Raw genomic sequence first — 232,401 nt, 5'->3', positions numbered from 1 at the left:
TAGCGATTTTAAATCCTGTCATTTATCAAATAAAACATTTTTTTTCTACTCAGCTAAAAAAATCCGTGTAACGAAACGTTATATCTATTGGCTGCTTTGATGGAATATGTCAGATTCCTCCTGTCGTAGCCCCCTGCGTCAATGTTTGCAATGAATGTAAACAATGTTTTTTTTACCTATTTTAAAATGAAATTGCTACAACTTAAGAGCGTTTAATATTACAATTGAACATGAATAATAGAATAGCTGTGCAAATGGATACCTATCCTAATATTATGTACCTACTCCTAGTCATAAAATATCACGTACCTAAATACCTACCTACTTAACTAATAATTTCTTATTGAATCAGTTTTCCCAATCACTAAAATCGCATCAAGGTCCAGTAACTTGAGGTACACCCACTTATATCTATTTTCTATACTATTTATAACCAAATCGGGTCTCTGTGTTTGCGGTACCTTCGTTGTGTCCGATTTCCGAGCTTGGAATCGTGACAATGTTTATGATGTTTTCTAATATTTATTTATTCATTTATTTAAATATATTGTACCCAATGATTCGGATGGGTCACACAAGACAAATCGCTCATTATCAGTTAGTTTTTATGTAGTAATGAGGTGAATGTTTGCACACGTATTTCTAAAGATTCCGGTTAAATCATGTAAAAGTAATGTCACCACATTAATCTGGGGACTTCAAGGAACAAATTAACACACATTTCATTAATATACGCTAAGAAATTGAGGTGGGCCTATTCTCCAAACAAAAAAAAATTGTCTCCTTACTGCATATTATTTAGATGTGCTATTTACTAAATAGTTTTGATATCGGTCATTTGTATAACATAATATACTTATGTTAACACAATATAAATTAAATAAATTTATATCAATACCTACTACAACCTAGTATTAGTTAATAGTTTTAGTAATACCATGGACGAATATAAAAATTTATTAAGTGATACAATCTTTGTTCACATTTTCTTTTCTTTTTCTTATTACACTGTAATATCCTAAAATAATATTGTCACTCGTTCAAATATATTTGTAATATGATTGTTGTAATTTCCTGTAAGTAAAGATACATAAATTATTTTATTGTCATAAACAATTATTTTAGAATTAAGAGTTTTCAAACTTTGTATTCTTTGTTGTAAATTCAAAATAAAAATAAAATCGGTGTGAAATCTCCTCCTTTTTTTGAAAGTCGGTTAAAAACAAAGCACTCAATGACAACAATACAATAAACAGCACAACCAACATCCGAGTAGGAGGAGGAGCGAGGCAGAATGAAATAAAATAAAGATGATAGACACTAATGTTTTCGAAGATAGATATTTGAATTTAAGAATGCAATATATTTTTGTTTACTTCAGTTCAGCCAATTGTCGTATATTTTAATACGGCAAATAAAAATACCTGCCGTATAAATCGTATTTTAAATGCCTATAAATACTTAAATGTGTGTTTTCTTAATAAAAAAAATGTTGTGTGGTTTTATGAAACCACGGTAAAAGTGAAACTGTTCGAACGGTTCCGAACACTGCTTTGTGTAGCGCATGTCGCGTGACGGTCGGCTGCCGAGTAGGTATACCTACTCGGCAGCCGCGATACACGCGACATGCGCTACACAGACCAAAAAGTTTGAGACGATGTAATAAAAGTTTCACTTTAAAAGGTTTCTTTTAATAGAAAGGGTTTTAGGTTAAAAGCAAAGAATTTTTTTAAAGATTGAGACCTACCCTATAAGACTGAAAATACACAAACAAGTGCTTTTTTGCTGTTGGTATACTGCCTTTTCGAAAATTGAGTTGACAACACTGAACATTATCGTCCGATAGCCACTGGGAATATCGGTGTCGGCTCCGATATCCGATATCGGACCGGACAATGTGAAAGACAGGCACATATTTCATACATTTTACTTCCCTCCGATATCGGATATCGGCTATCGGCTTCCGATATCCGATATCGGATCGGATAATGTGAAAACGCTCTCACGTGATTTTGCAGCCGAAAACGACCGTTATTTTTTAGTTTTTGGTGTAGTGCTCAAAAAAAATTAGATAAGTAGATTTGAGTTCTAGCTATGTAAACTAGACTATATTACGGTTGCGTGAAACGTAAAAATATGCCCAGAATCTTTCGTTTATACCTTGGTAGAGTCGATTGAAATTAAGTCTTTAAGTGGGAAGATATCATCCCCATGGACGTATAAAAAAAGACGGACGGTATATCGCCTAAATATTGAGTGAAGCCTAGTAATGGCGGCGAAACATCCATGCGTGTGTGCCATGTTGCCATGGCAACAGCTGTGTTGATGACAATGGCGGCTGTATTTTTTTCTATAAATTTTGCCGTAATAATTTTGTCATTAAAACATAAAAGAAATAACTTGCTTCCCTGTGGAATGTAATCCCTTGTGTTTTGTTATTTAAAATTGTACTGTTGCGACACCATTTAACCACGCAAGACGGCATTTTAAATATTTTTTGTGAAACAGTGACGCAGTTAATCAGTCGGTAGTTCACGACGTAATGGCGGCCGACTAGCTTACTATGGTGAGAGTGTGTGCGTGTTTATTGTCTTTACGCGATCGCTAGCTTACTATGGTGGCTTCACGTTGTTTGTTCGTAATACGGCGTCCGTCTTTTTTTATACGTCCATGATCATCCCAGTGTTCGTCACAGCACACGACATTCGGAAATTCTATATATAAAATCTGTGTGTCTAAAAAATCTTTTTTAGTTGGTATAAGCAACTTATTTATTGTTATTCGTTATTTCCTGATCAGATAATTAGAAATCTTAACTCAATACATTAGTATTTACCTATTGTTTTCATTTTGTTTTAGAAAAATGCCATTTTTATATTGAAGTCATTCATTTTTCAATTCCCGAATTCTTCCCTCAGTAAAATAAACTTGCATTGATGAGTACTTTCACCTCCTTTATTAAAAAACTTGATCTTTATATTTTTTTACGATAACATTAAATTTCGACTAGGCGGATTTCGACTTAAGTAGGCGGATTTTGATTGGACAGAGAGTTTGAGGTTTATTCTTATAAATTTTGAATTCATAAAATTATAATTGAACACCTGACACCAATCAAGCAAACACGTGTTTACGTGAGTCATAGATTTATTATCGTATACTCCTAAAATGTTTTCTAAGAAACAATAGTGTACTTACATTGTCGGCACGTTCTTAAAGTCGGTAACTTATTTTTGTTCGAACAATAGAGGTAATAAATTCCTAATGATCAAGTTGTAAAGGTTGTAAAATAAAAAAATATTCTATATTAAAACGTATATATAATATGTGCGTCATTAATTTCTGACTGTTTCGAAATTTGGTGCAAAATAAAATAGTGTGTAAATAAAATTTGTAAAAAATCAATAAAATAAAACAATTGAGTAAAGATCTATAGGCATATTATGTATGTATTTATACAAGATATGTATATTATATATTTATACAGGGAACTTCTCAACGTGTTATCTATGAAATTATACTTTTACTCAATTGTTTAATTTTATTTACACACTGTTGCACGCCTCATAAGCGAAGCGTTGAGGTGGGTACTACTGTCACTTCGCGCGAAACATCTGATTTTTCAAACTTAAAATGTCTTTATGTATCATACATTGCACTTGTAAGATAATACATACACACACATATTAAGAAAAAACACTATTTTTAACATTCATGATATTTTTGATGTCATTTTTGTTATTTAAACTAGTTAAAAAACAGTTTAAAAAAGTTCTGTCTTGGACGTCCGTGTGTCTGTATGTGCGGATCCTTTTTCTTGTTAACACGATAGCGACCGAAATACTTTACTAATCGAGTCTTTTTTTTTCTCTTACGCTTGAGTATGCTCAGGAATAGAACCCTTTCATTTTTCAGGGTCTGATTCGATGTGGTTTAATTGTTATTAAATAAACAAAAATAATAATTAATAAATATTTATTAAAAAAAAATTATGAGGCGTGCACTTTTGGATTTTCCAAATTATTTTATTTTGCACCAAATCTCGAAACAGTCAGAAATTAATGACGCACATAGTACATAATATATACATATTAAGACAGAGGTTAAGCTTAAATAACTTGAAAAATAAATAACATGATCACGCCCACGTGTTGGTGTTTTAAAAAATTCAATCAAAAACTGAGGTTAACTTTAAATACAATTTTAGAAAAATAAATACCACAATCAACATTCAAGTATTAGAAAAAATTGATACCATAATTCCACCCACGTGTTAGTGTATTGAAAAATACAATCAAAAAGTGAGGTTAATCATAAATAACTTAGAAAAATAAATACCATTATTACACCTAAGTATTAGAAAAATAGATATATATATATACTTATTTACTTTTTTTAGAAATTCACTGGAATTAGAATTAAAACAAACCCTTTGATTTTGCTGATCACTTTAATATAACATGTATATGTTACGGCTAAAGGTAGGTGAGAACATAAACTTAAGATTAGCCGGCTAAACTTAGGTTTATTTTCGACGAGGTGTTAATGTTAGTTTGTTCTATCTTTAGCCGGCTAAACTTAAGTGTAACCGCAGGCCCGTGGCTAAAAATGTCGGGGTGGGTAGATTTGGTTACTATAATACATGTAAGGAACAGGGCGAGTGTTTTCTGGCACTTCGCCGGCTGCTGCCGCAGCACGCTCGCTGCGCTCGCTCGGCTCGTGCGGGTCTTAAGAGTTCTAACCTAACCTAACCTAGCCACCAGCTTTCTGCCCTGAGTCGGGGTGGGTAGATTTGGTTACTATAATACATGTAAGGAACAGGGCGAGTGTTTTCTGGCACTGTGCGGGCCCCTCAAGCCCTCCACCGGCCCGGCGCTAACCAAATCTACCCACCCCGACATTTTTAGCCACGGGCCTGCGGTTACACTTAAGTTTAGCCGGCTAAAGATAGAACAAACTAACATTAACACCTCGTCGAAAATAAACCTAAGTTTAGCCGGCTAATCTTAAGTTTATGTTCTCACCTACCTTTAGCCGTGACATATATAGTCACGAGAACGGCGTAACGCAAAAATGTCACGCGCGCGGCGTAACGTAACGGCAAAAATGTCTCACAAAATTTTTGTCCACCCCCGATAAAGAAGTTTCACTTCAAAAATAGAATAATGTAGGTGCCTACGTTATGAGATTTTATCACAGAACTCTATAAATAGATCATTCATCGAATCTCATCGTTAACCAGCTAGTCACTCCGTGTTTTCCAATTACAGCACTAGAGCGCATTATGCGGCATAATGCTTAGCCACTCAACGGTTCGACGAATCCAGCTCAACCTTAGAGTATATATTACAGTAGTATAGAGCGCGTGTATTGCACAAATTGCTTTGTGCACATCGTAGGCAGATGAGCTATAGATACTTTATAGATGTGTGTGTGACCAATAGGTATCAATTGCGTGTTGAGCTATCGATAAGTTATGTAAATAAATATGTATCTTAAGTAAATTTTATGTTAAATATGATATTAAAGGAGAAATGTATGAATAAAGTATAAATATGTACCTAATTTTAAATTGGTTTACCAACTGAATAAAGTTTGTTTATTCCATTTGAATATTTCTTGTATTAATTATAAGTACTTTAAAAAAATATGTTTACTTGGAATATCAGAAAAACGTGAGTACTTTTTAAATAATAAAGTTAATAAAATAAAAGATCGGGTTTAGTGCTATTTCTTTAATAATAAATCAAACAATAAAAATAATGTTTTAAATATGTTAAATAACAATAAGAAATAATTAATAATTTAAAATGATAATACATATAATAAATATTAATAATTTTTTTATTTAATTTTATCCATTCTACCTAAGCATTCTACTATCAAAATCTTCAAAGTCAATTTAGCGGTTTAGAAAATATATCTTAACATTACATACTTACTTACATTAACATAACATTCGCATTCATTGAGAAAGTGTATCATACAAATCACACCACAAATTTATTTATAATACATTTTTAAAAGAGTTTTAATTTTAAAGTTAAATAAATAATTTATTAAAATATAGTTCTTCTATAGTCGAGCCAATTTAATAGGCAACATTTGACGTCTATCAATTTTATCTTCGAAGAGAGGTAACCTGATCAAAAACATCGATTAAAGTGAAATAATCGATACGGATTTTAAACATTTGTCAATCGAATTTATTAATTTATGATGATTTTTATTCACAAGTAATCAATGCATTCTATTCTAGATGTCAGATTTCGATTTTTAGAGTAACGTCTCTGGTATTTAAAAAGAAAAAAGGTTTATTGACACAAAATTGTAGCGACGTCAGTTCTTCAATTCAGAAATTGTTTATTATGTTTAGAATGGTTTATCAGTAAAATGAAATCTTAAAATTACTTGTATCGGTCATTATTATTATAAATATGTGATCGTAATTGAAAAAAGTTAAGCAAATGTGCAGTTCTAACAAAACGAAATATCATGTTATTCTATGTTGTCGTTACTAGGTTACGTTGTTGAATTTTGTTGAACTGTCAAATGTTGCCTATTAAAAATTAAAATGGCTTTACTATAGTAAACTTTATATCGAGTACAGCGTTGGTCAGGTCACATCACTACGATAACGTGGCGGCAGTGAGGCGCGCGAGAGAGCCTGCGCGTGTCCGCCTTCCACCTCCCCTTCACCCCCGCGATGCTAGATTTATTTTCATAAAAATAAGTATAACAATCGACTTACTGATGAAATGTGATACTGGATTTCAATTTTGTGCATTTTCTAGTATCGTTTTTGCAAGATAGAACTGCACATTTCACCATGTTTATTCGTAAATATGAATAAAATTCCAGAGCAACGCACTTCGACAGCACTCAACCACGACTACGAGCGCTCGCGGCGGGAACGTCGTGTTGTTCCCACCTGTGCCTACTGTTCCCACTTGGTTGTTATCACTCTATAGATAGTATATATACTCTAAGGGAATAAAGAAGGGATTGACGAACTGTGTCAAACGACTTTGTTTTAAACTATGTAGTGTCGTAGTGATATGCTTATAATATGGCGTATGGTGAATGAATACCTTATATAACTCAAAAGCCCTGTATCCAATAAATAACAATGACAAGACGCAACGGATATATAGTATCTGTGAACGGAACGTTTGCTTTTCAATTTTTCAAATTTTATGAGCGTTGTTTGAACTTGGTGATCAAATTTGAGAAATAATTTGTATTTTGTGAAATTAATGCATACTTGAATTAATAAAAAGTTGTGTTATATAAAATTATTTCAATCATGAGTGGTATCGAAGATACTTGGGACGGATTAATTAATGTGAAAGATTTAGAAAACAAAGCTGTAAACTTTGAAAAAAATTTAACAACATTATCAGAACAAGTAACAAACGTTTTAGACGAATATTTGTACAAGCAAAAACCAAATATACTCGAAAATAAAACATGTAGTTCAGATGAATACTTACAGCATCTCGTTGAAAGTAACATTAATTTAAAACAAGAAATTGACTTGAAGTTATTGGATTTGACTCAAAAACAAAGTCACTATATGAATTTCAAAGAAGGTAAAGTAGTAGATTTTATAGCATTAATAATATTGACGGCTTGTATTGAATGAGCGGTTATAGCCTCTGTTGTAGACTATGATTGGATTTAACCAAAATCTATTCTCGGTTTTTTTCTTAAACCTATGTATTGTCTCACAAGATATAAATTATTTTGTACCATTTATTGAAAATATAATCTCAAAATGTATATTTCAGAGCAAAAACTGTTAACCAAAGAAATTAAAGAAACCCATGAAGCCTTTTTGATGGCAAGAAAGTATTATAAGAAGTTTTTAAATCTGTATTACACAATTGAATCCAAAGATATGGAAAAGCAAGTTATTTTCATCCAATTTTTTACTGAATCAAAAAAAGATGTTGAAAATTACTCGATTAGACTACTAAGAGAACCAAAAATAGGAAAATACCAATGTAAGTGAATTTATTTATTTAATTGATGAAAACCTATTTACTATTTAGTAAATTTGATATTGTTACAATTTGGAATATAAGTTCAGTGTTATTTTTAAATTTTTAGAATGTTTTCAAGTAAATAGTTTAATGTCTTTTCCTTTCTACAATAAAATTGTATTATTACTTCTCATAAATATGATTAGAATTTATTTAAATACAAAAATCATGTTACATACATGGGTGATTCAGGTTGCCCAAGAGGCGATATACCTCTGAGTCACAGTCTTGCCTGGTACATCTTTATAATATAACTAGATGCAGAAACAATTTCACATTTTGATCTTTTTATGGATGTAATGTATGCAGAATTTTAATCTTTTGCCTTTCTTTTTACAGTACAAGGAATGACACCAAAACTAAAGATATTCAAGGATATACAATTGATACTAGACGAGAAAAATGATGTGCCTGGGATTTTGTGTTGCATAAGAGATGAATTCAAATCTATAAGAGAAAGCAAAAAACTAATAAGAATGAATGAGAGACAATAATTGTTTCCAAGTTCAAGTAACTATTTAAATTTGTTTCTTCAATGTTTAAAACCTTCTTAATGACAATAATTTACCAATAATTATAAATATGTAATAAGAAATGTTAATAAGTAAAGCAAATTTGCAAAAATCAAATGTTTGATTTATAAAATTTCCAATGTAAATATATAATAAAAATAAGGTAGATTAAGATTATTACAAAATAAAAAACAATGTAATAAAATAAAAATTTATTGTAAACTATAACAACCATTACATTCAGGTAATTCAGTTTTGAGGTAATTTGATATATTTTGTGTATAAAATTATATATACGTATAACATTCTATTTTTAATGGCGAAAACAAATACTGATTAAAATCATATTTCTGGTGACTTGGTAAACATAACATCTTAATATACTCCTTTGTAAATTTTAAATAGTCATATAATTATCTTTTATATTCAAAGTAACATTGTGTTGATTAATCATTGCCTACATTACTTTAACATATAACTTAATTAAATAAACTTTTACAATTAATTAAAACTAACAAAATTGGTGTATTTGTAAATACCTTCTTCTATCCTTTAACTAAATAAATAAAAAAAATACAAACTTATGAGACTCTTGAAGATTCTTGTTTCTGTTAAATCCTGGTTCAGAAAAATAGGAAAATTTTGTTCCCATATTATGTATGAATAAATAATTTATTTAACTATATAATGAAGATATTGCTTGATTTTTCAGTATAAATTCATGATAAAGTTTTAAATATTACATGTGTATATATGTATATATTATATTAATTATACAATATAGCTCTTATTAATTCAATTTATTTCAAGGTCAAATTTGAATAAAAGGTTGAAAGACAGCAAAAATATTGTGCCCATGTATATTTTTCAAATTACATTTTTTATTATTTATATAAAAAAGACGGGTTGCCACTCCAGGAGTGCCGACAGAAATGAAAACTTGATTATTAACGTTCAGCATGTTTGATATCCATCCGTCTTACGCTTTTTCGATGGTCACGTGTCCTGAGTCCTGACGCGAGTTTAAGATTTTATACCCAACGCCACTAAAGAAGTTTTCACTTCAATAATAAATTTAAAATATTATTCATTTTAATGAATATTTCTTAACTATTAAACGAAAATATTTATGTGACTTAATAAATTAACGCTTACGATAAAGACGCTTACTTATTACGAGGCCGAGGGTCGTATATCGTAAGTATTGGTTGTTAGCGATAATTAATGATGTTCACGCTTTTTTTATAAAGAATCGTTTTAAATATTTAATGTAAACCTCATTATTATAGCTATATCTTGTCCCTTATTATGTATCCTTGAATTTATTTATTATTATCTGTTTGGAATGACTTGTGTCTGTGAACTGCATTGTTTCCAAAAAGAACTATCAATTTATTTTGTGTCTTGCATTTTATATAATCAGTATTAACTCTTGTAATAGTCATTAAATGCTAAAGTTATCTATGGCTAATAAATCAAGCATAGATATAACATTATTTTTGAAATAAAGTTAATTTTATAAATTATTAAACAAAACATTAATAACTTAAAAACAGTAACTTAAAAGTAGGTACATGAACTTGTCAGCTAAATATAAAATAAATATAAATTGAAAACAAGCAATTTAATTTTGGTCAAATTGCCTTGTACCAATTAATGAATATTTGTTAGTTGCTCTAATATACATATTATTAATTATTATGTTCTATAAATAAACAAAAATTTAGGTAGGTACTAAGTTACAGTTTGTTATATCACCTTTGTAATTTTTTTACTTAAGAATATTATAAATATTATATTTTTACGTATTTGATAATACTGAGAAATATTTTTAGCAGAAATCAATTAAAAAGTAATTATAAAATTACATACTATAATAAAATATAACTAAAAATATAGTAAGGCTTTCTTTGAGCTTGATCAGCAATGCTACATTATTTTAATACACTTTTTTTTCGATATATCAAGAGAGCATACTTTTTTTATTCGAGTCTTTAGAATTGCAAAAAGGAATTTAGGTAATACACAAAATCATCGTGGTTTATGATAGGAATATGTACTTAAATATATTTAGAGCGTGGAATACTGTTGTTATACATATAGTAAATGCTTTTTCATAGATAGAAAACATCCAACCGTAATTGTTTCGGCTCATAAAAATTATAACCATACATTTATAAAAATCTAGATATTTATTATCTTCAATATTATGGTCACACATTTAGGACATTTTCAATTTACCATTGGCTTCTCCGTTGCTCTCAGTTGTTTTAGTTTCTCTGATAATTTTGGAGGAACCTGCTGATATGTCCGTGTTTTGTGCAGCGTTGATATGTCTGGATTTCGATGGCAATAATAGAGCGCCTAAAGCTATAAAGTGTAGCGAATAATACAAACGCCTGAAAGAGAAAAAACAAAGATGTTTGAGAACTACAAATATTTACAAGATTTGTCGAAAATTTTCGTCAAATTCAATTCAATTCAAGAGGAAAACGAACCCTTAAAATAATATAAATTGTGATGAGTCGATTTTTTAAATTTACATAATAATTTAGTGCTTACCCATAAAACGCAAGGCTTGGCGATAGATGCAGTAATACAAAAGGCACGGTGGCATATGTCATCGCAATTCGTGTCGTTAAAAACGAGAGCGAGTCATAGAATATCTTTTTCGGGCGGCTGTCCAAGAACAACGGGCGAGCGAATGTACGAACCTGTACAAATATTTATAAAGATTATAATATGTTAACCGTGTAGAAAACTTATTATATATTGTTGAAATTGTGTGATACATGAACTTAAGAAAATATTTTTTTTTATATACCTATACCTACCTATCAAGACGCTATAATCTATTGGTACGGTTGACGCAGGGATAAACATCAAAGCTTATCGCACACAGTTTCCAAAGAAAATATACATACAAGTATTGAGTCTCCTATAAAAAAACCAAGAAGGTGTGATAGTACCCCGGGTGTGAGCCGTCAACCGGCAGAGTGTGCTAACCAGCAACACAATTTAAAAAAAAGGGAGTTTACATTCAGTAATTACTCCTATGTATAGTATACAAGTCCTACGATTAATATGGAAGGAATTATTACACTCAGGGTTCAACAAATAATTATTGTTGGCTAAGAAGACAGGACAGTGAAGAACTTCCTATAAAGGCTTTGTCAGACAGGACGCGTACTTAGCGCGCGTCAGAGCGTTAAGTTGACGCCGCGATATGACGCTAAGATGTGTTCTACTACCATCGTAGAATACCGTCAAACAGAGCGCCGGCGCTAGCAGTACGCAACGCTCTGTCGCGGCGTTAGGACGCTTTAACGTCGGGTGTTGTATTTTTTTACAAATTTTATTTTAGCGTCGGCGTTAATAGGCGTAAAATAATAATAAAATACTGCATAATGACCGAAAATTTGATAGAATTGGTTAAAAATATCCATGCTTATATAATACGAAGGATAGTTCATATAAACTATAAAGATATATCAATTAAGGCAAAATTGTGGGCACAAATCGGAGAAGAAATTAATGAAACTGGTAAGTAAAAAATTCTTCCGACTCCGGAGTTAATATCGCTGTACCTTGTTTTGTTCGTAAGTAATAATTATGTAAACAACATGCAGCTTTAATAATATCAATTACTGTGTCCTAACGCGCGCTAAAGCGTTCTGTTTGACGAAGCCTCGCGCGACGTTAAAACAGGACGCTGCAGCGCTACTACGCAGCGCTAAAATACGCGTCCTATCTGACAAAGCCTTAAAGGTGAGGTCGTACGCGACGCTGCGCAGCCGCAAGCCACGCTTTCCTGTTTTTGTTGCAGCTCACATACTACGTGACCAAGCCAACTAGACCCTTTTCAACTGTGACGTCACCCGCCCATGTCTCGGGTACAGATAGCAAAAAATGTAACACTCGTAATATCACTGTTCGCTCTCCGCTATGAATAGTCTTATTTTTCCCCATTTCGAGGACTATTCATAGGAATAACAACACAGTAAAACTTAAACAAATAACAACAAAAAACTTAACAGTCAATAACAAGATTTAACGATTTCAATAAAAAGTACAGAAATAACTAGCGATGCGAAACATACGAATGCGTCGATGCTGCGAACCGTACTAAGGCGAGCGCGGTACCTGAGGCGGTAAGCGGGCGGGGAGGCCGCATTCCACCCGAGCGTCTAGTTGGCTTGGTCGAATAATACACACAAATAATTTACAGGCTTTACCTTCTTAGCCGCGACAGTGAAGAGTCCACCCGCAAAGAAGGTGAGGTGTTGCAGCTCACACACACAATTAACAAGCTTTACCTTCTTAGCCGCGACAGTGAAGAGTCCCTCCGCAAAGAAGGTTAGGTGTTGCAGCTCACACACACACACACACACAATTAACAAGCTTTACCAAGAAGCTTATATCTAATACACTGGAGATTTCAGTATGAACATTAAATTGTAACAAGAAAATAACTAACTACCTAAATAACTACCTAGGTGTGAAAGGGATAAAAAAACATACAGGCGTCATTCAACGTCATATTTTCTTGTTACAAGTTAAGCTTCTTGAGCTTTACCTTCTTAGCCGCGACAGTGAAGAGTCCCCCCGCAAAGAAGGTGAGGTAGTAGCCCGGGTGGAAGCCGTGCCACACGGCGGAGAGCGCGTACACGCGGGCCGTGCGCCACGCCGCGCCGCCGCGCTCGTACGCGACGCTGCGCAGCCACGCGTTCGTGTTCTTGTTCCAGCTCGCGATCGCCGTGCGGAAGTTTTGTGCGAACTGTCGGTTTTTTTTTTAAGTGAAACTTTTATTACATCGTCTCAAACGTTTTGGTCTGTGTAGCGCATGTCGCGTGACGGTCGAACCGTACGATAATTATCGTACAAATACGATAATTTTGTGCCTAAGTTTCACTTTTACCGTGGTTTCATGAAACCACACAACATTTTTTTGTCTTTACCAGTCATTTTACCATAATAGTCAAAAATGAAAGAGTACAATAGATTCGATTGCTCTGGCGAGTTAGTGATTGGTTGGTGTAAAGACGCTAGTTCGAATCTCACCTCGTGATCGAATATTTATAAAGCATTTGAATGCCATAAAACCAAAATATTTAAATATCAAATTCAATTTTATTTTCGTAAATTCTAAAAATAGCTTTTACTTTAAATATGTAAATTTAGACATTAAGTATATTGAATAAAAAAAAAATAGATTGCTGTAAAAAGGTTTTGTACATAAGTTATACAATTTTTTTATGATAAAACATCCATAAATTATAAGGGTATCATTTAAGCTATCACCAATTTAATTAGTTTTGTGTTTCATAAATAATAGGGCTTGTCCTCAAAATAGTAGATCTGTCACCAAAATGTAGTCACCAAACAATGAAAAATCAGTTCCACAATAAATCACCTAAAATCCTCAGATATAAGGTCTAGTACCAAATAAATGTTTTTGTATGTATTATAATAGATGTGTCCTAGTAAGTATTTAAGCAAACTAATTTAAAGAGATCACCAATAAATCATATTATGTTACTAGAAAATTGCATTAAGTTCAAATAAAAAATTAGGGTTGTCATCATCGTTTCAACCAAAAGATTCTGCTACTCCCAAGGTTCTAAATTTCCACTGGTAGTATAAATTATATTTAAATAAAATTTTTAGCAGAGTAGTAAATAAAACAATTAAAGTCAAAATAATTAATATTTATTGTTTAAAATAATTACCACTGAACAATCAGCGCTGGTTTAAAATAGCTGGCTTATGGCTAGCAGAATAGTAGATAAAACACTTAATTAAAGTTAAAATAATCAATATTTATTGTTAAAAAACCATAATCACTGAATAATCAGCGCTGGTTGAGGCCGGATTGGTCAATTTTTAAAGCGCGCCAATTTTTTCTCCGCCCCTTTGATCATTTTTTCATTAAAATTATAAATTGATGTATTAAATTGGTAACGAATACTATTAATTTAATATCTGAACGAAATAAAATGTTACTACTGTATTGGTGACAAAATATCAAATAAAAGGAGTCGCAGTCAGGGATCGATAATCGATTTATTTGGTGACAGATCTACCATTCTGAGCACAGAGCTATTATTTAAGTAACAAAACTGTTATTATAAGAACGAAGTTTATATTCATGTAATGCAATATAATTTTATTGGTTATCGATCTCTTATTTTACACATACATATTAACTTTAATTTGATAATTCATACCTGGGAACAATTTTTGTTTATCTGAGAACGAAAATATTTCGTGGTGATAGATCTATTTATTAGGTGATACAACTTGATGACAAATATAAATTTTGGTGATAGAAAATATAGTTCCCAAATTATAATAACCTTTAAAAAACTCATGCTCTGTTAAATAAATTGACCATTAATAAGAATTTATTATTACTTCAAACAGGTATAAAATGGTCCAATGACAAAAACCAGTTTTGAATTATTTTTAAATTTTTATGTTGATATGTATTATAAAAATTATCATGAAAATGTTCTTAGTTCCATAATCACATTTTATTTTGAACGAAGTAACAAAAAATATGACTATAATAATAAAATATCAAGTCTCATCCATACTAATATTATAGACCGGACTCTCAGTGGAGTTTCGTTTGCAAAAATCGCGGACCTAAATCTGACTTCTGATATATATTGTATAGATCCCAGACATCCTATAGACAGATGTTGCCAACCAGTTTTGTGGTCCCCCTGCCCGCACCCCGGTAATTAAATATGGCATACAAAGAAAAAAATAAAAATTTCCAAAAAATGCTGTGTGGGGTATCAAATGAAAGAACTTATTGAGTAGATCACGAATATATAGCATACTATATACATTTCTTACACTTTCTCTAAGATTTTTTAGAAAATTTACGAAAATGGTCCATTTTTGAGTTAACTTTAAACCACTATAGATTGAAAACTCATGAATATATTTTTTAAATTATTATTTTAAATAATTAACAATAGTCCATTGTTTACGATTCAATATTTCGTACAGTGAAATAGTTGCATGGGGGAGTGGGGGGAGCATTCAAAGATGGCGAGTATATTTTCAAGTTCATATAGTATATAGTTATTTTCATCAAATCCACCACATAGCTCACTTATATTTATATTACGAACTATTGAATCATAAACAATGGACTATTGTTAATTATTTAAAATAATAATTTAAAAAATATATTCATGAGTTTTCAATCTATAGTGGTTTAAAGTTAACTCAAAAATGGACCATTTTCGTAAATTTTCTAAAAAATCTTAGAGAAAGTGTAAGAAATGTATATAGTATGCTATATATTCGTGATCTACTCAATAAGCTCTTTCATTTGATACCCCACACAGCATGTTTTGGAAATTTTTATTTTTTTCTTTGTATGCCATATTTAATTACCGGAGTGCGGGCAGGGGGACCACAAAACTGGTTGGCAACATCTGTCTATAGGATGTCTGGGATCTATACAATATATATCAGAAGTCAGATTTAGGTCCGCGATTTTTGCAAACGAACATCTCCTTGGAGCCTGCTCTATTATAAATGCGAAAGTAACTCTGTCTGTCTGTCTGTTACTCAATCACGCCTTAACTACTGAACCAATTTGCATGAAATTTGGTATAGAGATATTTTGATACCTGAGAAAGGACATAGGATAGGTTTTATCCCGGAAATCCTACGGGAACGGGTTTTTCTTTGAAAACGCGGGCGAAGCCGCGGATGGAAAGCTAGTAATTTATAAAGAAGTATTACATTATTGTTTGTGTTGTGATTAATCATTATTCGTGTTAACGCACATTCATCGCATACTTTCTGGGAAATAACAAACCTCGAATCCAAAAACGTCAATATTCGACATTTTGTCCCATTTGGGTGTGCCGTCGTTATCGTAACCGTTGAAACCCATGCCAGAGTTGTTGCAAATAGCTTCGGAGAGAAGCCAAGCGTGGTAGTACTTGCACCTGACCACCAGGGTCGAGAGATACGCGTACCATAGCAAATATACCGCGGACCACGTCCTTTCTTCCGAAGTTGGATCGACTAAACCTAAAAAAATACGATTTATTTTTGTTTTTTTTTTAAATTGACATATAAGTTACCATTTAAAATTCTCGGAGAGAACAATTCAGATAATCATTCCAACCAAATTGTTGTGAATTAATTTGAGAAGTGAAAAATTTCAAAAAAAATGTTAATAGGCAAAAAACCAAAAATAAGTACCGTTAATAACGTAAATAAGTACGGTACATATTTTTAAATCCTCTAGTTTGATGAACCGTAGCCGAACAGTATTGATTATCACTCTAATATGAATTTTTAATTAATACCTACGATTTGCAAACTTATGTTACTTTTAGCAAGATGGAATTCTCTTGAATTTGGCAAACCAAAAAAAATAATCCTTTCATTGTACAGACCTTCCAAAACCTTAATAGAGTATTTCTGTGCCAGAGACAAGTATAGAAGAGCAGCCGCTACGGAACCAGCCACTTTGTACATAACAGCGCGACGGGGTGAGGGTTCAGATCCACTTGTTTTATCTTTTTGCGCCTAAAAAAATTAATGATTATCTTGGTACCTAGATATTAAATTTTATCAATTAGTATTTATATCAGGGACAGTACTTAAAACGTTTTTTATTTCGTTAATGTGTTACGTGACTTATATAGTCACGTAACACATTAACGCAAACATATTCATAAAAAGTAATAATTACCCCATCGACACGAGCGCCTTCAATAAAGCTGATATAATCAGGATAGAACACGACGGGTCCGCACATGAGCGTTTGAAAAGCTAACGTATATGCGAAATATTCGAGAGGCGAGGGTATCTTGTCAATTCTATTTTCATCTTTATTCGAACGTTCCGTAGTGTTGGAGTTTATTTCTTTCATAGACATAATGCTATCTTGCAATGAGTAAGCCAATGATGTCACCCTTTGCGTTATCACCATCAAAGGCCCTAAAACGAGAAATTTTTACAGCTTCCATAAATTTATCAAGTGAAGAAAGCTTGACAAATTGCTCTATGTTGATGAATAAAGACTGGAATAGAATATGAAACAAAACCTTGCAGATTAGGATTGGTACAATTTATTGCTGTGTTTTATAGACACGCACCCGCATAAATAAATATGTACCTATTGTGAAATAAATATTTTTGTACTCGTACAATAATTACAAACTATAATACATTAAACAGCTTGAATTTATCGTTGTTAATTCATTTTGTACTAAGGTTTAATGTAATTGAAGTCTTATTATAAAAATGATTCTCTAAAGTAAAATCAAAATAATTACAGATGATAAGTAAGTAGGTATAAAAGTTACATACCTGTTATGTCAAGTGAGTAGTCGGCGGTGTGATAAATTTGACGATGTAGGTGTATACACGATAGGTACAACATGGAAGCAGCTAATACAACGCTGTAAAAAATATAATTAATTATGAGGAATATATTACCTATATTATAATATTGAAATTTAATTATAAATGATGTAAGATGAGCAAGAGCTCATAATACTTTAATAAAATAAATTGCTTAAATTTACCTCACAAAGATATTCTTTGGTATTAAAAAGACTGTTGATTGATTTACAGTTCAATTAGTTTTCGATCAGATTTTAAGCCCCCGGGGTCAATTTCAATTCAGACTAGACAACTGCGCAGTTGCGCATTAGCTATGTAATAGTGTTTTTTTTCTATTCCATAACTTTCATATCCTGATGGGATGAAAGACGGACGTTACCGAGAAGAGATCTAACTCAAAAATTAAAGTATTAAATTCCTATTTCTTGATGGTGCATTTACACAATCGCTCAAATAGAGAAGCGAATAACGAACCCGCGTGAGTATTCACTGCGCTATATTCGTGTTAGGTAGTTAACTGCCGATATTCAGACGTACCTAATCAAAGAGAATAGGAATGTGTGAACAGTGGTTCGCGACGACACCTTTATACGAATGTTTCGTTAAATGACGAGGCGTTTTGAGAACACGAATGTATAAATGCACTATTAGCACAGCTATTAGGTACTTATTATATTAGGTAATCATGGGCGCGAAAATAGAGGTTTTACGTCTAAGATCTTTTATATAGTAGGTAGTATAAGACTGACCTGTTGGCTAATGGCTTGGTTGGTGACTCTGCCCTCCAAGCCAGAGGTCGTGGGTTCGATTCCCAGGCACGGCAAATATTTGTGTGATGAACATATTTATTTTCTCTGTGTATGGGTGTTAATCTATATATATATATATATATATATATATATATCAAACTCAAAGGTGACTTATATAGTGATCTATCAACGCACAGCCCAAACCACTGGACATATCGGGCTGAAATTTGGCATGCAGGTAGATGTTAGGACGTAGGCATCCGCTAAGAAAGGATTTCCCGAAATTCTTGCGGGAACGGGGAAAAACGGGGATGCACGTACAAAGTCGTGGGCGGAAGCTAGTTATCTATATAAGTATTTATTTCAAATTATAAATGTATGTTTATCAGCCGTCTGATTTCCATAACACAAGCGAAAATTTAGTATAGGATCAAATCATGCCATGTGTGAAAATTGTCATGGAATATTTATTATTATATTATACCAATCACAATTCTTGTTTGTCATTATAGTTATGATGGAAATTGAAAAGGGCATAATAGAATCTTCACACTATTTTGTTTATGAATAATAATTAACTAGATTTACTGATTTAATGTAAAAAATGTGTTTTGCAATTTAAATTGAGTAGCAAAACAAAAATTATTATCATTAAATTAAAAACCAAAAATGATATGAATTCATTAGACAAAGCTTACAATTTTTATTATATTTAAAATGAATTTTTATTATATTATATTTGAAATATTAGTACTTAAGTATATCAAACAATTATTATCCAAGTAAAGTTAAAGATTTTTTTTTAGTAGTATTCATAATATCTCAAAATTTTCATTACATTATTGAAAACACTTACTTTCCCATTAAATGTTGTGGAACAGTTTTGAGCAATACATATGTTAACATTGGAAGAACAGACAAATGTATGGCTTGCCTGGAAATAAAAAATGTGTTTAGTATGTCCATTCTATCATTTGAGTTACAAAGACAAAGTTAGGTACACAATATTACTCTATGTACTATAATTTACATATTTAAAATTGTTGTGGGTTTGAAACATGATTCAATTAATAATATAAGAATTCATCATTAATACTTAATACTATAGTGTGAAATATGGGATACATTACATATAAATTATACACCAAATGTATGAAAGGTGAATAATTTAGTTATTAGCCAGCATCTAAAATGTGTTTTAAAATTATACAAACATGAATCTACATAATTCGCCTGCAACAAATGAAATAATAGAAGCATAAAATAATGAAGCATAACTTACTTTCCAAAGCAGAAATATCCCATAAGCAAACCTATAAAAAGGCACACCATATGACGGAATTCTGGTGAAGCAAGTCTCAATGGTTTCCGAAATAGTCTTGCCAGGCATAGTGCAGCTATTTGTGATATCAAAAAATTAACCTAGCAAAAGGAAAATAGATGAATAAACAAAAACACAGTGCTAAGGTGAAAAGTATAGAACTAAAAGAAAATAATGTGTTTGTTTTCACAGAATTCTCTAAACTAGTACCTACCTACTTAAAAATGTGGCAAAAGTTACAAAATATTTAAAATGAAGTATTATAACATTATTGTTACAATGCTGTATTGTGTGTAATTATATATTCAGTTAAATCTTTCCTCTAAAGCTATTAAATTAATGGAATAGAAGAAATTAATTCAATTTAACATGCACATAATATCTTATTACTTAATTGCCATGCCTAATGTTTTTATTTACATCAGTCATAGGTATATAACAAAATAAAAATCACACACTAGCAGTATGAATTGGATCTAAATGATGTCGTTTGATTTATATAACTGTTATAAATGAACTGATACTTACTAGATCAATTGGAAGACCTATTCTATTGGATAAGAATGAAAATATTTTACTGCCGTCGTAAGAGTCATAGTAAGAGGAAGACATCGTTATAATTTTTAACAGCAGCACTTAAACATATATTGAAAGTACGTTATAATGCGCCTCCAATTTATGATCTTTCAAAAATGAAGATAATATATAGACACCAGGCACTAGTTGCACTTTCACCGCGCTTTATTGATACACAGTAATATATGCTTAACCAGTATAACAAGTTTTATACTCTAAAACTATAGCTCTATTCGTATCGGCATTAAACCGCTTCTTATATTCGTCGAAGTTACGTATGTTACGGCTACGCACACTGAACAGCACTCAATCAAATGATTGTTATTTGATCATTGATGAGGTTTATTGTCGCAAACTGTGTCAATTGTTTAAGTCAAAACTCCGAGAGTCAAAAATAAATAACAACTTCGACATGGACACTGTATATGATGACAGTGACATATCACTATATGCCACTGTCATAATAAGTGACTTTGACATTTTCTGTTTTTTAGAATGTATTTCACAGATGTACTAGATCTGTGATGTACCTGTACCTGTGACGTACGGGCGTATTCAGAAAGAAAGCTTGTAACTTATAAGCGCTTATAAGTTTCAAGCTTTCTTTCTGAATAATACGCCCGCTACGCTACTACGCTAGGGATCTATCAATCTAATGCTCTGTGGGCACACTGTGGGAATCTAAGGCTAGGAATATGTAGGTAACATAATATGTTTTATTTATTTCACCTCTTAATTATTATAAGGTGCCTAAGCTATTTTTAGGTATAAATATTTAATTTAAATACGTGTGGGTAACTTAAAAAATAAGTTCTTAAAATTACACTAGGCCACCGTGTGTATGATGGCTCATGAACTTGCTGGGGCCGCATTATGACCTGTTATTTCCAGACAGTTTACGGCATGAATTGGAACATAACAAGCCATGGTTATAGGTACACTATACAGTAATTATACATAATGCGTTATGCGGCCCCTGCCGGTAGTGAGTGGTAATCGATCCAACGATCTTCTACACTCAAAGCCAACGATCATTATTTTACACGCGATGTATAGCAAGATTTAAAATGTAAGGGTCTGTTACCAATGTTGAAAGTTGATTTAATGATTAAAGTAAGAATGTAAATGAAAATATATTTCCCAGTATATTATTAAAATCTTCCAATGTCAATCATGCAAAATTTTGTACAGGCAACTATATTTCTATATAAATTACATAAATAATATAAGAATAAATACAACTTCTCTTAATCATATATTTAAATAAAAAAATATCATTCAATTAATCTTAGTAATGCTTGTTTTAACTTAGAGGAGGTCAAATCTAGGGGAGTCTTTTCTTCCTTATTTTTTAAATCTATTTGAGCACCAGCTTTCACCAGCATAGTTGCCACACCTTCTCTTTCTTCTTCACATGCCAAGTGCCTGTAAAAAATATCAAGGTTTTATGTAAGATAAGTGAGGGAGTAAATGCAAAAAAAATATACCTCCATAGTCTATACTTACAGTGGTGTATTGCCAATAGAGTCACATAAATTCACCTTAATATGGGGAGAATTCAATAAAATTTCAACTATATCTGTTTTTCCTTGAGCTGCAGCTCTATGTAGTGGAGTTGCACCTAACACATCAATGCTATTGACATTAGCATCTGCTTCGATAAGAAATTTGATAACCTGTGAATAAGAATTAAAATATAATATGTGCATATTAAATGTATCAATATGTTAAATAAACTTTAAAGATATTATTGATGAACTTAAAAATAAACAATCTAACCAAATCTTAACAATCATTTATAATTTCCATATATATTAATTCTACTGTTACCTCTTTATGGCCTTTTGAAGAAGCATAATGTAAAGCTGTTTGATTACGATTTGTTTTGTGGTTTACATTTGCTCCTTTTCCTACTAGTAACCTGACTACTTCAAATCTACCAGCTGAAGCAGCCAATATTAAGGGGGTTGTGTTGGTGTCATCTTGTGGTTCAACGGGAGAACCGCATTGTAGCAAATAATCTACAAGATTTTCATTCCCTCCAAGAGCAGCCCAATGAATAAGAAGGCGACTATTCTGTAATCAAACATGAAGAAACTACATCTATAGACTCTTTGCATACATACAATTGAAACACACCGTGCTGGTCAAGAAAACTTACAGAATCCGGTGTCCTTATTAATGGTGCATCTGCATCTAGTTGTACTTTTACTTGATTGAAGTCCCCTTTGTAAGCTTTTTCATAAACTGTTCCAATCGACATTCTTATATAGTTCGTCTACTTTATATTTATGAGATATTTTAATTTAAGTTTCCTTTTCTGCACTTTTCTGTTTACTAAAATAATCGACAATTACCAAAAAAACATTAATTATCAAAAAAAACATTAATTATTAATTGATATTATCTCTACCTACTATTTCAAATTCACCTCGTAATGCGCTCTACGTCGTAATGTATTTTTGACACCTTTATCTTGTCACTGTCAGGTGGACAGATTAGTAATATTTCGTTCAACAATGACAAATACAGATAACAAAATATAGTATACTAGTTTTCCACCCGCGGCTTCGCCCGCGTTTTCAAAGAAAAACCCGGATAGTTCCCGTTCCAGTGGGATTTCCGGAATTAAACCTATCCTATGTGTTAATCCAAGTTACCCTCTATACAGGGTTACAGGTTAAGTCGACCTATTCCTGTTAAGAGCGTGTAGTAGGGGTCAAAACAAACTGATTTGATCATATAATACGATATCCAAAAGTTAGCCGTTGAAGAGTTATTGCAATTTTAATTTTTTTCTTGAAAATGCCACTTTATCTTCGCATTTAGCGTTTAATTTTTTATTTTACTTATTTGGTCTGGGTTTTTTTGAGTTTTTATGTAAAGGTTGAGTTAAACAATAATTCTCAGCAATAAAAATCCATATCGCTGCAAACAATTCAAAGAAATGGCTTTTAAACTAAAAATAATAACATTAAAGTAATTAAGTTAACTCGTTTTAAACAAAAACATTGAAAAAAATCTCTATGAAAATGTGTCTGCAGATGTTTTTAAAAACATGTGCATGTTCTAAGCTATGTAAAAAGGTATGATAACCTCAGGTAGCATTCGTAGATTCCAAGACATCTGCAGACACATTTTCATAGAGATTTTTTTCAATATCTTTGTTTAAAACGAGTTAACTTAATTATTTTAATGTTATTATTTTTAGTTTAAAAGCCATTTCTGTGAATTGTTTGCAGCGATATGGATTTTTATTGCTGAGAATTATTGTTTAACTCAACCTTTACTTAAAAACTCAAAAAAAACCCAGACCAAATAAGTAAAATAAAAAATTAAACGCTAAATGCGAAGATAAAGTGGCATTTTCAAGAAAAAAATTAAAATTGCAATAACTCTTCAACGGCTAACTTTTGGATATGGTATTATATGATCAAATCAGTTTGTTTTGACCCCTACTACACGCTCTTAACAGGAATAGGTCGACTTAACCTGTAACCCTGTATGTGTGCTAAATTTCATTGTAATCGGTTCAGTAGTATTTGTGTGAAAGAGCAAATAAAAATAGAAGCGGATCAATGCGGACAAAACCGCGGATTACAGCTAAATGCTCTATATTTTTAAATTTTTCGTCCATCTGCATCGGTATGTACAAACTTAAATAAAGACTATTATTTTCCATCTATGATGGATAATGCGGGATTTACACGGGTCGATTTTCGTCGTGCGGCTAGTTGCTTGAAAAATCGCCTCATCATGCCGCATCGCTAGCCTATTTACACAGGTGACTAAAATTGCACGCAGCTCGATCATTTTTTTATTCATGGATGGCAACCATTGGTTACATGCAGCGAGCCATCTCCTGCTACTGATCGTTTTACACGGTCGATATTAGTCACAAGCCGCATGCGACCGGTCGCCGCGCGGCAAAAGTCGGATGCTAGTCTACTTTGGGGCTTGCGATTTTAGTCACTTGCGGCCTAGCCGAATCGCCATTTAGACGGTCGATTTTCGCCGTGCGGCGGAAATCGTGCGGCTTTAGTCACCCGTGTAAACACCGCATAATCCATAGATCTACAATACTGTCAAGTGTCAACTGTCAAATTTATTTTCAATTTCATCAAAAACATCAAAAATTATTGTTTTGTGATTGTTTTCAAAATTATGTGAATTTATGTGGAGCAAATTCAAATATAAAACTTTAGTTTTTATAAGAACAAATCGAATTATAATTACAATGTGATTGTTAATGTTAGTTATAAATTCTACGTAAATTAATGCAATATGAATAATTCAATTAAATATTTGTATATTCCTTAAACAAATTAAAGTATTGGAAAATAACTTTATAACGATGAAAACATTAGTAAATTTACCTGATGTTATATTTAATTATTATTTTATAATTGGCGGATTTTTTATAACTTACTTGATATATCGAACGTTTCATTCACTAGTTGGAACGGATAATTTTATGCAAACAAAATATAGAGTTCGTGGACATACTTGGAGAAGTATCCAATGCAATAAATCCATTCCATATAATATTCATGTATGTAATTATTCTTTTTCCAAATGTTTTTTTATTGGGTTGTGTTGAAATTGATTCTAATTTAGTTTTATTTCTTTTTAGTGCATAATATGTGGTAAGCTTATGTTGCCCCTAGATGGGCTATTTTGTGAATGTTGTGGAGTGAGTGCATGCAAATACTGCTACAGAACAGTTGATAGGAAAATCAGATGTAAAGAAATCACATGGCGTGAGGATAAACCATTTCCCCATCTTTGGGTAAATGGTAAGCATATTACACTGTTTTTTTAACATGATAATAAAATGTCTACTCTCCTTTATATTTAATCTAAAATAATTATTTCTAGTGGGATCACATGCAGATTCAGATCAAAATGAAGATTCGGAAAATGTTAAAAATTTCTTTTGTTGCTGGTGTCATAGAACAGTGTTAAGTGGTGAATTAAGTTTGCACAAAAATGAGGTATTTTTTTAAATAATGTATATACTTTTCTTATACTAAAAGCCTTTCATACTCTTTATCCTCATGTTCAGTACATAGATTTAATTATATGAGTATAACCTTTTTTATTTTATAGTAAAAATGTACAATTACCATTTCTATGATTTGTTATTTGACAGTTGCCAAATGTGGAAATGCTGAAATACCAACAGAGCAGAAAAATTCATACATTTCTAAAAAAATATTATTCAGTATTAAGTGTACAAGTTCTATACATGTTCATTTGTACCATTGTTTGTACCCATTTCTTCTTTTTTTATTATATTTCATAAATTATTTCTTTTTCAGCCATGTGATTTTCAAAAGTATAAAAATATAATAATACCTCCTCCATGTGTAAAGGTAGAAAGGAATAAGATCTTGGGCATAAATCCAGTTGATGATGCTGATTGGGAGCCTTTGATAATCTTTGGTAAGATTATTATTTATTAGTATTATAAAATATACATCGCACATGTCTTATGTGACATTTTTTAATTTGATAAATTCTGTAATTGATTGTTCTGTTATTGGGTAAAAAACTTTGAATGAGGTAATGTTGAGAATGGATGTTGTATAAGAAAACATTTATATGGATTGGATTGCTAGTATTATATACTTTTATTTTTATTACATATATACTTTAAATTGTTTATCCTTATTGTTACAGCAAATCGAAAATCTGGAAGCAATAGAAGTGATGAAGTTCTCTCTATTTTTCGTGGTCTTCTAAATCCTTTACAGGTACTTATCATGATCATATTTCTGTGTGAAAAAAAACATATTTTTTCTAATATGACACAACTTTTTTCCGAAACTGCTAAATTACATGATACTCTTGCTCATATACATTTTATACATTGGTAAACAATCTAGTATCAGGTGACAGAAAATAGATTATATCAAGTAATGCTGTTATCAACAGAATAATCTCATATTACATGTTATGGAAGTCCCTCAAATGCACAATCCCAATAAATTCAGAAAGTTAATTCCCTTTATATGTATGTCAGAATTAGCGACCTTCGCTGCTGCGATAATTCGACTAAATCACAACTAAATACAGTCATTTCATAGATCTAGTTACGTTTCGTTATATTTTTCTTAACCACATTAGGTAGCAGTTCATAGCCCATAGGCGTCAGTCTCTATAAGAAATAGATACTTTTGCTTCTATTGCGTAAAATATACGACAAATCGTCATTGAAATTGTATCGATACATTTACGTAGATGCAATTAATCTTGTAATTTATTTGTATAACAGAAACAAAAATTTGCTACGAATTGATACCGCCTGCAAAGTAGTAGTATAATAAATATTCAGTAGGTACTTTGTTTTGTTCCAACCATTAACCTTCATTTTAAACATTTCTATATAATTTAAATGCATTGTTTGGAAATTAATCGCATAATTACTTAGGGTCGGCCTAAACGAGCAACCGAACACAGCGACCGGTGGCCAGCTACACATCAGCTACCCGCTTGACACATTTCAATATTTTAATATAAAATACGGAAGTTATTTAACGACTAGTTTTACCACAGAATATTACTCTTGTACTTATGTATTAAATTTATCATCGACTTGTTCACAATACAAAAAAAGACTCCCGGCACTCCGGGAGTGCCGGCAGAAGTGAAAACTTGATTATTACATATTTATTAATGTTGAGCATGTTTGATATTTTGGAATGGTATCCGTCTTACGTTTTTTCGATTAGGTCACGTGTCCTGACCCGAGTTTAAGATTTTATACCCATTACAGAAAAAGTGCTCAACATCCCTAAAGAAGTTTTCACTTCAAAAAATGTGTTTACAAATGAAATATTACGTATTATTCGCTACAGGTTGTGGACATAAGTCGATGTGCGCCAGAGAGCGTAGTGCGATGGCTGCCGCCCCGTTGCCGCGTGTTGGTAGCGGGTGGGGATGGCACCGTTGCCTGGGTGCTGAATGCTCTACACGCCGCGCCGCATATTAAAGTATGCTATTTATTGCTTTTAAAATTTAGGTTTATTTGAAATCAAATTCTATTCAGAACATGTTACGGTATATATTCCACTAGTCTCAAAATAGACAGAGCATGACACTTAAGAAATAAGACTTATAAACTCTTTAGTTTTAGCAGGTTAAGGGTTAACCAAATGCTACTTTTATTAGCTACCTACTGATTTGATATATTTATTAAAACAAAAAATAAAATCTTAAAATCTTTCTTTTAGTTTTACAATAATTGTATCAATTATCCTTTCAGGCACTGGTTGGTATCTTGCCTATGGGTACAGGCAATGATCTATCACGGGCGCTGGGCTGGGGACCCACTTGTGCCTCAGTACTCGACGCACATTCCATTATAGATAACATAGTGCGAGCTGTTGAACAACCACTGGATAGGTAAGCAAAAGTAATTAAAATACGAAGCTTCTTCAGTCTTCTTCAGTCGTGAAAATACTATTAATAAATAAGGTAGATACAACATTAAGATTTTTCTGTATTCCTTATCATAAGGTGGAACAAAAAATAGCAGTTTTACTATTAATATCTATACTAGTTATCCAAATATATTTTTTACAAATAAATTAAATTTATAAACGGAAAATATAAGCGGAAAATAAATTAAATAGTAGTAGTAAACACGTCCAACTTAACTTTTTCTTTATTAAATAAATAATACTTAATAAAGAAAAAGTTATCTTTAAAAAATGCATATTTCCTAGGTGGAAAGTGACGATAACGCCCAAAAAGCGTCGCTTGGGCCGGTTGCGTGGCGAGCGTGTGTTATACGCATACAACTACGCGAGTATAGGGGTGGACGCGCAGGTGGCGCTCGACTTCCACCGCGCGAGGTCGCAGTTCTTGTATCGGTATGCGAGCCGCACGCTCAATTATGTAAGTGCATTGTAAAGTTGTATTAATAATGATAAAAATATATAGATAGATAGTACACAGAATGGCATTTTGTCGCTAAAGAAAAGTAGAAGTTTTCTGTCATGGCTATTATTTAATATTTTTACTTTATTTATGGATAAGAGATAAGAATAGGGCAACTGCCAGTCTTATCTGTATTTCAAGTAACAAATATTCTACTCACGGAGCGGTTCACTCAGGTCACTGTACAAGCGTGTTGGTTATATGTATAGTGTATACACGATACATTTATTTCACTGAGTGTGCGCATTATTAGTGTTCATTGAGGTGGCTACGCCTACATGCATTTCATAATATTTGGTCATGCTTATGGGTGGAAGCGCGAGAACAAAATCTGAATACTTTGACGATACATTTCGTGCTCGCGATTCAGTTCACTGCGCGTAGTTATTAACTACGCAACTCATAGTTTTGTCACACCCCGGACACTCCATACAAAATTATCGTTTTGACAGTCACACTGTAGAGACTGCAAACGTTAACGCTTTATGGTTGGCACATTTATGACTAGCGTAAAAAAAAATCGCGTTTTTCTGATGCAATACATCCGTAAACAGCACAATATCTAACCATTTTCTACGAAAAACGATAATCACAAATCCAAAATAATAAAATTACTTTATTTATTTTGGCGGGAGGCGGAGAGTGTCCGTTCTGTAGCGTTTAGCTACTATTATGTATTCTGTGGTTTTGTACTACACATCTCATAGTTCTCTGGGTGTGTAGATGGCATACGCGTTACTGGGCGTGGGTCGGGCGCTGGACACGGGCGGGTGCGGCGGGCTGGAGCGGCGCGTGCGCGTGTGGGCGGCGCCCGGCCCGCCGCTCGCCCTGCCGCCCGGCCCGCCGCTCGCCCTGCCGCCCGGCCCGCCGCTCGCCCTGCCGCCCGGCCCGCCGCTCGCCCTGCCGCCCGGCCCGCCGCTCGCCCTGCCGCCCGTGCAGGCGCTCGTCGCGCTCAACATACCCAGCTGGGGCGCCGGCGTCGATCTGTGGAGTATGTGCTTTTTATTTATTTATTTTTTTTTTATTTATAACACTTTACTATGCTAGTTATACAAATTACTTAAAACTAAAAATTATAGCTAAACTAGCACAGTGGGCGGCCTTATCACTAAAGAGTGATCTTTTTATGTTTTTGAAGTGAAAACTTCTTTAGCGGCGTTGAGCACTTTTTCTGTAATGGGTATAAAATCTTAAACTCGCGTCAGGACACGTGACCTGATCGAAAAAGCGCAGGACGGATACAATTCCAAAATATCAAACATGCTGAACGTTAATACTTAATCAAGTTTTCACTTCTGCCGGCACTCCCGGAGTGCAACCCGTCTTTTTTTTGACGTGACAACGTCTTATAATTCGATAGCACCGGCTGCACGCACGAAAAAAAAAGACTTATGCGGCGATACCTCGCTCTGAGGCGTTCCATGTAAGGCTTGAAGTGCAAGCGAGAGCGTGGAACGTGCGACAAAGAAGCACAATCGGACGTTGTCACGTTCAACTATCGTCAGTAAACCGACTTTACAGACAACCAATTTTTAACCGACTTCAAAAAAAGGAGGAGGTTATCAATTCGGCCGGTATGTTTTTTTTTTTTTTTTATGTATGTACACCGATTACTCCGTGGTTTCTGAACCGATTTACGTGATTCTTTTTTTGTTCGATGCGGGATGGTGTCGAATTGGTCCCATAAAAATTTTATTCGGATAGGCCCAGTAGTTTTTATTTTATGAGCATTTTTGTCTGTATTTGTAAATGCTGCAAGTGCAAGTTTGAAGTCGGTTGTTTTTAACGCAGTTATTGACTTGTATAAAATTATGCAATCCCTTGTCATAATTTATCGATAACCTAAAATGCTTCTAGAGCAAATCGAATCATATAGATAGATAGATAGATAGATAGATAGATAACACGTTTATTCATAGAACACAAGAAAATATACATAATACAAACACAAAACATAAAATCAATTAAAAGACACAAAAAACACAGTATAAAAAAGAAACGGATACATTTAATGTGCACAGTGTTCTACGAACAGGCCTTGGCTCAGCATATATGTCAGGGTTGAAAAACCCCAACGCTGATATTCTGCCAATGCCTCTAGAGGGCAGAAAAATAAAAAAAACTTAAATAAATAAACAAGTATAAATAATGTTAGATATATGGAGAGATAAAGGAAAAATAACGAAAACAATTTTAGTATATATAAAATATCAATAAATAGCAATAGACAATATTAAAAATATAATCAGTCAGATGGTACACGATACTAATGGATCACGGCAGTAACAGAACTATGCAAAAGAGGAAAATAAATAAATAAAATAAAAACTATTGAAAATTATTATTAAATAGATTTTTGGATACCTAAAAGGTACTCCCGATAAACAGTTTTAAATCTTAATTTGCTACTAATGTTGCGCATGGGTGGAGGAATGTCGTTCCAACATTTTGTTGCAAAGTATTTGAAACTGCCGCGGAAAGCCATAGTTCTATGTTTTGGTATAGAGAAAATATTGGATCCGAGTCTTACTGGGTTAGAACCACCATCTTTTCGCCACATAAGCTTCTCAAATAAGTAAGCTGGGCGTTTGGTCTTCAAGAGGTCGAATAGAAAGCTAGCCATAAATAGTTTTTGTCTACTTTTCATATTTAGAATATTTGCTGAGTTTAGGAAAGGTGTGATGTGAGATCTAGGTGGAACATTGAAACAATATCTAATGCAAGCATTCTGAATTCTTTGAATCAAATGTTGTGATCGCTGTAGAAGACATGGCCCGTAAGTATTAATACAATAATTGAGTTTGGAAAGTACAATTGACTCACATAAAAGTAGGCGAAGGTCAGTTGTTAAGAAAGGACGCAGCTTATAAATCACTTTCAGACGATAAAAACAATTACGAACAATGTCCAGCACATGGCTTTCAAAATTAAGATTATTGTTAAAAAGAAGCCCTAGATTTTTTGCCTCATCCACTTCAACGATTGGAATATTGTCTATACATACAGATAAACCCAAATCTTTGATTGATCTCACCTGCCGCTTCGAGCCAATTACCATAAATTTGGACTTGTTGGGGTTTAATACCAGTGAGTTCTCAGAAGCCCATGTAGATACGCGATCCAAGTCCTGCGACAACCCATTTAAACACTCTGAGGCATTTACACGACTTATTGGCGCGTATACCTGCAAATCATCCGCAAATCATATTATTTATATATATTCGTCTAAGGTTTGAAACAACTCCTCGAGTAGTTCCACTTGGTTTCCTTGCTGGCTAAAGTTTACTTAAAACCGACATCGTCGCAGATAAGGCGAAAATTAAAATTTATGTGTTGATTTCATCTTTCATGCATATCGCAATGTGTCCGTTATATCTTAAGGATGAAAGATATTAATTACTGATGAAAAATGTTAATTAGGTCTGGGCAGCGAAGAAGTACCTGAGCAGAGTATGAGCGATGGCAAACTGGAGGTAAATATTATATGTATTTCTTTTGACACATAGGTATTATGTATTTCAAATACAGCAGACAATGTTAATGCATTTTTTGTATTTCTAGGTGGTAGGAATATCGTCATCAATCCACATAGCCAGACTCCAGGTTGGCTTAGCAGAACCGTTCCGATTTACGCAGGCATCCACTGTTAAGGTAATAATATCTTATTTTCTGACAGTAGATAAAAACAGAGGCGGCTCGTGACAAAATTTTATGGGTGTTCACTTGAAATAAAACACTGAAAATACATGGTGTAAAGCAGTACATTTATCAAAAAAATTACTTATAAAGGAAATACATACGTCTTTCTTTTTGGTGTGCAAAAATATCTATAACTTAAAGCGACAAGACATTCGTAAATATCTGTTGTTGCTTCATCACAACCACACAACCACGGTGTTTTCACATGTTGTTCAGATTTAAACACACGCGTATATGTTTTCGTTTTTGTCGTACATTTTTGCGTAAAATCAAGTTCAGGCCGTGGCGGTCCCTCAGCTTTACATTCAAGCCGAATTTGTAACGTTTTATCACACTTTTTAATGAACGCCACATTATAATTATTGTTCATTTTAACACTCACAAGTAATACTGATAACTACAGGCTATTTCAACACGTATTTTATAATTTTAATTAGAAAATTGCATGAATCGCGCGCGTGCATTGATGATTGAAGTTGACTCGAGAGTCGAGTGTTTGTTTATATTATAGACGTGGCAACTGGCAACGTCGCAATCGCTGTCCTGCCGGGCGGTGAAAACGAACCGGCAACGTTTGCGGGTGCGGCGCACCGAATTTTGCTACTTTTCCATAGAAAATCTTTTGTTTCACGCGCAGGGCTCTGGCAAAACCCTCTCTTTCACTCCTATTGGATTTCGTATTAGGAAATGTACTAAATCTTTTTTCATTGGAGCGCAATCGTGAGCGCACCGCTTCGCGCGTTACATAATACAGACAGGTATTATACAGGTGTATGGGATGATGGAATGATGGATATATTCATGGGTATTAACAGTAGTTTTAAAGATTACGATTGATTTTAAATAGTAATAATAATGTTAATAATTAAATTAAGGAGTATGATTTTATTATAATTATTTATGGGAGTTCACTGCACCAGCGCTCCTTAGGGCGAGCCGCCTCTGGATAAAAATAATAGTTTCCTATAATTGAATTTATGACAGTTTTATCTATTACAAATATGATATTTTTTTCATATTATCAATTGATCAAAAAGTGTATATTGTAATATACCTTTTTTTTAATAGATTGAGATGGAGGGTTCGTGCGCCATGCAAGTAGATGGGGAGCCATGGATGCAAGGCCCGGCCACGATATTCATAGAACCTGCTGGCCGTAGCCATATGCTTTCTCCTACCACCGTGTTAAATGAATAATTCATTCCAATTTGTACTACACTAATAATAATTACATAAATCTTGACTGTATGGAAAAGAGTGCAATTTTAATTGTCGATAGATTAAAAAATTAAAGATTTTGGTGCCAAACGTTGGCCACTATTTAAACTATAATTTTGATAAGCCCTGTGATTGAGAGCCATCTCAAGATAAATTCACAGTAGCATAAACTGATACATGCCAAAGAAATTTTGACAGTTAAAAACACATGAAAACATTTCCCCTCCTGACGCAGTCGGGTTGAAGAAGGTAATGAAATAGATGAAAATGAGACAGTGTCCAATGTCCATATCCATAGACTACCTCACTCAAAATATTTTACGGTTTTTCATTTTCCATGTTTGGCCCTTTTACATGAGGTGTTACCTATTACCACATGGTAATACCTGTTACCATGTATACGTGGCCGCATGGGTATTACATTTCAACAAATCTCATACAAGTCAGTAGATGTTTTACCATGCATCACGAGACTTACTTCCTCAAAGAATATGTATATGTAGAAATCCACAAGAAAATTTGAATTAAACTGATAAAATTAGAAAATCTCATCTGAGAGCAATAGGAATAATCAGAGGAATCGATGGTCCTAAAAGCTGTGGGTCCTTAATTTATGGTCGTATTTTGAATCTTTTAAATTAAGTCGACTTTTTCTCGTAAAATTGTGATATCTCTAATTTTGTGGTGGTATGACGGTTCTTCTAGTACATAACACATATATACATAACACACATAGTACATAACATTTGTTTATTTTGTAATGCAAGTATGTTCATATATTTTATTGTTATGGTCCAATGAAAGTTATGGTAATTAATTATGTATTTAATAAAGTTAACTCAAGATGAGCAAGTATTGAACAATTGATATATACCATTAAATAAAGAAACAGTATTTAAAATAGCTATACATTGTTTGTTAAAATGTTTGTATCAAGGGAACGGTGAACATTTTGGATCAGTATTTTTAAATATTGTCTGTATTGAGTTCTCAGCAGCAAATGAAAAAGTAAAGATGTAAGTTACTGATACGTATAAACATAATAAATAATAACACTACATTTTCCTTTTTATAGATGTTTCTAGTATGTAATTTTGATAATACTTGTATGCTATGTAGTCTAAATATTGTGTATGGTATAGTATTATATTATTATCTGTGGTATAGGTATCCAAAAATATATAACTATTATGTCTGACTAAATTGTAAAAAGGCGTTTGGTCCAACACAATTCTAGTACTTAAACATAATACGCTGTTTATAAAAGAAAATTTGTTCCTAATGAATCTCCGCCATAGTAAAGCATAAATTTAACCAAATAATTAAGTTGTATATTATATTGAATGTTATAATTTATGCCAAAGATTTGTAATTGATGTGTGTTGTTAAATATATTATGTGAAAAAATATTTTTTTGTTTTAATTATTATTTTCTCTACTATAATACCCATAGAAATCTAAATAACAAGACAGTAAAACACGTAAGCGCGCGTGACCTTGTCGTCACTCAGGTGACTCTCAAGCCACCAGTGCGTTCGTTGATGTTCAGTTGCTGTCGAGACGTACGTGTGTAAACATGGTGTGTTTCAGCATTTCCCATTGCAGAAATTCTTCCACAATTTGTAATTATACTAATAAAGGAATAACATTTCATCGCTTAGTATTTTTTTTTTATAAATAATGCCGTTTTTCCTTTAATATTAAAGAATATTGACAAGTAATACGAATGTCTTGAATGATACAGTCGACACAAATTTCAACCTTATCTCTTATGTGTTTAGGCACAGGTTTAGGTTCAAAGTTATATCTATTGAAAATTAACGCCCTCTGTTGTACCTAGGATGGTATTCTAAAATAAACCTTAAAATCGTGCGTTAGGGTACATATTAAAATGCTAAATTTATTTTTTAAGTTAGTTGTCACTAAAATGAAGCTGTCCAATAAAAGGCATAGTTTACTTGTGTGTACTGTTGCTGTCTATTTAAATGTGTGGGTTTTGGCGACTGGTTTTCATACTAATTATGACATTATAGCAGTTCTAGTGTCTTGTTATTTAGATTTCTATGATCATACCCTATTCGTGTGTACAAATTTTTCAAAGTTCTCTTTGCAAGCTGAGAATAGAATATCAGAAAAAATGATAGTTGCATCTTGGTTGCATCAATATAATATTATATTCTTAACCTTGTGTCAAGATTTCTTTTTTCAATTCCTCATTTACAGTGAAGGCTATTAGACTATGGAATGACTTACCAATAGCTATACGCAAAGCGAGTTCCATCGATGCTTTCAAAAACTTGCTTTTTAATTACTACATATCTTTAATTAAGTGATGACCTTATATATTTATGTATTTTCTCTTATCTATTAGTACGTATTATACATATTTATTTATTTTTTATCTTTTTTATTGCTTCAGTGCTTCAGTATACACCACCTACCTGTATTCGTTGTTTTTGTCATTGCTTTCCTTGGTTGGGTTACCTGGAAGAGATGGCTCTGTAGCCATAAGGTCGCCCATTGTGCAATTTATGTGTATTCTATTTTATGTAATGTCTGTAATTTGGTGTGTACAATAAAGTTCTCATTCATTCATTCATTTCTTTTGGTTATTATTCCAAACATATTTAAATATTATTAAATAATAAATATAGAATAATTGGATGAATAATAATATCAGTAGATAAGTATAAATTCAATATTATGGATGGAATATAATGATTAAAGTGTCAATTTAACAACAGATTCAAAGGCACCTTGGAAAAAGGATGAAAGAAAAACAAGTTTTTTTTGTAACGTGTTTAATAGGTAACCACAAATAAAATATTGTTCTACTACATTACATATACACTCATTACAACATTCATTATAGTGTTTAAATATTAGAGTAAACATTTCTATCCCTATAAAACTATAAATCCACACTCTACAAAGTATAACTTTTATAAACAGGTAAAGATCAATTGGAAGATAAATGTTTCGATTCATTTTACGTTAGGCGTAAAGTTATTTATAGTGTAAATACATACCTATTGTACATTTATAATATTAAATGAATAGGCCCATTATAATAAAAGTTGATACTTAAAGTACCTATCTATTACAATTGAATATTACACATAAATTGACTAATTAATTACTATGAAAACCAAACCTACCCTTTTAAATAAAACAAAGACATAAGATTGTTTACAATTAAGTTTAAAGTTTATAATAGTTATAGAATAAGCAGTATTCCATCAGTTGTATATTATCATTTTTTTCTTTCTTAGGCCTGAAAGTACATCGCATGAAATTTATGACACTGATTTAAAAAAAAAAAACTACATGTGAACAAATAGAGACATAACATCATATCAATATCTACGTAGTTTGAGGAATGTTCAATATCCATGGTTAAATATATCTAATTTTTTTTGTAGCACATACACTGTAAAAATTTCATTTATAAATTGGTAAACATGATTTCTATTTGGCACAAAAGTAATTTAATTGAAATCTGAGCGTCCTAGATGTTCTATTATATCAATATAGGTTTATATCAATATTTCATAAGTATATAAAAAAGGCTCGGAAATGATTATGATTAGACCTATAATTATTTTTTGTTAAATTCACTGTCATCGTAGGAAATAGGAATGATAGAACTAGTAATTATATTATTTTTAAAAGCCCATAACGAAAATAATTCCATAAAATATTGTCTTTGAGACCCATAAGTTATCACATACAAATGAAATTACCAATTACAGCTAAATCATAACACCTATATAAAAAGCATGTAAAATAAAATTGCAATAAAAAAATAAAGCATTTGTGCCTGGTAACTCATTACCTTAGGTAATAATGGAGTGTTTTTTATTTAATAAAATATTATAATATCATATACCTTACAAATATATATACTTTTTTCAAGGCTAATTTATTAATATCATTGTACTAGTATTAGTATTGTTAAAAAAATAAAAATAAATGCCAATACATAATAATTTGAATATCTTACAATATTTGGAATTCATTGGCTAAGTATGGTCAAATGCATATCACTACATAAAATCTCATTATAAACTATAGTCAGTAACACTACAAACATTTTAGTTCTCACTAGGAACATAGACATATACATAATTTGTTAATATATTCATCAAACACTGAACACAAATAAGGCCATATTTCTCATATGTAAAATAATTATTATTAAATAATCATTCTAAAATCATATGGTTCCATACTGACTTGTTTTTGGCCAGTTTTTACTCCAATACCTTGAATTTAACAACACCAAAGTTCATTCTAAGTTGTTCTAAGAACACAAAGGTTAGGATAGTGTGTGGCGCAAGTCTAACAAAAGCCGGAATGTATCCTTTGAAGAATGCAAGAGGTCCCTCTTTGGCTGTATTTGTGACAAGACTTAAAATGCCGCTAATTTCACCGGGTTTGGCGTTCATCGCCCTAGTCTTCAGAACATCAACTGGTTGAGTCATTGTTGTTGCTATTGCTCCCTGAAACATATGTACATAAATATTAAAAAAAACTAATTAATGTAAAAAATGACATGGAAAAAAATGTCAATGAGGTAATTTAGGTATAAAAAATCTGTTTAAAACCAAATCTGTGAAAGGATAATGGGCAAATTGGGCCTGAAACTTGGGCTAAGACCAATACACACGATATATTGTTTTTGTGATAGATCATTACACATACCTTACGAAAAAAATAAAATAAAAAAAGAAATCAACCGGGTTCTTATACATTCAAGGCAAAAAGTTTTATTTATTTGGCTATTATTTTACGCACAATAATGGTGTTTTTAATTCGAGTGAAGTAACAAAAAAGTCTAACTACGTTGAATTATAATAAACACGGTATAGGTACCTGTTACAAAACATAATATTAGTGTATTTCAGTTACAAGTCAATAACTGCGTTAAAAACAACCGACTTCAAACTTGCACTTGCAACATTTACAAATACAGACAAAAATGCTCATAAAATAAAAACTACTGGGCCTATCCGAATAAAATTTTTATGGGACCAATTCGACACCATCCCGCATCGAACAAAAAAGAATCACGTAAATCGGTTCAGAAACCACGGAGTAATCGGTGTACATACATAAAAAAAAACATACCGGCCGAATTGATAACCTCCTCCTTTTTTTTGAAGTCGGTTAATTAGAAGGCTTAAGATTAGTACGTATTTGTAAGTGAAAGTGAATTGGAGTAACATAAAGATATTGTCATTGTCTTATAACAGTTATTTATTGCAAAAAATATTATACACAAAGAAATAAAACTTATATGTGACTGTACAAAAACCCGGTTGATTATTTTTTTATATATATTTTTCCCGTTATGTATGTGTTATGATCTATTATAAAAACAATATCTCATGTGTATTGGTCCTACTCAAGGGTTCAGGCCCAACTTCCATAGTAAAATGCCCATTCTCCTTTAAAAATTAAATTATTGTAATTTTAAACAAAATAATCTCATAAAGTACTCACAGCCAATAAGCTCGAAGTAACATGCGTAGCAACATTATCGCCGAAATATGGGGTTGTGACTAGCATTCCTTTAATCAGATCATAGAACGAGAGCTGTCCGATCGTCATAAGCGCCGCTCTACTGCACGTCATAGAAGCGCCCGCCCACAGACGAACCACGCCCTCTTGAGCCGCCACGCGGTATAACCCGTGAATTGCATTTTTATAACTGGAAAAAAATGCATTTCATTTAGTGAGTTAAATAATCTATAATTTTCTGATAAATAATGAAACAAAAAAAATGGGTGTCAAATATTTCAATAATTTTACTTTTAAATATGTAAAATAAAATGCTCCAAAGCTAGAGAAAAATCAATTGGGTGTAAAGTGATAAATTAAATTATTGGTGTACACTGTATAATAACACTTAATAAAATCCCATTTAATACACTTTTGAAATCTTAAACTCAAAATATAACCCATCATAAAAATTTCCCCACATCATCGTTTAAATTTTACTTTTGAAACAAGCACTTACTTGCGCCTCTGTTCTGGTGGTAGTTTGACATCATTTTGCATCCTCACATTGACTAAATCTGCAGGATTCCCCACAAATCCACCAGCAAACCCTCCCAGACCAGCTAGGAGAGCTGACATGTAGAATGGTATGGCTTTGCCCTGTTATTGGTAGAATTTTTTATTTATTTATTTATTCTTCACTGTATAGGAAATACAAAATTAAGACGACACAAAATAAAAGATACAATCAGCATACAGTGGGCGGCCTTATGGCTATAAGCCATTTCTTCCAGGCAACCGTCGGGTAGAGGATCCTATTAATACATATTATAAATGTGAAAGTTTGTATGGATGTATGGATGTTTGTTACTCTTTCACGCAAAAACTACTGAACCGATTACAATGAATTTTAGCACACATATAGAGGGTAACTTGGATTAACACATAGGATAGGTTTTATCCCGGAAATCCCACGGGAACGGGAACTATGCGGGTTTATCTTTGAAAATGCGGGCGAAGCCGCGGGCGGAAAGCTAGTATAAAATAAAGATACAATGTAAATGAGACTGCAAGCATTATTTTATGCAATTTAACAGAATACTGACTATTTTCACAATAATTTTTGCTTCATTGCTGATTTCAAGATAATAATAAGGTTGTTAATCATTTAATTATTTATTCACTTACATCTCTTGGGGCAAAGCTTTGTTTAGCCACTTCATATATACCAAATCTTGCTGTTGAATATGTCAATTGGCGCAGAAGTGATGCCGATATTCCATTATACAATCCCATAATACCTGAAGAAAATGGGTGGTTATCACATATAATGCTAAAAGTATTTATTAGGCTATTTGTATGCCATTAATAAAGTCCTAAATTATAATTTGAATACAACTGAAATTAACATTAAAGAACACACAAATAATATCAGTTGTAGAACAGTTTTTATTGCAATTCATTTTGATAAGACAAGCACTTTTCACATAAATATTACAAAAGTAATGTGTGTAGTAATAAACAAATTTAAGATAATAAAGACTAACAAACTTTTAACACAATTAATTCATATAATTAATATTATCTTATTTAATTCTTAGCTTTCCATGACAAAAGGTGAGTAAAATGCAAAGTTTAGTCAATGTATGTGTTTAATTTTTATTTAAGTTTAACCTTCAAGAGCACAACAATCAGTTATCACTTTATAGATTTTAATATTAATCTTAATTACTATTATAAAGGCGAAAGTTTCACGTAAAAACTACTGAACCGATTACAATGAAATTTAGCACACATATAGAGGGTAACTTGGATTAACACATAGGATAGGTTTTATCCCGGAAATCCCACGGGAACGGGAACTATGCGGGTTTTCCTTTGAAAATGCGGGCGAAGCCGCGGGCGGAAATCTAGTAATAAATAATTGAAATGCTTAAAATTAAAATATGTAATATGAAGCCCCAGAAAATTCACTTATAGCTTCAAAAACAAATTCATGTAAATTAAGTTATTTAATATAGTTGATTGGCTGGTTAATTTACAACAGCTACATATATTATATTCAAAATGTGTCTGGGTTATAATTAAACTTGTTGGGAATTATGTTTTGTGGATGATATGTAATTAAATAATCATACCTTGATTTCTTAAGACTATTCCAGTGAGTTTAAACATAGATATATTTTTTCCTTTTTGTGTCTGCATTTGAACTTTGAGTAAATCCAAAGGATGGGTCACACAAGCCGCTCCCGCAGATGCCAGGCCTCCAAAGTACCATTTTGATATTCGCACTTCTTTATCCATGCCCATTCTGAAATTAATAAGCTTAAAAGCCCTCTTCCTCTGTGTTCCGAACAACACTAAAATAGTCCTGACATGGGGAGCGCCAAGGTGAAACTGACGGATCAAGTAATTAAACAGCTGTTATTATGTAACTAAATCATTTCAAAGTCACTTATTAACTTAGTTTTAACTTATCATTCGGAGGAATAAGTTGATACTTGATACATTTATCGTATTGTCAAAATACATTCAACATTCCTGTAAACATTATTCTTGAAGAACATTGAACTTATTAATCACATATGTGTTATAGAGTTACTTTTTATTCATCATTATTTTAGATAAACATAAAACCACATTGGTTTCTATAAATATTAGATTAAAACGTTAACCTCAACCTTGAAATCAATTACTTTTGACACTTTCCCGTAGACTTTGACATGTCACATGTTAACGTGACGGTTGATTGATGTATAAATGACACTCGATGAAAATTTAAAATATAATTGCGATGTTTTTAATACGGAGTAAATAAATTCATAAATTCCTTAGTTTTTAAGTTTTTTGGTTTAACGAACAAATTGTTTGACTATTTAATTTACTATAAAAATCTTGAAATTTGAACAGATGAATTTTCTTTTCACGCTTTATCACATATACATAGCTGTTTGTGGAATTTATTTGGTTTACCATTAGATGAATGTAATTCAATATTAATTATACTGGTTTTGTAAAATGTGTCCTGGGTCCTGGGTCCTGCAAAGGTCGCTGAATTCATAGACGTAAAATAATGACAGAATTTCAAAAATAATGATAGATCTGTATTTATTACATGGAATATACTCCGTGTTATGGAATTGATTATTCCATTAAAAACTTGACACCTTGGTGACACCTTGACACTGAAATCTGAAATGTCAAAACTCAAATGTCTATTTACATTGGGCATATTTTGAACATGTTTTATTATTTACTTGTCCATATTTAAATTATTAACCTTAATTTTCAATTCAATTCTAATCGGCTAATTGAGAAATAAAAAAGTACTACTAAGTACTTGTATTAAATTACAAATAAAACTTTATTTAAATGTAAGTATTCTTGAATGATTTATAGATATAAAGTAGATAACATTTAGTGAATTCAGCTCAGAATTTAACGTTTCTAATCTTTAGTTACCTATAATTTAGAAAAACAAAAATGTAAACTATATACCTATATCTACCATAAACCGTAGGTGATAACCCATGGGCATTAATTATTGTATTAGATAAAAATTCTAGTATTAACCGAGAAAACCTTCAAATTGCCACATGCACTAAAATACAAAAATAAAATAAATGAATAATAGACGATGGTATATTATACTATAGGTATCTACTTATTTTGAATTAAATTAAGATTTTTTATACATTTGTGTTTTATATTACTAGTAATTAATGAAAAATAAATTGTTTTAATACTCACATTTATTTTATCAGTTGAAAAATGGTAAAATATAGGTATTATTTGTTCACTAAACAATATATTATACACCAGTTACCTTTTTTTTGTTAGTTATTATTTGAAGTTACATTTATTGTAACCTATAGAATTATTTTGGCTACGAAGAAAGGCTGGAGAGTTGTTACTACATGATTCTCGTCATAACTAAAATAATATTACATAATAAGATATTGTCAACATTGAACTCTTATCATGTTGTTGATAAAACAAGACTATTGTAAATACATAATAGATATGATATAATAAGTTTGATGTTTTTTTTTGTTTCAGAATGTCTGATATTATAACGAGCCTTCATTTAGATAGAGAAACTCAGACACATAAAATTATAGTTGCTAAAGAGCTCAATGGCTGTAGTAGTTCATTTATAACCAGCTGTGTCCTCGGACATTGCATTAAAATTAGAAGACCAGTGTTTATTATAAGTATGCACAATTCCAAAGAACATTACCAGAATGTAGGACTAAAGATGAATTATAACCTAGTGAGAAACATTGAAAGTGGCCTTATCCAATTTTATAATGCAGGTGAAGAACTTACAAATGCAGTTTTGGCAAATGATCAAATGTCTGCTAGCGATTTTATTACTAAAATGCAGAAACAAATAGATTGTATGCATGAAGCGAATAGTTCTGTAAACATTATATTTGAGGGTGTATCCCATTTATTTGATTTGGGATACAGTTTGAAGGATGTAAATTTTATGTGTAAAGAAATGATTGACCATGTCCGGGTATATGATAACTCATTTGTGTTGTTTCATTGCAATGCAGCTTGTGAGAGTGATGAAACTCATGTGCTAGCTAATTTACTTGCTTACAAATCTCATGTGCTCGTGGAAGTGGATCACTTGGCATCAGGATGGAGTGCTGATGTGTCCGGACATATTACATTCAAGTACCCAAGTCGCAAGTTTGAAAGTGAACACACAAACAAATTGGAACAGAAACCATCACATCATTTGTTCAAGCTTTTTGATAGAGGAGTAAAGTTATTAGCTCCAGGAGCTGTTTGATATTAGTTTTAATTTTTATGTTATATGTTGTTGTTTCCTTTTTGTTGAATATTTATTTAGCAGAAATAATTTTATATGTGACATGTGTATAATTTATACAGCCATGCATGTAATGCCGGGTCCAGACTGATGAAATGTAACATGCAATGTAACATTCTGCCTTTCATTGCATGTTCGCTGCAAGCGTGGACGCATAGCGCGCTCTTAACGCGCATTCACTACGAACCTCCCGTATATATCGTGTTCCTTGCCCCTTTGTGTTCGTCGAAAAACCGACAAATCACGGATCGCTCCGCGCGCGGCTTGTAATGCTCGTAGCACTGCCCACCAGAGACTAAAGAGCAGTAACAGCCCTTTTGTGATTTTTCGTTTTATTAGTGATTCTGAAAGCGGGTTTCTTAAGCTTTCTATTGAATTAACTTACTTATTTCTAAGACTATAAGAATGGTTTTTATTTAACAGTTTTCACTTACTGCAAACGAAAAAAATTAACAATTTGGCGTGATTTCCCAACTAAAATACAGTATAAATTATACTGCAGATTAAATTTTAAGGTTTCATAACTAAAATGCAGTAAGCAATATAATTTTACAGTTCTTTAGATAGTTTTATATTTCTGGAAAAAAATTATAAAAAAAATTAATACGCAGTAAAATTTACCGCCATACAAGCTATTTTTACTGCAAATTAAGAAAATACAATTTATTGTCACGAACTCCCAACTAAAATGCAGTAAAATCAAAGCTTGTCGCATTTTAGTTGTGAATACTTAACATTCTTTTATCATTATAAACTGACTAACACGCAGTAAAATACAGCATTACTGCAGATTAGTTTGGATAGCATAATGACACAGATATGATTATTCCTAGCTAAAGTGCAGTTAATGTTTTAAATACTGCAACTGTGAACTAGCTATTTTTCTTACTGCACTAGTAAATTGAACACTTTTTTCTTAAAAAACTAACTAAAATGCAGTATTTTTTTGACCTTACTGCATGTTAGTTGGGTTTCTTGACAAAATAACTGATCCAAACGCAGTAATAGGGCTTTTTGCTGCATTTTACTAAGTTTAAAATGGTATTTTTTACAAAAAAGGCTATGCAGTAATAGGCACCAAAAACAATAAATGGCCATAATAAATTCAGTTATTAAGATATATTTTTTTTTATTGCTTTAACGTGTGAACCTATGCCTTTACAACCTTTCTGCATTCAAATTTTTTTGCTTATCATTCTGTTGATTTTTTAAAATCAATTCTTAACTTTAAATGCGTTTTACTCGAAATCGTGATTTTGCTGTTACTGCACTTTAGTGTATGGTGGGCAGAGCATGCGCGTGTAATGCACAATTCGCGCGCGCAAGACGTCCAAACTATGAGAAATTGTTACAAAGTGTGTTACCTTTCATGATACATTGCTGCAATGTGGACGGTGAATTCTTTCATTGCATGTTACATTTCATGTTACGTTTCACCAGTCTGGACCCGGCATAACAAATATTGTATGTATTCAGTTTCTTTTTTGTAATGCTATAATTATTGTTCTTTTATCTTTATCTACATGAGTTTTTATTTATATGTATATACAAAAACTTATTATCAGAAGAAAATAGCTGAAAAATTCTTCATGATGTGTATATAAACATGCAACATATATTAAAATATCAAAATATTGATTAAATTACAAGCACAACTTACTACTTCTAGATCTAAAATTGAACTGAACTAGGTACCTACTATCAATAAGCTGTATTAAAATGAATTAGGTACTGCAACTTTTAACATCATATTCCTCCTGGCTTATATCATAAAAGTTAAACTATGATACATTGTCATTTTCTACTTAGAAATATATGTATTAACTACACAGTGCTTTTTATTATACCTCCTTATTCCTGTTTTTTTAGTTATAGGAGCATAATTAACATTGCTGTTTAAATTTGATAGGTAATAAAATGGTAATAAAAGCTATTCAAAATGTATGGGTAAATAAGCAAAAATAAAATGATGATTTGTATTTTGCGCAAATATTTACTTACATAATGCTCATTCCATGAAGAAGTGAGGCGGCTGAACTAATATTTTGGCAACTAACCAATGTGTAGGTAATCGTGACAATCATATTTTGCTGTTTTGGAATTTCAAGATGCAATGATAATTAGTTCTTCGGCCTTATGACGATGTTTCATTCAACAACACCCGCACGGCGTACGTAAGCGTATGCTAATTGCTATGATTGGTTTTCGTCTTAGAATCATTATAACTTATTCATAAAGTAAAGTCCCGTGTCCCCAAGTGGGGTAAGGTGCATTATGCATACTACATCTGTTTCACTGATCGATTTTCTTTAGGGACAAGTAGGTACTCAGCCTTCTGTGTCCTGCCAGACCGAGGCATTTTTTTTCTTCGTCTCCACCGGGAATCGAATCCAAGATTCCTCGGTTCTACGCTCACGCGTCAACCACTGTACCAAGGAGGCGGTCATAACTAATCCATACATTTACTTATAATTCTGTTTGGACTCTACAAAATTTTGTATTTTTATTCGTCAGAATAAAATGTGTGTTTATTCGTTCGAAATTTTGTGTCAGTGTTTCGGGTCATTTGTAACAGGATGGCGGTTCTACAGGGGTCTTAGTACGCAATGACAAAAAGAAAAATGATGGTCAGAACGCTGATACCGGATACCTTAAGATACTGTAATATAAAATATTACAGTATCTTAAGATAAAATATTATAGTATCTTCACCGTGTGTGACGCGCTTAAAGGACGTTATAATTTATAATAACGACATTTTATAAGAATTTTTTACTTGCATGAAATCCACTTATTTATTTACTTACTCATTAACTGTACAACAGTTCTATAAAATAAAAGTAAAACAAAACCGTTCTAAATTTAAAAATGGCCTTATGGCTCAATACCATATCTACCACTACCAGGCAACCTTCAGGCAAAGGACAAAATAAAAAAAAAATTCAGAGTACCTATGCTGAATGAGGATCACAAGTTTACGTAGTGTTTTCCTACAAAGGAAAGATTGTAATTGTTTTCGAATATTTACGGTATCACATATAATATCTCTAGAAACCAAAATAGTTCAATTTCATTCAATCATGTTCGATCGACTACCTATCCGCCTCTTTTGTACAATGGTTTACGCGAGGGCGATTGGTTGGCCCAGGGTTCTGGGTATGAGTCCCGGAATTAACAAAAATATTAAAAACCAACATTATTTTCTAAAGGATTTATGAATTAATGTTAAGTCTGTTTTTGATAAAAGTGGGACAACCGACAACCATATGCTATATTATGTTGTATCTACTACTCGAATAAACAAAAAAATCTTTTTTTTTTAATAAACACGAACCACAGCGAAACTGCTCTTACCGTTTTTTTTTAAATAGGTAAATTACCCACAGAAGGAAAGTACATAGAGTTAATTATTGTTGTATGCGTATGAGTACCTATCTATTAATTTTTGCTAGTGACTTCTAACTAGAGTTTTAAAAATTCGGAAGTGAATGGACAGATCTGCAGGTCCCTGTGATAGGCGAAATCTTTTATATGTAATTACTTATATCATAGATTAATATCAAATTTAAAAAATAGAGACAATCTTTTTAATATTTCATAATTTGTGAAAAAATTGTTCACTGAAATATAGGGCAGATTAAAAGGCAACAAATACCTTTTACCATTACCATTTAAAATTTTCCACGGCATCGGAACTTAATGCGGAAAAAAGTATCCATAACTTTATTTTTCCCCATTTCTTTCTGTGGAAAAATCATATTTACCCACAGAAGGAAAGTACATAGAGTTAATTATTGTTGTATGCGTATGAGTACCTATCTATTAATTTTTGTTAGTGACTTCTAACTAGAGTTTTAAAAATTCGGAAGTGAATGGACAGATCTGCAGGTCCCTGTGATAGGCGAAATCTTTTATATGTAATTACTTATATCATAGATTAATATCAAATTTAAAAAATAGAGACAATCTTTTTAATATTTCATAATTTGTGAAAAAATTGTTCACTGAAATATAGGGCAGATTAAAAGGCAACAAATACCTTTTACCATTACCTACCATTTAAAATTTTCCACGGCATCGGAACTTAATGCGGAAAAAAGTATCCATAACTTTATTTCTCACCATTTCCTTCTGTGGAAAAATCATATTAGAAGAAACCACTACTAGTCCATTGAAATGTTGCATTTTTATTACACGCTTTTTATTAGCTTCACCTGTATGTTTGTATGTTTGTTTGTAACCGACTTCTTTGGGCGCGATTTTGACCCACTTTAAACGGCCAGATTTCGTTCAAACTTTGTAGATTTTTTGAGGACCGATGACAATACACTAATTTGATAAAATTATTCCATTTTTCAATTTGCAAAATATGATTTTTGTTAATTTATATAATTTTCATCTATAGTCGATAAGGTAAGAAAAAAACTAATATTTTCAATAATTTTTTTCTACAGTCGATAAGGTAGGACTCGATGTTAATTTTTATTTCCAATAACACGAACACGAACACGAACACGAACACGAACACGAACACGAACACGAACACGAACACGAACACGAACACGAACACGAACACGAACACGAACACGAACACGAACACGGACACGGACACGAACACGAACACGAACACGAACAACGAACAACGAACAACGAACAACGAACAACGAACAACGAACAACGAACAACGAACAACGAACAACGAACAACGAACATCGAACATCGAACATCGAACATAGAACAACGAACAACGAACAACGAACAACGAACAACGAACAACGAACAACGAACAACGAACACGAACAACGAACAACGAACAACGAACAACGAACACGAACACGAACACGAACACGAACACGAACACGAACACGAACACGAACACGAACACGAACACGAACACGAACACGAACACGAACACGAACACGAACACGAACACGAACACGAACAACGAACAACGAACAACGAACAACGAACAACGAACAACGAACAACGAACAACGAACAACGAACAACGAACAACGAACAACGAACAACGAACAACGAACAACGAACAACGAACAACGAACAACGAACAACGAACAACGAACATCGAATATCGAACATCGAACATCGAACATCGAATATGATATGATTTTTGTTAATTTATATAATTTTCATCTATAGTCGATAAGGTAAGAAAATAATTAATATTTTCAATAATTTTTTTCTACAGTCGATAAGGTAGGACTCGATGTTAATTTTTATTTCCAATAACACGAACACGAACACGAACACGAACACGAACACGAACACGAACACGAACACGAACACGAACACGAACACGGACACGGACACGAACACGAACACGAACACGAACAACGAACAACGAACAACGAACAACGAACAACGAACAACGAACAACGAACAACGAACAACGAACAACGAACAACGATCAACGAACAACGAACAACGAACAACTAACAACGAACAACGAACAACGAACAACGAACAACGAACAACGAACAACGAACAACGAACAACGAACAACGAACAACGAACAACGATCAACGAACAACGAACAACGAAAAACGAACAACGAACAACGATCATCGAACAACGAACAACGAACATCGAACAACGAACAACGAACAACGAACAACGAACAACGAACAACGAACAACGAACAACGAACAACGAACAACGAACAACGAACATCGAACATCGAACATCGAACGTCGAACGTCGAACGTCGAACGTCGAACAACGAACGTCGAACGTCGAACGTCGAACGTCGAACGTCGAACAACGAACGTCGAACGTCGAACGTCGAACGTCGAACGTCGAACGTCGAACGTCGAACGTCGAACGTCGAACGTCGAACGTAGAACATCGAACAACGAACAACGAACAACGAACAACGAACAACGAACAACGAACAACGAACAACGAACAACGAACAACGAACAACGAACAACGAAAAACGAACAACGAACAACGAACAACGAACAACGAACAAAGAACAACGAACAACGAACAACGAACAACGAATAACGAACAACGAACAACGAACAACGAACAACGAACAACGAACAACGAACAACGAACAACGATCAACGAACAACGAACAACGAAAAACGAACAACGAACAACGATCATCGAACAACGAACAACGAACATCGAACAACGAACAACGAACAACGAACAACGAACAACGAACAACGAACAACGAACAACGAACAACGAACAACGAACAACGAACAACGAACAACGAACAACGAACAACGAACAACGAACAACGAACAACGAACAACGAACAACGAACAACGAACAACGAACAACGAACAACGAACAACGAACAACGAACATCGAACAACGAACAACGAACAACGAACAACGAACAACGAACAACGAACAACGAACAACGAACAACGAACAACGAACAACGAACAACGAACAACGAACAACGAACAACGAACGTCGAACGTCGAACGTCGAACGTCGAACGTCGAACGTCGAACGTCGAACGTCGAACAACGAACGTCGAACGTCGAACGTAGAACAACGAACAACGAACAACGAACAACGAACATCGAACAACGAACAACGAACAACGAACAACGAACAACGAACAACGAACAACGAACAACGAACAACGAACAACGAACAACGAACAACGAACAACGAACAACGAACAACGAACAACGAACAACGAACAACGAACAACGAACAACGAACAACGAACAACGAACAACGAACAACGAACAACGAACATCGAACAACGAACAACGAACAACGAACAACGAACAACGAACAACGAACAACGAACAACGAACAACGAACAACGAACGTCGAACGTCGAACGTCGAACGTCGAACGTCGAACGTCGAACGTCGAACGTCGAACGTCGAACGTCGAACGTCGAACGTCGAACGTCGAACGTCGAACGTCGAACGTCGAACGTCGAACGTCGAACGTCGAACGTCGAACGTCGAACGTCGAACGTCGAACGTCGAACGTCGAACGTCGAACGTCGAACGTCGAACGTCGAACGTCGAACGTCGAACGTCGAACGTCGAACGTCGAACGTCGAACGTCGAACGTCGAACGTCGAACGTCGAACGTCGAACGTCGAACGTCGAACGTCGAACGTCGAACGTCGAACGTCGAACGTCGAACGTCGAACGTCGAACGTAGAACAACGAACAACGAACAACGAACAACGAACAACGAACAACGAACAACGAACAACGAACAACGAACAACGAACAACGAACAACGAACAACGATCAACGAACAACGAACAACGAACAACGAACATCGAACAACGAACAACGAACAACGAACAACGATCAACGAACAACGAACAACGAACAACGAACAACGATCAACGAACAACGAACAACGAACATCGAACAACGAACAACGAACAACGAACAACGAACAACGAACATCGAATATCGAACATCGAACATCGAACATCGAACGTCGAACGTCGAACGTCGAACGTAGAACAACGAACAACGAACAACGAACAACGAACAACGAACAACGAACAACGAACAACGAACAACGAACACGGAACAACGAACAACGAACAACGAACAACGAACAACGAACAACGAACAACGAACAACGAACAACGAACAACGATCAACGAACAACGAACAACGAACAACGAACATCGAACAACGAACAACGAACAACGAACAACGAACAACGAACATCGAATATCGAACATCGAACGTCGAACGTCGAACGTCGAACGTCGAACGTCGAACGTAGAACAACGAACAACGAACAACGAACAACGATCAACGAACAACGAACAACGAACAACGAACATCGAACAACGAACAACGAACAACGAACAACGATCAACGAACAACGAACAACGAACAACGAACAACGATCAACGAACAACGAACAACGAACAACGATCAACGAACAACGAACAACGAACAACGAACATCGAACAACGAACAACGAACAACGAACAACGAACAACGAACATCGAATATCGAACGTCGAACGTCGAACGTCGAACGTCGAACGTCGAACGTAGAACAACGAACAACGAACAACGAACAACGAACAACGAACATCGAACAACGAACAACGAACAACGAACAACGAACAACGAACAACGAACAACGAACAACGAACAACGAACATCGAACAACGAACAACGAACAACGAACAACGAACAACGAACAACGAACAACGAACAACGAACAACGAACAACGAACATCGAACATCGAACAACGAACAACGAACAACGAACAACGAACAACGAACAACGAACAACGAACAACGAACAACGAACAACGAACAACGAACAACGAACAACGAACAACGAACAACGAACATCGAACAACGAACAACGAACAACGAACAACGAACAACGAACAACGAACAACGAACAACGATCAACGAACAACGAACAACGAACAACGAACATCGAACAACGAACAACGAACAACGAACAACGAACAACGAACAACGAACAACGAACAACGAACAACGAACGTCGAACGTCGAACGTCGAACGTCGAACGTCGAACGTCGAACGTCGAACGTCGAACGTCGAACGTCGAACGTCGAACGTCGAACGTCGAACGTCGAACGTCGAACGTCGAACGTCGAACGTCGAACGTCGAACGTCGAACGTCGAACGTCGAACGTCGAACGTCGAACGTCGAACGTCGAACGTCGAACGTCGAACGTCGAACGTCGAACGTCGAACGTCGAACGTCGAACGTCGAACGTCGAACGTCGAACGTCGAACGTCGAACGTCGAACGTCGAACGTCGAACGTCGAACGTCGAACGTCGAACGTCGAACGTCGAACGTCGAACGTCGAACGTCGAACGTCGAACGTCGAACGTCGAACGTCGAACGTCGAACGTCGAACGTCGAACGTCGAACGTCGAACGTCGAACGTCGAACGTCGAACGTCGAACGTCGAACGTCGAACGTCGAACGTCGAACGTCGAACGTCGAACGTCGAACGTCGAACGTCGAACGTCGAACGTCGAACGTCGAACGTCGAACGTAGAACGTAGAACATCGAACGACGAACGACGAACAACGAACAACGAACAACGAACAACGAACAACGAACAACGAACAACGAACAACGAACAACGAACAACGAACAACGAACAACGATCAACGAACAACGAACAACGAACATCGAACATCGAACATCGAACATCGAACATCGAACATCGAACAACGAACATCGAACATCGAACATCGAACATCGAACATCGAACAACGAACATCGAACATCGAACATCGAACATCGAACATCGAACATCGAACAACGAACAACGAACAACGAACAACGAACAACGAACAACGAACAACGAACAACGAACGTCGAACGTCGAACGTCGAACGTCGAACGTCGAACGTCGAACAACGAACGTCGAACGTCGAACGTCGAACGTCGAACGTCGAACGTCGAACGTCGAACGTCGAACGTCGAACGTAGAACATCGAACAACGAACAACGAACAACGAACAACGAACAACGAACAACGAACAACGAACAACGAACAACGAACAACGAACAACGAACAACGAACAACGAACAACGAACAACGAACAACGAACAACGAACAACGAACAACGATCAACGAACAACGAACAACGAACAACGAACATCGAACAACGAACAACGAACAACGAACAACGAACAACGAACAACGAACAACGAACAACGAACAACGAACAACGAACAACGAACAACGAACAACGAACATCGAACATCGAACATCGAACATCGAACATCGAACATCGAACATCGAACATCGAACACCGAACATCGAACATCGAACATCGAACATCGAACAACGAACATCGAACATCGAACATCGAACATCGAACATCGAACATCGAACATCGAACATCGAACAACGAACAATTACTGATGACAAATTATTATTAGTATACACATAAATTTAAAGAAAATATTAAGTACTTAAAGAAAATATTAAGTACTTAAAGAAAATATTAAGTACTTCTGGAAATACACGTCTTCTCTAAAAAATTCTAATTCAGGGTACCCGCGTGTCATGAAGTTCGCGAATTCCAAATCTGACGATCCAAATGTTATAGCTGAGATGTTTTCAAAATATTTTCAGTCAGTTTTCGAGCCAACATCTGCTGCGGCATACAATGTGGATAATATTCTCACAGACGATCATAATGATAACACGCACATAAATATAAATTGCATTCGTCTTACCAAATCCGATATACGCACTGTCTTGCAAAACATCGATCCTAACAAGGGTCCAGGACCGGACAAAATAGGCCCAGTTTTTCTCAAACAAACCAGTAAAACACTCTGTACCCCTTTGGAGATTATCTTTAATAAATGCTTGAGTTCTGGCTCCTTTCCAAATATATGGAAGCAAGCATACATAACACCTATCTTTAAATCCGGTGAGAGAAATGACGTAGAGAATTACCGCCCCATTTCGATACTTTCGGCCATTCCCAAAGTACTCGAAACTTTAATACACCGTCACATCTATTCGAGTTTAAAACACCTCATCTTAGACCAACAACATGGATTTGTCGCTGGTAGGTCAACCGTATCGAATCTTCTCGTATTTTCCAATTACTTGTTCAATGCACTGGATCACAAACAACAAATAGAAACGATATATACGGACTTTAAAAAGGCATTCGATAAAGTAGATCACTTACTTTTACTACAAAAATTGTCATTTAATGGAATTAAGGGAAATCTACTACGCTGGTTTGCCGCGTATTTAAGCAATCGAGTACAATCAGTTGTCATTAACGGTTACACTTCTACTCAAGTCGTTGTCTCCTCGGGCGTCCCGCAGGGCTCGATCCTCGGGCCCCTGCTTTTTGACTTATTTATTAATGATATTTCACAATGTTTTGAAAAATGTAAATTTTTGCTGTATGCAGACGACCTAAAGTTATACTCTAATGTTGTTGATACTAAGGATTTACACCATATTCAGGACGACCTAAATAGATTGGATGATTATTGTAAACGTAATAAATTATTTTTGGCTTACAATAAATGTAAACATATTACTTTCTCTAAAAAAATTAACAAAATTCCAACAGTATTTAATCTGGGAGGTCACCTACTGGACTCGGTTTCCTGTATTCGTGATCTCGGTGTCTACTTCGACGAATGTTTAATACTTGATCAACATATAGACCACATACTCACTAAGTCTTACCGCATGTTGGGCTTTATTACACGCGTTACTAAAACTTTCAAGGATAGAGAAGCTTTTATATGTCTCTACAAAACTCTTGTGCAATCTCAATTAGAGTATGCATGTCCCATCTGGAATCCGTTTTACGATATTTATATAAATAAAATTGAGATGGTTCAAAAGAAATTTCTACGCATTTTAAATTTCCGCCTAAGTGGCGGTCGGCAACATTACGAGGATCTTTTGCGTCGTTACAATCTTCTTTCGTTAAGTCGGCGCCGAAACTTAATCGATTCTCTCACGTTAAGAAAAATATGCGTAGGAGAAATAGCCTGCTCAGAACTTCTTAGTTTAATAAATTATCGCATCCCATCCAGATCAACGCGCTCAAAAGATTTATTCTATATACCGACCGCCAGAACCAATATTGGTCTTCGTGTGCCTCTTCACAGAATGTCTAGTTTTTATAATACTTATATGAATGATCTTGATATGTTTTCTTGTTCCTCTTCGTCTTACAAAACGAATGTAAAAAAACTGCTACTGAACACATAAGAATGTTAACGGTATTTACCTCCGTCTTTATGTAACTACTCATGTTAAATATTAATTATTATCAACTAGGTATGTTTTCCCTGTCTCTCCTACTGCTGGGTGTTGGCAAAAATAATATATGTTCACAGTGAAAACACCATAAGGAGACATTTTCATGTATCTTTAGTTAGTAAGATCTGTTTTGTTTTATATATCTCTGTCTTTGTCTCTGTATGTTTTCCAATAAAGAAAATAAAATAAAATAATATAAACTGTATACTGTATAGTTCAGAGTACTGAAAATTAGTACTCACTTCGGAGCGCTGTAAAACCTTAGCTATTTACTTAATGAAAAAATGTTGTATATAAAAGTTGTTCCTCGAAAAACAATCTATAAAAATGGTCTGATACCATTTCTTCGTAAAATTATAAAAAAAAAGTTTTATTGAAACAAGTATAAATATGTATCTCTAATTTCTGAACATTTTCGCTTATTACTTTTTTATTTATAGTTCTACGACAAAAAGTTACAGGACCAAAGTTGTAGAGAATTTAATTTGCAACAAATAATGTAAACGATATTTTTTTATCAAATAAATACTTTAAGAGATATATCGTAAAAACCATATAAACCGCTATTTTCAAGATGGCGGCCGTGGGACAAGGGTGGCGACCCCACAAACTTGGTGATAGCTTCACACTGACCCCCTACACATCAAAAAAATAAAATTGCGTCCTCTAAACATGCAATCCCAAATGTAACTTTTCAATGGACTATACATAAATCAGTAAATTATCATCATAGTTAGGGAATATCTACTAAATCGATTCCGACCTTGTTAAAACCCTGATTTAATCAATATTTAAGTAGGTACGTAATATTGCTCGAATTTAAAATAATGCTTAGAGAATATGGGAACCCTTATGAGATATAAAACGAGAGGTAGGTCGTAGACAACTTATTGTTTACGAATAAATAAAACCAGGAAATGTAATATAATTTACTAGCGACCCGCCCCGGCTTCGCACGGGTGCAATTCTGATACTAAATATACACTACAGAAAAACTGTGAACGTTGTATATAAAAACATAGCGGCCCGCTCCGGCTTCGCACGTGTATAAAATAGATAGCCGGGCGGCCGGTACCGGTACGCTACGTAACGCAATTTTGCACGCCTCATAAGCGAAGCGTTGAGGTGGGTACTACTGTCACTTCGCGCAAAACATCTGATTTTTCAAACTTAAAATGTCTTTATGTATCATACATTGCACTTGTAAGATAATACATACACACACATATTAAGAAAAAACACTATTTTTAACGTTCATGATATTTTTGATGTCATTTTTGTTATTTAAACTAGTTAAAAAACAGTTTAAAAAAGTTCTGTCTTGGACGTCCGTGTGTCTGTATGTGCGGATCCTTTTTCTTGTTAACACGATAGCGACCGAAATACTTTACTAATCGAGTCTTTTTTTTTCTCTTACGCTTGAGTATGCTCAGGAATAGAACCCTTTCATTTTTCAGGGTCTGATTCGATGTGGTTTAATTGTTATTAAATAAACAAAAATAATAATTAATAAATATTTATTAAAAAAAATTATGAGGCGTGCACTTTTGGATTTTCCAAATTATTTAAATCTGTAATATCTTCGAAAATATTCACTTAAATCATACGGTGTAAAGGGCCATATAGATCTATATTAAATGAACAATGTATTCAAGGTATTTAATTGGTTAAGGATTAATGCTGTATTGGTTAAAATCGCTTCGAAAATTAGCCATTATTTGTCGTAAAAAGTAAATGACAAAAAAAAGTTATTGTGGGTTATCCATAAGAGATAGACATATACCATCGCGGACTTTTCTGTAGACCTTTTCAATGTGTATAATACTTAGTACATTATTTTGATAAAACTCGTAGGGTTCAGCCTGCGTTTGCAATGTAAGCGGAAAAAATGTAATTTTTTACGACATCACATTAGAAACCTCAAAAATAACAGTACTTCTCCGCTATTTAATGGATGTTATTATACATATAAACCTTCTTCTTGAATCACTCTATCTATTAAAAAAAACCGCAACAAAATCCGTTGCGTAGTTTCAAAGATTTAAGCGTACAAAGGGACATAGGGAAATAGGGAAATAGGGACAGGGAAAGCGACTTTGTTTTATACTATGTAGTGATTGAACAAATTTACAGTAGATATATTTTGTTATTTATTTATTACCTGTCAATTTATTTAAGGGTACTTCACACAAATGTAATATGCCTGCGAGTGGCGCGTAATAGCCGCATGAAAGTTTCATTTGTGATGATTAGCTGTTACCCCAGCGACCGCCCACGGAAAAGGCTTTCATTTTCACTGGTGTTCAGTCTACGGGTATTCATGGGGCTGAGTCCGCGTGATCGTAATTGTTATGTTTATACAAACAATGCGATCAAATTGTCCCATAATATCCTGGCGTATCCTATTCATAATATATTAGACGGACCGTTCAATTTTATTTCGATTATTTGGTATTTAGAGACTGTTAAATATTAACAGAAACTGAAAGTAGTCATACCGGTAAAGTTTAAGTTATTTTTTTAAGTTTGCCAGTGCTAGTGTGACCATCATGACCCAAAGTACCTTTAGTACCGAAAAGCTAAGTAGCAGAGGGTCTGTAAGCGAAGAAAAGTTAATGGTGAGCGTGTGATTATTGTATATATTTACAAATTTAATCTTTTCACCTTTCAGAAAAATAACAATCGATATGATAACGAGATTTACAAGATTAGGATGAATATAAGTCAAGAATTATTATATATTTATTATTATAGTTAAAGTTCCTAATAGAAAATGATTTAAGTATCTACCTAGTTATGTACCTACCTAATTTTAGCAATTTTGTAAGTCATCATCATAATCTCAAACTCTTTTAAAAGGGAATTTTGATTGATTGAAAAAATGTATTTAATAGATATCTATTGACCTAAGATTAGAAATAAGTAATTACATATAAATTATAATAGGTACTAAACCTTGACAGGTTGCTGTTCGAGTGCGACCCTTACGAGCTGACGAGGGGTCGCGTATCGTTCACGCAGTCAGTGATAAGGTAAGGCAAATAATTATCTTCCGTATGTAGGTATGTACAATATATCTCTATAGTACTATCAGAGTAGGAGCAATCGTTTTTGTTACATTCAACTCGCAAAAGTGAATCCCCGTTAGTTACTTTCAAGAATTATTTTATAATTTTGCAATTCATTGGTATGATTCATAAGCATTCTTAGTATGACTGAACTAAATTAATACGCTTCAGTTTAGTCATTTCAGTCTCTTTTGTCATTCTTCAAACACTTTTTGCCATTGATGATAAGATGTCACAAGTTCATCTTTATTTATGGCGGACGTGATGTATCCAAGATGTATCGGTATCACTTGGGTATCACTATGAAATATGAAAAAAAGATCACGTGAAACTTCCAAGTATAGCTTAGAAAAAAATAATTGATAATTGATTTGTAATTGAATTGATTGATAATATGTTTTGAAGTGAAACTTCTTTATCGGGGTTGGAAAAAAATTTAGTGTAACATTTTTTCGTTACGCGTGACATTTTTCCGTTACGCGCCATCTTTTTCTTATCCCTACCACGCGTAATTCGACGTATGTATTTCTGTAAAGTTGCATATAGTAAATTATTTTTTGGAAAATAAGGTCATAAAGAAGTTTCACTTCTTACGTGTGTACACTAATACACGCACACATTTTTATTTTATTAGATGTTGGTTTTGGAAGAGGAGACTGACAGTCGTCGGGATGTTCTCAGGCAGCGTCGCGTAAACGATAAACACTACTTTTACGACAAAGTTTTTGGCGAGAGCAGCACACAAGTATGTTGTCACTTTTTAAAAGCCTAGCATTAAGTATCAATTTTATTTAAAATTAATAATGTAAGTTCCGGGTTCAAGATTTGAAATAATTTTCAAAGGATTTAACTTTTAAGTAGTTTTCTGAGCGTGGGTAAACGATAAACAACGGAATCTTTTTAATTTAAGTAAGTATCAGGTTTTTATGGTAGGTAGAGCTATATTGAAATAATTATATATCAACTACTATAAAAAGTAAATTTCGCAATAAAATGATACTAGACAAACTTATACCACATTCAATGTTATATTTATTAATTTATTTTATGTAAAGAGCGGTAGAGATTATCCGAGAGCAAAGTGAAAAAGTTGACTCTATACTGGGATACCCGGTCGTCGAAAACCGACTCATTCTTACATTCGTGTTACACTGTACATGCTAATGAAACATATTTGGGTAAATTTGAAAATCTGCAAGTAATAAGATATATTTGAGAGATATATTTATCATGATAAGGAACGCATTTGAATATTTGTCTAAAGATTAAAGATAATAAAATTTGTTTAGGTCATGTACTTAGGTGTATTCCTATATAGGACTGGAAAGTTTGAATGGGCCTTGGAGGAAAAGAACTTGAAATACTTACTGGAGATAGCAAATTTATAATATTATATAATTGCAGACAAAGATTTTTGAAAATTCACTTACCGTGCCCAGTAATTGAACTAAAGAGATACTAAATTATATTTAATTACTAGGACGAGGTGTACGATGCGGTATGTGCACCGTTAGTAGGTGACACCTTACACGGCATTGCGGGAGCGGTGTTCGCGTATGGGGCGACGGGTGCAGGCAAGACGCATACGATGACCGGCCTGATGTCGCGTGCACTCAGTCATCTATTCAGTTCTATCACGAAGAGCGACAACCCTGATGCTTTTGAGGTAATATTCTCGTTCCTCTACATATTATTATGTAGTTATCACTTACTATTAAACATAGTAAGTACCTACTTAGTCGGAAATTCGATTAATAGCTGAAAACAACATACTTACACCATAATATTTTTTGGGAAGAGAAATCATTTTTTGCTTTAATCTGGCATTTTGTAAATTCTATTAGGCAATTTATGTGAAACGCATGTAGGTACCTACTACCCACGTAGGACTACCCATCCATTAATTTTATCATCATTCATCAATGTGTGCTGTGTTTTCACTTATCATTTATCATTGCAGTATTTATTTAACAAACAACTGTTAATTCTATAGTGACAAAAAACACAATGTTATTTATTAATATGTGAATGAACTAAACATGGTGACAATCCTTGTTTATAATAATCGGTATAATGACTATTTGTGAATTGCGTGAAACGTTAATGCGATAAAACAACACATTCTGTAGTATTTACTATCGTAAAACATATAACGTGAATATGTAATATTAAGAATCAATAATGCCATTATGTATGTACCCACTACCCATTTGGATTCAGTATCATAACTAAGAAATTTACCGATTGATGCAATTTGCTTTTAATGATTGAATCTCTTTTATGTGGATAAAAAGTTAAATTACCTAAGTACATATTGCGGTTCTTTTTCTGATCTTTCATCTTTGTATTAAAAAAAAAAGTATCTTCGTTTCATACCATAAAAAACACCTCTTTGTAGAACTCTACGCAGACTCTACCTTAAAAAGGAGGCATTTTGGTTCTGAAATAAATAAATTCGCGAATATAAAATGAAATGATTATGGTCAGATATATTATTATACTAGATAGACTCATTCATTCAATCATTCAAAATAATCAGGGGTTTCTTAATAGTTTTTTTTCCTCAAGTAAGTGACATATCACACTAGCGGATTGCGAGCGGTTTCAAAGCGGAGCGGGTGCGCAACGAATACGTTGCGGGCGCGCAACGAACACGCCGCGGTTGCGCAGCGAATTCGTTGCGGACGCGTCATTTTGTATACTCTCGCACAAAAGCCAGCCCTTCCGCCTTGCCTAACTTCCATTCAATATTTCCATCGTTTCTGTAGCACTCAATTTTTTAACCGTACTGTGGAAATGCACTTACTTAACAGTTAACTAAAGATGTAATAACAACTGGAGTTGTTAAAAAAAGGTGCTATAAAATTGAATTACTAGGACTTTTAGAATGTACCATACATTCCAAAAGTATGTAACGACTGACCAGTATAATCTCTCCCATAGCAACGTATGTTATAAAGAGATTTTGTGAACCTAATTATGAGCAAAGTGATAGTGAGTTGCTGGTTGCTTGATAAAATTTTCTATTCACTGCTATTTATCTAATAATAAGATAGCCCTGTTTTAGTTAAGGAGCTTTAACATTTATTTCACTAATGAACTTTCTTAATGAGCAATTAAGTTATCTGATTGCATTTCGACCAAGATTTAATAGATAAAACAATACCCTAAACATTAACATGTTATGAAACTCGTAAAAAATAATGATCTCATAATTATTATACTATCACAAGTTATAAGTAACAACCAGCACGGATTCCATTTTGTTAATGAGTGTACATGACTGCGACGTAAACGTTGCGCATCTGCCACGCGTCCGCAACGAATTCGCTGCGCAACCGCAACGTATTCGTTGCGCACCCGCTCCGCTTTGAAACCGCTCGCAATCCGCTAGTGTGATATGTCACTAAATGTGTCATAGTGCCGCTTCTTCGAAAATCAAGTTCCCACAAGATTTTGTGTTCCACGCGAAGAACTTTCGGCCTAATGCTAGATGCAGAAGTAAATCAACTAAAATCTATAATACCTATAATTTAACAATGAATAGTTTGTTTGTACGCGATATCCTCAGGAACTATCGACCGTTGTCAAAAATTCTTTCACCGTAGGATTTGTACGTATGAATCAGGGGGCATGCCGGGCGGACCTCTAGATTTTTATATAACTTGCTGATATATTTATATTATTATTAAATATTATTTAAAAGTGTTGAAATTTTTAAATAATTTAACGTATTCTCAGTTAAATAAAATACCTACATAGAAACCTAAGAAGAATTAAATGCAAAGAATGAGGGAAGGTTGTTAAGTATTGACTTCCTAGTGTATTTCAGTTTCTAAAATTTCAGTAGACACATCTAAATATTCGCTGCTATGGTACCTCTCTGTTTTATTTAGCTAACAAATACATTGCATATTTATAAAGTTGGGTTAAATGGAATGACACGATTTGCAAACTGATATATTTACATAAGTACATGTTAGCTACTATACAAATGGTAATCCGTAATACAATGTTTGAAATTCAAAATGTCGCCGTAGTTTTGGAAAATAATAATATTCTGTTTTTTATTTCCTATTATATTTAATAATATTATATTATATGATATCAAATTGTGTGTGCATATATTTGGCATGGATATTTTAATAAATATTATTATAAAATACCCTAACTACTTTTGATTAATAAATGATAAGTAATGTTATTATTTTTGACCTGTTTATGCAGTTTTTGAGGATTGAAAGTAGAGCTACATGGCTCATGATGAAAAAAAATAGAACGATAGGTATATATCTATTATACACTTATTTATACATAATATATTTACGAAGGCATCCGATCCACTTTACATTTCTATAAGTCTTTTCTTTTCTTTTACAAGGAAAAGTAGAGTCGTTCCAATGAACGTATATTAGAGTGATTAGTTAGCACTATTTGCTTTATTCGCGGCCCGTGAAATTTCATGCTTCTGTTAATTGAATAAATCTTATTTTATTGAGTAGTGGACCTTAACCGAAATAAAGCGTGAATGACCCACTTAATTATACACATTCTTTCAGAAAACTATAAATGAATGTTGATCCTAGTAACCTCAATTAATGAGAGCTTTGTTCTTGACCCTTATGTAACGAAATAGCTAACTAAAGCTTTATTCCACTTTATATACTTTTCTGTGATGATTTGTGTAATAGAGATACTTTTCACATTATTTATTATGAGGGTATTGATAGCGTTAGCCACGTAGGTACCTGGATGCTAAATGTGGATTTACTCGAGCGTCACGGGAACCTATTAGAATTGGTAGATTAGACCATAGCGAGAAAAAAAGGTCCTATAATGTTTTCACTTTTAGCGGTGGGGAAGGGTTTTTTGATTTTTTTTAATTTAAAAAAGAAAAAAATTGGCTTGGAAATACTCAAGCGCGTTAGATATTGATATTTTGCATGCTCCAGGACGTCACTGAAAAAAAGTATACGTTAATCTGACGATTTAAGTGGCGATTTAATCGCTATAAAGAAAAGGTAAAAAATTAAAGTAATATTATTCGAGCGCGTCAGATTAATATATGGGGGGGTTAATTACAATATAAGAAGTCCCCATTTCGCTAATCTGACGATTCGAGCTCAACCTTAGGGAATTATGGATTATTCAAATTTTCCAGCGGGGCCCCTGAGCGCACCCACCAACCATAACTGCTCATATTGACTAGAGGTACTAATGAATAGCTAAGGTACCGTCCCTTATAGTAATCTGACGCGCTCGAGTAAATCCCAAAATCCCCTCTTGGCCTCCCCTACTACTATAGAGCCTAGAGGAAGATTTAAAATGATACAAAACGAAAGAATTATTAAAATCGGTCCACCCGTGATGCCGTGACTAAGGAAGACGGGTTTATTGTTTGGTAAATTTTTAAGCACAATTTAGGCGAAAATTTGTAAACAGGAAGATTATGGAGTACCATCTATATTATACCTATATATATGCCTATATACAGGTATAATACAGGTATACCTACAAGGTAGGTTTTGAACCCGAAACCTCAGGCTGAATAATTATGTCACACATGAATTATAATTTATGTAAATTCACTGTATAATTTACACTATGATGTTATAGGTACGTTGCAAGTTTACAGTTTCATTTCTCGGAAAATAATAAATAAACATTACCACAGATTAAACTATAGGTACTTACGAGTTACTAAAACCAATACAAAGTTTTGAAGAGAATATTACTTTAACAGCTCTAAAGGAATATAACTATGAGTCCGATGTAAAATAATGAAATTACTTATAATTCTTCGGAAAACGTCGACATAAAAGTCATTAAGTTTTGTGGTTATGATGGCGTAGGGGTGGTAGGGAGACACCCTGTGTACAAGGTCAATGCCTATTGCGCTCTGCGTGATAAACAATGCCAGTGTAGCTAATGAAAAATTACATTCTATTGATGATTCTTATTCAGTTCTCGTTGGTTTAACTGAATACCTACTCTTCAAAATCTTTTATTCAGAAAGATAGGTTATATGATAAATTTGCACCGTATAATATGTTCAATTTGTATGAACTGAAATAGTAAAATAACTATTGTTCAAAAACAAATACCTACACAATTTAAATTTATTTGAAATCATGCGATAATTTTCTGCATACGTTAAGTGACGTCACTTACGGATATGAACGTTTCAGTATGTACGCTGATAAAAAACTTTCATTGCATTTAACGTTAAAACGTCTCACATGCTTCAAATCGTGCTCCAGTTAACAATTTAAATAAACTGTCGGCACGTTGCCAAAAGATCAGCAAGCGATTATAAAATTTATTCACCTGTTAAGCACGATATACTTCAAGTCTGTAATATAAAGCTACATAAGGACCTTATATTTTCTGAGACTTAGATTTATGAACCCTTGAAAATTGTGTTAAATATACTGATACAGGCGCGCGTGAGTTTAGTATTTGTTTGAATTGTTCTATTGATTCGACTAACGATGTACGTAACGTAAATAAAACGATGAAACGCACTAAAGATAAGGAACGATCTTAGACCATGAAAAACTTTTACTTACATAATACAATTAATCTTATAAGAAGTAGACCGTACTTTCTGTATTTTTAATACAATGTACTTTCGTTCTTTATTTCATAAATTCGTTGTTTTTAAAACTATTTTCAAATCTTTAAAACCTGAAGTTTACTCTCAATCCTTTAAGACAAATGTTTAGTAAATCACAATTGGGAATACCTACTTATGAGGTACCTACTGAATATGTGCAGTATTCCATTTACTAGTAAATGGGGTATTACTGTGATTAAATACTACCAAAGCGGTAGTATGTATTCTTATCGTGTGGTACCGGGCTATTGTTGGATAGGTACGTGTCAGGAGTAAACATAATATTATGTACAACAATCGCGAGGAAAGCCTTGTACTCTATCAAATCTGCTGACGTCACGAAGGCTGAATCGCAGAAGCATCGTTAAATATTCAGGGCCATTTTCCTGAGACGTGGTAGGTACCCTATTAGCATTTGCTTGGCACACGAATACCTCCGCTCTCTTTAGATATATTGAAATGCTAAGAACATATAGTCATCAGGAAGGATTTGTAAGAAATTATACGTGATGTTTATACAAGGTTAATTTCACATAAATTATTTGAAGAATATCCTTTGAGCATGTTCATTGATCAAGTTCACTTTTTTTTCACCCCAAAATTATGTTAGAACCGATATAAATTTTTAAAATCAGACATAGCATTTCTAAGCTATTTCTATGAAAAAATTAAACTTAGGTGATAGTAGGCACTTAATTTATACAGGAACGGTTGCCGCGCGATAAAGTGATGTGCACGCAAACCAAGTCGCGAACGGAAAGTATCTTTAACTTTTAATTTCTATATTTCTAAAAATACCATGGAATAAAGAAACTTGTAGGTCTTAACAATGCCGAATCAAGCAACAATATCGTGAGTGAGCGCTGACGTGATACTTAATAATAAAAAATAAGTTTTAGCTTATGAACACATTTATGTAATGAACGAAAGTAAAATTTAAGTATGCGAAATACATACCAATTAGCTAAGGGTTTTATTTATATTAAGTAATTTTTCAATATTTTTTTATATGTTTGTCTCGGCTTGCCTTTTTCACATTTCTAAAGCTTTCGAAGCTTTATCTTTCTAAGGCAAAAGAATAAACAATGCCGTATCATGCATATAAACTTCTGTGTAAAACACGTGTTATATACATATAATTAATTAAAATCACTATAGGTATCTTATAAATTTTAAAATTTTTGTGTTCTCCGCGGAGTAGGACTTGTGTTGTAGAGTCATCGGATTAAATAGTTAAATTAAATTAAATTGAATACTTAGTCATCTTTATTTGGAACGGCACTGAAATTAATCAGTGTAGGTAATTCATCTGTCCAATATTCCACAGGAACATGCGGCGGACATTAATTATTTTCATTTTTTTAAATGCTTTAGTATTTCCTATGTAGGTTCTAGGCGGTAATATTTATACTTTTTGATTTAGGTACACGTTGTGTAAGCTTATTGACACGCAATGAAAGAGATAAGTAATAGTGATATGACGGATTTAATCGATAAGTAGAGGCGATTCGTTTGAGCTATAAGCAATTTGCAATGTATAGAATATGTATTACATGCCTAAATAGTTTCTTATATTATAAATTCAATATGCCCATATTTTACTTGTATATTTTCCTAAAACCTGCAATTATCTGTGATGAATTGATGCCACGTCTATAGTTAAGGAGTATTTTTATTATTTTTAAATAATATAGGTAGGGTACCTACCTACTACCTACATAGTATCCTAAATAAAATATTCAAGCCACCTTTCAAGATAGGAAAATGTTGGTACAATATTTTGTTTAAATAAACTTATGATATTAAGCTACATCATTTATCTTTGTTACGATTAGGTAATGTATTTTATTAGTTCCTCAATATTCATAAATTAATGAAAAGCTAACCAACCTTCAATGGCTACAAGAAACACATCATTAGTATTTCAGTCATTATTGTACACGTTTACATGCTTACAAATTGTTTAACCTTTAAATATCGATTATATATGCCTCCCTTGAATAACAAATATGCATTGGTATACCATTTAAGTTTCAATAAAAAATATATATGTACATATTTGCCAGGTCGGCTAATTCGTTTTTTATTACTGGTCTATAGGTGTTTTTTAGAAAAGGTTATTTGTGAATATTTCCAATTGTTTTGAATAGTGGAAAGTCGAGATATTACATAACGATATTTTGTGAATAGTAATTCTGTACATATATGTCATTTATAATAACAATTTTTTTCCTGCAATTTTGCCTTTAATATAGTAGTTGTGGGGACATCCACGGGGACATACGCATTATGAACATTTTTTTTTATATTTTTCATTTTATTTTAAATGTATGCACATACTCTAAAAATAAATTCTTTAAAATTCAACAAAATAACGAAAAGAACATTTAAGAAACAATTTTTACGAAATATAATTATGATTCTAGCACAATATTTTTTTTGTCAGGTTAAAATGTCTTACATCGAAATATACAATGAAAATATCCGAGATCTGCTAAATCCAAGTGCAGGTCCCTTGGAGCTTCGGGACGAAGGCGGCAGTGGCGCGCCTGTAGTCGCTGGACTCAGTGAGGTTAGAAAATTTTCAAACCTTTAGCTTTAATTGGCTTCATAGGACGAAAGATTATATACTATTGAAATGATTTGTATGTTTTTATGGAAATCATACATTTAAGCGCTCTACGGTTGTCTATGATTTCGTTTACGCAACATAGAATTGTATTATAATATTTTATTTAGTTCACCCAATTCTATGAAAAATACACATTTAACAAACAATTTAGACGGTTACGTCTATTAAATATTTTAAAATACCTGCCCGATCTCCTAATAAACTGTAGACTAATTCCCTAGCTACGAGCTACGGACGCCGCCCACGTAGCAGAATTACTGGCTAGGGGAGATCGCTCCAGAACTGCAGAGCCGACACAAGCGAACCAACATTCCTCTAGAGGCCACGCTCTTTTAAGGTATGTAACTAATAAAGTATGTATAATATAAATGATACATGTAGTTTACATAGCTACTAGCCTAACCTGTAACTTCAAAATTAAACTTATGAAGAATAATCAATTCAATAACAAACTTTTTCATGGTAAAAGTTTAACTACCTCTACTCACATTGAACTTTATGAGGACCTTGCTATCGTCATAATTACATATAATAAGGCATCGCGATCGGTATCAACTGCATAGATAGAAGTTATCGTGATTGTAGGTATCGGTTATTTCATAATCCATACTAATATTATAAATGCGAAAGTAACTCCGTCTGTCTGTCTGTTACTCAATCACGCCTAAACTACTGAACCAATTTGCTTGAAATTTTGTATGGAGATATTTTGATACCCGAGAAAGGACATAGGCTACCTTTTATTGCGAAATATGTCCTACCACGGGCGAAGCCGGAGCGGACCTCTAGTTGGTAATAAAAGTATACTGATACCTTAAAAATAAGATTTTATAATGTGGGTCAGACCGGTAAATTTTTTAACAGTTTTAATATATAAAAATAATTATGTATATAATTAAAAAAGCACGCAAGTAATTTTTTTCTACTTACCATTAGACTTTACATTTATTTTACAGCAAATAATGCAACTTATAACGTATTAAGCTTATTACCCACGAAATAATTAATGCATTATTGTAGTGTATCGGTGAACAAAACGGTGTCAGCTGGAATTCAAAGAGGTCGCTTGTTCCTCATTGATCTGGCGGGATCTGAGCGAGCTGGAACGCGAGCCAGGCGATTGGAAGGTGCTCATATCAATCGGTCCCTCCTTGCCTTGGGAAATTGTATTATGGCGCTCTCTGGAGGTGCAAGGTAATGTGTATTACGTACTGAAGTATTTGAAGATCGATAAATCCAAGGATATTTCGTTTGAAGTCATATTATAATATACACGTAGTTACATAGTCATATTTCACAATGCCAAAAATAAAATATCGCTAGTGTCTATAGTAATATCGCTAGTGTATATAATAACAGGCTACGTAATACATATTATGTAGTAACTTAATCTGTGGTATTATTAAGATATATTTTTTTTAATTAGTATGTTTGTTTTGATTCGAAACCTATATACATATTGTACGTCGTAGCTCGACAAAATTTACAGGGACAACTATAGAAGACTTAGGTGTGGTATATATTTCATTGAAGTCTAAAATCTAAATGATTAATACCTACATTTAAAACTTAAAATCTATTTCTGAAGCTTTGAAATTACTCCGTTGGTTTCATCAAAAAAAATACGTAAAAAAAACCTTGACGTATCTAATATTCATAGGTTCATAGATCAGTAACTCAGTAAGAATATCTTATGTATCTCAATAACTTACAACAGATACGTCAACTACCGCGATTCGAAACTAACCCGCTTGCTGCGCGAAGTCCTCGGTGGTAGGTGCCGCACCGCCATGATAGCGCACGTTTCACCCGCGGCCATACACCGGGACACTACTAGATCCACATTGCATTATGCCCAACGAGCATCGACTATCACTAATAAGGTAACATCTATGTAAATGGAGAAAAAATTTAATTTTTTCGGGGTTTTATTTAATAATTGCGGAATAACTATATAAAGCAAACTAAAAATGACTTAAAAATCTATTCCCCAAGCGTAGCCGGGGCGGGTGGTAAGCTTCGTACAGTCTATATATGTATTTTGGTAATTTAAAATACATCTATAGAAAACAATTTTTTATAGATTGGTTGAAAATATGTTAGAAAAATTGTGAAAATAATTGAGACACTTTGACAGGCTTTCGAACTGTAATTATATACCAACACTTATTAATAACGGGTTGATGGATTTCAAAAAAAACATTGATAATGTAGAATCAATGAAACGATCGGTTGAATGTAACCTACAAAGCATTCTAGTAATTTAGCCTACACAAATATCGGAATTTTAATACTAATGTCTTTGTTGAAAGAACACAAAAGATTTTGAAGAAACAATTGTTCATATTGCTTTGTTAAATTTTAGGTTGAACGGGAACTAGTGGAAACACCGATGCATTTGTCACAGTATCGCACCGTGATTAATGAACTTCGCGAAGAAATCGCGAGGCTCAAAGTCAAAATGAAGGATGACCGGTCAAGGTATGACCGCATATTCCTTTATTCGCAAATAAATTAATTTTAACTTCAGCTTTAATAGACAGTCATTTTACGGAACAGCATGTCAGCTCCTTAAAATCGTTATTAGTAACAATAATATAGATCTTGTGTCCTTTTAGTTTAATTTGATTTAAAAATAGGTACCTAGTATTAGTATTTACAACATTAAATTTAATAAATTCGTTTAAAATTAATAATAATTATGCTTGTTGCAATCTTTCACTTATCCTTTTAACTAATTAAATTATTAAAACAGCAAAACAAAAGAAGATGAACAAGCAATAGAAGACACTATTAGTAAAGTAAATACAGAAGAAAACGCTGCTCATCTTAAATCCCTGAGAGAAGCGATTGTTTCAACGTTTAAGCAACAAATGCGATTACGGAGACGTCTTATGGAATTGGACAGTCATCTCTTGGGATTGGCTCTGGATGCAGAGAGACAACATGCAGCTATCTCACACTGGGAAGCTAGATTTAACAGGCTTTATAAACCGATTAGTTTAAACGGGTCGAGATTAAGCACGCAACAGAGCTATAGGTTAGTTACTTATTAAATTAAATTATATCTATACTAGCAATGCCCTGCGGTTTCACCCGCATAGATATCGTTACAGTGAAAAGTCTACTATAGGTCGGACTATAGGTTTAATTTTTAATCACATGAAGATCTCCTTTACCCCGTCCCGCACTACGGCCTTTTTTTTTTGTTTTAGTGGGGAAATCTTTCATAGATACCCACGGCCTCCGAGGGAGGGGCCCGTGGGTTATGTCGGATTCCTACCGACCAAAACCCCACTGTGTTCCGTCAAGACGCATATTGGTAAAATTCCTCCGTGACCCTCGCACTACGGCCTGCTCGAACAGTATACCTACTATTTTCTGTAGATTGACACTTTTAAAAATTCGTTATATCTTTTGAATGGAATATCCAATTCTTTTCGTTTAAAAAGTATTTTGCTGGTATTGAAACAGTCTATAATAAAACATCATTTAATGGGATAAGGATTAATATATGTGTATGGATAACATGGTTTGATTACTGTCGGCACTCCTATTTACTTTGAAAACGTAAAAAAAGTTGTTGTAGTAACATAACTACTGAAGATGGACATATGGTATCGCGGACTTTCTTGTAGATATTGATCCATTCTATAATACCGTAGAACATTTTTTTGTTCTATCTTCAATAGATTCCGCAGCGTACGCGATGACAGAAGTTTTATTGAGGATTTTTTTACACCTTGGGTTACATTATTGCATTTTTGGTAAGGATCTCTAATTTTTTTGAAAATGCAATATAGCCTATGTTGCTCAGTAAAGATGCAGCTTTCTAATGGTGAAAGAATTTTTGAAATCGGTCCAGTAGTTTTTGCGTGAAAACCATACATACATACATACACACATACATACATACTTACAAACTTTTCCTCTTTATAATATTAGTATAGATTAAGCACACATTTTTGAATATATAGTGGAATGGTTATCGAGGTAAACTTAATAACAGATATATTTTAAAGTCAATCCTATCATCCTATGAGGTAAATTGTTCAACTATCAAGAAACTTTATATGAGAAGATTTAATTCCAAACAACATTCTGCAAATGTTTAAAGGAAACTGATAACGTCTACTTCTTCATATTATCCTCTATTTTCATTATTATTTTTGAAGATCATCTTTCTTTCTATCTTAAAAATAAGTAAAAAAATAGTGGCTTAGTGGCTAATAATTTCGGAGGGGTGTGAACGGCATGTCGGGCAGCGTGGGCAGCGTGGGCAGCGTGGGCAGCGAGCGTGCAGAGGCAGAAGTAGCGGTGGAGCAGGCGTGGGCGGAGCTCGCGGCCGTGGAGCGCGAGCAGGAAGCGGCGCGCGCGGAGCGGGACCGCGTCGAGCGACACCTCGAGCAGGTGCGCTTACGAGGCGCGCAGCTTGAAAAGGTACGACGTTTTGGGTATGCTTGTGTTAAGTTTTTTGTTTTAGTTTAGAGATACGATCTTGTGATGGTCAAAAATAAAATTATTACATTTGTGATTTGACTCAAAAGTACACATTTTGATAGATGGACTGTATGGTCGTATGGAACTACCGGCTGCAGCCTTATTGAATTTAATTATGAACTAGTGTTCTGTGTTGTTGGTATTATGTGTGAACGACTGTGACAACTAATCTTTTGCTCTATCCAACAATCTTTTCGTTCCCTGTGTCGCATTATTCCATACAAGTAAAATGAAACAATTCCAGGAGCTCCCAGCACACATAACCAGCGGTCCAGAACGCGAGGTGCTATCACTTGTATGTCGCGTGCACGAGCTAGAAGCAGACAAGCTAGCGCTGCAGGGCGAGCGGGCGGCCCGCGCGCACGAGCTGCGCCGCCGCGATCTAGCGCTGCAGCGACGTGACGCGCAGAGGCGGCTAACAGACGAAATTATAACCAGGCAGCGGAGAGCGCTTGAAGGTATAATTAAGTGTTTATGAAACACAATCACTTATTAAATCAGTTAAAAGTTGGTGAAAAGATTGCTGTTACCTTTGCGGTGAAAATAAATCAACAGTGGACTGGGGGGCAAAATCATGACGTTTGAAAGCAGTATTAATTCCAGAGTGGAAAAATGATAGAGCTTTATAGTTCGTCTAGCTCCAACACTTTCCCACACTGGAATTATTAATACTGTTTTAAGGCATTATGAACCCCATTGGTACAGCATTTGTTTAGATATCCTTTAAGATATCATATAGTTATGTAATAATAAAATGCTTTAATATATATTTATCACTGGTTACAATTGTAGATAAAGATAAGAGAATTTATACAAAACATGGAGATATTAAATCTTTTTCTTCAAACTTTTCATCGTGATTTGAATAACAGATAAATATAATACTGATAGGTACATTCATTTTTACTGTTTCCTACCAACCAGTTTTTATTTATCAGATAACAAAACGTAAACAAATTAAGATATACTTAATCAATAATATTTAGTCTTTCTCATATGCCTTTAAATTATTATTATAGATCTATACCATTATTTTATTAAACCCCTTTTAGGACACAATACTTCTGTTTCATAGTATATATTCGTCACTATATTTCAGAGGTTGGTGTCGGCATACAACCGGATTTGGCTCAGCTATACGAGTTATATCAACAAGAAATTCATGCTTCAACATACACAGAAACCAGTGATCTCTACACACCATATCGTCTACCACCTATATCTTCTAGGTAATGATATCCATTTATATTTAAATACTATTCAACTTAAAACAATTTTGAATAGAGCTTTTAATTAGTTCTATTTTATAATTCGTGATTTTAAATCCTATAATTTACATAGTGACTTAAAATTCCCATGGAGTAACAGAGAATAGCGTGATTTATTTAATCTTAGATGCGATATAAAGTTGGTATAGCCAATGCCGAATAGTATGCATGAGTGGATGTGAGGGCATAGGGGTATGAAAAAAAATTTCAAACCTACCCGATATGCACACAAATTTTGTTTAACTTCAAACACCGCCACGAGAGAGTTTTATATTATATCACGACATAGTATAAAGCAAAGTCGCTTTCTCTGTCCCTATGTCCCTATGTATGCTTAAATCTTTAAAACTACGCATTAGATTGTAATGCGGTTTTTTTTAATAGAAAGAGTGATTCAAGAGAAAGGTTATAATAAATAATTTATTAGGTTTTAGACAAAGTGGGCGAAGCTGCGGGCGGAAAGCTAGTTAGATTATATTCTCTAGTATCTATGTACATATGTTTAGTCTATGATGATGTTCTTCTACAGTCTAACAGAGCTAGCGTGGTCGGAGAGCTCAAGCGGGTCGGGGCGTGGCTCGAGCTCCGGGCACTCTGGCTCAGGCGACCGCCTGCCGCGCCTCGCGCCCACACCACGACCGCGCACTAGATACAGGTACTGTATGGACATGGGCATCGAACAAACACATAAATGCATAAAGAGATGGTAAATACTAAATACTGTCCGCTTCACCCGCAACTTCCTTCCGCGTACGGTGAAACTGTGGAACGATTTGCCACCTGCGGTGTTCCCGAACAACTACGACATTGGGGCCTTCAAGAAAAGAGCTTATTTGTCCATAAAAGGCCGGCAAAGCACCTGCAACACTTCTAGTGTTACAAGTGTCTATGGGCGGTGGTGACCACTTAACATCAGGTGGCCCACCTGCCCCTTTGCTTGCTCTGTCGTAAAAAAAAAATAAGACATGGGCCACGGGCAAGGACATAATTATATATACCTGGGGGAATACACGGGTCACGGGCCATCAATGGAACAAAGACATAAATGCATAAAGAGGTGGTAAATAAGACATGGGTCACGGGCAAAGGACATATATACCTGGGGGAATAGGTTAAGGAATAAAACAAAGAACTTTGTTGGGAACAACAAATTAATTTCTGCATAATTTTACTCCAAGATTTGCTTTACTGAAGCTTGGTATCTACTTAGAAAGGTAGTGTTTCTATTCTATTGTGACTCTTAACAACATTCTTATAGAACTAAGTTAAAAATGTTGTTTAATTTGTAATAGGTATAATTTAATTTTTTTTTATTTCAGCCAAGCAAGTGCTACAACCTTGAAGCGATATTCAAGCGATGACAGCATCGTCATAGCGGCTCCTCGGGGAAGTGCGGAGGGAGCTTCCTGAATATAACATTATTTATTGTGGAAATAGTAAAAAAATATCTTGTGCGAATGAAATTGGAGTAAATTTATATATGTAACGGTTTTTCGAATACGATATCGAAATTGAATTGTTATTCGAAAATCGAAATAAACTATTATTATGTAATAAATAATATTATGCACATAGTGCACTGGAGTAGGTGATTATTTCTTACTGTAAAATTTGAGATAAGGGTGTTTTTGGGGATTGTGTTTTTTATTAAAATAGGATTTGGTAAAATAACAAGAAAAAAGTACATTTCTTTGAATCAAAGCAGTTTAACACGTTCGCTGCGGCACAGATATATCTGTACTTTCCATTACTGCGTTACGGGTCGTTTTAAACCTTGTCCTATACCAGAGATTGTGGCGGCACGAGGCATATTAAACCCCACCGCCCGTAGGAGACCAAAATCCTTTTTTTGGCGCCAAATAAGACAAAGTGTGCGGCTTTTGTCGTGATTATTATTAACAATGAGTTCATTAACCTAAATCTACCGCCGCCCGTGGTTAGATTAGTTAGTTTAGATTCTATGGGTAAAATAAAATGTGGGGTCTGATGTACCCCATACCGCACTGAACAAAAGCAGTTTTTCATATAATTTAGTGATGGGAAAAGAAATATCGATTTTATTTAATTGTATTTATTTATCAAACTTATGGATGTTTTTTTATTAAAACAGGCCAAACCAGAATATTGTTTGCAACCAGTGCATTCTGTGAGAATTTCCTTTACTTTTTTGTCGGCCTCACGACTTGTTAAGAAGGTGCGGAGTTTTTCGTAACATCCTACACATCTCCTCTTCTTTGATCTCCCTTTAAGAGATGATGTGTCTTGTTTGTTGGCTTGTTGACTTAGGCAAGAGTTAAATTTTGATGAGCCCAGAGCCATACATCAATTGCCGGGTGTTTTGGATTTGCCGCTAGCTGATTCAATGAACAAACACACTAATAGTAATAATGATTATCAACCTATTTGAAGAAAGTTACTCAACATGTCACATTCACCTTTCTATTAACGATATTTATTATAACGAGTAGTTAGGATGTTTGAAAATTACCTGTATCCACATTCAGGTCCTTCTTTGTAAAAGCTTCAATAAGTTGTTCCACAAATAGTCTCGAATGCGTTGCACAACACTAACCGCGTGAAGCTAGCTTAAGGCGCCCTTGTTCAAAATGTATGTTTCTAAATCATGGTTTTTGGATAGAAATCATCATATTTAAAATCCTAAAAAAATATATAGCACAGATAAACGTTTGATCTAGTGACTTTTTTGGATAAAAACACAATATTAAACATTTGACTCGATCAAAAAAAAATCAGAAGTAACATCGATTTTGAAAGCATAATCAGTTTTATGAGAATTAGAGGAACGCTATGTTTATGAAAATTTTACATTTCATTTACTAATCAGGTTTTACAGGGAACAGGTGCGGTACGAGGTGCGCGATGGTACGAGGTGTTCGCAACCTCGTTCCGCACTGTGTTAGAATTTTTATTTGTTCAGTGCGGCACGAGGTCTAAGAAACCCGGTATTAAGGTCGGTATACCATTGAACTAGGAATCAATAGCACATCTCAGATATATAGATATCACTTTCCTACACTGAACCAGATGGAAGTTATGCCTCCCGCACGACAGAGAAGTTTAAGTTTTTTCCTACCGCTATAACGACGAGACACGGACAGGGTGTTTCAAGCCCTGTTTCGCAGCGAACGTGTTAAATAAAAATGTTTTTTAACGATCTAACCTGCAGTGCACTCTTTAAAGAATTTTCAATATCATAGAACAAAAACTGCATATCGAGTGGCGACTCGGAATAATCTACGGAAACGCTTATTGATTGAAACATAATAAGTTGCAAACTCAGACCAAAAATGTTTAGTTGAGCCCTTGGTTGAGCCCATAGTACTTTATAATTTATCTAACAAAACTCTTATATTTTATTCCCTTAGTAGAAAATATCTGTATGTTATCTTAGTAAAAATGTTGGAATTTATATACATAGCTCAAATACCTTATTTATAAAATATATAGGAGTTTATCGATTAGTTGTATATGTCCTTTATATAATATATTACGTCTACGAATACAAATTCTGCTAAATGCATGTTTTGTACGCATTTTTATCTTTATGGTGTTTAAGATGTTTGTCATTATAAAAATGCAAATGGTGTTTGCTTGTTTTATCATCAGTAAATTAGGGTGATTGTGTTAATAAAAACTGTAATGAAAACACATACATTTTTCTTATTTTTATTAGATATATCTAAATGACAAGACATTCTCGTTAATTACGGTTAAAAAATTAAGATCATATTTTCTTCACCCGGTAGGTAAAAATCTAAGCTCTACGCTACTTATTATTATCTAAAAAATGGCTACAATAATACAATACAATTATCAATCCTTAGTAAAAAATAAATAAATAAACACTACAATAAATATTTATTTATTACACAACTACGCACGATAATATATTTAAAATGTATAAATTGTTCACAAATTTAAAATTATACTTATCTGTCTTAATACGTACTTAAGAGATTTTCGAAATCTGTACAAAATGTATAAGGGCTTTGGCGTCAAATGGGTATAAACATTGCAAATATCACATAATATATAATTATATATTATTACGATATAGATTACGTTAAAAACTAACTATAAATATATGGTTAGGGAGCCAGGTGCAAATTTGGTTAACTATTTCCTCTCAAGAGATAATTCGTCAGACGCATGAGAGTATAGTATTATAAAGCCTCGTGAACGTCAGCTGGCGCTCGGTTGGGGGGGTGAGCGGTTGTAGCCATAGGAAAAAAAATACATTCATTCATTCATTTCCTCTCAGCTAAAAATTTGTCAAATTGTAGCTAACCCAATATCTCAACGAAAAAAAATAGTCAGCTGGTTACAACATGGTGTATTATACGTCAGCTGGTGTCTCGAACATGAAAGTTAAATTTAAAGAAAAATTTATTTTCCGTTATTTCCTCTCAAACAAAAATTTACTTGATGATAGCTTATATGTAACTGTGGATAAATATATATGTCAGCTGGCTGTATCTTGGTGGAAAAACCGTCAGCTGATACGGGAGGCTACAACCGCTCTTCCCCCCAACCGAGCTCCAGCTGACGTTCACGAGGCTTCATAATACTATACTTTGATGCATTTTACTAATTACCGCTTGAGAGGAACTTGGTCATAAAATCTGCTGCTGGCTCCCGGACCAATCTATGCCTTATCCAACTTTGTATGAATGAAAATCGTTTGACGTTGCCAAAATCTAATCTCACAGCGGTATCCATATATTACTAATATTCAAAAAGTAAAATACCTCATCTTCATTCTTATAAGATGAAAGATGTTTATCCTAGCAAATAGCAATAGACGGTGTAGCTGAGAGGGCTTTTAGCATTATATGAAAATACCATTCTTCTTATATCACTAGTTGTCCTGGCAAACATGGTTCAGCCAGGATACATTTTATCCAAATTGTTCACGATCTATTCTCAGACCTACTACATAACATACTTCTTACATTAAAGTCTACAAATAAAATATTTTATTTGTAGAAAAAGTTTATAAAATCGGCAAAGCGGTCAAGCCTGTACGGAGCACCGAGCAGTGTTGTTAACAGCAGGTGAATAGATTAAGTACAATATATTTACTGCATAAATAAGCACCCATAGATAAAAAATAAGGTCGTTTTCAGGGGCCAACTAGATTACATTATTTTTAATAAAACCCTTTTATAAAACTATGAGAATTCTAAATAGGTGTGCGACAGACTTACGCATGTCACAGTAAAATTGTAAGTTCCGTTAGAATTCAATCTCGCGGAAAACAATTTATGTAGAATTTAGATGATATAGATACTATTTTTATGAACTAATGAAAAGTCATTACGGTAAGTAATTATTCAAAGTAATATTTAGATTTTATATTCAATTCATATCAATAAATATTTGCTATTGTTCTTTCGGCGTGATCTTTTCGCTGATAAAGGATTTTTGGGAATTTATTCTATTTATTTTCATTTATCTGGTGTGTCTATTCGAGACGAGTAAATCATATTTTTAAATTGCACAATATATTAATTTTCCCTTTATGTATAAATTACTTAACTATAATAATATTATTATATATGACGACGAAGTGTCGAAGTACAATATTACATTCATGAATAATAAATGCTAATAATGACATAGTGCTATTATTGTATAATGAGCACCAATGAATCTCAGAACAACTTGAGATGCTTAGGAACAATTCCGCAAATAGCGAACGAATGCAAATCACAGACAATATACGAATGTCCAGTAAAGTACGTTGAAGAATACGAAAAGTAGGGGGAACAAGACTCGGGAGCGTTTGTCGATCCACGTGGCGATTTCTTGTGGGGTCATTTGTGTCCAGGTGTGGTGTTTCGGGGGCTCGTCGGACCCCTCGCTGCCGGAGTTGTTGTGACGTCGGCCACCAACCGCCCTGGTGACGAGGTCGTCGTAACTCTGCGTGGTTATGGTAGGCAAGTTCATGGCAGATGGGAAACTCTGAAAAGTATAATAATAAAATCAGTATTCTGTATTTATTTCATTTTGATCTCTTTGAAATGGTGGAAATCAATAAATTACACTGATACAACAGATAACAAAAATGTCGAGATAGGGTATCGATAATGAGCGAATTTTTAAATGAAACGAGTAACTATGGAAAACCAGCTTACGAAGAGAAGCTTATAACTAATAGCATCAATATTTTTATAAGTGTCATTTGATCAATGTGAACGTGTCATCAACACAAATATTTATTCTCTAAAACAATAAAACTTACGTGTACAGTAAGGTAATTATTATATCCGGGTCCAGCCGGATCGCTGCTAGTCTCTTGTTGTAAAGAAGAGCAGGACCGTGACTTGCTGAGTTGAGGGGAAGATTCCTGTAGCTCCTTCTGTAACTCCTTGCGAGCCAGCCGCGGGGTTAATGTGCTCTTCAGTATGTATTTGCTATTTACTTTCTTCAGGCTCACTACTTTCCTAAAATTTTTATTATATGTTTAGAAAATCACGTTAAATTTGAATTTGAAATAAAATAGAACCACCAATATATATAATTGCAAAAATTAACAATATTGTCATGATTATTTTAGTTAGTAGGTAAACACCCATTAAAATTGACTTTAAAAATTGTACAAGAACAAAAACTGCGTATTTGCTAAGATATTTAAAAAAATATTAACAACGTACTTCCTGCGCCATATTGTGTTGACGAAGGCAAATTCAACTAGAGCTGAGAAGATGAAACCAATGCAACCCAGGAACCAAATTTCACTAGCTTTAATGTAGGATACTTTCGGAAGGGTCTTTGCTTGAGATGATGCAAGTGTTATGAACGATAACATCGTGCTGGTACCTAAAAGATTAAATAACATTAGAATAAATAGCAATATACATTAGTCATCTAAATAAGGAAAAAACCAGGAGTACCCAGGTAATTTACGTAATACGTTCATGTTCACAAATTAGATCATAAAGTTTAACATGTGAGTCAGGTTGGTAGGTAACTAAAGCGCTGATTCACATAAAAAGTCTCCTAAACACAATTTCTTGGTAAATGGTATCTTATGCCTATTTTCCTTAAACAAATGTAATACATAAAGTTTTGTATTCACAATCCATAAAAATGGTTTTATAGAGTACCTAATGTAATTCTAGGCGCTGAAGCATCTGCCTGCAACCAGAATGTAACCCATGACATTGCGACTATCATCATTGAGGGGATGAAATAATCCATGAGGTAGTAACCGACTTCTCGTCCCAATTTAAAGGTAAACTTCAATGCACTGTAATTGCCCGCTGAAAATAAATAATATATTAGTGATTTTTTTTTAATTACAATATATTAAAAATAAGCAACGGCACAACATACAAAATTGACATTACATCTACCTCCACCCTGTCTCATGTTAACGATGTCGCCTCGGACTACGGATTCGTTGGTCCAATAGTCAAGTAATGAATATTCTGTTAAGTGCAATTCGGAGGACAGGCGAACTGGGTTGTCCTTTTCCCACATCAGTCGTAATATCGATGCGTTATATTTCCCTGTAAAATTTAAATATTTAAGTTTCCTGAAAATTTATTTAAATTTAATAAAGATTCTAACCATAAATTGCCTATGTAAATACGTACAGCTTTCTAAATTCATGGAACACTTTTGGTCATCAAATGGGAATTTTTGAAGATTCATCCAACAGTATAAAACTGCCTGCATTCGTCGACTGAATAGCACCTCACCATCGGGTGCGATCGATATAAGGACGTCCTTGCTATCTGTTCCCATCAAGCTCGACGACTGTTCGTTGGACATGTACAAATGGGGTACCCATATCCGTGATCGTAAGTCATTCTCTCCTATAATTTTCGTGCGTTCAGGAGAATACAGCGCATAAGCCAGCCTTGGATCAGTCCATCGTAGTTGTAGAAGAAAATGTAATTTGAAATTCTGTAAATTATTATGATATCAAAATTAAGAGGTATGTTTTATTTAATATTCACCTCCTTTTAGACTCCAATTGTCAAAGCTTACCAAATCATGGGCTTCAGCTGGTTGTATAAAATAAACATAAGCGCTTGCATGCACGTATACGACATCGCCTGTTTGATACGTTGGCAGTAGCAGTCTATCGTAACGACACTCATGAGCCAGTCGCGAGAGGAATTCAGACTGCGTGTATGTGTCGCCTTTCTCAAGAGCAGGACATTCAGGAACTGGCCTGAAAATAAATATAAAAATTATCAATGAAAACATAAGACAATGCTGTTATAACTTAATTATAATTACAACTATAGGTATACCGGGTACCTATAATCGTTAAGTGTGCACAGGCGATTATTTCGTAACTATTACAGATATCAAAAAACTTTAAACTGATATCGAAAGTAAATTACCTAATGAGTAAAATGACAATAATAACTTTTTTAAAATAAAACGGGAAATATCCATAAAAATTACATTAAACACTCCCATACATTTTGTGTTCAAAGCAAATGTTCGAAGTGACGTCCTCGTTTTGGAATACCATTGTATTCCACATCGAGCTCTATTTATAGTTACTAAATGAATTTTCATTAAAATTTGCGAAGTAATTTAAGCACAAAACCCAAAAAAGAAACAACATTTTTCATATTACATGTTTGGGATAGTCATATCTCATACTAAAGTGTTTGATGTAAAATTTTTGGATATTTCCCGTTTTATTTTTAAAAAGTTATTATTGTCATTTTACTCACTAGAAAAAGGGCTTTTGATAGGTATCAGTTTAAAGTTTTTTGATATCTGCAATAGTTACGGAATAATCGCCTGTGCACACTATACGATTACACCCTGTATATCGGTCCCACTTTTATCAATTAATGCTAAAGAAAACTCTACATATAGGTGCGTAGTGGGTGCGTACATAATAACACGTAAGAAAAACGTCATACCATCGGTAAATAAAACACTTTAATCTAAGCAACTATATGAAAAGCATACGCTACGTTTCATTATGTATTTGTAAAGCACTACAGTAATCTTAAGTCTATATAATTTTTACACAAATTCATAAACATCCTTTCGGAAAGATTTGTCGCATAATGTGTGAGATTAGTCATCACAAATAACAAGTATTTTTTTATTGTTCTGTATCATCAATCCAATGTGTGGCATGGCATTCCCTTCTAATTCACCAGAAACACAAACACAATTAACTTTATTTTTTTTTCTGTTTATAGAGTTAACTAATAAGTAGTATTCATAAAAGCGGATGTTCTAAAATCCGAATGAATTCATGATGTTTAATTATGTAATCTAAACACTTTAAACCCATCTTTATATATCATGGTTAAAACTACGAAAATATATCTATTAGCTAGATAATATTATATTTTATCGCTTCTCGTAACGCCGCGCCGCGGCCGGCACGAATTATGTTAGATCACGTTTGTTCTCATAATTGCTTTGTGATCCTAATTAGGTGTTAAACTCTTTCTCTATAAGCAATATTTATACTGCTCTTTCTGTGAATAATATAATGGTACATTTACGAAGCCATGCCGCAAGGTCGTTTAAAGCTATGAACACTACGACTAATATTTGCCCCTGATAACATTCGACCAAACAATTCGCTAAGTATTAACTAGATTTGCTCTGAGATTAATAGCTAATCTTTTCACCATGTGTATATCATATACATATATATAGCTTATCATATTATCATTTAGGAATATTTGAAGTCTTTCTTCTACATCCTTTGTTAAGTAAAGTTTGCTCTTTGAATGTTGTAAGATTGTATGAACTTGTAAGATTATATACCTGCAGCTAGTGACAATATTAAGCCCTATTTTTTATCTCTAGATTTTCAGTCAAATATATCTAATATGCTACCTACGAATCCTACAATTAAGGTTTACTATGTTCCTACGTAATAATTAAATTGAAATTAAAAAAATGGTCCTACATCAATTTTTTCTTTTTTATCGTTCGTGTTAATTCTTTAAAAAATAGAATTAAACTAAATTCTAGACCATTTTTATTAGACAATCACTAAGATTCAATGACAAAAAGATTACCTATATTAAAAGTGTGCTATAAAAGTTGCCTTTAATATTTTCTTATGAACAAGGCGCTTGCACTACCGTTCTTAATTGTAATTATCATCTATGCAAATATTAACCAGTATCTTTGTTGCAGTAATTTATCATATTAAAGACCCATAATAATATAATACAATTATTTAATTAGTAGAGTAGGTAAATCTTTATTTGCGAGTAATAAATTTTACACGCACACCTTCTAAATATGTATAAAAATATAATAATGGAGTCGTTAATTAATATTCTCGGGAGTATGGTCTATATCAAATCGACCCATGTATCATAATAATATAACATATTACATGGACGTATAAAAAAAGACGGACGGTATATCGCCTAAACATTGAGTGAAGCCTAGTAATGGCGGCGAAACATCCATGTGTGTGTGCCATGTTGCCATGGCAACAGCTGTCCTGTTGACAATGGCGGCTGTATTTTTTTCTATAAATTTTGCCGTAATAATTTTGTCATTAAAACATAAAAGAAATAACTTGCTTCCCTGTGGAATGTAATCCCTTGTGTTTTGTTATTTAAAATTGTACTGTTGCGACACCATTTAACCACGCAAGACGGCATTTTAAATATTTTTTGTGAAACAGTGACGCAGTTAATCAGTCGGTAGTTCACGACGTAATGGCGGCCGACTAGCTTACTATGGTGAGAGTGTGTGCGTGTTTATTGTCTTTACACGATCGCTAGCTTACTATGGTGGCTTCACGTTGTTTGTTCGTAATATGGCGTCCGTCTTTTTTTATACGTCCATGACATATTATCATATAGACAAAAATTATATTCGTCCATGGTATTATTATAACCGTGATGCTGTCGATTATTATTAGGTAGTATAACTCTAGTATAATATTATATTATCTGTGGTACCTGTTACATAAAAATGAGTCATCATAAGCACAAAGGAATCTAATTTAGAATTTTGTTTGTTACAAAGTATTTTCAGTTATCGATACTAATATACCTAACGAATACCACTACCTAGTTACCTTTATGTATATTTTCATGTCATAAATTAGAGCAGGCTCCAAGGAGATGTTCGTTTGCATAAATAGCGGACCTAAATCTGACTTCTGATATATATTGTATAGATCCCAGACATCCTATAGACAGATGTTGCCAACCAGTTTTGTGGTCCCCTTCCCCGCACCCCGGTAATTAAATATGGCATACAAAGAAAAAACATTTCCAAAACATGCCGCGTGGGGTATCAAATGAAAGAACTTATTGAGTAGATCACGAATATATAGCATACTATAACATTTCTTACACTTTCTCTAAGATTTTTTAGAAAATTTACGAAAATGGTCCATTTTTGAGTTAACTTTAAACCACTATAGATTGAAAACTCATGAATATATTTTTTAAGTTATTATTTTAAATAATTAACAATAGTCCATTGTTTACGATTCAATAGTTCGTACAGTGAAATAGTTGCATGGGGGAGTGGGGGGAGTATCCAAAGATGGCGAGTATATTTTCAAGTTTATGCCAAATCTAATCACACAGAGGCTGATTCAAGAATTTTCTGCCATATTTTTCATTCTGTCAAACACAATGACAGTGCCGAGATAATTATTCTAAGCCCTGACACCGATATTTTTGTATTAGGCCTTTATTTCTGGCATAAACTTGAAAATATACTCGCCATCTTTGAATGCTCCCTCCATTCCCCCATGCAACTATTTCACTGTACGAACTATTGAATCATAAACAATGGACTATTGTTAATTATTTAAAATAATAATTTAAAAAATATATTCATGAGTTTTCAATCTATAGTGGCTTAAAGTTAACTCAAAAATGGACCATTTTCGTAAATTTTCTAAAAAATCTTAGAGAAAGTGTAAGAAATGTTATAGTATGCTATATATTCGTGATCTACTCAATAAGCTCTTTCATTTGATACCCCACGCGGCATGTTTTGGAAATGTTTATTTTTTTCTTTGTATGCCATATTTAATTATCGGGGTGCGGGGAAGGGGACCACAAAACTGGTTGGCAACATCTGTCTATAGGATGTCTGGGATCTAGGTATACAATATACATATATCAGAAGTCAGATTTAGGTCCGCTATTTATGCAAACGAACATCTCCTTGGAGCCCGCTCTAAATAGGATTATGATATTAATGTAATACCTAGTTATGATATTATAAATTTTAAGTTAGGTACCTAGCCTAATTAAAATATGTACCTACCTATAGGCTTAAAGGCTAACCTAACTTTTTATTTTTTAATAGCACCGACGATATAGCAAGGTAGTAAATAGTACCTAATACTTATCAGTTATCATATTCTGAGAATATTTTATATAGTTTAAAGTAACTTCTGAATCACTATTTAAATATGAGTCGTAACTCCTGCCTCATTTACCTAATCTTTATTTATTTTAATTATCTTAATTACCCTTACTAGGTTAAACTATATTTAGTTAACATTCTATTTTAGAACAACACACATTGTGTTTATCCTATTGGGATTTTATGATACCTATACGTAAAATATAAAAAAAATATGCAGATAGATGCCTATTAAAGCCAGATAATCACAACATAATCAAATTAGAAAAGAAAAATAGCTTCTATGCTTTTACAGTTGTGGCATGTGGCGATTCTAAATCTCTTAACGTAATTTCACCTTTTAATCGTCCTTAAACTTAATACATCAATAAATTTAAACATATTGTTTATATTAGTTGTCCTTGATGAAATAAAAATGTGTGTAGGTACAAAATACCTACCTATGTACCTTACAAACACAATATATAATTTTTATCTCGTGTACTTACTAAATCAAACGGCAACGTTTTATTAGAAGATAATCTATAATATTTATGGTTAGGTATTAAGTAATCTGTCATCATTTGTTTGTTAGGAAAAGATTTTATCTCACTAGCATAATATTACTACAAAATCGCGTTTCACGCGCCTAGTATAGGCAAGACTGGCAATTAGATACCTACTTATTTCGACAAATAAAATTAAGCTACAGCTCTTTACTATACCATAATAATTTTACCTTGTCTTCTCTTTAATAATAACAATTATTATAACAGTAGGTACCTAAAACAGATTAACAATTTGAAATTCTACAAAAAATCATAATTTAATTTGTATATAACAGAACTAGTAAGACTAATTTATCTTCCTTCAAAAGGGCCAAGGGGTGAAACCGCGGGGCACAGCTAGTTCAGAAAAGACATAATTTGTAACAACAAAAATAAATCAATGTCACTTTCCCCGCAAATTTAGTAGATACGAGTACCTATGTATTCATAATTTCATTAAAAATAATCTTTAAATGGTGAGTAATGGTGATTGAGCTCGATATCCTAAACATATATAGGTAAATTAATATCTGTGTGGTATAATATTTGACGCACACATTAAATTTTTCTGAAAATTTCAGAATTGGTATACTTACTGATTATTATATCGACAAACTGAACTTTAGAATTTATTTATAAGTAGGTAATTATATCCTACAGCTACGTAACGTAGAGTAGGTAAGAACTCTGATTTAGTTAGTATATAACTAAAAATTAAAATATTTCGTGTACTTTATCAAAAATCTTTAAATTTTCTCTATTATGATTGTTGACAAATCGTAGTGGATAAAATGATACAATATATATTAGATAATTAATAGCTTATAGCATATGGACGAGAACAATGCACAATAATACACCCACATGACAATCGATTTTTGCTATCTATTTGTTATTCTGTTCACAAAACGGCGGGCGTTTTACCTTAATAACAAGGCTATTAGTGCAGGAAATTCGATTTGGAAATAGTTATTTTACATTTCATTCAGGCAACTACTCGTGAATCGTGATCCTTCCGTAGAAAGGTCGCAATCGCTTGAGCTGCGAACATACGCGTAAAATCTGCATCACAATGACCTGGCTATTTGTATAATAATATTGTAAAGAGTTTTCTTTACAATAACGTTGGTTGGTTTATGATGATGCATTCATTATGGTTTGTACCGGTTGGTTTTGCATATGTTATATACGCGGAAATGTCACATGGAATATCAATTAATACCAATTGCAATAGTTGCAGATTGTTAAAGCAATCTTTCATTAATCAAATTGGAACGTTTTATGATTGGCAACATGCTAGAAAACGTGATTTCAATATGTATGAATGTTTTTGTAGGTGATAATCATCATAATACTCAAAATAATTTATTTTTCGCTTGTTATCCTTTCAATTTTAACTGTTAATAAAAGCTCAAGCCAATTTTAATCTAATATTTTGAAATTGTTTTTTCTGCCTCTCTCTTTTTCTTAGTATAGGTAAATTTATATTTTAGTTTGACATAGAGTTCTGACGTCGACTGTGATCCAATTCTCCATTCAAAGGTAGACCGTATTTAATGTGGTATATATTTAATCTATTTTACAAGTAAAATATCAATATTTATTTTAACAATTTAGTAGACGTGAATACTCATGATCGTTGCCAAAATATTGCATTACTTATTACTACAGGAAATAAATGTTAAACTAAAAAGTAAACAGTCAGTTTTGCTAACGAAATAATAATTTACTACGCAAATACTAAATATAAATATTATATGTCTACGCATGTAGAATTGTGTATAATAAAATCACATTGCAATTATATTTAAACAAAACTACCTAAGTACTGGCTACTCATTTACCTATTACTATGAATTATTTACTAGCTTACCGCCCGCGGTTTCGCCCGCTTTGTCTAAAACCTAATAAATTATATACTAAAACCTTCCTCTTGAATCACTTTATCTATTAAAAAAACCGGATCAAAATCCGTTGCGTAGTTTTAAATATTTAAGCATACAAAGGGACATAGGGACAGAGAAAGCGACTTTGTTTTATACTATGTAGTGATATCCATTTTTACTACTTATCTACCTACGTTTTTAAATTTAACACGTGTTGTGTATAATTATAAATACACAACACGTTGCTAAACATTATTAAACTGTCATAGGGTCATTTCGCCTGTTCGCGTCCTAGTGCCTATTCGCGTCCATAATGCGGATATCTCTATTAGATACCAAAGGAACTATTTATGAATATGAACTTATTTAATAATATATTAGTTTAGATGATTATCTAAATTCTAATGTAATAAAGAGGTAGTAAAAGGAACACACAAATGTATTTTGAAGATACCTAATAAGAATCGGTTGCAAACCGCGGCCCGCGGGCGTCTGATGCTCTGAAAATTACTATTAGATAGTTTCAGACGATATCCTCGGATTAATTCCATCTCGCTCTTAAACTGATAAGAATGTTTCGTGTGCAGAATTAATCTGTTAATTACGTTGACTATAAGGCTTGATAACCCATTAAATTTGACAACGTAGGTACCGTACCGATGTTACTGCGGTTTTATGATGAGGAAATATTTTCTCTATTCAGTGTGTAAATATGTGTATTGTTAATAATGGATGAAATTTGTTTTATACTCGCATCAAGTACCGCAGTAATAAGTTTTATCGTTGATTGTAATAGCATTCGGATCAATGATTACCTAAGACGACATTTTCAAATGAATCTTAATCTTAATACTATTATAAAGGCGAAAGTTTGTATGGATGTTTGTTACTCTTTCACGTAAAAACTACTGAACCGATTACAATGAAATTTAGTACACATATAGAGGGTAACTTGGATTAACACATAGGATAGGTTTTATCCCGGAAATCCCACGGGAACAGGAACTATGCGGGTTTTCCTTTGAAAATGCGGGCGAAGCCGCGGGCGGAAATCTAGTACTGTAGTAAATTTTGATTTGTACTGAATTTTAATCTACCAGAAATATTAAATTCCCAATGAAATATTTCATTTGAAATCTTGCATTATTGATTAAAATTATATAGGCACTTTAAAATGCAACGAATTTATGTAATTTCGATCGAATCCGCTTTTTATTCAGTATTTTTTAAATAGTTATTTTCTGTCTATTACTTTATTGTGCGCCGGCTCTACCGGATGGATTCGAATGAAAATAATTGATATGAGTAGAGCGAAAACTACGAAGATGTAATTGAAAAGGATAAGTAGAAATAGATGGAAGTGATGGAACATACAACAATCGTTAAACCAAAACCATTACTTAATCAATTGACCAACGTTGTAGGTAAATGGAATTGTTTGGAAATTTCACTAAAAAATTTTCTTTGCTTGTTACCTTTTGCCGTGGCTGCGTGGAAGAGTTCACTAATAAGTGATAAAGCCGCCAAATAAGTTATACTCTTATCTTCTTCTGTAAGTAGTTAGTAGGTAGTCCTAATTTCCTGTTTTGACAACTTTATTAAAGTGTAAATTAAATAAATAATATATTATATAAGATTTTCTAAGGTACAATTTCATCTATTATATTACAATGAATTAACTATGAGCATTCAAAATTTTATAATTGCTTATGGTTAAAAATGCTACGTATAAATACAAAATAATAATTAATAATACTAGTTCTTCCATGACATATTCCGCAAACTATTAGTCATTTTAACTGGAAGTAGTAGCATTTGTTGATTAGTCCATAATTATTTATTATATTAGGAATATAAGTGGATCGATAATATCTACCTCCACAAGGGCTCTATTGACGAAATTACACGACATTAAATTAATTATAGTCGAAAGTAGTGATAAGAGATAATTAGATATGATATTATAAGACGTATGATATTATATATTTACATAAGAAGATAGATAGCTACATAATGCAATGCTACATAAACAGTAGAGTAAGTATATACCACGATACACCCGCTATTCTCTGGCTTTGTTATAATTGTGATGATTGGTGATGTTACGTGAACATAATCTGGATGGAAACTCGTTCCATTTAAGCCAATTTAAGATTAGAGTAAATTAAATAGGTACCTATCTTGTTTTGTATTTCCACGCTGCAGATGCCAGATTCCATTATGTTTATTTAATGAACAAAAACCAACAAGAGCGTCTGTAGATACGGTTCAGTAATCCCGCATTCTTTGAATTCCGTTAATAGATACAAATTATCTCGGAATCTCGTACTGACCATGTACCGACATTCATAACAAAATTAAGATCCTATTATAACACCTATAAATCAGGTGAGGTTAGGTTATTGTTCGTTATTGCTACAGCTACGCATCTACGACCTACGTTTGTAGGTATCCTACCTACGGATACCAATAGCTAATTACCATAACAACATACAAATATTATTAAAATTTAAAAGAGAAACTCTGGTGAGCATTGCCGTTTACTTTTTTACTAGCACCGTTGTAGATAATTAGTGAGATAGGAAACATTACACTGACCTTAGATCAGTTTTTGTTCGTCAAGGTGCGCTGATAATCTATAGCTAAATTGGGTCTTACTAAAATTTACCTTGTGACATCTAACCAAAGATTGATGATATGCGTAAGTAAAGGCAAAAGTAGTTAAAAGATAATAAAATCGTCTCAGGAACATACATAATACATGTTAAATCATTTTTACTTGATATTTTCCGACAAGATTTACGATATAGTTGCATAGTCCTAAAAAATAAAAATAAAACTTTTTGCAAGTAGTTAGGAAAATTTTTCATAAACACCATATTTAGGTAACTATATACTGATAGAAAAGTTCTATTTGCTTCTAGATATTTTAGTAAGGCTAGGCATAGATTTCTTGAGTTTTCCTTATGACAAGATAGATATGCTTCCGTTCGTGACTTTGCTGGCGTGGAACCACGTATATCATCATATATCACCGAAAATGAACTATGAAGTTGAATATGCACAGAAGTTAGGTATCTTATAACTAATTTGATACATCAGAGATGCAGATCTGAAACTGCCAAAGGTCATGCTTTAACTGGAAACTGTACTTTTTACCAAACATTTTTTGTGCACCAGTTACAATCACCTTTTTCTGAAGAATACTAAAATATAACCACTAATTTACTTTCGTTTCTGTAAGCACGTCAATCATTGTATCGCTGACTCGATTTCCATTCAAAGGTCACGAACATGGCTTATCCAGTATCAAGGTGTAAAAGGAAATCTACTAAATTAGGTTAACAATTGAATGTTATCAGAATAATTTCAGTTGAAGTTGCTTACGAATGTGCAGTAAACAGACGATTACACGCTATTAAGTATCTAACCTCAACCCGTGTGATGTAATAAGGACCAAGGTATTGACCCTCATTACGTGCATTATAAATGATAGTGTAGTATATTATAAATGTTTTAAGTCCTTAGCTTTGACATAAATTGTATCAATTGTCAGTTCGAAATTGCAATTTTGTTACTAATTCTGCAGGAGAATAATGAAAAACTTTGAATATATTATTTTATGTTTACGTTGTTTGTGATAAGGAAGGAAATAGAACTTTGAAAGATATGCTACAGTATCATTAGGTATAGGATTCGGACCGTGCTCCACATGTAGGTACCACGCTAATATTGTTATCAACAGTTTAACATCACCTATCATAAAAAAATATTTGGTGGTACCAGACATGCGGAAAATACCGCACATAAATGTTGGATAGCCCGACCTCTATCGATTGGGAGAGTATGCGGTGCAGTGCCAACTGTCAAAGACGGTCACATGACGGCCCGTTCAGGGTCAAGGCAGAGCGACGATCGCCTCTCGCTAATCCGAGCAGTAATCATTTTTTTACATTGCTTACTACTGAGGAATAGAATACGCGATAGATGATAGCACGCACAATAAGTAGAAATTTTGTCGCATTTTAAAAGCTGAAGGATTTGGTTTGTTTGTTTGAACGCGCTCATGAACACATAAACCTCGGCAATCGAATTTCTTTAATTTTTTGTGTGTCTAAGGGATCACCCCACGCTATAATATATTAGGCTAATAACTGTGATTACAACCATAATTGCAAATTCTTATTTCTGTCTGATTTTCTGATTCTTGAGAAAGGATCACGGGTGGCCGAGAGCTTAGGCATTGCCACGGTACGGCGGAAGACGCGGGTTCAAATCCCGGCTCTTCATAGATTTTTTTTTATTCTTTACTTTGGACTATTGGACTATTTTCGAAATTCTTTGACAGCTGTGTGTGATTGATATAAATGTACCACGCTAGCACTCATGAGGTAATCAAAGCCACGATGTCCGATGATAGTCAAGTTAATAAAAAGATATATGTATTTTAAGTAACTATGTAGTTATTTCTGTAAATTATTTTTCTTAAAACAAGAGATAATTTTTTTTTTTTTATTGTGTGATAGGGAAGCGCTTGACCACGATCTCGCCTGATGGTAAGCTGAGATGTGGCTTATGATGGAGCGCGCTTCCCTAGAAGGTACCCGTTCACTCTTCGCTAGAAGACCCCCATATTGTACTCGTCGGGGAACACATACTCAGGAAGCATGTTCCAGTCCCTCGCGGTTCGGATGAAGAATGTCGATAAATTATATTTATTTCAGCACACAAAGTGCTACATGGGAATGTAATTTGTCACATATGTAGCAGAAACATTTTACTGAAACATTGCACCTGTTACTTGTTTCGTGGTATTATCTTGTGTAAGTACCTACTTATTGCATCTATTTAACTTTATCGTCATCATATATTGTTCGTACTAATTAGCCATTTGTTAATTACCTAAGTATTCTGATGGATAGAAATCGTGGGACTCTTATTGACATTATACATTAGTATCTATGGATATGTAGCATACCTTATCCGGGAAAATATTAAGGTTTTGTATCTAGTGATCCTTTCTTCTATTTACTACGTAGGTAGTTAATATTTGAAAAAGATAGGCGAATAAAACCTCTTTTAATTTACATCCTTTTGCAATTAGTGACACGGGTATTTACATTATTAAATGTAGATAATTAGATTTCCGCCCACGGCTTCGCTCGCGTTTTCAAGGAAAATCCGCATAGTTCCTATTCTTGTGGGATTACCGGGATAAAAAATGTAGCATTTCTATGTCTTATTCTGGGTCTTCAGCTACCTTCATACCACCAAATTTTATTGGAATCGGTTCAGTACCTAGTAGGTATTTGCGTGAAAGAGAAACAAACATCCATCCATCCTCATAAACTTTCGAATTTATAATATTAGTAGTATTAATCAATAAATAAGCTTTACCTACCAATTACATTGCCTTATACATATCTGAAATACATGTAAGAATATATTAGACTTCGTTTTTGAATATTAACTTCCACATATATTGTATGTACCTACCTCCATACTGCTGTATGAAGAAAATAATTAGTTATAATGCTTCATTAAATAAAACTTTATTAATTAGAATTTAATTTATATATTATGTAGATACTATTGATATTCATAAGTGGCATCAAATGGAACCTACTTATTATTTTAATTAACCTTGCTTAGAGTGTTCACTATAACATAGATACATAATAAAATTACGATATTAATTAGATAGGTAGTTAACTACTTTCCTTCATTATTGAAATATGTAGGTAGTAATACCATGGACTAATAGAAATAAAGTTCTTCTTATATACAGAATTATTTATATGGGCTAGTATTATATTGTCTGTAGGTACTATACGGATGAACATAAAGTCCTGTACTATGTATATTTAGTAGCTATTGCTTGGTTAATGTATTAACATATACTTATAAATTGTATCTAACACATATAATACATACCTACGACGTCATTTATATCCAAATTTGGTTATTATATACAACAAAACAAATGCCGAAAACTAAAAATAAAATAGCTAAAAAGGAAATGATTATCAGATACCGTGGATACCAAATATGTATAAATGTTTATTTTGGTATGCGTGCCGCCTGCATAACTACCTATAGGTATATAAGATAATAATAATACATATACATAGGTACCTATATAAGATTTAATAGTCCTTTATTCTGCCTGGATATAAATTGTTTTCGCTGCGCTCAGTCCGCCCCAATTCAGTGCTATGTGGGTACCACTTTGGAGATACATACTACCTAGTACCTACTACCTACTACATAGTGCCTATATTCCAAATACCATACCAAGTATTCTGATAGTAGCACAAGAAGTAGCACAAATCATAAACAAGAAAGATTTTTTTAGTTGTATTAGGTACTAGCGGTCCGCCCCGGCTTCGCCCGTGGTACATGTTTACGTTTTCTCTACATAAGAACCATCCTCGTACTTCAAGGAATATAATAAAAAAAGAATTATCGAAATCGGTTCAGCCGTTCTCGAGTTATGCGCTTACCAACACATTTTGCGATTCATTTTTATATATATACTAGCGGTCCGCCCCGGCTTCGCCCGTGGTACATATTTACGTTTTCTCTACATAAGAACCATCCTCGTACTTCAAGGAATATAATAGAAAAGAATTATCGAAATCGGTTCAGCCGTTCACACGTGATGCCGTGACAACGCGAAACGGGTGCGGACCCGCCGCCTTTTTATAGCTCCCGCCGCGAAGCGCGTCGAACGCGGCAACTGATACACAAAAATAATCCTTATGGCATGATTCTGTAATTCACGCGCGATGACTTATAGCGTATTTTATGTATAACTTTGGTGTTTCTACACCGATTTACATGATTCTTTTACTATAACCTGCCCAGGAGTATGAAGAATAATTGTGCCAAATTTGGTTAAAATCCGTCGTGTAGTTTTTGTTTCTATAACGAATATACAGACAGACAGACAGACAGACAGACAGACAGACAAAAATTTTACTGATTGCATTTTTGGCATCAGTAGCGATCCCTTATCACCCCTTCATAGTTTTTTTTTAAATATATTTCATGTACAGAATTGGCCTCTCTACAGATTTATTATAAGTATAGATAAGATAAGATTGTATACCTACCTATAACTAATTAGTACCTAATTAACTCAAAAACGACTGTATCTATGGATTTTAAAAATTATTTTATCATTACAAAGCTACCGAAAAATATTATCAAACCGGGCGTAGTGGGGTAAGCTAGTTAGAAATTAATTAATTTCAATATGCATTCCCGACTGTGCTTTCTTCCGCGTGGTTTACGTTATCACACCGTTGCCCGAACAAACTTATAGCATAGTATCTTATAGTCATTATTATTTGCTATCACGTTACAAGATAGCCTCCATTTCGTCATTCTACGTGTAGGGGAAAGGGGCCTAAAGTGGGCACAGAGCCTAAAGAGGGCACTCAGTATAGTATCGGAATTTTAAATAATGGCGCGCGCGCGACTCGTGAGCACGATCCCCGCAACCCTCCCACCTCGCGGCACTAGTTGGATTCGCTTGCGAGCACGCATTTACAAGCTGCAACAAATAAATGTTTTTCAACGATTTTTGAAAAATATTGCAAGGTATGTAATATGTGTTCTTTTTATTTTGGTGTTTACAATCCTTTAACCAAAATTTGTTAGTTATTAAGTGGCTATCTGGCCATATTTTGGTTCCATAAAAATCCACGTGTCTAAAAATTTTGAGGTAGAATTTCGTCTGAACCTTTCAAATGTCGAAAAAGGCAAAGCGGGCAGGGTAAAGCGGGCACGCGCCCGCTTTGCCCCGTCCGCTTAAATGTTACATTCTTTTGTTAATTTGCTTTTTCCTTTCAGATGACCGCTTATAACCGGCGTAAATATAAGCGTAAAACTTCACAAGCCTCATGGCAACGCTCAACTATGCAGCAAGAAAAACGAGAAGTGGTTAGGAAAACCTGTCAAAAAAGTAACAACTAAATATGGGATTCCAAGAACGACATTGCAGACATCTTAAATTGGGTTCGTGTAATGTAAAGCTTGGTAGGTTTACTACTTACTGTCTTTTCTACGGAACAAGAAATGGAGCTTTTGGAATACGTATTCCACATGGACTCTTTATTTTACGGGCTGTCTAAAGAAGAATTTTTGGAACTTGTATACCTATTACATTATTTTAGGATTTATAAAAAAAATATATATGAAATAATTGTATCGCTTATTAGAGACTAAATAATGATAGACTGTAAACAGAGCGTTATTTTTTTAAATATTATTTCAGATATATCTGGAAATATTGTACCTAAAAGTTTAAAGCTCCTAAGAAGTTCCTTTGTTTCATATATTCATTTAAAAATAATTGTATGACTGTTTGAAATACATAACTTATAAAATATTTTTGTGTCTTTTACTCTATTTTTTATTGTATATATTATTTGTGGCTGTATATTTTGAAATCTACTGTTTAAATCCAGGCCTGCCCGCTTTACCCAACTACTGCCCGTTTTGCCCTAAACGAAAGCCCGCTTTAGGCCTCACCTTCGGGCAAAGCGGGCAATCGTAGGCTTTTAGTAATCTGTTAATAATTATTATATACTTTAACTTTTGACAAATTTAACCACTTAGCATTCAAAAGTATTTATTAATGGAACTTTTGGCAAAAAAATAAATGGATTAACTTCTTTTCAAACTTCATTTTTTTTAATTTTCCCGTAAGGTGCCCCCTTTGGGCCCATCTCCCCTAGCTATAGATACTAAAATTTATCAAAATGATTTGAGCCGTTCCGGCGGATAGGTAACAAGTTACTTAGGTACTTGGTATAATATCCCACACACTCCTGCATCGTATCATTAATCATTATACGTATTTATAATTTATATGATAATAATACCTATATGAATAAAACTAACGTAATACCCTCTTTTCAAATTCGTATTCCTTTAAACAGTCCGAAGTTATAAAAATGCTCTGATTATGATAATTGCGAATTTAGTTACGCCATTGAGTTAATTGTTCAAATATTAAAAAAACTTAAAGAGTATTAACCGTCCGACAATTACGTTTCACGATCACCTTTAATCTCATTTAAGATTCTATTTTATAAAAAACTGAACCCTACCTATAAGGAAAAATGTTTTGCATTGGTCTATTCATCAGAAACGGCTTGACCGATTTTTATGAAACTTCTAAGAATGTATAATGTATATTCGGTATGTAGGACTGAATCGGTGGTAATCTATTTTTTTTTCTTATTATATACCTTTATGTTATAAGGGTATCCTGGTAGAACAATGTTTGCCGGGGCAGCTAGCATAATTTTGATAGAATCTGCATTTAAATGTTTTCAAAGTATGGACAAAAAATATACGCCTGCTAAATAGAAATCTGCGTCGATCGAAAGTAGTTAATACAATACACTCGTTTACTGCAATTTAAATTATTGGACGAGTATAAGAATATAAACCGTTAACAATCTTTGATTGGTAAAATATCTCAAAAAAAATAATATAATTAACAGGAGGATAAAAAGTCCAAAAAATTCAGATGATGCAATTCAAATACATATCTATTTTCCAATTGTAATGTATCCGAAGATGTAAACCAATACATACCTACGCACCTATTTACGTTATAATTTATATTGTTTAATAGTTAGTTTGAAAATTTGTATGGGTACCTATATAGTGATATATTTCGAATTCTGTACTTCCCGCAAGGATTTCCAAGGGTTGAAGTCCAATTGAAGTACATTCTTTATGCGATTTTCTGATAGAGTCGAGTCGAATAGCGGTTTCCCGTTATTTTTAAGTGGAAGCTTTAAAATCTACAAACCCAGTACCATTATCCGATCACACGTGTTGTCAGTGGGTACAGCTATTTGGGCACTATAATATTAGGCCGTTATTGCATATATGTAAGAGATTGCCCATTGTTCTCTTTTAAATGAAATGTAGTTAAGTTATAAGTATACAAAGCAAGAGTTAGATATGAAATATGCGTCTGCGCAAATTTTCGAAATTAATCAAATAAAATAAAATTTTATTGAGAGGCTCTATTATTAGTATCCACCGACTGCTTTTTTAACAAATAAAATATTATTTTATACTGTCCCGGCTACCGTTGCTCTGCCTTACTCTTATCGCTATAAGGTATGGAAAATAGATGTTGCCCGATTTTCAGATCTACCTAATAGGCACATAAAATTTCATGAGAATCGGTCCAGCCGTTTTGAGGAGTATGGTACCTAACATTGAGACACGAGAATTTTATATACATATATAGAGAAGATATAAAAATTGCAGTAAGAAGATATAGTATAATGAGAGGACATTATTCGAAATTCAAAATGAAAACTTACGTTGACTTTTGTCCTAATGCACTACTGGAAATTAATATACACAATAAAACTTTATAAATTATCATGATTATTTTAATTCATTTAAACACTATTAAAGAAAATCAATGCGCGCGGTTCGCGGACCGTGCGCTTCGCTTGATCGATTAACCACTACTGTAAAAGGATGGAGGCTGTTTTTACTGATAATCAGAAGGCTGCGCGTACGCCAAAGATGTTAAATACGTATGAGCTTTTGCATACAATGAGAGCTCATTGATATTTTGCAGACAAATAAAAATACTAATATGTATCCTTAAAATTTATAAAGTACACATTAGACAACCTACCAAAAAGTATCAGTCAAAATAAGTAGGAAATATTTCTGATTAAATTATTTATTATTTTACATTAACTGTTAATACTATGGGGTTGCATACAGTTTACAGTGTATGAAATAAAATTTAAATCTTGTAACAAGTTCGTTAATCTTTCGAAATGCCTCTCAGTATAGGGTAATGCACCTTCAATAAAATTAGCTAAAGATGGTACTTGTAGTTTTCCCGCAATTATTTCCGGCGCTAATATATTGAAAACTAATTGTGCTGCATGGTAATTCTTTGTATTTGTATTCCATTCAGAAGCAAATCTTAATAATGTTTCTTTCTGAGTGTTGTTGATTTCCATAAGTGTTTGGGATAATTTCTCAGAACCATGTTTTAGTACTTCATTAACTATCCTTAATACATGTAAGGGTCTTTCCATCCTAAGAGCTAATTTAAGTGCTTTAACCAATTTTTTATCTTGTAACAAATTCATTAGCTCTTGTTCCTGTAAAATTAATTCTTCTCTTTCCTTAGCTATTTTCTCACGCGTTTCAATGGAAACATCTTTTAAGGTGACTAATTTTGAATCAGAACCACCTGTGATCACTAAGGATTCATCCCAGTTAACAGCTAAGGACCAAACTTTTCCCTCATGATTATCCAAAGACATTTTGCACTCTGATGATTTAATATTCCACATTTTTAATAGACCATCAGCTCCACTAGATAATATCTGTTGACCCTTACTCAAAAATTCTATTTTGAGGACTGAACTCTCATGACCCTCAAATGTTTTGAGACAGCTAAGATCAGCAATGGACCACAACTTTATGGAGCTATCAGCGGATGATGTCAACACAACTTGGTCTACTGGTGAGAATTTTACACACCAAACTCCTCTTCTATGACCTTTGAGCATACCCAATAGTGTTAATTCATCAGTCCACAGTTTTGCTGTCTTATCTTGTGAGCCAGTAGCAATAATTTTATCATTAGGTGATACTGCAACACAGTTTATATCCATATTGTGGGCTAATTCAGTATGACTTGATTTGATTTTTTGGTCAACTGTGTCAAGTTCACTTGGAACATTCCACACCTTTAAGCAATTGTCTTGACTAACGGAACAGAAAAATTTGCTGGAAGTTTGTGAAGTACTAACTGAACCAACAGATGCTGTATGTCTTGTTCCCATTCCTATGCAGATAATTTCACTATTTTCACATCTCTTCCAAATCCTAACAGCATTGTCTTTTCCAGATGAAACAAACATATCTTTATCTGTGGGAAACTTAGCTAATGCAAGAACAATATCTGTATGACCCTTTAGTAACTTACAATCCATATTAGCTAAACTGTAATGTTTTAAATCTCTGCTGTTTGTAGCTACCACAATGTGTGTATCTTCTTTTCCAATAAAAATAATGTCCAAAACTTCATCTGTAAATCCAATCATCTGTTTCATGCAATTAAAGTTTTCTAAATCATGAATGATAATATTATGGTCAGCTGTTACTACTGAAATCATATTCCTTGCTTCATTAAACAATAAATGTGTAATTGCTAGTCCACCATCCTCTGATGCAGGGGACACAAGACTGTTACTCTGTTCAAACATTAACCTACTCATTTGCACATTCCATACTTTTACAACACCCTTCTCACCTGCACAGGCTACATATATACCTTCTGTCTCAACTTTCTTAGTAAAATTAGGAATTTTAAAAGAAACTGGCAGAATAATCATTGTTTCAATACATTCATAAACTGGTAGAACCCGTAGAGATTTACTTTCATTTACTTTCCATAGTATAAGCACTCTGTCTCTTCCTGAACTAACCATATATTCACCATCAGATGTAAATTGTATAGAAGTAACTTTACTAAAGTGTCCTGAGTATATGTTGCATTCTTTCCCGGATTTTATATTCCAAGATCGAATTTTTGTATCATCCGCTGCACCAAATATCATTTGTTTTGTTGGATCAGGGTGATACTTTAGCACACTAAATACTCCAAGTGCACCTTTTAGACTACTTGTACAAGTATAATGCACCAAATCCCAAAGTCTTACATTGCCATCTGAACTTCCAGATGCTATATTTGTGTCTTCAGAGTCGAAGGCAAGCTTTGCAACTGCACCTTTATGGCCAGACCTCCAAGTCTTTTGTAACTCACCCGTACTTCTATCCCACAATTTAATTAATCCACTCTTATGTGCTGTTACTACAGTTTCATTATTATGTGATAATTTAAATGTATAAATGATATCGCTTTCATCTTTATCATCTCCGGATCCTCCAATAGTGAGGGTGTTACAAAGTGTGTTTACGTCAATAACCTTAATAACATCATCACATTGACATAAAAAGTTAACACCATCCCGAGTCCAATGTATTTCACCGCCCGTGTAGAAAGCTTCAAATTCTGCTGTCTTTTCGTATCTGGAAGGAGGAATGATACGGTGAGTGAGAAAAGTTAGACTAAAAATATAGTTGTAGTAATATGGTACAATTATAAAGTGCTGATATTAACATACATTGAAATAGAAAAATTACTTACATTTCTTTGAGTGCCACTGCCATTATGCAGAGTAGTGTAATTCATTCACATAAAAACACGTTTATAAATTAAATATTACGTTACTTTTTGCAGTATTTGGATAGTTAACATACTACAACACATAAGCACTGTGCATAAGCACGTGGGTTAGTATTGAAGTTTTGATTGAAGTTCGGTAATTTATTGTTATGACATTTTAGTGACATTGACAGACTTATTTTGACACAGGAAAATGACATATAAGTATATATCACAGTGCGAAATAAGTACTTAATTTAATTTATATGCTACAAAAAATTAGGCTAACGTAAAGATATTTCACGATAACAGTATTCAAAAGTAGAGTCAAAGTAAAAATGTAATTTTATCGCTTCAATCACAGCTTCAATTATCAATGCAGAGATTTCAAATGTCAAAAAGCAGCTGATTGTCAATGTAGATGTCATAGAAAACATTTAACATCCCGCTACATCATTTAATTTTTTATCAAAATATATTTATATTTTAAATGAAATAACTTATAACAATGTCATTATCAAGACTGTATAATGTTGTTACTAGATATAAAAGTACACTTGCTAAAGACCAAGTGCAACCAAGTAATTTCGAACATGTGTTTTCTTTTCCTTTCGTTGGTTACTTTGCATTATTAAATCGACTTAAAATATACCATTTCTTTGGATCATGTGCAATTATACCTAGTGCCGGTTTATTAGAATCGATGAGTGTTATACCAGAAACGACTTCCTTAGCCGCATTATATATAGGTACTTAGTATTTTTGTGCAATAACTTTGCTATTTACATACAATATATTATACTTAATAATTTATAATCTTTCAGGAGTAACAGGAGGTGCTGTTTTATCTTTGGCTTCCTTACCATTTAAGAATATAATTGGACACATATACATAAGTGATGACAACAACTTTGTTAAAATATCTTCAATTGATTATTTTGGACGAAGAGTAGACAGAATTATCAAATCTGAGGAATGGATCCCTTTACTGGATATGAAACCAAGAACATTAGATGCAGTCTATTTAAAACCAGAGCTAACTGATGGTACAAAGTACAAGTTGCTTATTAAGTTTGGTACTGTTAAAAATTCTAGTAAAATGGGTGAGGTTTTAGAATAGAATTTGCAAAGTTAACCTTTCAAATGTAAGAAATGCTGATAAAGTTTGAGTATATTATAATGTAGGAAATTAATATAGAACCAATATACCTGAATAAAGATAGTTGTAAATAAATTAATATGAGTATGTCTTGTTTGTTATTTTAATACCCATTATTTACAAAATATTTATTAGAATTTATGAGTTATCCAATAACTTTAAATAATAACATTATTGATATAAAGCCTAGATATAAAACCAGAAAAAGCACTGTAAGCATTGCCTGAGACATATATAACTCATAAATAACATGATTATTATTTTTTGTATAAAGGGAAATTCGGTATAATAAAACCAATTTTTTCTATGTACTCATTCTATTATCTATTGTTTCACAAGTAATCCAACATGCATGGAGAAAATGTAATGACCTTTTTCATTTTAACATAGTATATAGCTAATCTTTGCTGCCAATTATTTATTTATTCAATCATTAATTATTCTCACATTCAATATTTGTATGTACAAAATTACAATAGTACATTTACAATTATTTTTCATAAATATAACATTAAATTATGGCTGGTGGATAACAAAGGCTCTTAAGCATTTGTGTCTGGTAACATACAATTCAGTACATATTTTCTTATCAACAATTTACACTTAAGAGTGAAGATATTCTATTATTTGTGGGTTTGGTTAGATATGTTCCATACCAATTTGCAAGCTTACATCACTGAATCAATCATTTATATTGTACTATTTCAAAAATCTATTTACTCAAATTACATACATATGTGTTGCGTATGGACTGTGTAACATTAATAAAAACATTTTATATAGATTATAGTGGATTTCAGCAGTGGGGACATAAAGATACAATACTAGATAATGTTGAACAATAAAAAGAAACAATTATACTTAAAATGTTTTGCACTGTTTTCATAAGAAAGTTATTTGATCCAACATTAAATAAAGAACATTGCTTTATGTAATTGAAATGACTTACTTTATTCGTAAAAATAACAAATTCTATGCTTTAATTAAATATATGAAATATAAGTCAAGGATAGGAGAAACTATACTTTAAAAACCTCATAAAAAATATATGCTTAATGAGAAAAAAATAAATATAAAATGTAAAACAAATCCCATTTATTGTAACATCTAAAAGGTAAGTATGGCATTTTTATTTAATCTATTGTCATATTTCATACACTTGCAAGTAAATATTGTATAAACAGTAATCATTACAATTAACAAAGAAAAAAAAGATAATGGCATAAAACAACAGCTAAATTGTTCTATTTATTATTTTTGGTGTAATTTTATTTTGTTCATAAGAAATACTACATGAATCAACTTATATTTACAGTGATTACTTATGAGGGATTTTTTAAATATACATAATTCCTATTGAAATACATAATAATGCAAGTGCTCTGTGTGTTGCAATAAAAGTAAGGAATAAATTGTCTACTTTCTCTATCAATAATAATAATTATACTACATTTAAAACAGTATAAAATAGATGTGAAATTTGAACTCTGCTTTTATTCATTAGGCAAGCTAATCTTATTTGAATACATAGTAATGTGTAAATTCTTACAATGAATTTAATTTTAAAAAGTTTGTGAAGAGTGTAATGTCAAAGGACCAAGTAAGTTTTTTTATAATAAGAATAATTTAGTCAACCCAAGCCTGCGCTGGCTGATCCGTGGTAAAGGGACTTACTCCATTCCGCTCCATGGAGTCGAGAATTTCGCACACATACGCCGATACATCTGCACGACTTTGATCAATGCCTTTAATAAATGGATGTTCTAACAAACGATTGTACTTTGGTCGCTGTGTTTCTTCTTTGATCAGGCTATAAGAAAAAAAGACATTAATTGCATAATTTGCATTAAAATATGCTGCTCACTTAATATTACATTTCTTTAATTTCTGTAATATTGACATGATTTAAAAGAGCAACTATGGAGTTTCTTGCCGATTCTTCTCCATAGATACTGCTTTCCGAATCGGTGGTAAATGTTAAAAATACTTATGTAATGACGATTCGAAAGTGTGACTAAATAGTAGTCTAATTGAATAAATGAATGTTTGAGTTTGAGTTTATATACAGAGCATGCACAAAGCCAAAAACTCACCAAGTATTAACAAAATTGATGAAATTGTTTGAAAACGAGTTGTTTTTGTTTGTAAGACGAGGTGGGTCACCCTGTACAACTTGTTGGAGCTGTTCAAAGACAGATCCCCACCGAGGGTATGGGAATGCTCCAGTGGCCACCTCCATCAGAGTGATTCCGAGCGACCAAACGTCAGATCTCACGTCATAACCGCGCGCGCGGCCGGGATCTATTCTTTCGGGCTTAAAATAATGTATAATGATAATCACAAATAATAAATTCAATATTAGCTATACAATATAATATAATATTCAATATTACTATAGATAACTGACGATTTGAATGTTATGTAAAATCGTCACTCAGAAGTGATGATTTGAATGTTATGTAAAGATGGACTAATGAGTATGTATGACCATTTTACAAATGTTAGGTTAATTTAATACTTGTTATCAATTAGATAAAAGTTATATTACTTACCGCCATGTAAGGCCTGCATCCTGCGTCACGTGTTCGCGCAATGGAATCAACCAGTTTACCTGAGATACCAAAGTCACACAACTTTATATTGCCCCTCCTATCCAATAGAATGTTTGACGGTTTTACATCCCTTTAATACAAAAAATATATAAATTAATAATCAATGAAATAACATCATAAAATTATATAATTCAATAATGGTATTGTAATATAATCAATTAATTACCTGTGAATAATTTTTAATTTCTCTTTTAAATAATTTAACGCTTTAACAGTAGCTAGTGTAATTTTAGCTAATATTGTTTCTGGAATGCGTGTTTGCATCCGCTCACAGATGAATTTATAAAATTTATCTAGTGATGTATCCATAAGTTCCATGCAGATCCAACAATCACCCTAAAACACATAAAAAATACATATATTTACACAATAACTGTATGTATATTTAATAAATAGAGGGATCAAGTATTCTATAATGATAAGTATGAAAAGTAAAAAACCCCTACTTACTTCTTTAAAAAGAGCTCCATAAAACTGTACAATATAAGGACATTCATTACTCTTCATCACAACTTCGAGATCCATTAACAATTGCTTTTGCTCTTTCTCGTCCACAGTTGAGCGAATCCTTTTCACAGCCATGACTTTACTTGATCTAATAAAAAAGAAAAATTATTTTGCATAAAACATGAATGTTTTTAAACATTGTGAAATAAATGTTATATCCAATTATAGATCATTTTCAATAAGTAAGATAAAACTTTGAGTGTGTCCTGAAAGATTCTGGTTATTTTATACTAAAAACATTAGAAAAGGAATCCTGTAAATTATATTCAACTAGATGTAATGCAAGCAAGACATTATGAGAGTTGTTTTAACAGAAGTAAATATTTGGAAAGCATTATATTTTACAATATAAATAGTGATCAATGAAAATAATTAACTTACTTTCTGTGGACCATTTTGTTAACTGCCCCAAATGCACCTCTGCCAATCTCACCCAGATCTTGTAGATCATCAGAAGTAAAATCATACACTTCAGTGGCAGATAGCTGAAGTTTTCCAGAGGACTGCATTGATGGGTATATTCTGCAACGGTCTCTGAAAAATTATATGATGTATTGTAGTATTAACAGGAACTATAACAACAAATAATAGGACTCGAGTCTGACTAAACATTCTGATACAATAAGTAACACATTACATAAACTATACAACAATAATGAATACATAAAAATGCTTGCTTTATCGTTAAATTAAAAAAAAAACAATTACAATCATCTATTTATTATTATCGTAATGAGACGTATTGTCTTATTACCTCGTATTTTCTGGGAGGACATCCCTGATAGTTCTAGATGGTACACGAGTTCTTTGTACTGCAGTAGAAGTGAATGGCATAAATGCAGCAGTTTCTGCTGATGGCCCTCCAAGCTGGAGATTTAATATTTTTCGTTTATCAGATGGAAATAAATTCAAATCAGGCTTTGGCATAGACGGTCTGCTGGGTCCTAAAAATAATAATACATGAATATTATTAAAGCACTTTGATAATAAACATATAATATGGGTACGATTTGTAAAGTATACTTAAATATTACCTTGACTTGACGGCACATCGCCATTCTTCGACATTTTTATTCAATATACTTTACAGTTCCAATAAAATACTTATATATTCTTAGTCACAGTGTTCACTTTTAGACTCTCCATTTGAATGTTACTTAAATCAGACTGATACTTCTTTCATAAATAAACAATTAAAAATGTCTTTACATCATGCATTGCAAATTGTTAGATTCTCGTCAACACCGTATACAAAACTATATATATTTATGTACCTACATCTATATTCTATAGACTATCACAAAGAAAAAGTCAAAAATCCAAAAATCTTTTGAGTCTATGGTCACTTTAATTTTGTCTCATCGTGAATGGGCAAAATAATAAAATCCGGTGAATTGCGAGACGGACTCGCGCACGAAGGGTTTCGTACTATGGTGACCCCCCATAATATATATATATTTTTTTTTTATTTTTTTTTTTAATATTATTAAATTAACCCTTAATTATTATATCGTGCGGAGGTAATGTTATATTATTTGAAAGTTAATTTCTACGTCTCATGATTGATAATAGTAGATGTATAACAAATTCTGACCAACCTACGAGATTTTGTTTTTTCAAGATATGCGGTCACGCGAATATTATGTGAGCAGTATATTCGCTATTCCTTTGAGTAGGTATCGTCGTGTAGATATTCATGCAAACTGTGCATGCAAATGTTCATGTTATGACTTTTTGTGACTTTTTCAGACGTTACACGTTACAAGGACGTTACTAAGAATGAACGGGACTCGGAGCAATTAACAAGCCTGGAGAAGTAACAATTAATTGAACGTTTCTTATATAGTGGCTCTCTTTTATTCAATACCCTAATTAATGCGATAGAAAGAGACAACTTGGCTTGTTAATTGCTCCGAGGAACGGGAAGACGAATGTGTGAACCACAGGTGTGAACATTCACACATGTCGATGTAGCTACGAGTGTCGACTGTCGACTCCATAGACTATATACTTATTACAGAGTCGACTCGTACCTATACCGAAGTTTTGTTGAATATAATGTCGTCGAGCACAGCACAGGAGCACAGAGCAACATATACCGTCGTGGTCGTCCAGTGAGGAGGCGAATAGCGAACAAGTATAGTAGAGCTAGCGCGCACGAGCAACTTTGTCTCCGCAACTATTTTGTCTCGTGCTCGCTGGCTCTAAGATTCACGAAAGATGACCATCGGGCGGCCGTCTGCGCACGCACACTCATGAAGAAAAGACTTTTTGGTTTTTCATAACCAGCGTTTAAAACATTACACAAATTATTTAACCAACATTAAAATATTATTTTGCCTTAAGGGGGCGCATAAAGCAAAATAACCAATCTTCTATTAGATGATACGTGTAATATGCAAGACCAAATCTAAAAAATAAAATATATATCAAACTAGATAGGACCCGTTTTCCAATTACAGCACTAGAGCGCATTATGCGGCATAATGCTTAACGTTGAATGTTCCAACTACAGCAACGCTTCGCACAATCGAGCACTAGAAAAAGTAATGTGCGTGAATTGATGCGTGCAATCGATTTATCGTTAGTAATTATTAATTGTTGAAAAAAAATTTAAAGCTTTCGTTTAATTGTAGTTTTTTCGAAATAATCAAAGTTAATTCAAATTGTGTTATAAAAATAAATATAAGTATGAATGAAGGTACAAACATTGAAAAAAATGTTACTGAAAAAATCAAAATCCAAATTACTTAAAATAACCGTAAATATTTTTCAACCAATTATTATGTATAACACTTTATTTACACATTAATGAGGTTATTGCTAACTTTAGGAATATTTTTTTTTCTACACTGAACTTAGCGCAACCTGCTGGTGCGTTTCACGTTCCAATTAAGCATCAGCATAATTCGGCATTGTGCGGCACTAAGTCGCATTATGCTCTGTAATTGGAAAACGGGGGATATGTTCAAGGATTCTGTTTAATCAAAAAAAAAAAAAAAAAAAATGAACAGGATATTATATTCTGTTGTCGCCACTGTCTCTATACAAACAAAATATAATAAATAAGGAATCGTTTGCTCACTTGTAAATTAGATGGATGACCAATTTTTTTTGCAGTTGCTATTTAGCTTATAAACCATCGAGATATATTACTAGAGAGGTTATTCCATACAAAAACATTGCGCGCGGCCGATGTGGTGGGGTACGTGTGGAACGAGCGAGGCGTGGCTTCAAGTTCAATGATTAAGCAATGCGTGCAGATGCGACACATTGTGCAATCTGTTTACTCGGTACTATCTGGTGGTACTGATACTAGGGAATTAATAAAGAGGATTTTATATTAAACTATGTATTTTAATTTCCTTTAAATAATATCAATTTAGTAAGCTTTTGTCGTTTTGTGTAGTAATCAATAGTTTTATCAGTTTTTGCTTCATGATGTTATCGAATTTTGGAGTATTGGTTTATAATAGCCCTAACTAAATGGATACGATGATTCAATGTTGATGGCGTTTACGTATAAGAAACTCACATTTTGAAAAATCTCACGTGAGATTCGAGGATGGGGGAGGGGCTTGAATAAAATCTCACGACATCTCACCAGGGGGGGAGGGAGGGGCAGAAAATTTTAAAAAAAAAACCTCACGTAATTTATGGACGCCCCCTTACTCGATCACAATTTTTGTAACGAATGTGAAAGACGAAACAATAAATACGCAAAGTGGCTTTTACTATAAACGGAACTACATTTAAAAATATATTTTATTTATTGAGTTATAAGGTTGCTTCCATTCTGTTTATTTACATTCTCAAAAACATCAATCGCCGCAGAGGCGGCTTGCGACAAAGGCGGCTTGCGACAAAGGCGGCTTGTGTCAAAGGCCTCGGCGATATCATTTAAGAACATAATATACTTTAGGCAAACTTGTAATAAGATCTATTTTACTTTCTTATTAGTCCATTTGACAAGGATATTGGGTAAGATACCTATTGGAATAATTTTATTATTATGTATGTAGTATGTACTTATTAAATCCGCGAATAAAAAAAAATTTAGTCGCGAATATAGAAATTGGGTCGCATTTTTTTAATCCGCGAATAGTGAAAACGCAAATAAAGGAAGCGCGATTAAGGAACTTTTACTGTATTAGTTTCTGTGAATGTTGTGTTTATTTGTAATTGTTGTGCATAATAATTTATAAATCCTATTGGAACAACTGTTGATGAACCTTTTTTTAATAAATAAAAATAGGCAAATAAATAAAATAACCTACCGTTTTACTTTGCGTAGTCGGGTAAAAGTATAAATATTTAGGTACTACACCACGGTAATCTTTCCTAGTATATATTGTATATTCATTATTCATAGTTAAAAAATCCAGTTGCATTTTTTTAACAGACTCATCGATAGTGTCACGTCTGTGCTGTTAGTCTATGAAAAATGGCGCGAAACGCAGAACGCGTGGTGATTTTTCGCAAAATGATAACAATATTAGTAAAATGCATGACTTACTCATAATAAGGAAACTTACTGGTGAAAAGTCACTCCTCGGGCTTTGTTTGTATTATAGGAACTGTTAAAACAATATCTTAGCACACACGAAGGCATTTTGAACAGAGCAATAACACGTGTTGACGCGGCAAGCGGGGAGCACAGTCCGGCACAGACTAATGAGACTCGTGACTTTTGCCTCTAGCGCGTTGTAAAGAGAGTGTAGTAGCGATCGCCTCTCCAGTACGTAGTACATATATCTCGATGTTATAAACTTACTATTCGAAATTTGAATGAAAAAACTTCATAGGTATATTAATAGGTTTAATATAAAGTATAAACATAATATAATTTACTAAAATATGATGTACAGAGGAATAATATGTAAGTAAATAACACATGTCAAGCAATTTTGTACTTTAACACTATCCATCCTTTTTATGTTTCTTTGATAATCTTGTATTTTGTTCTGTGTGTTTAGTATCTGAATCCACTATTTTGCTTTGCCGTTTAACTTTATTTTTACTGGGGGTATTTATTTCAGTATCATTATAATTATGTTGTCCATTAGGTGAATTGCTCTTTACAGGACTATTAGAATTGATCTTCTTTGTTGAACTGCTTGGTAAACCATCACCCATATGCTTTTGGGCCGGCTTTGTTTTATCAAAGTTCACATAAGTGACATCCAGTGCTTTCATATTCTTAGGATCAAGTGTCTCCTCATCACCAGAGGCCTCTAATTTTAACCATCTAGAAATAAAATAAAATTGATTAAATTAAAATTATAAGCCAAAAGTGATAGGAATAAAAAAATGTTGTGTGGTTTTATGAAACCACGGTAAAAGTGAAACTGTTCGAACGGTTCCGAACACTGCTTTGTGTAGCGCAGGTCGCGTGACGGTCGGCAGCCGAGTAGGTATACCTACTCAGCAGCCGCGATACACGCGACATGCGCCACACAGACCAAAAAGTTTGAGGCGATGTAATAAAAGTTTCACTTTAATAAATGAGTCATATAAACATGAATTAAATAATTGAAATTGGGTAGTACTGAGACTTTACATGTAAGTGTTAAGGGGCTAATACATTAGCTAACTTAAGTGGTCATCCAGCAAATGCTTGGTTATTGTACCTTTCATCCAATTGTCCTCTGATGTATGGTAATGCACCATACAGGTCTAGTGCTGCTATTTGGAAAACCACTTGTTGTCCTTCCTCTATGTTTGAGCCTATCCAGTCACTGCCTGGTTCATCAGTAGGTCTTGGTATAACAACATTGAATACTCTGCAATATATGTAAAATGAATCAAGAAACATTTAACAAAATTATGTAGTGACAAAATTATGTGTATTTATTGTTTTTTTTTATTATATAGCAAGTAAGTTCAATAAAGTTATATAATATACCTACAATCCATATTATATTGTCATTGATATTAATAAATGCTAAAGAATCTGAACAATAAAACTAAAGAAAAAAGTTATTGCAATATGCAGGGAAAAATTTGACATATTACAATATAAAATTAGACATTTGTACCTGTGTACGAGGATAGCTAAATGTGTAAAGCTCTTCTTGTTTACTACCCCCTTCAGTGTAGCTCCAACATAAGGACAAAATATGAAGTAATCAGCTTGAATTTGATAGTGTATGTCTGAATTGTCGTTTTTTATTGCTCCAACGTTTTGTAAAATTCGTAAATTCTTATAACTTAACAGTATTCCATTAAATCTGAAATAATAAACAAGATATAAATTTAGACATGGCATAATAGCTCCATTTTTGATTAGGTTAAATGTTATGGATAAAATGTTGAAATATAATTGCAAACAGCACTCACTCCTTATCGAATTTTCCTATCTTATAATCAAGTGAATTCTTCACGGACTCCTTTAAATTACCCAAACACCATGGTTGTAGTGCTATATTTTGGGTAACTTTTTTTTCAATGATGCACGAATCCTTATCATTTGCTAATTTTCTAAGCTCTTTGAGATCAAATTTGATTATTGTGGACATCTTCACATTGGTATAAAAAATTTATATTTCAATCATTTTGCAAATAAAATTACAACAAAATAACGCATTCCAAAACATGCTTCAATTTTGACAACGACAAATGACAATCGACATGAATGCTTAATGTTTTTTTTTTGTTTATGTTTTATAACTTGCCAGTTTTTAAGACATATTAGATAATATTACATTTGACTAGGTACACCATAATCATACATTATTTATCACTTTATATATCATTGTTTTATTGAATAGACGAATATATCGAATATTGTCGGGCGTATTTAATAGTCTCATAAAATTATGTTCAAAATCTATATACATATATGTATTCATGGCTTTATGTCATTAATCTATTGTCATTGTCAATTATCATAAAAACAAACAAAATTCCTGGGTCCTACGCCTGGGTCCGATGAACTGAATGGGATTTAATCACTGACCCATAGCACTGACCTCTATAACTATAACGCTGGACAGGCTATTGCTGTCATTTTTTTGTGCCTATTTGAAAATCGCCATTTTAGCGCTGACGGCAGCAGTGAGGCCAGTGAGCATAGAGTATAGTAATATATATTGGAAATAGAGAGCCGTCTTGGTTCTTTTTTATGCCGACCTCTAATGTCAAGTCAATCACTAGTGCCATCTGTTAATGCCATCCAAAAATAATGTATCTATATAGATAACAGCTGCTAGGTACTGTTTAAATATCTAGCTGAACCTTTACACCAGTAGCAAAGATTAAGCTAGATATTTAACAGTAGATACTACAAAGTAAAGAGGTTTCGTATATTAAACAACATACGAAACCTCTCTATTTGTAGTATTTACTGTTAAATATCTAGCATAACCATTGCTACTGGTGTAAAGGTTCAGCTAGATATTAAAACAGTAGCCGTTCTTAGCAAGAAATAATTTTAGGTGATGAAAAAAAACAAGTTCGATATTTTATTTATTACATTTATTAAATTTATTATGCTTCACATAATATGCTTGTGCTGCCAGTTTGATTTCATCCTCACCATCATATTTGATTTTGCCTGATAATATAGATTGATTGATTGTAGAATAGATGATTGATTGTACGGCACCAACTATATATTAAAACATTAGCTACCGTGTTATTAAAATATTTTTTTAATTGATCTTCATGATAATTCTTCTTACGCCTTTAATCAGATGGGGAACATCAAACAACGGAACTATTTGTTTGCCACTTACTTCTATTATACTGTGTCGCCACTCTTTGTTTTGTTGGAAGTATTTTCTTTTTGTTTCTTCAATCATTCATTGATTGCAGCTACATTTGTGGCGCTTTGGTCACAAACTGCACACAAAACATTTAAACCTGTCCTCTGAACATACCTGATAATATTCAGGGTTATTTCCTTTAAATTACTTTTCTTTAAACAACTGGTAAAGTAATATGCCACTGGCTGTTTAAAATTTTTTCTAATACCCTTGACCATGTATACTAGGACATGATCAGCAAAGGTTTTGCTGCCTCAAGCAAAACCTTTTAGTTTGTCTTTGGCCGCGTCGTATTGGATTTGGGGTGTTATCGACATCTCGTCGAATATTAGACAGCATAGTCGATCTTGGGGAGACAAGGCTTTCACTGTTTCCTTCATTTTTAAAAATACTGCTTAGTGCTTTGTTCATTCCACTTTCTATCTCCACTTTTGCCAGTAATCTTTTCAAGGCTTTTGCCGAGGGTAAACAAAAATATGAAGCTAGCAATGTATAGCACTTAGGGCTTCTTTTATACATTGAAAGTGATAATACTTTCTCCTTCAATGTAAATCTTCTCCCTTTCGATTTTTTGTAGCTTTCCCTACATTGCAATTTAGTAAAAATTTTGGCAGCAAGTGTCATATTTGCTGTCACTTTAAAAAAACAATCATATTCCTGAATTCTTTTCGGCATTTTAATCAAATTTGTCATACTGCCATCTGCAGGATACTTGAGTAAATATAAATTGCTTAGTAATTTCGGATGGTGTCGTTAGAGAGTGCTATTTTCAATTCAGTGGATGATTTGACAGCTTGTTTTAAGTGTCCCCCCACTGGCCAGTCCAGTTGCAGTCCAGCGTATAGTTATAGAGGTCAGTGGATTTAATACATTAAAATATTATTAATCAGATTTATAATAATATCTTTCAAATAAACATGAATACGGTTAAAAGAATTGGATTGATGCATAAACAATTTACACAGCAGTTGCCTCGAGTGTGAGTATGAATACTTATTATTTTGTTAGGTTATATTATTATAATACCTTTTCCTAGAGGTCTGCATTTCCCACACAAAAATTCTATTAGGCGTTATCTATAGTCCTTCCTCTTCAATAGACTATTTTCCTACCTTTGATGATCTCCTTCTTAATCTTTCTCCTTCTTACAGTCACACCATAATTATGGGTGACTTCAATACCTGCTTGCTAAAAAATGACTCTCGCTCTAATAAACTATTATCTATTGTGGACTCCTATAATCTTCACATCCTCCCTCTTAATCCCACGCATTATTTCCCTAACTGTGCACCTTCCTTGCTTGACCTTATGATCGTATCCAACTTAGACTTTATCTCTAAGCATGGACAGTGTGCAGCAGATGCCTTCTCCTATCACAATCTTATTTTCCTTTCCTACAAACTCCGTCCCCCTAAATCCAAGCCCCAAATTGCTATGCAGCGAAATTTTGGTCGTATGAATCATGAAGGTCTCTGTGCTGATGCGATTAAGATGGATTGGAATGCAGTACAATGCTGTGAAAACCTTAACGAAAAAGTAATGCTATTTAACTCCTTTCTTACGCAGCTCTACGACATTCACGCTCCAGCACGCCCGGTGAAGCTAAAACACTTGCCTGCACCTTGGCTCACTGAGGAAATTAAATCGCAACTGAATTTAAAAAACCAAGCCAAATCTCAATTAAAATCGTGTCCTTCTGATGAGGCGAGGGAGAGGTATGTAAGACTGAGGAATCGTTGCAATACTGTGTGCCGGGATGCACAGCGCCGCCATATTCATTCATCCATTGAAAATGGTGATCCATGTTTTGTGTGGAAATTTCTTAAAACGATTGGAGTAGGCAAACAACCTAAAGTGTCATCTACGAACCTGAATATCGACCAGTTAAATGCACACTTTTCCACTCCTCCTGTCCTATTTGACAGTGTCGATAAACAGGCTACCCTTAATTTCCTTTCATCCTTACCGTATTCTTCTGTAAACCCTTTTAACATCTCACCTTTCACCGAATGCGATGTTAAGAAGAACATATTATCCATATCTTCTAAAGCTGTCGGTTGTGACAATATTAGCCGTGCTATGATCGTTCCTATCCTTGACATCATCCTTCCTACAATCACCAACATCCTTAACCACTCTATTTCATCCAGCACATTCCCTGAAGTTTGGAAAGACGCCAATGTTATCCCACTTCCAAAGAAATCGAATGCTAGCTCACTGTCTGATTACCGTCCTATATCCATTCTCCCTTTCCTCTCCAAAGTTCTTGAAAAACTTATCCATCACCAATTAAGTATTTTCCTAAACTCCAACTCCATACTCAATCCTCTACAATCCGGTTTCCGCCCCGGGCATAGTACGGCTACTGCTTTAGTAAAAATAACTGATGACATTCGGTTAGGTATGGATAATAAGCAGCTCACGATACTAACATTACTAGATTTTAGTAATGCATTTAATTGTATCGACTATGACGTACTTTTGAGTGTGCTGCGTTCTATTAACATATCTGCGTCGGTGTTAGAGTGGTTTCGTAGCTTTTTGCATGGTCGCCGGCAGAGGATAAAGCTAGACGAGTCTATCTCATCTTGGAGTTATCTGACTGCAGGTGTACCACAAGGCGGTGTCCTCTCTCCTCTTCTTTTCTCACTTTTCATTAACTCCATTACGAGCAACATTTCATCCCGGTACCACATGTATGCTGATGATCTCCAGATTTACACACATTCTCCTTTGTCGGATTTGCCTGCAGCCATTCACTCAACTAATACTGATCTCGATTTTATCGTTAGGTGGAGCAAGCTGTATGGCCTTAAAATTAATCCCCTCAAAACGCAAACTATTATTATTGGAAGTCCGCAGTTTATGTCTAAAATTGTATGGGATAATTTACCATCTGTTTACGTTGACGACACTAAAATCCCTTTCAGTCAGTCTGTTAAAAACCTAGGTGTCCATATAGATTCTACACTTTCCTGGCATGAGCACATGAAACATGTTAGTAAAAAGTTATTTGCGGCATACCACTCCCTTAAGCGATTACGAAACTTTCTTCCGATTCCGACCAAAATTTTGTTAGCGCAATCACTCCTTCTTCCCATCCTCGACTACGCTGATGTCAGTTTCTGTGACCTAACTGGAATCCAGCTTGACAAGCTTGAGCGATTTCAGAACTTGTGCATCCGTTTTATCTTTGGATTGCGCAAGTTTGACCACGTCTCCGCTTATCGTCACAGGCTGAAATGGCTGCCTATCAGATATCGCCGGGATGCTCATGTGCTGCATCTATTGTTTGGAATTTTATTCGATCCCAGAACCCCGCCCTATTTAAAAAATAATTTTGAATACGCTCGTAATCATGGGTTGAATTTGAGATCGAACGATACTTGCCTCCTTAATGTACCTATACATAAAACAAAATTTGTTAACACCTCATTCACTGTCAAAGCTATTAGACTATGGAATCAATTACCAATAGCCATACGCAAAGCTAGATCCATTGATGTTTTCAAAAACATGCTCTTTGATTACCACATGTCCTTAATTAAGTGATGACTTTATATATTCTTTCTCTTATCTGTATTTATTTATTTTATTATATATTATATATTATTTTCTTTATTGTTGTAAATTATGTATTATTTATATTCCTACTTTCTTAGTATTACTATATTATTATTATATATATTGCTTTGGTATGCACCACCTACTTGTATTCTTTCTTTGTTACTGTTTTCCTTGGTTGGGTTACCTGGAAGAGATGGCTCTGTAGCCATAAGGTCGCCTATTGTGCAATTTGATGTATATTTTACTTAATGTTATTTCATTATTTTGGTGTGTACAATAAAGCTTTCATTCATTCATTCATTCATTCATTCATTCATTCATATTATACCGACCTTCTTTCAATCGTCTTAAATGAGAAAGGTTTATAAGTTTAACATAGAAAAATAATTGATTAATGATTATTAAAATGATTGTACATATTTTTCAGGTCACCAATATTAATGCAAAATCGTTTCTACTCAAGACCTACAAGTTTCCCAGACTATTTTCAAAATCCAATTTTTAGAAAGGAAGACCAAGCACGCCTTATTGAAAATAATGAACTTAGCAAAATAGCAGCCATACCTGTGAAGCCACCAAGTGTGGCTGAGACTTCCTCTGTGTATTTTGATCCATTGGTTAAGTGAGTGATCTAGCAGTTTATCTTTATACTAGATATATATTTCATTATTTTGGTAATGTTCTGAACATCTATCCATTCTAAGTTCACTGTTTAGAGCGGCTCGAGCAATTAACTTGACTGGCTGCTCAATCTGTCGCTACAAACCGCGCAGTTGACGGCTTGAAGCGGTCGCGATGGCTCGAGCAGTCTGTGTACGGTAGTGAATGAATGTTCATAGTTCACCGTGCTGTCTGGTGTGGCTTCAAGCAATCGGTCTCAACTGCTTGAAGCGGTCTGTGTACGGCCACCCATATAGAGTAGAGAATTTATAATAAATTCCAAGTTTTTAGACAACTTATTTTTTAAAACGATATCTTAAATTAAATCATCACTACAATCATTATAATTAATTTCCTTCAATTTTTATTTCAGTAAAGTAATTAATCATGTCATGAAAATGGGCAATAAGCAATTAGCTAGAACCCTTGTTGAGAAGTCATTTGAAAATATAAAAAGGATACAGATTGAAAGGTACCATCTAGCAAAAACGCCTGAAGAAAAGGCTAAAATAGTATTGGATCCTAAAGAAATACTTCATAGTGCAATTGAAAATTCCAAACCATTACTTCAATTGCTCCCTATTAAAAGGGGTGGTATTACTTACCAGGTAATAAACATGTATTTTTCTTTATGATTCCATTATAACTATTATTTCTCAAACACATTTTATATTCGTTAAATGCTGAAATGAACAATTTTTTAACATCTTATTTTTATTATTTATAATTCTTTCTAGGTGCCTGGCCCAATAACAGAGAAGAGGTCTTTGTTCCTGGCCATCAAATGGTTGTTAGAAGCTACAAATGACAAAGAAAGGACAATTCACTTTCCGGAACAGTTTGCATGGGAGTTATTAGATGCCGCGAATAATTCCGGCAAAGTGGTTAAAAGAAAACAAGATCTACACAGGCTGTGTGAGGCAAACAGAGCTTACGCTCATTATAGATGGCAATAGTTTATTAATAGTATATAATATTATAGGTTTATAAAGTTGTAGTAAGACTTGTATATTAAAATAAATTATGATAATAGTATGTATATTTTTATATTTACAACTTGTTATAGTATGATTCCCCATATTTTGTGCAATTAATGTGCATACCCTATTTAATATTTTGTAATCTATCAACACATTCTATTTTTAGTTTAATGATATGATGATTATTTTTTAACAAAAAAGTAAGCCTATAATTTGTTAGAACTAGACAAAAATTAAATGGGACTTACCTTAACCTTTCAAATAAAAAAAGAATCATCAAAATCAGTTCACTCAGTCGGTAGATCTAAGGTAACCAAAAACTACAGTTGAATTGAGAACAACCTCTTTTTTTGAAGTTGGTGAAAATAACCTTTAAAGCTAATCAAGCTTATTGATATTACTTTAGGGTGTAATCACAAACACTACCAAAAGCAATAAATGCTAACAGCCCTAGGTCAATATTCAGCAAAGTAATTTCAACCTTATTTGTATGAGCTAAAGTTGGATTTACAAAGCACTAAAACTCTATTCTAGATGGAGTTCTGGCTGTGGTTCTGTTAAAAACATTTATCCATGTGGTCCCATTTAAATTTCGTTTAATTTTCATAATTTGGCGTATCAGTTTATTATTTAACACTTCCTTATTATTTTAAATTGAAATTTTGACAAAAAAAACATTTGCAGACAGTTTTGAGTTCATTTTCGTATAGGATTGTGTTATGTGTAGTGTGATTGTGCTACATGTTTTTATACCTAAATACCTATTTTTTTTTTAAATCGAAGTTGATTGGGCATAACCTTAATATAAAGGGACGTGTCACAGCTAAATCTTAATCAGCCGTTTAATTAATAAGCTACCTCATTTTATACTTTTATAATTCCTCGCGGACGAAGTCGCGGATAATCATATAAAGATTTAAAAAACTCTCGCCCCGGCGGCTCACGCGAAGGAAAGTCATTTATTTCGTATATTACTACTTATTTAAATCGTTAGACGTTAATATAAGCTTGTGCATCCGTCTCTACAGGTCACAGACGTGGTGCCAATCTAAATGGGATTAAGTTTCAGCAGCACGTTCGCGTTAGAAGAATTAGTGATAATTAGTTTGACTCCTTGGTCGTCTTCCTTAACTCACTGTAATGTACTTTAAGGTGTGGTAACAAAAAACGTAAATTTAAACTTCCACTTTGGAGTATTTCAAACATAAAATAAATCTTATTTCATGATCGACTCTACTTAATTTACAAATGGAACTTGCTGATCAGTTTTAAATTAAATAAGATATTCCTTTTTATTTCTAAATCAAAATTGACGCACGTTATTCCCATCATAAAAAAATATCGTTTTGGAGATTGGCCGCAACAAACAGAAAACATGAAAGTACCACTATTATAGGAATTATAGTCAGACACATTGCAATTTTATTTATTTGAATAAATTAGGTGGTAGTCAATCGGAAAATAACTTTCCATAATCTTTTTATTGAAAATAATTCGAATAAACGTATGAAGAGTATCAATAGAGGTCTTCCATAATAGTTCTGATTTAAAAATATACATATATGCGTTTTTATAATTCATGCATAGCTCTTCAAGTGTTTTATACTTTATGACTTAAATACCTGAAATATTTGTTTTACCTGTTAATAAATCTCGTATCGCAGTGATATTCAAACATTGTAGTCTTATGAAAATATTATTTACACAATGTAATAGTCTATCTGTTCCAGTCCTAACGTTGTTCTCCGTCCTTAATTATTTCTGTCGGCATTGAATCCCCAGTAAGCAAGTGCTTATGTGGCTCATTACATACTAGTCGTTCTATTATATTGTTTTTCCCGATATTAAACTGTGTGTGTGCTGTGTAGAATATCTACAATCTATAAAATTATTAATATCTGTAGAATTGATAACAGGTGTGAGCATAGTTAGTTATCACGCTGAAACACGAAGGATACCGACATTTTTTTGATGCCATTGTTTTATGTTTTTAGTTTTCGACGTGTGTTTGTGTTAGTTACAAGTGTAGTGATTTTTTGAATGGTGTTGATGACAGGGGATGGAAGATAAATCTACATTACTTCGTGACTGTAATTTTTTCCTGTAAGTATAATATAGTTAGTTACTACTTAGTTAGGTATCTTTTAAATAAACAATATTTCGAAAAAAAGTTTGTACAATTTGTTTTAAAATACATTTATTTTACTCAAAAATTTTTGTCTTTTAAATAGTAGAATTTATTACCTAATTTATTTTCCCGGCAATGTACCTACCTACTAGGTACTCAAAAGAAAATAAGGGCCGCCATGTTTTGTAGCTTTTCACGCTTAGAGCATTAAACCAACTATTATAATAAACACTAGATTTCCGCCCGCGGCTTCGCCCGCGTCGGCAAAGAAAAACCCGCATAGTTCCCGTTCCCGTGGGATTTCCGGGATAAAAACTATCCTATGTGTTAATCCAAGTTACCCTCTATATGTGTGCTAAATTTCATTCTAATCGGTTCAGTAGTTTTTACGTGAAAGAGTAACAAACATCCATACATCCATACATCCATACATCCATACATCCATAGACATCCATACAAACTTTCGCCTTTATAATAGTAGGTACCTATTAAGATAAAGCAAATTATAAATTATGTTTCAGAATTAAACATAATTTATTTATTTTAAAAAAATGATTAAGTGCCTATTTAACTTTTGTGAAAAAGACAATTTTCCTCAAAACTGCAACTGTTGAAAAATTTGAAATCAAAATGATAACTTTTTTTGTCTTAAATGTAGAAATGTCTTCGGAAATATTATAGGAGCCTGGAATTCCCTCAAGTGTTTATCGTAATTATGAAAAAATTGCCAAGTTTTGCAGTGTCATTAGAAATTTGTAGCCAGCTGGATTTAAGGGCTTTCATAACGCTCGGGCTCTTATTATGATGATGAAGGTTTTATTCGTAATAGGTAGGTACTTCGTTTTAACATCCCACATATTTTTAATTGAACTGGGGCTTGGAACGTTGGCAGGCCAGGCAAGATGGTTATACCAGCCTCATCTATTGCCATCTACGAATGCAATACTGTGATACAATAGTGTCATCGACGACGACGCTCCCCGCCACATTTTGGCTCGTCATCTTTTTCTTTGTCCACAACGTATTTTTTTGATAAGTCTATTAATTTTAGGGTGCGTGTGCACTGTTCACTATATGTAACGAGTGTGTGCCGATAAAGTAAACAATTATTAGAAAGAGTGGTGGTCACATCTTCATAAAGCTTTACCAAAATGTATCGCAAAGCCGTTATCGTGCTTTCGAGCCGTCATTAAAATGACTGCATGTTACGTTGGCACCACAAAATCTGCCACTTTCGTTGATCAAGGTCGAAAATTTAAAAATACTGTTTACCTCGAGACCCACCACCAAAATTTACCTACATAACACCCGTTGGAAGACTATGTTGTGGTATCGTGCAATGTGCGATTTAAAACTATGTCTCTAGCCCAAATATTGAAATATCTATTACCTAACTATTATTTTAAGTTGCATAATATGTATTTATAATATATTATGCATTGATGTATAGTAGGTATTTCTGTTTACATTGATTAGGTAGGTACAATCTCGTAATTTGGCTCTTCATAGTTCAGGTGTACGCAATTTGTATTCATGCAATTAATTTCTAACTTGTTAAAAGGATGATTTATTTAAAATTGATTTAATTAAATTCTTATAATCACTTTTTAATGAATTTTCATCTATCTCGAAACAGACCTGGTATCTGCGTGCGTTTATTATTATCATCTAATTAATGTTTAATACAGATTTATCTACTGATAGAAACGAATAACAATAAATCCTTGCTATTTTATTCTTTATTACTTATAGATTTACTTCGTTGTAATTTCTGTATGACGTATTATAATTATTATGATAGCTTTTTACGTAAGTTGATAGTGTGCTTATATAGCTACTATGGAGGTAGAGCGTAGGTTGAGCGTATATTATTGCGTAATCTTATAAACATAGTTTTATATAAAAATGTATAAATTTTATTTTTTTGACTGGTCATTGTTAATCCATCTGATCTAGTTAATAGGAATTAATTATAGTGTCTGTTCCTACTTCCTTTTCGGAAATGTTTATCAATGTGTATAAAATATATAGATTAAATTTATGTCTTGTTCCTTAATTGTTCCAGACATTTCAGTCAAATTCCAATATCTCAGAGAATATTATATTTACCTAATAGGCAGGTACTTTTTTAAATAAAAACATCACAGTCAAAATTAATTTATTCATAAGGTAGCGTAGGTAGGCACTAAGATATCATTAAATTAAAAAAAATTAGCTAATAAATACTGATGACTATCAGCTATAAGTCATATCTGTCTAATCTCTCTCATATGAAATAAATTTAGATAAATATACACGATATATTTATTTACGCACTGCGTTTTTAGGTGAGCTCAATAGTAATGACATCGCTTATGAGCTTGTAATGCATAGTACGTAGATGGCTAGATGTACCAACTGTTGATTGAAGACCTAGACAATGATAACGCCTACGTTTGTCTGTTTCTATGTAGCAACAGCTTCGGCCACTTAAATTTTAATAATTTTTAGTACTTTACGTTAAACTTGTTCAAAATGTAAAGTTTGAAGAAAATTACGAAGTGCATTTTATACCTACTGGAAGTTATGGTACCTATCTCTATTGTTATTTTAATGACGCTGCTTGAGTACGTTGTATAATATGACTCAAAATTTATAAATTGCATAATAAATTAAACACATTAATTTGTATTGCACTATGTTTTTCTTTTAACAGGTTCGATAAATTATATTAGTAACTGAAAATGCTTATAAAACGAGATGCATCTACGGCGAATGCCTTTACCAAGTTCCGATTGCTTATGTGGAAAAACTTCTTGCAACAATGGCGACATCGATGGCAGACTCTGATCGAGTTAATACTCCCAGTGGGCACTATGGCATTAGTACTGATTCTTCGTATGGAAATAGAGCCAGTAAATCGAGATGTCATGAGTTATCCACCCATACCTGCACACACATTTAACTACTCCTTGCCTGTCCTGTAAGTTCAGTACATAGTATTTTAGTAGTTCCTTTCATTATATCGATTTTTATTTGCATAAATGTTTCCTATAACGGCTTTCTTGTTTTCCAGAACGGGCATGAATATAACTGAATTGTCCATAGCATACTCGCCAACGAGCCCAGTGCTTGAGGATGTTGTGCGCACAGCAGTAGTTGATTTATTTATTTTAAATATAAAAGATATCATAACTCTTATACTAGACCAAATTTCAGAATTTCCAGATATTCCTATAGAAATTCCACCTGATTTAGATTTGAATTCAACTTTGATTTACGAATTAGCGAAATCACTTATAAAAGTACGGGCATATGATAGTAGTCACGACCTTAGGGGCATATATGTAGATGAAATATATACTCGGAAAGTTTTGGCTGCCGTAGAGTTTGACGATGAGTTGTTGGGTATGTGACTAGTTTTCTTAGATTTGTTTTTTCTATATTTTGTCAGTGACATAGTACGATGGATAACAACTACATCTTTTAGGAACAACTGCATTGCCAAGGGACGTCAAATATGCTTTGCGTTTTCCGGAAAGGCCTCGGTTGAATTCATTCCTTGCCATGGGCGGATTGACTTGGCGAACAGATTATATCTTTCCATTCTTTCAAGTTCCTGGACCGAGGTTTCCATATTCTTGGGAAGGGGGTAACGATCCAGGTAATACTGATTTTATGTAAAAATGCCCTTATAATAACAATACCTAATCGTAATTTTCCAACTGTTTCGCCGGATTTTTTACCGCTTATAACTCTGGTTTTTTTACAGGATATGTCAACGAATTGTTTATTGCCCTACAACATTCAATCTCCATGGAATTAGTTTCTCGACTGACCAATACAAATTTGAAAAACTTTACCGTCAACATACAGAGATACCCTCATCCAAGCTTCGTAGAAGATTTGGCTGTTGAAGCACTTAATATTATATTTCCTATGTTCGTAATGATCAGCTTTAGTTACACAGCTGTTAATATAGTTCGTGCTGTTACTCTTGAAAAAGAAAATCAATTAAAGGTAATTATTGGAGTAGGTACATTGATTTGGCAGTATGTTTCATTGCGATACGATCTTCTAATTTTATTCAACATTAGATGTGCTCCGCGGTTTTACCCGCAGTGCTCCGCTCCTGTTGGTCTTAGCGAGATGAAAAATGGGAAATCTAACACCGAAAGAATTTTTCAAATCGGATCAGTATTTCCCGAGATTAGCGCGTTCAAACAAACAAACTCTTCAGCTTTATAATATTAGTTTAGATATGTTTTTAGTTCTTTTCATTATATGCTCATGTCAAAAAATAATATTTAATTATTACTGTTATGTGCTTATTTTGAATTTAGCTTGTTATTCATTTGCAATTTGATTTTTTAAAGGAAATTATGAAAATCATGGGTCTACCCACATGGTTACATTGGACTGCGTGGTTTTTTAAACAGTTTTTATACATGTTAATCATAGCAGGACTACTCGTAATACTTCTTAAGGTAATTAAAGTTTGATACTTTTATCTAGAATTCCTTATACTTTTCATATTTTGAGCATTTTAAACCTGTTAAATTAATTAGTTATTGGAATATCGAGTGTTATTATAATTAGACTAGACCTATCTTGTTTTCCTTTGATAAAATTATTATCTTTGAATGTTTTGTATTTCTGCGCCTTCTATATAGGTTTACAGTAATAATTATATTGAAGATAAGTATAATTCCAGATTAATTGGTTTACTAATGAAGAGGGCTTTAGCGATTATGCGGTATTTACGAATACACCATGGACGGTGTTATTATTTTTTATTACTCTCTATTTAACGTGTATGGTGTTCTTTTGTTTTATGCTCAGTGGATTCTTTAGCAAAGGTGTGTTATATATTTATTTTATATTTAAGATATGATATTTCTATTAAACGTACTTCAAAATTAAAAACTAATGCATTCAACTAAGGATCTTGCATAAGATCATGTCGACACTTACCTGTATGGACTTCGTTTACAGTTCATCTTTCTCTGAAAATAATGTTAAATTTTGAAATAATTATTAGAATTTTATAATCAAATGAAATCCTTAAATTTTATGTACCATTGCTTTTTTCAGCTAGCACGGCAGCTCTTTTCACAGGAGTTATATGGTTCTTAACATACGTACCATCGTTTCTGCTTAGTATGGAGACGGAAATTTCCCCATACGTTCAAGCACTTACCTGTTTGACTATTAATTCTGCAATGTCATACGGTTTCCAATTGCTTATTTCAAAGGAAACCTTAGGTGGTATGTATTTTTCGGACGTCTACATTTCTATGAGATTGAGCATAACATTTTCATAATGATATACTGTTTTTAAGGTATGACATGGGGAAACTTCTTCAGTACACATACGCTTGATTCGAATAGATTTTTGTTCGGACACGTAGTTATTATGATGGCGATAAACTGTGTTCTCTATATGCTGATCGCTCTTTATTTGGAACAAGTGCTACCTGGACCCTGGGGAACACCACAACCATGGTATTTTCCTTTCCAAAAATCGTTCTGGTTTCCATCTTCTGTTAATAATTCAGGTAGGAAATCAATGTAAAATATAACAAGAAAGGTAATTTTTAAAAAGTATCATTTAACTATGTATGCAACATATTTGTTGAAATTAAAAACTTTAAAGAGAATTGATATTAATGAGTTAAAAATCATTACAATCTGATATTTTTGTAGACATATTAATTGAAAATATCGAGACAATTGCTGTGAAAGAAGATGAACCTATGGGTCATGAAGTGGGCGTAAAAATTAACGTGAGTGTAAAGTAAATTAAGCCAACATCATATTATATTTACAGTAAGTAAATAATAACTGCTTTATTAACTGTGATTTTGTTTTTTTAGAATTTAACAAAAGTGTATGGAAAAAACATTGCCGTAAATAACTTGAGTCTTAACATTTATGACGACCAAATCACAGTTTTATTGGGTCACAATGGAGCTGGAAAGTCTACAACTATTTCTATGTTGACGGGTATGTACTTTAAACTAAAGAGAGTACCAAAAATATTAACATTTTGTTGTTTTTTAATTTTTATCGTTAATTTAATTGATAATAATTGAATGAAGAATTCATCATGTTAAGAATTAATAATACTAAATTCGTTATCTGATAATCATTAAAAATAGGCGCTGATAATGGATATGCATCACATACTCGCTTCAATTATCATGTTATTGTTTGCGGAATAAAGATTTTTTTTGCGCAGGTAATGTCCCTATAACGAAAGGCAGCGTATGTTTGGCGGGATATAATATATCTTATCAGCTACATGCAGCTCGTGCTCATCTAGGCCTCTGTCCCCAACATAATGTTCTATTCAATGAACTTACGGTGCAAGAACATCTCGAATTCTTTGCCAGATTAAAAGGTTTCAGCGGTAAAGAGTTGGATACGGAAATTAACACGATAATAGAAAAATTGGAAATGCAGGAAAAGGTATCTACAATCAATGCTTCATACACGATATCTAGATATTAATTGATACTAAAAAAAGACGGGTTGCACTCCGGGAGTGCCGGCAGAAGTGAAAACTTGATTATTAACGTTGAGCATGTTTGATATTTTGGAATGGTATCCTTCTTACGCTTTTTCGATAAGTCACGTGTCCTGACGCGAGTTTAAGATTTTATACCCATTACAGAAAAAGTGCTCAACGCCGCTAAAGAAGTTTTCACTTCAAAAAAAAATTTGAAAGCGAGTAGAATGACTAAGCTCTTTTAAAATAGTAAGGACTGAATCGATATTAAATCTTTGTTCATATAGTTATTGTTTCTAACTTATTATAATTCCATAGCGTAACTATATAGCTGAAGGGCTCTCGGGTGGTCAAAAGAGGAGGTTATGTGTTGGCATAGCATTAAGTGGTGGAGCTCGAGTAGTGCTATTGGATGAACCGACCTCTGGCATGGATCCAGCATCTCGAAGAGCGCTATGGGATCTTTTGGAAAGGGAGAAAAAAGGCAGGCTTACTCTTTCGTTATTTATGTGGAAATACTTATTGGAATGTATTTACTAAATACCTATCTAAGTACCATGTGATTTGTGAATGTATGCTTGATTTTTTTTGACATGAACTTGTAAATTATTTCGATTTGTACTGTTTAAGGTCGATCCATGATTCTAACAACACATTTTATGGATGAGGCCGATTACCTTGGCGATCGAGTGGCGATAATGTCGAGTGGAAGTTTACAATGCGTCGGATCTCCGTATTTCTTGAAGAACTATTATGGAGTAGGATACACTTTAGTCGTAGTCAAGAGCGAAGGATTCCAGTTGAATGCTTGTACACAAATAATTGATAAATACATAGCTGGTACCGTTCCTAAAGACGATGATGGTAAGTTTTTTTGAGAATTGTAGGAGTATTTAACAGCTCTATATTTTTCTGATATATTTTTTATTTTATATTGATTTTAGCCGTTGAAGTAACGTATAAATTGCCAACTGCATTTAGACACGTCTTTGAAGATTTACTCAATGAATTGGAACAGAATGCTGATACTATTCATTATAAAAATTATGGTTTGATTGCAACCACATTGGAAGATGTCTTTATGTCGTACGTACTAATCGTTGATATTATTTGTATATTATTAAATTAAAATTAATACTATTGAGTAGACTAACGTAACATATTCTATCGCTTACCCATATTTATAATCGAACGATGACACGCAATATTATAATGATTAAATGTTTATCAGCTCAATCACAGATATTCATGTTAATAACATCGGAATTAGATACAAATTGAAAAAGAAAAGAGCGTACTCCTACCTTAAAGGCCGGCAACGCACTAACAATGTCCCCGGCATTGCTTGTGCCTATGGGCGACGCAGTACACTTAACATCAGGTGACGCGTCTGCTCTGTTGCCTCCTCTTATATAAAAAAAAAAAATTCTAAATCAATACGTTTTTTTAAAGCTACATAAATCAATTTCCTTTTACAGAGTTGGTTCTGATGTCGAAATCAATTCGGTATCGGATGATACAGCTACAATTGGAGACAGTTGTGATGATTTGAAAGACAGTGGATTTGATGCGTCTTCTGTTGAACATTGTAAGTAATCTCATATGATTTCCCCCTTACTGTTGTACTTCCCTCCTCTTCCATAAAATAATAAATCATACTTATTGAATTACTTTATGGATGTTATTTATCAACACATAATTTTACTTTAAATTGATACGAACTTACAAAACATACACAACAAATGTACCTACAGATTTTCGGCCCTATCGCTCAGAAGCGATATCTCATGTAACCTTGTTGTGACTCTTCATAATCGCAATATTAAAGGATTATAAATTTCTTAAGACTTAATGTTTTGTCCAACAGTGGACAAGAGCAATGAAAAGGAAACTGGATCTCGCTTGCTACGGCTACAAGTGAAAGCGACTTGGTATAAGCTCTTTCTGGTTTGGTCTCGATCCTGGGGGCTGCTGCTCTTGCAAATCCTCGTACCTGTTCTACAGATCAATATCAGTTTGGGCATCACGATGTATATTCTGGCCAATAGGGCTATCGTTATACCCAGACTTTTGTCATTAGTGCAAGGGTGAGAGAATGTATAATATAATAATAATTCCTATAAAGTAAGAAATAAGTTGTCCTAGATAGAAAATTTAATCCCAAATGTTTCCAATGGCTTTGTATTTCTACTTTGAGGTGTCTAAGCTAAGCATTATTATCAAATGTTCTGCCGATATTGTTCTATCATTGTAAGTGGTTACTGGCCTTTTTATAATAATAAAAAAAATATTTTATAGATACCCATCAACGGAAACTTTACTATCCTTTAACGGTACTGATCCTTATTCTCTGGGAGGCTTGGCAAAAGCGGGTTACGAGTTGATATACCGTACTGCAGCTCTTGACTCTATGGAACTTATCGACGCAAATGACAAAGCTACTGATGAATTTTATTTGGAAATGGTAAATATGAATGACACTTGATATTGTTAAATATTTATAATCAATATCGTGTACTTTTTTACCTGTAAACTCGTCTTTATTATTATTTTCGATTGCACTTACTAACAAATTAAGATTGTCGTTAGAGTACCTAAGGGTACAATATTATTTATTTTAATTGTATGATTTAAATTCCCTTCACAATATACCAGATCAGCGTATATTAAAAATGTAACTTCTCGCTTTTTAGACTGAAGACCCCGTTGCAATGGGTGCCCTTCGCAACAAGATCTTAATCGGTGCAACTTTTAACGACAATTCAGCGACAGCTTGGTTCAGCAACTTTGGCTACCATGACGTTGCTACGTCATTAGCCACATTACATACGGCTTTGCTCAAAGGAATCGATGCTGCTGCTAACCTCACTGTGTACAATCACCCCTTGGAAGCTAATTATAGAGATGACGTAAGCGTTATTCTGTGAAGCTTCTTATTTATAAAAAAGGATCAGTTTTGTATACTTGTTTCCACTTTTGTATTGTCATGTTGTCTAATTTAATTATTGCTTTTTCATGCCCAAATAACTTCTAGCTCTTTGATTTTGTTCAACTTTCTTTTTGGTTTCAGACTAACTTGCAGCTTATGCTGTCACTTTTATCCATGCAAGTGGCCACAGCCATAGGCAACAGTATGGCGATTGCTAGCGCCGTTTTTATAATGTTTTACATAAAGGTATGACTTCGATCTTGTTAAACTTGTTACCTAAATTATCAAATGTGATAGGTTTAAGTTTATAGACGTCTAAGTAAATATAAATGAATGAAAATTCTTTATTGCTCAAAAATAAATAAATACAAATACAAAAGCACACAACACATAAAACAAGCAAAAGGCGGCCTTATCGCTAGGTAGCGATCTCTACCAGGCATCCCTTAAAGTATAGGAAATAAACACAACAAAAAGTGGGTGAGCAAAAACAAGGCAATACAAACAAGGAAAACTAAATAAAATATTCGATTACGCATATTACGGTATATTCAAATACACTAAATATTTAAATTGATAATCTTTTCTTACACTAATAAAAAAATCTTAATATTTTAAGGATCATAATGCACCAAAAAAGTGTATTTTTTTGCATATGCCTTATTACTGAAGAATAATTTTATCTTTTGAATCTTAGGTGTTTGTTGCCACCTTATTTATTTGATCTAAAAGTTTTCAAAAATGAAAATTAATTTTTAGTTCACCATGACAATATATTTTTCTCCTAGGAGCGTGTGATTCGCGCGAAGTTACTGCAGCGCGCTGCGGGCGTCCAACCAGTTGTGATGTGGGGCGCCGCGGCGGTGTTCGACTGGGCTTGGTTCCTCGTACTGAGCGTCACTGTTATCATCTCGTGTGCCGCTTTCCAAGTTATTGGGTTCAGTACGGCTACTGAACTGGGTATGATCTAGTTGTATTTAGGTATATCGGTTTTATGCTACGGTTAATTGAAACTTGTCACTTCATTTGTGACTTGCATACATATTTCTAAAATTCAACCTTATTCTGACAGATGACCACAATACGAGAATAATCGTGATTGCGAAGTGTTTTACTGTTTTCCTTTTTAAATATTCATACTCGTTCTATTCTAGAAGTACCTAAATTAATATCATTTTATAGAAATGAGCAATTCACTAGCCTGTACCTGTGGAATTCTTACCACATATATTGCAAATAAACATGTCTGGTCCTGTCCAAAAATATTATCTTATAGATTACTCATTTCCTACTTCTCTATCTAAAGTCAAATTAAGAAATACTAATAGTCACGGTAATTTGATTATTATAGATATCTTATCTGTGTAACTACTTGGTTTTTCCTTTTAATTTTATATTTTATTATTATTCTGCAGGTCGCATGTACTTATGTCTGATGGTATACGGAGCTGCTATGTTGCCACTTCACTACTTATTCTCACTAGCCTTCAATGGGCCAGCTGTTGGATTCGTTCTTATGTTCTTTGTGAATATACTTTTCGGTAATTAATATTTTATTCCGAATGTAAGATTATTCCACATTTAAGAATAATATAAAACGTAAATATCTTTTCCTATTTCGTAATTGCTGTAATGAGGAAACAATCAAATATTAAAATTGGTCTTATTAATGTATGAACGGCACTTTTAATTAAAAATTGACTTCCCGATTTCGTGACTTAATCATACTCCAATGTCTAATAAAATTAGATTTTAATGGAGGTATATACAATTAGCACAAATACCTTATATTATTGAAATGTTAGGATTTGACAATAAGTACGAAATATTACGAAACTCCCAGGTCTGATGGGTGCTCAGATAGTAGAAACTCTCCAATCACCGGTCCTCAACACTGGGCAAGTGGCCACCATCATGGATTACATACTGCAGTTCTTCCCGTTATACAGTCTCGTTACGGCTGTCAGGTACAAAAGCAAAATGTGTATTTTTCTATGTTTAATAAATGATTTTTTAACGAATCCAGAAACTTCTGGTAATGCTCTCACTTTAGCCACTATAATACCAAAGAAATTGGTCACGTTAATTCATATAAGGCACTGGATGTGCCACGCCTTTTCACCAGCGGACACGGGCAATAGTATTTCTATAGCTTTGGTATGTGTTTTTCTGGCACTTTAGCTACTTCACTGCCAAATGTCATCAAAATCCAATCAGTTGTTTTCGCGTCAAAGAGTTTTCAACTTATATCTGTCGTGGCCATATCGTAGATTTGCTCATTTCATGATATGATCGATCATTTCACGAATTGGTCGCATTTCATGAAATGGCCAACATAGTTTGATCAGATCGTTAAATCGTCAACGTTTCACGATTTGGCCATCCACATTTGGCCAGATCGTATAAAATATAAAGAATCCATAAAATATTAAAAAAATCAGAATATTCTAAAAACTTGTTTAATGTCATTTAAGTTAGTGCCGCGGCAGCGGCCGGCGAATGCTAGAAGCGAATCGTTTTTGCAATAAAAAACAGTTAGGTTAGACTTTGATAAACAACGCACGAGCCGAGCGAGCAAAGCGAGCGTGCCGCGGCAGCGGCCGGCGAGTGCCAGAAGCGGATCGCTTTTTAAAAAACAAACAATTATAATACTATAGTAGGATATATAAATATATATCCTAAAAGAAAAAATGCGTCTTAAATTATTTTATTTAAGACGCATTTTTTCTTCAATACATATAAGATATCCACATTTTCCATAGTAGGTACTCGAACTGTCGTAAATTCTTTGCTATGACTTTCTTCATATTGTTATTAAACGAATTATGAAGTTTTTAACTGCGAATAATTAGATTTTTGCCAGCGGGCGCCATCTTATCACAATCACACAAGAGCATGCAGCGCCTCTACTTTTTTACGATATGATCAAATAATTTTGATCATTTCATGAAAAAACCGCGCGTTTAGTTGGCCATATCGTGAAACGATTTCTTATCATTGATCTGCTCAAGCCACATCATGATGTGGCCAAACTAAATTGGCCATTTCACGAAATGCGACCATTTCGTGAAATGGCCAATCATATCATGAAATGAGCAAATTTACGATATGGCCACGACATATCCATATATCCTTACCAATTTAGCGTTCATAATATTAGTATTTAGTAGGATTGTATAATTTTATTGTCTCAGATTTTATCCAGTTATAATTGAATAATTGTTTCTTTGCCAGATCCCTTAACCGCATCGGCATGACAGAGTATTCCTGCTTGGAGTTCTGTGACTATTTGCTATCGACATTCCCTAATTTACAAGAGTGCACGATGCAAACCCTTTGCGACAATTTATCGCAAAACTGTTGTGGTAAGCAATTGTAAAATAATATTATATCACTAAAAATACATTTCTCCAGTATTCATTAAAACCTATTGTAATTCAAAATTCGCAAGTATTATATGGTTTGGATAATTTTGGGGGTAACATATTTTTTTGAGCTTTTGACTTAAATCTTTTTTAATATGTCTGTGTAATAAATAATAAATTTTGTTGTTTATAGTCCGTGAGAATCCATACTTCGATTGGGAAGAGCCGGGAGTAATGCGCTACCTCTTGAGTATGGTGATTAGTTGTGTCGTACTCTGGACCCTCATGATGTTATTGGAGTATAATTTGCTTCAAAGAGTAAGTATGACCGTATTACACGACCCCATCCAATCCCAAATTAAATAAAGTACACATATTTTAATGGTGCTTTATTATTAGTAGTACTTAAACACGTACATAATCACGTTTAAGGATAAATGAAATCAAGCAATTACTCTAACATTAATATTTTTGTTTTCTATTTCTGTGTGTCATAAGTTTTAACTAAAGAAAAAATAACAAAAAATGTGAAAAAAAAAATCAAAATCTACATTTTTTTTCTAGATTTTCAAATGGAGCAAGCACCCTCCAGCATTCGACCCGCAGGAACTGGACCCAGATGTGGCTAACGAGGTGGAACACGCACAACGCACGTCGCCGGATAAACATAGGCTTCTAGCGAGAGGTCTCTCGAAGTATTATAAGAATAACCTCGCGGTAGATCAGCTCTCTTTCAGTAAGTCGAATGTTGTTTTTTTATAAGCTACAACTATAGATCACTGTTTAATTATAGTAATGATGTAGGTAGTTAATTTTAAGATATTTTTGAAGTGAAAACTTCTTTAGCGGCGTTGGGTATAAAATCTTAAACTCGCGTCAGGACACGTGGCCTGATCGAAAAAGCGTAAGACGGATTTGTTTTTAGCCCTTATATTCCATGCGTAAGACCACAACATGCTGAACGTTAATAATCAAGTTTTCACTTCTGCCAGCACTCCCGGAGTGCAACCCGTCTTTTTTGTTTTTGTAATGTTATGCAATTCAATAACAGGATATGAATGATTTGAAATCGATAGCTTATAGATAATTTTCTTGAATTGACAACTTAAATGAAAGTGAGATAACGTTGTTATTAAATAATAATTAAGTAATAATTTTATGTTGTTCTCTGTTGTAAAAATCTATTAAAAAACAAATACAAATACCTAACAGTTATAAAAATATTTTTTTATTTTTAGCTGTTGGTGAAGGGGAATGTTTCGGTCTACTTGGAGTGAACGGAGCTGGCAAGACTAGCACCTTCAAAATGTTAATGGGAGATGAGTCGGTTTCTAGCGGTGACGCTTACGTATGCGGCTATTCCGTTAAATCAGATCTCGGAAAGGTTTATGAGCATATTGGTAAGTGCATTATTTTTTTGAAATGAAATAAAAGTAAATAATATTCCTGTGTTTATAAAGGAGATGCTCTAAGCATTTTAAAATACGAAGGCGATTAGTTTTCGGGATGTTAAAATCTGTCGCGTATTTGATGATCCACACTTTATGTTCACCATTTCAGTATAACATTTTCAGTCAATGAGCGTGTCATTTTTTTACGTTAGGAATCAAAAGAATTAGAAATAATAAGGTACTCGACTTTTTATAAATGTTTTATTTAATAATAATAATAATTTACATATGCATTGTTCGCACGCAGGCTATTGCCCGCAATTCGACGCAGTGTACAATGAGCTGACGGGCCGTGAGACGCTTCGTCTATTCTCAACATTGCGCGGTATCCGCGAACCGCATTGCACTGCGAGATCGTTGATGCTAGCACATGCTTTAGGGTTCACTAAGCATCTTGATAAACGGGTAAGTAGGTATTTTTTTATAGGTTCCTGTGAATTGCCATTTTTATGACAAGAAATAAATAAATAATGTTTTTGATAAAGTTACTGTATTTTTCTTACTTTAGAAGGCATTATAATCAAATATTTAGACATAAACAAGAAAATAATAAGAATTTTTGAAAATGCTTCGCGTTACAATTTAATTTTGAAAACAGTATTACTTATTGGTCACCTCGTATCTTGACTCGAATAAGAAATGTATTGGGGTCTTTCTTGATTTACAGAAAGCCTTTGACACAGTTTCTATACCTATTCTGCTAAGTAGGCTGGAAAATGTAGGTGTTAGAGGTATTGCCAAAGACTGGTTCCAAAGCTATCTTAGCGATAGAACCCAAAGAGTAAGAGTTGACAACAATCTTAGTGCAGAGTATAAGTGTACGTACGGAGTACCGCAGGGCAGTACGTTAGGACCTACTCTGTTCTTGATTTATGTCAACGAATTATGTAAACTCAATATTGGATGTGGACAAGTTACTATGTTTGCTGATGACACTGTTGTTCTCTTTAATGCAAAGACTTGGTCTGAAGCCATTGATAGAACTGAAAATGGACTTCGATGCATAAGCAAATGGTTAGAAAACAGTCTATTGACTTTAAATACGGGGAAAACTAATTATATTTGCTTTAGCAAAACCTCATCTATGAAGCCAAGGGGGAACGTCAATGTTAAATTACATATCTTTCCATGTAACCGCCATAACAAATCTAGCGTATGCTCTTGCCCAATACTGAATAGGACCGTCAATATGAAATACCTGGGTATCTGGATTGATGAGAAACTAAACTGGAAAGAACAAATTATTAGCACGTCGAGCAGGCTCAGACAACTTATAGTTATTTTTAAAACCCTAAGAGACATTGCAACCCAAGAGTTAATTATTAGAACATACAAAGCACTGGGTGAATGTGTGATCTCATATTGTATTGTTAACTGGGGTGGAGCTGCGAAAACATACATGATACAAGTAGAACGTGCGCTTAGAGCTCTGCTCAAAGTATCGCTCAAACTACCGTTCCAATTTCCAACATCGCTGCTATTCAAGAGGGCTAATGTATTGAGTGTTCGTAAGATTTTTGTGCTTCAAATAATTAAACGGTTTCACCGCACTGAGGTACCGAAAAATAATAATCCCTTGAATACTAAAAGAACCTATCGTGTACCAGTACCTTACACTAAGACTCGTTTTGCACAAAGGCAGTTTTATTATCTAGCACCCATTCTTTATAATCGTTTCAGTTTATATATTAAAAATGCTTTTGCTCTCACTAATCATAAAATATTACAAAAACTAAAAGAATGGCTTTTACAACTCGATTATTCTGAAATAGAGCACCTTTTAATGCCCACATATACAAAATAATTACCAAATATACCTATAAATTATTATTTTTTTTTTTTTTTTCTTTAATTTTATTTATCTACCTATAATGATAAGTTTAAAATATGTTTTTTTAACTATATCAGCTTTCTTTTATGTTTTAAAAACGACATTGGAACACATTCACACACATACATACGCACATACAAACACACACACACACACACACACACACACACACACTACTTGCACTACGTCTATAAATGATACTAATCAAATAATTATTTTAATTGTATTAATTATTTTAATTTTATTAATTATTTAATTGCTAAACAGTAAATATTGTGGAACTAAATATTATGTTATGAAATGTAAATTGTTTTAAATATTTTAATTTATTAATTTTTTTTTAAATATTATGATTTATAAATTTTCTTCTTGTGTCAACTTTAAGTAAAATTTTCTTTTTAACTAATTACTATTTTAATGTATTTTATTGAACTATTCTAATGTACTGTATCGGGAAGGCACAGACTCCTGAAACACAGCGAAAGCTATATTGGGAGTCTGGGGTCTATATTTTGATGTAAGGAACCTTGTTCAATAAATGATTTTTATTTTTATTTTTTTATTTTATTTTTATATCTAGATAATACGCAGATTCGTATGAAATTTCGTGATCAGATCGTTATGGTTCTGTTGCAAATAATACATCCGCCACATTGACAGTTTTAAGATGAGACAAATATGATTATTATGAATATGAGAGTTACGATGCCGTCTATAATAAGAAGTTTTAGGTACTATAAGCATGCAAGGTTGAATAGGTAAGGGTCAAATATAGATCCTTGCGGCACACCAGCAACTTAAAGATTCAGATTGGCGAGTTTGTAATATGTACAAACTTTTTGGGTCCTATTCGAATTATACGATGAGTACCAATTAAAAAAAACCTTGAATATCATTAGTGCGATTTTGTACGAGAGTAGTTCGTGATCAACCGTATCGAAAGCTTTTCTTAAGTCCATGTAACTAGATCGCATTAACTTGTAAAATTCAATTTATTTGTTATTAAATAAATAAATATATAAATTATGTATATTCCTTCAGGCTAGATCAGGTTAACCTATTCTTGTCAAATAGTGTTGTTACCACTTACCGTAGCATTAATTTAGTTTTTAAATATCCATGTATATGTTTACGTAAAATCTTAATGTTGTAGGTGGACCAATATTCGGGTGGCAACAAACGCAAGCTGAGTACAGCGCTATCGCTGCTGGGCGGCGCGCGGCTCGTGTTCGTGGACGAGCCCACCACGGGCGTGGACCCCGCCGCCAAGCGGCAGGTGTGGCGCGCGCTGAGGACCGCCAGGTGACTGTCTGTCAGGATTCATTCTAACCAAGAAGCTTATATCTAATACACTGGAGATTGCACTATGACCATTAACTTGTAACAAGAAAATATGACGTTGAATGACGCCTGTATGTTTTTTTATCCCTTTCACACCAACTTGCCAAGTTAGGTGTGAAAGGGATAATAGTAAAAAATATTATAGGTCCTAAACTATGCAATATATTTTTGTAACATAGTTTAAAAAAAAAATTTTGGTTATTTTCAGGCGAGCTAACACATCGTTCGTGTTGACGTCACACAGCATGGAGGAGTGCGAGGCGCTGTGCTCGCGGCTCACTGTGATGGTCCGCGGGCGCTTCCAGTGTCTCGGATCTCCACAGTACTTGAAGAATAAATTCTCTCAAGGTATATAATATGAAAACTAGATTTCCGCCCGCGGCTTCGCCCGCGTTTTCAAAGGATAGTCCCCGCATAGTTCCCGTTCCCGTCTGATTTCCGGGATAAAACCTATCCTATGTGTTAATACAAGAAACCCTCTATATGTGTGCTAAATTTCATTCTAATCGGTTCAGTAGTTTTTAAGTGAAAGAGTAACAAACATCCATACATCCATACTTACAAACTTTCGCCTTTATAATAGTAGTAGGATCTAAATTGATAATCGAAAAAAGAGCGTGTGTGGCGAGCACACGTGTCAGAAGTGAAACTTCTTTGGTAAGTTTCAAAGATACCAAAATCGTCGCCTTACTCCATGACGTGTTGGTATTGACGCGACCTTCAAATTATTTTCTCAACCAATGCGCCGAAAGAAGTTTAACTTCAAAACTTAAAAAGCCGCTGTTATTTAGTGTAGATAAGTTACTTTGTTTCTATAGTACCTAAATATATTTTATATATATATTTTCAGGATTCACTTTGACGATAAAAGTTAAAGCACTTGAAAATGATCAAGTCAACGCACCTGTAGTAAATAGCATTGAACTCATAAAAGGCTACGTTAGTAACAACTTCAACAGTCCGAGATTAATGTGAGTACTAATTGAAACAATACAAGAAATTATAAGTATAGTGTGTATTTTTAACCGACTTCATTTATTATTACCTACAATTTTCTCTAAGTTACCACAAACACATATACATGTTTTTTAGTGAATCACGAATAAAAATTGCAACCAGATTGTCATCTCATGTCACTGATGAAACTTTTTACTCATTACATTTTTTTAATCACCAAAAAAGAACTTAACCATGATTAGGTATTACTATTTATTGTCTCATACGCCACTTTTTACAGGGAGGAGTACCAGGGCCTCATAACATATTACCTGCCTGATCGAACTGTCTCTTGGTCTAGAATGTTCGGCACCATGGAGCGAGCCAAACGCGAGTTGCCAATCGAAGATTATAGCATTCTACAAACTTCATTAGAACAAATTTTCCTGCAGTTCACAAAATACACGCAAGAGGGCGCTCCAGAACAAACTAATTTGTGATCTATGACATTTTATCCCGCCTTATGAGTTTATAGTGTATGTCTAGTGATTTATTTTCACTTAAAAAGTTGTGTTTAAGTAGAATTTAATGTAATATTGGAAGACGGGCGTTCATATCTGTAATTGAAACAGCTTACCTACTTAAACATAAATGGGTGTTCGTTAATTAAGTTTATGTGCCAAAAAATTGTACCAAATAAATACATATTATTTTGTATGTAATTACTTTCAATTAAGCCCTATAATCTATGTTGACTTAAGATTTATTAATATTCAAGTAATCTATATGTACTGTTGTACGCATGCGCATATGATTTTAAGCCATGACCTATATTCTATCTACATGACAAATAGTTGCGTTTCTAATAATTTTAATGCATAAGTGTAATATATGTATAATATTAATGAAACGAGGCCATCTCACACACAATTTCGTACACAGTTGTCTGTAAAAAAAAATTCTATTCATATTTTACGGAAAACGTTAATATACTTTTTATACACGACTTATTGTATTGTTATTGCACGCCTCATAAGCGAAGCGTTGAGGTGGGTACTACTGTCACTTCGCGCAAAACATCTGATTTTTCAAACTTAAAATGTCTTTATGTATCATACATTGCACTTGTAAGATAATACATACACACACATATTAAGAAAAAACACTATTTTTAACGTTCATGATATTTTTGATGTCATTTTTGTTATTTAAACTAGTTAAAAAACAGTTTAAAAAAGTTCTGTCTTGAACGTCCGTGTGTCTGTATGTGCGGATCCTTTTTCTTGTTAACACGATAGCGACCGAAATACTTTACTAATCGAGTCTTTTTTTTTCTCTTACGCTTGAGTATGCTCAGGAATAGAACCCTTTCATTTTTCAGGGTCTGATTCGATGTGGTTTAATTGTTATTAAATAAACAAAAATAATAATTAATAAATATTTATTAAAAAAAAATTATGAGGCGTGCACTTTTGGATTTTCCAAATTATTTTTTAATTATATATAAAACTAATGAGATTTTTATACTTTTCTATCCCATTATAAATAAAACAACATAGAAGCAATTAGTATCAATTTTGTACGTAATGTTAAGACTTATAAATAAAAACACACAAAATATTCAGAAAGCTTTTATTTCAAAAATCCATAAACCTCCAATGCAAACGAACACTTTTCTTACAAGATAGTTGAAAATTATTTGTAATACAAAAAGTGTATTTTAACTTAAAACAAGGACAATTAAAAATACACTTTTCCATTTTATACACTGCATTGCAACTGGTATAAACTGTGGGATAAAGATTATACTTCGAGTACAATATATAATCCAATATATAATTAATCGGCAAGAAAAAAGTTATTGTATGAAAGAAAACTGAACACAGCCCATATTATAACAACATATGAATGATGCTATAGCTTCGAGACATTTTCAAAGGATAGGAACAGTCCTTAATAGTAAATAAATAATAAAATGTACAAGTTTTGGTGTTAAACATTGAATCACAATAATATATCACAAAACATTATTTTTGTTGAATCTCATCCTCAGTAAATAAATAAATTGTACTTTTTATCCTAAAATTCATATACATATCATTTTTTAAATGGCAATTATTTTATTATGAACTAAAGTAAGATAAAATTGTACAATATAATACTTTTGCAAACATCATGCAATTACACATAAACAAGATGCTTTTACATTAAACAAATTGATTTTTTATCAGGTAACATTTTGCTATTATCCTTATTTTAATTGAATTATAAACAGAATCATGATACTGAATGACGAACAAGTTCTATGGCCATTCACAATTTTTCAATTTAACCTAAATAAAAACCTCCGCCCATCTCGATATTCTTAACTAAAAGAATTGCTAATATTAATAATTGATCGTTTACATTTAAATAATAAAGTTTTCAAGCACCACATAAAATAAGTATTAAATACTGCAATTAATTACGAAACTACTTATTAAAACTAGCAAAGCTAGAGCATACATCGAGATTGTTTAATTCGAAAAGTGTTACAGAACACGAAACGTAATTCATTATATTTAAACGTGATTAAACGTATTTACGTATTAAGCCTACTTAGTGAAACTTTACATGTATATTTTAAATTATTTACATGATAAAAACGAAAAATGCGAGTTCGATATAATAGTCTCGGGAGAGTGTGTTTCAAGGGAACATGCTTTCGTGCGACTTATTTTAATAAATGTTGATTCACAACACTTTCAGCCTTTGACAGTTGGTAAACCATCTCTGAACTAGGTATACATGTCGAAAAATTCTTTAGTCGAGTATTTGTAAAATCAATTAAAAATATATATTCACTTGAAAGATTTAAAAGCTGAAATAAAAAAATATACATCCGGTACATTTCACTAGAATATTTATCTAAAAATGTGTGGTTTGAGAACTGCAAGTAATCACTGCATTAAAGTTTTCTCATGACACATTAGCTACAGATAGAAGTTGACAACATTGAAATATTAAGCTATTGCATAGCTTCTATCGCGGGCCTTGAGCGCGGGGACCGAATCCAGAAATTCCGTAACGAAAAAACCTCACGCTCCCCACGGGGACGGGCGCGGAGGTGTGGCTTGAAGGCATAGCATGCAATAGCTTTACCGCGGCAGTCCCCGAGTGCCACACGTCTTTTTTTTTATTCAGATCATATAAAAGCTGAATAAAATCAGATTAGTGCTATTGGAACTACAAACAATCTACTTTGGATGACAGTAATAAAGTAAGTACCCTTTTAAGTGTAAAAAATTATAATACAGCTCTATCATATTTGCATGAGTATAAGTACATTGTTATGTAATAATTATTTGTATAAATTGTTTTTACAAGTAGGTACATATACGACACACAGTGAAAACTTTCTTAAACATTTATTCCAATACATATCTTAAGATACAACATGTATATAAAATACTGCATAATTTACTAATGCTTACTGCCAAGTTGAGTAGAGCAGGTCGTATTGTTCACACATTTTTTATTATTATTTAAGAAATTGTTTCTCTTTTGTTCAATTTCTATAAAAACAAATAAGCTTTAGTGGAGATAAAAAAATATTTGTAGGGGTAAATAAAAAATGTAAGGTATTTCTTTACTTAGGATAATAAAATTACTTGTTTTTACGACCTGCTCATACTATAATATTTATCTAAGTACGGAAACATACATTTACCTAATCTATTGAATAGCTTGGGTCACAGGGTTCAAAAAAGCTAATAATTCAAAAATACTGTAAATATTATTATTGACATATTGGGATGAAATTAAAAAATATATTGTAAGTACATTCATAAATACGTAAATTATATTAAGTAGGTATATATTGAGTATAGATAATAGCTTATGCGCATGTTTGCGTAATTAATCAAATCGTTATGTGAGGTAATAAAGAGCGCACAATAATGATGATCATTCTTGCTACGAGCGCAAAAAATACTGTAAATCAAATAAAGTAATCACAGTAATATGTAAATATTATATATTTCAGTTTTAAAAACTGATCAGATTCGATGTACAAAAAATATAAATGTCCCTTTTGCAAGTTAATAAACAATTAACGTAATTTCTAAAACGTTGTGACAAAAGTGTAAATGTACTAGTGTTTCTAGTTATGTTTACACTTCAATAAAGTGTCAGACTCTAACTTCTGAACAATCAAATACTTTTAAGTATCATGCTGTCCCTGTCATTTTCACACGCCACGGTGGGACAGAAATTCATAACTTTTTAAGATAGCTACATAAAAATCACTGGGTCTTATCCGTATTGTAATATCCTATATTGTTTACTAGAAATTAAGTCCAATATTGATTTAGCCAATAAACGATTTGCAATTTAGAATTAATCCGCGCGCTGATTATAATAATAAATCAAAAAGATTAATTCATTTCAAAGACTTCCCAACTGTTTGAACATCGAGATTATAAATAAGTCCTATCCTGTTTTTTTAAGAAATTGTACCTATTGTTGTATATTACTTCGAAAAGTATACACAGTGTAAAATTAACTAAATTGTACTAAAACGACGACAATTACGCGTCCTTATTCCCGTGCAAGCGTGTAAATCGCAAAAACACTTGTTCCAAGGTTGTCTGTGATACAGAATAGTCCTCCATTGGATATCGAGTACGGGCTGACTCCATTGCATCGAATATCTGCCACCACACGAGTTCCGAGTCGTTTATGTAGAACGTACTGATGCCTAGGTACGTTTCGCTGGAAGTAATTTGATTATAAAAAATGGTATCCGACTATGAGAATTATGGGTCTGATGGCTGAGTAGGTTGCTGTTAGTGAATTTTTAATAGAATGCAAATAAAATTTGGTAAAGTTGGCATTTTGTTACATTTACTCCGATTTTGAACATGATTCAATTCAAAATTACGTTTTAAAAAATGCGTGTATCTAAAGAAATTGTATTAAAGTGGTGCGGTATATAAGTTAATTGAATTTATTACAAGAAATATTGTATTGCTAGAATACGGATGAATTAAAATAATACTTACATGTGTTTAGCCTCTTTAAAAGTTTGTAAGATGTATTCTTTTATTGTGGCCGCTTGTGCATCCCTTTCTGGGCCTTCTTTGCATTTAACTATAAGTGTGTATCCTGAAACAACGAAATACATATTTGTAAACATTACAAAAAATAAATTTATATTACTATTTACACGTGTCAGCTAGTTCTATTAATATACTAGCTGTTGCCCGCGACTTCGTCCGCGATTCGGTCGTTTTTCGTCATTCGTCGTTTAAAAAAAATACGTGACACTTTATTTTTGAATGTTCTTAATTGTCTCTTATAAAATTTAACTACATTAAAATTGAATTCTCTGATAAGAAAATCTTAAAATCATCGAAAATCATAGACATCGAATATCTGAGGAAAACATGAATGAATGTGATTTAAATTCTACATTTCTTAGTAATTAAAATAATAATCTAAATTAAATGTAGATTAACAGTTTGAGCGCACCATTATAGAATATGTACCTAAGTAATAAATTACGTTAGTTTACATAGTAACTTTACTAAAAACACGATGACTTTCTTTCGCGCTCGGTACCACAAACTAAACATGTTTGTGGTACGTGGCCCGCGTCACTTTACCCCCCACGAGTTCCCCTCCGTTGCTATGCGAAAATACATTCGTCGCCCTACTGTAGCAAAAATTGTAATACTGCGGCCTGGGCGTTATAACACGCTCAGGGAATTCCTGAGTGCTGATAGACTTCCGTCTATCGGCATTTATACCAATTTTATATTAATATCACCATCTTGAGGAAAAGCTTCTAATGTCGATTTAAAACGCATATATACGGATTAACCTGATGAATTAACATGTTCTAAAATTGTGAAATGAGTTCAGTTTTAAATTCGAGAAATATTGATTTCTTGTATTCGATTATTCGTCGTAGTCGAATACAAAATATATTTAAAGAAACTTAGGTTGGCCTTCAGGCAAAAGGGATCCTATCAAATGATAAACTTGACCTTGTATCTTAAAAGTAAGAATGAAAGGAGCATCTAATAATTGTTGAGCACCAAAGGATCATTTAAAACGCAATACTATAAGAGCTAATATTGTCTAAGAACTGTTTAGATTGCACATGTTCCTCTAAAACTTAAAAGTAGTGATTTCAAAGGTTCCGGCGTATCTTCAAACGAAAGCCGACTCCTTACTCCACTTTAAAGCATTACAAAAAGAACATACTACGTTAATATCGCCTATACAGAAGATGATCTGTAATCAATTGTGAGGTTATAAGCAAACCCACTTTTATATTATTTTGTCGGACCACACCACCGAATTTGTAGATTGATCTTCTATGTTTACCTCTAAGTCATTAAGACTATGTCGAAATCTGTCTGCAATAAGACGGGCCTCTCGCTATTCGTCCGTTTAAAGAGACCAATAGTTTCAATTCTTAATCTTTCATTAAGCTTTCATTAAACAAACTTATTAATCGTTCTTGTCTCAAATAATGGTAATATTCGCGTCCCTACTCTAGTCATTGCTTATGCTCATGTTCATCTTCGAGAGATCGAATAATATTATGGTGCACCCTATTATTTGTCAAACGGTCTTCATATTGAGTAAAAGTTTCAGAATTCTCGAGATAAAATATGACGATCGTGATCAGCTGTGAGACGTAATTCCCTCTCAGTGAGGGTTTCGGTCTCACGGGATAGTACAATATGCCATTTGCGATCAGCTGTGAGACGTTATATATACCCTCAGTGAAGGTTTCGGTCTCACAGGATAGTACATGCCGTTCGCGGTCAGCTGTGAGCCGCAATTCTCGTTGTGAAGCGGTTTCAGGTTCGGCATAACACATGTTGTTTTCGGTCAATAGTAAGCCTCTTATCTCTAACGATCCTTGAGAACTCTTATTTCTCATTTTCTTAACTTTGCTCGAATTTCGATATATAAAGATTTTTTAGGTGGCACTGATGCGGGTGAATAAAAATTAAAACGGACTAAGAGTGTTATAATCTCAATCATCATCATCAATACATATAATAAAATTGTGGAAAAGTGATGTCTGTACAATTAAAATATGTAGAAAAAAATTAACAGGTGTTATTATTATCGAGAAATCGAGAGAAACCATTTTTTTCTCTTAAAAGCTCCCCCCCTCCCACTTCCCGAACTCCGATTGACCGTAATTTATTTTTCCTTACATTTTTATCATATCCTTTTCTAATGGGTTTCATCCTACTGCGATTTTTTTTTGTTTCAAAAATTATCTACCCTGGTGTATAGGTAAATTTTCCACATAAAATGTCCTTTAAATTATGTCGTATTATATTTTTAACCCCCGACGCAAAAAGACTGGTGTTATGTGTTTGACCGCTATGTATTTCTGTGTGTGTGTGTGTGTCTGTCTATGGCACCGTAGCTGGCTAACAGGTAAACCGAATTAGATGCGGTTTTTTTTGTTAGGCAGAATATTTTCCGACGCTGGTTCTTAGATAAAGTGTATCAAAATTGGTTCATCCACTTATTATACCTACATAGGGGTAAAAGTGGGAATGAAAAAAATGAAAGTTATAATTTATTTTTAAAGATCGTCGGGAAGTTTATGAAATTATTTATTCCTTTTTCTATACACTTTTCTTCGTCTAAACGGTTTAGTTACGTGCTCTCTCTCTCTTCAGCCTTTAGTTACGTGCGTGAGACAGGAAAGATCTAATTTGGATTTGTTTCTGGATTTGATAAAAACTGAGTATCGATTAAGCTGATCAGTGGCTACTGGCTACACCATAGATTATTAAAAACATCCGTTTAAGAAAGGAAGGAAATAGAATTTGCTCCTCTCCCCCCCCCCTGGTTCCTAAAAAATAATATGACATAATTTAAAAGAAATTTTACGTAGAATTAGTTAGGCATTTCTTTTTTGATTTTCGATATTATATACTAATCATAATTTTTAATTACAATATGTAGTAACTATTTGGTATAGGTTAGGCATTTCATTTCTTGATTTTTTTTAATAATTTGGTACGTAAGTTTTTTAGCTCAGTTTAGTAAGAAATTTTAATAACAATTCTTTTAATTATTTATGGTAGTACAACAGTACAGTATGGTTGTACGTATTTACTCAATAATTGTATGTTAAATAGTAATTCAGCATGGGCGTAGCCACGGTGGGGCTGGGTGGGGCGCTTACCCTGGCTTTGATCTGGTAGGTACTAATTGTGAAGGGGAGTGGGCGTGGGCGTGGGATTGGGACTGAACGTGGCATATGGCGTGGGAGTGCGAGTGGGCGCGGGAGTGGGAGCATGAAAATAAAAATGATTTTTTATTGTTGCCCCACCCTGAGCCCATGGTCATAGGTCCCATAGTCACTATTCCACGCGAACGAAGTCGCGGGGACAGCTAGTAGACAAATATAATCAGAAAGCTAAGCTCAACCATAAAAGATAGACATTTATGATGTCGGGAGATATTTTTTATATAATATGGAGAACATTTCTTTCATACTTGATTTCTGTGTAGCTTTAACCATTAAGATACACGCATTAAGAACGCACACGCGACGAAAGCTTAAAAATGGAGTTGCTGCTCTGCTCACGAATATGAAAAATAATTGTACCAAGTTTCGTTTAAATCCGTCGAGTAGTTTTTGTTTCTATAACGGTTATACAGACAGACAGACGGACAAACATTTTTGACGTCGATGTCGATCTCTAATCACCTCGTGATAGTTATTTAGGAAATATATTTCATGTGCAGAATTGACCTCTACAGATTTAATATAAGTAGGTATACATATATTTAGATTCCAATTTCCACGTAACGTTAAATTCGACTATATAATAACTAACAGACAACGCAGGTTACTCTCGTTTCCGTAAGTTGAGGCGGCTACATATTCGGTCCTAATAACATGATTTTTTGTGAACGAAACGACAGCGCGGTTTAATTCGATGGCAACACCATCAGAAAAAAGGAAATATTTTTAACTTTGAAAAAATATTATGATTTACACTATTAATACTATTTTAACATTAACACAAAATATAAGACTATGAGTGTGTAAAAATAAATCCAGCTAGTTTCACATCACACTTATGTTTATAATTAGGTATACGACATGAAAATATATTAATTACCAAGCAATAATCATACAGATAAATACTGAACAAAAGTATTAACAGTCAAAGTATATTTTTACTAACAACATGTAAATGATGAAGGAATAATAATTATCAACGAACTAACCTTTTTGTATTAGAGTCCCGCCTCGTGATCGAATTATTAAAACACGAAGATTTTTAAAAATGTAACCAATGAACACAATCAATATTAGATTAACTGTAATGGTGTCTAGTTTGACTTAAAATAATATACATCTACCCTCACTTTTAAAAATGTAGTATATTCACACGAATTATATAAGCGCACCTTATAGGGAAGGGAAGATTTATTATGGGTTAAAGAGTTAAATAAATAAATAACATAATTATATTTAAATTATTAATTTTTAACATTGTGTTCAGTAGTGTTAACATGTAAATTGATTTGATTTTTACGAAATCTCATAGATGGCGCTGAATCAAATTTGTCTTTATAGTACTAAGATTCATTAAACAGTTTCTCTGCCCAAATTACGTAAATGACGTAGTTTTTATAGTGTAAAGCTAGATAATAGCATGGCTTACTCAAAAACAACATTTAAACATGAGTCTTTAGATTGTACGCTGTCGTAGTTCACGGAATACGTAAGAAAAGTAAAGGTTCACAGCTCCTCCCCCGGAGGTGATAGCATGATAATATGTTTAAAAAAACCTCACACGACCTGTTAGTAATATTCATGCAAAATTTGAAGTCAATCTATGCAGTACTTTTCGAGATTAGCTCGGACAAACATACAGACAAACAGACAAACAGACAAACAGACAAACAGACAAACAGACAAACAGACAAAAATTCTAAAAACTATATTTTTGGCTTCTATATCGATTATAGATCATGGATTATGTAATCTTTTAAAAAAATATTCAATGTACAGTTTTGACTTTCCTACGATTTTATTATATGTATAGATTGCTGTATGATAAAAGTAAAAATTCGTAAGAATATCCTTCCAAGAACAACCATACGATTGTGTTGTTCTTTTACGAAAAACAGCGGATCGGATCTGTATAATAGGGATATATTATTATAGGTTTAGCATATAGGCTACCACGCCATTGAAGCCGTAGAGTTCAGCTATTATTCCATAAGAACTAAAACATCATTCAAAAAGCAATCACCTTGTGAGAACTTATTCTTCAAATGCTGCAACGGTCCCAAGCAGTACAACCGGCCATTGACCATCACAGTGAGCCGCGAACACAACGCCTCGCACTCCTCCATGCTGTGTGACGTCAGCACTATACTGCGACCCGCTATTACCGCGTCGCTTATACAACGCTATACACAAATGGCACAAGAATAATACTACAAACCTTGCGAGAACTTATTCTTCAAATGCTGCAACGGTCCCAAGCAGTACAACCGGCCATTGACCATCACAGTGAGCCGCGAACACAACGCCTCGCACTCCTCCATGCTGTGTGACGTCAGCACTATACTGCGACCCGCTATTACCGCGTCGCTTATACAACGCCATACACGACGCTTTGATGCTGGGTCCATGCCTATGAATGAATGAATGAATGAAATACTCTTTATTGTACATACACAGTAATAAATTTGTTACATAGTTAAGATAGCTTATATACGTAATAGAGATGTACAAAGAGCGGCTTGTGCAAAGAACCGCTCGTGAGCGATTTCTTTCACATCGCTTTCTTCCAAGCAACTCGATGTAGATAAAGATATAGTGAGCAAGAATTAAAGAGTAGAGTAAGACAAGGAAAGAAGAAAGAATAAACATAGAAAAGTATTATACATAATGAAGGACACATAAGTTGATACATTAATATTACAATAAGATTAAAATTATGCCTATGGTATGACATATTTATCAAAATTTATTAAGATAACAGAAAATAATGACGAAGAAATCTTATAGCTAGAAGTTTAGATAGCGATATTTCATTATAAAAATTTAATTGCAAATTAATACTGACTTGAAGGACCAAAAACTAAAAAAAATCACATAATCTAATTGTTCATAATATGAAACTCACAAGGCAAACGAATTAGATGTATAACAATGAGGAATCATAAAGAATAGAGACAATTAGATTACCTGTTGTGGGCTCATCAAGGAAAACTAGAGGAGCGTCTCCTAATAGAGCTAGAGCTGTACTTATTTTTCTTTTAGTCCCACCGCTGCATTCATATACCTAAAAAGTGTGTTAGCATTAATATATATATCTTTTTGACCAACTTAAACAATTATTATCAACCAACTTCAAAAAAAGAGGAGTTTCGAATTCGTTTCGAGAACATTCTTCTTTTTTGAAGTTGGTTGAAAAAGGAGAATACTTTACCTTTTTATCATAGTGCTTCAAAAATCCAAGTTGTTCAGCGAGCTGAACTCCCCATTGCGAACCAATTCTGACCGGGATACCGCGCAAGAGACAGAATATCTTCAAAGTCTCGCGTGCAGTTAAATTGTCCAGTAGAGCGTCAAATTGGGGGCAGTAACCTTATAAAGAAAAAAATGAAAATATAGCGATCTTTTGTCCAAATATTTCTTTTGGTTTACATTGAAAATAAAATTTAAAATCATCAAAGTCGTGAAATATGAATTACAATGCCAACGCAAGTCACTCAGTATAAACATTTCAAACTGGTACACCAGCTCACACAAGTCGCGCACGTACCCATATGCGCGTGCACGTCCCGGATGTGCGTCTTGACGGAGAGCCCGTGCACGAACACGTCGCCGGCGCTGAGACGCGAGTCGCCGGTCGCCATGCGGAATGTGCTTGTTTTGCCCGCGCCGTTGATGCCTAATAGCCCGAAGCATTCACCTTTGCGCACAGCTATAGGCCAAAAAAACTTAAAACTTATTAAGAACACAGTTTGTTACTAAGCATAAAAAAAGAAATAATATCTTAAAGTAGTACGCATTAGTTACTTATCTCTTACAAGTACTAAGGAAACCGTAATTGTGGAATTTTATACTAATCCGAGTGGTTCTCGTACTTACACATCGAAGTGGGTCAATGGTATAAAATTACTGTTTGCCCTTGAACTTTGAGGATAATACACATACATGGTATTAATAATTTGGCTTAGTAGATTTTAACTAAAAAAAAAAACGCAAAACACGTCGCGGGCAGATTTGTCAAATATCATGTCAACAAGAAATTTCCTTATAAAATATACACAATATTTAATACCACCTACTTACCAAACGTTAATCTATTAACAGCGAGGAAGTCCTTATAGTACTTAGTAAGGTTCTTGCACACGAGACTGTGTTGCAATAGTTCTGGTCGCGTTAGCGCTTGTACGGTTTGTCTTTCGGCTGCGACGTCACTGTCTTCATCCGCATTCACTGGGAGTGGTCTGTGTTGAGTTTCTGAGTAGAATACCTGCGAAAAATAGTACATACAGTAAAATAACTTATTCTTTTCTTTTTTGAACGAGTAGCCGAGTGATCAGGCGTTGATATTTTGTTCGAAGTTTTACAAATCTTTAGAGAAATATTGCTATATAATTAGAATCCCTTTATTTTTATATACATTCACGTAATGAAATTATCAATTATGTTAATGATGCTTAAACGAAATAAACATTGTTTATCGAAGGATAGCCTGAATGAATAGATAGAGGCTAGATTAGTGATATTGGCAATATATTATTGAGTTATCAAATAGTGAGTGGGAGTTTTTGTCATTAGTGGTCAAGTAATTATAGGTGCTTATAGTGTTTTTGATATCTAGTTTAATTGTGAGTTGTACGCATATGATAATAAAGATGATTTGAAAAACTTTCTTTGAATAGTTTATGAAAATTTTAACACACATAAAAGTTGTAATACTCGATTTTTTACAGTCAAAATATAACTTACCTTATTAATAACTTCATACTCCTTTATAAGAAGAACAGTGAAAGCTATGATTCCAACAAGAGTCATCATGAACAAATATCTACCGATGCCTGGCTCACTCCATTTCAGGAAAGGATCATCATCAACTAGGGAACAAAATTCAATTAATTCACCTTCAAAGTTACTATTTGGACATAGGCAACAATAAACAAGCTAAATATTACATCTCAGAGAGCACGTGATTTTATAAGATATTCTGAAAGTAGAGATTGTCTAATCTAAAAATGAACGCCCCTCCACTGTGTTTACGCTCACATTCAAAGTACGTGTATAGACGCAATACACACAAATTGGTCTGCCTCATTGGTCGTTCAGTCCTCCAGTCCCGTCCATGCCCGAACGACAGGACCAGTTGGCCAACTAGTGCATAAATGACGCGATGCACGACAGAACGGACATGTCATTCCGTACATAGCGCGCTCTCCCCGCCATACAATGCTAGGCACCTGAACTGATCGTCCGATTAGTTGACAAATCAGTGCGCGAGAGTCAAAGTTTGCAGTAGAATCGCCGCGCGCACACATATAAAGTGGTTCAATAATTATTTGTCCTCACACATTGAAACAATTAAGTTTAGTGGAGGGGCGTTCATTTTTAGATTAGACAATCTCTATGCAATTATTATGTGTCATATAATAAGAAGACTACCAATACAATAATAAGTTTAAATGTGACAAATTTAAATGTAAATGCCTTTTAGTACTCGAAAATTCGAAAAAAATATGGTTTTTACGGAGTGTTAATTTATAAATTACAATAAAACGAATCAAAATAAAATAAGACAAGCATGATACAAAACTCACTTACTACAACAAACGGACATGTTGAGCCTCTTGCAGACGGTGTGACGCGTGCAGTTCTCCACATTTATGTATTCGCAGAGCCCATCGCAAGCGAGCATCGAAAACGTTGACACGCTCATATCCCTGGGAATTTAGTTAATTAATATATTTTATTTAAAGGGATGATAAAAAAGTTTGGGATATAAGGGTACAAGGACCAGCATTTATACATTTTCCTTTAGTACTTAGATATTTTTTGATTAATTTGTTTAAAAAGCACTAAAATAATAAACTTAAAGGCAAACATGAGACTTATGAGTGCACAAACAGCACCCAAGACACCATTATTGCTAGAAAGGAAAATATACTATAAAATAAATAGACACTAACCTGAAACTTCTGCTCATACAATAGATTGGCAATGGTGAAAACACCCAATCAAATATACTGGCATAATACGGGCTTCCAACTTCAGGTAATCGTAGCACCTCCGTTATCAAAAATGGCATACAACCTAATATAAAGAAGTATTGATTACTTATGGTATTTTAAGAAGATACATAAGAGAAGAAGTACATACATAAATCTCTCTCTAATTCATAGTGTTAAAATATGTCCCAAATCTGTAACTTACCACTGAAAATGTTTAAGAAACACATTTTTGAGAAGCCCGTCGCAGATGCGTCAAAGTAGAACGAAGCCAAATAATGCAATGGTATTGTGGGTATAGAGAAAATGACCAGTACAAGGAGAACTCTGCCTGGAAAACAAAAATATAGTTACATGTAAATCAGAGAAGATTAATTCCTATTTAGTGCTTGGACCAGAAAAGGCTATACTAAAACTATCATTCTGGCTATACTTATAGCCTCTATGGGCTATACTTATAGGTTTGGTCAGGAAGTAATTCGGAACATATTATTACTAAACACATGCGAATAACAATTAAATTAAATTTTATCCTGACCAGTTACTTACCCAACTCTTGAGGGGTAGAAAGCGTAGTCTCTTGAAAGCAAGCGAGTGTAAACACTATGGTGAGATACACACACAGCATCCACAACCAATCCCATATGAAAGAGCAAGTCCAAAGTACGGCTGGTCGAACTCCAGATATACGCTGTAATAATTTCGCGCCGCTCACACGTTCCTAAAAAGATATAAAAGTCCAAATTATGACGAAAATCAATGTAATGTTCAGGTACTTCAGCCTTTAAAATTGGAAATAGTGTAAAGTAAACAAATATATTCTAAAGTTAAAAAAAAAATGTCGTATATGTTAACACATCATCTGCTTACCTTAATAACAAATAGCACCAGAAATGCTGTTACGAAAGCCATACAGAATCCTATATTAAACGCAAATTGAAATCCAAAGCTGCTCCCAGTGGCCATGATTCTCACCTAAAACAAAATTCAATATTTTACAGTTAATAGACAGAGTGAAGAATAACAGTCAAGATAGAAAAATTGTAAGAGTAAGATATTCAGAAAAGACACAAATACAGTATTTTTTTCCATATCTTGATAATTTATAATGATGTGGCTCAAAAGTAGCGCCTGTTAAGTTCCTAATTATTCTATTTACTCACCAGATTCTCGATAGAATAAGGCAGCGGGTGGTTAGTGACCCGCAGCGAAGTGCCCGGTGATAGTGCGTTCATAATCGCGTTATTAGCAAGCGCCAGTGATATCGCCGAGTCGTGGTAGCCGTAGTTACTGAACCAAGCCGTAATACGATGAGGCGCGAAAGTTGCACCTATTAGGTTCTCGTATCGCACTCGTGGGGAGTTTAGTGCACTCTGAAACCACAATTCTTGGTATTAATACGTAAATAAGAGTCGTATAAGAAAATAGAATTTTGTAGTTTTCAGCAATACTTATTTAACAACAATCATTGAATTTGATGAACTGAGTTAGTCAAGTCAAAAAACAAGTTTATTTCATACCAATTTTAAGTAGAACTTCCCTATATCCATCGTACCGATATCATTCAAAACCATATTCGGATCCAAAGACGATTTAAAATAGTCCTTATACGCCATCATTGCTTTTCGTTCTAGACTTGTTTCAGTCAAATTGACCACTTGAGACATCAAAGTTTCCGTATTTCTAAAACCACTGTTCAAGCTTAGTTCTAAAGGTGGCAGTTGTGACATGAATTTCCATGATCTTGCTATTATAACTGATATAGTTATGTTTATTATAGGTGTTACGATTTGTATGAATGCTGATAGTTTATTCCTCATAGAACTGTAAGCTAGCTTCAAGAACATCGCTTTTATGTGGTTGCGGAGTAATTTCGCTCCTCTAACTTTCGGTATTGGCTCGGTATCAGCTAAAAAGAGAAAAACGCCATTAAAACAAAACATTGAAAAGATTACGTTTATAATCGATAAACGTACATAAATGATATTACCGAAGTGATTGCGATGATTCTCAACGGGTATAACAGCGACATTATTATGGTTGTTTGTGTAATTATTTTTCTGAACCGGTAATTCGTCATGGTCCTCAGCTCCAGCTCTTTAAAACAACGTCTTTTTAAATATTTTCTTTGACATATAAACTTTAAAATATACATTATTTAAAAGTGCACTCACTTCATAAACACTTCCTCGAGACTAGTAACCGAAAGTCCATAGCTTGACACTTTCAACGCAGCTCTTTCCTCTTCGAATTTCTTCAACATATTAGGAAATTTACTGACGTGTTCATTTGGTAATATGTATGTTAATTCAGATCCTGCACAATTTATTATTTTATAGGAAACGATTAATTGGGTAAGTATACTGATAAAATCAAACAAATGCAAAAAGAGGTCTAACAATTACGATCCTGGAAAAATTCAATATTATGATCAATGTATGTACAAACCTATATTAGTATTTTCTCTAACATCAGGTACATAGGTCTTAAAGAATTTCGTGACCTCTTCAACATTACAAGTATCCTCCTTGACTATAGTTAGTTTATATCCGATGCCATAATGTTTCTTCAGGAAATACGGCGTGCCTACACATTGAAGTTTACCCCCAGACATGATCGCTATACGGTCTCCGAGAATATCTGCTTCGTCCATAAAATGTGTTGTAAGGATCATAGTGCGACCTAGCAAGGAGATTGTAAATTTAAATCGAGAAAAAATTAATGTTCTTGTTTGTTTTGAATATTTAGAAAAAAATGATTACAGCGCTAACTTTAAGAGATTTATCGACATTTAATGCAATCCAAATGTTGATCTATTCACTATTGCCTTAAAATTATTCAACGCAATTTAGAAAACATGTTAGACGTTTTTGGGTGATATATCGACTTGAATTGAAAGTATTTTATTGTGCGTCCTTTTAATCTGTAACGATTACCAATAAGTACAACACATCCTTTAACTCCAGCAAAAATTTGATATTGATAGGAATATTATCAGGCAGTTTATTTTGTTTATTACCTTTCTTCTCCTTTTGCAATAGATCCCATAGAGATCGTCTTGCAGCTGGATCAAGACCTGAAGTAGGTTCGTCCAATAGAACTACTCTGGATGAACCGCACATTGCCGCTCCAACGGACAACCGTCGTTTTTGACCACCCGATAAGTGCATTGATTGTACGTCTCGCTATAAAAAATTTAAAAATTACTTGAGATACCAATAGTTGCATGTATTAAGGAAATTTCTAAGGTTAATTTTAAAATAAATTTTGATGTCTTTAAACAAAAAAAAAAAATGGAAGCACGTGATAAGTTTATTGTATTGCACAAAAAATGACGATAATCAATTTATTCATAAAAAAACAAAAAGGGAATAAGACCGTCAATATAACAACATCGGGCCAAACCTTTTCTTGCAGCTCCAGTAATTTGACAAAATGTTCGACCTCATCATTAATCTTCGACTTATGGACGCCTTTTAACCTCGAGTAGAATATAATATGTTCAGCGACGGTTAGGTCTGGGAACAAGACGTTGTGTTGGGGGCAAAGGCCCAGGGACTTTCGGGCTGATTCTGTTTCAGTGACTATGTTATACCCGTTTATTGTAGCAGATCCTGATGTAGGTGGAACCATACCTAGAATATTTTACACTTTATTTACTTGGCTGTGAAATCAACACAACTACTTTTGGAACTTAAGTACTTTGTTTACGTAGTATTACGTATTACCATATATTACGTAGTTACGTATATTAAACAAAATCATGAAACATTAATGGTCGATATCAACGCTTGCTTATATTATCCAGATAGGCCGCCTATTTAAACACTTTTTGCTGTACAATTTCAAATATTATTTGTTATTTTCACCGACTGATAAACTAAACAGAACATATCCAGTAGTTGTGAAACTAGCCATAAAGTGTCTCATGAATCACAAATATACGTATTCGTAAAAAAACATGACTCAACGGACGTCAAAGTGTTCATCATTAACTGGCCATATTAATTTATAAATTTAAAATGATATTCGTGAATATCATTTTAATATCTTAATTTTTTTGATACATGTATAGAAATGGAAAATGAAATTTATAGTGAAAATATTTCTATACATACAATATAAGTGGTGTTATAACCTTTGGATATGGAGTTACACTTGAGTTAATTAAAATTCAATAACTATTACCTGTTAACATTGATATAGTTGTGGTTTTCCCAGCTCCATTATGACCTAGTAATACTGTTATTTCATTTTCATACATCCTAAGGTTTAAATTGTCTACTGCTTTCTTACGACCTTTGTATACTTTAGTGAGATTCTGTAAAAAAAAACATATGATCGCAGTCACTTCAAGATACTTTAAATGCTCTTGTTTCATTCCCTTTATTACTACTGAATTCTTTAATGGCATTCATATACAGGGTGTCCCAAAAAGTAGTGATATACTGAAGCTGGGAGGTAGAGGACTTAGAGGGCTATCCGAATCACCCCCATGTGTGTTATGCGATTTTTCGTATTTTCGGAGTTATTACATTTTTTTCAATTTTTCATCTATCGCCGAGTACGATGAGATTTTTATTTATGGTGACGTGAATTATTGCGCTAGATGCTTGATTTTTTTTGTGTGCTAAGCTGAAAGATAGGCCAATTCAGTATGGTAACATTTACTATCGGTAGATCTTCGAATGGAATAAAAAAAAAGAATTAAATGCCAAGAAAGATAAAATTACCCAGTATGTTCATAACTTCAAGGGCCCATAAAAAAATAAAATCACATAAAAAAGGTTTTCCATTTGGCTTTTAAAAACTTGCTCTATCGATCAGGTAGCTACCCTAAAAATTTCATTTTATTATTCTGAAGGCTTCAATCGAAAAATTGAAATCTAAATGTGGTAAGTGCAAAATTTTTATTAACATAATGATTATTAAAACCAATAAATAGGTGTTTAAAAATGAATTTTTTTAAAATAGCCCCGCTGTTGCTCAATGCAAGTGCGACATCACCGTAAAAAGTTGTCTTTTTAATGTCTGAATGCGCTTTTATCATTTTTAATGGTTTCTTCTGCTACTATGAATTTCCGGGTTATTTCGTCCAAATTGTGGCAGTCTCTCGTCTTTGTAGTATCCCCACGGAAAAAATTCAATAGGGTTTATGTCCGGAGACCGTGGAGGCCAGGCTAAAGGGCAAAAATACCCTGAAAGATGGATTGGTCGTTGCAGCCTGCGCATGCGCCGGTGACGCCTGCTTTAAAGCCTGGCCTCCACGGTCCCTCGACCTAAACCCCATTGATTTGTTTCAATGGGGATACTAAAAAGACCTCGGCTACTTGAGAGAATGCCCCAATTTGGACGAAATAACCCGGAAATTCATAGTAGCAGAAGAAACCATTAAAAATGATAAAAAAGCATTCAGACATTTAAAAGACAACTTTTTACGGTGATGTCGCACTTGCACTGAGCAACAGCGGGGCTATTTAAAAAAATTCTGGTAATTAAACACCTATTTATTGGTTTTAATGATCATCATGTTAATAAAAATTTTGCACTTACCACATTTAGATTTCAATTTTTCGATTGAAGCCTTCAGAATAATAAAATGAAATTTTTAGGGTAGCTACCTGATCGATAGAGCAAGTTTTTAAAAGCCAAATGGAAAACCTTTTTTTATATGATTTTATTTTTTTATGGGCCCTTGAAGTTATGAACATACTGGGTAATTTTATCTTTCTTGGCATTTAATTCTTTTTTTTATTCCATTCGAAGATCTAACGATAATAAATGTTACCATACTGAATTGGCCTATCTTTGAGCTTAGCACACAAAAAAAATCAAGCATCTAGCGCAATAATTCACGTCACCATAAATAAAAATCTCATCGTACTCGGCGATAGATGAAAAATTGAAAAAAATGTAATAACTCCGAAAATACGAAAAATCGCATAACACACATGGGGGTGATTCGGATAGCCCTCTTGGTCCTCTACCTCCCAGCTTCCGTTCATCACTACTTTTTGGGACACCCTGTATATGTATTATGTATATGTATAAGCCATTGTGTAATAGACAGATCGTAGATAATAATCAAACTCGTAGACACGTGCAAGGATTTATTTTAATGGGCACAATCTGTGCTACTTGAGTGATTGAATTCCGATTCATATTTGCGAAATATATTCACTTGAACTGGACACTTTTTTATCTTCGCATTAACTTTAATAAATGTAAATTTACCTAAGACAATGTGAAGTTTTAATTAAGGTGCATTTTTTAACCATTTTAGATGAAATATTAACAGAATAACTTTCTTTAAAAGGACATTAATTTATCGCGTAAATCACGTGCAGGTTATTTTAAAACACAATTTTGTCGGATACATCCGACAAAATTGTGTTTTAAAATAGAGCTAAGACGGAGTAATAATAATATATTTGTGCATTGGCAGTTGGCAGAAAGATTAATGACCGGGTGGCGCACTTTATTTGTTTTTTTCTGCACATGAATGTCTGATCAAGCTTGTCTCAGTATGGACTATGGAGTAGTGAGTTAAATATTTGAGACGCATATTTTGTTTTATTTCTATATATTGTATTCATATAATATTGAATATTCGTAGTTCTAAATAAAATTATGAAATATTGCAAAATAAAAGATATTCATCAATTTCAAAAATGGAAAGCAGCGTCAATGACACTCACTGTACAGAAAATGAAAGTGTAATGAAATCGTATATTATATTATGAAATAAAATAAGAGCAGTATACTTCGTACGTAGTGCATTGTGCAATCATATTTTTACTAAATTGAATGAAATTAAAATGAAATAATTTCTACAAAATAAAAGATAAGGCCAGAATGTAAATATTATTTGTAAGCTATAAAAGTAAAAAGTTGGATTAATAAAATAAATAAAGAATATTCCCAATGCCGTAGTAATTTCTTTAGTAAAGTTTCCAAAATACGTCATAGGCAGTGTCTGGGGATTACTTTGTTATTTTATCATCGTGTTCGGTAACACGGTGATTAGTAAGGAAACCTTTATCTACACCTACACATTCGATTTTCATAGTATCTCTAGTGGATCATTTCTGTATTCTAATACACATCTAATAATACTAGTCTTTATTTATTGAAAATACTCATAGAAAATAGACCTGACTGCCAAATATGAACTTCTGCAATCATATCAAGCTGAAATGATCCTTTTTATGCACAAAATAAACTATGAAATATGCACATTGGGTGTGAATCATTACAATATTGCGATAAGGCTGATTCTTTATGCGACTAAACCAGTTTAAGAGAGCACTGACCTATATGAAAATATGAAAAGAATTTAAGTTCGTTTTTGTCTTGAAAGAATTCGCGCGTGTTTTGATCAAATCTTTTAATAGATCTTCATTTCACTGTCACACAAAAAGATAAACAAACAAATTTTCAGAGTCACCTTTTTTAATCATATATTGATGAATATCATCATTCATCACCTATGTAAAAATTTATACTATTTTATCATCCAAGTAATTATGTTTTATTAAGGGACAAATATTCAATAAAATTACCTCAATATTGATACCCATTGGAACTCCTTTGGGCTCCTCGTCGTGAACGACTTTTAATAATGCATTTTTGTACTCTTGATCAACACCGTCATTTAACGTTACCGCTGTAAATAAAATAATTTTTCTAATGTAATAGATATAACTAAGGAAATATAACGTAATATGAATAGGTAGATACATAGTAATTAGTATGAAGTCATCTCTAGTAACATAGAAAATTGATGCTTAAATTTAAGTATAACAATAATCTCAAAAAAAATTAACCCACATTAATCATAATGTTTTGACATAAATTAAATCAAGGGCGTCAATGTATTAGTTGTAAAACAAATGTTGTTTCATAGGCATAAGGGACCTACTCTACAAAGCATTCTTCTAAGTAATAAATACAGATAATGTACCATGTTATCAGCAGGCTAAATTTCAATAACTTATTGAGAATCAGGTCATATAGTTTCGATTACAACTACGTCAATCAAATGATTTGATATAGAAATATAATGCGCAGCACTCACCAGCGACTCTCGTTTTATTTGGTAACCAGAAACTCTTCGTGAATGGGAAGTACCACGGCAACGGAACGCCGTATGTGCCGGGCCGTATTTTTTCAACGTACATAGCGATTGACATGTAAATTATAGTGTCCAAAATAAGCATAATCACTACGTGACCTGGGTGGAAATCATCGTGATACGACACTGGCGAAAATAATTCGTCCCATTGTAGACCTGAAATGAAGATTAAATTTTGGAGCATTTTATGCAATTACGCAATTATTCCTTTAGTTATGCAAATTGGTATGTACGCAATACACATTAATTTTGTGTAAGTACTCTGCTGTACATTATAAGACATGTCACCTTATTCGTGATTTTGAAACAATTTCAAAGCAATAGCTCCGTAATATTTTAGTTTGTCTTTAATTTTCAATCAGGGAAATATATTTTGCTAAAGGTCTTCTTATGTATGCTATTCGTTGGTAGGATACCTATACATACTTCTTACGATTTTACATTACTTTTTGTATTAACAATATGACCTGTGAATATGACCATAACGAGCCCTTTTCATGTTTTGTGTCGATTAATCTACATTGCTATGCGGTTTATAGCAGTTTATTGACGATGAGTTCCAATAAAAGCTTTCAATAGGTTCGTTGGGTTGTATCCAGTATCAAGTAGCTTTAATCAACACTCGGTGTAAATAAGAAATTCAAATGTGTACGTAAAGAAACAGTAAACTTCGATCTGATAAATGGAATAATAATGTTAAGTGTTCCTTGTGGGGAGCTTTAAGTAGGGGTAGGTATCCTGTGTTGGGGTTCGTGTGATTAATAACTAGCGCAAATCGGAGTGAATGCATGGGGTTTTCCTGGTTAATACACGAACATACAACACGGATACAAATAGAGATGCAATTATTAACGACTATCTCAAATATACACAGACCAGACAAATGATGTTTTTATTCATTTATGGTAAGATATCTTGCTCAGAATGCCCGTGCAACGAGAACCTAAATTTCCATTTCATTTCCAATTCAAAGAATAATAATCGAGGACTATCATCTGTTTTATAAGGGTACCAAAAAAAAATCAAGTCAGAACCTAGGTAAGTACCTACTCTACTGCATAATATTATGTGCTAGGTAGGTACATATTTTCATTATGTTGAAAGTTTCATCAACATGAATTTAGTTAAAAAATAAACAATCACAAAAGTGACGATGTAGGGAATGACCTCATTTTACCGGTTCAATAACATTATAACGTAAACATTAAATTGCTGAGTTTGCTCTTTTCGACATGAGTCTCTGTGGACAGTTGAAACAATGAAGGTTTATAAAACTTTTCAAAATGTAATTTAGAAATGAAAATCTACTTTCATAATAATTAATAATCTATTTATAAACAATGCTCTACAAACACGCGAGTGCGTTGAGTACGCACGCACCAAAGGTCTGCTGTGTTATTAGATTCGTGGAATTACTCAGCATGGTATGATTCGTTCTGACTATTCAATTACACAATAATTGCTATAGAGATTATAATAAATAATCATTAAAAAAGAACATAAAAAATAGAAAAGGATTTTTCGAAGGTTACCGTCAAATGTGGCTACTTGACCTTTACTTGGCAACTTGACCACACCTTCCGTTTAACAACAAAATATCAAATTTTGTAGAATTGAAAGCAAATTGACCTAACGTATCGATGTTGGTAGGTTTTTAAAATATTAATTGGCAACATATTTTAATTTTAAAGCGGTAACGCTGTTGGTTCTCGCAATATACGTATCGAAGTGTGACTGTGACTAAGGATCTTTTGCCGGTGTCAGTATTATTATGTTTGTAGAGCTTAAACTGCACATCTCAGGTGAGTACAGTTTTGATATGTTGTGTAATAAACTCTAGAGATTTATTTTACAGTGGGAACTATCCAATTTTAGGCTCATCTGTCGAAATATTTGCTTGGGCATTGATGCCTCAGGTTAGGTCAAGTTGCCATTGACCGCTGCGTGGCAACTTGACCGACGCCTAGGGTTGACACAAAAAATAACGTGACTGCATTTTTCCCTTTTTTATCTGTTTCGAGTTTTGCATAGTAAAATCAATAAATTTGCTGCAAATTTCGGACAATCCAGATACTTATACTCTCTTTGATGACAACGATTTAGCATATTTCTAATGAAAAATAAATGTTTCCTTACCTATTAATAAATACCTATAAGTATTAAGTAATATACATATACATATGTATTAAATTTAGTTTAATAAATAAATAGTTCATTAAAATTTGTGTCTTATTTGTGACAACCCTATCCGACATGTAATGCTTTGTATGAAATCATTATACCCCAGCCACACGACTCGACGAGTGGTATGGGAAGTGACGAGGGAAGTAGGCAGGGACGTAGTGTGGCCACGTTACTCGTCATGCCACTCGTCGTGCTCATCGTCTTGCTCACTGCTGCCTATTTTGTCGGCTTTTGCGCGCGAGTCAAAGGACCGGCAATACGAGTGCGAATTAGGGATGGGCGTCATGGAATCAACGGACTAGTTAAATTAACCGTCTATAATAATTATGTACACTCAACGATTCGACTAGTCCATCGCTCACCAATGCACTAGTTGAATTCAACGGCTAAACAGTGTTATTGATAAGAATAAATTAATATTTTCTTTGAAGTTTTAAAAAAAAAAATATTTTTGGTTTACAAAACCAATGTTTTGAATTTAAACTATAAAAACAAACGATAATAAGTTTTTTAGTAATACTTTTTTTAGGCAGTATAATTTTTGTAAGAAAGCATAAACATTTATTAATTGTTTTATTGAGATTAGAATTTATTGTTTTAAGAATTTATTTAATAATAGTTATTTATTTTACACATGGACTAGTCGAAGATTTTAACTAGTTGAACGACTAGTTGATGAACGACATTTAACGATCTAGTCTCGTTGATGAAAAATACGTCGACGACCCATCCCTAGTGAAGAGCGTCGCGATTAATCGCGCGAGTAGAGCAGTATGTGGCCAGACGGCAATATCGAGGCGAGCGGCAGCGCGATGAGCAGGACGAGGAGCAGGACGAGTAGCAGTACGAGTAGCATAGTGTGGCTGGGGTATTACAAATCCCGTGGCAACTTGACCAGGTAGCCAGAGCCTAACAGTTTATTGTAAAGCTTCGGGCTGCAATATGTAAAAAGTCGAAGACTTAAAAAGTAATAGCAACTTAGCCTAAAACAAGAATGTTAAGCATCTACCTATGAAAACTGATGTGCAAGGTCAAGATACCACATCAGTGTCAACTTGACCTGTATTACGTTTATTTGTAAATAATGTCAGATTCAATATATTTTAAAGATATACCTAGTAAAAGTGAATGATGAAATCATTCATGACATGAACAAATCATAAAATGTTAATAAAAGTTTAACATAAATAAGTTAGCTATGAAAAAGTAAAAAAATGTGGTCAAGTAGCCACATTTGACCGGTATATAATATTTAGATAAAGAATAAATATTTTTTCTCTATTTAGTCTTTCATTTGAAGTAATCTTGTATTCAGTAATGAGTTATATGTATTTTCTACTTTAAACTAGTACTTCTTTTCAATATTTCTCGCCTTTGAAAATATAATATATAATATTAAAAAATATGATTTCACCACCCAAAGCGGGGGTGCAAGCAAAAGAGTAAGCGAAAAGATCTCTTATCAATCAATTTTTCAATAAACGTAAACAGTTCTTAACGTACTTCGATAGGTAAGTTCTATGGATTATTAGATTTAAAGGTCAACGTAACAAGGCCAAGTGTATGGTATTCACTATATGATTATGGGACCCAATAGCATGCGAGGTCTTTGAGCTTGTTTACATACCTTCCAACATGAACAACAGTTATATTTCTCGTATTTTTATTAATAATTTATGGTATCGATTAAAAAAACAAACAGCGAATCGCCATTTTAATGTTTTGATGTGATTTTACAACCTACGAGAAAATTAAACCTATCTAGGTTGTCATAAATAGATATTTTTTATCTTTACACAATTGATATAACTACACCTCTGTATAATATTCTTCAATAATATGTTTCTATAGTTTTATTATATTAGACTTTCGTTGACGACTGTACAATTGCTTTTCAAACAAAAAGATGAAAAGTTGCAAATGCTATATCTTCCGCATACTCGTAACTACATAATATAATTATATATTATCAGTAAAATACATGTTTTTTCTAAGTACGTTCGATACATTAAGAAGAATTTAATAGAAAAATTTTCTACCTAAATACTAGCTTTGTATTAATATATTTCCAAAACCGTTAATTGTAATCGCTTCCGCAAATTATAAATGCTATTTATTCTAAATATCAATTACTTTTGGACGTCGTATATTATAGAAATCACGAAATTTGATGTTTTATCTATACCTATATTACATTTATCATTATCAAGGACACGTGTGACGTATAAACAACTTCATGGTAACTCACTAATAAATCTTAACTCGGGACAATCATAAATAACTTGGAACGTGCGGCAACACGTTTGCAACATTGTCTTTACTCTTTTATACGAGTACACATAGATAGAGGTTCAAGAGGAGGAATACCAACGGTGTGGAATGTTGATATAGCAATAAAAGCATGTAGATTTACAATTAACGACTTCGTATTGGAACATAATATGTATAATAATTAGGTAAGTATATTATTTGATTTGCGTTTGCAAACTTTTTCTATACTTCGCTACTAATTTCTACAAGAAGATCATTTAATAAATACATTATAATAAATATTATGTAGTTGGCTAGACAGTCTTGAAAATAACCGTTTAAATTTAGCCAATTTACTTGCAATTTTTATAATCTTCGCGAGATGAATTCCTTAAAAACAAACGGGATGATAAGATATTCTGAATGCAATTGTAACAGGAATTCCGAATAACGTGATTACGCAGATGTTGCGTAAATGAATCATGAATTCATAAACACGCTCAGATTACAGAGTGCGGGATTTTATGTATTATGAGCCATTCAACTCAGATCATTTAGACGCCAAGCGAAAAATATATAACCGTAAACTTTATCTAATTGTAGATTTTACGAGAGCATAATAAACATACGCATATCTAAGAAAAACTATAATTTTATTTAGTTTGAAGCATATGAGTTTCTGTTTCTGTAAAAAAAACGGCGGCTGTATAATAATCTTTCCTAATGCAACATTATAATGACTTACTCATTAATAAATACAGACGAAAAAACCAGACAAACACGTTATTGTCTTAAAATAAATACCTGAAATATATGCACATTTTTATATTCAAAATATGACTAATATAATGTACTTACCTTGATTCGTTCCTTCGCATATAATGAGCATTTGTAATACGAATCCCATGGCAGCATTAGATATAAGACTTAGAAGGAATTTTGTGTGCAAGGCGACATCCTCGTAAAGCATTTGAGTTAAAAAATAGGCGGAATATGTTGAAAACCACATCAGGCCCATAAACGACGCCGCGGTATTCGCTGTAACAAAAAAAAATAAGCCTTTTATTATAGTGTTAATTTATTTAAATTTCAGTTTTTGTAAAAACATTAAACAGAATATTACCTACATCATGTTAATTTTTTTTTGTTTATTAACAGCTATTATTTAAGAATATGTTAATTGAGAAGTCAAGTTATTGTTAAATCTTATATTTTATGGTGTTTTTTGCAACGACGTCTCTATATATCAAAACATAAAGAATGTAGTGTAATGCTGTTTGAAAATAAAAGCTTAATCCTTGTGCATCTCCATATTTCAAGATCGAGTAAGATTACTATCAAAGTGTAACAGTAGTGACAAGGTTAAGATTTATCAATGTTTATCGAAATTACTGTTTTTATCATTCGGAAAATACCTATTATAAACATTACAGGTAAAATCTTTGTATGAATCTATATATTATAATCTTTTTATGAGTTCAATCTGAAATTACTGTCTATAATTTTAAATTTTACGTTATATTTTTTTTCTATTAAATAATCTATATTCTATACTAATCTTTAGGTACAAATATTATAAAGAGGAAAGGTTTGTATGTATGTATGGTTTTCTCGCATACACTACTGGACCGATTTTGATGAAATTTGGCACAGATAATCTTTAGACCCTGAGAAAGAACATAGGCTACCTTTTATTGCGAAATATGTACAACGGGCGAAGCCGCTAGTAACAGATAAAATAGAACAGGTGGTCATTTAGATTATGTATCGAGTCTAAATTATTATTTGGTATAATAAATAACTACAACTATTTATGATACCAAATAATATAGCACTAAATAAAACTTGTAGGTACTTACCTCTTGTAAAGAAGACGCTCACCATGAAAGAAAATGCCAACGACGCCATAATAAATAGTAGCATAAAGAACAATAAAACTGTCCATGGTGTGTATGTAAAGACTGAATATTTCTCTCCATCCGCCGTTGCATTGAATGGTATCTAAAACAAATAACTGGTGAAATAGTCTAAACATTGGAACAAAGCCCGGCTGTACACGGACTGCTCGAGCAGTTAACGGATAAGCAACGTACACGGACTGCTCGAGCAGTTAACGGATAAGCAACGTACACGGACTGCTCGAGCAGTTAACGGATAAGCAACGTACACGGACTGCTCGAGCAGTTAACGGATAAGCAACGTACACGGACTGCTCGAGCAGTTAACGGATAAGCAACGTACACGGACTGCTCGAGCGGTCGGTCGTTGACTGCTCGAGCTATCGCTACAAAGTACAAACCGCGCAGTTGACGGCTTGAAGCGGTTGCGACTGCTCGAGCAGTCCGTGTACGGATGCCCTGAGATGTAATAATTTGTTTTGTTTATTAAAACTATAAATTCTAGTTATAAATCTGTATTTAAGAGCCAACAAAACGAGCGAGAGAATTCAAATAGGTTTTCCTATTATCTATAATTGCTGTCACCCTATGCCTCAAGCCTCCCCCGTAGAGCGCGACAGGGACAACTACAGCTCGGGCCGAAAATACCTAGGAAAATTACGCAAATTCGACGTTCCGTAGTCCCCTGTTTCCTCCTCCAATACTGGACTGATTTAATTACTTTTTTCAACATTTAGTAGAGTAAAGTATAGGCTATGTTCCTACGTTTTTTTTTATATCATGTTCAAAAATTAGTTTTATGGAAGACGGAACATAACGGAAAATATATTTTTTAATAATTAAGATATGACAAAAAGGAACATGGCTAAAGTTACCAGATTAATAGTAAAAAATATATTGATCTAGTGGCACAGTCCAGGGAGGAAACAGGGGACTACGTTTGTATGGAAACTTTTGTTTGCTCTTCATTGTACATACTTTGGAATTAACCATATCGATTATAATGAGAATATAAGACCTCAATTCGTGGAATCAACCGGGTCCAAAATATTATTATAATATTATGAATTCGACTTTTTATAGTCGTGATCATTAATTAATAATGTTATATTATTATGTGTCATGCAGGTAGATCTTTATATTATGAGGTTTTTACTTTTTTTTTTGGTAAATCAAACGATACACACAGTTCCGATAAATTAAATATACATATACCGATCTGGTATTCCGTATTAGGTGCTTAATATGAAAATATACCTAATATGCGTACTTATATTGTTTATCTTATCGCTAAAAACACACTAAGGACAAAAAATTGCATCCAAAGAGATAATAGCGTTAAGACGATACACAAAAAAAAATCTACTGCTTGGCGGGCGGAGTCTAATAGCTCGCTATCGCGAACGCGGGTGTGCGCGAAGTCATTCTTGCAAACTCGTCGCGCTGCCGCTGGCCGACTCGGGACAAACATGTATGGAGTCGTCATACAGTTATAATATTGTTATACATTTATTTAATTGTTGATTTATTGGTTTTATTTTCTTGCTTATAAACAAATAATCTTCTTTTTAACAACTTCTTAGACATTATTAATAATTATTATTATTTCGTAATGTTTACTTTATTACAAAATAATACAGGTTATAATAGGTGCGGTCGGAATGATATTTTTTTAAATAAAAAAATTGTTTTAAAAAAAACACAAAATATATTGACGCATGTATTTATTTTTTGCACTCTATTATAATTGTAATTATTCATTACAAATAATCAAAATAAAATAGCCAGAACAAAGTTAGGCCCTGGTAGGGTAGGTAGGCAGGTACAGCAATGTGAGACGAACACTGGCTTATTTATACCAATAATAATGTATTATAAACATTAAATTAAGTTTACAACAAAAATACATAATATTAGCTAATGTGAAAACGAATCAACCAATCATCCCACAACAATGAAATATGCACACAAATATTCATCCAAATCGGTTCATGTGACTAGGAGGAGTGACTGCAGCGCCATCTTCCGGGCCCAATTGTGTTTCCAGATCACCCAGGAACTCAATTTAATATACTTACACAAAATTTTTCGAAATGAAAACTCACATTACTATGTAAATATGAATATAAACCTGTTTTAGTACTAAGCAATTTCCCGCACAGGTACTACAAGTATAAATGAAATAAATATCAACATCAAATTCTTTATACAACATACTTATCTACCACCTACTAAGAAATGTAATTCTTGAAATTTTTTCGTATTTTTTTTAAATATAATACTACTCCAATGAGCTCCTGTTCCATATTACATCCACCATACTTCCACTAAGTTCACCATGATTTTTTTTTCTTTGCACTTTGTTGCTTTTTGCTAAAAATGGAATCATGCGATAAAAAAAGTAGAGCGTTGATAACATACATTTTTGACTGAATAAAGGTACTAACGAAGGAGTGGGTTCACATTGTGAACAATCAGTGGGTTTATTTTCCTTCTGGATTCCGGATTTCTGAAAAGATTATCTATGCTATAAATGAAAAAACCTTACACATTCGTTATGTACTTAAAACAGGGGTACATATCAAACATCGTCTATAATACAATTTTATTATCATCAAATTTAAAATAAAACCAACTTACTTCATTAATTTGTTCCAATTGTAAGCATTCTTTTTCCTCCAACCTTTATGTTTCTTCTTCTTATTTTCTTTATTGTCCCCATTTGTCTCATTTTGTCTTATCGTGTTGTCACCCTTTTTTACGATTGCGCGAGCGACACAAGTTCCCCGTGTGACGGCCGTAGCGGGAATGACTCGTGCAGCGATCGGGGTAGGAAAATACAGGGCGGCTCTCGCTATATTGGCTGGTCGCGCGCTAATTTCAAGTATTTCTTGTTTATTTCAAAACCATCGCATATTTCAAAATTCTAACACGGTAGACGTATAGGTTGTGTATTTTATAGTTAATATCCAAAAAGTCGTAACTTTACGTTTGTTATTTTGAAGATGCCAGAGATTAAAAAAAAATAACAATGACAACTTTGTATTTTTTTTCTATCGAGAAAATATCATGGAATCATGTTTCTAAAACGGTAGACGTATTGTGTTACTATTTAACTTTCTTGTCAAGAATTTTCATCACGACAACTTTAATAATATAAAAATTACGAAGGTTTAAAAAGGGCCGTATATGTTAGAAAAATTAATTCATCACCTGAAGGGCATAAAATTGGGGTCGCCATGTGACGCGGGACATCCCGTCGTGACCTAGTGGCCCCAACCTTGTTTATTTCAAACACGGATGTTTTTGACGTCGACGTAAAAATAGCAATAGTAAAATTACAGCATTCCGACGTGCTTCAGATGTAATTTGTATGATTATTTAGAAAGTTCGCAGTCAACATATTTTTTATTTCCAGTTTTCCTGTTACGCAATAGTCATTTGCGAATAATATACTTCAAGTTACGTAGAAAATGTGAATATCATGTACATATACGCTATAACTCTACAGACCATTAGTTAAAGAAGTCAATACTCGACGTTTATTCATTTAATGCTGTTGAAAACGTGAACCTATATAGATTTATCGATTTTTATGTGAGAAAACTAGCAAACGGTAAAAACAAACATCATTACGCATGACTTATAATATTCTATTATGAATTCTTTTGTAGAAAACTAATTATGGATCAGTGAATAATGACTGTAATATAATAACATTCGTAGCTCTATCATATTTCCTTTCAAGTAGGTAGAGTAAACTACGCTTACCTACTTATCCGAAGTAATAAATTCATACTCTTTCATGAAATAAAAAAAAAAAATAGTTTTCCTGCTGCCATATAGCAACTTTAGCATAACAGTGTGATATCGAAAAAAAAAACGTTTTAAAATAAGAACTAGTAGTTTTCAAATATTTTTCTGAAAATTTACCATTGTACTTTGTGCTATCCGAATCGGCCGCTGTCTCGGTCTATTCGGATTCGCTGCGTTTACTGAACTATAATATTATTTTTATAATTACCTATCTACAAACAAATATAATTTATACAATTTCTTACAGCTTTCAACCTATTCTTATAGGAAGAAAAAAAATCTGTATGTAAGTATTCTAAAGGCAAAAACTTTTAGTCACTTATGATTAATAGTGTTGTAACTCTAGTATGTTACGTTACCTAACAACAACATAAAAACGTTATAATACAAAATTCATGTTGGATTTTAATTAAATTCAGTATTTGTATAATTATATTAATCGTACCGGTTTTATAAATGAGCAAATGCATACATTCATTCTAATATTATAAGCACGAAAGTGTCTTTTTTTCGATGCGACATTTTGAAAATTCATAAAACTTTTAGGCTGGCAACTCATAAAAAATTTAACTAAAATTCATTATTCATGAGAAAAAAACATGCTATTTAAAAAAATTGGTACTTAACTCCTGGATTAATCTTGTTTTCTATAATTTATAAAACAGGAAAGATAATAGACTAAGCATTTGCATTTGCTTAAAAATCCATTTGCATAGAAACAGGTAGGTAATTGAGGCATTGAAAATATGAACATTTTCTCAATACTTAACTGTAACTGTTTGATAGGAGTTTATTCAATGATCATTATTCTTAAGTTCAAGGCTCATTCTACCTATAAGCCGACAAAGTTTGACGAAGCCATGTATCGTCCTTGTTCGTTAAATAAATTGAACTGTAAAGCCGCAAGTCGCACACTAAACAATATAATTTATAAATAGTTGGTACTATTACTTATTGAAGCCAATTAATGTGTATCATACATTCGTTGACGAAGCACAAATGTTTAAATTAACCAACCAATATGGAGACATGATATAAGCTTATGTAGGTACCGACTATACATTTATGTAGCATTTTGATGTTCAAAGTTATTGTAACTGGGAGGCGTATGCTGGTGTCATTATTGAGATATAATTTCATCGATTTAACTAAACAATGTTATTACGATTTATGTTAACATTATGTTAAACTGAAAGTGTAGGTTGGTAAGAATTTTGCAAAATAACAATCAAGGAAAGTTTAGGTGCCTATTATCGGTTAACTTTCAAAAATAATGAATGAGAGGAAAATGTATGAAAAAATAATTGATTTAAAGTTTTAAAATGGATCATTTCCCATAGCGCAAGAGCCCACGACGGCCAGACATTCGTTATTTTATAAAAGTTGATACCTACCTAGATTCTCTGTATATTGTAGCTATCTCATATTATAGGTATCTATGTACATGTAGATGTTATACTAGGTATCTATTAAAAAAATGTTTCAACTAGGTATAAACAAGTTTATCAGTAGCCTAGTTTCCCGTTATTTTGTTATATTTATTGTTTATATTTAGATAAATAAGTTTAAAAAAATGTGAATGTTATATAAACAGTTGTTTGTATATTTGAGTAATAGGTATTAACACTTAACAGCCGACTTTTTTACTGTAGTTTCTCTACATAGATAGGTATCTTTAACGAATGTGGTTATGATATCCATATCACTTATCCCTGTACATCTATTATCTACATCTGTCAGTTCCCAAATATGTTTACGTACTAAATATTTCACGTAAGGTTATTCTCGTCAACGCACAGTTGATGCTATTGTACCTACAGCTGCAAGGTCGCGCAGGCGGGATAAAAATTGTGCGAGTCTGTGAACTTTGGATGGTGACTCGCATTTTACTAACAAAAAATAGTATTATAAATCATAATCGAACGCCCATCCCAAATATTTTAATGACGTACAGTGTTCACAATACACATATTACCTACATGTTTATTGTTTACAAGGTGCGAGAATAACATGAATAGTTTTTTTTACCTTTAATAACGTATTTCGCATGTCATTCAATAAGGAAATTGGTCACAATGAACTGTAGCGTCATTCATGAATCATGAAACGTAACTTTGAATTGAAGTACTTAAACATTCTTTAACTTACCTTGAACAAAATAACCATTAATACAACAGATATCAATAGAAATGAAAACTGTTTTATAAACCAGGCGAGCCAATGCAGCCACGATGGTAAACCCATTATCGTCATTGTTTCCTAAAACAAAAAACCTGTTAGATATTCAATCTCTAGCTTGTAATTACACAATATTTAAATTGTAACCATGAAAGATATTATGTTTGTTCAGGCAAGTACATTGTTAAAATCTTGGCAAATGTATAAAAATATTATTGATACGAAAATATAAGGTAGGTAGGTAAGGTATATTGATAGGTCTTCCCTATTCGAAGAGCTTAGTAATAATTCGACTGTGACCTTTGATAATAATACAATGTAGGTACCTAGAACATGAATCGATGTAGGTAAGTAATACATAGTAATAAGACATTTATGTCTGATAGACCTTCGCATAATGGTGTTCTGTCGTGAAGATGATTGTCTTATTTTTCGAAAGCGACATACTACCTATTATGCGTTGTCTGGTTATCACGTTTAATAAGAAAAAAAAATAAGACTTGGGTTCGACTCCTAAAAATAAAATTAGGCAGTAACAGACGCGGACTGTGAAATTTTTAATGGAGACAATGTTACGGACCCGAGGGGTGAGCCATATTTTGCAAATAGATGCCCAGGGGCAAAGTTCACGGGACTAGAAATATACGCTCTTTTCATGAAGGTCCCAATGTCGTTATTTTATTATAATTGAAAAAAATCGCGAAGAAACTTATAAGAAGTATCCTACCTTCAGCTGCAATTCCTTTTCCGCAGTTACAACCCTCACTGTATTTACAAATGTATACGCGAAACAAAGCATTATGATCATTGAGATGAACCTTTCCATAGCAATTAGTAGATTATCCTCTCTATAAGCCATTTGTGGAAATCTTTGTAAATAAACCTTGGTGTTGACTGATTTTCCCGATTTTTGTTTTATTATCTCCTGAGAAACAGCGTGTTGGACTGCGAGAAACATTTCCGGCGAATATCCTACGAAAATATATACGAAATACGAAAATATATAAAATATAAAAAATGGTAATTTATGAGCAATTTCTTTCAAATTCATTGAGGACAATCATCAAATCAAAAGTACTGTAAAAATATTTTGATAATGATTAAGATTTATAATATTTTGATAATTGATATCAAAGTGACACTTGATATAATCTTTTAACATACAATGTTGCAATATCGTTGAGTGATAATCGGAATTTTAAAATAGCTTAAATTGTTTATATCATTAAAATATGTAAGTGAAAATAATATTAAATTGATAACTCGTGGACATTTTCCTGAATGCAAAAGCATTTTTTTTATGACACCAAAGATAATCAATGCTACCTGTTAAAGAAGAGTTTAGACAAATAAAGTACAAGAAAAAATATTAACCTGGTGTTTTGCCACCATAAGCATCATTTGGGTCTCTGGGGCCAGGTAGAGGGAATAAAGGAAATAATAAATTGGTCCTCCAACTTGCTCTTAAAGGATGGTCAACCATAGGAGTTCTCATCACTGCCGGAAACCTCAATGTAATATTGATATCATCTGGCCATTCCGTTGCATCTAAAATAAATATCTAATTAAGAATTTTTCAAGTTGTTTTTTAGTGTTTAGAAAAAGTTAATGTATACAAAATATCAATGAACAAACACACAAAACTGTTATTTATCCTAAGGTATAACCTTATCTACATATTACGTGTGGAGATTATAATTACATAATTGATAAAAATATGAAATTAGATAAAATTCTTGATTCCTATAAGATTTTGTTATACAATGACAGAGTAAAAGAGGTATTTTTCCAAAATTTGTCCTCTTGAATAGAGGAACTGAGATTCTTTCTATATTTTTTTGTGATTTTATTAGGATAAGCTTCACAAATAAAATAATGCCTTCCATTGGTGTTAGATGATAATTTATTTTTAATTTAATTCAGTTTTTTGTATAACAAGATTTTTTTCTTCATAAAATTACTTAACAAAGATGTAGGGTTAAAACTTTTTTCTTGTTCTTTTTCTTTTAGGGCCGATTTTTCAATCGCGAGATAAACAGTCTAATAAATACCCATCGAATAGATTTATTCAATTATTTATCTAACTCATTACGGCTCGCCTATTTTTCAATCGTGATTTATTTGATGAATAACTATCTGACCAAATATTTCCATATTGGCAGCACTGCTCTCGGAGTGGCGAAACAAACATATTAAATTAGTCAAGTTAGAGCGGGATAGAGTCAAATCTTGCAATTTGTCAACAACCGTCATTATGACTCACGTCAGGAGTGCACTTGTCTTCTATGATTGTTGATTGTTGTTTTGATTCGAGTAAAGAGTTTGGTTAAATTTGTGTTTCAATTTATATATTTTACGATGGAAACGACATACTTAAAGGCAGCGTTCGGCAAATTTTCAATGGCATGGTCATCAGTACTATCAAAAACACCAATTTCAATATGATTTTAATTGATAATAATTATATAGAAAGAGGTTTAATTGTTAATAATTCTACGCTCTATGTTATGACATACGAAAATATCTCAAATTTGACGCGTCAGTTGTCAACTCAAACGCCTAACAGTCGAATAGCGCGCTATCTGGCCGTTGGAGCGGCAAATAGATTTATTCCTCAAATAACGTAGTTATTGGATAGATAAGTCCTATTCGTCTATTGAAAAATTGAATATTTTGTTAACTGAAGAATAAAGTCTATCTAGCTGTTTATCTGGGCATTGAAAAATCGGCCCTTAGAAGAAAGAAGGACAGGTGTATAGTAGATTCAAGAAATCTACATAATTTTATGATAAGAGTGGAAACTTGATATGTTACAATGTAGCTAATTACATTAACATTGTAATATTCATTCAAAACCTGTTTTATTTACATGAAATCTTCACAATGGTTCTTACAAATATTATACTGTACAGTATTTGTAAGAACAATTGTTATATGTATAATGATAAATACACTATAGATTCATAATTATACATAATACATATTTGTTTGACTCATTTTAGTATTTCATTAAAAGTTTCATAATAATTGTTGCCATAAAATAATAATTTATATATCATGAAAAAAACTATAACTTACTAGCCATTTGATCATCAAATTGGATTCCAACTAGAATTTTATTCATAGCATTGGGCTGAGTTAGTGCTTTCTCCAAATCAACAGAATCTTTAAATCCCTTAGGTTCTGGGAGCATAGCTGTATCAAATAATAATACAAGAAGTCCATTTAAATTGTCTAAAGCAACTGTAGCCATGGCATTCTCTGTAACTTTCCTTGTGAGAGCATTGTCTGGTGAAAATGCTAATGTCCCTTCCCTCCTTGCTGTTGTTAAATTTCCTCTACGGATACATTCAAAGAAGGTTAGGTGAATAGCTTTACTTAATTTATTAAGTAAGGCTTTATATAGACAAAACAATCTTATAATACTCACAATTGTTTTTCACTCATGTTAAAGTATGTTGGAAGAAATGGTGGGTATGTTACATCTGGTTTGGATTGCGGGTCGACAAGACATCGTATTAGTATTAAAAATAGAGAAAATATCACAGGTGACGATATTTCGAAAGCTGTTTGCCATTTATGCCTTCTTTGAAGAAGAAAATTTTTCCAAATAAGCAGTTTTAATTTCTCAAATGAAGACATTTTGTTTGTAGCTGAAAAAAGCGCAACTATAAATAACAATAACAAAAATTATTAATAATATAAACGCCTCCATGTAAATCTAAAGTATTTATATCAATTATATTATTTAAATCTTGCGGTTTGAATCAGCGGTAAATAGTTGCAATATAAAAATCATACTGCAAATAAAGAAAAGTGTATTATACATAATAGTATATTCGACTATTCGTCGTAAACTAAAAATAAATATAATATTTACCTATTAAACATTGCACAGTAATACACTAAGAACATTCCACTGTTTCCCAGTTTAGCACAAAAACACACACACCATCACGACAATACACAAGTCACAAACCGCACTAGTAAAATATTATCAATAATTTATTTTAAACTGCGTCTCCGCGAATTTCTTGGGAAATTCGAAGATCTGTCACAAATTGCCAATTGGGTCCGAAAATTATAAAACGACCCCCTCCTTAGCCTGTCATGCATGAACTGTCAAAAATTTTGGGACTTAATTAAATTTGTTTTTAATCTACCTCGAACATGCGAATACATGGCTTTTTGTTCATATGTAAATAAATATACAGGGTGTACCAAAAAGTAGTGATGAACGGAAGCTGAGAGGTAGAAGACCTAGAGGGCTATCCGAATCACCCCCATGTATGTTATGCGATTTTTCGTATTTTCGGAGTTATGACGATTTTTTCAATTTTTCACCTATCGCCGAGTACGATGATATTTTCACTCATGCTGACGTCAATGATTGCGGAAGATGCTTGATTTTTTTTGTGTGCTAAGCTGAAAGATAGGCCAATTCAGTATGGTAACATTTACTATCGTTAGATCTTTGAATGGAATAAAAAAAGAATTAAATGGCAAGAAAGATAAAATTACCCAGTATGTTCACCACTTCAAGGGCCCGTAAAAAAATAAAATCACATAAAAAAAGTTTTCCGTTTGACTTTTAAAAACTTGCTCTATCTATCAGATAGCTACCCTGAAAATTTCATTTTATTATTCAGAAGGCTTCAATGGAAAAATTTAAATCTAAATGTAGTAAGTGCAAAAATTGAATTAACATGATGATCATTAAAACCAATAAATAGGTGTTTAATTACCAGAAATTTTTAAAATAACCCCGCTGTTGCTCAATGCAAGTGCGACATCACCGTAAAAAGTTGTCTTTTAAATGTCTGAATGCCCTTTTATCATTTTAATGGTTTCTTCTACTACTATGAATTTCCGGGTTATTTCGTCCAAATTGTGGCATTCTCTCAAGTAGCCGAGGTCTTTTTAATATTCCCATTGAAACAAATCAATGGGGTTTAGGTCGAGGGACCGTGGAGGCCAGGCTTTAAGGCAGGCTTCACCGGCGCATGCGCAGGCTGCAACGACCAATCCATCTTTCAGGGTATCTTTGCCCTTTAGCCTGGCCTGCACGGTCCCCGGACATAAACCCTATTCATTTTTTTCCGTGGGGATACTACAAAGACGAGAGACTGCCACAATTTGGACGAAATAACCCGGAAATTCATAGTAGCAGAAGAAACCATTAAAAATGATAAAAGGGCATTCAGACATTTAAAAGACAACTTTTTACGGTGATGTCGCACTTGCATTGAGCAACAGCGGGGTTATTTTAAAAATTTCTGGTAATTAAACACCTATTTATTGGTTTTAATGATCATCATGTTAATTCAATTTTTGCACTTACCTCATTTAGATTTAAATTTTTCGATTGAAGCCTTCTGAATAATAAAATGAAATTTTCAGAGTAGCTATCTGATAGATAGAGCAAGTTTTTAAAAGTCAAACGGAAAACTTTTTTTATGTGATTTTATTTTTTTACGGGCCCTTGAAGTGGTGAACATACTGGGTAATTTTATCTTTCTTGCCATTTAATTCTTTTTTTTATTCCATTCAAAGATCTAACGATAGTAAATGTTACCATACTGAATTGGCCTATCTTTCAGCTTAGCACACAAAAAAAATCAAGCATCTTCCGCAATCATTGACGTCAGCATGAGTGAAAATATCATCGTACTCGGCGATAGGTGAAAAATTGAAAAAATCGTCATAACTCCGAAAATACGAAAAATCGCATAACATACATGGGGGTGATTCGGATAGCCCTCTAGGTCTTCTACCTCTCAGCTTCCGTTCATCACTACTTTTTGGTACACCCTGTATAACATATCTATTACGTCCGAGGTTGAAAACCCTCATTTAGTGATAAAATCTTAGATCAAAGGATAAAATAGATCATGCGATACTTATTGTTACAGTAATTTAAGCTCCACATCGCGAAATTCATGATTTAGCTCCAATGAAAATATTCACGACGCGTTGTGGTAATGTGAAGCCAGCCAAAGTTGAATCCAGTGTTTTTTGTAGCGGCCACATAACTCATAAGGGAATGTCATCATGGCGTTTCTGCGTAGTTAGTTGTCAGTTTCGTTGAAAACGGTTCAAATCATTTGCTATAATAACGTTTAAATTCTGCTGTTCTATGAAAATTGAATTCCATTCAGTTTCAGTTGGTTTCAGTTCTGCGGTTTCCCGTTTCAGTCACGTTTCAGTGCTACGTATGTCATTTCTAAAAGCCAAGTATCAGATTAACCATAGACAATAGTAGTAATTAGACAATTGGCATTTGGCAATGGTCCTTATGTCAGAAGAGTCGAACATAGAAACATATCAATGTTTTCTAATTAATTTCTTATTTCTTTTTCAAATCACTTTTCTAAATCAATGTTATAGTTTTTAAACTCATATTTACTATGTCTATAAGTAATTTGTCATCAGTTTTAAAATCATGTTCCGAGAGTGAATTGATAAATGAAGTCACGGAAACGAATATGACATCAAAACAGGTGGAAGGATCCCGATTAAAACGTACTTTTACTCTACCTCGCAATCCATTTGGTACAACAAAACCTAGTTCCAGTAAAAATAAAAGCAATGATAGTGATAATAAGCCATCAAGTGCAATTCCTGTGGTTGCAACGACGCCAAAAGATGAGGGTGGACTAGAAAGGAAGTTGTTTAGAAGGCCATCATGGAAGATATTTTTAAATAAAATCGCCCAGCATATGAGTACTGTAAACACGACTGTAGTAAGTCATGTGATATTTTTTTGTTTATTTTGTGAGGTATTTCATAAGACTGATTGTTATTATTGATGCAGGTTAAATCTGGGCAAGCTGTCGTGAATACCGATAGAGTTCCATGCAGTGGTGAACCGCCATGGCCGCCAGGTACCACCCCAGCAGCTACTGGTATCAAAAATCATGGCAATACATGCTATATGAACGCAGTTTTGCAATGCCTTTCCCACACTGATGTCATAGCGGAGTATTTTGTTCTTGATCTTTACAAAGTGAGTTTGTCTAAGACTTTATTTTTGTACCAGAAGCAGTAAATAAAATTGATTATGATAGGTTAACTTCAGCTTATTTCTTTATTAGTATTTGCAGTAGTATATTGCATCATTAATGACCAACAAAAATTTCCTCATTCTTAGCTATTGTTTTGCTAATTATTTACATTCTGTCTTTTATAGAATGTATGTTTTTCATCTTCCTTCCTTGTAAATCTTTTTTTAATTCCTAACATTTTTATACTATCATTAATTAATAAATTATGTGATATTTTTCATGATATTGTCGAATGTACAGGTGGATTTGCAAAAAAGAAATAAAATCAATTCAAGAAAATATGGGACCAGAGGAGAAGTGACTGAGCAATTAGCAACATTGCTTAAAGCATTGTGGTCATGTCGCTATGTACCAGATATGAGTATCGCTTTCAAGGTATAATATAACACAAAACTTCATCACTACGTAGCATAGAACAAAGTTGCTGTCTGTCTGTCCTTATGTATTATTGAAACTTTAAAACTATGCATTTTATTAATACATAGCGTGTTTCTCCAGGAAGGTTTTAGTGTAAAATTTAATAGGTTTTAAGATAAAACGAGCGTAGCTGAAGGCTTGAAGTTAATTTCACTATATAAGATGAAATTGATAAATATTTATATAAATTATAATTTTCGTTTCCTAGCCTTATTATAATATTTGGTGTCCGCTTCGCTGATTTGCATTAATATTCATTATATTATAATAATTATACTGTGGAATAATATGGTCAATGTTAAATTGAAATAAGACATAGTAACGGTGAAACTTTGAGAATATATTTTAGTATAGACCTTTTTTTTTCCTTCATACAAATGCATAGTCTTTTTTGAATATTACCTACATTACATTGAGATATGAATTGTTATTGTTTATGTAAGAAGATTGACTTATAATTACTGATAAGTGATAACAAACTCATTATTAAATACCACTAATTACATAAAATAGTTAATACCCAAAATAATAATAAGTTAAAAGTAATTGTCAAATATTTGTAATTGCTTACCTAATTAATAATTAAAGGATAGTTTAACTGTGCTAGTATGTATAGTAACAACATTTTAAGGACAATATGCTTAAAAAAAATGGATGGTTCCCAAGACCCAAAGTATAAAGACGACTAAATATAAAATGCATGTTTTAAAAAATTAGATTAGACTGTTACCTTTTTAATATATCTTGTTAAATATTCATTATGTTTATTCTTACAGGCAGCTGTTGAGAGACATGGCACTCAGTATAGAGGAAATAGTCAACATGATGCCCAAGAATTTCTATTTTGGTTACTAGATAAAGTTCACGAAGATTTAAATACAGCTACCAAGAAAAAATATAAAACTATAAAAGTAAGAACAATTAAAAGATGTTGTGAAGAATATGTTACAATTTTTACATAAAAATTTATTATTTTAGAATACTGTTGGAAAGTCTGATGAGGTTGTTGCAGCTGAAACGTTAGCCAATCATGCGCGACGAAATAGTTCCTTTGTACAGGCAGTTTTTCAAGCTCAATACAGGTATTGTGTCGATTTTATACATACAATACATGCAAATTGAACTGAATAGAATTCTTATTAAACTGTTTTCAGCTTTGATGGTTTTTGGTTTCTCAAGAAATATGAATTTCGAAAACTAATTTCTCTCATAAATGGAATTGTTCTCTTATAAAAGTAAGCACCTTTCATAATTGGTTACCAACATACAATTTCGTTTTTAGGTCAGCATTGACATGTGCAAAATGTGAACGGACCTCATGCACATTTGATCCGTTTCATTGTGTCAGCGTACAACTACCTACACGACCAGTCACAGTGCAACCCTCACCTCTGCCTGTTAATGTAAGTTTTTATTGAAATTATAAATATATATCATGACATTTCATGATATGGTTTGTTGGATGGGTACAATATTCATTTTTATTACCTGCTTAGAAAATTTAAATTTAATTGAGTATTTACTTTGCGAATTTAAGTTGTATTTTCAGAAAATAATACTATTTATTAGAAATAATATAATATATAATAAATGGGGTCCATTGCCATTAAACAATGTGTTACTCATCAAGATACTTATCTAACATGTTTGCAGTGACCGAAATGTAGGGATAAAATAAATAATACAATGAATCATTGGCCATTCCATTGCTAAGTCTTTATTTTCGTGTAAAAACTAAAAAAATACACCAATTTTTATATATCCTAAGTTGAAATTTTCATTGAAATTATCTTCACAGGTTGTGTATGTGAACCAACAACCACGGCAAGTGCGTATTGGTGTGGAGCTGCCGACGAGTGCAACAATGGACGATTTGAGGAACTCGCTGCATTCTGATACTGGCATTGATAAGGATCACATAATACTCGCTGAAATTAATGAAACTGGTATTTTCATTCAAGATCAATTACATTGTGTATTTTATAATAAATTTGTAAATAGTAACATAATAAATTTAAAACAAAAGTATGCATGAATTTATCACAAGGTGTTTAAAACAAAGCTTTCTCGCAACACAACTTTCTCGCTCTTAATTTTCAGTGTATTCACTCTTAAGTTTCATAAAAATTTATGGTTTTAAAAATAGCTATTTGTAAGTCTTTGTTACTTTTCAACTTCATTGGAATATTGTGTATCATTGAAATGCTCTTCCCCAAAAAATTAAACTGGCAATATTACATTTTTTTTATTTGTTTTTGGCAGATTATGACAATAAGAAATATATGAATTAATATCAGATATGTATACACTTGATTCACATTCACAGGTTGGTGCAACGCTCGCAGTGGATGGGAAGTAGCGGGAATTGATTTTGGCGCATTATACTGTATGGAGGCCCCACCGTTACTGCAGACTCCGACTACACCGTACCTTCTAATTCTGTGGGTCAATTTGTTGGAAGGCGAGCGATTTGGTAAGATAATATTTAAAAAAATAACTTTAATTCTTTATTTGAAAAATACACTTCATTAAACTGTTTTCGAGTCAAAATATTCATAATTTTTTTTATCTTGCTTAATTTTGTAAGTCCCAATTTTTTACTATAGTCCTTTCCACCTAAGATGATTTCTGTGACACATCGATTTTTGACACGTGTAGAGATGTCAGTTACTGAAATCGTATCAATTGTTTCCGATAATCGATAATATTCTATATGGAAATGAAATCGATTTGAATAAAGTACCAAAATTAGTTTTTTCGGCATTTCGCCAACAATTAACTAAGGAAACTTAGCAAACAACAGCAACAAAAAGTCAACAATAACAATTAGTAACAATAACAGAATACCACGTAAAGTATCAATATAAAAATGCAACTTGTATACAAGGTTGACGTACTCGTACAGACGATTGACTCGATTGACAAACGATCACAAGATGGGCGCCGATTATATGATTTTCCAACTCTATGATTTTTCAACGATCCATTTCATGTACACGAATTGCGTAGATATTATATTTTTGTGTTATTATATTTTATTTTTCATTATATTAAACTAAACAATACTGTTTTTTATTTATAAGCTTACGATGTTTCATTTTTATATTTTTGGTAATAATGCCGCCATAAAATAAAAATATTATGCACTAAAATTATTTTGACTTTTTAAACATAAAATACGTAATTCGGAACACGATGAAGTGTCACAGGAATCATCCTAGGTGAAAAGGACTATAATAATTAATCTATAGATAACAAACTTATTTCTATTTAAGTAAAATATTATTCATATCTAGCGGTTCGCCCTGTCTTCGCCCATGGTACATGTTGACGTTTTCTCTCCATATGAACTATCCTCGTAATATTCCTAATAATTATCCTATTATCATATTGCTCTACCATCCTCTGATTTTTAATAATATTTGAAAAGGTTCGCCGTACGCGATGCAAGTGCCCCGCGAGATCTCGTATCAGGACCTACAGAAACTGATGCTGAAGGAGATGTGCCAAGTGGTGGCCGAGAGAGTGTTAGAGACAGCGCAGGGTTCGGATATATTCAAGGCGAGGATCGCTGAGGCACATCGGCCTAGAGATCCAGCTTATTTGTTGCCTGAGGTAGGCGTTTACTTATTATTAACGTGATAACGTTTTTAAAATCGTTTCAGTCGGGTGACATGTTCAGAAACTTGTGTCACACCAAAACCTCACGAGCGCGATCGCAGGTATAACGAGAGAGAGACGGACCGATCTCCCGTCTCATCTCGAGTGCTGCCACTGCATTATGTTATCACGTTAACATCTCGATCGTAAACCTACTTTACAAACAACCAATTTTTTTTTCATTAAGAATATTGGAAAATAAAATAATTATAATCTACACTAATATTATAAAGAGGAAAACTTTGTTTGTTTGTTTGTTTGATTGTAATGAATAGGCTCATAAACTACTGGACCGATTTTAAAAATTCTTTCACCATTCGAAAGCTACATTATCCACGAGTAACATAGGCTAGGTTTTATCCCGGAAATCCCACGGGAACGGAAACTATGCGGGTTTTTCTTTGAAAACGCGGGCGAAGCCGCAGGTGGAAAGCTAGTAAAAAATATTAGGGCAAGATTCTGCACATAAATTTTGTATTCATTGAATTTTTTCATATCCTTTTTTGTTTTTGACTGCACTGTACTGTGTAAACGCAATGGACAATGTGTATTAAATGGCAAATTTTTTTTTTTGATAATTAGTTGGTGTATGTTGTTCCTAAACATCATGCCTGAGTTTATACCTGCAAAAAATTCGCCTGAATAATAATTGTGATAGATATGATCCACTTTGTTAAATTTATTAAATGTTGTCTCAGTTGCCACATCCATTGTTCGCGCTGGACGTAGAGCAGGCGTTGTGCGCGCACGACAAGTACCCACATCTCAGACTTGAACTGCTCTGGGATCCCGTTCATCGAGATAGGTGAGTTGTATAAAGTTCTGCACCAATATGTTATATGAAAATTATATAAAAAAATGTTTTTTATTAAAATTGCTAGCAAATCAAGTGTTCAATTGAATAGTGTATATATTATAAAAAAATCACGAGAAGAACCGCGGTTCAGCAAGTACAGATTCACCTTTTACTTGGTAGCTAATCCTACTGCATAGAGGTATTTTATATTATAAATGTCAAAGATTGTGAGGACGAATGTATGTGTGTTTGTTATTATCACGAAATAATTTCTGCTGGCCTAGCATGCGCGCCAAGACATATTATCTCGCGAGAGAGACAAAGCGTTTCTGAAATTGATATTTATTTCGACATTGTTAACGTATGCGTCACGGTCGATACATTTCTCGTCGTAGAGTCCGTCCGCTGTCTACGTGACGAAGCGACGTTGCCAAACCGCTTTAGTTTATTCAATTCTTTACTGAAGAAGATTGACACTGTCAAAATTATAATGAAAATATGACAAAATATGACAAAATATAACGTAAGTAAACTAATTTAAAATTTCCAATAAATACATTAAATATTTATTCGTCATTAAAGATTTTAAACCAAACTTATTTTTTTTTCTGATACAGAAAAAAATATTTACTAGTGTTCTGTAAAATTATAAAGTATCAGAGACTAGAAATTTTGTTGTGGTTCGCATGCTATGCTGGCAGGACGGATTTGGATGAAGTTTTACAGGAATTTACTGAATATTAATAGCACATGAGCTATAGAGATACTTTTTCCCGCGAGCGAAATTCCGCGGCACAGCTAGTATAAATATAAAAAAAAGACGGGTTGCACTCCGGGAGTGCCGGCAGAAGTGAAAACTTGATTATTAACGTTGAGCATATTTGATATCCATTCGTCTTACGCTCTTTCGATCAGGTCACGTGTCCTGACGCGAGTTTAAGATTTTATACCCATTACACAAAAAGTGCTCAACGCTGCTAAAGAAGTTTTCACTTCAAAAATTGGTTGTCTGTAAAGTCGGTTTACTGACGATAGTTGAACGTGACAACGTCCGATTGTGCTTCTTTGTCGCTCGTTCCGCGCTCTCGCTTGCACTTCATGCCTTACATGGAACGCCTCAGAGCGAGGTAACGCCGCATGAGTCATGTTTTTTCGTGCGTGCAGCCGGCGCTCTCGAATTATAAGACGTTGTCACGTCAAAATGAATGTATTGCTGCAGTATAATACGCGAGTGGGGCGAGGCGTGCGAGGTGCACGTGTCGGCGGCGGGCGCGGCGGCGCCGCTCACGCTGCACGCCTGCCTCGCGCACTACACGCGCGCCGAGCACCTCGCGCAGGAGGACGCCTGGCGGTGAGTGGGCGCGGAGGGGGGACACAGAATATATAATAGTGCTACGTACAGAAGGTTTACTCTCTAACAAAAGTCAACTTTAGGCACAGAATACATACAACTAAACGCTACAGAACAGACACTCCGCCTCCCGCCAAAATTAAACACTTACCTCACCCCGCACGATCACACTATTTAGATGGTCCGCATTTTTCTACAAGGACGATACGCAACGAAGATTGACAACATTAATCAAATTGACTTAAAGTAATTTTATTATTTTGGATTTGTGAATATCGTTTTTTGTAGAAAATTGGTTAGATATTGTGCTGTTTACATCCGTAATGAATAATCTGATGAAATACATCCGTATTTCATCAGAAAAACGCGAATTTTTTTTACGCTAGTCACAAATGTGTCAACCATAAAGCGTTAACACACACATTTGCAGTCTCTACAGTGTAACTATCAAAACGATAATAATTTTGTATGGAGTGTCCGGGGTGTGCGTAGCCGTGTGCCAAAATTTACTTTTGTATAATATGAAAAATAAATTACAGCTGATTCTCAGAACGTATCGAATATTCATATAAAATTTCCTAAAAATCCTTCAAGTTGTTTCTGAGTAGTATAGTACACTGCGATGTGAGCTTAAATAAATGTGAAAGTTTATAAAATGCATTACCATTATCAGTCTCTCATGTACATAAGTCTTTACTAGTAACGTCACGTAAAGTTGTGGTATGTTGAATTTCAAAACAAAATCCGTTTACTCGAAATTACTCCACCACAACTACACTTTTTGTAGATATGAATCAGAACTAATCATGGTAATAATACGAGTTACGTAGGACCAGCCTTCGCTTATAATACTGTTACTAAAGTGAACAAAATGCACATGACATTTATCGCCACTTTATTGGAAATTTATGTTTCATATTTTCTCAACGTTTATTCCAACTAAAGCTAGACCAGTTAATTAATAATGCATTTTAAAACCAGACCACACAGCTTACAAGCTCAACAGCGTATAATAACCCTTTTTTACTCCGTAATATCACAGTCTAAGCAATTATTTGTCATTATGATCTCTCAATTTCCAACTTAGGTATGAAAATAAAAATTTACGGCGCTTTTTGTGCTTTTAAAGCAATGCCTTAAAATAAAAGTAAACGTTGTTTCTGTTTCAGATGCCCACAATGCCAAAGATACATGCCGGTTGTGAAAACGCTAGGCTTGTGGTCACTTCCAGATATCCTAGTAATACATCTAAAAAGATTTCGGCAGTAAGTACAATATTTTCGACGTTACCATTTACTTTCTAAGGATTCTATTGAAATCTTGGTGCTGTTGTATTTTAACTTACATTAATTACAATATAAATGTATTATTTACAGACAAGCTAAAGGCCGTACGAGTACAAAACTAACAACAATGGTTGAATTTCCTCTAAACGATTTCGACATGACTCCTCACTTGGTGCGCAGGAACACAACTAGCGTAGAATCACCGGGAAACTCGAGATCGCCGAGACGAAGGCATTCTAAGACGATAACAAGTCCACAAGAGAATATCTACGACCTTTACGCGATATGCTACCACCACGGCGACGATCTAGAAACCGGTCACTACACGGCAGCTTGCAAAAACCCATACGACAACCATTGGTACAAGTTCGACGATTCTAGAGTCACGCCAGTCAGCGATGAGAACGCACACGGCGAACTCGTCAACAACTCCGCGTACATGCTCTTCTACAAGCGCAAGAAACCGAACGTCGTGCACTCTTGCTCCACGGACGACAATGAACACTGGGCTTTACGCATGCCGAAGTATGTGAAGCCGGCGGGAGAACTGAACGAAATTAGCGAGATCAAAGAAGAAGTAGACGATACAAAATTAGAGGCTCCAAGTCTCGATAAGGGATCCGAGTCGGATATCAGCGTGCCTAATCCCTCGCCATCGAAGAGCATAACCACCATAGACACAATATCTACCTCCAACTCGCCCGTGAAGCAAATCGTGAAGAGCACCACCATAATCCAGTCACCAACACTACAGCGGCCGCTGATTGTCGAAGTGAACGGACACGCAACGAACGACGAACTGAGCGACTACGAAAACGAAAGCGGGCCCATAGAGCCGTATATACACAAGGACGTGCACGTTAACCCTAAAATGACGCCCGTTGATACAAGACGTCCGAGATCTGTGGACTATCCGATACGATCCAGCACTTCACCTTCCACCCGAGATTCGAATAGAAGCTTCGAGAGTTCGCCCCTCGTTGCAAGTATCAATGAAGTGGAATACCATCCCACCACGGAAGACGTCATGCTGTCTATGTTCCAAGAGTCTAAATATATTGTACCTCGACATCATATAAACGGAGAATCTCACAGGACAGGTGAGTTCTTTAGTTATCATCATGAAATTATAGTAAGTACCTATTTAATAGTTAATGATAATAATAAAAAAAAAAAAAAATAACAATAACATGAAAAACGGCAAATTTTCAACTTGCTTGTAAGAACTTGTTTTAAAGAAATAGAAACAATATTGACGGCATCATTTGGTGAAAAAAAATTAGTTTTTTTTTGTGCAATTTTGATACAGCATAAATACATGTACATAAATTCAATTGAAGATCATAAACTGTCTGCCATAATTTTTATAAAACGGGTTTTAGTAGATTATCTTTAATGTCCTTTCGAACTAAAATCTCAAATCTCAAAAGTCTAAAATAAAACATAAATTTGTTTTTAACATTACTATAATTTTTATATATTTTCAGAAAAACCGTCTGTTTGGAAAACTCGAATATCAACGTGAGAACAGCTGAATGGGATCAGCGAGTGCCACACGAATACTTATGCTTTATTTATTGTACAACTGACCTTAGATCTGAGGATTCCGCATAGTTGACAGAGCTACGTTATTGTATGAAATAGATATATAAACTCAATGTTGTGTTCCCACGGTGGAATAGGGTTGCTACTTAAATACATATATTTCGAAACGTATGTTATAACTTTACGTTTACACGAAACGAGCTTCCTAAATATATTCTTCATGTAGTAGTTTTCTGATTAGTTACATAACGAAACTTATGAGTGTGCTAGTAATATTTTTAAGAGATTTTACTTCAATTTAAATGAAAGCCTAATGAGAACGTAATATTCGTTATTGTTTGTTGCTTGCATATGTTAGTTTTTCATATGTAGTCGATAAGGCTAAATGTATTTTGTGAAATCAAGTATAGATAAACAGCGTAAGAATAAATGTTGTCATTACAATATAATAATTGTGCCTTCGCTCTAGGGAAGTTGTGATTTTAAATATATAACACCTCGACACAATTTTAAGATCTTACAGTCATAATATGTATATATGATATACAAGTAACTTTTTTAATTAGATCGAGGTTTATTTATAGAGATATCTCAATGTACTTGCAAATACTTCGATTGTGTATATATATGCTGACGTTGCAGATTTGATTTAAAATGTATATACTGTGGCCTTTATACAGTTTTACAAGTAATTGGTCTTGTACCTAATGATATTCTGGGTTGAATCGTCGACTGTGTAAATATCCAAATTCGCACTAGGTAAGGGGGTAAGATGTGATGTTTATAAGTATAACAAAAAATATTTAAAATTGACTTCATTTTTAAAAGACAATCGAGATAAGGGTAATATAAATAATGTATGTTGTAATGCGAGTGTGCATTGAGCGTTACGGCACTGTTCCACATGACCTGCACATGAATGGTAATTAACATTATTTCTTTAACCATATTACTCTAATTAGTGCAGTTAAACGGTTCTAAAATATAAACAAATTAACAAGTTTCGATTATATTTCTTTATGATTGAATTTTCGCGTTTTTAATTAGTAGTGTTCAGCAAAATTCCTATTTATTAGAAACATATTTAAAGATTGTTTTTTTTTTTTGTAGAAATGGCTCTCATTGTTTGTGTTAAAGGGGTTAAAACGACCAATTGCAAATGTATTCAAATTATTTATAACAAAAAGTTTATAATGATCATGTTACTCGTATGGTATGGAAAATGATTTCGATAATAAACGATTTATACAAGATAGTGTAGTTATTGCAGAGATATTTAACTTAATATATTATGGTCGTTCCATCTCCGTTTTATTATTGTGTATTACGTTCGTTGTTTTAATTTAAAATGTTTATTTTTATCTATATCACGTTATGTTAAAATATAAGTGTTATGTGCACCTTAATAATGTTTTTATTTTTTCATCATTCCCCTATTTATTTTGTTACAGTTTTTTACCACCCGAAACTTCCCCACTTGATGTCTGTGTCCACTCAATCTTATATTTTCGACCTTTTATACAGATATCAATACTGTATATTATATTAATGGACCTTACCTTCGACAAGTTTAACGTATCGACTAGGTATACATAATATAGTAAGGTTTAATTTTTTAGGTTACTAGCGGTCCGCCCCGGCTTCGCCCGTGGTACATATTTACGTTTTCTCTACATAAAAACCATCCTCGTACTTCAAGGAATATAATAAAAAAAGAATTATCGAAATCAGTTCAGCCGTTCTCGAGTTATGCGCTTACCAACACATTTTGCGATTCATTTTTATATATAGGTTATTAGTTAGCACTTGATAATTTATAAACACTAATAGTTTCTACTGGTAAATCCGATTCAACATGGATTCAACAGACCACATTGCAATAATGTATGCAAATGTCACGTACTTTTGTGAAATTCTATATTGCTCGTGCCTCGTGAATTGTAGGACCTAATTCTTACAATGATTACGAACACAGTTGAAACTTGTGAAGGTGAAATTCCAGCCGTTAAGTGAAGGTAATTTCCGACTCGGTAGGCGCATTGTCTAGACAGCCTAAATTAGTTATTGTAAAGGATACAATTAAAGATTTTGTTTAAGGTTAATAACATAAATCACATATAAAATTACATAATTGCTATATTTTCAACCAACGCACGGAGGCCGACGTAACTATATATTTTTTTTTAGTAGGAGAGACCGCGTGGTCTCTCCCACTAAATGCGTATAAGGTCTTACAGAATAGCCCAATGTTAATAATTATTAATTTATTGAATATGCACATTGGCCCCCTATAAATTTGAAAAAGAATAGACTGGGGAAAACGGTTGGATTTCAAATATTTCGGCGGTTTAAAAGTTTTGAACCAAGATGAATATTGTAAATTTACCTAACATTTCGAAATGTGTAAATACCAGTACTTACCTATTAGTAAATCGTTAAAATAATTTTCAGTCCACTATTAACTTATTATTAAAAAAATAACAGGTATGTAGACCGCAATGAATATAGCCCTGAAAAAAATTACATCCACCATTTATTAACAGCGATGTAAACAAACATATTTCTTAACAATAAGCGGTAACAAAGTAATAAAGGCCTTCGCAGAAATTCCTTGCTTGTAATTATTATTTACAGCGCTTCCTTTGAATCACTTTTGCAATAATTGATTTTTATATAGACATTTTGATCAACTTGATTGTATGAATTTATAGATGTTGCCCGCGCGCGTCGCCTGTGCGTTTTAAGAAAATTCCCATAGGAGCGGTTGCTTACTTAGAGCATTAAACCAACGTTGCTTATAATCTTTCTCGGTCCTCCAGATATGAAAATCATACGATAAATCTCGCTGTTGCGACATGCAAAGAAATAATAAAAAAGATAATTAATAAATATTATCGGACTAGGTTTCCGCCCGCGGCTTCGCCCGCGCAGTCAAAGAAAAACCCGCATAGTTCCCGTTCACGTTGGATTTCCGGGATTGCGTCATTTTCCTGGGATAAAAAGTAGCCTATGTCCTTTCTCGGGTATCAAAATATCTCCATACCAAATTTCATGAAAATTGGTTCAGTAGTTTAGGCGTGATTGAGTAACAGACAGACAGACAGAGTTACTTTCGCATTTACCTATAATATTATAAGTATCGATTATCCACGCGCTACATTGGACAGTAGTCGCCACAGTAGTCGCGTATCTAAAAGTGACGTGTAAGGTCGCATGGTCTATAAGGGTGTACCATTTTAAATACATTTACATACATACATATTACATACGAAAATACATATCCCAAATTTGTCGCGTCAGTTAAATAATCGTCGAATAGCGCGCTATCTGGTCGTTGGAGCGAGCGGCAAATAGATTTATTCCTCAAATAACGTAGTTATTCGATAGATAAGTCCTATTCGTCTATTGAAAAATTGAATATTTTGTTAACTGAAGAATAAAGTCTATCTAGCTGTTTATCTGGTGATTGAAAAATCGGCTCTTAGTACCTAGGTAGGATAGGATTTTTGTGCTAATTCCCTATCTGTCACACACAAAATTGATTAAACTGTTATCTGGTTTTCAGTAAATTATTAATGCATCATTAGACTCATAATTAATTAACTAAGAAGTACACAGAGCGTCGATAGAAGTTTGATATGTAGATAGTTATTTTACGCTTGCCAACACATCTTTGATGATTGTGATTGTGGATCTATAGATTATGCTCCTGTAATGGAATCTGTATTAAATTACAAAATGCAAGACCAAAGAATAACAGATAAAGAACAGTAGATATCCCTTATATTCTATTACGTGCTTTTAACCATATAGGTTAAAAGCACGTAACCCTTAGTAGGTGAAAATGGTAAAATGGACTGTTATCTATGAGCTAGGTATAATTGAAAATATTGAAGTTTATTCGCACTGAAATTTCTAATATGTTTTACAGAACGTATGTGTGATGGGATGACTCATGACTGTTTCCAAAACACGATTGGAAATATTTTGCTCGATAAAAAAATCCTTAAGCTACCTCTAAAATATCATATAAATGCTCATTACAACCGTATTATACGATAATAATTCGTATAAAATCACAAATACATAGATACATACATACTTCTCGATTTCGTGACTAAGTACACAGAGCGAAATTTAGAAATACTTAATACATATTTTCATTCACTTTTTTATAAAAATGTGAATGGCGCTTACGATTTTTATTTCGAGCACGTTGATTCCATACTAAACGCGGAACCCCTCACCCCTCACCTCAGGCGCGAATATCTGAATTTTCGCTGACCGCCTAACCCCTCATAATTAGAACCCTAAAATTCTACGACGATAAAATATTCATATTACGTCTTAGAAGTTAGAACTTAAAGAAATCCGACAAAAGAAAAATTTAAAAAAATCTAATTGCGACATTACTAATTCGTAGATAGATTTAGAGATTTTAGAAACTCAACATCACAACTTTTAGATTTAAAGCCTGAATATAAAGCGGTAGACACGTTTTGTTGCGTCTAAAACGTGTCCTGCAAGTTCTTTCTCTTCGTGAAGGTTGCAAATAATTATTACAAGTATATACAACCAATTAATTACCATCTAATAAATAATATTGTAATTTGTAATTAACTAGCCAAAAATAATATCTATGGGCGGTTATTAGAATAAACACGCAAAAGTTAATATTCCAATTTATTGCAGTTTTAAGGCTGACTTATAAAGGTAATTCTATGATACGCAGGAACATTGCTTTGAACTGCGTCGCCATAGTTTGAATCCAATATCAATAAATTGCGTTTATGATCGGCAGTGACTGACGTAGGCACAAGTCGTGGCCCTGCTGAATGGATATCCGTCAAGTGTGATGAATTATACATGAGGCGTGTATCCCAGGAGAGTACATCTGTGCAATCCGTGTGTCGCAAATATACGTGGTGTGCGTGAAAGCCTAACAATACCACCGGTTTCGTTTGCTCCCCGAACACTGAAATGATAATTAATATATTGCGGTTATTGTACAAGAGGAAGTAATAAAGGATGTTAAATAGGTGGAAAAGATTACAATCGATAGCTTTGTGAATGTCATATTAATATAATCAATGTTTAAATGGCAATTAATCGTTTGCATCCTTTTTAACGAAATGTGAAAGGAAATATCGATACATTCTCATATACAAATTATAGGTAACTGATTGACATGTGCCATTTACAAGTCGGTTAATTAAATATATTGTGGTATATAGATAGAGTTATAAAAGTTTTTCATCGGTATTCACATCGATTTATCTTAAGTGAATTTACACATTTAGAACAACTTGACTTCATCAATATTATTTTTCAGGGTTATTACCTACTACTTACTATTATATACCTACGTAACTAAAATAATCAAATGACCTATTATTTATCTTCCTCTATAATAAAAGTCGCAAATTTTTAGTGTCAGCTATAGGTATCTTACAAAGTCACTTAAATACCAAGTCACTATACAATATACAGTGTCTAAACAAAAACCTTGTCTACCGGTTTGTCTTTGTAAGTAGGTATCACAATGTATTAATTTCAAAAGTTCTATACTCTAACAATTACGATATAATATATGCGATATGATTAATTAATATTTAATTTGTTGAGCTTTGTTGAGTTGACTAGATATCCCAGTCTGTTGTACTTAGCAGGATTAATTTATTCACTACATAAGCTTTTTAAATACAAAGCTTATTCAATAGTTCAATGGTATAACATAACAACCTTGCAATACTTTTTTCCTGAGTAACAAGAGGTAGGCAAAGTATTAATATATTTTAGAAAACAAGCTAGAACCCGCAGCTTCAGTCCTTCTATTATTATCTATTTCTGTCCCAAATTTCATATAGAACCGATCAGCTGTTTTGCATGAAAAGGGAACACACATGCTTTTTCATTCTTAAAAAACTTGACTTTTAAAATGTTAGTTAGGTTTACGCTTACCTCGTAATGTTGAATGAGCGTTCTTCCTTTTCAATATTCCGGTATCCAGCTCAAAAATCCCAGGCTTATTAAGACTAATCATCACTAGAATGGATTGTGCCAACCCTCGCTTCACCAGAGCTAGCTGGATTCCAGGTGATGCAGAGCATGCAGTCACATGCCAACCCGACTCTTTTGCGACGTCGTACACTATTATTGCACCTCGAGATGCATCGGAGACATACCTAAATAATCAGTATTATAGTTTGATGGTCATCATTGTTTCCTTTTGTGTAATTGAAATACGGATAAATTTTCGACTAATAGTAAAGTAAAAGGTTATGGATCCTTTCAAGTCATAAAGTTTTACGATTGATCTACGTCTATGTTATTTTATAGTGTTTTCGATCAAACTTTTAGAATTTTGTAACTCGATAGCAAATATAGTTCACCTACATACAAGAGAAAATAAATAAGAATGAAATACGTGGAACGCTATCAATGTCTTGGGATACTCCTTTATGAATGACTCTACCATAAGAGTTGTTGCCCAGGAGAATCAATTACAAAGCGGTGAAGACAATAGCAGCACAGGCAAAGTACTTTCACTCACTTAAAATTATTCTAGTGATTCGCACCAATGCTCATGAGGACGGCGGTATTTTCCAAGTATTTCCCGTGTGAGCATGTTTAGGTTAGCAGGTAATATCCCAGACCTATATAAGTGGTCCACAATATACCTACCTAAATATAAAGAAATTTTGCATTGATTTTAAACCCTGCAATGGATTTACACCAGTATTGCGTTTTGTCATGACATGTAAAAATAAACTGTGTAGAAACTGTTAGTCCGTACTCCGTATATCGTATCGTAGAGCCCAAACGGATGAACCGATTCGAGAAGAATTTGTTACAAACAAAATTCTTGTTCCTGATATTATGCTCAATTACATTAGTAGTAGCAGTATATTATTATTAGTCTGTGGTAGTAGTATTCCACTTTTTTTTTATTTAATATTTTGTTCCTAACTGTATTATTGAGGCTGAGATATTATGGACCGTTAATAATAGAGTCAGTATGAAATTCCAGACCACTTACGCGTTAAGCATAGCTAATAGCGTTACCGGAGGCAGGAACTTGTCATCGCGTTAACTATGTATATCGTTAGTTAGAGCAGTTACTCAAAACACATTCAAGGTAAAAGCAACCTTCTACTGTACGTAATTAGAGTTTTCACATTATGTAAACATTACCTATAGGGAAGTCGATAATTAAAAGAGTTAAAAAAGTCGAATAACAGCAGTTCTTTCATCAAATGTGTAATGGAGAATCCAATACAACGGTCAAACACGTTTTTCTAGAAGCCAAAAATAGTAGTGAAATTCTAAGTTAGTATTAAATCGTCATACATGAAAGGTTTTCCTGCAATGGTGTATTCGACGACGATATTTTGTAGCAGGGAGGTTGGCTCGGTTAAATGCGAAAGATCGATTTGTTTAGTCAGTTTCTTCAACAGCAGGCTAATGCCCACTATCTTTGGTGGGCACGTGCAGCGGGGCGAAACGAAAGTCTCTATGATTCCACTATCGAGAACCCATAGATTTCCCTGCAATATAGAGGAACGTACATTAGATTGATAGAACACGATTCAAAATGAAAATTTCACTGAATTCTCTGAGCATCATAAACTTGTTGTTATTTTATCTTAGAAATAGACAAAATGACAACGCATGAATTGGTTTGCATCACAAAAGCTTCTTCCCTTAAAATTTCTAGAACATACGACCCAAGTAAGTGTGTTCCCTAAAATTGAAATGTATTAAACTTCATATTGTGTTTTCATATTGTTTTACTTTTTACTCTATCATCCTATGGTATCTGCTTGTTTATTAATGTTTCAGTTTAATTACTAACAAAACATTTTTTTTTATTTTATAAAATATAACAAGAAACAGTTTAGGTAAGCTGCAAATCTCATACAATTTTTTCTCATTTTATCAACAATCGTAAATGAAACAACAAGAATGTGGTAAAGTTCGTTTATTTATTTATAAATTAAGAATGATAGAAATTAATCAAGCTCACTAGCTAATAATTAATTCTTACCTGAGCTTTTAACCCTTGGTTTTTGATCTTTGAGATTGGCTCTACATTAATCTTTTACTTCTCGTTAATTATAAAGAAAATGTAAAATGTATGCTGATACTAATCGGCATACATTTTACAAATAAAAACTAAGTTTTGAATTGTAAAACTTGAATAATTTTCAGTTTTTTTAAACGGCTTTGAATAAGTATTGAGTACTCATTTTTGACTTTCATTTTAAAAGTAACAACCTTCAGAATAAGTTGCGTAATGTCTGACACAATTACTAAAGCAGGACATACTCACACAAACTTATGTTTACAGACCATTTCGATAATATGAAAAGATGTGGTAGATAGTTGTTTTGGAAATAATACATATGTGCATAACGCTGTAAGCGTAACATGTGTTGGTAAGTGTAACGAGAATTTCAATAAATTTAATTCAACGAATTTATATATAAATACAATATATTAAATTGAACATCACTTTGAATCTTTTCCGTGTTTCACTTAGATGGCAAACGCCTTTCCACTCTAGTTCTTTTATTATTTTGAATATTATCGAACAAAATTTGAGATTTTTTCTAGACGAGTATGTTTGCACAAATAATATAAAACTATAGGTACGTTGTTGTATAAGAATACCTGAATACGTTTGATTTCTATAAATTCAATAATTTGTAATATGCAAAAATGTTAAATTTTTTTATCTACATATATGTAATATAGTCACACACAGCCTACTACGAAAACGAAACACAACAATTTATATATTTTATAAATGAATGCAGGTATACGTTTACTATTGTTGAAGAAGATCTCTACATTATAGTCCTTTTCACCTAGGATGATTCCTGTGACACTTCATCGTGTTCCGAATTACGTATTTTATGTTTAAAAAGTCAAAATAATTTTAGTGCATAATATTTTTATTTTATGGCGGCATTATTACCAAAAATATAAAAATGAAACATCGTAAGCTTATAAATCAAAAACAGTATTGTTTAGTTTAATATAATGAAAAATAAAATATAATAACACAAAAATATAATATCTACGCAATTCGTGTACATGAAATGGATCGTTGAAAAATCATAGAGTTGGAAAATCATATAATCGGCGCCCATCTTGTGATCGTTTGTCAATCGAGTCAATCGTCTGTACGAGTGCGTCAACCTTGTATACAAGTTGCATTTTTATATTGATACTTTACGTGGTATTCTGTTATTGTTACTAATTGTTATTGTTGACTTTTTGTTGCTGTTTTTTGCTAAGTTTCCTTAGTTAATTGTTGGCGAAATGCCGAAAAAACTAATTTTGGTACTTTATTCAAATCGATTTCATTTCCATATAGAATATTATCGATTATCGGAAACAATTGATACAATTTCAGTAACCGACATCTCTACACGTGTCAAAAATCGATGTGTCACAGAAATCATCTTAGGTGGAAAGGACTATAGTATGCATTCTATTTCTACAAACTTAATATACTCCAATATACACAACGTTTGTTTAAACACCCAAAATTATTATTTACTTATATAATTTACTCTGCGTTTGGGAACTACGCAAGCTTCTAGTTTGTAATTTCTTCCATGATAAAAATACTTACTAAATTATCTAAATGCATGTCGATGACGTTTTGTATAGCTCTACAGTCAGCAATATGGTGCGAACGTAATTCTGGGAATGGTTGCAATTCGACCCCCTTATTTGCTTGAATCAAGAGCCATACACCCGCCAAAACACCTGGCTTTAACCTGTGTTAAAGAATATTCTTTTAATAATAATAAACTTTCATGACCTATTTATAAAGATACATAATATGCCAATAATAACAATGATAGGTTGTCGATACTGAAAAGAACAAACAATTGTTTTATTTTTAGTAACTTTATATTCAATGATCCACATTATGTATGTTGATGTTATTTCTACCCGCATCTGTTAAGTCAATGGAAAGTATCATGATGATTTCACAATCAATAAGAGAGTAAGATCAACATATCAGAAGTTAGAACATACCATCCTTTACATTTTAACTAAGTTTAATAGCTTACGATGAATTTGTAACAACTCTTCATAGTCTAGTAACTCTTCAATAGTGGATTTTAGAATATACTGGCGACCGACTTTATGGCGGATATACCTAATGCTTTAACTACTAGTAGTGCTTTGATAACTCAGACACGAAATAAGGAAGTACTTTTTATGCATGAGTTGCATTGTGCGTTGCTTATAAGTAGGGTCGCATAGTGACAGTGAACGCAAAAATGCAATTATTTTTTTACTTTGAACGGCATTTATGCAATGGAGCTATGTCGAAGTCGGGTCGAGATAATGTCAATTACAACAGTTTTAATAACATTAATTAGGTACTACTTATAAGAAAAAATCGATAAAGATATGAATGTTTCACCAAACTTTTTTGGATCTGAGTACCTATACCAAACTAATACTTTAAAAAATTGTGGAACCCGGATTTACATTTTGAAAAGTAAATACATATATTGACATTGCCGGATGTGAATGAATTAATCAAGGATTATTATAACGTACCTTTACGTGCTTACTCATAGAAAAATAAAAAACGAATTACCTGGGTGTGCTTACGAAGATTTCATCCATGTACTTTATAGCTTTGATTGCAATTATGTTATCTTTTTCATACGATTTGCTTTTCATCCATAAATCTGCACCATGTTCACAATTCATATGTAATGGACCACCGCTCCATACAATGTTATTTGGGTGATTTTTACTCCAAACAAAATTGACCCATACTGCAAAATTTATCAAAATAATCGTATAAAACATCTTCATGAAAAGAAGAATCACGTATAACTGTTTAACTTGTCCAAAAATTAAATCGGGCAATTAATCAATCAGCAAGTTATTTCTTTCGAAATACTGCCAACCGTGGTTCATATTAATTTTAAGAGAATTCGATGAACTGTTGTTACGCGAATCACATTCATCTGTTTTTGGAGCATTTAAAATGCTGTTTTTTTCTTCATATTATATTTTATTTTTGTTAGGTTTGAAACTAAAGTTACTCTAATTCTTCGATTATTTTAAAGCAGGACGGGATGATGGGCAGGATTTTTTCCTAACTTGTAGGACGTTAGGAAAACAACAATTAAGAATAATATTTTTTATCACTATATTCGTATTTTTTGCAATGTTTGGCCATTTGATTAAACTGACAGGTCAATGTTACTGTTGCTATACCAATCACCAAAATTATACAGTATGACCACCTTGAAATTAAAATAATAGTATTAGAAGTCAGAACTTATCGCAAATCGCAGCAGTAACCTTTCGCCTAGGTTAAGCTTTCAGCGATTTTTAGGAGCCAGGCATACAGGAAGTTAAAAATTTGCATGCATTCAAAGCAGATACTTGAGAGGAAGATAAAATAATAGGGATATAAAGGCAGCTGAATAAGTATTCACTTCATGATCTGTTAGTGTCCTTTATCAGTTTAGGACTATAGATACCTAATACCTATATATTTTAATAAATTTCATGTCAAGTTAACTATAATTATATTATATTGTAAAGTAAATAATAAAATAGTAATAATATAAAAGTAAGTATAATATAAAGTAATAATATAATAATATATAAGTAATTATATAAAATATAATTTGTTATAAAAATTGCGAGTAATAATTGAAATGTTTTATTTCAATATGTCTATAAGTTTAAGATAAAATCATGAATTGTAATATCGTGCAGTGCATTTACAAAATACTGCCTTCGGCTGTTTCGGAGTCTTGATTTACTAACATTCAATTTAAATTAGATCACCTATAGAACCTATATCTTTTTATATATTCATTTGGATTGTTATTGAGCAAAGTGAAGTGTTCGTAGCATATAAATCATTCAAACATAATAATATGTCTTAAATGAATTTAAAATAGGACGGTCATGTGCTCTGTAAAAACTATTAATATAATGATTTGAAAATTGAAAGATATAATAAAGCCAAGGATCCAAATTTGTTATGCTCTAAATAGCATACGTGGGACGTTATATAAATATTTGCGGGTAGGGCTCTCGTTTCCTGTGGTATTGTCATCACATAAGTTGTTAATTCTATTGATCGAACACAAAAACACGATCGAGCATGGGAAATATTATTTGAAGTTGCGGAATTGAATCCAACGCAGTCGATGTAACAATAAACTGTCTTTTCCCGTTTTCCGCTCTCTGGCTTATGATTCTTTATAAATTTTCTATCGTTCTACTTCAGATGCACATCTGTTACAAGATTGTTTTAAAATAATATTTATTGCTCTGGTTAATTTCCTGTGTTAAAAATTTCGCTTCCTTATTCTTCATTATTGTATTACAGTCGTACAGTGACCTAGTTACAAAGTATTATTTGTATGTTCGGCAAAATTAATTGTTGTGGAATTAAATATATTGCGAACTCGTTCATCTAGAGATCTTAATTTTCGTATGTAATAGCTGAAGTTACATAAAACTATGTAGGCGTTATATGAGTACAATTTATATCAGGTTGGGTAACGAAAAAAAATTAATTATTTACTATTTCTCTATATTGTTATTAGGCGTTTTATTTCAGACTCAAAGTCTATTATGCAAGGGTATACAAAGCAAAATGGCGATAAAATTAACCTTGTCAAAAATGAAACAAAAGTGCACGATAGATACACACGTCGTGTAATATAGGCTTTATTGAATCGAATTGTTAAGTTGACCACGCCTTCAGGATTGACCACTTTTACTTTTAACCCGTAACTGACGTAGGGGGGCGCATAATGTTGTCGTGCGTTCTGGTACATTTTCAGTGTTGAGTGTGAGGGCTTGGCAAACTCGCGCCTCCCTGCCTTGCTCGCGGATTTACACGTGTGAACCAATCTGCTATACGATCGCAACTAATTGGTGAAAAGGTATAGTGATACTATTTTTTAAAGCCAATTATGATAATGGACCCATTCATTGTTTGAACCGTGATACTTAGTTCAATTTGTTTACAGTGCTTATTTCAAGTTTAAATATTTAATTAGTGTTAAGTAAAATATTTTTTTACCTAATTTGGATTTCAGTTTTTTTAACCAAATTTAATCATTGCTCTATCTTTATTTCATCTAACAAATAAAAATATGAATTTAAAATTCATTAAATATATTAATTATTGAATTAAGTTTAATTTAGTATAATTATAAAATAAAGATGCAAATATTAAAAGCCTAATGCAACCATTTATTAAGATTTTCTAAAAATAAAAATAATGTTAAAATTAAAGTGGTATTAATATAAGTCGCGCGTTGAAATCGTTTGTTCTCATTAAAATAAGCTATTAGTTTATTACAAATAATAGAGGCATGCGATATCATAGATAATTATAATCTTATACCTCTACAGAACGATAGACAATAGAGTATTGTGTAAATAATTAGACAGTTATGTGTTTACTAACATTTATGGAACAATGCGTATACGGAATGTAAGTGAAGGATGTTGTAGTTAACGTTATTGTATTTATTGTGATGTATGGAACGTATAGGAAATTTGGACAATGTGCTACTCAAATTTTGAAGCAAAATTTCTATGTCGCGTCATGGCAATACAGTCACGTTATGGAGTAAGGCGACAAGTTTCACTTCTGACACGCGTGCTCAACGCATACGCTCTGTTTTAATTCAAATTGGTATACTTTACATTTAAAATTCATTATTTCTTGTAACGAATAATCCAAAAAGGGTTTGAAAGTCCAATATACAAGCTGTTAACCTTCGGAAAGTATGCCTTCATTCTGTGAAAACCACGGTGTACTGATACAGCGCAATATAACATAAAGATACGAAAATAGAGCAAATTTCTCAATCTAGAAGTTGCTGGCACCCAAGAATACAACTTGTATAAGTACATACTTAATTATAATAGTTTCTTATAATGAAGTGTTAGAAAAAATAGATTACAAGATAATACAATTAATTATTATTCAGACAACCTATTAAGTGTTTTTATAAATATTGCAGAGAGCAAAAAAAAATCGTGAATAAAAGACATTCAGTATATTATTAAGTTATGTTTAATGTACATGAAAAACACTAAAAAATAAGATATTTAGAATTGCGTTTTATGCTTATGTTATGCAGTCGACGTTATAAGAAACATATATTATATAGGTTTCATAAAAAAACTATATTTAGCGAAAGGGGATCTGTAACCTTATCATAAATGGTAACATGTGGGTGGCGTAGAGAGTTATATACATAAGTATTAAAGCATTATAATACATGAGCCCTACAGGCTACAAGCATCTGCATTGGGTTTAAAACGTGATGACAAATTTAAAGCTGTATCTAAAAATTTTGTCTCAAATCTCAATTCGGTCTTATACTTCGTTACACATACAAACAGACGCTCACATTATAAGGTCATAATCTAATTTTCTTGAATGATTATTATTTATAATCAAATGACCGTGAAATAGATGGTATTAAATGTAATAAGAACCATGTATAGTTTGTTGAAACAGATCTATTTAATTGCACATGTAGGTATGTTTAGTACGTAACAATAAGTATGTCATTCACGTAAACTTTTACTTGAGAATCGGAATCACTTTCGGTTTTACGCATAATATAAAATTCGCATACAGATAAACGCGGCTCAAGTTCAATGACCCATTCATTGTTCTAGAATTGTTCTTGTTTAAACTGATCTATATAATATGTATTTACTAAATACATATTATAGAAAAAGACAAATTTTAATTATTAAAAGAATGAATCATCAAATTCGATTCATCCTGTAGAAAGTTAAAAACAAATCCAAAAAATACAATCTAATTATAAACTTCCTTCTCTTACTCGAAATCGGTTGAAAAATGGGTCATTCAATTCTTATGATACTACCACGTTAAGATTTTTATTTTTCCAAAAAATTGTACGGGACAGAATAAAATACTTATTTGTAAGTAATACATATGTGTAAGAATTTTATAACAATTTCATAAAGTTTAATTAAAATCATAAACTGCGTTTTGTAATTTTAACTTATATTTCATAGCTTCAATTAACTAATTTTGCAATTAAGAACGTTAAACGTTGTGAGAATCTTTAAAAAAAAGATATTTTCATGAACATTGTTATAGTTCTCAGGCGTTTTTAGAGCCCAATAGCGTGAATTGTCTCACGGAATATAACAATGCCTAGGTCGATGCGAGTATGTCCTAACTCTTTATGGGGATCAATAAACATGTAAATTAGAGTGTATTCAGGTATAACTAGTACATGAAACTTGGATTTAATCTAAATAATATATTAAAAATTTAACATGTAAAGAAGGTAGGCTAAATGAATAGAAGTACCGAAGCTTAGTGCTACGACATGCCTACGTAGAGATTAGCATTTGTAACCATTAAAATAAAAATTCATTTCAATTATATATTTCTGTACCTACTCCATTCACAAAGTTTCGATTTGACGGTTTTCACATGTAATTGGGGCAGTATGTTTTAAGCCCTATTGTACCTACCTAAGTTAAATACAATAGTGGGAATTTAATGGCAATAAAAAATGAATTTATGTTAGTACTTATTTCTTCCGACACATTGTCTTATTATGAAGTACAGGAAATACTTTTTGATTATAAAATTTCACTTTCATATTTTATCACCGAAATCGACAAGTGTCCTTTAAATCATATCATATTTGCATATTTATGTTGTGTAATGTTTTAGCTTATGCAAGCTTCAAAACTGTTTATTCACTAAAGTTTCTAAAACTCTACATATGAAAACCTGACAGCATAGTAAAAATCCTCTTATTACATAAGTGTTGTTACACTTCATTCAACTTATTCTAAGTTAATCAAGCAAGAGATAAACATTGTTTTTGTCAACAATATACAAATATTATTTATATTAAAGGAAAACTGAATATAAACAAAACGACTCAAGCACTATTTATGTATTTAATACCCCAGATAATATAATATGTACTATACTGTATTAATATCTAGTATAACAAATCGATGTTAAGGTTGTTGGATTATGTTCGAATATTTTCAACACTAATTATGCTATTATTAAGCACTTGTAAAATAGCTAATAGTTTGTTTAAGCTTCCCGTCGAACGCGTATTGATTAATTACACGCCATGATCAATTAAACAAAACACTTAATACATATAGTGAAGGTCATCTAGTAGTCTAATTACACATTAATTTTATGCTAAACAAATGTTAATATGTGAAATATTAGTAACGGGTGTGAAGGCTTTGTGTAACATTGGTACATTTTATTTGGTAATTGCAAGGACAATTCGTAGTGCTATATTACCTATAACATGTTTACACGAAATAAAGGAAATTATTAACAAATATATTTTATATCCAGTTCTTGAAATATTCTATGTAGAAAGGTGAAGGTAATTTTATCAAGGTAGCGATTATTGTTAAGTACTTATTTGATTTATGAACTACACATAAAACACTTAAATACAAAAAAAAAATTTAAAGTTTGTTAATTTTAATATAAGATGTTAGATAAACGAAACAATAATAAACATATTCAGTATAATTGTGTAAGCAATATGTACCTAGAACAAACATCGTATTAGCTTTTCAAAATCGCTTTAGTACCTAGTTCTCGAGATTACTGAAATATTTTTTACGTAAAGATTTTATTTAAGTGTACGAGCATATTTCTTGCGTATATCCACGATTACTTACAGGATAAGGGTAGGTACACATACTAGTCACACTTTTTGAGCTTATTGTTCAAAGCAGTTTTAGAATGAAAATTTAATTACCTGTGCTTATTACATTTCTTTGGAAATAAGATTACTGAAAACAACTAGCAAACCGGGCGAACTACGTTTCGCCACCATAGACACCTTTTCTTTGCTATAAACCTCACGGAGCCCGATACCTTTCCAACGAATGCAAAACCGTGGAAATCGGTTGGTGCGTTCTGGAGTTATATCGTCAGGAAGAAAAACCCGACTTATTTTTATATAGTAGAAGATTAAATGTTATTAGAAACATTTCAAATTATTAAAAACAAAATAATGGGACATTTCAATTAGTAATTGGTTACTAGCAGCTTTATTTGAGAGGGGCTTTACTTGGAATTATTATTTTCGTCTTTGCAGACACAATTGGGTCCACGTGATTTCCTAACTATTAAGAGATCGTGTTGTTTCATTTCCTTTATACAAACCGGCCTGAATAACGTTTATTTTGTTATTTAATATATTCAAGCAAGTGGAACAAATGATGATTATTTCATTTATATTTATATAAATATGTTAGTTTTTCATGCAATTGGGCTACATTTCCGTATCTAATAAATTTTATACATTACTAGGTTACCTAACGCCAGCGGGTGAAATATATGTATAATAGATAAATGTAATTATGTATGCTCTAAATGGTAGAGTTTAACATACATACATTTTTTACATTGCCATATTAAGATAACTCGAATTGAACTTACTAGACGTTATATATACATGCATTGCAGCTATGATTTTTTATATAATATAAAATAATTCATAAAGATATTTATCTAATATCATAAATAAATTATAATATACAACATAAAAAATAAATAGCCTTAATTGTAGGTGAGTGTTTATTAGATATCATTAAACATTCCGTGATAACAGCATTAGCCTTGGAACAAATACAAGAATTTATTAAAGACATACTGTTACTGGAGCAAACTTTTAAAAACGCGGACGGCTATAATTTCCTGCATTGTTTCGCGTAATGCCTAAACACATTTAGTCAATTAACTGAGACCGATATTCATTTTAAACATGCGACTACTAATTTATATCTTTTTGTCTTTATGTACCTACGAATAAAATTTTGGATCATGTTTTCCAATAAACTTTTCTGACTCTACCCGATATTAAATCGATTTCTACGTGCTGAATTTCATGAAAACAGTTATCATAAGCTTAACTATATTTAACTTCTAATAAAATAAGCAGACATAAAATTCAAGGGACAGGATATATGATTAAGATCATGACCACTTCAAATGATGATAAGGTACACATCCGACACAAACGTGTATAGAATTGCTCTACCTTGTTTATAAATTACTCACAATATTTTATTCGTCATTATGCTCTGAACTTACTCAACTGTTGACATGTTGACAGCGAAACAACCCGGTGACATTTAAATCACTTGCATTGTTCTTTGGACCGAAATTGCTAACGGCATGTGTTTCAAAAGTTAGCGTAATTAGATTATTTCGTTGCGATTAATGCGATACGATGTATGGAACATAATATCGGCCAATATAAGAGTCGTATTTCAATTTATTTGACAGAAGCAGGTCATTCAGTGATCGATTACCAATTATAGTTATGTAATGGTTTAATTAGTAAATTATTGAGCTGTCCTGTATTGATTATATTTTGTTATTACGCTTCCTTGCTGTGACTTTCAGAGAAAGTTTTATTTAATGTATTTAATGATATTCTCGATATTAGTTATGTAAATATAAGACCGTATTCAGGTAACCGTAGAACTTTAAAGACGTTATTAGCAACTACATAAGTTTATTTGAGAGATGAGGGAAAAAATCGAATTGAAATAAACAATTTAAAATAGGAAATAAAAGTATTTCATTAAATATCCTATTACGTTATCATCCAAATTTTACTAACCTACGCATCCACATGATGACACACCGTATTATTACAGGATAAATACTATATTTAAGTAAAATTAAATCGAATGTGTACTGAAAATCACTATAACAGCTGTAGTTATGTTTATGAATGTTATAAGAACGTACAATGATAATTCAATAAGACAATATAAATTGTACACTGTCCTTGATCTATAAGTAAAAGTCGTGATAAATGATGAGGTTCATTGCCATTATAAACTTATCTAGCTGTTATGTGAGCGTTGCATAATAGAGATATTATCACAGTTATGCGCAAATCTCTAAACATGTCAATGGATTTTTATAATGGCGCTTACAGAATTTACACTATTTCACGTATTGCTCGTTTAGATTGCGTTAAAATTAAATGTATCAAGATATTTTAAAATTTTATTACCTCGTTACAGAGAACATAAAATATGCTGTAGTCAGCTAGCTTATTACCCCTTAAATTATGAATTTTAAATTATAATAGGTAAAGATAGTATTGAACTGGTACTTATCTTCTTATATATAAAAATGAATCGCAAAATGTGTTGGTAAGCGCATAACTCGAGAACGGCTGAACCGATTTCGATAATTCTTTTTTTATTATATTCCTTGAAGTACGAGGATGGTTTTTATGTAGAGAAAACGTAAATATGTACCACGGGCGAAGCCGGGGCGGTCCGCTAGTCTTATATATAAAAATGAATCGCAAAATTTGTTGGTAAGCGCATAACTCGAGAACGGCTGAACCGATTTCGATAATTCTTTTTTTATTATATTCCTTGAAGTACGAGGATGGTTCTTATGTAGAGAAAACGTAAACATGTACCACGGGCGAAGCCGGGGCGGACCGCTAGTTTTACATAAATATCTATTACATTACTTAATGCTTAAACTGTTCCGTAAGTTTGAATATAAAAATTATCATGAAATTGTAAAGTATAAATCATATTTAATATTTAAATTATCGAACACGATCTTGCAAAAAAGTAGGAAACATGTTTGACGCTCTATCTACTAGATATGTAAAACCTCAGTCAGCACTGAAGCTTTTATTTGCCTTTATCGTACAGCTACGATAAAGGCAAATAAAAGCTTTTGGTTTACAATTATTGTCCTATTTGAATAACCTTTATAAAGTTTGTCACATTATAATTACCTAAAAAAATGCAGTAATTTTTGCAAAAATATCTTTTTTGCGATCATGATTTCAATTTTACGGTAAGTATTTTTATATATTAATGGTCGTTTATGAGAATCGTCGAGCTACATTTTTATATTATCTATGTTGCAGATGTGGCCAAAGGCGATACTTTCGTTCGCCTGCCTAGCAGTGGCGAGTGCGTCTCTGGAAACTGTCAATCAATGGAATTTCCTACAATTCGACTTCCCACCAGACCCAGTGCTGTTGGAGAAGTTTCAGCCCGAGAACACCGTGCCTACGGGCTTAGAAATTGGATGGGACAGATTATATTTGGGTATCCCTCGTCTCCGCGCTGGAGTTCCCGCAACGCTCGCGTGGGTTCCGCGGTCCCTCCCGCCCGGCGTCAGCCCAGTTCTTCAGGTACTTTCTACTTTATGTAACTTATTTACGTAGTATGTGCTAATTACCGTCCAATTCCGTCCATAAAACAAGTTTTCAATTATAAAAATTACTTGCACGGAAAATGATATGTTGCGTCTATACAATTAGGTAGCATAGTAACGCTGGTTCCAGATTTTGCTAATGTTCCACAATGTGCAATAAATATGTTCGTCTCCATTCTTAGTTGATAGAGATCTAACTACCGATAATAGATCAATAAATAATGAGAGGTTCAGTTGTGAATTGACGTGTTTGTAACTAGGAGGTAGGAATCTAATTCTATCGCAAACTTAACAATCTAGTTCGAACGCGGCATTACAAATTACGATCATAAAGATAAACTCTGTAGGTCGGATTTATGTTTTATGATACAACTGGAACACAAAAACGTTTACTTCAATGACACTTATGGTCAAACAAGTCCAAAGTTGCACAATCACGACACAGTAATTACACTTTCGTTACACGTAGTCGGTTAGCAATAAGCAGAGCCTTTAGATGACGGATAACAAAATTACAATATTGTACTTTGTTTTAGTCATGAATTTATATCAAGACTATATTTTGAGACAGGTTATATAAGCATTTTCTATTTCTTTTTGTATGAAATGTTTGTAAATTCGTAAATAAGGATTGATCTCTTCGTGCTATTATTCCTGTTAATTTGTAGAAAGCAGTAGAAGAGATGTGATCTAAAAAAAATAAACTAAAATTAATTATCTGCGACTGTAAATCAAAATATGATTGTGGTACAGACAAAAATAATTAATCATTTAGATAATATTTAGTAACAAAGAGCCATTACTACGGCCTCGCGTTGTTGCTCACGACTATGCGATAAGCACTACTGCCATACGAAAGCGTGAAGGGCGAGCAAAACTTTAATTTGACCTTGGCGACAATAGGAGCTATTAAAAAATAATAACTCATACAACTTTTTATATCAATTCTAAGTGGTTATTTATGTTGTACTGTATAATAAAAGTAAAAGGCTGTTATAGTAATGTAGATAAGTATTTAAGTAACTCGTTTTCTAAAATCTATTGTTGTCTAGATTTAAATAAATTTATACACTATAAATATACTTTAAATTCGACACAGCACATCTTTTATTCATAAGATTAATTGGTATGCGTTATCGACCGCGATGCAAGTGAATGGCATGAACTTATTCTTGTATTTTCTTATCTCTTGTTCAAATATTCATCGATGTCATTCAGTAGAACAATACATTCTATAAATAAATCTTTCAATGTCAACAAAGAATAACTCCATTAAAAAAATACTTTTTTTATAATGCGATTCATTTTTACGTCATTATCATAGTACCTTTTATTTAAATAGAGTAGGCATTAATAATATGATTTCATATTTAAGTTATAGAATATAAAGTAATAATAATACGAATGAAGCAGTGGTATTTAATATTCTGCTAATAAGTAACAATTCCTCGACATTTTTAATCGAATTCAAAGCTTCAACTACAGACTATAAACTCTTGCAATAGGCCCTATGTGACCTTTAACACTGCAATTCCTATAATGAGCATGTAGGTAACTATTGTAACCAATGTAGCTGTTAGTCATTTGTATTTAATTATATTTGATTGACAGGCCTACCCAGATTGGTCATGGCACACAGCCGGCAGAGGCGACATCAACTGCACAGGACTGATTTCCGTGTACCGAGTGAGAGCTGACCGTTGCAACAGACTATGGGTCTTGGACGCCGGTGTGTTGACCAGCATTGATGATTTCAGAAGAGTATGCCCACCGAAGATCCTTGTATTCGACATGGCTACTGATCGTTTGGTATGTAATTCAGTTAATTTTCTAGTTTCTCTCTGATTAGGTAATGGTAAATATTAAAAGAAGAGATGGAAATTAGTGCTGCAGATCATTGATAGAACATTAGATATCATAATTCACATTTTTTTTGCGAGTAGAGAAGCCTTCAAATATGCATATGACTTATGAGCAACACAATTATTATTTTAAATAAACTACAACGAGTTACTCGAGTTAACATCAAGAGTCATATCTATATGAGTTTTGGAAAACAATTCAATTTACCAATTAATTAATAGACGACATAGGTTAAGACTTGAGTGACTAGAATAAGACCTTTTATATCGTTATAAAGCGTATTATGCATAAAGGTCATTCATATAATTTAAACTATATTGAAATAGGCTATTAATCTTCATGATTAGGGTAGGTAATTGAATTATCTGTGGAATGTGTTAGATAGGAATGCGGCCATTTTTTACAGTACCTATGCTATTTGCACCGTTTAGCATTTTTATTTATATATTTTCTTGCAGTAATTGAATGATTTGGTGTAGCTATTCCAAATTATGGAACTATTTCCAATTTATTTGAAATACCAAACCGTAATTAAAAAATTAAATGTTACATAATACTTTAGTGTAAGTGTTAATATTATTGCTATCCATTTTATCGATTATACTGTAGGACTTTTAATGTATCGAGTATCGACTTGACTTTGTCCTCTTCGGAATCTATTCTTGTAGTTATGGTATTGGTCTTGTATATATATGAAAATATAAAAGTTAACAATAAAAACATTTAACAGCAGGTTAAAGCAGAATGTTATTGAGGAAAACTGTAAAGCATTGATATTAAAAAAAATATTGTCGACTACCATTTCCGATTTAATAGAAAATGATGCCGTGTAGCATTAAATATGCTAATAGCAAGCTATGTAACCGTGGTTATTTACCTCAGATTATTTTGTTATGCTTTAACACGGAACCGTAAATGGTAGAATTGACTTTTTAAACTCGTTATATTATTAGCAAATCAACGTTATATTTGCTTTGCCGTTTACAAATCTGTTGGTCAGGACTATGTCTGATGTTACTTGATCTTTCACGCGGCACGCCCGCGCCAGGCATTTTCCAATATTATATATTTATTTTGACTTTTTATTTCAAAATGATAATTTGTAAGCATTGGGACGTGATGGCTATTATATATAATAATAAAATATACGATAACTCTGTGGGATAGGATCTAACTCTACAATGACGATATCTTTTTTTTATTTCCAAACGAATCATATTTTAGTCTAATTCATGTAGTCAATTTAATATTATTGAATTGATTGCTACACAAACATAGCAATTAGATTAATTTGATTATAGCATACCAACAGGCTGTGTTGATTATAATTAAGTTAAATCGTGACTTAATGTAGAATCTAAAGGTTGAGTCAAATAATCGTAATAATACATACATAATGTATGTTTAACAACCGTGTATAAACCATGACATTACATAAATTAATTTTTCGCCTAGAAATGTAAACTTAAATGTCTGTCAGTACTCAGTAACTCAGTAGGTAGGTATACATGTTTTAATTATTGACAACCTGTTATTGAATTTGTAACAATGAATTAATAATTGTGGTTATCTATTTATATCAATAAATTATTCAAACTATTAACTCTTTTATCTTTATAAAACGTGCAAGCCTTGTATTGCTTTGATTTTCGACAATAAATTACATACTGAATATCTCCTGTTGTTCATTGTTTGATTTGTTTTGTTTGGTTATTGCCTTTTTTTAAGTTTTACAATATTATATTTATTTTGTAGTCGATAGGTACTACTCAATAGGAACTTATTAGGTATTATTATATGCTAAAGCCTCTATCTAGTTATGGGTGATAAATTATTTAACTCTTATCTTCGGTTATATCAAAATAATTTTATGCTCACAACTTTTTATGCGATAATAGCCAGTACATTGTGTTTTTTATATTTATTTAGTGCTACTGTAGGTATAGTATGACTTTTTATTGCATATACCTTTTATGTATATGCCCGCGGTCGACGAGGTCGTTTCTTTCACATGCTTCTAAAGGGTTTGCCTGATGTGGGTTTTTATTCGTTTTATTTTTTTGCGAATTGACAGTAACGAAAAATAAACCTTGATACGGGTACGTTTTACCAAACATTAGGTCTAAGATATTATTTTGAAATCTAAAGTTATATTCTATTTATGTATAGTAGGTAGATAAGTATAGTAGAGTTCTAAGGGTAGCTGATTCTGTTATTTATGTTTGAACTATTTATACCTATTATATTTCAAAATTCAAATACTCTTGAAAACGCCTTTTGCGTACTGGAAAGGAGATAAAGCTTAGCCAGTTCCGGTCTTGTAGGGTGTGGTAACCTCGCCGATTTTGGTTTGGCTTAGGTTTAGGGTTAGGCTCGCTCTGGAATGTCGACGTTCTACTGTTAAAACTAATAGCTTTAGGTTTTGCTCTTCTATTGGAAACGTAATTGATCAAATTATTATTAGTAAAAACTAATCATACAATATAACGACTCATAAAATCACACAGAGCCGTACCCAACTAAATTTGTTTTATGAAAATATTACTCGTCAATCGTCATAAACTTTTCTTTCGTATTTTGTCGTGTGCGTATAATAAAAGTATCTTTATAATACTATTTCAGGTAAGAAGCATTTACTTCCCCCGTGAGCTACTCCGACCCGCGTCCTTGCTCACCAACATTGTCCTCGACGACACGCGCTCATCCAGCGCCCACCACGCTGCCAACTGTGATAACGTCTTCGCTTACATTAGTGACACCGTCGCTCCAGGTATATTTTATGTACCTAATAGACGTTTTTTGTATGTGCGAGTAATTCTGTTGTTTCTTTCATATTTGGGCTGCTGAGGCCAATCAAGACACAGGCCAACAAAAAACTCGAAGCAAATTTATGGGGTACGGGTATAATGCAATAATGTGAACGTTGCTCGGGAATCTAGAACCACCATACTATATGTTTGATATCCATCAAATTAACTGGTGTACTGATATGTAGAGCTGCTTCTCTTTGTTACTTAATTTTCAGGTTGAATCGATTTTTTTATAAGGATGTTGACTATTTTATATATATATACACGTTGCTAACAAAACACTATATTTTACTCTTAATTAATTCCTACCTACCTTGAGCGAACGATTAATTTTTGAGTGATTAATCGCTTATATCCGGAAGTTATATGTATGCTATTTATATTTTATGAATGTGTATGAACTAAGCATTAAATACAATCTATAATGTAATAAGGTAATGTTGACACGCAACAATGATAAATTAGCTACTTGATTTTACTTTATTCGACAATCTTAAAGATTATTTAGATGTTCTGCTTAAATGTATGTAATTAACTATTATGCTATATTAAAGTATTTCTAAACGATGTAAGAAGTAATATATAAAGCAATAGGTAATGGTTGATTTTCTATAATTCTAAATCATCGTATAACGTATTGCACTTTCATAAGATATCCTCGCGAAAGATATCGCAATACAATAATGAATAACTTGAACAGATTATTGACTAATATCGATATATATACCTAAATATCTGCAGAATAGTTCCATTACCCTTGTCTCATGTAAATAACTGGAGTTTCGTTTCCAAAATTACAGTAGCGATGCATTTATGTAATCACGAAGCAATTCAAGGATTCAATAATTAAAATCAAAATATTTATACACATTACAAGTGTTGGATAAGTAGTGCAGTTATTAACAAAATTTATTCCACTTTAATGACTATGATTGGAAGGTTCGGATATCTAATTAGGTGTAACGCGATCTAAAACCAGTTAGATACATCATCATTACGCGTGCTTGTGATTGAAGTGCACGCTACTCTAATACCCCAGCCACACTATGCTACTCGTCCTGCTACTCGTCCTGCTCCTCGTCCTGCTCATCGCGCTGCCGCTCGCCTCGATATTGCCGTCTGGCCACACACTGCTCTACTCGCGCGATTAATCGCGACGCTCTTCACTAGGGAATTAGGGATGGGTCGTCGACGTATTTTTCATCATCGAGACTAGATCGTTAAATGTCGTTCATAAACTAGTCGTTCAACTAGTTAAAATCTTCGACTAGTCCATGTGTAAAATAAATAACTATAACTATTATTAAATAAATTCTTAAAACAATAAATTCTAATCTCAATAAAACAATTAATAAATGTTTATGCTTTCTTAAAAAAAAAATACTCCCTAAAAAAAGTATTACTAAAAAACTTATTATCGTTTGTTTTTATAGTTTAAATTCAAAACATTGGTCTTGTAAACCAAGAATATTTTTTTTTTAAAACTTCAAAGAAAAGAATTTATTCTTATCAATAAGACTGTTTGGCCGTTGAATTCAACTATTGCATTGGTGAGCGATGGACTAGTCGAGTCGAGTAGATCGTTGAGTGTACATATAGACGGTTAATTTAACTAGTCCGTTGATTCCATGACGCCCATGCAAAAGCCGACAAAATAGGGAGCAGTGAGCAGGACGATGAGCACGACGAGTGGCATGACGAGTAACGTGGCCACACTACGTCCCTGCCTACTTCCCTCGTCACTTCCCATACCACTCGTCGAGTCGTGTGGCTGGGGTATAATAATGAGTATCTATAACATTAAACCTCGACATGTCCGTAGTATGAGTAGGTATATACAAAAATGTTAATTTTAACTCCTATAAAATTATGGTTCGGATGAATAAAAACTAATGCCTATAAACTTTTTAAAGTAAAATTGGATTAATAATAATTGTTATATCTACAAAAACGTTAATAAACCTTGCAAATTATGTCATTCAACTATTGACGAATTGTGCAAAGTATTTATCGTGTTCCACAAAAGGCTTTATTGGCACGTCCATAGACCGTGACATAGTTATTTTGACACTCGATAAAAATTTACGCGTGTAATAGCTATATGTACCTAGTAGGAACGTGTGTCGATGCGTTGGTTTCTCCAAAATTATATAATGGAATCGTCAAACAATTGGTGCTGAACCGACGTAATTAAGTTAAACAGAAGCGTGATTAACGCTATACTGCTATAATATGCATTCCTTATAATTTGATTGAATACCTACTGAACTGCGATAACAAGAGACAAGTCTTTGGTTTTGTAAGCACTTTGTTTTGAGTCTAAAAATAGTTTTCCCCGTTTTATCTGCACGCCATTTTTTCCCTGTAATTATTGCGATAAAAGTTTTTAATGTGGTTATTGAAGATTAAAGATATTACCTAACTCTTTAATTGGTAAATACAGTAAATCAATACCCATTTATATTTTAGGAGGACAAATTTTGAAAATTCTTTCACTAAAAAAAAAAATATTGGTCTTGAGGAGGTCTTCAGTGATAGATATTTTTCTTAGATACTCTTCACCTGTCATCTTAAGCGGAGTTGTGGCGAAAAAGTAAAATTAGCTGTAATATAGAGATGGACGTTAGAAACGTTGTTTCACAGAAATCGCACAAAATTATTCCGCACAAACAGCTTGTTTTGCGGAAGCGGATTTGATTGAAAATTGGACCTTCAATATAACTACAAATCGCTTTCACCCGTCTCAAATTAATGTTCCCATTTCAAGGTATCATTGTGTACGACGGTCGGCGTGACAACGCGTGGCGAGTGACCCACGCGTCCATGTACCCGGACCCTGACCTTGGCGAATATGACATCGGTGGTGATAAGTTCACTCTCATGGACGGTGTCGTCGGCCTGACACATTCACCAGCTCAAGGTCTTTTGTACTACCAGCCATTGGCGACTGACAGGTACCTAAGGGGAATTTAAAAGTATTGAAGCTAGTGAATAGCAATGTAATTGTATCATTGTTGAAGACGTTATTTATCCAGATTTATTGATCGATATTTATCCAGATTTATTGATACTCGTGGCATTTTTTTTGTTACGTTAGATGTAGTTTCTCTATATTTTATTAGAATATTATGTGATATTATGTTTCCGTTTTCCAAATTTAAATTGTAAAATGAAATTACACCCATTATAAAAACATAAATAGTTACATAAATCATTATCTAAAAAAGTTTAATCACTTCCGAATTCCTAGCCTTATTGGTCGACATTTATAATTCCGGTAAAATATTAAAGTTTCACAAAATTATTTATGTAGGTAACGTAACGGCACCAGTCTTGTACAGATTAAGGAAAAAATTGAAGTTTTTTGCAAATTTCTCGTAAGTTTTTTAACTTTATTGGATATTGTTTAGTTAAACCTTTAGTTCAATGTTAGTTTAACGTAACCAATGTTAGAAAAAAGATTACAATGCATAAATAATGAAGTTATTTATAAATTAAAAAACCACTTTTTTGCACCAGTGTTGGACAGTGAAAAATCTAATGATGGACACCCAGTTTTGGACAACATCCAGTTATGAACACCCATTTATGGACTGTACCTAATGTCGTTTCTCCAGTTATTTACACTTGGAGAAGACTTATAGTTATCAATAGAATCTTGAAAATGATGATTGGAATACAATAAATCGGGGATGTATTTATAAAAAATAGTACTTATTAATTATTTTGCATACTTATAATATTTAAAACAGTCTTAATTTCCATTTTCTATGCAAAAATTGGACAAATGCATCGTTAAATACGAGTTATGTCCGTTAAGAAACACCAATATGGTTTTTTTCTCAATAAGTCAGGGATGAAAAATATAACTAAAAAAAGTACTGCCATTCCATCCATTTTGGGACTTCTTCTTCTTCGTCATATCACTCTAGGGGGGTAGATGTTACCCGCTTCACGATGTTCCGCCATATCTCTCTGTTTCCTGGCATACCGCTACACTCGTGAAGTGAATCGCCAATCTGAATCCGCCAGCAGCCTTTCTGATCGGTCCATCGATATGGATTCCAAATTGTAGCACGAGGCAAAAAGCTTTTTTTAAACTGTTGTCAAGATGGTGTGGATGAAATTTAAGCGTGTGTGCTATATGGTGATGAAATTTAGCAGCAGACAACGATCCAAACAGTTCATCAGAGAACTCTCTATGATAGATGCGTTACAATACGCATAAGTATGCGACTTTTCTACGCAGTGATAGAGAATGAAGCCGAGAACGAGTCGCACAGCACATAATGACCCATTGTTCTAAAATATATTCTTCATGTTTAGATAGATATTATGTTGTTGGACCCATTAGTGTAATTTTAACAAAAAATATCAATGTCCATTATAGGAACCAAAGCAAATCCAGTCATGGACAATTGTTGTACAATATTGGAACCCTTTGTTTGAAATGGTCGTGATAGGTATATTATTAATCAGAAAGAAAAGACAATACAGAAAAGCGCATGTAATTAATACCTTTAAAAAAAGTTTATTTTCGACACTTGTCCATAAATGGATATATCCATAGAATTGAATCCAGTTATGGACACTGATGAATTTTATTTAAACAACATAACCTATCATGATACTAAATCGTGTAATATTTTGTACACTTAACTACTATAAATAAAAGTAATATCAAATTTTGCTGACATTTATACAAAAATTCTTATAACCAAAATTGGGTCCTCACTTCCTTAAGGATTTTACTTACTTCCAGTTATGAATTTTGTTTTGTTTTTCAATGATCGATGAGAACAATAAAGCAATCTACATTACCAATAAACTTATATGAAGATTTCCTTATTTCAAAATGATATTAATTTCAGATTATTCAGCGTATCAACAGCCGTATTAGCATCAGGCCCCCCAGCAGAGGGAGCCGACTTGCCCGTGAACCTTGTGGGCCGCAAGTCCTCCCAGGGTCTCGGTATCGCTGTCGACCCACGCGATGACACCATCATCTTCAGTACTATGACTGAAACCGCTGTTGCGGCGTGGAACCCTATTACTAATTCTCACAGGTAAAATATGTCTATTCCTGTCTATTATTTATGCGCTTATTAAAACGCTGTCAAATAAGTGTTATATACAGTGCCGGATTAAGCCAGCGCGGGGCCTGTAGCAAATTCTGTCAAGAGGCCCTTCGTTTGCTATAGTTTCTCAAGTTAAAGGGTATTAAATAAAACAAAAAAAACGTTGTGTGGTTTTATGAAACCACGGTAAAAGTGAAACTGTTCGAACGGTTCCGAACACTGCTTTGTGTAGCGCATGTCGCGTGACGGTCGGCTGCCGAGTAGGTATACCTACTCGGCAGTCGCGATACACGCGACATGCGCTACACAGACCAAAAAGTTTGAGACGATGTAATAAAAGTTTCACTTTAAAAACTATTACAAATAAACTTTTTTGCATTTAATATGGGCAAATTTAGCTGCTGGCTCACATCTAAAGTCCTTTTAAAAGTTTTTTTTATGTTGTGCCAAACATAAATGTACAGCATTTTCTTATTGTTTGATACTTAGATTACAAAATAAAAGGCAGATGGAGCGTTGCCGAACTAAACCGAATAATTTATTGTCATTTCCACACCCCGGACACTCCATACAAAATTATCGTTTTGACAGTCACACTGTAGAGACTGCAAATATGTGTGTTAACGCTTTATGGTTGGCACATTTGTGACTAGCGTAAAAAAAATTCGCGTTTTTCTGATGAAATACATCCGTAAACAGCACAATATCTAACCATTTTCTACGAAAAACGATAATCACAAATCCAAAATAATAAAATTACTTTAAGTCAATTTGATTAATGTTGTCAATCTTCGTTGCGTATCGTCCTTGTAGAAAAATGTGGACCATTTTTAGACTGATCGTGCGGGGTGAGGTATAGGTAAACCGTGGGTAAACCAGAATCTGATGGCAATTAGGGAAATCAAAATTTTGAGTGTGCAACCCTAGGGAAAATGGACTGAACGATCTTGATACTGCTTATTTTTTAGTTTGTTCTCAATATCATTAGTCACATTACATAAGTGGACAATACTGTACTTAATAATGAGATATCCACTTAATATTATATAGGTACATACTTACATGTATAATATACATATTACTTTTATACAGGTAATACATATTATTATTTACACATACCTATATTTGTATGTTCATTATCATTATGCCATGTGAAAATATCGATGTTATATCGATCTTATATCGATAGAAAACTAGACTGCTTCTAATTTTTTATAAAATAAAATAAAAATAAAATAAAACTATGTTTATTTTCGTAAGTATTAACAGATACACACATTATAAAATTTACTTGGACAGCTTGGACTTGACAAATAGCCGTATTGGAAACTCCTGTAATAAGTTTTCATAAAATGATATTCCAATCAACAAACAATATTATAGTTACCTACATATAATATTTTTTAATTGAAAGTATCAAAGCGGGTAAGTCCAATTTACCAATAAAATCTTCTAAATTGAAAATTGTGATGTGTTTGACCCTTCTTCATCAAATATTTTTCTATACACATTATAAACAGCACCTCTTGCTTGTGATCACAGCGGCTTTTTCGACATTTTCGAAGATTTTTTAGACAAAATCCTAAAAATTATTCATCAACAAAAAAGACAAATAATTTGACAACCAATTTGATAGTTGTCAAATAAGTTGCCACATGAAAATCTTTTATTTCTTAAATATAAATATGCCATCAGATTCTGGTAGACCTATAAATGTTTAATTTTGGCGGGAGGCGGAGAGTGTCCGTTCTGTAGCGTTTAGCTACTATTATGTATTCTGTGGTCATTTCCATAAAGTCATGTGTGCTGTCATTTCGCCGCTGCACTGCTGCACCGCTTCTTTGGCACGCCCTGCAGTATAAACCGCTGAACCGATTTTGATTTATGAGGTGACATTGCAATCATCGGAATTATTATGGTAGTGATGTTAGTGACGTTCTACATAAATTAGCTGTCAGGGTTTAATTTTAATTTTAATATAAATATTTGTATATGATAATTTTTTATAATATTGTAAAAATTCTTTTGTAAACGATAAATTTTTAATTAAATAAATTACATAAAAAAAATGTTTCAAAATTACAATGATTACCTATATAAATCCATAAGCACTACCTCGAAGATCATCATCTTTACCGTTTTACCCATAAAAATGGCAAATTCATTTTCAAAATACTGGCAGCATACGTCATACGTTGAAGTTTTGTATTCCTTCGTATATGTAAAATTATTATTTGTATACAAAATTAAATAAGCCAAATAATCTAAAGAGAACCTGTAAAACGATGTTTTATCTTTTTGTTTGTTTTCGGGAACAAATTTTACAGCGTTTTAATATCACAAGACAGCATTTTTTTACTAAAATAGCAAACCCCTTTTGACGTATTGCATGACACTATAATCGCTATAGCACTGGCGGAGGTTCGTATTCGTTTTTGATTTCGTATTTTCTTTGACAAGGGCGATGGATGATTGTCATGCTCCATCTGCCTTTTATTTTGTAATCTAAGGTTTGATAGTCGATAGAATCCTATTTGATTTGATCGGGTTGTTACGACTAGCTCGTTCGATGACAATATCAGGGGATTCCCCTGTTAGTTTTGCCGTACTACCAAATTGCGTGTAGCGCAGTGCAAGCTACAACACAACTTTTGGTGTGGCCAGCGCTCAATTGTAGAAACGTGGTAAAATTTTAAATTATTCTTGTAGATTTTGATTCTTGTACGTGTATTATAAATTGATATTTTTTTACGGTCAGACAGGTATTAGACCGCGGGGCCCCCCGAGTCGCGGGGCCCGTAGCATTTGCTACTCTTGCTACGTGGCTAATCCGGCACTGGTTATATAGTTATTGTTAATCAATTAAGATACCTACTAAAATAACAATTTTCAATATTTATATTGATGTTAAATTTTCCGTTTATTTACACTATCCACTGTAATGTGCAAAAAATATTGATTGAAAATATTAACTTTTGCCATTTTTAATCTCGAGTTTATTTCTTTTTTAAATTGAGTCTTTACTTCAACAATTCTTATGCAAAATTTGGATGAAGTGAATGTTCACGTTCACTATGTAAGAATGTAATTAATATGTAATTAAATATTTTCTAGATTGCTAGCTCAAGACGCAGAAAAGCTGCAGTTCTGCGCCGAAGTGCGATGGGCCGAAAGAGACAATGGCGCCATCTGGGTCTTGTCCACGAGATTCCACAAATTCTTCAAGAGAAGTGTCTCCAAACATGAGGTAAAATAGTTATCCATTGTTTAAGGAACTATGTTTGAGAATGTGTCGGTAAAAATACTTACATTAGAGTTAGTTTTAGAAAAACGGAGAAAGGTAAACTATCAGATATGTGGACTACAAAATAGATATTATGCTAGTATAAAAATAAATAGTTTGTAATGTTTACGTAATAACATTTTTTTCTTGAAATATATGTGTAAGGTTAATCCAAAAAAAAATATTTACCAAGGGGAAAAATTGGTTACATAGTTTGAGGTAAATTTATGAAAAATTTGCGTACTTATCTCTGACATAATTCAGTAAAATGTACCCTAGATAGCTTACTATCAACATGCAGAATATATTGGAAACTCCATTCATATACAAATAAGTTCTTATCATTCAATGCATTATTATCCTCCGTGTGGGGATTTCTTTGTTGTAGTTGTAATTTATGAGATGATGTTGCACGACTTGAAATTATAATATTATTTCCTTTAATATGCAACACATGATGCTATAATTAATGTGACTGAAAAATCCATATATAAGTGCAATAATGAAATTCCATAAATTATTCAACGGCAGGTAACAATTTTCAATAAAGTAAAAGCCAAAGTAGTTATACATATTAATTTTAATAAGGCGTAATAAATGATTTTTTTAGTTATACATATTATATTATCTGCTTATAAGTATATCTTACTTACCTATTAGTATATCTTACCTCATATTTTTATCCTATTAAAATTTGAATGATGAAAGTATGAACATGTAGAGCCGCGTGAATTTCACGCGAGAACTACTCATGGTCGGAAGGATAGTTTAGTAGTTAGTATATCTGTAAATAATAATATATGACCAAATATTAAGCTTTTTCAAAATCTTCCTTTTCGTCAGGAAACTTGACCTGGTTCTTCAGCGTTCTTTAAATTAAATTTATTTAATTATGTTAGTGATTAACAACTGATTTCTTTCCCTTTTTTGATAAATTTATATTATTAAACTTATTTAATAATTTGTAATAAATTTCAGATTAACCTCCGAATAATGCGAGTGGTAGAAGGAGGGTACGGCGGCTATGTCTCTCTGCAACCACATTTACAGAGAAGATCAACTGCTAACATCACAGCGAACTTTTGAACATATAACATAAACGCCTCAGAGCCATATTAATAAAAAATGTAATATTAAATTTATTTATATATTTTGGAATTTTGAAATATTAGTGCTCTAGAAAATTAGTTTATCAAATCTTGCTAACATTTATCAATTTTTTAAATTCTGTTAAAAGTATTTTTTTCGCTCTTCGTCGTTTATACGATGCGATCTACTTTTTTCTTTACAAATAATTAAACTCATATAGAAAGGCTATTATAACATAACTTCCCAACTAAAACATCATTATTTAATGTATTTTATTTTATTTCCTAATGTGCGATTTTGTGTGTACTTACATATTTTATAATAAGCTCATTTTATTTTAAGTAAATTATACATTTTGTATGTATGTTTGCGTGTCTGCTTTCTAAAAGATGTAATAAACTATAAACATTTTAACAAAATTGAAACGAAGCCAGTTTTGAAATCATTTTCTAGAAATAATTGTATTATATAATTACGTGTGTAATAATAATTTATATTGATTAATCACCTTCAGTCATAAAGGTCTACTCCAGTGTGCTTAGGCTCTAGTCTTTATGGAATTAATTTTGCGAATATGTTTTGGTACAGCCTACTTAGTCGAAAAAAAGTTTTATAATGTAATTTTATGTAAAATCAAATAAATAAAGATAAATTTAAACGATGACCATTACATTCCCAAAATAAGCAGTAATATGTGTTTTAATAATACAAAGTAGAAATGGTGTTATTTTTATTAAAATAGATACACAACAACAATAACCAAATTTCGTATCAACAGTATAACCAAAACATTTAATTTAGAATAATGAGTAGACTTTGAAAGATGCATGAATATATTGTATGTAAATGTAAATATATAACACAAAAAAATGTTCCATATACGTATGTGTTAACACAGGAGCTTAGGATTTATATTTAGCTCAGTATTTCACTTTACCGATTTTGTATTTTTATACAATAAAAATTGAGGAATAATATAAATTGTTTTTAATTTTCCTGAAAAGACAAATACATCAACAATAATATTATAAAATGCAAAAATTTGGATTTCAAATTTGGGTTGAACTTTGTTGATGATAATTTAATTAGACATATCGATGTTTGTTACTCAATCATATCAAAACTACCTACCTAATAAAAATTTACGAAAATACTTATGAATGAATGATGGATTAGCTCACTCTTGTTGATGTTAAAGTATCTTTTATTGTTATTTTTATAATGACGTTATATTTTATACTTAAATTTTAATTCAGATTAGTTGAATCAGAATGCTTTAAAGAAAGTTGCGCAATAAAAAAGTACCTAATGATTACACTAGGTATTACAAATTTTAAAAAAGCTTCTTATAAATAGATGCTGAGCCATTAATGTCCTAAATTCCTTCCTAGATAGTTTTATCCCGAAAATCCCACGGGAACGTTTTTCTTTGACTACGCGGGCGAAGCCGAGGCGGAGTCGTATATAGCTTGTCACAAATAAGAAATGCAGCTATATCTACCTAGTACCTACCTCACAAACCTCATTATTTAAGTAAATAATAAATTCTTATCTTACAAAACTTATTTTCAATAGTATTTTAGAGTCTTATGTTATTCATCAAATTCGTGGCATGGGCTTTCCTCTACGAATAAAAATGGAGTTACCTATAATTCAACAATATGTCTGAGTACTCCCTATTTAGTGCTATTATTTATTATGTGTTAAGAGAGGAATAGATATGAGGAAGTAATAGATAGGAGTTGTTTGGTTTTGTGAAATGTTATGTTATCCAGGAATGTAATATATTATGTATAACTGTATTTAATCACCCTAATAATAAGATTAGTGGGGGCGGAGTAGCGAAAAATTCCTTTCAAAATAAACCAAGTTGCATGGGTCAGTTAGCTAGAGGTATTCCTTGAACTTAAGTGAAGTCCCGTGTCCCCTAGTGGGGTAAGGGGCAGATGCATTATTCATACATCTGTTTCACTGATCGATTTTCTTTAGGGACAAGTAGGTGATCAGCCTTCTGTGTCCTGCCAGACCGAGACATTTTTTTTTTCTTCGTCTCCACCGGGAATCGAACCCAGGACCCCTCGGTTCTACGCTCACGCGTCAACCACTGTACCAAGGAGGCGGTCATTCATTGAACTTACTCTAATAATATTTGGCGCTTACTTAAAAACATATTAAAAGTGGCATCAGCACTATATTACGCACTTTGATAGAAACTTTGATATAAACAAATACTTCACCTGTATCTTCCATGGTTTTAACTAATAAAATAAATAGATATAGCATGTATATACTTTGGAAATCCTGCCAGATTGATAAGAGATAAAATGCTGTAGTTATCTTACTATCATTACCTACAGGCGTAGCCTTTTGTCTGACGGTCAACGTTGTATGTTTTGATATAAATTTTCTTTTTCTTTTCCTCTTTAAGAAGGACATTATAGCGGTCATCGATTTAATTAATGCAATAAATAATACATTTGGGTCATTTTCAAAATATTTGTACGTCACGAAATTGTCAGTAAACTGTTTCGTTAGGAAATGTCAGGAAGTTGTAAAAGTAAGGCTGTATTCAGAATAAGGTAATATTACATATAAAAAAGTAAGAAGTCACTAATTAAAAAAATATATATTTTTAGTTACAAAATAATCAACAAAACATTAATTTTTATAATTCTCTGTTTGCTTTTCCTTTTCTTTTCTTCTATCATTAGCTTCTTTCCATTTTTGTCTTCGAGCTTATTTTTCACTGTCATTAAGATCTGATATTTTTCTTTGTCTTTGTTTCACTTTCTCGAGGTGTGTTTTCCTTTTCTTTTCATATATTTCAGGGTTTTGCTTTTTTAGTTTTTCGTTCGGCACCGGTTAGCGGCATTCTGAAACTAAAAAAAGCTGTTGGATATATGTATTTTGAATAAAAATAAAAAGAAAAGTAAGCATCACTCGTGTGGGTGGAAAAGCGATCAACACTAAATGCAATAAGGCAAGCGTTATCCCATCAGAAACCACTTGTAAAATTGGAGGCCAAGACTCACTGATCCGCTTTCACTATAAAAAAGTTATCAGATCCCAGGAAAAGTCAAGTCCCTAAGCCCGACTTTACTAACCCTACATCATGGTTTAAAAAAGTATGGCCTGTAGTTACAAAAAAATAATCTGGAGAGATTTATTATTTTTCTCCTTTATTTTTATTCGTTACATTAATTTAACACACATTTTAATATCTTATTTTCATACTTTACACATGAGACCACAGCTTTACCGTCTACAATTTACTGACGTCAGTAAATGTCAAGAAATTGTTCGTCAGTAACATGTAAAAAATAACCTAAGAAATACTTTTACACAAAACATAATCACATTTACCATTAGATTGAAAGTGTAATCTATTACTCTAGTCATAATTTAAGTATATTACAATTGCGGTAGGTGAATTCTTCAAAATGTACTTACTTTTGTTGAGAATACGTCGTTAGGAAATTGTAACTAAATTTTTTGCACAGCACACTACTGGACTTCTTCCATGTCTGGACGACGAACAAAATGGCGGCGCGTTAATGTGACCTTACTTTTCGTGACATGACCAGTGTTGCCAATGATTAGAGTTAGATTCCTCTTCTTTGTGATACAAGAAGTTGGTTAATTATGTCAATAAATCAGTGTCACGAAATTGTAACGATTGATAGGGACATTTTTATAATATGTAATTCTTCGTTTATTTAAGGTTATTTAAATAGTTTAATCTATCAGATATAACACTTCAAACATTGCTTTTTAATTATGATACAAAAAAATAGGAAGTTTCATACAAAAATTCTGATAAAAATATTGGTTTTCATTGTCGTCCACATAGGGGACAATAAAAAAATGTATGGAGCTTTTTTTGTTACTTTATTTTCACATTAAATTTATGTAAGAATTTGAATCGCAATTCATTGCTTTTTATCAGAAATGATATGCAGTATGCTTAAGTTTAGTCTGTAAAACGTTAACAATGATTTATTTCAGTCGTAACCATATTTTTTTCGAAGATTTTTTAGGGGGACAAACATTTTGTAGTAATGTACAATTATTTTGAAAACGACTCATTTAAGACTATTATTGCTTTTCATTAATTACTTCTTAAATAGAAAGAAGATGCTTTATATTTTTATATTAATTTGAACGTTTTATCTTCCACTGATCCTTAAAAAAATCCAAAGGTACCTTGCTTGCTTAGGACAAAAAGATTGGATTGGATTTAACAAAATTTTTATCGTATTATGTACTTACCTATATTTTTTTATCGACTATTGAGATGAATGGAACTTTTGCAAATCTAATTTAATAATAAATCACATTTTAAATTAGATTGGTTACAGCTATATTATTAACTAATTAGTTTTTGCTCGATGGTTTTTGCTGCTAAAGATTACGTTAGGGAATTACCTACGAGGTCGTGACTGCAAGATGCTACCCGTATGTGAAAATAACAAACTGGGTTTATGGACGGGAAAATACGCATTACCTTTTAGAACGACCGTAATGATTATTTGAAAATGATTGGTATACAAAAATAACTTACATCTACGCTGTAAAGGCGGACAATTTTGAGTAAATTATTATTAGTAGGTATGTGTAATTTACCTATAGGTATATTAATACAACGTTAATTGCAATTATTTTTAAAATTTGATGAAGAGCATTTTTTAATTTGTTCTTTAATTATTTGTATATCTACTTATTATGTGAATGTCATAAGCCAGTCAACTCAGATGAGGAAAAGCAGTTTCCTCGATCATGTCATCAATTCATCATCCTTTTCATACAAAGGATTTCATTTTGAATACCACCTTCACCATCTGTATGTAACGTAACGTTTGTAACGTTTCAATGGAATTTAGTTTTAATATAAAGGCTTTCTTTATACTATGGCTCTTAGTATCCCTGAACATTAACTGCATAGGAAATTTCTAGAAAATACCACTTATAACCTTAGAATGTGGGCTAAACCTTCACATTAACAGTTACGCGTGTGTTTATGAGCGATGGAAAACTTGAAAAACTTTAATATAAGGTGGCTAAAACAGTAGGTACGTATGCTCATTTGGTTGCTCCACCATAATGTTTTTTTAAACATCGGAGTTGGTGAAAAAAAGATAATTGTTCAAGATAATTCCTATGCTTCTTCGCCTCAAACGACTCAAGTGCGCCGTCAAATAAAAAATATATTTATTTTCGTATTTCTTTTTTGCCATATTTAATTACTGTAACCACAAGATTGACGGTTTGTTTGTAGACCGGGAATACAGAAAACTATATTGGTACTCCATCAATCAATTATCATATACGCAGTCTTTTTTAGAAGTGTGTTATAAAATGTATGAAATTAAAAATTTTAATAACCAAAGTTTAAATGATTATAATTTTAAAAATAGATTTGCACGAATTTACAATATACAGTTCATACAAAAAAATGTGCAATGATAAATTAATAATAAGAGTTGGCACTAAGCTACAATAGTGAATGTGAACATAAGATAAGATAAGATAAGATAGCCTTTTATTTCAGATCAAACTTAAGTCCAATACATACATACAACGAAAATGAAACAATTGCAAAAACTAACAAACTATTCACTATTTTAATTATTTTAATATTTGGTGTTTCTTTATTTTCTGAAGATCTGTTTGCCAATCGGCAAAGGCCTCCTCCATTCTCCAACCCCAATCTTCTCACTTTGCTCAGGCCAACAATGTCCCATTTGATTCGTTCTAGCGCGTACATTAATTCGGTGAGATTTTCATCATTTTTCAAAGTTAGTACATTGAGGGCTGCAATATATATTTTGTATCGAAATGTGGTTCTAAGTTTGTGAGATTTATTGTTGGAGGGTGTTGGTCTCTTTCCCCCACGAGGACCAGTCGGCTTGGGGGAGAAAAGTTGTTTGTCGTTTTTTCGTAAGTAGTTGCTTCAGTTAGTTTGTTTTTCCGTTTGCCAGTTCTTAATTGCTATTGCTTTTTCGTTGTAGATAAGTTATATTGCCCTTCTTCCTTTCTTCAATTAAATCTGCTTGCAAAGCCTTTCTCTTTTCTAACACTTTTTTCGAATAATCCTCAGTGACATAGATTTTCTTTAAGTTTCTTTTATTTTTCATAATTTCTACCTTTTTCCAACTGCTAGTGAACGAACAAAGTGTTGGCCTTGGTTTATCGCTGTCTGCCTTTTTACTTCCTATTCGGTGAATTTTTTTAATTTCATTTTCTTCTATGTTAATTTGCAGTTCACTTTTAAAAATTTCTTGTAAATTTTTTAATAGTTGTACCGATGATGTTTCCTTTTCTTCTAATCCAAAAACTACAATATTATTATATCTCTCTCCTCTTTTTAACCCCTTACCGCATGAGTTTTTATTTTTTTCTGGAAAAAATATATTTGATAGTTCTCGACATGTACTATTAAGTTAGTTCAAGCAGTTTTCCGAAATCCGATTACTTTTCGAAATATGATAAAAAACTTATTTTTTCCATATATGGCATATTATGCAGTAAAGGCAACTAAAACCAATTGGACATAAATGGCATAATATGCATTGCAGTAAAGGCATCTGAAACTAATTGCCATATTTGGCATCGCATGCTATAAAGGTAATTTTTAGTCAATCCTCAGTTCGTAAAATAGAAGGTTTAAAAAATAAAAGTCACTATTTAATGAAAATATAAGATAAATTTAATGAGATCTGTTGCACTTAGAACTTCACATTTTACACAATACTTAGCAAATTATTATAGCAACTTACAGGCTAACTATCCGTGCCGCAGGGTAGATTCGCTTCGTCTCGTCTCTTCATTCCGTAAGATGAAACGATTTAAAGCAATTCCTATCTTTATTTAGACAAAGGTGTATGTTACATTTCTCACATTTTATGTAGGATTTACCTGAGCATCCATACATCTTACAGAGTTGGCGTTCCTGTGTGTATGCAGGCAAATGATCTAAACCGTCATTGGCAATTTCGGGTAGAGGTAAGTCTATTCGTCGTTTTCTTTTTCTTTTAGGTTCTTCTGCAGCCGGTCTTCCGCGATTTCGAGTCGGCGTATAAAATGCTTGGTTAGCTCTTGTTAGCGCTTCTAGTAATTTATAATCCAGCAATGGCATGTATTGTTCATGCGTTTTACGCCACAAAATCCAACTATTTACACATGTTAGATCGATCATATGGAAAAATATTTTATGGTACCACTTCTTGCTCCTCACTTTTATACGATAATAACCAAGCATGGAATCCAGAAGGTCAACACCTCCCATATAACGATTATATACAAGCACAGCTTTTGGGCAAGGCACATTCGCAAAAACTTTTTTCTTTCGGTTGAACCTTTGAACCTCTCCCTCGGGATATTTTCCAACATAGGTTGATGCCAAGTTGACAACTTTGTTATCCAACCAGGTTACCACGGATATATCCACGTCATCTACCTCTACGACCTTTTCAACGCTGAAGCCTCTACCTTTTTTTGTCATTTGTCCAGCATTTGGAAGATCATGGTTAGGGAGGCGTTTCCGATTTACAGTACCTAACGGAAGTATACCTTTTTTATGTAATTCAGCCATAAGCTGCAAACTTGTGTACCAATTGTCAAAGAACAATTTATAATTCATGTTTTGTGGAATACTGCTTGATAAGCGCATGGCTACATTACTGCTTACTCCCAAGTCAGTTTGGCCTTCTAAAACAACAT

At 33.1% G+C, this 232,401-nt stretch overlaps 18 protein-coding genes across 26 annotated transcripts; 9 read left to right on the top strand and 9 right to left on the bottom strand.

Annotated features, from left to right (window-relative positions):
* Positions 1–7,165: 7,165 nt before the first annotated feature.
* Positions 7,166–8,967, top strand: LOC149486552 (uncharacterized). The gene is made up of 3 exons (XM_089698317.1): positions 7,166–7,592; positions 7,791–8,006; positions 8,385–8,967. Exons 1-3 carry the CDS (start codon positions 7,307–7,309, stop codon positions 8,537–8,539), a joined length of 657 nt encoding a protein of 218 aa, XP_089554443.1. The 5' UTR covers positions 7,166–7,306; the 3' UTR covers positions 8,540–8,967.
* oys (lysophospholipid acyltransferase 6) lies at positions 8,755–21,003 on the bottom strand. 2 transcript variants are annotated; one of them, XM_089698292.1, is made up of 10 exons: positions 20,543–21,003; positions 19,976–20,115; positions 19,550–19,627; positions 17,909–18,000; positions 17,289–17,536; positions 16,990–17,122; positions 16,401–16,618; positions 13,134–13,334; positions 11,120–11,271; positions 8,755–10,956 (listed from the first exon to the last, which is right to left on the bottom strand). In XM_089698292.1, the coding sequence occupies exons 1-10, from the start codon at positions 20,624–20,626 to the stop codon at positions 10,779–10,781; spliced, it is 1,524 nt and encodes a 507-aa protein (XP_089554418.1). In that variant the 5' UTR covers positions 20,627–21,003; the 3' UTR covers positions 8,755–10,778. The 2 variants fall into 2 exon arrangements, with proteins under 2 accessions (XP_089554418.1, XP_089554419.1); XM_089698293.1 differs by lacking the exon at positions 19,976–20,115.
* Positions 21,004–21,832: 829 nt separating this feature from the next.
* On the bottom strand, positions 21,833–23,045 carry LOC149486550 (uncharacterized). Of its 2 annotated transcripts, none has more exons than XM_089697819.1 (5): positions 23,008–23,045; positions 22,752–22,927; positions 22,421–22,666; positions 22,097–22,266; positions 21,833–22,015 (listed from the first exon to the last, which is right to left on the bottom strand). In XM_089697819.1, the coding sequence occupies exons 2-5, from the start codon at positions 22,851–22,853 to the stop codon at positions 21,865–21,867; spliced, it is 669 nt and encodes a 222-aa protein (XP_089553945.1). In that variant the 5' UTR covers positions 22,854–22,927; positions 23,008–23,045; the 3' UTR covers positions 21,833–21,864. The 2 variants fall into 2 exon arrangements, with proteins under 2 accessions (XP_089553945.1, XP_089553946.1); XM_089697820.1 differs by having other exon boundaries at positions 23,004–23,020.
* A 1,663-nt stretch (positions 23,046–24,708) lies between these two features.
* On the top strand, positions 24,709–34,872 carry Dgkepsilon (diacylglycerol kinase epsilon). Of its 2 annotated transcripts, XM_089698274.1 has the most exons (13): positions 24,709–25,142; positions 25,224–25,386; positions 25,469–25,584; positions 25,912–26,035; positions 26,273–26,346; positions 27,451–27,585; positions 27,858–27,997; positions 28,321–28,492; positions 29,258–29,372; positions 29,469–29,525; positions 31,955–32,007; positions 32,096–32,185; positions 33,302–34,872. In XM_089698274.1, exons 1-13 carry the CDS (start codon positions 24,945–24,947, stop codon positions 33,428–33,430), a joined length of 1,566 nt encoding a protein of 521 aa, XP_089554400.1. In that variant the 5' UTR covers positions 24,709–24,944; the 3' UTR covers positions 33,431–34,872. The 2 variants fall into 2 exon arrangements, with proteins under 2 accessions (XP_089554400.1, XP_089554399.1); XM_089698273.1 differs by having other exon boundaries at positions 29,258–29,525.
* Positions 34,873–36,998: 2,126 nt separating this feature from the next.
* On the bottom strand, positions 36,999–46,249 carry Dic1 (Dicarboxylate carrier 1). 4 transcript variants are annotated; one of them, XM_089698179.1, is made up of 6 exons: positions 45,798–46,249; positions 41,092–41,264; positions 40,142–40,254; positions 39,474–39,613; positions 38,957–39,164; positions 36,999–37,953 (listed from the first exon to the last, which is right to left on the bottom strand). In XM_089698179.1, exons 1-6 carry the CDS (start codon positions 45,878–45,880, stop codon positions 37,705–37,707), a joined length of 966 nt encoding a protein of 321 aa, XP_089554305.1. In that variant the 5' UTR covers positions 45,881–46,249; the 3' UTR covers positions 36,999–37,704. The 4 variants fall into 4 exon arrangements, with proteins under 4 accessions (XP_089554305.1, XP_089554307.1, XP_089554308.1 ...); XM_089698181.1 differs by lacking the exon at positions 45,798–46,249 and adding an exon at positions 42,704–42,860; XM_089698182.1 differs by lacking the exon at positions 45,798–46,249 and adding an exon at positions 41,635–41,662.
* On the top strand, positions 42,173–43,864 carry Elp6 (Elongator complex protein 6). Of its 2 annotated transcripts, none has more exons than XM_089698183.1 (2): positions 42,173–42,327; positions 43,013–43,864. In XM_089698183.1, exon 2 carries the CDS (start codon positions 43,014–43,016, stop codon positions 43,755–43,757), a length of 744 nt encoding a protein of 247 aa, XP_089554309.1. In that variant the 5' UTR covers positions 42,173–42,327; position 43,013; the 3' UTR covers positions 43,758–43,864. The 2 variants fall into 2 exon arrangements, with proteins under 2 accessions (XP_089554309.1, XP_089554310.1); XM_089698184.1 differs by lacking the exon at positions 42,173–42,327 and adding an exon at positions 42,457–42,609.
* An 11,891-nt stretch (positions 46,250–58,140) lies between the features above and the next one.
* Kif19A (Kinesin family member 19A) lies at positions 58,141–75,128 on the top strand. The gene is made up of 15 exons (XM_089697886.1): positions 58,141–58,209; positions 58,555–58,623; positions 59,294–59,404; positions 60,140–60,325; positions 67,722–67,847; positions 68,129–68,244; positions 68,928–69,101; positions 69,625–69,790; positions 70,273–70,388; positions 70,663–70,947; positions 72,149–72,347; positions 72,652–72,865; positions 73,507–73,636; positions 74,205–74,330; positions 74,995–75,128. Exons 1-15 carry the CDS (start codon positions 58,141–58,143, stop codon positions 75,083–75,085), a joined length of 2,178 nt encoding a protein of 725 aa, XP_089554012.1. The 3' UTR covers positions 75,086–75,128.
* Positions 75,129–79,290: 4,162 nt separating this feature from the next.
* On the bottom strand, positions 79,291–99,069 carry LOC149486545 (pH-sensitive chloride channel 2-like). 2 transcript variants are annotated; one of them, XM_089698294.1, is made up of 8 exons: positions 98,825–99,069; positions 81,695–81,881; positions 81,298–81,610; positions 81,049–81,210; positions 80,806–80,961; positions 80,353–80,518; positions 79,941–80,142; positions 79,291–79,660 (listed from the first exon to the last, which is right to left on the bottom strand). In XM_089698294.1, the coding sequence occupies exons 1-8, from the start codon at positions 98,887–98,889 to the stop codon at positions 79,406–79,408; spliced, it is 1,506 nt and encodes a 501-aa protein (XP_089554420.1). In that variant the 5' UTR covers positions 98,890–99,069; the 3' UTR covers positions 79,291–79,405. The 2 variants fall into 2 exon arrangements, with proteins under 2 accessions (XP_089554420.1, XP_089554421.1); XM_089698295.1 differs by having other exon boundaries at positions 79,292–79,660; positions 81,055–81,210; positions 98,825–99,068.
* Positions 99,070–99,172: 103 nt separating this feature from the next.
* On the bottom strand, positions 99,173–101,817 carry LOC149486544 (transducin beta-like protein 3). The gene is made up of 2 exons (XM_089698269.1): positions 101,689–101,817; positions 99,173–101,570 (listed from the first exon to the last, which is right to left on the bottom strand). Exons 1-2 carry the CDS (start codon positions 101,709–101,711, stop codon positions 99,212–99,214), a joined length of 2,382 nt encoding a protein of 793 aa, XP_089554395.1. The 5' UTR covers positions 101,712–101,817; the 3' UTR covers positions 99,173–99,211.
* A 157-nt stretch (positions 101,818–101,974) lies between these two features.
* On the top strand, positions 101,975–102,952 carry LOC149486543 (transmembrane protein 186). Its single transcript, XM_089698178.1, has 2 exons — positions 101,975–102,455; positions 102,531–102,952. Exons 1-2 carry the CDS (start codon positions 102,215–102,217, stop codon positions 102,824–102,826), a joined length of 537 nt encoding a protein of 178 aa, XP_089554304.1. The 5' UTR covers positions 101,975–102,214; the 3' UTR covers positions 102,827–102,952.
* A 201-nt stretch (positions 102,953–103,153) lies between these two features.
* On the bottom strand, positions 103,154–107,253 carry LOC149486542 (dual specificity mitogen-activated protein kinase kinase 4-like). Its single transcript, XM_089698177.1, has 8 exons — positions 107,019–107,253; positions 106,739–106,928; positions 106,366–106,518; positions 105,928–106,072; positions 105,644–105,813; positions 105,418–105,547; positions 104,959–105,179; positions 103,154–104,675 (listed from the first exon to the last, which is right to left on the bottom strand). The coding sequence occupies exons 1-8, from the start codon at positions 107,050–107,052 to the stop codon at positions 104,492–104,494; spliced, it is 1,227 nt and encodes a 408-aa protein (XP_089554303.1). The 5' UTR covers positions 107,053–107,253; the 3' UTR covers positions 103,154–104,491.
* Positions 107,254–110,786: 3,533 nt separating this feature from the next.
* Positions 110,787–112,616, bottom strand: Polr1F (RNA polymerase I subunit F). The gene is made up of 4 exons (XM_089697818.1): positions 112,324–112,616; positions 112,023–112,214; positions 111,615–111,767; positions 110,787–111,232 (listed from the first exon to the last, which is right to left on the bottom strand). The coding sequence occupies exons 1-4, from the start codon at positions 112,500–112,502 to the stop codon at positions 110,905–110,907; spliced, it is 852 nt and encodes a 283-aa protein (XP_089553944.1). The 5' UTR covers positions 112,503–112,616; the 3' UTR covers positions 110,787–110,904.
* A 1,969-nt stretch (positions 112,617–114,585) lies between these two features.
* mRpS7 (mitochondrial ribosomal protein S7) lies at positions 114,586–119,012 on the top strand. Its single transcript, XM_089697816.1, has 4 exons — positions 114,586–114,729; positions 117,745–117,939; positions 118,351–118,585; positions 118,715–119,012. Exons 1-4 carry the CDS (start codon positions 114,668–114,670, stop codon positions 118,931–118,933), a joined length of 711 nt encoding a protein of 236 aa, XP_089553942.1. The 5' UTR covers positions 114,586–114,667; the 3' UTR covers positions 118,934–119,012.
* A 1,847-nt stretch (positions 119,013–120,859) lies between these two features.
* On the top strand, positions 120,860–140,445 carry LOC149486539 (phospholipid-transporting ATPase ABCA3-like). Its single transcript, XM_089698251.1, has 32 exons — positions 120,860–121,060; positions 123,781–124,047; positions 124,141–124,472; positions 124,555–124,728; positions 124,837–125,084; positions 125,441–125,551; positions 125,779–125,923; positions 126,159–126,332; positions 126,407–126,622; positions 126,771–126,850; positions 126,941–127,070; positions 127,306–127,535; positions 127,894–128,059; positions 128,206–128,439; positions 128,520–128,661; positions 129,054–129,163; positions 129,443–129,662; positions 129,874–130,039; positions 130,269–130,484; positions 130,646–130,750; positions 131,293–131,464; positions 131,920–132,045; positions 132,348–132,471; positions 133,739–133,869; positions 134,063–134,187; positions 134,434–134,605; positions 135,108–135,269; positions 135,568–135,725; positions 138,305–138,453; positions 138,701–138,840; positions 139,343–139,463; positions 139,730–140,445. The coding sequence occupies exons 2-32, from the start codon at positions 123,809–123,811 to the stop codon at positions 139,926–139,928; spliced, it is 5,217 nt and encodes a 1,738-aa protein (XP_089554377.1). The 5' UTR covers positions 120,860–121,060; positions 123,781–123,808; the 3' UTR covers positions 139,929–140,445.
* A 601-nt stretch (positions 140,446–141,046) lies between these two features.
* Positions 141,047–178,261, bottom strand: Abca3 (ATP binding cassette subfamily A member 3). The gene is made up of 31 exons (XM_089698252.1): positions 178,037–178,261; positions 177,587–177,809; positions 177,235–177,494; positions 175,531–175,704; positions 174,884–175,128; positions 174,127–174,237; positions 168,124–168,265; positions 167,123–167,302; positions 161,774–161,986; positions 161,259–161,362; positions 157,885–158,017; positions 157,102–157,331; positions 156,716–156,881; positions 156,145–156,378; positions 155,871–156,012; positions 155,687–155,793; positions 155,217–155,605; positions 154,860–155,069; positions 154,567–154,671; positions 154,246–154,417; positions 153,902–154,027; positions 153,658–153,781; positions 153,293–153,411; positions 152,447–152,571; positions 151,784–151,967; positions 151,251–151,412; positions 150,915–151,072; positions 150,671–150,767; positions 149,922–150,113; positions 144,471–144,573; positions 141,047–144,180 (listed from the first exon to the last, which is right to left on the bottom strand). The coding sequence occupies exons 2-31, from the start codon at positions 177,796–177,798 to the stop codon at positions 143,997–143,999; spliced, it is 5,103 nt and encodes a 1,700-aa protein (XP_089554378.1). The 5' UTR covers positions 177,799–177,809; positions 178,037–178,261; the 3' UTR covers positions 141,047–143,996.
* A 2,176-nt stretch (positions 178,262–180,437) lies between these two features.
* On the top strand, positions 180,438–191,684 carry Usp15-31 (Ubiquitin specific protease 15/31). Its single transcript, XM_089698176.1, has 14 exons — positions 180,438–180,899; positions 180,971–181,162; positions 181,461–181,595; positions 182,414–182,548; positions 182,616–182,719; positions 182,920–183,040; positions 183,436–183,583; positions 183,964–184,110; positions 185,068–185,252; positions 185,996–186,102; positions 187,313–187,444; positions 188,614–188,709; positions 188,821–189,830; positions 190,218–191,684. Exons 1-14 carry the CDS (start codon positions 180,564–180,566, stop codon positions 190,253–190,255), a joined length of 2,886 nt encoding a protein of 961 aa, XP_089554302.1. The 5' UTR covers positions 180,438–180,563; the 3' UTR covers positions 190,256–191,684.
* Positions 191,685–194,960: 3,276 nt separating this feature from the next.
* LOC149486536 (major royal jelly protein 7-like) lies at positions 194,961–201,052 on the bottom strand. Its single transcript, XM_089697815.1, has 5 exons — positions 200,906–201,052; positions 199,919–200,066; positions 197,626–197,822; positions 196,237–196,460; positions 194,961–195,250 (listed from the first exon to the last, which is right to left on the bottom strand). Exons 1-5 carry the CDS (start codon positions 201,019–201,021, stop codon positions 194,970–194,972), a joined length of 966 nt encoding a protein of 321 aa, XP_089553941.1. The 5' UTR covers positions 201,022–201,052; the 3' UTR covers positions 194,961–194,969.
* Positions 201,053–203,070: 2,018 nt separating this feature from the next.
* yellow-e (L-dopachrome tautomerase yellow-e) lies at positions 203,071–225,663 on the top strand. Its single transcript, XM_089698175.1, has 8 exons — positions 203,071–203,231; positions 210,267–210,536; positions 212,171–212,368; positions 215,045–215,192; positions 218,000–218,186; positions 220,104–220,298; positions 223,425–223,557; positions 224,572–225,663. The coding sequence occupies exons 2-8, from the start codon at positions 210,267–210,269 to the stop codon at positions 224,677–224,679; spliced, it is 1,239 nt and encodes a 412-aa protein (XP_089554301.1). The 5' UTR covers positions 203,071–203,231; the 3' UTR covers positions 224,680–225,663.
* Positions 225,664–232,401: the final 6,738 nt, after the last annotated feature.

Source organism: Colias philodice, chromosome 8 (assembly GCF_061535455.1).
Source record: "Colias philodice isolate Cphi_HAF_F1 chromosome 8, ilColPhil1 Martin Lab GWU primary, whole genome shotgun sequence".
Classification (NCBI taxonomy): Eukaryota; Metazoa; Arthropoda; class Insecta; order Lepidoptera; family Pieridae; genus Colias; species Colias philodice.
Note: the sequence above shows the minus strand (reverse complement) of the source record. Positions and strands in the feature narration are given on the sequence as shown.

Excerpts from the sequence above, each read along its gene's own strand:
- LOC149486552 (XM_089698317.1), top strand. The coding sequence starts at position 7,307 with ATGAGTGGTATCGAAGATACTTGGGACGGATTAATTAATGTGAAAGAT. Across the intron at positions 7,593-7,790 it reads CTATATGAATTTCAAAGAAG|AGCAAAAACTGTTAACCAAA; the intron begins GTAAAGTAGTAG and ends TGTATATTTCAG. Across the intron at positions 8,007-8,384 it reads AAAAATAGGAAAATACCAAT|TACAAGGAATGACACCAAAA; the intron begins GTAAGTGAATTT and ends TTCTTTTTACAG.
- oys (XM_089698292.1), bottom strand. The coding sequence starts at position 20,626 with ATGTCTTCCTCTTACTATGACTCTTACGACGGCAGTAAAATATTTTCA. Across the intron at positions 17,537-17,908 it reads CTACTCACTTGACATAACAG|GGCCTTTGATGGTGATAACG; the intron begins GTATGTAACTTT and ends TTCTCGTTTTAG. Across the intron at positions 11,272-13,133 it reads TCACTGTCGCGGCTAAGAAG|GTTCGTACATTCGCTCGCCC; the intron begins GTAAAGCTCAAG and ends ATATTTGTACAG.
- LOC149486550 (XM_089697819.1), bottom strand. The coding sequence starts at position 22,853 with ATGTCGATTGGAACAGTTTATGAAAAAGCTTACAAAGGGGACTTCAAT. Across the intron at positions 22,267-22,420 it reads CTTCAAAAGGCCATAAAGAG|GTTATCAAATTTCTTATCGA; the intron begins GTAACAGTAGAA and ends TCTTATTCACAG. Across the intron at positions 22,016-22,096 it reads TCTATTGGCAATACACCACT|GCACTTGGCATGTGAAGAAG; the intron begins GTAAGTATAGAC and ends TATTTTTTACAG.
- Dgkepsilon (XM_089698273.1), top strand. The coding sequence starts at position 24,945 with ATGAAAACATTAGTAAATTTACCTGATGTTATATTTAATTATTATTTT. Across the intron at positions 27,586-27,857 it reads ACGCCGCGCCGCATATTAAA|GCACTGGTTGGTATCTTGCC; the intron begins GTATGCTATTTA and ends TTATCCTTTCAG. Across the intron at positions 28,493-29,257 it reads CGAGCCGCACGCTCAATTAT|ATGGCATACGCGTTACTGGG; the intron begins GTAAGTGCATTG and ends CTGGGTGTGTAG.
- Elp6 (XM_089698183.1), top strand. The coding sequence starts at position 43,014 with ATGTCTGATATTATAACGAGCCTTCATTTAGATAGAGAAACTCAGACA.
- Dic1 (XM_089698179.1), bottom strand. The coding sequence starts at position 45,880 with ATGATTGTCACGATTACCTACACATTGGTTAGTTGCCAAAATATTAGT. Across the intron at positions 39,165-39,473 it reads CCACCAGAACAGAGGCGCAA|TTATAAAAATGCAATTCACG; the intron begins GTAAGTGCTTGT and ends ATTTTTTTCCAG. Across the intron at positions 37,954-38,956 it reads TTACTTCGAGCTTATTGGCT|GGAGCAATAGCAACAACAAT; the intron begins GTGAGTACTTTA and ends CATATGTTTCAG.
- Kif19A (XM_089697886.1), top strand. The coding sequence starts at position 58,141 with ATGACCCAAAGTACCTTTAGTACCGAAAAGCTAAGTAGCAGAGGGTCT. Across the intron at positions 58,210-58,554 it reads TAAGCGAAGAAAAGTTAATG|GTTGCTGTTCGAGTGCGACC; the intron begins GTGAGCGTGTGA and ends AAACCTTGACAG. Across the intron at positions 73,637-74,204 it reads CTACCACCTATATCTTCTAG|TCTAACAGAGCTAGCGTGGT; the intron begins GTAATGATATCC and ends GTTCTTCTACAG.
- LOC149486545 (XM_089698294.1), bottom strand. The coding sequence starts at position 98,889 with ATGATAATTTATAAAGTTTTATTGTGTATATTAATTTCCAGTAGTGCA. Across the intron at positions 80,143-80,352 it reads AACACAATATGGCGCAGGAA|GAAAGTAGTGAGCCTGAAGA; the intron begins GTACGTTGTTAA and ends TAAAAATTTTAG. Across the intron at positions 79,661-79,940 it reads ATAATTACCTTACTGTACAC|AGTTTCCCATCTGCCATGAA; the intron begins GTAAGTTTTATT and ends TATACTTTTCAG.
- LOC149486544 (XM_089698269.1), bottom strand. The coding sequence starts at position 101,711 with ATGGCAGTGGCACTCAAAGAAAT. Across the intron at positions 101,571-101,688 it reads GCAGTGGCACTCAAAGAAAT|ATACGAAAAGACAGCAGAAT; the intron begins GTAAGTAATTTT and ends TCCTCCTTCCAG.
- LOC149486543 (XM_089698178.1), top strand. The coding sequence starts at position 102,215 with ATGTCATTATCAAGACTGTATAATGTTGTTACTAGATATAAAAGTACA. Across the intron at positions 102,456-102,530 it reads CTTAGCCGCATTATATATAG|GAGTAACAGGAGGTGCTGTT; the intron begins GTACTTAGTATT and ends ATAATCTTTCAG.
- LOC149486542 (XM_089698177.1), bottom strand. The coding sequence starts at position 107,052 with ATGTCGAAGAATGGCGATGTGCCGTCAAGTCAAG. Across the intron at positions 106,929-107,018 it reads CGATGTGCCGTCAAGTCAAG|GACCCAGCAGACCGTCTATG; the intron begins GTAATATTTAAG and ends TATTATTTTTAG. Across the intron at positions 105,180-105,417 it reads GATGCAGGCCTTACATGGCG|CCCGAAAGAATAGATCCCGG; the intron begins GTAAGTAATATA and ends CATTATTTTAAG.
- Polr1F (XM_089697818.1), bottom strand. The coding sequence starts at position 112,502 with ATGTCCACAATAATCAAATTTGATCTCAAAGAGCTTAGAAAATTAGCA. Across the intron at positions 112,215-112,323 it reads ATAGGAAAATTCGATAAGGA|ATTTAATGGAATACTGTTAA; the intron begins GTGAGTGCTGTT and ends TTATTATTTCAG. Across the intron at positions 111,233-111,614 it reads AGAGGACAATTGGATGAAAG|ATGGTTAAAATTAGAGGCCT; the intron begins GTACAATAACCA and ends TTTTATTTCTAG.
- mRpS7 (XM_089697816.1), top strand. The coding sequence starts at position 114,668 with ATGAATACGGTTAAAAGAATTGGATTGATGCATAAACAATTTACACAG. Across the intron at positions 114,730-117,744 it reads ACACAGCAGTTGCCTCGAGT|GTCACCAATATTAATGCAAA; the intron begins GTGAGTATGAAT and ends CATATTTTTCAG. Across the intron at positions 118,586-118,714 it reads GGGGTGGTATTACTTACCAG|GTGCCTGGCCCAATAACAGA; the intron begins GTAATAAACATG and ends AATTCTTTCTAG.
- LOC149486539 (XM_089698251.1), top strand. The coding sequence starts at position 123,809 with ATGCTTATAAAACGAGATGCATCTACGGCGAATGCCTTTACCAAGTTC. Across the intron at positions 125,552-125,778 it reads TACTCGTAATACTTCTTAAG|ATTAATTGGTTTACTAATGA; the intron begins GTAATTAAAGTT and ends GTATAATTCCAG. Across the intron at positions 125,924-126,158 it reads CAGTGGATTCTTTAGCAAAG|CTAGCACGGCAGCTCTTTTC; the intron begins GTGTGTTATATA and ends TGCTTTTTTCAG.
- Abca3 (XM_089698252.1), bottom strand. The coding sequence starts at position 177,798 with ATGTCTTCATTTGAGAAATTAAAACTGCTTATTTGGAAAAATTTTCTT. Across the intron at positions 161,363-161,773 it reads AAATAAAACGAGAGTCGCTG|CGGTAACGTTAAATGACGGT; the intron begins GTGAGTGCTGCG and ends TTTTATTTACAG. Across the intron at positions 153,412-153,657 it reads TGTATGAGCAGAAGTTTCAG|GGATATGAGCGTGTCAACGT; the intron begins GTTAGTGTCTAT and ends CTAAATTCCCAG.
- Usp15-31 (XM_089698176.1), top strand. The coding sequence starts at position 180,564 with ATGTCTATAAGTAATTTGTCATCAGTTTTAAAATCATGTTCCGAGAGT. Across the intron at positions 181,596-182,413 it reads ATATGAGTATCGCTTTCAAG|GCAGCTGTTGAGAGACATGG; the intron begins GTATAATATAAC and ends TTATTCTTACAG. Across the intron at positions 185,253-185,995 it reads CAGCTTATTTGTTGCCTGAG|TTGCCACATCCATTGTTCGC; the intron begins GTAGGCGTTTAC and ends ATGTTGTCTCAG.
- LOC149486536 (XM_089697815.1), bottom strand. The coding sequence starts at position 201,021 with ATGAATTGTGAACATGGTGCAGATTTATGGATGAAAAGCAAATCGTAT. Across the intron at positions 200,067-200,905 it reads ATCTTCGTAAGCACACCCAG|GTTAAAGCCAGGTGTTTTGG; the intron begins GTAATTCGTTTT and ends TCTTTAACACAG. Across the intron at positions 195,251-196,236 it reads CGCTCATTCAACATTACGAG|TGTTCGGGGAGCAAACGAAA; the intron begins GTAAGCGTAAAC and ends TTATCATTTCAG.
- yellow-e (XM_089698175.1), top strand. The coding sequence starts at position 210,267 with ATGTGGCCAAAGGCGATACTTTCGTTCGCCTGCCTAGCAGTGGCGAGT. Across the intron at positions 215,193-217,999 it reads TAGTGACACCGTCGCTCCAG|GTATCATTGTGTACGACGGT; the intron begins GTATATTTTATG and ends TCCCATTTCAAG. Across the intron at positions 220,299-223,424 it reads CCTATTACTAATTCTCACAG|ATTGCTAGCTCAAGACGCAG; the intron begins GTAAAATATGTC and ends AATATTTTCTAG.